The 284,774-nt window shown below is 48.9% G+C and overlaps 3 protein-coding genes across 4 annotated transcripts; 2 read left to right on the top strand and 1 right to left on the bottom strand.

The window, feature by feature from the left end:
* The first annotated feature begins 11,677 nt into the window (after nt 1-11,677).
* E2F6 (E2F transcription factor 6) lies at nt 11,678-24,704 on the top strand. Its single transcript, XM_062208964.1, has 7 exons — nt 11,678-11,800; nt 14,135-14,189; nt 15,972-16,188; nt 18,485-18,640; nt 20,778-20,892; nt 22,992-23,115; nt 23,304-24,704. The coding sequence occupies exons 1-7, from the start codon at nt 11,693-11,695 to the stop codon at nt 23,351-23,353; spliced, it is 825 nt and encodes a 274-aa protein (XP_062064948.1). The 5' UTR covers nt 11,678-11,692; the 3' UTR covers nt 23,354-24,704.
* Nucleotides 24,705-108,271: 83,567 nt separating this feature from the next.
* On the top strand, nt 108,272-256,207 carry ROCK2 (Rho associated coiled-coil containing protein kinase 2). The gene is made up of 33 exons (XM_062208963.1): nt 108,272-108,412; nt 172,498-172,579; nt 175,515-175,615; nt 198,541-198,678; nt 203,322-203,582; nt 214,198-214,342; nt 217,134-217,272; nt 219,215-219,306; nt 220,076-220,235; nt 222,314-222,374; nt 222,966-222,977; nt 224,162-224,241; nt 224,397-224,445; nt 225,016-225,151; nt 225,608-225,699; nt 225,918-226,164; nt 226,548-226,654; nt 228,231-228,390; nt 231,189-231,349; nt 231,724-231,908; nt 238,932-239,001; nt 240,313-240,416; nt 240,574-240,760; nt 242,576-242,669; nt 242,769-242,863; nt 244,172-244,351; nt 244,520-244,688; nt 246,489-246,559; nt 247,183-247,271; nt 247,681-247,759; nt 248,743-249,004; nt 249,092-249,305; nt 256,021-256,207. Exons 1-33 carry the CDS (start codon nt 108,272-108,274, stop codon nt 256,115-256,117), a joined length of 4,260 nt encoding a protein of 1,419 aa, XP_062064947.1. The 3' UTR covers nt 256,118-256,207.
* Nucleotides 256,208-262,419: 6,212 nt separating this feature from the next.
* Nucleotides 262,420-273,076, bottom strand: SLC66A3 (solute carrier family 66 member 3). 2 transcript variants are annotated; one of them, XR_009867778.1, is made up of 8 exons: nt 272,871-273,076; nt 270,711-270,793; nt 270,569-270,638; nt 269,661-269,718; nt 267,870-267,990; nt 267,009-267,664; nt 264,877-264,918; nt 263,228-263,270 (listed from the first exon to the last, which is right to left on the bottom strand). XR_009867778.1 is itself a non-coding variant. In XM_062208962.1 (7 exons), exons 1-7 carry the CDS (start codon nt 273,011-273,013, stop codon nt 263,179-263,181), a joined length of 609 nt encoding a protein of 202 aa, XP_062064946.1. In that variant the 5' UTR covers nt 273,014-273,072; the 3' UTR covers nt 262,420-263,178. The 2 variants fall into 2 exon arrangements, 1 of the variants encoding a protein (XP_062064946.1); XM_062208962.1 differs by lacking the exon at nt 267,009-267,664 and having other exon boundaries at nt 262,420-263,270; nt 272,871-273,072.
* Nucleotides 273,077-284,774: the final 11,698 nt, after the last annotated feature.

The following is a 284,774-nucleotide window of genomic DNA, read 5'->3' as shown; positions in this document are numbered from 1 at the left end:
GAACAGAGTGAATGTGGAGCAAATGATACGATTTGTGGGATGCGCATGAGAGACAAACATTTAAATAGGACATGTTTAGGCGATAAGTAAGACACTGTCAAACAACCTAAATGGAAAAGTCCAGTAAAACAGAAAGTTATCATTCAACTCTGTTGGGACTTTCTTTAAAAATCTGCTTGCAGGGCTGGTGTCACCACTTGGCCACCTGCCTCTCACAGCCCAGTATCGCTGTTTGAGTGTCAGCTGTGCTCCGGATTCCAGCTTCCTCCTAATGTGCACCCTGGGAGGCAGCTGGTGGCCGGTCAAGTGCTCGGATCCGTGCCACCCAGGTTGAGTTCCGAGCTCCTGACTTCAGCCAGGTTCCATGCGGGGGAAGAGAACAAGCAAGTGGGAGGTTCGCTGTCTCTGGCTTTTTGCTTTTTAAATAAAATGACCACAACTGATTACTGCATTGTTAAAAGCTGGCAGCTCAGCCCTGGGCCTCTACAGCCCAAGATGATGAAGTTCTGTGAAGTGGGAAGGAGAAGACGCTGCGAGCCGATAGCGTGTTCCGCAGTCGGTCCTTCTGTGGGTTGCACGGCAGCACTTAAGGACCCCTTCCTGACCTCGAGTGGTGACTGCTGGACAAAACTGCACAGAGTGTGAACACTGGGGTGTCTGCACCCCTCCCGGGCATCGCTCTCTTCCCCAAAACAGCACCTTTCGGCAGTGTCTTCCTTCAGGAATGAAGTGGTTTATAATGTGCACAGGATGCACTGTGTACACGTGTTACACACCGGGGTTACTGGAAGTTCCCCCAAATTCATATGTCCATCACGAGACCCCCAGTATGTCAGACTTGCAGCCACAATAACTGGATAAACCTCCCACAGCATCAACAAAGGAAAATGGCTACAAGCGGTTTTGATGTACAGCTTCTTCCCACCCAAAGAGGAAACATTAACACCGAGTGAGCAGTGTTGTTTGTTTGTTTACAGGCAGAGTGGACAGTGAGAGAGAGAGACACAGAGAAAGGTCTTCCTTTTTCTGTTGGTTCACCTCTCAATGGCCGCCAGCCAGTGTTGTTTCTTAAAAGCTGAGTAGGCCGGCGCCACAGCTCACTAGGCTAATCCTCTGCCTGCGGCGCGGGCACACCGGGTTCTAGTCCCGGTTGGCGCGCCGGATTCTGTCCTGGTTGCCCCTCTTCCAGTCCAGCTCTCTGCTGTGGCCCGGGAAGGCAGTGGAGGATGGCCCAAGTGCTTGGGCCCCTGCACCTGCATGGAAGACCTAGAAGAAGCTCCTGCCTCCTGGCTTTGGATCAGCACAGCTCTGGCCGTTGCGGCCATTTGGGGAGTGAACCAGTGGATGGAAGACCTTTCTTTCTCTCTGCCTCTCCTTCTCTCTCTGTGTAACTGATTTTCAAATAAATAAATCTTTTAAAATGTCTTTATCATATTTTTCACACCCTCAGTGCTTGCTAGAAGGAAGGCAAGTTGGTACAACTTCTTTGGAGGACAACTTGACAATCGCTATCAACATCATCAATGTGCATCCCTCTGATGCAGTAACTTACCCCAGCCAGCAATTTTTCACCCACCCATCACATCTGTGCAAAATAACACCTGCACATAATTATTCTACATTCAGTGCTGCTCATGGTGGCAGAGTATTGGAGAACTGCCTGGGTGATGCATGGTGCTTACACACAGTGATGATGCAAGAGTAGGAGAGCTGTTCACTGGCTGTTAGGAAACAATGCAAAGTATTTTGTCGGAGTTCTTTAGAGGCAAGACATGGGATGACTATTAGTATGCAAAAAGGGGGTTGGATAACACAGATGGACACCTGGGAGAACAGGTCAGAAACCAGTGCAATGGGAGAGGAGGGGGATGGAGAGAGGAGAGAGACAGATGACAGGCGCACCAGTTCACTCCCCAAACGCCCACAATAGCCAGGGCTGGACTGGGGCCCCGGCTGGGAGCTGGGAATTAAATCTAGGTCTTCCACATAAACAGAAAGACCGCAGACATGCGAGCCGTCACCACTGCCACCCAGCTGTGCCCTGGCAGGAAGCGGCCATCAGAGCAGAGCCCAGACTTGAGCTCATGTGCCTTTTGTTTAATTTGTCTAATGATATTTTTTAAATCTTGGTACTTCCCGTAAGTTTGAGAATAACATGATGTGATCATTCTCTGATAGTTGGCCAATTTCCTTTCTTTACGAAAAACATAATATTGTTTATCTTTTTCACTATGTAAAGGATATAGAACTACCTAATAAAAGACTTCAAATTTGCTGGCTGCATTTCTTCTTTCAACACCATTAACTCATTTGGATTTTTATCAAGTTTATTTGTGTTTTTCTCTTTTTTTGACGAGCAGAGTTAGACAGTGAGAGAGACAAAGAGATAGGTCTTCCTTCTGTTGGTTCACTCCCCTAATGGCCGTTACAGCCGGCGCTGTGCCGATCCGAAGCCAGGAACCAGGTGCTTCTCCTGGTCTCCCATGCGGGTGCAGGGCCCAAACATTTGGGGCCATCCTCCACTGCACTCCCGGGCCATAGCAGAGAGATGGCCTGGAAGAGGAGCAACCAGGACAGAATCCAGCGCCCCGACTGGGACTAGAACCCCGGGGTACCAGCGCCACAGGTGGAGGATTAGCCAAGTAAGCCACAGCGCCGGCCCTATTTGTTTTATTTATTTGAAAGGCAGAGTGACAGAGAGAGAGAGAGATCATCTCTCTGTTGAGTCACTCCCCAAATTCCTACAACAGCACCTTCATCCGGAACTCCCACTCAGGTGGCAAGAATCCAAACACTTAAGCCATCACTTGCTGCATCCCAGTGTGTGCACTAGCAGGAAGCTGGATCAGAAGCAGACGTGGGGCTTGGTCCTAGGCACTCTGATATGGGATGTGGGCATCCCAAGTGGTGGCTTAATCTGCTACATCACAACGCCAAGCCCTCAAACATATTTTTAGACAATATTCCTACATGGAGGAAATGCAAAAGGAAAATTCAAACAATTCATCTAAATTATTATCAAATAAATTTTGCTTTAGCAAAACTTTAAACAAATTATGTTTGAACCCTGCAAATTATGCAAGATAAATTATCAAAACTGTCACTGGAGTGCAAGTTTCTGCAGTATATTCCTTACTAATTTCATTTATTTATTTGTAAGGCAGAGAATCAGAGAGAGGGGGAGAGACAAAGGCAGAAGCAGAGAGATCTTCCATCTGTTGTTCATTCCCCAAATGGCCACAACAGCCAGGGCTGGGCAAGGCCAAAGTCAGGAACCCAGAACTCCATCTGGGTCTCCCACATGGGTGGCAGGGACCCAAGCACTTCAGGCCATCATCCACTGCCTTCCCAGATGCACTACCAAGGCGCTGGATTGGAAGGGGAGCAGTGGGTACTCAAACTGGCACTCCAGTGTGGATGCTAGCAGCAAAAACGGCAGCTTAAACCCACTGCACCACAACACGGCCCCATTTCTGAGAATTCTCAGTGCTAGCTAAATGGCATTTTTCCCCAAAATGAAAGCAATTTAAACCCATACCGTGGGGCTGGCACAGCAGGTTAACACCCAAGCCTGAAGCACTGGCATCCATATGGGCGCCAGTTAAAGACACAGCCAGCTCCCTGCTATGGCCTGGGAAAGCGGTAGAAGATGGCCCAAGTCCCTGGGCCCCTGCACTCGTGTGGGAGACCCGGAAGAAGCTCCTGGCTCCTGGCTTCGGATCAGCGCAGCTCCAACTGTTGCAGCCAACTGGGGAATGAACCAACGGATAGAAGACCTCTCTCTCTGCCTTTCCTCTCTCTGTGTAACTCTGACTTTCAAATAAATAAATAAATCTTTAAAAATAAATAAATAAACCCATAGTTTTTGGCACAAAACTCAAGAGGAAAAACAGAAGCTGCTAACCTTACCAATAATTTGTCAATACCGTATCAAAGCAAAATCCACTGTAGGATCTGCTTAGATTTGATATTGAATATTAGCTCTACGTTTTGTATCACCACGTTTTGCTCTCAGAAGTTCACATTTCAAAATCAGTGCAGTTAAGATGCTGGGTTTCTTTTTTTTTTTTTTTTCCAGACACTATTTGTTTATTTGTAGTAATGCACCTATTGGTGGTGAAATACCATTAGTGTCCTTAGTCCAGGCTGGGGCTTATCCTGGGGGCTCATCAGGCTACGCCTGGGGTCGCCTCCACTCGGAGTTTGGGGAAGGCAACCCTGAGAATGGTGCCCGCAATGAGAATGAGGAGCTTGCTGGGGGCAGCATCCCCAGGATCGGGTTCTAGGCAGAGGAAACACGTGCACTGACGGCAGTGATAGAAAGCTCTTAGGGACTGGATGAAGGTTCGTGTGCCTGGATCGGACAGAGCAACACAGCGAATGCCCCACGGGGAGGCACTCAGGGGCTCCAAGTGCCCACACACAGCCCTTACCCTCCAGCAGCCAGCAGGGTGGGGGATGAGGCAGGCAGGCGGCCAAGGGACCGGTGCAGAGGTGGGTGGATGGATGGGTGTACAGTGTGCAGTCACACGGAGGATGACCCAAAGGACACCAGCCGATCCCACACAGAGGGGTGATGAGAGCAGATCCGCACCTTGGAGTGGTCTCCCTGGCAGTAGGAGGGCACAAGGCCCTGGCTTCGTTCGACAGTAATAGTAGTCAGCTGCCCACGGGGAGACCCAGACAGGCAGATGAACTGGGAGGCAGCTCTGACAGTGCAGGGACAGTGACAGCAGGGCAGCGGGGGAGGGGGAATCAGGAGGAGGGAGGGGCCTGAAAAAGATTTTGGAGACTGCGCCGCCCCTCCCCTCTGTTGCTCATCTCCTGCACTGCCCCCCTCCCCCCAACAGGGCTTGGTCGAGGGGTGTATTTGGTGCAGGCTCACCTTCACCCTTCCTGTCCAAAGCAAGCAGCAGACAGTGTAGCTACAGATTGCACAGCCTGGATCCACGTGCCTGGACCAATGAAACCCCCTGTGAGCCAGCAACTCCTTGGGAGCACTCCACAGAGTCAGCCAAGTTCTGAACATAACCTCAGTACAGGGGCAGGCATTGGGCACGGTGGCTGAAGTTGCTTGGGACACCTGTATCCCATATTGGAGTGCCTGGGTTCGCATCCCAGATCCCTCACTGCCAATTCCAGCTTCCTGCTAATGTGCTTCCTGGGGGAGGCACAGTGATGCCTCAAGTGCGTAGGTCTCTGCCACTCACGCGGAATTGAGTTCAGGTCTCCTGGCTGTGACCTGGGCCAGCTGCAGCTGTTGCAGGTATGTGGGGAGTGACCCACAAGATGGAAGACCTCTCTCTCTCTTTCCCCCTTTGTCTCTCTGCCTTTCAGATATTAATTAACTAATTAATTCAAAAAAGCCTCAGAACAAAGGCTTCCTTAATACCTCCCTTTATTTGACTCAAGGTCTTTGTTAGATGGATTCTTTTTTTTTTTTTTTTTTTCTTCCTGAATTTGGGGAAATCGCAGAGGGAGGTCAGCACATCCAGAGTGCAATGGATAAGCCTCGCCCTGGGAAAACCACCTTCGTGATCTTGGCACCCCCCCTGCCAGGTCAGTATGTTAGATGGATTTATTTTTTTTAGATGGATTCTTACTCAGCAGACCAGGGAGCTCTGAGGATCCAGCAGAAACAGCCCCTGTGAAACTGACATTTATCACCACTGCAGATCTTTGCCCCAGACTTGCTTCCTGTTATCTCTAAAAGGACAGGATCGCAGCTGTGTTGCCCTCAGCTTACAGATACAGGAACTGAGCGTCCTTGAGATTACACTGCATGTAGCAGGGGCAGTAAGGGTTGGTTCAGGACTCGCTCCAGCCCAGCCGCACCAGCTCCAGCGGGCCCCCTCCTCTCGGCATCCTCCAGCCTCAACACTGCTCTCCACCACGTGTGTTTGTTCTGGCAACTCCGTCTTGCCTTCCTATAAACGGACAGTGAAGGTCAGTGTGAGGGGCAGCTCTGGTGGCAATCATCTTGACCTCAGGCGAGTCACCGAGGCTCTCTGTTTTCAGTCCTCTCCTCCGTAAACGAGAGGGTTGTCACTATGAGGCCAAGACCTCCTCCTGCTCTAAGGGCCTATAACCCTGACTACTCCAGACACAAAATCATGGTCGTCCCATCTCTCCTGGGCTTCCCTTTGCACACACCTCTCCATTCTTCAACTCCCACAGGAGGGCATGTGCTTAGATCACAGGAGATGGCCATGGACATGCAGGGGTAGTCCCCAGTGAGACCCCACAATCTTAATAGGTTTCCCAAGTCACTCTTCTCTGCTGTTCTCCACCTAGGTATCCAGCTAGCCAGCCACCCATCCATCCACACATACATAACTCCGCTTGCTCACCCACCCATCTATGCATCCACATCTATCCACTCACCCACACACCCACCCACACAACTCACTCACCCACCCACCCACCAGTCCATCTACTCATCCATCCATCCACCCATCTACCCATTCACCTATCCATCCATACATACATCTACTCACTCGCCCACCCATCTATCTACCATCCATCCATCTATCCATCCATTCATCCACCCATCAGTCTACCCATCTACAGCCTATCTATCCACCATCCATCCATATACCCGTCCACTCACCCATCCCTTCTTACATCCACCCACCCACCCATTAACCTCCCCATACATATCTACATCTACTCATTCACCCACCCATACACACATGCCTCCACTCCCTCACCCCATTCATGCATCCGTATTTACTGAGTGCCTACTGTGTCTCCCAAATCTCTAATCTTACCCTCCCTTTACCTTCAGAAGATAACCAGAGCTCATGCTTCTCAGAGCAAGCACCCTGCCAAAATTCCTCGCAAGCTTATCTGCCTGTGTCCTTACACTTTTCTCCTTCCTCCTGTCACCTTGAAATGAAGTCCTTCCTCTTGTTCCAATTTCCTCATCCATGTTTGCTCTGTATATCAGCATCCCAGGGACAGCAAAGCCATCATTATCCTCTTTTTCTATTGCATCAACTTCTCCCTTTTTTTTTTTTTTTAATATTTATTTATTTGAAAGGCAGAGCTACAGAGAGGCAGAGGCAGAGAGAGAAAGAGAGAGAAAGAGAGAGATCGATCTTCCATCTGTTGGTTCACTTCCCAAATGACCACAATGACCGGAGCTGAGCGGATCTGAAACCAGGAGCTTCTTCCGGGTCTCCCACACGGGTGCAGGGGCCCAAGGACTTGGCCATCTTCTACTGCTTTCCCAGCCCATAGCAGAGAGCTGGATCGGAAGTGGAGCAGCCGGGTCTCAAACCAGCGACCTTATGGGATGCCAGCACTGTGGGCAGTTGCACAGTGCTGGCCCCAACTTCTCCCTTTCTGTAGCTCCTTCTCATCCATGTTTAAAAACCTAAGACAATTTCATCTCAAAAAGAAAGCAATCAAAGAAGGAAAAAAGAAAGGACAAAAGAGGGGGAAAGGGAAATGAGAAGGAGGGGAAAGAAAGTAGAAAAAATGAAAGAACAATTCTGTTTTTGTTTGTTTGTTTTTTACTTTAATCTAGGTTCCCCTCCCTGGCTATTCCCTCCTGGTCACTTTTGATTTGGCTGTAGTCTCATTTAAAACCAAAAGGAAAGCATGCTTATAGTAAGCAATTGTCAGTCCTCTAAGTCTGCGTGTTTGGGGCCGGCGCTGTGGCACAGAGGGTTAATGCCCTGGCCTGAAGCACTGGCATCCCATATGGGCACCGGTTCGAGACCCAGCTGCTCCACTTCCGATCCAGGTCTCTTCTATGGCCTGGAAAAGCAGCAGAAGATGACCCAGGTGCTTGGGCCCCTGCACCCGCATGGGAGACCCAGAAGAAGCTACTGGCTTCGGATCAGCGCAGTTCCGTTCATTACAGCCAATTGGGGAGTGAACCGTCAGATGGAAGACCTCTCTCTCTCTCTCTCTCTCTCTCTCTCTCTCTCTCTCTCATTGTGTGTGTGTGTCTGTGTAACTCCGACTTGCAAATAAATAAATAAATCTTTAAAAAAATAAATCTGCGTGTTCTGGGTGCCATCCGCTGGCCTGGTGCCTCCCCCGGAGCCCCGCCCTGCTCATGCTTCCTAAACCATCTGTTTCTGGTCTTCAGGGACCTGAACTGCCATCTCCAGGAGAAGCCTTCCCTTTAACACAATCAGCTTCCTAAGTCCCTTCCTCCCACCTCCTCGTCTCTTGCACCTGTCCTTTCTCCGCTTCTGGTACCCTGCACACCGTTCAGCCCTCGTCAGCCGTCCTCTCAGTGACTAGGGTAGCATCCTCACCATTCTCCTTGCCTCCAGTGCGATCTCTCCTCACACACTCTGCACTACCATCTGCCTTTTCTTCCGGAACAATCTGTGAGGCCTAAGAGTGCCTGTGCTGGAGCCAGAGTTGCGTATAGGAAGTTGTAACATGTAGCAAGTATTAGACTACAGTGGTGCTATGAGTTGAATGTGTGCCCGGAAGTCACAGAAACTTAATCCCAGACGCAACAGTGCTGGCAGGTGCAACGCATGGCAGGTGTTCCAGGGGTGACGTGATGACGATGCTGAGGCCCACTGGCCAGAACAGCGCTGTGCCCCAGCTGTTGGTGCTGCTCTAACAGAATACAATAAGGTGAGTAACCTAACAGCTACAAACTCACTCATTGCAATCCTGCAAGCTGAAAGCCCAAGACCGGTGCCAGCAGACTCAGTGTCTGGACCCAGGTTCTTAGCCAGCTGACTCCTAGATGTACCCTCCCGTGATGGAAACAGAAAGAAAGTTCTCTGGGGTCTCTATCATCAGGGCACTAACCCCACTCCTAAAGGCCAGTTATTCATGAACTAAACAGCTCCCAAAATCCTGCCTCCAAATACCAGCACACAAGGATGAGATTCCAACAGGTGATCAGGATGGGGAGCAGGGTGCAAACATCCCAGCCACAGCAACTGGGCTAAATGATCCCCACAATTTCAATTCATCCACCTGTGCTGTCCAACGTGGTAGCCACCAGTTATGTGGGGCTCCAAGTTAAAATTCAGGTCCTCAGACACACTGACCGTATTTCAAGCACTCAACAGCCTCAGGTGGCCAGTGGCCGCCACACTGGACAGTGCAGAGCACGTCTGTGGGCCCAGAAAGTCCCACTGGAGGTGACCTTTTCCTCGCTGACCTCTGGGGAGGACATTCTGAAGAAGGGGGGAGGCAACCCCAAGCCACCTGCGCACGTGGTCACATCAGTCACAAAGCCATGCCCCACCCTGTCCCAGGTGCCGTTCTGCCCCAGGACGCAGCAGGACCACAGACGGACAACACCGGACCACAGACGGACAACACCGGAGTTCCTACGCTGTGAACTGTGCACCAGTGAAGGGCCGCTGGGGACACAGCAGGTGATGGGGGGGGGGCTGGAGGCCAGCACTGAAGTCCCCATGGGAACTAGAAACAGGCACCCCAAAGGGTAGTGTGTGAAAAGCACCTGTAATTTATACCAAACTCAAACTGCTAGTTTTTCTTCCTCCTTTGGGCTGCCCTGGCAGGCTGGACACATCTTAATTCTGGTTATGGCTCCACCGGCGAAGAAGGCTGGAAGGATCCAGAAGGCTGGAAGGATCCGGAAGCTGTCGGGCTCTCCCCTCCGCCAGGCACATGTGGGAGTGAGTGAAGGGCACCCGCCCCAACCCCAGGCCCAGCCCTTTCTCAGCCTCTGCCACCCTCACCCACCTACCGGTCCACACCCCAGCCCTCACCTCTGGCTGTAGAAAATCCAGTCCCCTTTCAAGAATCTTCTCAAGGATATGAATATGAAATTAACCAATCAGCCATGGAATCAGGCCCCCGGGTTGTTGTTTTTTTGTTTTGTTTTGTTTTTTTGTTTTTTTTTGGACAGGCAGAGTGGACAGTGAGAGAGAGACAGAGAAAGGTCTTCCTTTGCCATTGGTTCACCCTCCAATGGCCGCCGCAGCCGGCGCACTGTGGCGCACCGCGCTGATCCGAAGGCAGGAGCCAGGTGCTTCTCCTGGTCTCCCATGCGGGTGCAGGGCCCAAGCACTTGGGCCATCCTCCACTGCCTTCCCGGGCCACAGCAGAGAGCTGGCCTGGAAGAGGGGCAACCGGGATAGAATCCGGTATGCCGGCGCCGCAAGGCGGAGGATTAGCCTATTGAGCCGCCCCCGGCCCCCGGGGGGTTTTGTAATCTTGCTGATCTTCCTCTTCCTGCTCTGTAAACCCCGCAGAGGTAAATGCACCTTCCCTTGTTGGCGTGAGATTTACCCAGGCACACGTGCCGAATGCCAGCCAGTTCCAATCTCCAGAGCTGCAGCACCCAGGGACCCCAGGTGGTTACGTTATCTCCGTTGTAACTGCTCTGGCAAATTCTCTGTTCTGGGAAGCAAAAAAATGCGGTCTTCTGGAGCATAACCTGCCCAGTCACGCTAGGCAAACATTCTGAACACTCTTATCCGCCAGGCTCCCTGCTGGATGCTGGAAACAGAGCCTAGGGGGGAAGCCCCCAGCCTCTAGCTGGTGCAAAGCCCTGGGCTGAACCGGCAGGTCAGCTGCTCCCCCCAACCCTGCAGTCACCACAGTTCCTCCTCAAACATGCAACAGTCCCTGTTCTAGGTGATCCACATTCATTAATTCATTTCACGCTCACACCCGCCGTGAGAGCCAAGTCCTGCCACGACTCCCATTTCACAGGCGAGGAACCTGAGGCACAGGGATTAAATCACCTGCTTCGGGTCTTCTAACCGACAAGCAGGAGCCAGGATTTGGAAACCCACCCTCATTAAAAATACTCGACCTCCGGGCCGGCGCCGCGGCTCACTAGGCTAATCCTCCGCCTTGCGGCGCCGGCACACCGGGTTCTAGTCCCGGTCGGGGCACCGATCCTGTCCCGGTTGCCCCTCTTCCGAAAGGCCAGCTCTCTGCTGTGGCCAGGGAGTGCAGAGGAGGATGGCCCAAGTGCTTGGGCCCTGCACCCCATGGGAGACCAGGAGAAGCACCTGGCTCCTGCCATCGGAACAGCGCGGTGCGCCGGCCGCAGCGCGCTACCGCGGCGGCCATTGGAGGGTGAACCAACGGCAAAAGGAAGACCTTTCTCTCTGTCTCTCTCTCTCACTGTCCACTCTGCCTGTCAAAAAAAAAAAAAAAAAAATACTCGACCTCCTTCGCAGGAACTGGAGATGGAGTCTCTGCTATTATCTCCTGGACCCGCCCCATACCTGGCACAAGGGTAATCAGTGATTCATTCCGCCAATTAAAAAAAAAAATAAGAAGCAGGACAGCACAGAACGCACTGTTCCACGTGGGCTCGGTTACAGCATCTGCTAGCGTCCACACCGGCCAGGAGCTGCCCGTCCGCTCTCCCTCCCGTCCGCTCCTCCCCGATCCTGGCTCCACGTCTTCCTTTGGCTTCCGCATCCTCTCCGTGTATTCCGCCCTCCGGGTTTTCCGGGCGCCGCGAGCCGAGGGGGCGTGGGAGCGCGTGCGGCGCGCGTGCGCACGGGCGCGGAGAGGCGCGCATGCGCGAAGATGGCGGGCGCGTCGCCGTGAGCCGAGGGTCCGCGCCCGTTCACCCCGTGCCGCCGGCGCCGGGACGTCGCGCGCCCGCGGGAGCCGTGGCGCGTCAGTCGGCGAGCGCCGCGCGGCCTCGCCGGGCGTCGCCTCAGAGCGGGCCGCGGCCCCGCGTGGCGCCAGCCGCCCCCCGGACGCCGGCAGCATGAGTCAGCAGCGGCCGGCCCGGCGGCTGCCCAGCCTGCTGCTGGACCCGGCCGAGGAGCCGGTGCGCCGCCGCTGCCGGGACCCCATCAACGTGGACAGCCTGCTGGTGAGCCGGGGCGGGCGGGCCGGCGCCGCGTCACGTGCTGCGCTCTCCCGCCCGGCGCGCCCCGCGCACCTGCTGGCGACGCGGGGCTGCGGGCGGGGCGCTCGGGGCGCCGGCGGGAGCCCCGCTCCTCCGCGGAGTGCGCCCGGGCGGCCCGGCCGGTGGAGACGCCTGGCGGCGCTCCCGGTGTCCGGCCGTGCGCATCCCGAGACCCCTGCCCTGCAGCCGCGGCCGCTCCCCTCTGCCCCCTGCCCCCGCAGCCAGCCTCGGTGGACTTCCCCGGGGCCCACGCGCGCCTCTCCCCGCCGCGGGCTCCGGTCTGGGCCGTCCCGGCAGCCGCGGGACCCCTGTCTTGTGTGGTCTGGGGCTCTCGGCGGACACTCCCCGTGGAGCTTGTCCTCGGCGCTCGGTCTGCCTGGCGGGGCCCTCGCCCGCTTCTGCGCCCGGCGTGGTGATGTTTGGGGGCTTAGCCGCGCCCTGTCGACGCTCCCTGGCCTCGGTGGCCATGGGTCCTGGTGGTCTCAGCCCGGGAGGACTTGACCAGCGCCCGGCGCGTGGCATGTCAGACGTGCACTCCCGGAAGGCGGGTGTCTCGTCCAGTCACCGGTCAGGCTGTGTCCGTCATCCAGACCTAGGAGCCCCGCTCAGAGCCGCTACCCAAACCCGAGAGCCTGCGCTGCTCACCTAGGCGAGCGGCCGTGTCGCTGTGCCCCCGTCTCCCGCCGCGCACGCTGTCCCGGCCATCATCACCTGCCTTTCCACACTGACCAGCAGCCTCCCAGTCCGGTCAGGGTCCTCTGCCTTGAGCCAGATGGCTGCAGGGCTCCCTGAGCAGGGTCCTGCCTCACGTACAGCCGGCCTTCCTGTCTCGCGGCCCGGAGGTTCTGGTCTTAGGAGAAAGCAGGAACCGCTTGAGGAAGCGATCCCTGGGTCATCTTTGCGGAGCTGCTTGCGGTTGCTGCGTTTCCCTGCGCTCTTCCTGGGCCGTGAGCTCCCTGCACACCCGCACGGCCGCTCCCAGATTCTGCCCTGGCGCTGGGGCTCGCCTTGCCCCGTGCTCACCCCCTCTCTGCAGGCTGTGTCCCGAGACCCCTGCCTGCAGCGGCTGCATCCCCGGAGTCGTGCTGCTCGGCACACAGTCCCTGCGTGTGAGGCGGGGGCTTAGTGGCCCTGACTAGCACTTAATAAACCGGATATTGCTGTGCGGAGCGCCCCTGGGGCTTGCTGTCTGGGTTTGGAGCAGAGAGGAAATGGTGACCGGAGGGGAGCTGTCTGCACACGGGCAGGTCAGGCAGGCTGGAGTGGCGCAGGTGTGTGTGCCTGCGCTGTGGGCGGTGACTCCCGAGGCTGGGCGCGTGGTGAGGCGCTGCTCCCCCTGAACAGGGAAGGGTGCGGCCGCGAGACAGGTGTAGGGAAATGTTCGACCAGCTTTTTGAGGTTCCTTGATGGGAAGGGGTGGTCTGCACAGGCCTTTAGGTGTGGGATCCGGGGCGCTGGTGAAAGAGCTTGGAACCGCGCAGGAGGTGGGGGTCCCTGGAGAGCCGCAGGGCTTTCCGTGGGGAGGCCTCTGCCTTCCCGATCCACTTTGCAGCCAGAATCCACACAGGCGTGGTGTCCTGGACACCATGACTCCTGGGGTAGGAAGAGGTGGTGTGTCCTAGTCGGGGAGGCGGAGTCTGCTCCCGCGTGTGTTGGTGAGCCACTGTGTGACAGACCTGCAGGTACCACGCAGCTGGGGGCATCGGGCCCCTTCTCAGGTTGCTGTGTCTCCTTGAGGTGCTGCCCTGCAGAGCCGTCCAGCTTCCAGACTTAGGAAGGCCTGTGCGGTTGGAGGAAGTTGGGTCTGTGGCTGCTGTCAGATGGGATTGAACTAGAACGGCTTTTCTTAGAAATTATTGGCCGGCGCCGTGGCTCAACAGGCTAATCCTCCGCCTTGCGGCGCCGGCACACCGGGTTCTAGTCCCAGTTGGGGCTCCGGATTCTATCCTGGTTGCCCCTCTTCCAGGCCAGCTCTCTGCTATGGCCTGGGAGTGCAGTGGAGGATGGCCCAAGTGCTTGAGGCCCTGCACCCCATGGGAGACCAGGAGAAGCACCTGGCTCCTGGCTTCGGATCAGCGCGATACGCCGGCCACAGCGGCCATTGGAGGGTGAACCAACGGCAAAAAGGAAGACCTTTCTCTCTGTCTCTCTCTCACTGTCCACTCTGCCTGTCAAAAAAAAAAAAAAAAAAATTATTACCACAGGACGAGAAACAGCTTTACAGGGTGAAATGCTGTCATTTGCGCTGTTGTTTTTTTTAAATTGCTAAGCTAAATTTGTATATCTTCTTTTTTTCAGCCATCAAAAATAAGGATTAACTTAGAAGATAACGTGCAGTACGTGTCCATGAGAAGTAAGTTGATTCTTGAATAGGTTTTAGGTTTTGTGGTTTGAGCTTTGCGTGGCCAGGGTGGTTTATGTGGGTGAGCATGCGTTGGGAAACCTGAAGTGTGGGTTCGGGCACTGAAAGGTAAAGTCGGGCCTCAGTAAGAGCTCCGAGGCGGCGCGCTGGGGACGTGCGCAGAGGCTGGCGCCTCCTCTGTGGCTGTGGATGTCGTTTTGAAGGTGGAACGGCCTCCAGGGGCCTGTGATCTCACTCCCGTGCAGAGCCCGAGAAGGTGGGGCTCCGGCGTAGAGGCCAGGACAGGGGAGACCCTGGCCGTGGGGCACGGAGGCCCCGTTAGACAGAGGCGTGAGTCCTGGTGTCGGTCGCACGGCCGGGGCGGCTGAGCTGACGGTACTGGGCAGTCTGTTCCAGAAAAGCCAGCAGGAAGCGTTAGCGGGCTCGGCACTGAAGCAGCCTGGGAGCTGCTGGGTGAGCGCAGCGGCCGGACGTGGCCAGCGCAGTGCAGTGCGGCCCAAAGTAAGCCAGGCACACATCTCCGGGTGCTGATCCCAGCATTCTTGTTGGAGACGCGTGCCGGTGAGCTTGGGGCAGTCCCGGGCCCTCCTGGGCTCCCCCCCCCCCTTTCCCCTCCACCCCTGCCGTGGGTGAGGGTTGAGGGTGTCGCTTCCCTGTACTTCTACAAGTCTGTGCCGTAGACGGCCTCGCCCAGGGCCCTCTGAATCCGCTCTGATCCCGGCGGGTGGTGTACAGAGGCCCACAGCCCTTTCCCAGCCCCGGCTCGGTCTCAGCCACAGCTGGCCGCCTGCTTTGGTCGCCTTTTCCTTAAGGTGTCTCCTTCGTCGGCCCACCCCCAGCTCCTCATGAGCTCCTGCAGTGCCTGGCGCTGTGTGAAGCTCTTTGCACAGATTTGCACAGCCCCTGAGGGGTAGTGCTGTGGTTTTAATCCCGTTTTGCACGAGTGACCTGGGGCCCAGAGCGGTTAAGTGACTTGGTTATAGTCAGGTTCAGTACCACGTCTGCCAGCTTTGGCTGTTGAGCTAGACCACTGCTTCCAGTCTAGGCTCACCTGACGATCTAGAGATGTGGCAGCGCCTCCTAAGGAAGCCACCAGCCCCCCTCCGAGCTCCTCACCCCAGCCCCAGCCATTGTGCCGATGTAGAGGTGGGGGCATGGCGTCATTCCACCAGAGCTCCAGGCTGTAGATGGTGGCTCCGTTCTTTGGGTCCCTGCTACCGTGTGGCAGATCTGTATGGAGTTCTGGCTCCCGGCATCCGCCTGGCCCAGCCCTGCCCAGCCCTGCCCAGCCCTGGCCGTTGTAAGCATTGGGGAGTGGATGGAAGCTCTGCCTCTGCCTCTGCCTCTGTGTGTCGCCCTGCCTTGCAGACAGAGTCATCAGACAGGAATGTCCTGTGACACGGATGGCAGGTCTCTGCTTTCTAACTTCAGGACAAAACGAGAGATTTGTTTTCAGAAATCATGCGAACTGTTCCTGAGAGTGGTGCGGATAGACTCAGTCCTCTATCCATAGAATGCAGTAACTCCTGAAAAGTCCGTGCTCCCAGTGGGAAGCGGCTGTGTATTTATGCAGCTATTGGGTGTAAAACCTTCATTTAGACCTGGCTTGGCCAGTACGTTTTTCATCCAGTTTGGGACATTCCGTAGAAATGGGTAGTGACCTATGTGTGAGGTCTGTGTGGGGCTTGCTGTAGAAGTCTGTGCTTTCTGCTCACGAGGAAACATTCCAGAATGTACTGAAAGTTTCACAACTGTGTTTATTTTGTTTCCCAGAAGCTCTAAAAGTGAAGAGACCTCGTTTTGATGTGTCACTGGTTTATTTAACTAGAAAATTTATGGATCTTGTCAGATCTGCTCCTGGGGGTATTCTTGACTTAAACAAGGTTGCAACCAAACTGGGGGTGCGGAAACGGAGAGTGTATGACATCACCAACGTCCTCGACGGAATCGACCTGGTGGAGAAAAAGTCCAAGAACCACATTCGTTGGATGTGAGTTGGTGTCAGACTTTGCATGGGTTTTTTTTTTTCCCTTTCTCCTCAAATGACAATTCCATATTTACACCAAACTAGATATTAGTGATGTTTGGACAACAAAACAGAGTCAGAGAGGATTCTAACTAGAAAAGCAGGCCATAAAAACTTCTTGCATTGTCCACAAAGCACTTTATTTGTTTTTGTTGGTTTTTTACTATGTGGGACTTAAAAAGAGCCAAAGACACAGTGTCCTTGCAGTGTTAGTGAGAAATTACATGGAACAATCTTAGTTTGCAGTTTTTGGCTTTCCATGGTCACGAGAGACAACTGGTGTTTCTAGGAGATGGAAAAACATTTCATTCCCATCAGTCACTGATAGCAGCTCTAACCGGGTAGTGTGAGTGGTGATTCGATGGTTCTGGCTCGGGTGGACGGCTGTCGCCTTCTCAGCATTACCCCGGGAACCTGATGCGGGTGGGCTGCGCCTCTCGCCCTGAGTGCGGAGAGGAGGTGAGACTCGAAGTCTGAAGGCAACTGCTCAGCGCTCGATGTGGTTAGGAAGGGCCCTGTGGAAGCAGGACCCCGGCTAGACATGCAGGGAAGGGCGTGTGTGATGTGCAGGAGCTGTGGGCTCAGAACGGGCAGGTGTTGTGGGTCGGGATGAAGCAGTCCCAGGGAGGCGTCCCTGCAGACCGTTCAGGCAGCAGCAGTCTGAACAGAGCTCACAAAGTGGCTCTTAAGCGAGGAGCTCAATTATTGGAGGAGCGGGGTTCATAAAGGAGGTGCCTTTTTAAAACAGATCTTACCAGACTGCCTGCCGAATCATGGCTTAGAGTCACACTTGGAAACCAGCAAGCAAAAAGAATGAAAGGTAAAGGTAGCAGTCTCCCCTGTTTATTTTCCATAACGACCGAAGGGGGGAGAATGACTGTCAGTTGTTCTTCGTACCCTGGAGTCCACACTGACACCTGAGTATCCGTGTGACCAGTCGGGAATGGCAGAACTGGAGCGGGGAGCTGCCACCAGCGGCTCACGTGGTTTTCCCTGGGGAGAAGTGGTGAGCACCACGGCGCTGTGTGTGGCAGAGCTGGGCTACACTGGCTGCCGTGACTCCTTAGTACAGAATCTGTCCAAGTATTGATGCCACGGAGTTACAGCGTGAGCTTTGGAAAGGGCCTGGCTGGGTGAGGCCTGTAAGTGGGATGCAAGCCAGTTTCTGGGCAGAACGCTGTGCGTCTGGGACCCAGGGTGGGAGCTGAGTCGGTCCCTGGGTTCTGTCTGTCTTGGGAAGCAGCAAACGCATCTCGAGCAGGTCCTCTCGCTGACTCGGGGGGCCTGTCGCTGACTCGGGGGGCCTGTCGCTGACTTGGGGGCCTATCGCCCAGGCAGTAGTGAGGGTCCTGTCGCTGACTCAGGCCTGTCATCCAGGTGGTAGTGAGGGTCCTGTCACTGACTCGGGGGGCCTGTCGCTGACTTGGGGGCCTATCGCCCAGGCAGTAGTGAGGGTCCTGTCGCCGTCGCCCAGGCGGTAGTGAGGGTCCTGTTGCTGACTTGGGGGCCTATCGTCCAGGCAGTAGTGAGGGTCCTGTCGCTGACTTGGGGGCCTGTCATCCAGGTGGTAGTGAGGATCCTGTCACTGACTCGGGGGCCTGTCACCCAGGCAGTAGTTAGGGTCCTGTCACTGACTTGGGGGCCCATTGTCCAGGCGGTAGTGAGGGTCCTGTCGCTGACTCAGGGGCCTTTCGTCCAGGCGGTAGTGAGGGTCCTGTTGCTGACTCGGGGGCTGTCGCTGACTCGGGGGCCTGTCGTCCAGGCGGTAGTGAGGGTCCTGTCGCTGACTCGGGGGCCTGTCGTCCAGGCGGTAGTGAGGGTCCTCTCGCTGACTCGGGGGGCCTGTCATCCAGGCGGTAGTGAGGGTCGTCTTGCTGACTCGGGGGGCCCGTCGTCCAGGCGGTAGTGAAGGGCCTGTCGCTGACTCGGGGGGGCCTGTCGCTGACTCGGGGGCCTGTCGTCCAGGCGGTAGTGAGGGTCCTGTCGCTGACTCGGGGGCCTGTCGCCCAGGCAGTAGTGAGGGTCCTGTCGCCGTCGCCCAGGCAGTAGTGAGGGGTCCTGTCGCCGTCGCCCAGGCAGTAGTGAGGGTCCTGTTGCTGACTTGGGGGCCCAATGTCCAGGCAGTGGTGAGGGTCCTGTCGCTGACTCAGGGGCCTGTCGTCCAGGTGGTAGTGAGGGTCCTGTCGCCGTCGCCCAGGCAGTAGTGAGGGGTCCTGTCGCCGTCGCCCAGGCGGTAGTGAGGGTCCTTTCTGCCTTACAGAGGATCTGACCTTCACCATCTGGGAGCAGTACCCCAGCAGAAGAAGCTGCAGGAGGAGCTGTCCGACCTGTCGGCGATGGAGGAGGCTTTGGACGAGCTGATTAAGGACTGCGCCCAGCAGCTGTTTGAGCTGACGGACGACAAAGAGAACGAGAGATATCCTTCACTGTGTGCCTGTGTACAGTGGGGCTGCTCTGGGATCTAACTCGTACAGTCAGATACAAAATTAGGTCTGTAAAGGTGACCGTAGGGAAAGCTTGATAGTACAAGGGGTTTATGGAAAAATGAAGTTAAAAGTTAGTGCTGGGGCAGTGGCCATTTAGCCCAGCAGTTAAGACACCAGCATCCCACACCCTGGATTTATTTATTGGAGAGAGTTACAGAGAGGGGGAGACAAAGAAGTCTTCCATCCGCTGGTTCACTCCTCAGATGGCCACAATGGCTGGAGCTTGGCCAGTCCAAAGCCAGGAGCTTTTTCCAGGTCTCCTACGTGGGTGTAGGGGCCCAAGCACTTGGGCCATCCTCTACTGCTTTCCCAGGCCATCAGCAGGGAGCTGGATTGGAAGTGGAGCAGCCAGGACTCGAACTGGCGCCCATGTGGATGCTGGCACCGTAGGCCACTCTGTGCCACAGCACTGGCCCCAAGCCTTTCAGACGTCAAGGGGAGGTCCACAGCCCTCCTGTCGGGTTCCTGGGTGTTTGAGGTGCAGGTTTCACCCCAGTCCCTGGCCCCAGCTGTCACAGGCACTTGGGGAGTACACTGGCAGATGGGAGCGGTTTTGAAGCCGCCTCATAGCTGGGCGTCCACAGGCAGCTCCTCACTGCCTTCAGCCTTTCTGGGTGGCGGCCTTGGAAGTTCAGAGGCAAACCCAGGTTGACATTTCCCCGGAAACGTCAGCGCGGCGGGTTCGGTCTCTGTGAGTCCGACTGCCGTGAGACGGTGGTACTTGCTGGCGTCTGTGGAACTCCTCCTCCCTTCCTGCAGCAGGCTGGGTCGCTGTTGGAGTGCTCGCCGCCACGGGAGCCCAGCGGGCTGAGCCCTGCGCGTGTGGGACTGAGGGCGGCCTGGCTGGTCCTGTCCTCCTGCCTCTCCCAGACCTTCCTGCGCCGTGTCCCCTGCGCTGTCTGTGAGGGCCACACTGATCCTGAGGAGCTCCTGCCCGGCTCCAGGGTCGCTGCCGCGGTCACAACGGGCGTGGGCACTTCCTCGGTGACAGGCCTGGGACAGGCCCTGGGGACGCTGGTCCTCTCGAGAGGCTTGTTCTGAGCCGCATCTGCTTCTTGCAGTTCTTGCCTGCCTTTCGTTTTGGGAGGTTCTTCTCAAACCCTAAGTGTGCTTTCCCGGCGTCCCCGTGGTAAGAGCTAACAGCCAATAGGGAGCAGGTGGAGTTCAAGTACAGCAGCCTCCACCTCTCTGCTTCACTGGGTGTGGTCTATGTCACCAAAGACAATGCAGAATTCCAGGCCTAAATTGACAGGTGTTGATAACTCACGGCAGCACACTGCTAAGAGTGTTGGTTGTGGGTCTCTCCCTGTGCCCAGTTTATACATGAAGCTTTATCGTGGGTGTGACTGGGAAGCAGTGGTGTATAGGATCGGTGCCTGGGGTCTGCTGCATCCCTGGGGGTTGGGAGCGTCTCCCTCAGCTAGGGGGGCTCCTGTACCTTCGTGAGTTGTGTCATTTCAGGGGCTCGGGCTCTGCTACTGTGTTTCTCCCAGAAATTTTCTTAATCACAGTAGTTCAGTTTAAAGGTATTTTTATTGTTAAAGTTGAGTTACGAACATTATAAGACAATTTATTGTATGTGAAGTAGTTTCTGTAAAAAATTTTTTACTGCTTTCCTTTTTTTTTTTTTTTTAAGATTTATTTATTTATTTGAAAGCGCTACAGAGAGAAGCAGGGGCAGAGAGAGAGAGAGAGGTCTTCCAACTGCTGGTTCACTCCCGCATTGGCCACAGTGGCCGGAGCTGTGCTGATCCAAAGCCAGGAGCCAGGAGCTTCTTCCAGGTCTCCCACGCAGGTGCAGGGGTCCAACAACTTGGGGCATCCTCTGCTGCTTTCCCAGGCCGTAGCAGAGAGCTAGATTGGAAGTGGAGCAGCCAGGTCTCAAACCGGTGCCCATATGGGATGCCGGCATGGCAGGTGGCGGCTTTACCTGCTATGCCACAGCACCGGCCCCCTAACTGCTTTCCTCAATTGTGAATTTATATCCCATAAAAACTGAACACACTTGCTGTAAGAGAGTTGTCTCCCGTGACTTGTGCTCTGTCGGGATCCTTGACCAGCATTCACGCTGGCGTACGTGACCTGTCAGGACATCCACAGCATCCAGGCCTTCCAGGAGCAGATTGTGATCGCTGTGAAAGCTCCGGCGGAAACCAGGCTGGACGTGCCGGCTCCCAGAGAGGTAGGTGGCCCTGCGCCGGCGGGGAGGCTCGGCAGGGCCGTGTCCAGGGCGCCCCACGGGTCAGCTTGCCCTGCCGGATGGAACGAAGCTGTGGGTCTTGAGGACACAGAGCTCGGAGACCCACAGGGAGCTACAGGGCTGGGCTCGTCCCGGGCAGCGGGGCTCCCGAGCTGTCCCTGACTCTGCTCAGGAGCTGCTGGGTCGGCCCTGGCTGCAGGCCCAAAAGGAAAACCTGCTTCAGCCAGGGCTCCAGCCTGCGGCAGACTGGCGAGTAAACTGGAACACTAGTGAATTAATGAACAAGCTTAGAGCAGCAAGAAAGTATGATTTTTTAACAAAAAATAAAACGTGTGCTACAAAAACAACTACCCTTATTGACTGCTGGGAAAGTTTATGTTGAGAGGTGATTGTCGTCAGAAGGCTGCTTGGGGAGGGTGGAGTCGGAGCCTGGAAGTTGGCCATTGTAGGGACGAGGCGTCAGGTCCCGGCAGCCTGGCAGAGCCCCCCGGGGCTCACCGCGAGCCCCCTTCATGGCCGTAGTAAAGACCTCACCGTCCGCCTGGCCTTCTGCCCCCCAGGAGCACTGCCAAGCCAGACCCCGTGTCACCACAGTGTCAGTCTGTTGAGCAGCGGCTGGCTTTGACCCGAGTCAACAGTGTGACTTGGTGACATTTCCTGGTTTCATTGGGGTTTTGATACCTTCCAGGTATCCAAGTAGCATGTTCAATCTGCGTTGTTTCAAAGGCAGTTAAGTTCTCTTCAATAACCACTAACCCTCAGGACATCCACGCCCGGGGCCTGACCCTTTCTGCCCCATTGTCCAGGGGTGTCCTGGCCTGCTTCAGGCTGCACCTGCTGAACCCCCTGAGCCTTTGACGGTGCCAGGGCTTCTCTTAGGGACCCGTTCAAAAGTGAGTGCGTGTCAGGCCTCCAGGCTGCCATTCGCAGCAGTTCTGGACGGAGAGCCGTGCACCTAGTGCAGGCCTGGCCTGCCGCTCGTGTCTGTGAATCATTTTACTGGGGCTTGGCCCTGTGCCCGGGTATCCAGATGCCTCTGGCCGCACTCTCACGGCAGTGGCAGAGCTGAGTAACTGACAGGGACAGTGTGGCCCACAAAGCTAAGGATGCTCTCAGCCTTACCGAAGTTTGTCACCCCCCTCGGGCGGGACGAAGGCCACTGTCTGCTTCCTCCGGCTGCACAGCGGCTTTTTGTCTGCATACAGCATGGGGCTGAGCGTTCAAACCAGACTTGGCGTGGCCTCCAGCAGTGAGCACAGTCTTCCCGGGCCGCCCATGTGCCACTGGGAAGCCGTGCAGGGACGATGGCTGAGTTCAGAGACCCCCGAGATGCAGTGTGTCCCCTGGCTCACAGAGGCTTGGAGCAGGAGGGGCAGCCGGGTGTAGCACCAGCCTGGGCCTGACGAGTGACGCCAGAGGGGGGATGCCGCCTGTTGTGCAGTTGCCCTTGAGAAGGCAAAGGACTCGCGAGCACAGCCGTCCCTGGTGGACTCGGCGAGGTTTCCCGTGGATGCGCCCTAGCTTGTGGGGAAGCTCTTCCTAATGAATCCTGGGTGAACGCGGCTGAAGCCGCACGCTGTGAGCCCGAGGTTAGTGTCAGTCCTCGGTACAGTTGGTCCCTTGTGTTTTTCGCGTCTGAAATTGTGCGTGGTCTATTTTGACTTGCTCTGTTCCTCTGATTCTTTCGACTGGACAGAGGGAAGGCCCCGAGGCGCCTGATGCTGCCTCCCGGTCTGGAAGTCCACACTCGCCCCCCCCCTCCCCGTGCAGGGCTGGGGGGTTCTCCAGCTCTTTGTCGTCAGATCGCTGGGTTTGACTCAGTTCCGGCCTGGAAGTGGCAGCTCCTCAAGGGGGGAGAGGTTCTCAAGTGCTGAGGCGTCTGCACGCAGTGGCTCGGAGCCTGTACTCTGGGTACAGCCGGCTCCACCGTGGGAGCACCGGTGGCTCACAGTGTGACCGGCTGAGAACCTGCGTGGTGGGAGGGGAGCTGCTTTCTGATTTAAGTTTTCAGAAAGGTCCCGGGAAACTTGCACGGATCTGGTGAGCGAGGCACTCCCGATGCTGTCCTTGTCCCCTGCCAGGACTCGGTCACGGTGCACATCAGGAGCACCAAGGGGCCCATCGACGTGTACCTATGCGAGGTGCAGCAGGACCCCCCGAGCAGGAAGGCTTCCAGAAGCAAGGGTCCGGAGCGCCCAGAGCAAGGTAAGCGCACGCCCTTTGTGGCTGGGAAGATAAAGAGTCCAGCGGTTTCAGTGTGTGTGACTTTGAGTGCGCTCTGTGACCTTCAGGTATCTGTCCTCTTCCTGTCCACAAAAACCTGAGTTAAAAAGTAGGCCCCTTCTCCTCTCAGACCCTCACTGAGGCGGCTTCTCTCCTGTGTGCTTTTTCAGAAGAAAATCCTCCCCAGCAAGGGGAAGCGTCGCTCGAGGCAAGCAACTGACGGTGTTTGCGAATTCACGGACTGCGCCGTCGCGAGCGTCCCAGATGGTTAACTGCGTCACGTCCGAGCAATAAATCCTCCCCGACGTGCGCTCCGCACAGCATCCGGCCGCGGTGCCGCTGCGCAGGCCACTGCCCAGGTTGCTGGGTGATCACGGTTTCTGCATCCGGTGACTCAGTGACGTGGGCATCTCGCCTCCGTGACACGCCCTCCCCCCAAGGGAGGAAGAGGTTGCCTGACGCTGCTTCGTGTGTGTGCTCACGAATCTAACTGTGGCCCCTGCAGATCTGTATAACGGCGAAGTCTCACGAGCTCTGTCCAGGTGACGCGTCTCACCCTTGTACAGCCCAGGTAACGCGCACGCGGGCAGTGGCAGACAGGCACTAGCTCGGGGCTCTAACTGGCTAGGCCCCTCTGGGCGCGGGTTACAGGAGAGCTTTCCCCGGCTTCTGCGTGTGGAAGGGCCATGGCTGTGCTCCACGTTTGAGTCCGCGGGTTTAATGAAAGTGTTTTAATACGGAGCCCAGTGTGCACACTGGACGCAGACAGCGGCTGACCTCAGGCTGCTGCAGAGTGCCTGTGTCCCAGCGGCTCGTGGTGCAGGTTGGAAGCCGAGCTGTTCTGCAGACCGGCTCTGTGCACTGTTCTGTACTCCGCCGGGCACAGTGATGCCCCGCCCCCTCAGCCCCGGCCCCGCCCATCCAGAACCTGGCTCTTCTACCTCATGGGGCGAGTCACCCCTGTGCCTCAGCTTGCTCAGTCGTTGGCCACTCTACTGTGAGCCCCCAAGGGCCTTTGTCACCGTCATCGTCCGTCCCAGCGCCGGGCAGAGTGCTCCCTGTGTGTCTGAGCCGGCAGAGGGAGGGTTAGTGACGCCTGCCCGCGGCAGGTGTGTGTGCTGAGCTCTGCTGGCGCAGGGGTTAGCACCACAGCGTCCACGCACACCCTTTCACAAGAAGTGGTTTAAAACGAGCCAGAGGAAAGCACAGGGGCGCTGCTCATCATCAGTGGGCTAGCTGGTGACTTTTTTTTCTTTTTATAGTATAGGAACGACGGGTATAGGGTGAACGAGTTTTAGGCTTAATAAAAGTGAGGATTTGGGCAAGGAGTTTGTGTGTCAGTCGATGTCCACCGCGTGTATTGGGCTGCACAGATTCAAGTTCAGGTTCTGTGTGAGAGTTCATACTGGGGTCGTGTCGAGAGAATGCAGGGCAGGGGGGTGTCCAGACAGCAGGGGGCACTGCCGAGCCCGGGAGTCCTGCTTCCGGTGGCTGTGGGGTCGCGCGGGAGCGTGCGGGCAGCAGTCCCCTGCGTGTTCGTGTCTTCTGTAAATGAACATCTTGCCACCCTGCCTGCTGGTGTTCTGCTTCTTCTTTTCGCTCCCACCCATCCCAAGCCCCTCCCGCCCTTGCCTCAGAGGCCCCGCGTTTCCCGGGTCTCCTTCCCACAAACATACCTCTTTGTTTTGTTTTTTTGCAAGAGTTCCAGAGAGGGAGAGACAGAGATCGTTTGCCTGCTGGTTCACCCTCCACCCGGCTAGCCCAGGCCAAAGCCAGGAGTTTCGTCCGTGTCTCCCACGTGTGTGGCAGGGCCCCTTCCCAGGCCATTAGCAGGGAGCTGCATGGTGACGCACACCTGACACACCTGACACTGCAGGCCTGCCCCAGGCTCACTGGCTGAGCTTGTCACGCCTCGCTGGCCCTGCCACACCCTGTCTAGTGCTGGAAACCCTCTCTGCGCCCTTGCTCTTCTCCGACCCCAGCCTCCCCTGCCTCAGAGCCGCATCCCGGCCGCACCCTGCCCTCCGTGTCCTCCTGTCCTGCCCGCGGCCTGTGCACGGCTCTCGGGAGTAGCCGTGTATCTGCAGGGGCTGCTGGGCCTTCTCAGTGGGCAGCCTGTGCCCAGGGCAGGGGCTGTGGGTTTCCCACGTTGATGCAGGTTCACTAACCAGGTTTTGCTGGTTGATTTACTTAAATTTTTTTTTTTTTTAATATTTATTTATTTGAAAGAGAGCAGAGGCAGAGAGAGAGGTCTTCCATCTGCTTGTTCACTCCCCAGTTGGCCGCAATGGCTGGGGCCATGCCAATCCGAAACCAGGAGCCAGGAGCCTCCTCTGGGTCTCCCACATGGGTGCAGGGGCCCAAGCTCTTGGGCCATCTTCTTCTGCTTTCCCAGGCCATAGCAGAGCTGGATTGGAAGAGGAGCAGCCAGGACTCGAACTAGCGCCCATATGGGATGCCAGCACTTCAGGCCAGGGCGTTAACCCGCTGCGCCACAGCACCTGTCCCTTCCTGGTTGATTTTAAAAGGTGACTGAATTCAGCCCAACTGCCACCCAAATTTAAATACATAGAAAACAGCTTTCCAAAAGCCAGCAAACTGGATCTGCAGCAGAAGACAAAATACTTAACCAGTTTTGCATTTTGCGGAGGTGTACAGCACGCCTAACTGTCCTTGGCCTCAGCAGAAGGTGAACAGCCATGTGCTGTTGTCCACTGGGAGACACATTGGACCTGGGGAGGCACCGACACGCAGGCAGGTGGTCCAGGGTTGATGGCGGGGCGACGGTGCAGCTGCCGACTTGGGGGCTGGAGCCGGAGCCTGCGTTTCCCTTGTGTGCTAGAGGGGTCGTCTGTGCTCAGAACCTCAGGAATCTGCCAGAACTGAAAAGTGAAAGTCCAGAAACCCACGTCTGTCCCGTCCGCAGTGGGCTGGCCCAGTGCCAGCATCCTCAGCTCCATCTCCCGGTCCCTCTGTCCCTCTGGCTTCTCAGGCCACCAGGGTCTGGCCCGGCTCTTTGTGTTCCGTCTCCTTGCAGAACTCCGGGGAGAACAAGGCTGCAGGTCTCCAGCACCACCCGAGTCACCCAAGGAAGGGGCTGGCTTCTGAGAGTTTGGGGGAAGGAAGGGGGTGTGAGGCTCGCCATTTGCTCCCTGGGGGATTTGCCCCCTGGGTCGCACACACTGGGTTTCTCCCAAAGGGAGTCCTGCCATTGTCACTGCCAGTGGCCCTCAGCTGAGGGCACTGTCTTCCTGGGGACCACTGGATGGTGTCTGGAGATTGCTGCTGGCACCGAGGACAGTAGCATGAGGCCAAGGGAAGCCCACCCACAGAATCAGTCCAGAACGACCAGTGCAGGAACCCCGGTCACCCTGGGCACAGAGGCAGCCATCTGTCCGCTTGGGGTGTCCACCAGCCCCGGTCAGCTTTCGTTACACTCCCCAGCCTGCTGTGTCAGCTGACTCCTGCAGGAAGGAGCAGAGAGCGGTCCTCCCTGGGAAGCTGTCGCAGGCTGCACGGGTTCCCCTGGGAGTAAGGACGAGTTCAGCTGTGAGGAACAGAAAGCCCTCCTGGCGGCTGTGGCTTAAACGAGGTGCACGCCGGCTTCTCCGTCCGGTTAGGAAAGGTGGAGGTGGGAGGGGGCGGGGACGGGGTGGATTGCTCCCCAAGAAGCTGGAACCAAGTCTCCTTCCAAGATCAAGGGGGTCAGCGTGTTGACCGAGCAGCCAGCAGGAAGGGTGACGACAGGACAGGTGCACTTCATGTCCCTAAGCACGCTTCCTGCAAGTTGTCGCCTCACTTGATGGCCACTGGTCACCCCTCAGCCCCTGGCTCTTAGAAAGGCAGTCGCTTGAGGGTCTGGGCAGCCAGGTGCCCAGCTGCCAGCCAGAAGGAAGGAGATGACCGACAGGGCGGGCAGGCATTCCACTGGTTACCAAGGGCGGGTGCTCCCTGCTTGTGCCACTGGAAATGGAACCTTGGCCAGCTGATGTGGGGGAGTGACGAGGGGTGACAAGGCCACAGTCTGGAAACTGCCCCCTGCTGTCGCGACCAGGGAAGCCGCAGCAGAGGGCGTCTGGCCCAGCATGTAGGACGCGCGTGTCGCCTGTGAGGGTGCCTGGGTGCGAGTCCCAGCTCTGCCCCCCACCGCAGCTCCTGCTAATGCAGACCCTGATGGGCAGCAGGTGATGGCTCAGTGACTTGAGCCCCTGCCTCTGAGTGGGAGACCCAGAAGTTCTTGGCTTCTGGCTTCAGCCTGGCTCAGCACCAGCTGTTGTGGGTATCCGGGGAGTGAACCAGCAAATGGGAGCTGTCTTGTCTTTGTGTTTCTGTCTCCCTCTCAAACAATTATTCAAAAAAAAAAAAAAAAAAAAGAGGAAGCGACAGTTTCCAGTGCTGCAGGTGTAAGACCCTGGGGCCTCCAGTAGCCTGGATCCCTGAGAAACTGTGTGGAATGGAGCCTCTGCCCATCTGTGCACAGCGTGCAATGTGTCAAAGCACCGAGATGGACTTAGAGCGTAACCATCTTTGTTAACAGACTTGGGGGCCAGCTGGCAGCGTCCGCCACAGGCCAGTGGGGGGAGGAGTGATGCAGCTGAAATGACCACAGGGACCGTGGCACTCATGGCACTGTTGTCAGTCGCTTCACAATCCACAGGGTTGAAATACTGGCCACTCAGTAAGAAGCAACTGAATCTGTGTGCTGGCTCCCAGCAGAACAGGAGTCTAGCGGATTTGTGTGATGATTGCCATCTAGTGGTGGGCTAGCGGTTATTCCGACTTCTGCCCCAAGCTTTGAAAAGACGTTTTCAGATCCCACGCTTGTTGAGAAAGTGAATTGACACTGATGTGTGCAGATTAAAATCTAAAAGGAGCAACTTGGCAGGAAAGGGGTTCCTGCTCTGAAGTGACCAGTGCAGGGCCCCGGCTGGGCAGATGCCTCTGTTCCTGCCATGATGTCGATGTCACCAGCAGAGAGGTGGCGTCCTGACGCCCCTTGGAACACCACTGCAGGCCCTGACCTTGGCCCCAGTGAACAGGAAGTTCTCTGTACGGCCTCCTCCGGAGGGGGAGGAGATAAAACCCGCAGTGATGCCTGCAAAGGGGGCAGCTTCACCTGCTCACGCCATCCTGGCATCCCGAGCCCAGAGCATAGCCCACAGCCAGAGCTGCACTGATCCGAAGCCAGGAGCCAGGAGCTTCTCCCGGGTCTCCCACACAGGTGCAGGGGTCCAAGGACTTGAGACATCTTCCGTTGCTTTCCCAGGTGCATTAGCGGGGAGCTGGATCGGAAGTGGAACAGCCAGGACTCGAACCTGTGTCTATATGGGATGCTGGTATGGCAGGTGGAGGCTTAGCCCACTGTGCCACAGCACCGGCCCCTTTCCTAGCATTTTTGTAGCACTTCAGTCATCAAGCGCAGCACCTAGAGGGCTGTGTAGGCAGAAGGAAAGGAAACCAGGCACCCTGCAGCAGGTGAGCAACCGAGCCGCTGTGCGCATTTCTTCTAGAAAGCTCCATGTTCCCGACGGCACTGGAGAAGGCAGCAAGTAAGCTGAAGCCGAGAACACAGCAGGACCGATGGGGAAGTGGCCGTCAGTGCCCATGAAAGTTGCATGGGGCCTGTTCCCTCTAGGTGGCCATCGGTGCCTGTACCCTCTGTTCAGAAAGAGGGAAGTTTAATTCGAGGCAGCAAGTGCACCTCCTACCTTTTCCTCTGTTCTTCACCACTGCTCCCCGGGGAGTTGCAGCCTCCTTGGGCTGTGTTGCTCATCAACTGAGGAAGTGTCTGGGTCTCTGACATCTGCCCGACGCCACCTTGGGTCTGGATGAGGTTGGAGCCCCGTGTGAGTGGGAAAAGCAAAGAGCAGCCGACACTACACACGCGTGTCACAAGTGTTCACCTGGTTCCAAACCAGATTCCAGGGACAGGTTAACAGAGGCAGGTTGTCTCAGGGTTCTCAAAGCCTCAGTGTAAGCACAGTGTTGCTGTTAAAACGCTGAGTGTGTGAATGGGTGTTTGGGATGCCCATGTGCATATTGGAGTGTCTGGCTTCGAGTCTCAGCCACACTTCTTTTTTTTTTTTTTTAGAATTATTTTGTTTATTTGAAAGGGTTACAGAGAGAGGTAGAGCCAGAGAGAGGTCTTCCCATTCCTCTGGTTCACTCGCCAGATGGCGCAATGGCCAGAGCTGAGCTGATCAGAAGCCAGGAGCTTCTTCCGGGTCTCCCACGTGGGTACAGGGGCCCAAGCACTTGGGGCATCTTCTACTGCTTTCCCAGGCCATAGCAGAGAGCTGGATCGGAAGAGGAGCTGCTGGGAGTCAAAAAGGTGCCCATATGGGATGCCTGCACTGCAGGGTGGGCTTTAACCTGCTGCTCCACAGCGCCAGCCCCTCAGCTCCACTGCTGATTCCAGCTTCCTGCTATGGCACACCCTGCAGGACAGCAGCTGATGGCTCAAGTACATGGGCTCCTGCCGCTCACCGGGGACACTGGATTGAGTTTCCTGTTCTTGACTTAGGCCTGCTCCAGCCCTGGCTGTTGCAGGCATTTGGGGAGTGAATCGGTGGATGGACCACAACTGTCTGTCTGTGCCTTTCAAATAAACTGAGAATAAATAATTTTAAAAACACATAAAAATCTGAAGAAAGCAGAAGATAATGGCCCAAGTGCTTGGGTCCCTGCCACCCATGTGGGAGACGCAGATGGGAGTCCCAGGCTCCCGCCTTGGCCTGACCCAGCCCCAGCTGTTACGGCTGTACAGGGAATGATCCAGCAGATGGAAAATTCTCTCTGTTCCCTTCAAATAAATATCTTTTTAACAAGGCTGAGTGTGACAATAGGTAGAAATTATGACATTGAATAATAAGTCTGTGTTTAATAAAGACTAACCACAGGGCTCTCTAAAACAGTGAGTAGCTTAGAGTCCCTTCTGTAGACCAAGCTCAAGGGCAAGCGAAAGACAAAAAGGAACAATGACGGCCTATCCCCCAGCATGAGAGCAGAGTAGCAGACTGCAGCCTCCACCCTGGGACCAGATAAATGCCCAACAGTGGGGTCTGAGTGGCCACGGCCTGAACTAGGAGCCACAGGGCGGCCAGAAGCCTCTGTTGGAGAACGGAACTTCCTAAAGCCACAGTGTAAAGACCCCGTCAGCCTCAGGCTGCCATGTGACGGGCAGCTCCCAGAACTGACCGAGGGCTGCAGGTGCACAGTGGGGCTGACAAGGCCCCGCCCTCAGGAGGGTCTCAGCCGCGGGGCGTGATCCTCGGTGCTCCCATTCCAGCGGTGCGGCTGCCAGTCCTAGGCTAACCACCTCCAGCCACAGACCCGCTGCCCGCCTTTGCCATCAGTGCTGGGTGGACGGCAGCTGGGAAGAAGTGACCATGGCTAGAAAACTCGGTTAGGTTCACATCTGGTTCGGCAGTTTTGTAAAATGCGTAGGTTACATGCAAGTCACTGATGAGGATGTTTTGCTTTCAAAATCTTTAGGTTTCAGAAATGGTTAAGATTTGCCTTGGAACATGGATGTGGTTGCTTTTACTTGGAGCTCATTGTCTGACTGCAGGATCCCATAGGCTTTGAACAGGAGGGGAGAAAGGGAGGCGTATCTGCCATGTGCTCCCCGAAACCGCCCCCCCAAAAAAACGCTGCCTTGTTAGATGTGGGGATTTAGTGAGTCAATACTTTTACGTGCTTAGTTTTTTTTTTTTTTTTAGTTTTTGACAGGCAGAGTGGACAGTGAGAGAGAGACAGAGAGAAAGGTCTTCCTTTTGCCGTTGGTTCACCCTCCAATGGCTGCCGCGGCTAGCGCGCTGCAGCCTGCACACCGCGCTGATCCGATGGCAGGAGCCAGGTGTTTATCCTGGTCTCCCACGGGGTGCAGGGTCCAAGTACTTGGGCCATCCTCCACTGCACTCCCTGGCCACAGCAGAGAGCTGGCCTGGAAGAGGGGCAGCCGGGACAGGATCGGTGCCCCGACCAGGACTAGAACCCGGTGTGCCGGCGCCGCAAAGCGGAGGATTAGCCTAGTGAGCCGCGGCGCCGGCCAGGACTGTGTTCTGATCTGGGATGCCAGTGTTACAAGCAGTGACTTAGCCCATTGAGCTGCAACACCAGCCCCTAAAGGATTTGTTTACACACAAGGCCCTGTGTGTAGCAAGGACAGTCATCCCTGGATATCTACAGGGGACTGACTCCAGGTCCCCCCACCCCACCCTGTGGACACCAACATCCACAGACGCTCAAGTCCCGTATGTACAATGGCCTCGTGTCTGCACAGAGCCCGTGCACACACTTCCTCCTGTGTGCTTGAGGTCATCCCTGTAATACCCAGTACAGTGTGCGGGCCGTGTAATAGCTGTGCCACTGCCTTGCCCGGGGCATCCCGACCATCTGAGATCCAGGCCTGTGCGTGTTCATCCAGTACACGGTGTTTTTTTCTTCCAAATGTTTTCCATCTGGGGGTGGTGGAATCCACAGATACAAAGCCCATGGCACACCCCATGGAAATGGAGAGGTAACTGCTCTGAGTGTGGGATCTCCAACGGCAATAAGGCTGGTCCCAGTCCTGTTTCCCTTGCGGCTGAAAATGCATGTGTATTTAAGCTTGGAATCTTTTTTCTTTCTTTTTTTTTAAGATTTATTTATTTATTTGAAAGAGTAACAGAGAGGCAGAGAGAGAGAGAGAGGTGTTCCATCCGCTGGTTCACTCACCTAATGGCCACAATGGCCGGAGCTGGGCCAATCCAAAGCCAGGAGCCAGGAGCTTTTTCCCATGGGGGTGCAGGGTCCCAAGGACTTGGGCCATCTTCTACTGCTTTCCCAGGCCATAGCAGAGAGCTGGATTGGAAGTGGAGCAGCTGGGACTCGAACCAGCGCTCATATGGGATGTCAGCCCTGCAGGTGGCAGCTTTACCCGATACACCACAGCGCCGGTCCCTAAGCTTGGAATCCTAACACTAACCCATCGTGGGTTCGGTATAGTGGCGGAGGCACACTGCTTCCCTTCACGATCCCCGAGTGAGCCGCGTGCCAGCACAGGTGGCCGATCACGCTGCCCAAGGCAGTCTGGCCTTCCGAGAACAGATTGTCCTCACAGCGAAAGCGCCAGCCAAGGCCCCCTGAGTTTCCGACTCCCAGAGAAGCAGATGGCGAGCCACAGGTGCTAGGGTCCCTTCAAGCAAGCGAGCACATTCGCTGCGAGCCCCCCGCTGAGGCCACAGTGCTGTTGTCCTCAAAGTGAGCTCACGGGGCCTGGTGGAGCTGTCCTCAGCTGCGTCTCAGCCCTGCTTAGCCCAGTTTGGGGCGGACTCTGTCATTAGTGCACTTGCTGCCACAGCACTGTTCTCCTAGGATGTCTGTTCTGCGTTCCAGCCTCCCACGGCTGCACCTGTGGTTCTGCCAGGGACCCACGGGCTTTTCTCAGCCCCATCTAAAGTGCTGCTCACGGGCCCCCCGGGCAGCTTTTGGGAGTTCAGGGGTCTCACCCCCACACCATCCGAGTGGCAGCCAGCTGGGAGGCCCTGTAGGCCTGGTCTGTGTGAAGTCTTCGGGCAACTGCGACAGCAGTCCCTGCTGGAAGATGGGCCGCTCCTGGGGTGGGAGAGCGATTTGAAATGGACCCGGTCCTGCAGTCAAGCACTGGGCTGGGGCCGGACGTTGGTGGCTAAGCCGCTGCTCGGGTCACCGCCTCCCCCACTGGCTCTACTGTAGATTCTGCTTCCTGCTCCCGTAAACTCTGGGGGACAGCAGGTGATGGCTCAAGTGTGGGCCCCTGCCATGCCTCAGGGAGAGCCGGATGGGGCTCCCGTTCCTGGCCTGGCCCAGCCCTGGTTGTCGTGGGCATTTGGAGAGTGAGCCAGCTGGTGGGAGACCTCTGTGTCTCTGCTCTCAGATAATTTTGGGGGGACTGCCGGTGAGGATCTGAGCGCACATCACACTCGGAGCAGGGTGGCAGAGCAGGCACAGGCTGAGAACAGCACCACGGTGCATCCGGGCCTGACAGCCTGGACACGGAGCAGCCAGGGCGGGGGTGGCAGGGCCCAGCTCCATGCCGGTGGTGAACCTGCTGCCTGGGGCTTACAGCAGTGCCACCTGGATAATGAAAGAAAGGCGGCCTCTCCCAAGAGCTGCTTCCGTGGCTGTGATGGAGAATGTGGGAGGGGGTGGTCAGATTGCATGAAGCAAGTGACCAACGTGGGCCTTAGGCTGGGCAGCAGAACCAGTACCAAGACGAGGTTCACAAGCAAGACCTCCCCCGAAGCGGAGGGAACGCTCTCGGGCACCGACGACGGTAACTCCCGCAGCAGCCACTTCTTTAATAACCACGCCTAGTGCAGAAGAGCGCCTGCAGGGTTTAAAATTCGTCCCACCAGGTGAAAAGAAGGAACAGGGTTGGCCCCGAGAAAATGAAACACTAGCATGGAAAAGATAAGACATAATGCAGCCAAGGGCAAGTGGCTCAGGTCAGCGTACGTCACCGGGTAGCAGAGCGGCCCTCAGACTCGTGCCTCGAGACTGGGACCCGGGTTTTGGGCAAGGTCCTGCTTGGCGGTTCAGCAGTCAGCCATGGCCTTTGGCTGACGGATCACCAGCTAACACATTTGCTAAAAGTAAAGCCTTCCGGCCAGCGCCGCAGCTCACTTGGCTAATCCTCCGCTTGCGGCACCAGCACCCCAGGTTCTAGTCCCGGTTGGGGCGCTGGTTCTGTCCTGGTTACTCCTCTTCCAGTCCAGCTCTCTGCTGTGGCCCGGGAAGGCAGTGGAGGATGGCCCAAGTGCTTGGGCCCTGCACCCGCATGGGAGACCAGGAACCTGGCTCCTGGCTTCGGATCGGCGCAGCGCGCCGGCCATAGCAGCCATTTGGGGAATGAACCTATGGAAGGAAGACCTTTCTCTCTGTCTTTCTCTCTCTCTCACTGTCTAACTCTGCCTGTCAAAAAAAAAAAAAAAAAAAAGGCTGGCGCCGCAGCTCACTTGCTAATCCTCTGCCTGCGGCACCAGCACTCCAGATTCTAGTCCCAGTCGGGGCGCCGGCTTCTGTCCCGGTTGCCCCTCTTCCAGTCCAGCTCTCTGCTGTGGCCCGGGAAGGCAGTGGAGGGTGGCCCAAGTGCTTGGGCCCTGCACCCCATGGGAGACCAGGAGAAGCACCTGGCTCCTGGCTTCGGATCAGTGTGGTGCGCCGGCCGCAGCGCACTGGCCGCAGCGGCCATTGGAGGGTGAACCAACGGAAAAGGAAGACCTTTCTCTCTGTCTCTCTCACTGTCCACTCTGCCTGTCAAAAAAAGAAAAAGAAAAAAAAAAATAAAGCTTTCCATCTCAAGTACGATGAAGTTCATCGAGATCCATACGTTCAGAGACGCTATGTAACTGTGTCAGAGCTCAGCCAACACTGACGCCGTTTGGACAGAGCAGTTTTCTTACAGTTCTGGGAGACGCTGGCTAGGCCCACACTGAAGCATCAACCCCACTTGAGAGTCTGAGTCCTTCATTCCCCCTTTTCTGGCAATCTGGATCAAGAAACGTGGATATACCTTGATCTAAAGTCCGAGACTCTGGCTTTCTGGAGTTGTCAAGGGCTTCACCAACGAGGACGGTCACAGATGGGTCTATCTGTAGGACCTTATTGGATGCTTTCTGCTTCGAAGGGGTGATGCTTGTCATCAGATAAGTAAACTTTTGGCTCACAACAATTTTTTAAACATTAGCCTTCTAGTCTGTAGTTGAAATTTTTTTTTTTTTTTTTTTTTTTTGACAGGCAGAGTGGATAGTGAGAGAGAGAGACAGAGAGAAAGGTCTTCCTTTGCCGTTGGTTCACCCTCTAATGGCCGCCGCGGCCAACACGATGCGGCCGGCACACCGCGCTGATCCGATGGCAGGAGCCAGGTGCTTCTCCTGGTCTCCCATGGGGTGCAGGGCCCAAGCACTTGGGCCATCCTCCACTGCCTTCCTGGCCACAGCAGAGAGCTGGCCTGGAAGAGGGGCAACCGGGATAGAATCCGGCGCCCTGATCGGGACTAGAACCCGGTGTGCCGGCGCCGCAAGGCGGAGGATTAGCCTATTGAGCCACAGCGCCAGCCTTGTAGTTGAAATTCTATATTTTGATAGAGGCTTTTTTCTCTGTTGGTTATATTAGCATTACTTAAAACTTGAAAGAAAATAAAATTTTTAAATGTGGACTTTGCATTCAGAAGGGACAGTATGCAGGGGGCATTTGGCCTAGCAGCTGAGATGCCCCCGTCCCACAACAGCGTGCCTAGGTTCAAGTCTCCAGCTTCCTGCTACCGTGTACTCTAGGGGGCGGCAGGTGATGCTCAAGTACTGGGGTACCTGTCACCCACCTGGGAGACCTGGACTGAGTCCCCGGCTCTTGGCTCTGGCCTGCCCAGCCCCAGCTGTTGAGGGCATCTGGGGAGTGAACCAGTGGATGGAAGCTCTCCGGCTAGCTGGTTGGCTCTCTCTGCTGCTCAAGTAAATAAAACAAATACATTAAAAAAAAAAAAATCTACTGGCCAGCGCCACGGCTCAGTAGGCTAATCCTCCGCCTGCAGCGCCGGCACACCGGGTTCTAGTCCCGGTCGGAGCGCCAGATTCTGTCCTGGTTGCCCCTCTGCCGGTCCAGCTCTCTGCTGTGGCCTGGGAGTACAGTAGAGGATGGCCCAAGTGCTTGGGCCCTGCACCCGCATGGGAGACCAGGAGAAGCACCTGGCTCCTGGCTTCGGATCAGCACGGTGCGCCGGCCGCAGTGCACTGGCCACAGCAGCCATTGGAGGGTGAACCAACGGTAGAGGAAGACCTTTCTCTCTGTCTCTCTCTCTCTCACTGTCCACTCTGCCTGTCAAAAAAAAAATTTTCCTCAGAAATGTCTAGGTGCTAAAAACTAGTCATGGTTATTCTAGATGACATAAAAGGTTAAACTGACTTATCTAAACACAGCTACCGGTAAAGCATTTTCACAACCAATTTTTTAGGAGTGACAATAGGAATACACATATATCGGATATGAATTCAGTAAATTCACTTGTGAAGTGCGATTGATTGACAGCTGGGCCCTGGGAGTCCTGAGTGTTCCGGTCTTGACACCACCTGGCCCACCAAGTATGTTCTGCCACGCACATCGTGACCCCTGAACTGATATTAAAAATGCTCTACACTGGGACTTGAGCACCCCCTTGACTTGCATCCTCTGGTCTGCTTTAACAAAAACAGGAGCAAAGAAAGCTGGGCATCAGAAGCAATGTGAAGATAGGTGGCAGCCTATTAAAGGCTGCTCTGTACAGTGATATGCCCTCAAGGAGACCCAACAGGCCAGTCCACTGCAGTGGCTGTCAATGTGGTAAGCCTGGGCTTCAGCAGAAGTCAGCTTGTGAAGAGCCCTGGCAGCTCTGCCAGCCAAGAGCTGGGTCACTGGAAATGGACCTGCCCTGGAGTCTAAGGATGCCCAGGTCAGAGCCACAGATCTTGCTGGCTGTAGGCTGAAAAGCCCTTCACTCGGCCCAGCTTCCAAAGTGACCACCAGTACTCAGGGGACGGTCACGTAGGGTCAGTAACCTTGCAGGCGGAAGATGCCACCTGCCTTTAGCTGGCCAGCTCTCCTCCCAGGCCAGCTAGGCAATGGAAGTCAACAGAGTGCCTTCCCCAAGGAGGGTCACACCTCCCTTAGGATGTAGCCCATGAGAAGAGAGAGGTCTGGGCCTCCTAGCTGACAAGGCCTAAAGCTCACCAGATTATTATCAGGCCCCTTCCGTCAGGTTCTACCGGCCTCTCAATCAGAAAACTTATTCGTGCTTAGACAGCAGCTCTCTTAGGTTCTCCAATAATCACTCTGTCCTTTGTTCTAGACCCTGTCAAGCCATCTAGGCCTCACTCCTTCGTCATCATAGCCTCTACTCTAACTTCAATGGCTCTACTCCTGACCCGTGTGTACTGATGGTCCTCTCCCTCACTTAATGTTGTATGACTATTCAGAATTTCTCTACAGACAAACCCCTCTACCCACAAAAGATGAGTGGCCTTTCTCCCAGTCTTGTTTAGGATCAGCTTTAAACCACGTCCATCAGACAGTCTTCACAAGGGTCCAGAGACCGCCCCCACCTATTTCCTCTCCTCTGTGAAATCCTCTCATTACCTGGCTAATGCCACTCTTGGGACCACTGGCTGCTATTCTCGCCCTGTCTGTTATACTGTTGTGTCTGTTTAAGTGTTTACAGCGGGTGATAATGGAACAAACCAAGAACTTCAGCAACCAGGTGGTCAACCAAATGCTGCTACAGGGAAATACTTGGCTCCCCACCCAGGAGACAGTGGCTTGAGACATCGCCCCATGCCAGCAGAGAGTACCTCGTCACCCCGTGTCAGCAGGAAGTAGCTCTAAAGACGGATCATTGTCCCCCCACCCCTCCTGGACTAGGTGCTAATGTAATCCCACACCACTCCTGCTTTATAAAAAACAAAAGGGGGGAATGTTAGTAAAATGGCACAGTCCTGACACCATCCTAGGCTCTAGCCCTCGCTGCCATGGCTGAAGCCAGGTGACCCCATGGCCCAACCACCGGTGTCAGCCCCACCCCCATCTTAATGAGATTCGCTGCTCCTACCTCCCTGCCCGCCCCCCTCAGGGGTTTAACAGGACCTGTTCCTGAACACGTGGCTCTCTCTGTCTCTCAATCTCTCTCTTATGCTCTCCTTCTCCCTCTTTTCCTTATTCAACCCTTCCTTCCAGTCCATCAGGTTTCCCCCAATAAACCTTTCCCTTAAAAAAAATAAATAAAATAAAATAAAAATGCTCTACAGAGTTTTCCTCCAAGAAAGAGGGAAGCAGGGGAGTTTCATGACTGCTGTGCATCACGAGATGGAAAAAGTGTAAGTTCACGCCTTGGGCGACAAAGCTGGGCCTGTTGCTATGAGGGAAGCAAGCCTGTTAGCCACGGCGGGGTCTCCCTGATCTTACCCAGGACTGTGGCAGGGTCTGCGCCGAGCACGCCCAGGGGTCACTTAGTGTTTGCCTGAGAAGGAACAGGACGAGCGCCACGGAGCACGAAGACCGGGGACTTCCTAACTGAAAACACACCCCTAAGGCACCCTGATCAAAGCCAATGTGAAAAGGAGCTAACATGACTATGAAAAATAGATCCATTTTTACACTAATGTTGCTGCTTTATTCTGATTATAATTATAGCAGAAATTTTGGAAAACGCAAAGGAGTTTAAAGAATCACCATATTTTTTCCTGGTTTGAAGTCTATTCATTTTTTTTAAAGATTTATTTATTTATTCGAAAGGCAGTGTTACAGAGATGGAGGGAGAGACAGAGAGATCTTCCATCTGCTGGTTCACTCCCTAGATGGTCACAATGGCCAAAGATTGGTCAGGCCAAAGCCAGGAGCCAGGAGCTTCACCTGGGCCTCCCACGTGAGTGGCAGGGGCCCAGGTATTTGAGCCATCTTTTGCAGCTTTCCCGGGCCATCAGCAGGGAGCTGGATCAGAAGTGGAGCAGCCAGGACATGAACTGGTACCCATATGGGATGCCAGCACTGTTAGCAGCAGCTTAAACTCTTTTTTTTTTTTTTAAGATTTTTTATTTATTTATTTGACAGGTAGAATTATAGACAGTGAGAGAGGGAGACAGAGAGAAGGGTCTTCCTTCCATTGGTTCACTCCCCATTTGGCTGCTATGGCCGGCGCTGCGCCAATCCGAAGCCAGGAGTCAGGAGCTTCTTCCAGGTCTCCCACACAGGTGCAGGGGCCCAAGGACTTGGGCCATCTTCCACTGCTTTCCCAGGCACAGCAGAGAGCTGAACTGGAAGAGGAGCAGCTGGGACTAGAACAGTGCCCACATGGGATGCCGGCGCCGCAGGCGGAGGATTAACCTACTGCGCCACAGCGCTGGCCCCAGGCAGCTTAAGCTCTTACGCCACAGTGCTGGGCCCTCTATTCCTGTATCTTTACACACATAATTGAAACATGCAAAATAAAATGTTCCATCAGAACAAACTTTTTAACTCATGAAGTTTAAAATAGGAAAAACACTCATCACTTTAATTATATTCTTACAAGAAAATGTTCTTAAAATTTCATTAACTAATAAATATTTTAAAACCAGGCCACAGGTGTGTCCATTGAGATCAGTGTTAGGGTCTACCCATGTAAATAGTCACAGACAGTTTTCCTTATGTGACACAGTCTTTCCTAAGGTTGTGTAAGACCCTGTGTGTTAAACCTTAGCTCTGGAAGAAATCAGGAAGGCCTGGGAGGCGGGTATGAAGACGGGAGATTGGTAATTAATCGGAAAAGAGGTGCAAGGATTTTGGAACCTTTTTGTGGTGACAGAAGTGCTCTGACTGTCGTGCTTACGGCGTCTGTGAAGACAGACGACTGCCAGAGCTCACTGAACCGCACGTTTTTTAAGATCTGTGCACTGGGGCTGGCCGTGTGGTGCAGTGGGTCCCGCCACTGCCTGGGACACTGGCATCCCAGGTGAGCGCTGAAGTTCTGGCTGCTCCTCTTCTGATCCAGCTCCCTGCTGATGTGCCTGGGGAGGCAGTAAACGATGGCCCAAGTGCTTGGGCCCCTGCATCCACGTGGGAGACCAAATGGAGTTCCAGGCTCCTGGCTTCAGCTGGCCCAGTCTCTGTCATTGTGGCCATTTGGGGAGTGAACCAGTGGTTGTAAGATCTGTCTCTTTGTGTCGCTCCTTCTCTCTCTGTTAGCTGTGCCTTTCAAATAAATAAATCTTTTCCAGGGCCAGTGCTGTGGCGTAATGGGTAGAGCTGCCGCCTGCAGTGCCGGCATCCCATATGGGCCACCTGTTCAAGTCCTAGCTGCTCCACTTCCGATCCAGCTCTCTGCTGTGGCCCGGGAGTGCAGTGGAGGATGGCCCAAGTCCTTGGGCCCCAGCACCCATGTGGGAGACCGGAAGAAGTTTCTGGCTCTTGGCTTTGGGTCAGCTCAGCTCTGGCCATTGTGGCCAACTGGGGAGTGAACCAGCGGATGGAAGGCCTCTCTCTCTCTTTTTCTTTCTCTCTCTCTCTTTCTCTCTCTCTGTAACTCTGACTTTCAAATAAATAAATAAATCTTTAAAAAAATAAAATAAACTTTTCCCAAAAATCCGTGCATTTTATTTGTTGTCCATAACTCAATGCTTTATAAAACCCTTAACCTTGCTACTATTTATAAGCACTACAAAGAAAATGAAATACTTAGGTATGAGATCTGCATGTCAACTGTAGATGACCAAATGTTGATGAAAGGAATCAAAAAAGGCCCAGATAAATGGAGAGAGGCATCTTATGTTCAGGGATTGGAAAACAACAGAGTAAAGATGTCACTTCCTCCCAAACTGACCTGTAGCTTTAATGCAGTTCCTATGGAAATTCCAGCAAGGTTTCCATAGATATAGACAAATGCATTCTAAGCTGTATAGGGGAGACTTTTGCCTTGGAAAAGCTAAAAATATCTTGTGAAGGAAGAACAAAGAGGAAGAACAACAAGACCCGGTGCTTTGCAGACCAGCAGATCCGAGAGCAGCGACGAGAGCCTGGAGGCAGACGCACAGCGGGTTTCCCGCCTGGTGGGGGGAGGGCAGGCTTCCCAACAGATGGCACAGGGGCAACTGGATGTCCACGGGCGAAAACCAAGGTCCTGCGCGTTAGCTTCTCACCCTACACTGACATCGACTCAAAGTGGGCCCCACACTTCCACGGGAAACACAACTCTGCAAAACTTTGAGAAAAAAAAAAAAAAAAAAAAAAAAAACAGGAAAAAGCGGTCAGGGGTCGATGGTCACGAAAATCCTCAGAGGTGACACCACAGGCGATCCGGGACGCTGTCCCAGCAGAAAGCGTGTGTCTACTAAACCCTGCTCGAAGATGAAGTCGGGATACAGCACAGGCTGCAGGAAATACTGGCAAGCCGCTTACCCAACAGGCAGCAGGCTGTCTCGAGAATTCTTAAGATCCAACAGGGGAAAAGAAAGGGAGAGAGAAGAGGGAAGGAGGAAGAGAGAAAGCAGCTGAGTCAACTAGAAGATAGCGAACGTCACGGACCAAGATTTCACTAAGGGGACATGCAGGCGGAAAGAACTTCAACATCGTTAATATCAGAGAAATGCAAATTCAAACTGCAATAGCTCCCATCACCACACGCCTGTGCGAAGGCGACACTAGCGATTATGTAAGAAAACCCGATGGCGCATCCATTGCCGGTGGAATGTGAAATGATTCTGATACCCCAGACACCGCTTTCAGTGTCTTACAAAACAGAACTCGGACGTACCACAAGACCCAGCAGTTACACTCTGGGGAGCTTATTCCCTCCACAAATCAAATCCGAGGTTCACCCAGAAATCGGAAATGGTCCCAGCAGCTGTGTTTGGACAGAGCCCCAAGCTGGAGACAGCTGGCTAACCCTGGATGGCTGGATGGTTGAACACCTTGAGGCTCACCCATGCCCACGAAGCCCACACGGAAACAAAAAGGAAGAAACTCTTACTTGCACACAACTTGGAAGGCTCTCCAGGGTCTTGGGCAGAGTGAAAAAAAAAGAAAAGAAAAGAAAAAAGCAAGTTCCAAAGGCCACGTCCGATGCAGTTCTATTTATGTAACATTCTCAAAAGAGTAAAATTACAGAAATGGAGACCAGATTAGCGCTTGCCAGGGGCCAGGGACACGGTAGCGCTCGCTGTCAATCAAAAACCAATGTACAATGTAGGAGATCTTTGTGATGCTGAGACGTCTGGCATTTTAACTTTCACTCTCAGTGTCCTGGTCCTGTCCTACAGTCTCCAAGAGTTCCCCTGGGGGCAACAGGCCAAGGGCATGGAGATTTCTCATCTGATTTCCTCCATATGCGTGTGAATTTATCAGTTTATCCAGACTAAAGAGTTTAACCAGACAAATTTCAAAGTCATTCCACTTTCAGATCTCTCCTTGCGGCTTTGGGGCATCGCCCAAACCCTTGCTCTTCTCACCCTCAGGAGCTGACTGTAACGGATAAAAACCACTCAGTATTTGGCATAATTGTTCTCTTCTCCACTGCTTTCCATCTGTCTAGTTTGGTGCATTTTGTTGTTGTTTGCAGAGCAAACGCATAAAACGGATGAGCAGAAACAGGAGGAATAAAAGAAACATATTTTTTTTTTCAAATAAAAAAAATCAAAGATTTGGCAAATATCATCAAAAGACAATTTGTTAAACCTTACCCTGCTCCCCGGGCTCTGACACCGACGCTCGCTGCACCAACGATGCCGCGGCAGGAGGAACTCGCCAGAGCGCCAGGGCCTCCATCTTCCTGGCTCCCCTGGTGTTTGCTGGCTGCACACTGCCCCTCCAGCCGCCTGCCCACTGGTAACAACGCGGTAACAGACAGCGGTGGAGGCTGATTGACAGCCCTTCAATACCCCTTCCTCAATGAGTGACGGTTCTCACCAGGGTCCTGCTGAAGCCCCCACATGGGGAACACAGACAAATTGGCCAGGGCCACCTGGAAGGACAGACCACGCTTGGGGACAGGACCCTGCCCACATCCCCAGGGTCCTGAGCTGTACGTTGGGCTGGTTTCCCAGTTTGTAAACTATTTCATATCCTAGCTCCTTCCTAAATAACCGGTGGTGGACTTGGATGGTAACGTTGGGATAAAAACGGGTTCCTACTGTAAAAACAATTCGAATTTAAAAATATGGAAATGCTGCCTAGTTGATGGCCTTTTAGAATTTGTCTCCGCGCCACGTGTGGGGACTTTTCAATTCCATCCTCCGGCCACCGACGCAGGGTCCTGACTCCACTTCTCAGGTTCAGACAGGCCAGGGCAGGGCTAAGTACTCGTCCGCTCTCGGAAGCAGTAACATTAAGGATTCTGTTGAGGTTCTACAACGCTTTCGGCTCGTGTCGCCACCACTAGAGAAGGTGTTCATTTTCAGACACATCTTCAGAGGTCGGGGCAAACCTTAACTAAGAACTCGGGATGACCACACCCCCCAGGCCCAGCTCTCCAGCCCCGGTGACCAGTGCGTCCGGGTATGAGGACATGCAGTGTGGTGACACTAGGTGACAAAAAAGAGATCTGACCAAACCCTGGGCTAGTGCTGGAACGTTTGGTTTGTAGGTCAGCAACAAGGCTATTTTAGTTGGTCAGTGAACCCAGGATCTGCAGTAGGACAGTCCGTGTAACCGGCTCATGAGAGCTGCTAATGTATTTATATGTCCTAGTAACTCTTTAGAGCTTGGCTTCGAAATCTGTGCTATTTATGTTTATCTCAGCTGAGGAATTTGATTTATTTTAAGCAGACTCACCATAAATAATCAGTTACAGCAAATTTTTAAAATTATCGTTTTAACTTATTTGCACTTCACAATGTATCAAACAGGATTTCCAGTGCCTTTTGAAAATACATAGTACTGTATTTTTTTTTTTTTTCAAAAGAAGAAATCAGGGCAGAGGGTAAATCAAGATAGAAAAATAACATGAAACCAGTGAAAGGTCAGGCCCTAGACTGCCTGCCATACTGTCTGTGCCATTTATTGCATCTCATTTTAAAAATAAAACAGCCCAGTCCGCTTTCCTAAAACCGCGGCTGCTTTATCCGGAATCTCCATCTATGCTTCAGACTGGAAAGTTCTTGTCCTTTTATAAACTTTGTTCTTTCTGTCCTGCGTTGGGACCTATCCCACTGGCTTCTCCTCCCTCCCCGCCCCCCCCCCCCCTTTTTTCCCCCGAATTGGCAACCCTCCATAGTATCCTGAGACAATGAAAACTCACTTGAGCTTTTTTAAACAAATGATGGCGAGGAGCATTTGAGGACTTGGTGGGAGCGTCTCATGTGGGCAAGCTCATGCTTCCAATTTGGGCCTCCGAGAGCAAAAATCAGCTGGGCGGCATTCCATACCCGCCTGACGTCAGCGCGAGAGCGGCGGTATCTTTAGCAGCTCGCTGTGTACGGTGACACGGAGGGGACGCGGCGTGCTCGGGGGAAACAGATGGCCTGCCATATGCTGTGGAGCTGCAGCTTGGCAAGGAGAGCAAGACCCTTGTGGAAGCCGCTGTGACGCCTGAAGCCCCGTGGCCGCGGCTGATTCTCCCTTTCCGGGGAACGCGCTGTCGGCATCCGACGTGCAGCCGGGACGGACTGGGGGGAACAGGGGAGGCGACCTCTCCAGTGCGTTTTAGGTGCTGTGTCGAAGAGGATAAAAACGAAACGTCCCAAACTGCAGCACGCTTTCGATGAACTGTGGTGTGTGTCATTTTTACCTGGAGCCACTGGAAGTTTGAAAAGCAATCAAATGCACTGGGTAAAATTGTAGGGAGTGGGAGAAACACACTCAAACCATAGCAGGTACTGAAATTCTAAAATTGGCATTTGCTGAACTTTTAAGATACACATTTTTATGTATTTGAGAGGCAGAGAGAGAGAGAGAGGAAGTTCCCCTATCTGCGGGCTCGCTCCTGGGATGCCTGCAATGGCTGGGGCCAGACTGGGTAGTGGAAACCCCATGACTCGATCCATTGCTGCTGCCTCCCAGGGTGTGCATCAGGGAGCAGCTGGAGTCAGAAGCCAGCGCTGGGACTCTAAGGCAGCACTCCCAGGTGGCATGCGCAAGTCTTTTTTTTTAAGTTTTTTTTCCCCCTAAGGCAGCGTGATGGAGGGAGAGACATAAAGAAAGAACTTCCACCTGCTGGTTCACTCCCCAGTTGCCCATAATGGCCCTTCACTATAGTTGGTGAAGTTCAGAGCAGGTGTGCAGTCACTGGTGCAGCCCACAACAGTTTTTGAAATTGCCTGGGCCGATCTCCCATTCCACCAGTCCTCCCGCGAGGCGGTTCTGCCACTTGTCCACCTCGAGGCACGGTCTACGCCCTCTACCCTTGAATCAGGCATGGGCTTTGCTTGCAACCGATAGAATGTGCAAAAGTGAGGCTCTGTGGCTGCCTTAGAAGGAAGGCCCTTGGGGCTGGTGCTGGGGCATAGTGAGTAAAGCTGCCGCCTGAAGTGACAGCATCCCATATGGGCGCCAGTTCAAGTCCCGGCTGCTCCACTTCCAATCCAGCTCTCTGCTAATGTGCCTGGAAAAGCAGTGGAGGAAGGCCCAAGTGCTTGGGCCCCTGTTCCATGTGGGAGATCAGAAGAAGCTCCTGGCTTTGGATCAGCCATGTGGGGAGTGAGCCAGCAGATGGAAGACCTCTCTCTCTCTCTTTCTCTCTCCTCTGCCCCGCCTCTCTGTAACTCTGCCTTTCAAATAATAAATAAATAAATAAAAGCAAGGCAGCTAATTCCCCACTTCCCAGGCCTCTTGCCTCGGAGCTGGGGTCTCCCACCATGATGGAAGCCCAACCACCCTGAAGCTCCACAGTGGGAAGAAGCCCAGGCCACGTGGAAGGCCACGTGGGGCTTGTCCAGTCAACAACCCCAGCGGAGGCTCCACCGGGCAGCCAGAGCAACCAGCAGACGAGCGAGTGACCATGTGGCCCTGGAGCCACCTCCCGCTTTGTGCAAGCTCCCACCCACAGACTTCGAGAGAAGTACCACGGTTGTTGTGAACGGCTTCGTTGGGGGACAGCGAGGTGTGCAGTCACAGTAGTGGCAGCAGATTGCAAAGTGCTTCCGGGTCAGAATCCCCTGGCCATCTCAGCATCACCAAAATGCGCACCCTTAGGCCTTAACCTTCTCGCCATGGATGGTACCACGGGGCTCTCCCCTCCGTCCTGACCAATTTCACCGTAAGGGAGAAAACCTGATACTCCCAGACTTCGCATGTTGTCTAAGGGTTCTACTTTAACGGAGTTTAAACGCTGTTCAGAAGCGAGCCAAGAGCTCGTTCTTGGCAGTATCCGGGGTCACTTCACCCTACCTTCAGTCGGAAAGCACTGCTGTGCGGAGCCGTGGGCCAAGGGGCCTCTCGCGAGCCTCTCAGCTTGGAAGGTCGAATGGAATCCTGGGAAAGAAGAAGTCTGAGAGCCCCGAAACCCAGAGCCCAAAACAGGTTTGTCCGCAGTGGTCTACACGGCCCCTGAGTGCTCCCTGACCTCTGAGCTTCAGGTTCGTCATCTGGGAAACGGGGCTGTTGCATCACATCCCTTGCCGCAGGGCTCTTATGCTGGCCAAACGAGGTGCTGAGAGACGCAGGGGCACTGGGCAGGGCTGGGGGCAGCAGACACCAGCTGTCTTCCCACGGAGGAACCAGGAGCAACAAGACAAAAGGCCTGGGAACCCATCAAGGCCATGCAGGATGGTGGCAGCAAAGGCAGAGCAGACAACAGAGCCAAAGTCCTCTGTAGACATTTTCATTCTTCAGTTGCCATGGTGCTGGCAGGCCCAGCTGTCCAAGGTCACCTGTTACGTGGACACAGGGCCTGGCCCAGACCACAGCACCACCTCACTGTGCTGCCCTGAAAATCCTGTGCCAGAGACAACTTCTTCTTCTTGATTTATTTCTATGAAAACCAGAGTTACAGAGAGAGAGAGAGAGCGAGCCTGGGACTCCACCCAAACGCTTGGGCCATCTTCCCCTGCTTTTCCCAGGCACATTAGCAGGCACCTGGGTCACAAGTAGAGCAGCCAGGACTTTAGCTGATGCGCCTATGGGATGCCGGGGTCACAGGCGGCGGCTTAACCACGACACCACGAGGCCGCTGGTCCCAGAGTGAGCCAGCCGTGAATGCGGCTTTGCTTGGAGCAGGTTCACCTGTGGCTGCCGTGGTTCCCTCCCTGGTGGCCTGCATTCTCAACAAGCCTCTGGTTGCCTGGCAAAGACTCGCTTCCAGCTCAACTTCCAAGGAGAAGCTCCCGTCTTCCTCGGGTCCTCCAACTCCCTTCTGCTTTGGTCCCAACGGCGGCAGCCCCAGCCCACCCCTGCCACTGGATGAATGTCAAGGCTGCCAGTCCAGTTCCGACCTGTGTGGCTAAGGAACCCCTTGGCGACCAACCCCATCTTTTTCCAAGTGAGAAAACGGAGGCCCAGGAGAGAAGCAGGCTCACTAGTAGGTGTCACAGCAGATTACAGAACGCAGCTCTTCTCCCAAAAAGCTTCCCGTTATCCCCGCACCCAGCCTGTGCTCCAGGCCCCCATAGCCAGCTGCCTGCCTGCCACCTCCCGATGGGTGACTAATTCCCTTCTGAGACTGAACCTGTCTAAGCAGAACGCGTGAATCCACCCACTCACCCCAGCAAGTTCCTCCCGCGCCCGGTCTCCCTGCGTTGCCCAGTTGCCCGGGCCAAAATCCCAGGGAATGTCCCGGTGCCTCTCTTTTCCTCACTTCCTACATCTAATTCACCAGTGAGCCCTGTGGTCCCGCCCTCAAAACAGAGCTGCGGCTGGAGCTGGGGCTCAGTGGTTTAAAGCTGCCGTCCGCAGCATCGGCATCCCATATCAGCACCAGTTCAAGTCCCGGCTGCTCCACTTCTGATCCAGCTCTGTACTATGGCCTGGGATAGCAGTAAAAGATGGCCCAAGTGCTTGGGCCCCTGCACCCCCGTGGGAGACCCTGGCTCCTGGCTTGGGATCAGCCCAGTCCTCGTTGTTGAGGCCATTTGGAGACTGAATCCGCAGATAGGAGACCTCTCTCTCTCTCTCTCTCTCGACCTCTCTCTCTCTCTATGTCTTTCAAATAAATAAAATAAATCTTAAAAAAAAAAAAAAAAAAAAAGGAGAGGGGGGACCGAGCCAGCATCTCTCGGCTTCTCATCACACTGACGACCACCACCCGGCCCTCCTCCCTCCGCCTTCCACTCCAGCCACCCAGCTTGAGTCTCCTCCACACCGGAGCCGGAGCGAAGTTAACGGCCGTAAATCAGATCACATGACCCTCTCCAGCGTCCTCAGGGCGTTCTGTAAAGCCCCACGCGGAGCCCCTGCCTGCTTGCTGGACTCCGTCGTGTGTTGTTGTTGCCTGAGCTCCCCTATCCCAGCCACACAGGACACTGGCCTGTCGCCCAGGGCATGTCCCCGTGTTCCCTGTCCTGGGTCTGCTGTGTCACTTTACCCAGCTGCCTGGCCCCGTTTATCAAGGAGGGTATGGCCCCCCTCCGCCCCCCACCGCTCCACCCCTTCTCCTCGTGCCTTTCCACGTGAGGTCTTTCTTCACATACTTGTTTAGTAACTACTGCAGGGACTTGGGCTCTGGGGGATGGATCCGTATCTTGGCGCTCTGCTTTATCCGCTGTGCCCCAAACGACGTCTACCACGTATCACAGTGTCTGTGACGGTATTGATTCAGCAGCCAGGTGGGTGAGTGACTGAGTTAGCAAACCAGCACGTCAGACTTGGGCCAATCCAAAATTTCTCGAGCAACAATGGTATGCTTAACGTGCCGTAGGCGTACATGTTGCTTCTTCGTCCGTGGTCCCTGCAGAGGCAATTCCTGTCTGTGCACTGGGCACTGAAGTCCCCGGTCAGCTCCCTGTCTGCCTGTGCCTCAGCCCTCTGCCTGCCCAGCAGAAAGGTGGGTCAGCTGTGGGCACGGCAGCGTTCCCTCTGAGCTTCTCTCCAGAATCCGTTTTCCTAGTGGACCTGCAGGAAGTCTCTGGCAGCGGGAATCAGACCTGCAGGGCAGCAGATGGCCAACGTCCGTTCTGGGAAGCCTCAGAAAACCGGGGTCCAGACACAAGTGGGATGGACTAAAGGGGTGGCTGAATTTCACCAACATCCACGATGTTCTCTTACTCCTGCCAGATTCGGAGAAACTGAGATTCTGAGGACTCAGAATCACAGGTAGTCAGATTGGGTTTGCACAGCCTGCGTAAGGTGGGATTGCGTCTGCTCTGTGCACGCTTGCTGTTCGTCTGTAGATCTGGGGCCCCTGACAGCCTTGTCTACAGACAGGGCCAATGTGGTGGCTCCAAATGGTGGTTACGAATGCCCAGGAGGGGCCAGCGCTGTGGTGTAGCAGGTAAAGCCTCCGCCTGCTGTGCCAGCATTCCACATGGGTGCTGGTTCAAGTCCTGACTGTCCCACTTCCCATCTGGCTCTCTGCTGTGGCCTGGGAGGGCAGTGGAAGATGGCCCACATGCTCCTTCATCCACATGGGAGACTGGAGGAAGCTTGTGGCTCCTGGCTTCAATCATTTAGGGAGTGAACCGGCAGATGGAAGACTTCTCTCTCACTCCCTCTCTCTCTCTCTCTCTGTAAACTCTGCCTTTCAAACAAATAAATAAATCTTGTTGTTTAATGCCCAGGAAACACCATCAAACACAACAAGCCAGTTCTCTTCCTATAGAAACCCTTGTGGGTTACTGAGAGAACCCCCAAACTTTGTTTCATGCAAACAAGAATGAAAAAATGTGACCTTTATTTCCACAGGTCAAAAATTCTAACATATGGAAATCATTCAATTAATATTTTTGCTTATATGACACTATCACTAGGTAAGCATTAGTTCTCAAATCTCACCTCTAGTCTGACAATTTTTTTAAGATCTATTTATTTATTTGAAAGGCACAGTTACAGAGGCAGAGGCAAAGAGACAGCAAGAGAGATCTTCCATCCACTGTTTCACTCCCTAGATGGCCGTAACGGCTGGAGCTGGGCTGTTCCGAAGCCAGGAGCTAGTAGCTTCTTCAAGGTCTCCCACATGAGTGCAGGAGCCCAGGGACTTGGGCCATCTTCTACTGCTTTCCCAGGCCATAGCAGAGAGCTGGATCGGAAGTGGAGCAGCCGGGACTTGAACCAGCGCCCATATGAGATGCTGGCAGTGTAGCAGCGGCTTTACCTGCTACACACAGCTCCGGTCCTGCAGTCTGACAATTTTGACTTCGCTGAGATGGCTTTCCAGTGAGTTGTAAGGCTCTGTTCACTGCTGGACTCCAGTCCCTCAAGGCAGCCCTTGAAAACAACCACTGGGGGCTGGCGCTGTGGCACAGCAGGTTAAAGCCCTGGCCTGAAGCGCCAGCGTCCTTTTTGGGCACCAGTTCTGGTCCCAGCTGCTCCTCTTCTGATCCAGCTCTCTGCTATGGCCTGGGAAAGCAGTAGAAGATGGCCCAGGTCCTTGGGCCCCTGCACCCACATGGAAGACCTGGAAGAAGCTCCTGGCTCCTAGCTTTGGATTGGCACAGCTCCAGCCATTGCGGCCAACTGGGAGTGAACCAGTGGATGGAAGACCTCTCTCTGTGTCTCCACCTCTCTCTGTAACTCTGTCTTTCAAATAAGTAAAATAAATCTTTAAAAAAAAGAAAACAGGCCGGCGCCGCAGCTCAACAGGCTAATCCTCCGCCTTGCGGCGCTGGCACACCGGGTTCTAGTCCCGGTCGGGGCACCGATCCTGTCCCGGTTGCCCCTCTTCCAGGCCAGCTCTCTGCTGTGGCCCGGGAGTGCAGTGGAGGATGGCCCAAGTGCTTGGGCCCTGCACCCCATGGGAGACCAGGAGAAGCACCTGGCTCCTGCCATCGGATCAGCGTGGTGCTCCGGTCGCAGCGCGCCAACCGCGGTGGCTATTGGAGGGTGAACCAACGGCAAAGGAAGACCTTTCTATCTGTTTCTCTCTCTCACTATCCACTCTGCCTGTAAAAAAAAAAAAAAAAAGAAAAGAAAAAAAAAAAGAAAACAACCATCGGGCTGGATTGTGGTACAGCAGGTAAAGCCACCGCCTGCGACGCCAGCATCCCATATGGGTGCTGGTTTGAGTCCTGGCTGCTCCACTTTCAATCCAGCTACTTGCTAATGCACCTGGGAAAGTGGCAGAAGATGGCCCGAGTGTTTGGGCTCCTGAACCCACTTGGGAGACCCGGACATAGCTCCTGAGTCCTGGCTTTGCCCTGGCCATTGTGGCCATCTGGAGAGAAAAGCAGCAGATGGAAGACCTTGCTCTCTCTGTCTCTCCTTCTCTCTCCCTGTAGCTCTGACTTTCAAATAAGTAAATAAATCTTAAAAAAGAAAATGTCTGCCCATCCAATTCCCCCCACCCCAAGAAGGACCAGCACAGCCGGAGGGAAGAGGGCAGCCCAGTCAGGCGGGTGTTGTGCTAGGTCCGGGCAGGGCGCGTGGAGCTCCCTGCTGCATGGGGGGCGGGGGGCCACTTGCTCCAGAAGGCAGGGTAGGACGCTCCCACCCTCCAAAGGCCAATCTTCAGAGCCACATGGCGCAGCCACAGCAGGTCCACTTCCCGTTTGTGAACTCCTGGACTCCCCTACGCCTCTTTTTTTTTTTTTTTTTTTTTAAGTAGAAAGACTACTGTTCATGGGGCCTGTGTGGTGGCCTAGCAGGTTAAGCAGCCGCCTGCAACACCAGCAGCCCATATGGGCGCTGGTTCGAGTCCCGGCTGCTCCACTTCTGATCCAGTTCCTTCCTGATGCACTTGGGAAAGCAGCCAAAGACGGCCCAAGTGTTCGGGTCTTTGCCATCCACGTAGGAGACCCAGAAGAAGCTCCTGGCTCCTGGCTTCAGCCTGGCCACGCCCTGACCATCTAGGGGATAAACCAGCAGATAGACAGTCTCTCTGTGTCTCATTCTCTGCCTCTGTCTGTATAATGCTTTCAAAAATAAATATTCAAAAAAAGTTTAAATCATAGTTCTTGGAGTACCTCCAGGTGAAGGTGTGGGCTGTACCCAGTGGTCTGATAGGCATTGCTGGCTCATGCCAGGTGCATTCCCCTGGCTGTATCCCACGTCTGGTCATCACCTCCCTTGAGCTGTTTGCGTTGGCTCCACCGCACATTGCTGGATCCTGGCTTAGATGTCGATCCCTAATTGTCATCTAATGTCATAGTGTTACACTGCCCTGCAGCCTTGAGGCAGGCACTTGCTGGCCTGCCAAAGATCGCCTCTCTTGGGCCAATATGCTAAAATGCAGCAGAGACAGCCAAGGAGCCCAGGATGGGCTTCCGGGTTCTCTAAGTTAAGGGAGGTTCATGCAGTCCGTGCTGGACTAAAAAGTGATTTTTCTTTGGGCTCCAGAACAATCTATCCAAACCTCCTGGCTGATTCTCAGGAAAATCGACCTAATTCCAGTGATGTGTGATTTAATGAGGAAGGGAGCTCTAGCTGGGGGCCTAACCAAACCGGGATCGGGGATGTACACACAGGTCAGGCGCCAAGGTGCTCCAGGGACCCAGGCCCCACCAGCAGGGCCCGAGCCTCCCCCCACGGCCGCAGGAAATTCAAGAGGACCTCTCAGTCTCTGGATGAGGAACGCCTCCGCTAAACTCTTAGCTGCACACGGGGGAGGAGAGTGACATGCAATTAATCATAGTCAGCCGCTGGCATCTGCAGGTTCCCCATCTGTGATTTCAACCAACCAGGGATTGAAAGAATCTGGGGGAAAAAATCCATCTGTCCTGGACGTGAGAGGCTTTCTCTGGCCATGAGCCTCTGGGCAGTGTGGTGGAACCGCTGCTTCATGATATGTGCGTGTATCACCCACTGGAGTTGGCTGATAGTGTACAGGCCTGTGCTTGGGTTCTGTACCAGTAAGACAGCTCTTTATTTAAGAGGCTTGAGCATCCTCAGAGTTTGGTACCCCAGGGGGAGCCCCGGAGCCCGCCGCGACGGGTACAGACGGACAACTCTATCGGAATAAGTGCATACTACCGTTGCTAGGTTTTCAAGGGTGGACACTGCCGTATAGTAGTTCTTTTATGCCCACAAAGCTGATACTAGGTCAAGGGTGCATTTTCCAATCTTTAATAGCGTAGAATGGAAGAAAGATACACGCAGGCCCCTGTGGTCACTCTCTCTGCTCTGCAGATCCAATTGCCTCCTTGCTAGGGCTCCCTGTCTCCTGGGCATGTGAGCAGGAGGCTCAGACACCAGCCAGCCTCGCACCTCCAGACCCACGGTGCCCAGGGACAGCGCCCAGCGAGCTCCCGGCTTCCAGGCTTCTCTGTTGAAATGCCAGGCCATCTCCTGGGAAGTCACTCGGAGAGAGGGATCCTGCTGAGACGCAAAAGTGTTCCCCAAGGTTTGTGTGTTGGACACTGACAATGATATTTGCAAGTGGGGCTTTTGGGACATAAGTGGGATGAGTGGAGGTCACGAGGGCGGGCCTCCCCATGGTGGCACCGTGGCTTCATTAGAAGGGGAAGAGATGGGGAGGGCGTTGTCCCACAGAGGGTTAAGCCACTGCCTGGGGCATCTGCATCCCATATTGGAGTGCCTGAGGTCAAGTCCCGCCTCTTCCTCTGACCAACTTCCTGGTGATGTGCATTCTGGGAGGCAGTGGATGATGGCTCAAGTGCATGGGTTCCTGTCGCCCACATCGGGGACCCAGATGGAGTTCCTGGCTCCAGCTCCAGCCTGGCCCAGTCCTTGCTGCTGTGGGCATCTGGGGAGTGAACCAGCAGATGGGAAATCTCTCTGTCTCTCTCTTTCACTCAGCTGTCTTTAAGTAAATAAAAATAAACATTTTTTTAAAAAATGACCTGGCCTTAGGTATTTTGTTACAGTTACGGAAAATGGACTAACCAGCTCCGCACTCGAAGCTCCAGGAAGCCCCTGGTTGTGTTCGCTCTCATGGCACCTGCTTTGATGGTGTATGCTGACCATCATCTCCTTACTTTATAACAAAGGACTCAGGCAGAGAAGGGGCAAACGGCTGGGCGAGGGCGAGGGCGAGGATGGTCTAGCTCTAGCTTCGGATGAGAACCTCAAAAAAAGAGGCGTTTGAGCCCCATCCCAGGGCAGCCCAGACATCGGCATTGAAAGAAATTTAAATAAAATAAAATATAAAAGCTCTCCAGGTGGCTGTCATGTGAACCACTGATTTGGTGGGAAAAACGTTTGAGACGGTTCCACTTCTGCAGGACGACAGGGACAGGCGGGAGGACGGCTCCATGCCGTCATCACATGCTCGTGCAATGGCAAGACGCTGACACTGTGTGCACGGCTGTTTCCGCATCACGCGGCTCCACACTGCACTTTGGACTGAAGCCATCCAAGCAGATCACAGCCCCAGAGCGGCCTCTGTCGCCTCGCTCCCCCTCCCCGCCTCTGCAGCCCTGAAGCTGCACCTGGCCTGCGTGGCCCAGAAGTCCCAAGGGCGCGATCCCAGGGACCCTGTGCGGAGATGTGGACCGGAAACAGAGAGGGGCAGAAAAGTCATCCCAGAAAAGAGTCCTTGGGAATCCTGGAGGTGGCAAGCCAGGGAGAATTTCGGCAGTCTTCCTGGACGTGCAGCCGCCAGGTCACTGACTGTACCACGTCGGGCGGGGCGGGCCTGCTGGGTCAGCGATGGCGACATTGCCATCACTGTGTCTCCAAGGTGAGGCTCCTGAGGACCTCTGGGATTCTCCTGGAGCGCCCCCTCCCGCGAACGGCCAACCCTGTGACGGCTGGCGTTGGCAGAGTTCTCTGGGAAGGGAAAGGCGGCTTGCGTGGGGGAGGGTCTGTCGGGGGGTGGACGGTGCTCGGGGGATCACCTCCTGCCCACGTCTTCAGTCATCCACACCCACTCCTTCCTTCGTTGTGCATCCCCCGCCCTGGTTCCCAGAACTCTGCTGGGAGCAGGTTGGGGCCTTTATCTTCCCACACAGCTCTGCTCGTGGGTGCTTAGATGAATGAGTGGATGAGCAAGGCGGAGTGGTCCTGTGATGGGCACCCCAGGGGCCAGGGGCCTAGCAGCAAGGAAGAAACAAGACCCCCTTCGGCCACCCCCAAAATCAGCCGAAGGAACACAGAGCACAAGGAAGTCCACGGAGTCAGCGCCCATAGCACTCGTAGCAGACTCGTGGGTGGCACCAGGGACACAGGCACATTCTAGTTGTCAGGTGTCCTGCTGGAACCTTTTCATACAATGTGTGCACGTTACCTCATTTCATCCCACCACCCTAGGAGGTGAGAGCCGTCAGCTCTGTTTTCTGGAGGTGAGAGCCGTCATCTCCATCTTCTAGGAGGTGAGAGCCGTCATCTCCATCTTCTAGGAGGTGAGAGCCGTCATCTCCATCTTCTAGGAGGTGAGAGTGCCCATCTCCATTTTCTGGAGGTGAGAGCCATCATCTCCATTTTCTGGAGGTGAGAGCCGTCATCTCCATCTTCTAGGAGGTGAGAGCCATCATCTCCATTTTCCGGGAGGTGAGAGCCGTCATCTCCATCTTCTAGGAGGTGAGAGCCGTCATCTCCATCTTCTAGGAGGTGAGAGCCATCATCTCCATTTTCCGGGAGGTGAGAGCCGTCAGCTCCGTTTTCTGGAGGTGAAAGCCGCCATCTCCATTATTTGGGAGGTGAGAGCCGTCAGCTGCATTTTCCAGAGGTGAGAGCCGTCATCTCCATTTTCTGGAGGTGAGAGTGGTCAGCTCCATTTTCTGGAGGTGAGAGCCATCATCTCCATTTTCCCATGAGGAAAGTGAAGCCGAGGAGTCAGTGGCTCCTACAAGACTGCAGAGCCGCCGGTGGCCGGGTGAGTCTGGGTTCAGGGCCCAGGCCCGGTGCACACTGCCGTGCTGCTGCTGCCCGCGTGGGTGCATTCAGGCCAGGCTGGCAGCCGCTGCTCCACCCAGCACCCCGAGGCGTCCTGAGACCCCCGGTATCTGATGAGACGCCCTCTGTGGGGAGGGTCCACCGGGCCGGCGCTGCCTTCCGGAAAGGGACCTCCCCAAGGTGCAGACTCCGATATTTTCAGCCTCAGTAGGGTGCACTCCTCCGACCACCCGGGAAATTCTCCCGTGCGGAGCAGCCAGTGACGAATCACAGTCATTTTCCTGAGACTAAAACCAGTGCCAGGCTCCAGTGCACCACGGCTTCGCACAACAGAAGGGTGACATATTCCGATTTGTTTCCTGAAGGCTTAAGCATCCTGTCCCAAACTGGCTTAGTGTTTTGAGTCATAAGACCAGGCTGGCCTATCGCGTTGAGAGCATGCCTAATGACTCGATCCCAAGTCTATCCCGTGGGTCCCTGTGGAAAGCTGAGTCACCCATCTCGTTACACCCATAAATGGTCACCCCCACAAGTCCTCTCTCCCTCCCACTGTCAGGCCCCGCTCAGCCCGAAACAACGCGTCCTGAAGGCATCGATGAATCGCCCCTGGCCTTGCTTCTTCCCAACACCGAGCAGTAAATGGCACAGGGAAGTAAGAAGTGTCGACTCCGAGGCCGGTCTCCGGGCTTCAAATACGCGAGAGGGCTTCAAAACGTTAATGGAGGGGCCGGCGCTGTGGCACAGCGGGTAAAGCCACCACCTGCCACGCCGGCTTCCGATGTGGGCGCCGGTTTGTGTCCTGGCTGCTCTGCTTCCGAGCCAACTCCCTGCTAATGCGCCTGGGAAAGCAGTGGAAATGGCTTGAGCACTAGGGGCCCTGCCCCCTGGGTGAAGCTCCTGGCTCCAGCCCGGCCCAGCCCTGGCTGTTGCCACCACGCGAGGAGTGAACCAGAGGACAGAAGACCTTTCCTCTTTGTAACTCCTTCAAATAAAGAAATCTTTTCTTGAAGTTGATGGAGTGGTAGGCACCTAGCCCAGCAGGTGTGGGCGCTCAGCCCCGCGCCAGGAGCTGTGCCTGTGACACGGGGGTTCAATGCCTTCCTCACCAGCCCTCCCATCTTGTCACTTCCCCCACCTTGAGAAACCTTACCCTGTTGGAGCACTTGGACAAGCTTTAGCCCAGTCCGCCTTGCGTAGCTGATGCTCAGGGAAGTAGCTGTCCTGATCATGAAGAGGCCCCAGCAGGGCTGTGAGGGGCACGCCCCGCGGTTCTCCTGGCATAAGCTCCGGACCAGCCACAGGCTCTGGTGGGCAGGTAAGGCTGGTGGGCACCACAGTGTCCCCAGTATTAATGTCACCTACACCCTCAGAACATGACCTCATTTGGAAACAGGGTCTTTAATGGATGTCACTCATTCAATACGTTGAGAGAAAATCACCCTGGATTTTGGTCGGGCTTTAAATCCAACAACTGGTGACCTTGTAGAAGAGGACACAGAGAGATGGGAGAGGGGGCCCCACGAACACAAGGGCAGAGGTTGGAGCAGAGCCTCCGTCAGCCAAGAAACGCCTCCCCTGGAGGTGGAGACACACAGCGGGACCCTGCGGCCCTCCCAACACCTGGTTCCAGGTGTTTGGCTTCAAGACCGCCCACCGCCTCCAGGAAGCACACCCTAACCCGTCCTGCAAGAGTGAGGATGATTCTGGGAGGAACTCAAACTGACTGACACAGGAGGGGATCTTTTTGTCTCACGTGACTGGAAAATCGAGAATAAGAATGGCATTGGGTGAGGAATGTTTGCTGGTTTATTTCTGTCTCTTCGCTCACCTTCTGCCGTCAGGCTCATGGGAAGACTGACTCATTCTGAGGTTACAACACACCCAGGCTTCCTTTCATCATTTCCATTCAGCGTCTGGATCCTCACTCCGATTGGTCCAGCTGGGAGGGCAAGGTCATTCTGAAACCAATCACTGTGCCCGGGATGGATGGAGGGCACTGATTGGCTGAGCCAGATCAAGTGATCAACACTTGAAGCTGGAGGAAGAATCCACTTCAGAACCTCACATTCCCCTAAAAGAAACAGGGCAGTGTGGCCCAGCAGGTTAACCCTCGGCCTGCAACACCAGCATCCCACAGGGGCGCTGGTTCGAGTCCGGTCTGCTGCACTTCCAATCCAGCTCCCTGCGAATGTGCCTGGGACAGCAGGCAAAGGTGGCCCAAGCCCTTGGGCTCCCGCACCCACGAGAGAGACCCCATGAAACTCCTGGCTCCTGGCTTCGGCTGGGGCTGTTTTAGGGCTGTTGCGGCCATCTGGGGAGTGAATCAGCAGATGGAAGATGTTTCGTTGTCTCTGTCTCTACCTCTCTTTCTGTAGCTCTACCTTTCAAATAAAGATAAAATAAATCTGAAAAATGCTCATCAATTCACTGTGCCTTCTGCATGCCTGATCCATTTGTCAACGGCTCAGCCAAGTCCCTGGTCGCCCTTGCCGCGGCTGCACCTCCCCCAGAAAGCCACCAGCTCCTTGGCACCAGAGGCCACATCTGGCTCCTGTTTGGGCCCACGTTAACCTATGACACGGGCGGTGTTCAACCCGGTTTGTTGAAGCGCAGTGCATTTTTTAAAGGAAATCAAGAAAGCGTTGTTTTCATACTTTCAGATTCCCAAAGGATCCCGTTACGGTTTTTTCCGCGCGTTGATTAATCCCTCCTCCAGTAGGGAGAGCGCGCGGCTCCCACGTGCTGTAACCTGATACGTGCAGAACATTCTAGTCATGTAAGAAACGGACTCCAATGTCCCCGCATTTTTTGTGCGAGGATGTGTGCACAGCTATAAATAGAAATGGAAAAACACTAGGGCTGTCTGAACTCAGTTGGCAGGAACCCTGGGTTTAGACCCCCAGATTTAGCCTGCTAACAATTTGCCACGGGCAGGGTTTTTGCTGGTTTTTTTTGTTGTTGGTTTTTTTTTTTTTTTTTTTTGGTTCATCACTTCACACATTCTGAGCAGCCATCCCACATATTTCGCTCTGCAGTGCATTTTTTCTGCTTTGTCTTTTGGCCAAATGTGTGTTTTTTTCACTTTTTTTTTTTTTTAAAGATGGGAATCTCAGGCATGGACAAATATATACCCTGGGGCTTGGCTAGAATACAGGCCTCTATAGGCACTTCTGTCTTTTGTCCAGGGGGATTGGTTTAAATTTGGAAGCTTCCGGAAGCCTGGGTCTCACACTCCTTCTCCCAGAGCTTGAGCCAGAGGCAGGGACGTTGAGAAGGAAGCCGGCTGCAGGCACAGCCAGCGTGTGGCTGAGTGCAAGCAGACAGAGTGTGGAGCTCAGTGGGGCCGCCTCGGCAGAGACGGGCTCCGGGAATCCTTCACTTCTGAACGCTGGGGAGTGGAGCCGTAGAACCGGGCCGCCTCCCAGGGTCGTCCCGTTGCTGTTCCACCTACACTTCTCCCCCTTCCTCTTGCCCTCTCCAAACGCCACACAGCGCCTGAAGCCTAGCTCACCTCTGGAGTTGACATGTCTGATTATAGCCAATACAGGCATCTCTCAAGTAAGCTTGGTTCATATCTACAGTGTCATTGGCATCTCAGACTTTGAGATCAGAATGGACTTTGCAGGGCCGGCGCTGTGGCACAGCAGGTGCCGGCATCCCATATGGGCGCCGGTTTGAGTCCTGGCTGCTCCGCTTCCGATCCAACTCTCTCTGTGGCCTGGGAAAGCAGTAGAAGATGGCTCAAGTCCTTGGGCCCCTACACCCACATGAGAGACCCGGAAGAAGCTCCTGGCTCCTGGCTTCGGATCAGCGCAGCTCTGGCTGTTATGGCCATTTGGGGAGTGAACCAGCAGATGGAAGACCTTTCTCTTTGTCTCTCTGTCTCTGTCTCTGTCTCGCTCTCTGTCTCTCTCTCTCTGTAATTCAGCCTCTCAAATAAATAATTCTTTAAAAAAAGAAAAAGAAAAAGAATGAACTTGGCCATGGTCCCGCGCCAGAATGAGGGCTTAGAGTCCTCCGCTGGACAACCGAGGCCCACGTGGATGTGCAGTGACAGGCTGGGTGAGGCTGGGAAAGGCAAGCGCCCCAGGCTGGCGTCCTCAGTCAGCCCTCCCCACCTGGCCCTTCCCTCTGACCATCTCCCGTGCACAGGGAGCGGATGCCTGGACACCTGGGGGGCGGGGAGGGGCGAAAGCCACGCCTTCCTGACCTCGAGGGAGGAAGCAGAGAGGCTGTCTGAATAATCCACTAGAGGCAGCTGTGTGCTGACAGCAGCAAAGCGAGTCCTAAATAGTTCTCTGTGGCTCCGGGGGATCCCTCCTGACTGCAAACAACCAGAGGCCTGCAAGCTCTTGGTCACAAGAACGTACAGCTTAGCTTTGCTCTTCCTGGTGCGCCTCCCTTGCCAGGCCTGTTAGGGTCCATGGACACCCCTGATGGCCTCAGGGGCTACAAACTCCTGTTTTGAAATGGGCACAGAGGGCCGGCGCCGTGGCTCCCTTGGCTAATCCTTCGCCTGCAGCACCGGCATCCCATATGGGCACCAGGTTCTAGTCCTGGTCACTCCACTTCCAGGCCAGCTCTCTGCTGTGGCCTGGGAGTGCAGTGGAGGATGGCCCAAGTGATTGGGCCCTGCACCCCATGGGAGACCAGGAGAAGCACCTGGCTCCTGGCTCCGGATAGGTACAGCTCCAGATCGGTGCAGCACTGGCCATAGCGGCCATTTGGGGAGTGAAGCAATGGAAGGAAGACCTTTCTCTCTGTCTCTCTCTCACTGTCTATAATTCTACCTGTCAAATACATTTTTAAAAAAATGGGCACAGAAAACTCAGAGTGTCCCCAGGAAATGTGCTCGCTCGCTCGCTCTCTCTCCCTCATCTCTCGGCGCTGAGCAATCCCAGGCCCGCTGGCCATGCCTACTCCACTAGCCATGTCCTTCTGCCAGGAGTCCACCCACTGTCCCTGAGCCAGGCCCCACCTTCCCGCTGCTCGGGGGAGGGCTTCTGCGGGTCAGAGGCCTCAGTGGGCAGCACACAAGGGCCAGGGTGCAAGGGTGGGCTGGGTCTGCTCGGAGGGGCTGTAGCCCGTCCCTGAGCCCCCCTGGCCTTGGTCAGCATGGCGCAACAGCAGCCCTGAGCACTGTGTGCTATGTCTGCTTGCAAAAACTGGTCTTTGACTCAAGAGGCTTCGCAACAAGGGACAATGACTTTGCCAGGAACCAAAGGCCAGGTCAAGAGAGGGGTCAGAGGGGACCTGTGGGAAGGAAGAGCCTTAGCACTGTGGTTGCTTTGAACAAACATCTGGTGCAGGCACCGCAGGACTCATCCCGGGCACTTCCTCCTGCATGTGCTCATTTCGTTTTCACGACAGCCACCTGCAGGAGGAGAGCCTAGGACGTGGTATTCTCAGTTAAGACGGGAGGAAACTGAGGTTCAGAAAGATCCAGTCTCTGTCATCCGGACAGAGCAGGAAACAGTGGCACTGTCCCAAGGTGGGGGGGGGGCATTCCTGTGCATATGAGGAAGGGTCCGTGGACAGCATGAGCAGGGAAGCCCCTGCCCTGCTCTGGCCCGGAGGAGCCCAAGAGCCATGGTGAGAACTCCGGGCGAGAACCAGGGCTGCCATTCCCCGGGAAGGAGAGCCCCACCACTCTTTCCTCCCTCCCACTCACTTCCTGTGGGTGCCTCCGGTGACCAAACCCAGCTGGAAGCCAAAGGACAGATCCGCTCCCTGGAAGTGTCCGGGAGGTCAGCTTCCCACAAGCCCGTGGAGAAGAGCGCCGCTGAGGGGGGTGGGAAGTAGCCCGCTAGGATGCTCCGGCAGACGCTGCGCCCGGAGCTTCAGCAGGGGTTGCCGCCAATCCTGGCCATGGTCCTGCGCAGTGGCTGTGAAATCCGATAGCCAACTCAGGTGTTTGAGAAGTGAAGCTTCGGGGTGTAGCAGGTAAAGCCACTGCCTGCCTCCCATATGAATACGGGTTCAAGTCCCGGCTGCTCCACTTCTAATCCAGCTTCTTGCTAATGGCCTGGGAAAAGCGGCAGAGGATGCCAGAGTGCTTGGGCCCCTGAACCCATGTGGGAGACCCGGGTGAAGCTCCTGGCTCCTAGCTTTGTCCTGGCCCAGCCTGGACATTGCAGCCATCTGGAGAGAGAACCAATAGTTGGAAGATCTCCCCCTGCCCCACCTTTCCCTCTCTCTGTAACTCTACCTTTCAGATCAATGAGTCAATCTTTAACAAGCAAAGTGGAAAAAAAAAAAGCAAAGTGAAGCTTTATTTTCTGCACTTAATTCCCTGACTTTAATTTTCCTGCATTTAATTTAGCAAAGCCAGGGGGGCGGCGCTGTGGTGTAGTGGGTAAAACCACTGCCTGTAGTGCTGCCACCTGATACAGGTGCCAGTTTGAGTCCCGGCTGCTCCACTTCCAATCCAGCTCTCTGCTGTGGCCTAGGAAAGCAGTAGAAGATGGCCCAAGTGCTTGGGCCCCTACACTCACCTGGGAGGAAACCTAGAGACAGCTTCTGGCTCGTGGCTTCAGATTGGCACAGCTCTGGCTGTTGCAGCCATTTGGAGAGTGAACCAGTGGATAGAAGACTTTCTCTCTCTCTCTCTCTCTCTCTCTCTCTCTCTCTCTCTCTCTCCCCCTGCCTCTGCCTCTCTGTAACCTTGCCTTTTAAATAAATAATTAAAAATAATAATAAATAATAATTTAGCGGAGCCACTGTTCTGACAGGTGCAGAATGTTAGGGTCAGTTCACGGTTTCCGAAGCCGGTTCTGGATCCCAGCTCAACCTAACTGGAAGCTCCTTCTCCCGGGAACTTCATGTGCAGCCACGTGTCTTCCAGAGTTGCTGCTGCCTATACTTCCACAGAGACTTCTCTCAAAGCATCCTGTTCCCTCTGCCTCTTGCTGGGTCCATCCAGGAGGCTCTGCGCTCTCCCGAGGTCCCACCCGCTTTCCGGCCTCCGGGAGCTCAGGCAGCCCTTGGCTGTCACCGTGAGTGTGACGGTGCTGGCACCAGGGGCGGCAGCTCCCCCCGTGGACCCTGGGGACCTGTGACACTGCCACTCAGGGCCCCAGCCTGGAAGCCAGGCTCGCGTGGGAATGTCCAGCCAGCCCCTTGCTCCTTCTCCTCCTCCCCACCCCTCCTGTCTCCCTGCCCCGCCTTCCACCACTGACTGCAGCCTGTGGGTCACTGAGCCATCCCGAGGGTGTTGGAAGGATGGCTCTGAGGAGTTAGGTGTGTTTCTGTCCCCAGAAGCTCGTGTTCGTGCGTGAACTGTATTCTCTGGGTCCTCCCAGACTCAGGATTGGCACTCAAAAATCCCAGCTTCCACAGCCCAAAGCCTCTCTCGTGGAAAAAGCCCTTCCAGGGTAATAGGACTCAGCCGTCAGGAGAGGTGATCCTGGTGGGCTGCCCTCTCCTCACGTCCCTCCCTGGAGCGTGAGCCCCCGCGGCCCCGAGAGTAGACAGGAGCCGCCCAGAAGGAAAGCGACCATTCGTGCGCAGATGCACCTGCCGTGTGGCCAGTGCAGCTGGGTTTCAGGCTCTGCTCTTCCAAGGGCCGCTTCCAGGATGATGGCCGAGCCCCAGGCCGTGGAACCAGGTCTTCATAAGCTAAGCAAAACTCAACATACTCTGTGGTATACTACTATGGTATTAGTGATCTGTGATTACTTCAAAGTTGACTGTGTATGGACGAAATGGTCATTTTGCCATTCCATTCTTCTTTATAGCTTTTGTCTGTATTCCCACTAAACTAGGATCTTTTTTTTTTTCTTGTTAAACTTTTATACAGTGAAGTATTAAGCCTTTTACTGTAATGTAATTTTAAAATGTTATCTCAGAATTTAAAAAAAAAGAAAAAGGAAAGAAAGGGAAAAGGAAGGAGTGTGGCAGAGAGAGAGGGGATGGAGGGAAGGGAGGAGGGAGGGGATATCATGATGTACTTAGGCTGTACCTACAAATCACATTGAATCCATTTAAAACTAATTGAAAATTTAAATAACAAATTAATATATCCGAAACACAGCGAGTTAGGACCCAGTCTCCTTCCACCTGGACTTCCTCCCCCCCGGGTGAGGTGACGCCACAGTGGCTGTGGATGTGTGGGGTCTTGGCCAAGGGGAAGGTGGGCTGGGTCTACACAGCAACGTGGTCAGACCAGGGCCAGAGCAGTGCCCTATGCTTTCAAGGGCCCCGGGCTTTTGCTCCTCTGTCTGCATTCCTGCCCCAAGGGCAGAGAGTGGACAGGGACAGAGGGACACGTGTCCCCAAGAGCTTCACCCTTGTGTAGGCTCTGTGCCGGCAAGTCTGCCTCCCGCCAAGAGGCATATCCGTCTGCCGCACTGGGTCCTCCAGCCACAGCACCCTCGGGTTCTCCCTCAGCATTTGAGCCAAGGCCAGGCTGCTCCCAGGCTCCAGCCTAAGAAAACTCACAGCCGGAATCCTAGCACCCCTGGGCGCCCGCCCCTGGGGAGCCCAGCTCCTTTGTAGGATTGGTGCTCCCTCTGAGGCCACGCCCCCCACCTCACTCCTCCCCTATCCCTTCTGCAGGCTGCAGGCTGGCACGGTGGTAAGACGTCTCTCCCTGCCCCTTCACCAAGCTCCGCCCACTAACCTGTCTGCAGCACTCCTAACCCTGACTTGACCGCCGTCCACCAGGGGACCTGAATAGACCCCATCAATACTGGGAGGGGCCTGGGAAAGCAACTTGACCGTGAGTCTGGTTAATCAGCCCTGCGGAAGCTGCCCCGCACCCAAGCCCCAGCTACCACAACCACGGCTTTGTCTCATAGCTATTATTTTCTTCCAAGTTGTATTCATTTTATTTTTATTCATTTGAAAGCCAGAGAGAGAGAGAGAGAGAGAGAGAGAAGGAGAAATAAATAGAGAGGTCTTCCTCCATTGGTTCATTCCCCAAATGCCCACAGCAGTCAGGGCTGGGCCAGGCTAGAGTCAGGAAGCCAAAACCCAATCAAGGTCTCCCGTGCTGGGGGCAGGGACCAAACCATTGGGTGCACATCAGCAGGGAGCTGGATCAGACGCAGAGTAGCTGGGATTTGAAAAGTTCACATCTCATCTCTCCAATACGAGATGCAGGTGTCTCGACCCAGGGTTAACCACTAGGCTAAAGGCCAGCACGCACCCGTCCCGGGGTGTGCAGGCTGTTCAGTCCCTTTGCTTTCTGTCTTAGCCTAGACTGAAAAGACCTGGGTGGTCTGAACACTCCACCAAGCATGCCATCTACCCACCAAATCCACGCTGTTCCCCTCGCCTGGCGGGATGAGGAAAGGTAGCAGGTCTGCCAGGACCTAGTAAGCACGCGTGCTCCAACAGGCAGGGAGGAACTCTACCAAGACGCAGGTAGCCCTGTGGGCTCGCTGCCCATGGCGGCGCCTGCTCAGCTCTCTCGGCGTGGAGAGCTTGCTTCGAGGAGTGTGGGTAGCGAAGCATCGTATGACTCTCCCCAGCTCTCTGCAGGCTGCCTGGCCACGCTGAGCCCCCAGGAGCCGTCTCTGTCAGGCAGGAACCCTCCAGCGGGCCGCTGTTGCTGGGATCTGCCTGTGGGGCTGATCACCGCTGTGTGGGATCCAGTGACTGGTGGGGGAGCAGTGCCCCTTCTGCTCTGAGGGCTGTCCCTGGCTGGTCCCTCTTTGTTGTTGTTGTTTTTAAAGGTTGATTTATTTATTCTAGAGTCAGAGTTACAGAGAAAGAGAGAGACAGAGAGCGAGGTCTTCCATCTGCTGGTTCACTCCCCAAATGGCCACAGCGGCTGGAGCTGGGCCAATTTAAAAGCCAGGAGCTTCTTCCAGGTCCCCAACGTGGGTGCAGGGACAAAAGAGCTTGGGCCACCTTCTACTGCTTTCCCAGGCCATAGCAGAGAGCTGGACCAGAAGAGGAGCAGCTGGGACTTGAACCAGTGCCCATATGAGATGCCTGTGCCACAGGCGGAGACTTAGCCCACTACGCCATGGTGCCAGCTCCCACTGCATCCGTTCTTCTCACAATTGTTACTCCCCAGTAAACCTCTGGCATCCCTGACACCATATGGCAAACGCTTATCAGAAGACTTGAGTGGACACGGGTCAGTCCCGTGGGATCTGGGATTCCTGGCCAGTGGATTGCTCTTGCTACCAGGGCCCACAGGGGCTTCTGCTGCCCCTCACTCTGGTGCTGACCCTGATGAGTGGCTCTTGGGTGTGGCACCTGCGGCGTTCTCCCACAGGTGCAAGGCCCCTCACAGCGTCCTGGGAGGGAAGGAGACCGCAGTGAGTGAGCCCGGGGGACAGAGCCGCTCCCCCCTCCCCCACGGCCGCAGGGCGCTCGGAGGACACTGAGGACCTGGCCCTTTCAGGTGGTCCTGGTAGCAGGAGGGGACATAATTTAACATCTTGCTGACCTCATCGATGATTTTCAAGTATTCCTTTTTTTTTTTTTTTTGACAGGCAGAGTGGACAGTGAGAGAGACAGAGAGAAAGGTCTTCCTTTGCTGTTGGTTCACCCTCCAATGGCCGCTGTGGCCAGCACATCGTGCTGATCCGAAGCCAGGAGCCAGGTGCTTCTCCTGGTCTCCTATGGGGTGCAGGGCCCAAGCACTTGGGCCATCCTCCACTGCCCTCCCGGGCCACAGCAGAGAGCTGGACTGGGAGAGGAGCAACCGGGACAGAATCCGGCGCCCCGATCGGGACTAGAACGCGGTGTGCCGGTGCCGCAAGGTGGAGAATTAGCCTTGTGAGCCACAGCGCCGGCCAAGTATTCTTTTTTAGGAAATTTATCTTATTTATTTGAAAGGTAGAATTACGGGGAGAGAGAGAGAGATCGTCCATCTGCTGGTTCACTCTCCAAATGGCCAGGCAGAAGCCAGGAGCCTCTTCCAGGTCTCCCACGTGGGTAACAGGAGTCCAAGCACTCGGGCCATCTTCTGCTTTCCCAGGCGCATTATCAGGGAGCCGGATAGGAAGTGGAGCAGCTGGGACTCGAACCGGTGCCCATATGGGATGTCGGTGCTGCAGGCGGTGTTTAACCTACTCTGCCACAGCACCGGCCACCCAGGTATGGGTTTTAAATGTGGGATGGGGATCTCCATTTGCGGTCTTGTCTTGGGCCTCACAAATGGAGGAGGGGCCGGGGGACCCAAGTTATTTCGGTCAGTGGGATGTGTTATTTCAGTCTCTTCTATTCAGCTGCCACCAGCTGGGCTGCTGGAGGAATGGCCCCCAAGAGCCCTCCGAGGCCAGCTGTGCTGGGACAGGAAGTGCGGGCCTGAGGGTCCCCTGTGACGCGCAGGCACCTGGTTGAGACGTGGGGCTGGGGAGGAGACGCCTGAAGGAATGAGTGCAGGGAACTCCCCAATCATGACTACGTAATTTCAACTGCAGGCAGAGAATTGGTGTCTCATGGACGCCTGGCCCAGACTACATCATCAAAGCTGTGCTAGGGGAAAGACGGCGTGACCTTTATAATCTCTCCGTGGAAAATACTCTCAAAATCATTGTGACACGAAGAGATGGTCAAAGGGGACAGAGCCAAAAGAGGTAGAAAAAATAGTGTAGAAGCCTATAGGACAGTTAATGCAACATATACATTGTTTTTCTGAATTCTGTGATGCTTCTAGGATTAGTTCAGCTTTTCTTATTTTAATTCTTATTTAATTTGAGAGAATGAGACAGAGAGAGAGAGAGCGGTCATTGGCTTGTTCACTCCACAGCTGCTCTCAATGACTGGGGCTGGAGCCAGAAGCCAGGCCTCCCACCTGGGTGGCAATGACCAAGTCCTGGAGCCATCATCGCTGTCTCCCAGAGTCCACATCGGCAGGAAGCTGGAGTCAGGAGCCAGAGCCTGGAGCCAAACCCAGCACTCACATGTGGGATGCGGGTATCTTAGATGGAGTCTTTTTTTTTTTTTTTTCCCCCTTTAAAGATTTATTTATTTATTTGAAAGGCAGAGTTACAGAGAGGCAGAGAGAGAGGTGTTCCATCTCTGGTTCAGTCCCCAGTTGGCCACAATGGCCGGAGCTGAGCTGATCCCAAGCCAGGAGCCAGGAGCTTCTTCTGGGTCTCCCACATGGGTGCAGGGGCCCAAGGACTTGGGCCATCCTCCACTGCTTTCCCAGGCCATAGTAGAGAGCTGGATAGGAAGTGGAGCAGCCGGGACTTGAACCAGCACTCACATGGAATGCTGGCACTGTAGCTTTACCTGCTACACCCCGGCTGGCCCCTTCACCTGGAATCTGCTGTAAATATCTGCTAAAAATCTGCTAAGTAAATATCCCCTTTCAGAGTTAATGTTGTATTTGCAAAGTTATATTGTTCTTTCTTGAAAAGATCTTCCAAACAGAACCGGCTTCAGGCCCGACACCTGGAACCCCTCCCGATCCGTCTCACTGTGGTTATCAGGAAGGGCTGTCCCGTCACATCTGTGAGGCAGAGAAATCGCGCCTGTCTTAGGGAAACGAAAAGCAAAGGCCCAGGGAGAAAGCTGCTGACTCATTCCGCCTCCGACCGTGTTTCCTGCTGGATTCTGCTCTCTCCGGGCCTCTTGGCTCGCCGTCTGTTCGCAGATCCTCCCACGCTCCCAGCACCCAAGTCCCCGCAGGGCAGCCAGAGGAGACGAAGTTGCAAGAGGAGGCCTCTCCAAATGAGCCTGTGCGGGAGGCTCTGCGGTGCCCAGCTCCGACCCGGCACGTGGAGTGGGAGTGGCTGCCCAGGAACCAGGAGGAACCAGTGGCCGAGCAGCCAGCTTCGTCGGGAGAACGAAACGGGGGCAGGCGGCAGCTCCGGCTCCGGGGCCAGGACCCTCAGACCTCAGTGAACGCTGACGTAGCCAAAAGGGGCAGGGAGAGGGGCGGGGAGGGGCAAGTCCGAGCTCGTGTCCTGGCGTGGCCACAGCCCAGCCCTGCAGGTGTTGGCTGGGCGGGGCCAGGGCCCACCCTCAGGTTCGGGCTGGCTGCTAAGGGCTCCTGATCTCTCACCTGTCTTTGAGCATGGGCCTGTGAGTTCTGAGGTCCACCCTGAGCGAATCGGTGAGGATCAGACAGTGACTAAGAGTCTACAATGTAAACGCTGTTGTGTAGGCTAACATGGTGTCATGTTGTTAAAATGTTCCGTCGTCTATGAAGCGATCGTCACAGGACAACGTTTGCCCGCATTTACTGAGTGCTGCCCTGTGCTGAGTGTTGTGCCCTGTGGGTCTCATTTAGTCACCATAAGAGCCTTAAGAGAGTGACACTGCTATGAATTCAATTTTACTTTCAAAGAACCGGACATTTGAGAAGGTCAAGGGCACGCACCCCACACAGCAGCACGCCGCGGGGTCAGGACGCCGCTCAGCCGTGGGATGTCAGTGTGCACATTCTTACCCATCGCATCATCCTGCCCCTGCAGCTTCCAGTGCCCACATCCTTCTCTCCCAAAATAAAGTCTGGCAACGCAAGGATCGTGCCTCCTGTTTGCCTAAGGAACATACCGGCCTGGGAGCCCGGAGCCAGAGAGCCACGCACGGCTGCAGCTCCGGCCCAACAGATTCATCGCCAGGCACCAGCACCCAACGCCTTCCTGCAGCTTGGAAGCCAAAGGACACCCACGAGAAGCCCTGGCCCGGGGCATTTCCAGTGTCTGTGAGACGCGCACATTTGGATTTCCTTGGGCTTGCGCTAAGTAAAGTCAGTCTCCAGAAATAAACCCAGACCACAGTTCTTCTAACCCCCATCTGCCCCAGAGACATCCTGGCCTTGACAATAGACTTCTCCACATTCCTGGGACAGTGGGAGATTCCAGCTGGCTTCCTCTGGGAGTCTGCTCTCCGGCAGCACCGGAGGGGCTGAGGCTCATTCTCACCTCTCCTACTCAAGGAGCTGCTTTCCCATTGGCTGTCTCCATGGTGAAGGTGGCAGAGAGAGAGTTGAGATGGTTTCCGTGGCAACAGTAAAAGGGAGGTTGTTTCCTGGGTGACAGTGGGAAGGTCGAGGCAGCTGGCTGGGCTCAGAGGATCTGTCCCCAACCCCGGGCCCCTGCCTGCACAAGTCTCCATCTAGGCTTCCTGGATCAGGACCCCAAGTGGCAGGAACAGCACGGTGGACAGGGTGATGACGTCACCCAGGCCAGAGAGCAGTGCTCTGTTGGGGCTCGGGGTCCACGCACGGTATTCCACCCTTTGGGCTCTTAGCTGCCTCACCCGAAAAATGCGAGTAGTAATAGGATCAATCTGCTAGAGTTGTAAGGAAATGTGATGCGCTTCGTCGGGGTCGAGTGCCAGCGAAGTGTAATTGTTCACCGTGACGTGGTAGCTGGTATCCTTACGTACTGCTAACCAGTGTCGCTGCAATGCACAGAGCGAGGCCGCTCTGGAGACGGGGAAGCTGGTGGTGGGGGCCAGTGGTGAGTCCATGGGCCCGAGTCCCACCACCGTCAAGAGCCGGCACAGGTGCTGGAAGGCAGGGATGGGACTCCAGGCTCCACGGTCATTCCACAGCACACCCATGCCCCTCTTGCCGTGGACACAACGACCACTAGCTGGGCCTGCCCGTGTTTCTGTGTCTCAACCAGAGATCCTGAACATGGCACATCTGTTCACTGCCCGTGTCACTTGCACTTTGCACTGTAAGCCTGGACCCAGGACACACAAGCATCTAGGTGATTCTCCAAGCAATAAATCAGCACAGGAAAGGCAGAGTGAGTCAACTTAGTGAACACCCCCATTCCATAAGCTACTAGGAATTGGTCTGGTAGCTTGGGCCATCTGCTCCTGCCTCCCAGGTGCACTAGCAGGGAGCTGGATCAGAATTGGAGCAGCTGGGACTTGAAGTCTGGGCTGCCGACCTCTGACAGAACGCTTCCCCGTTTCAGCAAATCGCCTGGGCATCACGCCACCTCTTGTGGCATGCCCACATCCTGCAATTGCACATCATCAATGTTTCCTCGAGTGACCCATTTGTTATTTAAAAGGTGGTGCGTCACCCTGGGAAGACTGCCAGCCTTAGAACTTTCCAGACTTGGGGCCGGCACCGCGGCTCACTAGGCTAATCCTCCGCCTGCGGCGCCAGCACCCCGGGGTTCTAGTCCAGGTCAGGGCGCCAGATTCTGTCCCGGTTGTTCCTCTTCCAGGCCAGCTCTCTGCTGTGGCCCGGGAGTGCAGTGGAGGATGGCCCAAGTGCTGGGGCCCTGCACCCGCATGGGAGACCAGGAGAAGCACCTGGCTCCTGGCTTCAGATCAGCGCGGTGCGCCGGCCGCAGCGGCCATTGGAGGGTGAACCAACGGAAAAGGAAGACCTTTCTCTCTGTCTCGCTCTCTCTCACTGTCCACTCTGCCTGTCAAAAAAAAAAAAAAAAGGAACTTTCCAGACTTGGAATCAAATCCTCAATTCCACGACATACTAGCAACATGACTCTGGATTAATTAATTAACTTCCCGGAGCATCCGTTTTCTGATCTATAAAGTGGGCATCTAATACGGTCTCTGCTTGCATTTGTCATGAAGTCTAGAGACGACATGCACCACGTGTGGTTCTGACAGTTGCATCACTAGGCGACCTCATTGCTGTGAGCACCACAGGGCACTCACACAACCTCAAGCTGTGATGTACAGTGTCATAGGCTGTGCTTCCCGGGGGTTTGCACCAAGGTGAGTCAGGAAGTCTTGCCGATGTGAATGTCAGCATAGGCTCCAAGCGCCCTCCCAGGCAAGGCGAGGAAGCAACAGGGATCGGTGACTTTAGTCAGCAGGTGAACCATCACTACCCAGGTCAGACGGTAAAGTAAGCTGTCTGGCCTGGTTGGGAGTATCCATCTCGGGCCACTGGTCACACCAACAGGAGGGGTTCTGGGGCAGTAGGTTTGAGCCACAGGATCCTCCCTGGAGCCTGCTCAATAGCATCAAAAGCTACTGTCTAACCAAAGTTACCAATAAACTGTATCCTCCAGGAATTTCAGATTGGGTCCAAGAGAGAGTTCACTTGGTGTTGTGATGCCATTAAGCTGTCTATATCCAAAGCCTGAAGTGCCATTTGCCACCAAAAGGTACTTGATCCAGGGAAAAATCCGCACACGTGCACATACATGCACACCTGCCGATACAGAGACATGGAATTCAGGTGCAGGGATCAGAGCATGTGTCCGATCCCTTTATGGGTTCTGGCAGTCTGTCTTTCCTTCTGTCTGTCTTTCTTTTCATTCTTTTTAAGATTTATTTATTTATTTATTTGAAAGGCAGAATTACAGAGAGAGAGAGAATCTTTCACCCACTGGTTCAATCCCCAAATGGCCAAATGGCCACACTAGCTGGGGCTGGACCAGGCTGAGGCCGGGAGCCAGAAGCTTCATCCAGGTCTCCCACGTGGGTGCAGGGGCCCAAGCACTTGGGCCATCTTCTGCTGCTTTCCCAGGCGCATTAGCAGGGAGCTGGATCAGAAATGGAGCAGCCAGGATTTGAACAGGCACCCATATGGGATGCCAGCACTGCTGTACCACAACACCAACCCCCTGGCAGTCTCTCTGACCTTAGATTTGGTGAAACATCTTAAATGCTCCCTTCTGGATTTTTTTGCTGTTGCTGTCAAGCCAGGTCAAGCTGACTTCTGTTACTTGCAACCAAGAGTCCTAGGCTAACGCCCTTTCAGCAGCCCAGGCCTAAAGGGCTGGGGCAATGCCGCAATGTTTTGAAGTTCAGTTACCCAAGGTTCTACTCCTTGGATTGTAATTTACATAGTAATAAAGTAGCTCCCACGTGCTGAGCAAAAAAAAAAATTTTTATTTGACAGGTTGAGTTCTATATAGAGAGAGAGACAGAGAAAGGTCTTCCTTCCGTTGGTTCACCCCTCAAATGACCGCCACGGCCAGCGCACCACGCTGATCCGAAGCCAAGAGCCAGGTGCTTCCTCCTGGTCTCCCATGCAGGTGCAGGGCCCAAGCACTTGGGCCATCCTCCACTGCCTTCCCGGGCCACAGCAGAGAGCTGGCCTGGAAGAGGAGCAACCAGGACTAGAACCAGCGCCCATATGGGATGCCAGCGCCGCAGGCGGAGGATTAACCAAGTGAGCCATGGCTCCAGCCCTGAACAAAAATATTATCAACCTCAGCAGGTCAGCAAATGCAGGCTGACACCAGTTCCCCATCTCTGTGGCTGCAGTTACCTGGCTACCGTTTGTCACAGATGCTTGATAAACTGGTTCCCACGTGGGCGCAGAGGAAACTCTGCTGGGGGTGGGTTTTCTTGCTAAGTTTCTTCCTGTACCAACAGTGAGTGAGCATTGCTTCTCTGTGCTGGAGGCCATCTAGTGAGGGCCACTACAATCAGTGTAGGTCTTGGAATCGTCCCCAAAGGCCAGCCAGCCAGTCCCCAGGACGGTGACCGCACCCCCAAGATGGCGGCACACCCAAGGCCGTGGGGCTCAGGGCAAAGAGGCCACTCCTCCAGTCACTGAGGGAGGCGGGGGAGGGGAGCCGGGGCAGGATGTTTGTGAAGGAGTGCCTGCAGACCCTCCCCTGGGAGTGGGCAGGAAGTGAACCGGACTGGGCAGAGCAGTTGAGGCCCAGTGACATGGAGGAGGGCGCCCTTCACGGCGGTGTCCTGGAGCCAGCTGACCACGCCTCTGTACCCTCCCTGTTAGGTGTGGGCTGCCCCGCCAGGCCATGACATGGACCAGCCAGCTCCCTGCTGCAGGGGCAAACCTGCACAGCATTCCCAGCGGGGAGGGAAGTCAGTCCGTGGGTGAAGGGACATGGGGGTGGCACAGCACGGCGCCCACCAGAGGTAGCCACCCTCCAGAAGGTGGAATAGAAACCAGTCAGAGGCAGCCTTCGGAGGCCTTTAGGAAGCCAGCTTCTAGCCTGGTATTCAATGCTGGGGCTCAGCCACTCCTCTTCTTGTTAAAATAAGGAATTAGGAGGCCACTGGGCTGAGATGGCTCAAGTGCCTTGGGATCCCCTGCAAGCCAACCGAGCTCCAACTCAAAGCCGACAGTGAAACAGAACTTAAACTTAGCCAATCAGAAACTGCCAGCTACACTCCGGAGACTCTGCTTTAGCCAATCAAGTATTTCCCTTGTGTTGCTTCTTATCGCACACGTTATAAAAGTTTTACCCTTGCACTCCCCTGGAGCCCGGAACAATGAGCGACTTGGTGTTGCCCGATCCGTGAAACACCGAATGCTCAAACAGCCTTATTAAAACGTCCCCGTGCCCAAGCTCGCCTGTTAACACCCTGAGCCCGCATTTATGGAGCCCTCCGCAGGCCAGCCTCCTTAGAAACCCTGCAGGATGCAGGGCAGAAGGGCAAGCAGCTGGCCACAGAACAGCATTTGGCCGATCCGTGCATAGAAAGCCTCCGGCCCAGAGAGGTGCAGGGGCACAGGCCTTAACCCACCAAATAAAAAGTTTTAAAAATTTTTGTTGACTTTCCTTTATTTGAAAAGTGGAGAGATAGAAACAGAAACTGAAAGAGAGAGAGAGAGAGAGAGAGAGAGAGATCTTCCACCTGCTAGGTTACTCTCCAGTAGTTCACAAAATCCTGAGCTGGGTCAGGCTGAAGCCAGGAGCCCAGAACACAAGCCCGGTCTCCCACGTGGTGGCAGGGACCCCGCTCCTTACTCACGCCGTCACCGCTGCCGCCCCGGGTGCGTATCGGTGGTGAGTCGGGGTTGGAAGTGGAACCAGGCCCCAGTGCAGGCACTTTGGTATGAGACGTGGGCATCCCAAGTGGCATCTTCACCACCATAGCAACCCCTCCCTCCCCACAAATTCAACTTCCACAAGAAAAACTGGCACCAAGATGAGCCAAGCGACCTTGAGACAGAAAGAATAGTTGCCTGGGATCAAAAACCCTGGATCTGAGTGCAGGCTCTGCTGGCTGTGTGACCTTGGTGGAGTCTCCAGGCTTCTCTGAGCCGGATCTGAGAACCACAGTCCTAACGCCTACCTTGCAGGGTTGGTGTGGGACTGAAGATAATATCTATGGCTGGCACTGCCCATGCCCAAAAGCAAGGATGCCCAGGACCGTGAATTCTCTGGCTTTTCTTCTCTGATAACCACTTGGTCACTGTGGATATTGTAAAAGTTACTGTTCCACCCAGAAGAGCCATAAACTTGGCTTTTTATGGTCTTACGGAGGCCAGATGCCAATCAGGGAGTGAAGGAACCAAGTTTTGTCCTGAAACCTTTGAACACAGCAGTTACTCAGTGTCAAAATATTCCTACGCCCATAGGCGAGATTTAAGTGCGCTATCTGGGGCTCGGGTTCAAATCTGGCCCAGGTCCCTTCTGGACGTAGTGGCTCGCAGTGACCAGTAGGCAGCACCCCTGTGGACTCGGGTAGCAGCTCCCCCAAGTCATCCAGCACACGCACAACTTACCTGGGTCTCATAATAGTCAGCCTGTTAGATAACCACTTACAAAATGCGCAGGGGCCCAGATTTAAAAAAAATAAAACCATCTTGAGGCAGAGGCATTTGTAGCTCAGATAATTAGGAGAATTGAAGTCATCTTTGCCACCCAAGTTTGCAGCAAGTGGGCGGCAAGCAGAATATTTTTATTCCTGGTGACCTAAAAATGCCATTATAAACAGGACAGTTAGAAGGGCCCAGGCAGCAGCTGAGTTCTGCAGCTGGGGACACTGCAGCCCCGGGAGCGCTAGCCACTCGGCCAGGACGGGCAGGCCGTCTGCAGCCGTCTGGGGACGTGGCGCAGAGCCTCAGGCCCAGGCCGCAGCACTACTCTGTGCCTTCTGTCATCGAGGGCTGGGGCGCAGGGAGTGGCCGGCCACACGCCGGGGCCGTGCAGGCAGGCTGCGTCCAGACACCGTCTCGTGCTCAGTCTGACTTTGCAGGCAGTGCAGAGGGACAGGCACGGAGGGCTGGGAGCGGAAAAGCGGCAAGGAGGCCACGCTGGCGTCTTAGGCTGCCCTAGGTCCCACAGACCTGGGGGTTTGACGACAGAAACCACTTTTCTCACGGCTCTGGGGGCTCCGAGTCTGCAGTCCAGGTGTGGGCAGCGTTGGAGCCTTTCGAGGCCTTTGGGGGAGGGATCTGTTCCAGGCGTCTCTCCTTGGTTTGTAGCTGGGGTCTTCCCATTACACCGTGTCCTCCGTGTGTCGGTCCAAACTCCCCACTGTCCCTGGGACACCAAACACAGTGCATCGCGAGCCCTCTCTGCTGTACTGGGGCCTCATCCTAACTCATTACGTCTGCACCAACCCTATTTCCAAAGCAGGGCACCTTCCAAGGGGCTGGGCTTAGGGCTTAGCTGGGGGCACCATCAGACACGGGACAGAGGCCCTCTGCTTTGTGGATTGGTCCAGAGACATGGGTAGGACACCACCCGCCACCCCCACCAGGCTGGTGAGCCCAGCCAGCGACACACGTGGACTCAGATTCGGCCGCTTGATGCACGGCCTCGTGTATCTGTGAGAAAAGGACGGTGTAGTGAATAGCTCGCCCAGACAGTTCCTCTCCCCGGCGCATTCCCGCTGCGGGGACACAGAGCGTGGAAGCTCGTCGAGACAGTGTTGCTTATCATCCCCACCGAAGGGGGAGGTGTTAGGGCTGGTGCACCCCAGAATGCTAGTGTGGAAGTCCCTCTTCCCTCCCCTCTGCTCTCAGATCAGTCGCAGCCTCCACACGCCCACCCTGCCCTCCCACCCCTGAAGGACCTAGGCTGAGAGTTTGTTCTCTCTGCCCCGCAGCCCACCCGCCGCCCGCCGGCGCCCAAGGATTTCTGTTTGCTCAAGGTGTGGGACAGTGCTTTCGTCCCCAGAGGCACGGGCACTTGCCGGTAAGCTGCGTGCCACCTGCCCAGCGTCCGCCTTCAGTGGTCTCTGTATCACCTCTGGGGCCAGAGTCTCCGTATCAGGCCCCGGGCAAAGCTGTTCCCAAGTTTCACCAACCGAGGCCACACAACCTTGGCCTGAGCATGTGACTGTATTGGGGGTGGGGGCTCTCAAAGACGCGATTCAAGTGCACATGAGGTCATTGGAATGGACGGTGATCCAAGGTGAGAGTCCCAAACACTTCCACCTGCCCCAATAGACACGTAGGGCCTGGCCGGCTCTCTGGGCAAGTCCAGAGACAGGCGCCTTGAGTTAGGGAGGAAGTCGAGACCTGGACGAGGAGGCAGCTCCTCTCCTCCTGGCCCTTGGGATCACAAGGTGTTTGGCAGGCAGCCTGGCAGCGGGGCTTCCAGGGTGGAGCTTTTGCATCCCTTCCATATAGGAGGAAGCATTGTCAGGTCCCAAACGCTGGGCTCAGGGTTGCTCAGGGCCTAAAGATCCTTCTCTCTTTGTTCCACGTCTGAAACACAATAAGAAGAAAAAAGGAAGATCTAGGGAGCTTTTCAAAAATCTCAACTTTTAGGCCGGCGCCGTGGCTTAACAGGCTAATCCTCCACCTTGCAGCACTGGCACCCCGGGTTCTAGTCCCGGTTGGGGCGCCGGATTCTGTCCCGGTTGCCCCTCTTCCAGGCCAGCTCTCTGCTATGGCCCGGGAAGGCAGTGGAGGATGGCCCAAGTCTTTGGGCCCTGCACCCGCATGGGAGACCAGGAGAAGCACCTGGCTCCTGGCTTCGGATCAGCGCGGTGCGCCGGCCGCAGCGGCCATTGGAAGGTGAACCAACGGCAAAGGAAGACCTTTCTCTCTGTCTCTCTCCCTCACTATCCACTCTGCCTGTCAAAAAAAAAAAAAAAAAAAAAATCTCAACTCTTGCTTCTTTCGTTTTTTGAAAAAACCTTATTTCATCTACTTAAAAGGCAGAGAGAGAGACAGAGAGAGAGAAGATCTTCCACCCATTGGTTCACTCCCCAAATGCCTGTGACAGCTGGGGCTGGGTCAGGCTGAAGCCAGGAGCCTGGAGCTTCACCTGGGTCTCCCACATGGGAGGCAGGGACTCCAGTACTTAGGGCAATACCTGCTGCCTACCGTGGTGCACAGTAACAGGAAGCCAGATCGAAAGTTGAGCAGGGGCCGGCGCTCTGCCGTAGCAGGTAGAGCCGCCTCCTGCAGTGCCGCCATCCCTTATGGGCACCAGTTGGAGTCCCACCTATTCCACTTTCGATCCAGCTCTCTGCTGTGGCCTGGGAAAGCAGTAGAGGATAGCCCAAGTCTTTAGGGTCCTGCACCCACATGAGAGACCCAGAGGAAGCTCCTGGCTCCTGGCACAGCTCATCGTTCTGGTCATCTGGGGAGTGAACCAGCGGATAGAAGACCTCTCTCTCTCTCTCTCTCTCTCTCTCCTTCTCTCTCTGTGTAACTCTGACTTTCAAATAAATAAATAAATCTTAAAAAAAAAAATACAGAAAGCTGAGCAGCCAGGACTCAAATTGCACTCTGATATAGGATGTGGGCATCCTACCCTAGCAGTGGCTTAACTCCCTATGCCACCATGCCTGCCCCCCAAACTCTCACTTTTTCAGCCTTAAAAATGCCCTTTATTGGGGCTGGCGCTGCGGCATAATAGGTAAAGCTGCTGCCTGCAGTGCCGGAATCCCATATGGGCACAGGTTCAAGTGTAGGCTGCTCCACTTCCAATCCAGCTCCCTGCGAACGCACCTAGGAAAGCAGCTGAAGATGGCCCAAGTGCTTGGGCCCCTGTACCTGTGTGGGAGACCTGGAAGAAGCTCCTGGATCCTGGCTTTCCATCGGCACAGCTCTGGCCATTGCAGCCATCTGGGGAGTGAACCAGTCAATGGAAGACATCTCTCTCTCTCTCTCTCCCCCCCCCCCCCAGTCCTCTGTCTCTCCCTCTCTGTACCTCTGCCTTTCAAGTGATTAAATAACTCTTCCCCCAAAAATACCCTTTATTTTATACAATGGTGGCACTGGGGATTGTTGTATTGCTTTCAAGGCAAAGTAAAATGTCATCAGTCCCACATCAGATCTTTCAATTATTAAAACAACAGTATTTGTTGTTGCGTGAAATCCAGAAGCCAGCGGCCCCTTGTCCTAGCGGCCCCTAACCAGGCTTCTGCCTGCCTGCACCTGGCTGGGAAGCCCCGGCCCCCCGGGCCCTGTGTTAAGTGCAGCAGGGGCACCAAGATCCAGAACATGGCCGGGGCTCTCGCCCACGTGGCTGCTGCTGCTCCCACCCCACACCCTGCATCACTGCGGCTGTGCCAGCACTCACGCTCCGTGGGCACCTCCTCGCCCTTGCACGGGCTCTTGACGTGCGGCTGCCATCCTTTGCTCTCTGAGGTCGGGCTTGGTGACAGCCCTGGCGCAGTTAAACGGGTTGTAAATGTTGGTGGTCTGCAGCGAGGGAAGGCGACCCACAGCCTCTGGGTCTATGAGCTTTGCTCTCAGAGAAGCTTCTAGTGGCTGCCAGGCCTCTGCACCTCCAGCCCACAGCCCACAGCTTTCAGAACGCACGGTGCATGTAGGGTCATGCTTGTCTTGTAGAGATCCATGTCCTTGAGAGCAGGGAATGTCTTATCTGTCCTATACTAAATTCCCCGTGGCCTCGTGCACCCTCCTGGGCACGGGATGGGCCCCTTTCCAGTTTGTGGAATTGAGAGGAGGTGGGGGTGAGGGAGTGAGTGAGCCTCGGGGGGCAGGCCAGGCCAGGACTGTTCATCAGGCCATGTCTCAGGAGCAGGGGCCATGCCTGCCCGAGACCCTCCCTGCTCATTGGAGGACCAGGAGGAATGTTCCAGGTGTGGTGGCCATGTGGGGGAAGGGACCACACTTCACAGCGGATGACGTCACCATGTGCTGCGGCTTCCAGATCCCAGGCTTGCAAAGCCACGGGAGCAGGGCAGCTTGGTGTCGCCTCGGTCTGCCTGTGGGGAGAGTGACGGCCATAGAGACATTACGAGCGTTCAGAGCATTGCAAAGGGGCATGTTTGCGTGCTGTCACACAGCTCAGAAACCCCACAGGGGTCTCAGCTTGGACGGCTCCTGTCTGCTTAGCAGGCAAAAATACAATAAAGACAAGGAGAGCGGGGAGCTTTTCAGCCGCTGACTCAGCAAACTCCACCCCCACCCGAGGACGCCCAAGCGGCCCAAGCCCTGCCGGTGGCGTCCAAGGCTGAGCACAGTGAGTGGCGCAGCAGCAGCACAGTAATCAGAAAGTGAGTTTGCCTTTCAACAAGCCGGGGTCCTTAACCTTACCGGAAGTTCTCCTTTTCGGGGGGTGTTCCTTTTCTGCTCGGCAGTGCTGGTGTGTGTGGTGGATGCTACGGAGCACCTGTTGGAGGTGCTGGGGCAGAGACCCAGTGAGCCTGAGAGGCCAGGAGTACCCCGGGGTCTTGGGGACCACTCAGCCACTTGTCTACAGGCTTCTGTTACTCTTCTTGCAATATTATTTTATATAAAGGACCCACAACCTCCAGCCCGCTGCACCTCAAAGTTGAGAAAGAAGTGCCCGGGTCTCCTCGGATGGGGCACTTGTGTGGGCTCCAGGCCAGAAAGGCAGGGATCCCCGCTCTCTGTTTTTACCGCCCGGCAGCCCTGTGAAGAGAGACCAGGAGAAACAGAACCAAGGCACGGCTGCCTGTAGGGGCCACAGGGCTTTGAGATCACAGGGAACCCAGTTTGCCCAAGGGCAGTTACCTCCCTGTTCTTAGCCTCTCTGTCATGGGTGTTTTAATGACAGCTTTATTGAAATATAGTGTATATGCCATAAAAACTGCCCTTTTATTTTTTAAAAATGTATTTATTTGGAAGGCAGAGTTACAGACAGACAGAGAGGGAGAGAGATCTTCCATCTGCTGGTTCCCTCTCCAGATGGCTACAACAGTCGGTGCTGGGCCAGGGCAAAGACAGGAACCAGGAGTTTCATCTGGGTCTGCACGTGGGTGCAGGGGCCCAGCTGGTTGGGTTAGCACCTGCTGCCTGCCGGGGTGCAAATGAGCAGGGAGCTGGAAGCGGACGCAGAAGAGGGACTCAAACTCGGGCACTCTGATGTGGGATGCAGCCAGTGTCTTAACCACCGCACTGAACGCCTGCCCTGCGTGCTTGTTAAAACCAGATTCAGACGCAGGACTCCGGGCGACTTTCCATCTCTACCAAGTCCCGGGGGAGCCGCTGCGGGGCACACGGGGCTCCGGGCACGTGGCAGCCCTGCGGGGCTGTTCTGTGCCTGCAGTACACAGACTCTGATCTGGACCCAGCCCTCCCCAGCATGTGTGACTCTCGGACAGCTTCTTTTGGTCGCAGGGACAAAATCTCACTCAAAGACGTTTTGGCAAGAGGGGACATTATTGGAAGAGTAACTGGGGTGCTGCCGCCTCCAGGCAGGTCTCTGACGGCCAAGATTGCTTCCTGCATCCAAAGGATGCCCCCTACGTGAGCGCTCCCTGACTTTGCCTGGACAAGCGCCCGCCCAGGGCTTACCTCGATGCTCTTAGAAGCTGCGGACACGAGTCGTGTGGGAAGCCCCAGGGCTGGCGCAGACCTGCCTTTCTTCTAGAGACCACGCCGACAGCAGCCCCTGACCCTGGCAGCGGCGGGGGCACGCTGGCTTACCTCCACAGCTCTCCCCGTCTCTGAGCATCCTTGAGAGAGGCTGCAGCAGAGGCCCCGGCCCTTGCAGAAGCTCCCGGGCTCTGTGGACTGCCTGGAGAAGGGGCTCTAGAGTCCACGCGCGCCTGTGTTCAGCGTCCAAGCAATGGTCACGCAGGATCGGCCCCACGGTGACCTTTCACCCTTGTCCCGCCACAGAGCAGCTCGCAGAACTTTCCACTACGAAAAGGTTTCTTCTATCTTTTTTTTTTTTTTAAATTCGAATGGGGTATTGCATTACATACACGCAAGCCCTGATAAAACATTCTACAAAAAGATACAGGAAACCACAGGGCCTTGGAGTGACAGTTCACGGACGCTGTCCCACCACCTCTCTGGGGTTCTAGGGTCAGCGTCCTGCTCAGCTGCCCCGGGCCTGGTCCATTTTAGGGCCCAGCAGGAATGGAGAAGCAAACCATGCAGCAAAACTTCAGCGTGGTGGGGGAGGTCGCTGTGGCACAGCGGGGGAAGCCAGCGCTTGGGGCACCCACAGCCCATCTTGTAGCTCTTCCCATCCAGCTGCCCGCTAATGTGCCTGGGAAGGCAGCAGGGCATGGCTCGAGTACTTGGGTTCCTGCCAGATATTTCTTCTGGCTCCTGATTTTGGCTTGGCCCAGGCCTGGCTATTGCACGTGTTTGGGGAGTGAATCAGCAAATAGAAGATCTTTGTCTCTCTCTCTCTCTCTCTCTCTCTTTGTCTCTCTCTCTCTCTCTGTCTCTCTCTCTCACTCTCTCTCTTTGTCTCTCTCTCTCTCTCTTGTTCTCCCTCTCCCAGTTGCTCTGCTTTTAAAATATAATAAATAGGGGCCAGCGCCATGGCGCACTAGGTTAATCATCCGCCTGCGGCGCCAGCATCCCATATGGGCGCTGGGTTCTAGTCCCGGCTGCTCCTCTTCCAGGCCAGCTCTCTGCTATGGCCCGGGAAGGCAGTGGAGGATGGCCCAAGTGCTTGGGCTCTGCACCCACATGGGAGACCAGGCGGAAGCACCTGGCTCCTGGCTTCAGATTGGCATAGCTCTGGCCATAGTGACCGTTTGGGGAGTGAACCAACTGAAGGAATACCTTTCTCTCTGTCTCTCTCACTGTCTGTAACTCTACCTGTCAAATAAATAAATAAAATCTAAAAAAATTTAAACAATATATAAATAAAGAAATAAAAATAAACTTAAAAAATGAACAGAGCCTGCAGACCGCTGCTGGCAGGAACACGCCGGGCCGGCTCGAGTCGTTGGTTGGTTGGAGCACCTCGGCCAGCGACACTAGAGCCAGGCTGCAGAGCAGGCTCGAGTGAGCGTCACTCAAAGGAAGAGGAAGATCGGGGCGGCAGATTCCCCAGGGCTGCCGAGCAGGGCTTCTGTCACCTGCTGCAAGTGGATGTGTTGCGTGTTAAATACGAACGGGCAGGCTTCTGGCCTAGAGGCTGACGCTGGTTAGGCTGCCTGCATCTCATCTCAGGGGGCCTGGGTTTGAATCCCAGCTTCAGCTCCCTGCCAAGCTGACCCTGGGAGGCGGCGGGGACGGCTCAGGTGACTGGGTGTCTGCCACTCAAGTGGGAGAGCTGGATTGGGCTCCTGGACCTGGCATTCGGGGAGTGACGCAGCCAGTGGGAGGTGTGTGTGTGTGTGTGTGTGTGCAAAACACAGATCAGATGAAGCAAGGACAGTGATGCTTCCAGAACAAGGGGACAAGCTGCCCCACCCAAGAGCACCCCAGGGCCTGGTTGCCATTCTCCTGGGAAAGGCACCGTTTCTAGCCCCTCAGGGGGCGGAGCCACAGCTCAGCCCAGGGCTGCTCTGTGTGCAGCCCCACCCCACCCCGGGGGACAGCCTCCAGTCCCGAGGTGAGGGCAAGGGGCTCCAACTCCACATGCACACCTGGAGGGACGCCAGGCAATCCCGAGGTCGTCCCCGAAGCTCTGCGGTAAACACGCAGCTAAGAGACGAGACGGCTCGCCGGCCCAGCCCGCGTAAATGGACTTCTTTATTCCCCTGCTTCCCGCTCCGGAGAAAGCACAGCAGCGCTGGGCAGAAGGACATTCCAGAAATGCCACAGGGACCTCACAGGAGGCTGCACGGTGTCTGCTGGAGAGAGACGTGAGCGGCAGGAAGAGACCTAGGGCCCCTGCCTCCCCCTCCTCCCAGGGGCAGGACCTGCTCCCGCTCTCAGAGGGAGCCCGTGGGTGAGGGCAGGGGCCAGGCCTCCGAGCCGGCTTGTTCTCTCCCCATCACGCTCCAAAGATCTTGGATCTCCCAGTGATCCGCTGAGGGAGTGGCTGGCCTGAGTTTTAAACGGAACCATTGTCAAACATTTCCACCCAAGTGTATCAGGCACGGAGTGGGGGGGGGGCTCGCTCTGCGGTGGGCAGCTTTCGTATCCTCCCAGACTGGACAGGGGCCACGTGGGCGGTCGCTTGCCGCCTCCCAGGGTGTACATTAGCAGGAGGCGGGAAGCAGGAGTGGCACGAGGCGCCACCCCAGGCTCCCCAGTAAGGGATGTGATGTCCTAGCTGGTGGCGTTGTACCAGGTGCCCGCCTGTGCCTAGCATCTTGCTGTGGTCTTTTGTTTCTCTGAGGAAGTAAAGGGGAAACCTGCGCAGGCAAATTTGTCCCCAATTTGAAGGAACTAAAAATACACGCGCACGCCCGCTCCTGCACTCAGCAACCCCTAGTGCCTTGTAGTTCTCAGAGAATTCCTCACCTCCTCTTCCTGTTGGTCTGTGCTGCTGGCACAGTGCTGGGGAGAGATTTATGCAGACAACAGCCCTTCCCGGTGCCACTGCTCTGCTTCTCGTCCATCACAGAAAGCAGGGTCCGGAGTCCGGCTTATCATTTCGAGGTTGAGGAAGGGAGCCACAGCTTGTGTGGGCCACGGGTGCCTATTTTGGGAACGGGACTAGCGGATCCCCACCTAAACGACACACAGGTATTCTCAGCAGCTGAGAGATGCTGCCGAGAGCCCCGTTATGCCAGCTCCACCGTCTTGGGGTCCAGGCAGCTCCGCGAGACGGTCGGGCCTGCGAGAGTCCGGTTTGGCCCCCACAGTGGTGTAAGGAACGATTCGTCATCATTCCCTGGCAAGTCTGGTTTCACATCCTGGTTCTAGAACCTTCTACTCTCTGACATACAGGGTAGCTCCCTTATCTCGATTTCGTAGCCTATAAAACGGTTCACTCATTCACAAACTGCAAGGTCATGGCAGATGAAAGCCAGTGACCGTTAAGCCCCTCCCACAGTGCAGGTGCCTATCCACCGGTGCTGCCACCACTGCCCTGGCACCATGAATCACCCTTTGTGGGTGAGTCTTTTCTACCTGCAGGCTCTCGAGCTGAGCTCTCAGAGGGCAAGCGCTGATTTACCCGCTTTGAGATTCTGGAAGGACAGGAAGGCGTGTGGGTCGTTACCAGCAAATCCTCCTGGGTCAGCCCACCAGTGCCTGGGAACCCCTCTGCCACTCTAACCCTGTCTTGACAAATACACCTCGTGGGACTGCACGTCTAGATGCCCCTTCACACATGGGGCAGTCAGCAGAGTAAGAGGCAGACAGGAAGCAAGAAGCAGGAACCTAGATACACACAGCATATGTCAGAGTCCGCGTCGATGGCGCCATGGAGAGAACAGCCTAGGGGCAACAGAGTTTCCCGGCGGGGTCAGAGGTGAGAGCCTTAGGAGCCTCCGCCTTGGCGAGGTCCTGCTCTGTGCCGAGCAGTGAGCTCGGGGCTGCAGGTGCACTGGACAATGCGAAGTGGTGCAGTGGTGACTATAGACAAAGGAGGCAGTGTGAATGCCCGGCCAGCACACAGGAGGCCCAGGAGAGGGAGCGCTAGGCCCTGAGGCTGAGCGGAGGGGGTCTCCCTGGCCACAGGAGGAATGTAGCAGACCAGGAAACCAGCACATGGCCGGCTTGCAGTAGGAGTCAGAGCCTGCAGCCGCCTTTGGTTACAGGGCTGGCGTTGGGACAGGCATTGGAGGGAGCTACAAGCTCAGGTAGAGCCAGGAGTGGAGGAGGAAAGTGGGAAATGCCCCCAAGGCCACGCGCAGGGAAACCCACAGGAAGCGCTTAGCCCACGACAGGGCCATGGCTGCCTGGACTCTGGGCTAAGGGAGGAGGCCGGGCCTTGGCTGGGACTGTCCCCTTGGCAGACCGACAGCGGATCAGATTACATTGCAAAGGTCAGCTGCGTTACCACAGGCCTGGCACTCGGTCCACATTCAGGGTCAGTCTCCCGCAATGGCTGGAAATACCCTCATTCTGCGACATCTCTCTGCCACTGCACGCCTTAGAATGCCACCTTCAGAGAGGCCAGGCTCCACTCAGGGACTAGCACAGGGCCTGGCCGAGCAGGACATGCAATGAGGCTTTGCACTTGAACATGAACTACAAGTGCTAAGTGCATGTGCCGCCCCCTCCCCCAGTCCTCTCCCCACATCCCTTCCCGGGACCTGCAACTGGTGCAGCCAACACAGCGTGTCCTGGTGGAGGGGGAGCCGGACCCCCTCCATGGACGCCCAGCATGGCGCGTCTCCCTGCTGGGGCCTCTGTTTTATTTGTGAAATAGTACTTTGTCACCTGCTCATCAGGCTCACAAAGTCACATGGTGACAATCAACAGATACACAGTGCTTATGATGTGTGATCGAGACGGGTTGATCCTTCCAAAGGGCTTCGAGGGACCCACGGTCTCCAGTTAAGGGTGGTACCATCCCTCCTGGGGACCAGAGGGAAGGAGCTGACAGTGGTTTTTCTCAGAGAGAAGCAGCGACTTTCCCTTGGGAAGACAGAGCAGAGGCTCCAGGCAGGAGCGACCGTGAGGGAAGTCAGGGTCACAGGTCCGTGCAGGACCCTGCTCTCAGCGCCTCTCTGCTGTGCAGGCGCCTACAGCAAGGGTGGGGTGCCTTGGGGTCAAAGTCAGAGAGAAACCCGGAACCCTGGAATGTGACAGCTGGGAGGGACCTGCCACCCGGGGGCCGGTAAACATTTGCTCAGTGCCACCAGTATGTGCCAGGCGCAGAGCCATGTGACTTTATTTTTTTTAAAGATTTGTTTTATTTATTTGAAAGGCAGAGTTACAAAGGGGGTGGGGGGAGAGACAGAGCTATCTTCCATCCACTGGTTTACTCTCCAAATGGCAGCAACAACTGGGACTGGGCCAGGCTGAAGCCAGGAGCCTGAAGCTTCTTCTGTGTCTCCCACATGGGTGCAGGGAACGCTCTCCCACTGCTCTCCAGGCACATTAGCAGGGAACCGGAATAGAAGTGGAGCAGGCAGTACTTGAACTGGTGCCCATATGGACGCCAGCGTCACAGGCAGCAGATTAGTGCCATAGTGCCGGCCCTGCCATATGATTTTTTTTTTTAAGATTTATTTATTTATTTGAAAGACAGAGTCACAGAGAGGCAGAGGCAGACAGAGAGAGGTCTTCCATCCGCTGGTTCACTCCCCAAATGACTACAACAGCCGGAGCTGGGCCGATCCGAAGCCAGGAGTCAGGAGCATCTTCTGGGTTTCCCACGTTGGTGCAGGGGTCCAAGGACTTGGGCCATCTTCCACCTGGCCATAGCAGAGAGCTGGAAAGGAAGTGGAACAGTTGAGACTCGAAAATGCGCCTGTATGGGATGCCGACACCACAGGCGGCAGCATTACCCACTACGCCACAGCGCCAGCCCCGCCATGCATCCAACAATTTCATCTCCATGACAACCCCCTGGGGGCCCAAGCATGGTGTCATCTCCAGTCTTAGAGTCCCATGGCCTCCCCACTGCCCCAATGTGGAACCTCTCATTGCTTAAGTCTCATCTGAAATATGAGGGGACTTCAAAAAGTTCATGGAAAGAATTAAAAGACAAATTTGGAGCCAGGACTGTGGTGCAGCAGGCTAAGCCACCGCTTGCAGCAGCATCCCAGGACAGAGTGCCAGTTCCAGCGCCGGCTCCTCTGCTGAACAATGAGGACGTCACAGTGTGCGATCGTAAACAGTTTTCATTGTTCTCAAGATGTGAGATGAGACCCGCCATGCTGGGAAAGACTTTTCAATAAGGCCAGAGAGGTTCCCGTCGTCTTTTCTCACCTCGAAACTGTTGAACATCTGGCTGTGACGTAAGGCTTAGACCTTCAGCCGGTCTCTGGATCCACAATTATGCCTTCCTGTTTCATCATTTTCACAGTGCCCAGAGCATGGCAGGTGCTCAAAGAATTCCTTCAGGACTGTGGGGAGCCAATTAAGCTTGTCCTGCAGCTGTTTCATGCGAGCTGGTCCACGGCTTCCTGGCAGAGAAGTGTGTTTTGTCTACACGAGCATCCAGCCCGAGTGGATTCCACCACAGCTAGCACCGGGCCATCGATACTTTCATCGCACCCTTCCCTCTCTCTGCTTAAGATGCCTTCTTCCTTTCTCGCTTCCAAGCCCAAGCCTAGGAACTACCCTAAACCGCTGGCCAAAGCCCGCGCATGAACACTGGGGCCGGCGAGCGCTTAGTAACTGCTGTCCTGGCTTCTCCCCCTTATTGCCTGGGTCCTGCCTCCTTCCCACGCTAGGGACGGACAACCTCCTCCCCAAAATTAACCGATTTTTTTTCTTGTTTTTTGAAAGGCAGAGACAGACAGGTGGAAACAGAGACAGAGAGAGAGAAAGAGAGAGAGAGAGTGTGTGTCCATTTACTGATTCACTCCCCAAGTGCCCACGGCAGGTAGGGCTGAAACCAGGAGCCAGGAATTCAAACTGGGGCTCCCACGTGGCTGGAAGGGCCCGAGCACTTGAACTGTCACTGCTGCCTCCCAGGGTGCACTTCACAGGGAGCTGGAACAGGAAGCAAAGCGGAACTGAACCCAGGCAAGTCCCAGTGAAGTGTACACATCCCGGTGGCATGGCAACCACTGCGCCAAAGGCCCGCCCCTTAGGACTCTTGTTTCACTTACTCCTTCCTCTTGGCCGATAACCAAGCGCCCTTTGATCTGAGACATTTCGCCTTTGGACACACGGCTCTCCAAGTCCAGACCCTGAGTCCCTTGAAAGACGTGCTCCCACCCAATGCTCTTGGCCATTCTTGTCCCCCAGCCTCGTCCCTTTCAGGCCTACCTTGCCTGTAGTAGATGGTGGGTGCACAGGGACCAGGCCTTGGGCCCTCTTCAGGGCAGGCACAATGGTATTTCTTTTTCTTTCTTTCTTTTTTTTTTGGACAGGCAGAGTGGACAGTGAGTGAGAGAGACAGAGAGAAAGGTCTTCCTTTTTGCCGTTGGTTCACACCCCAATGGCCGCTGCGGCCGGCGCACCGCGCTGATCCGAAGCCAGGAGCCAGGTGCTTCTTCCTGGTCTCCCATAGGGTGCAGGGCCCAAGCACTTGGGCCATCCTCCACTGCACTCCTGGGCCACAGCAGAGAGCTGGCCTGGAAGAGGGGCAACCAGGACAGAATCTGGTTCCCCGACCAGGACTAGAACCCGGTGTGCCGGCGCCGCAGGCGGAGGATTAGCCTATTGAGCCGCGGTGCCGGCCATAATGGTATTTTTTAGAGCAAGCGAGGGACAAGAGCTGGCATTGAAGCATCCATCAGCTTTTCCTCCTGAGGTTCCAAGCTGAGTTCTGTCCAAGCCTCCAGCTGACGGACTGAGCCCATGACCCCATCACCATGACACCAACCTGTCTTCCAGGAGGCAGCCAGAGCCCAGACAGGGCAGACAGAGTGGGAGTAGAGTGGGATCGAGGTGGGCAAAATCGAAAAGAGATCATTTTGGGCGTACAGTTCTATGCCTCTTACTTCCCTCACACAGCAGTACATCTGGGAACTCTATTCCAGTCACCCAGGGGAGCTGCGATTTGAATGACAGTGTAGCGTTTCACGATTTGGAAAGAACAAGTTTTTTTCATCTGCCACCCGTCTTTTGGTCTTTGCTTTGTTTCTAGTTCTCAGCGCAGGCACACGCACACACGCTCATTCCTTGTCTAATTTCTTTGCCCTGGATTTTCAAGAATAGGTTCTCTCTCGGTCCACAGGATCTCTACTGCGCGCTAAGCGCCTCTGACGTAGCAGTGGATCCACAATCTGTCATCCGCTCCTGTTGTCACTGTTACCAGGGAGTAACATTTGGGAAAAGCTTGTAATTTATCAGACCCTGGCTTAGAGGAGCTGCATGTGAGTTTCTGCCCTGGGTTATTGTAGCGACTGCACTGAGTGCTGTCCCTTCCTGGTGTGTACACACTCAGAAGGAAACAGGACTTCACTGCCAAACCAAAATAGACATGAAAGTTTGCCTCCTCATTTCCTCCCTGCCTTTGGAAATCCATTTCCTCAGACAGGCAGGAATTCAGAAGCCAGGGCTCTACTCCCAGAATGGAGATTCTTGTTTTGTATTTGGGAAAAAAAAAAAATACTGTTATCAGCTTATTTGCATATCTGATTCAAAAAGAAAAAAAAAAAGAGGTCATTAAGAGACACAATAAGGAACCATGTGTAGCCTCTCAAGGGGATGGATGAATGCATTCCTGTGTCCCCAGCCCCACTTCTGCCCTCCAGGGGCAGTTTCTAGCTTGAAGGCTCTTGTTCTATTCAGCCACTCGCAACAAAAGCCGAGACAGCAGCTCCGAAGGAGAGAGCCAGTTTTGCAAAGTGCAGACTTGGTGGATTTCGGACCTGAGCCCTCCCCAAGCCACTTGTCCAAAACATAGGGGCATGACGGATGTCTAACTTCAGGCTTCGGTGGGATCCTGCAAGCTGGCCAAGGGCCAAGCGCTGGAGCCGGGAATGCAAAGAGGGGCTCTGGGAGAGAAGGCACGCCCACGGTTTTAGTGGAACAGGAAGTGGGAATGTCTGTCTGCAGCTTCGTTTCTCCTTCCCCTGGAGCCCAGTGGGCTAAGGGAAGCGGGGGTCAGGCGGGTGCACCTGCAAAGGTGAGCTCAGGCTGCCAGCCTCTCTTGCTTTCCCTCCTCTGTTCTGCATTTCAGAGAGGGCTGACTTCTCACTTTCTGGACTTAACCCCCTCTCGGGGCCCCAAATAACCCCTTGGGCAGAATTCCACTCTCCTAGCCTGACCCTCTCACCCTCCAACTCAGCCTTTGTTTCTGTGCTGCCTGAAAAATGACCCCAGGGCTGTCATTGTGGCTCAGTGGGGTCAGCCTCCCCAGCGACTGCAGCCGGCATTCCAAGTGAGCGCCAGTGCAAGTCCCGGCTGCTCCACTTCCAATCCAGCTCCCTGCTAATGCACTTGGGAAAGCAGGGAGGATGGCCCGAGTGCTCGGGCCCCTGCACCCACGTGGAGACCCGGATGGAGTTCCTGGATTGTTGTTTCCATCTGGCCCAGCCATTATGGCCATTTAAGGAGTAACCAGTGGCTGGAAGATTCTCTCTCTTTTTCTTTCTCTTTATGATTGTCTTTCGAGTAAATAAATAAATCTTTAAAAACCATGATCGTTAGACCTTTTGGCTTCTGTATTATATTTTGATTATGTATATTCACAAAAGGGTATGTGTTTGTATTCTTTATGATCATATTGCCATGGAGAAAAATAGCAACGATACATTCTAGATTGTGAATGTGGTTATGTGTGATATATCCCTGGCCTGCGTGTGGCAGGGAGCTTTGTTGGGAGGGGAGCAGGCTGGGGCAGGGGAGAGAACAAAACAGAGGAAGAGGGGCCCGCGCTGTGGCTTAGCAGGTAAAGCCGCCGCCTGTAGTGCCACCATCCCATAGGGGTGCCGGTTGGAGTCCCGGCTGCTCCACTTCTGATCCAGCTCTCTGCTATGGCCCAGGGAAGCAGTAGAAGATGGCCCATGGGAGAGCCAGAAGAAGCTCCTGGCTCCTGGCTTCAGATTGGCTCTGCTCTGGCTGTTGCAGTCATTTGGGGAGCGAACCAGCGGATGGAAGACCTTTCTCCTCCTCTCTCTGTGTATCTCTGACTTTCAAATATATAAATCTTTTAAAAAAAAAAGAGAGAGAGAGAGAGAGGAAGAGGATAATGGAAGAGGATAATGAAGAAAATCCAGTGGGACACATAGTGTAAGCATATCACACATTTACAGGAAATTATATCAGTTGCAGGTAGTGAAAATGTTAGAAAAATTGAATTTTTCTGAGCCACCACATGAAATGTGATTTTTCCTGTGTTATAGAGGAGGACACTGAGGGACGGGGTTGGCAGAGGCTCTGGGAAGGCCACCGACCCTGGAGACTAAACTCTGTGCCTGAGAGTGTGATACACTGCCCTGCGGCAAGAGCTGTCACTTGTCACACGAGAGCGCAATGGGGATCGTATAAGTGCCTGGGACACAGACATGGCAGGGACAACCAGGTCGAGCAGCCCCTGCCAACAGTTCCCCAGTCACACCCACTGCCCTATCCTGTAGCCGGGACCGGTGTCCATCTGTCATGGAGCTCGTGCAGAGGCCCCACCCCCGGAGGAAGTCACTCATTCTGGGAAGCAGGTAACCCCAGGGGGAACATGGGCCTGCTTTTGGGCTGAAGGAGGACTGGCCAGGCCCAAGACCCCCCGAGGGAGGCTCAACCCCGGCAGGCCACCAGCCCACCAAGAGGTGGATGGTGAGCTAGCGGTCTTCTTAATAGCCTCCAGCCTCCAAAAGAGCTGCCCCTGCCCCGGACAGTGGTGAAAGAGTTAGGGGTGACCCGAGGGACAGGGGTCACTCACTGCTCTCCCTGCTGCTCCTGAGACGGCCACGCGCGGCCTTGGCGGTGCCTGTTGAGAAATGGCCGTTTGCTTCTGTGCATGGAGTGGCTGGTGCACAAGACGTCACAGTCCCTGCTGCACTGCTGCAGGAGGTCTCTGCTGGACACGAGGGGGCCAGTCTGTTCTCTTGGGAGACACCAAGGTGAAACTGACCTGCCCCGCACCTGCGGCTGCAGAAGGGACTGCTGATCTCCTACAGCTGCCCGAGTGGTCGCTGTTCTGGAAAGACACCAAGCCCCTGTGCTAATGTCTACAGCAAGGCCGCCGTGGAGAGCACCAGCCTCAAAGGACACAGCCAAATTCCTGCTCCCAGGGAGGTGGCATCGAGACTATGCCCACGAGGGCTGGCTAGGGGACAGCACGTCGATGACATGGATACAGATGTGCCCGTCCCAAACAGAGCTGGCCATGTTGCCCCCTGCTTCAAACTCACAGCTGCCTTCAGGATACAGCTCAGACCCTTCACCCTGCGACCCCCACTGTGAGCGCCCGGCCACACCCCGCCTTGGTACCGTTCCGCAGCCACACCAGTCTTCCGGTCCCTTCCTTGTGTTTCCAAGCCTTTGCACACTTTCCTGCTTCTGCTTGAAGCCCTTCCTACCCCCTGCGCTTGGAGAGCTCCCATTCACCCTTAGAGAGTTGGCTGAAAATGCCACCTTCCCTGGGGAGTCTCCCCTCGCCCAACCCTCCTCCCAGGTCAGATGGAGCCTCCCGTTTGGTTCTCCTGGCCTCAGGAGCTGTGGCTCCCGCTTCTCTCCACTGACATGTCTGTTCAGGTTTCGCTCTCAGGACCCTGGGTGTCTCTTACGCAGTTAGCACTTAGTAATACCTGGTCGGTGTCTGCAGGGTGAAAGTGCCGCGTCCGACACAAAGCATCATGTTCCGTAATCTGCTTTTGTACGTGGGGCAATCCCATAAATCTTTGCCCTGGCTTATTTCAGATTCCCGAGAAACAGAGCCCTGACCATGGCATCCAACCCCCCTGCACTCCGTTCTGTCTGCATCCTGTTCCTTGAATATGCATACTTTTCCTCTACACTGCTTTGCACACAATACATGCTTATGATGGGAAAGCGCTCATGGGTTGGCCCATTCTTCGCTCTTTTATTCCATGCCTGCCTCCTACCTCTTCTCTAAGGGCCCACTGAGACAGGGTCTCTCGGTGTGAAGCTGTGTCTGCCAAGCTCCCTCTGTGGCCCCCGCACCTTGCTCCTGTCTCCTCATGCCTCGCCATGTGTCCAGCGGTTGCGTGTTTGTATGTCACCTTCGGACTCAAGTTTGACCCTTGCTGATCCAGGCCCCGTGTCTGCTTCCACTTGTTGGCTCCAGCACCCGGGCTAGCCTGTTCCGTCCGTATGTGTTGACTCAAGGAACAAATGAACGAAGGAGGTGTTGAGTTTCACTATTAGAGAGTGACCAGGGAAGGCATCAAGATCCACTGGAATGCATGCCAACTTGAGCTGCAGCCGTACGGAGCCTGTCAATTGCAATCAGAGCCAGGGACATCCTCCCAGCACGCGGGAAAGAGGTGGGAGCTTGTTGTGCACGTGATGAGACCGAGACCCCTACCTGTGAAGGCCACAGAGCAGGCTCAACAAGCAGGGAGCTGGCGAGATCATCAAGACGGATACCCACACATTTCAGGGGTCACCCACCATCCAGCGCCCATCCCTATCCCTATGCACTTTTTAGTTCTCAACAAAATAACGATGATTCCTTAAAATTGTATACCACTTTATAGCTGACCGAGACCTATAAAGAAAGACATCGAAACCAGCTATTTGTGGTTCAGTCACTTGCCAGAGTCATTCAGCTCTTAAGTGATGGGTCCGGGGCCAGGACACGAGTTTTCTGGCTTCTACATCCAGTGCCCTGTCTAGGATCCACTCTCTGCCTCCAACACCGCACTGAATGCTGGCTGAATATCGAGCTTCGGCTCGCTCCCGGCAGTCGCCATCCTCCCTCATCAAGAGCATCATCTCCTACCTTGAAGAAATTTCTGAAGGAGACGTGGACCAGACCTGTCAACCCTGTGCATGAGAGGGCTGATGAGATCTAAGCTCGGCTACACGGAAGAGCCGGAATGTCGCGTCTGCGCGTGTGTACACGCATGAAGGGGGGCAGGGCTCTGCCTGTGAGATCCTCCGTGCTTTAGGGCACTCAGCAGTGAGGGTGTGGACGAAATAAGCAGATCCCCAACGCAAGTTGTCTACATAGACTGCGATCTTAACGCGTAGCTACCAATGAATTAGTATGCCTCAAGTCAACAGTTCTCATCAGTTTTCTGCGTTTAGCCAGTATTTCTGTAGAACAACTTAAAAATTTAAATATGTCTTCCAAACAGATGAGTCTATTTATTCCTGCCTCTGCCAATGACAAAGGCCTGCGGGTGCCAGGTGCGTGATTTTCCCACCACACAGCAGTGAGTGAACCAAGGAGACAAACCAACCCCTGTCCTTGATGGTTTTACATGTTTTAAGGGGTGGGAAACACGGGGAGTGACCAAAGAGCAGGTGATGGGTGCTCCTAGGTGAAAAGTTGTAAGAAGAGAAATCCGGTAGGAGAAAGGACTGGGGGTGCTGGCGGTGGGGGTGGGGGCTGCAGTGTAGACCGAAGCATCTCGGATTGAGCAAGGATCGGAGAACAAGCGATGGGGACCGTGAGGACATCCTGGCCTGTGAGCAAGCACAAGGTTTTGAGGAGATGATCTTCCCACGTTGCTCGTGCGGACTTGGCTGCCTCCTAAGAGAAGCTGTGCCAATTGTCTAATGTTTTCTTGAAGCTGGGGTGTCTCCATGAATACCGTGCGTGGAGAGGCTCACAGAAGCTGGCGTGGGTGGGATCCAGAGGACCCTCTCTGCCCTCCCCCTGCTGTGGTGGTTCTGTCGTCCACTTGCTGTGGCATCTGTCATCTCTAGGAGTCTCTCTGAACCATTACCCCCAGAATTCCCTCTGCCCTTGCTAATATTTAAGGCTTGAGCAACAAAGCCTAGCGCGTCGTGCCTGGGCTTCACATCTGTCCTGCCTGTGCGGCGAGGACTTCCTGTGCCTCGTTCCCCGCTCTGTTTCCTTGGTCACTGAATGCCAAGTAAGGAACCCTTAATTTAGGAAATAAGAGTGTTAACCAATGCCTCATTTTCTTTCCTTTTGCAGCCTTAAACTCGGCTTCTTTCTGGTTTCCACAGACTGTCTTCATAGGAGGCAATTAGCGCATTTGTTCCACGCATATGGCGGCGACAGACTCAGGATGGAGCAGGGGACGGGCAGCAGGTTCCAAGGACAGGAGCCAAGAAGCTCCCAGCTGAGGGCAAGGGGGCCTCGCAACAGAGAGGGCAGCGCCTGTCTATTCTTTTTAACCACAAGGCCTCTCGCCTACAAGCCAATATGGCACAGAGCATTGTACTGCCAAGAGATAGCTGTTATTATACTCAGTAGTTACACAGTAGGGGTCATAGAATAAGAAGGAATTTAACAGTTCAGGAAAAGTGCCATAATACCCAGACATGAGTAAAAAAATTCTTTTAGACTTTTGCTTTATTTATTTTCATTTTATTTAAAAGACACACACACACATACACAGAGAGAGAAAGAGTGGAGAGATCTTTCATCCAATTGGTCACTTCCCAAAAGCCCATAACAGCTCAGATGGGTCCGGGCTGAAGCCAGGAACCCAGAACTCCATTCAGGTCTCCCGCCTGGCATGCAAATCAGCAGGAAGCTGGATCGGAAGTGGAGTAACAGAATTCTGAGCCGGCCTTGCTACGGGGCGTGGCCGTCACACACGGTGAATTCAGCCACGGCACCAGATGCCCACTCCCTTGAGCAGGAATTCTCAGGAGCAATCTGGGGAGGGTTCACGGAAGAGGTGGCATTTAAGTACAGCTGGGGAACATGAATAGGCTTTTCATAAGGAAAGAAAGGCGGAAATCTCAAGATGGAAGAAACAGCCTGAGCCAAGACCTGGAGCGGAGAATTCTCTACTTTGCCGAGCAAAAAGTGAGAAAATACACAAGACAATTTAACTCTTTCAGTGCTTTTATCCGAAGCCTAGCTAGCTCCTCCCAGGTTATATTTGCATATATATATATATATATATATTTGACAGAATTATAGAGTGAGAGAGAGAGACAGAGAGAAAGGTCTTCCTTCCGTTGGTTCACCCCCCAAATGGCCGCTACGGCCGGCGCTGCGCCGATCCAAAGCCAGGAGCCAGGTGCTTCCTCCTGGTCTCCCATGAGGGTACAGGGGCCCAAGCACTTGGGCCATCCTCCACTGCCCTCCCAGGCCACAGCAGAGAGCTGGACTGGAAGAGGAGCAACCGGGACTAGAACCCGGTGCCCATATGGGATGCCGGTGCCGAGGGGGAGGATTAACCTAGTGAGCCACAGCGCCGGCCCCCTATATTTGTATATATTTTTAAAAAGATTTATTTATTTATTTGAAAGGCAGAGTTACAGAGAGGCAGAGGCAGAGGCAGAGAAAGAGAGAGAGAGAGCTCTTCCATCCGCTGGTTCACTCCCCTAACAGCCACAACAATCAGAGCTGGGCCCATCCAAAGCCAGCAGCCATGAGCCTCCTCCAGGTCTCCCACATGGGTGCAGGGGCCCAGGACTTGGGCCATCTTCCACTGCTTTCCCAGGCCACAGCAGAGAGCTGGATCAGAAGTGGCGTAGCCGAGTCTTGAACCAGCATCCATATGGGATGCCAGCACTGCAGGTGGTGGCTTTACCCTCTAAGCCACAGCACCAGCCCCTATATTCATATTTAAGTCCTATTTTCTTCTCTGTTTTTCTCCAGGTTACTATTTCTGCAACATTCTCACACATGTAAATCATCAGCTGCCAACTCATAATTTGGTGGAATTAGAATTCAGGGTGTAGAGAGGAGGGGTGGGACCCAAGGCAGTGAGTGACAAGGGCCCCGCTCATGCCAGCCTTACCTAAAGACCATGAGGTCTAGATTCTCGGCAACACGCTGAGTTGAATGGGTCAGGCTAGCTTTCTCTGGCTTTCTTTCTTTTCTTTTCTTTTTTTTTTAAAATTTATTTGACAGGTAGAGTTATAGACAGTGAGAGAGAGAGAGAGAGACAGAGAAAGGTCTTCCTTCTGTTGGTTCACTCCCTAAATGGCTGTAACAGCTGGCGCTGCGCCGATCCGAAGCCAGGAGCCAGGTGCTTCCTCCTGGTCTCCCATGCGGGTGCAGGGCCCAAGCTCTTGGGCCATCCTCCACTGCACTCCCAGGCCACAGCAAAGAGCTGGACTGAAGAGGAGCAACCGGGACTAGAACCCGGCGCCCTTATGGGATGCCAGCGCCGCAGGCGGAGGATTAACCAAGTGAGCCATGGCGCCGGCCCCAGGTTAGCTTTCTTTCCCGCAGGAATTCTGGACTTGCAGGTCAACGGTGGGTGGGAGGAGGGGATAGAAACTGTCCCCCTTGGCCGGCGCCGCGGCTCACTAGGCTAATCCGCCTTGCGGCGCCGGCACACCGGGTTCTAGTCCTGGTCCAGGCGCCAGATTCTGTCCCGGTTGCCCCTCTTCCAGGCCAGCTCTCTGCTGTGGCCAGGGAGTGCAGTGGAGGATGGCCCAAGTGCTTGGGCCCTGCACCCCATGGGAAACCAGGAGAAGCACCTGGCTCCTGCCATCGGATCAGCGCGGTGCGCCGGCCACAGCGCGCCAACCGCGGCGGCCATTGGAGGGTGAACCTACGGCAAAAGAAGACCTTTCTCTCTGTCTCTCTCTCTCACTGTCCACTCTGCCTGTCAAAAAAAATAATAATAATAAAATAAAAAAAGAAAGAAAGAAAAGATCAACACCAGTTGTCAAATTTAAAAAAAAAAAAAAAAAAAAAAGAAACTGTCCCCCAGACCCAGGCGGTCAAGGTGAGCCTCTGGAGGAGCAGTTGTCCTCGTGGGTGTGTCTGGGGATCCACTGCAGTCACTTAACCAGGGCATGCCACCAGCGTGGCAGAGCTGGAGAAAAACGTGAACTTCAGATGGGGGTTCTGGAGTGGGCACTGTGCGAGCGGTGTGCCGTGGGGACGGGAGGCTGGACAAATGTTCAAAGGGCTGCCCTGGCGATCGAGGTGAGGGGGTGAACCTGTGCCTGGCACATGTCTAGGTCACCTCTACCCAGAGGCCTGGTTTATCACAGCTGGCATTGAGTGCTTTCATCCCTGGCCAAAGCCGGCGTGCCAGGGCCGAGCAGCTGTCCCGGTGCTCCGGGGCCGCGGCAGGGACAAAGATCAGATAGGCAGAAAGCAAAGCGGTACAAGTTCTCACGGCCTCCCAGAAATGCCGTTCTCAACGTAGGGGAGAGACTACGGCGAGAGGGGATTCGAGTCCACCGCCAGGTCTCCTGGATCCGACAAATAGGGAAACCGAGGCCCAGCCAGGGAGGGGACAGGTCCAGCTTCGCACGGCTGGCTGTGTTCACCTGATGCCTCCTTGTGTCCTCCAGTGGTTTCGCTCTATCATTCTTATCATGATTTTCGATCATTTTTCCCCCGAGAGCTTTTAACGTAATGCCTAGGGTCCTCCACAGAGAACATTCTTGCTCAAGGACAGTTACGTTTTCCCCCTGGATCTCCATGTTTGAGATAAATCTAACAAATCACTTTCTTTTGATGCTCTTGCCTTCAACTTTGTTGCAAATGAACAGATCATTAAAATGCAAGTGGGCTAATCGCAGGAACCAGTCCTTGGCCAAGGTATAAGTAGTGCCAAAAATATCCCTTACCAAATGGCTTCCTCACCCCATAAATTTCCCCATCCCTCCCTCATTTGACAGGTGACCTTCAAAGACAGGAATCACGCAAGGGAGCAGGCAGCTGTGTCAGGAGCCTGACGGGGCAGCGGGCTGAGCTGAGGAACTGGAGTCTGGAGCCGGAGCCTTGACGTCACACGCCTCCTTCTGACAGCGCTGGGTCCTCAGCCTGAAGGCCAAGGCCGTTCAGCTGTGTCCCCAGCCCCTGCCCTTCCTCCACACAGGCAGCCTCTGCTCCAGCTCAGGGACCTCCTTGGCCACCAGCAACGAGAAGCCTCTCACCCCTTCCCTCCACGGCTTGCTCACCGCCGGCGGTCCCTCTGCCGTTCTCACTTTAATTCTGTTCTTTGAGCCTCTGCCTGCTTCCCCAGGCCTTCCCCAGCTCCCCCAGCTCAGTGTGCTGTGCCTCTCTTTTGAACGCCTAGTACCTGATCAGATGTCCAAGACACACGAACTCTATCTCTTGTGTTTCACAGGGCAGGGAATAGAGACACAGAATGGAGAAATAATTTGCCCGAGACCACACGGGGCACACATGGAAATCCTGGGGTTTGTTCTTCCTGATTCCGGAGCTGTGCCCATTTTATGCTGTCACGGTGACTAACCCTATGCGATGCATTTAGTAAGAATGATGATCGGTGTTTTCACAAGCAGCCATGAATCTTCCCAGGCACTCACGCATCTGCTCACCGATTCCAGCAGCCGGAGTTTATCGAGCACCGCGTTCACGCGTCAGTGCGGCATTCTAAGTATTGTTGTGATTTCCTTTTTGTCGTGGAGGACTCCCGTGACCTGCTGTAATTTCCTGAATGAGCTGGGTCTCAGCAGGAAATGGAATGGACCCAGGTGGTGGCTTCCATGCAGGAACTCTCTCCAGAGCTGTAGACAGGGTTCAAGCAACACAAGGAATGTCGGGGCAGCCAGACATTAGCAGCAACAATGAGAGCCCAGAGCCGAGAGGCCAAGGAGAGGATGTTCTCTTCCCTAGGGACCCGGGGAGAAGCCAGGGGACGGGGAAGAAACCAGGTCCTCACCTTGAACCTTTTCCCAAAGATGCCCTCTGGCTGGGCCCGGCCGGAAGACAGAGGCCAGTGCCTGCTGCACAGAGCTGGGAGGGCAATGGTTCTAGAAGCAGGTAGAACCCTCCAGCCTGACACCAGCTGGAGAGGGGGCTCTGCCTTCAGCCCCCAGCCCTGGGCCCCTCCCCCTGCACCACGTGGCTTGCCAGCATCTGTGTCGTGGTCGTGTCTATCCACTCGGGCAGCCCTCGTTCAGGAAACAAGCCGGAGCGCACCGGACAGGGACGCCTTGGGCATACCATCCACCTGGGCACGTGTCTCACTTCCCTCCCCAGATCACGAGGACCGTGACCTTGCCTTTCTCATCTCCGAGTTGCCCTTGCTGCTACGGTGGTCCTTGACGCACAGAGGGCATTCGACCCACTTCATTGATTTGTCCGTCACCCCACTGAAGACTGTGAAGCCACTGCAGCCGGCTCTCGAGCTCTGAGACCTCGGGAGGGAGTGTGGTGCCCTCTTCCTTGGTCACTTTCATGTCATCTGGAAGTGAGGGTGGGGTTGCGTGTGAGGGCTGGTGCCACTGACGCTCTGAGGAGTCACTGAAGCACTGCGCCCGGCTCCCTTCTTCGCGTGTCTGCACTGCCCAGCTCTCCCGAGCTCTCGGCTCTCATCCGGGCTGTGGAGGTCTCAGGGCTGCTTCTCTGAGGGCTGGGGCACAGCCCGTGGGTTTGCCCTTTCTCCAAATGTGTAGCTCGCACCTTGCCTGTCCTGGGAGGATAGATGTTGAGGCCTGCACAGCCTTCCAATGTGTGTGTGTGTGTGTGTGTGAGAGAGAGAGAGAGAGAGAGAGAGAAAGAGAGAGAGAGAGAGAGAGCGCACAAGGGAGCCCAGCCCTTGCTGGAACACCCTCAGGGAGAGCATCAACAAGAAACTGAAAGAGCTGAAGGTCATGGTCATTGGCATTCAGCTCCTGAAGACTTGCCACAATGTAGTTTTCCTTTCTTTTTCCCCCTGGAAAAAGGGCAAAAGAATCACCAGTAACTAATCTACCACTTGTTCCTGCTTGTGTTTCTTAAACCCACCCGCTTTCACGCCCCCTAAAACAAGCTCACAGCATTAGACACAGTCATGCCTCACGGTTGCTTCATGAGGAAGCCTGGCCGTTCTGGTGGTCACTGCTTTCCCCTTGTCCTGTGCCCAGCGCCGGCTCTGGGCACCAGAGAGAATCCGAGGAAAGGCACCTGGTGTGGCCGCAAGTCCCAGGCTGCCATGGCCTCTTCGTGCACACGTTCTTGTTTCCTTACTGGAATCAGCACCCCAGCACGGAGGGCAGCAAGGTTACGTGGCTTGCCCAAGGTCACACGGCCGAGTACCTCTCCCTTAGCTCTCAGCCCACAGCAATGAGCTGCCGTACCAGCACACGTGTGTCTTTGTTGAATGCCTGGCGGGGAGGAGGAGCTGGCTTGGTGGAGAACTTGCTCCGTGTGCTGAACACTGTGTGAGCTTTCTCTTCTTTGTGCCCTGCAGAAGCCTCAAGAGGAATCAAAGCTCAGAGAGGTGAGTTAATTTGCCCGAGGCCACACAGCTTGCCAGGGCCCTTGGTTTCTGCAGCTGAGAGAGACAGTCCTACACCACGGCTCTCATCCCCTCCACGCACTGTGTGTCCCATGAGGAGGGGCTGCGACTGGTCCCTGTACTGGGAGGCACAGCTCTCCCAGGGGCCCTGCCTCCTCCCGGCCCCCACACTGGGGCTCTCTTCCCAGGGGCCCGGCCTCCTCCCCTGTCTTTGTTTAGAACCCATGCACCAAATGGAATATTGCAAGGGCAGCCTTAGCCATCAAAGGGCCACTCTACACGCCAGGAAGTTTAAAGTGGGTCCTCATTCACACTAAGGCAGGCTTTTAATGACTGACCACTGTAACTAGGGTTTTCGTCTTTGTATGCTTTGTTTAATTAATCACCATCATAAACCACCTAATTACACCTGGTGGCCTGAGCGTAGTAACGTATTCCCAGACGGGCTTCCTTCCGCTGCTGGCTCACTCAGCCGCCCCTCTCAGCCCCTGCCAATCACACCCAGGATGGTGAGGGCTCCCTGTGCCTGCCACCCAGTGTGCAGCTGGAGGGCCTGGACCCAGCCCCTGGCAATACCTCCTACTGCCGTGAGTCCTGGAGGACAGCCAGACGCTGTCTGACGTCACACTTTGAAGTTGGACTAGCCTGGTTTCCACCGGCCCCGCCCCCACCCTTTTTCTAACCACGCATGCACCTTGTTCGGCAGTCATTACTCACTTTTATTGACACCATAGGTCCTCGTTCTTCCTGGAGGACTTGTTCTTTCCATTTCCAAACCCCGCTGGATCTTAGGGACCTGGGTCCCATGCCGCCTCCTAACCCAATCTCACTGGTGGGAAGTCTGTCTTCCTCCAGGGATCATTGGGTTTTCGTGGGATGTTATTTGTGAATCTCTGTGGGCACTGTGTTTCTTGAATTATGATTATTTGTGTTTTTTCACTCAATCATTCAGTCATTAAACAAAACACTCAGTATCTATTCAATCAACACTTCTATTTTTAAGTTTAAAAAAAAAATCATTTAAGAGACAGAGAAAAAAAGTTCCTGTCCATTGGTTCACTCTTCAAATGACTGCAATGGCTGGGCGGGACCAGGTCGAAGCCAGGAGCCAGGAAAGCAATCCAGGTCTGCCACGAGGGTGGAGGGTGGCAGGGACTCAAGTACTTGAGCCATCTTCTGCTTCATTCCAGGAAGCCCGAGTCAGGAGCCAGGAGCCGGGAGTCGAATCCCAGATCTGATGTGGGACATGGACATCTTAAATAGGCTAAAAGCTCACCCCTTGGTTCCTTTTTGTTTCCATCAAAGAACTAGCAAAGTACATGGTTGAATTTAGAAGGAAAACAGGGTGCAGGAAACTTCCTGGAAGGGGGGCCTCCCTGGGGGGTTGAGGGAGGCACCAAGGGGAGGGGGATGTGGAATAGCATCCCCAAAGGCACAGGAATGGGAACAGCATGGTGTCCTCTGCGAACCGTGCATCCCGTGCGCTTGAGAGTTTTGCTGGACCAGTGTTTGGAGAGTGGAATACTGGCAATGGAATTGCTATACAGCAGGTGATAAATAACTGGAAATTGCTAATTTGCTCTGAACACATAACAGACTCAACTTTTTGGATGTCAAAAATACTGAAAGAAAAGTACAAACACTGTTCTCGCATGCGTGAGGTAAGCATCTATGTAAACGTTTTGCCAAAAGCTAAAGGGGACCCAGTGAGAGTCCAGTCCTTGGCTCAGGGCCAGGAGGGCTGAGTGCAGGGCGGGTAGGACCTCGGTGGGTGGGGGGGAAGGAAAGATGGTGCCCCCCATGGTGGGAGCTGGCTTGGCCACAGAGGGAAGAGCCACATAGATTCCTTCTTGAGAAGTCGAAGGGAACACTGGGAGGCCGACGCCTTGCGGGGAGCCCCAGGTTCCAGGCGGGGGACTTCATCCACAGCCACAGAAGACCCAGGAAGTCTTTCCAGCCGGGCCGCCACACAAAGCGTCCCCGAGCCATTGGTATCTCACTAATGGAGAGGATGAGGTTGCCAGGCACGACATCAAATCTCCTCCCAAACTGGCAGAACCGAAGCGACAGCAGCCTGCCGGGCTGCCCTACGTTGCTCGGGACCACACGCCTCGGACACGCGTGTGCGTGGGTTTTTTGGAGTCACTGGCTTGCCACTTCCTTCCCTGTACATTTGCGGGCAGCGGCCGGCTGTCTCGGGAGCTCCTTCAGGATGAATACGGTAGCTTTCATCTGGAGATCTTAAGAAGCCCTAATGACAACCAACACGCCCCATTATTTCTGTTTGGTGTGCGAGAAAAGTGACTCACAGAGGGGTCTGGCGATGTTCTCATTCACCCCGGGAGTTATTACCAGAACCATGAATGAAACTGAGGGCGAAACTCTACTTCATAAGCCATTAAACCCTGCACTCTTTATAGTCGTGGAGTTTACAACAAATAATGACCCCTTTGTGTGGCGAGTGCCTTCCTTTATTCTGTTATTAAAACCTACCTTATGTAGGGCACGGGCATCTCAGTGCGTGGTGCCAGCTTCAGCCCTCTGCTGTGTGAACAGGATGGGAAGAGCCGGGCTGTGTCTTATTGGTGATTCCCGGAGAATTCACAGCTCACTGCTTCCATCCACACACGTCGAGTGCCTTGTACATCATCTGTAAAATGATCGCAGTTGTATTACCATTAGCCAAAGGGTGTTCGGAAAGTTAAGATGATTTCTATAAAGCTCACTGTCTAGTGCACAGTAAGAACGCAAAATAACAATTATCATGGTCAAGAAAGAAATGACCAGGAGTCACCCTGAGAGACCAAAGAATGGTCCCTGAACAGCCCTATGGCTGTACAGCCCTATGGCGGGTGGGGGGGGGGAATGCATGGCATCTGGGAGAAGGGTCTGAGGAAGGCAGGGCTGGGGAGCAGATGCTAAACTGACATCCACCACTTAGAACCGAGGAGACGTTCCTTCTGGGAGTGAAGAGACTCAGAGAGGAGCAGACAAGCTTCTTGAGAAATGGGTGGAGCTTTTAAGGCCCCAGAGCCGGCTCGTCATGGTCCACTGCTTCCTTCTCAGGCCTGTTTCAATGCCCTGCGCTTTCTGTGTTTGTTTCGCCATCCTTTGTCCTGAGAATGGAACAAAAGCTTTTGTCCAAGTTCTTGCCTGACTCACCTGTGCTCCGGACATACACGGAGCAGTGGTAAAAAGCAGCAGCCAAGCTGGGAGGGAGTCAGGGCAGGCCTTGGGCAGACCAAGGGAGGCCCTGCTCCGGTTAATTTGGGATGGGCTGAGCTGATGTGGCTAGGAATTGCCATTTCCTTTTAACCTGTTGCAATTCCAGTCTTCTGTGTGACCTAACAACTGGGCCTGGAATCTTTCTGCCCAGACACAGAGTATAGAAGCCATAAAGGAAACTATGACAGACTTGACTGCATGCAAGGTAAAAAGCTAGACAGTCACTGGTGCAACAGTTAAGTCCCCGCTTGGAACACCTGCCTACTATATCAGAGTCTCTGGGTTCGAATCTCAGCTCTGCTTCCCATCTGGCTTCCTGCCAACACACAAACTGGGAGACAACAGGTCATGGCTCAAGGGCTTGTGTCCCTACCACCTCCTGACTTCAAGCCTAGCCCAGCCCCTGGCTGTTGCAGGCATTCGAGCCAGTGGATGGAAGATCCTTCTCTCTCTCCCCTTCTCCCTCTCTTTCCCCCCTTTTGCCTTTAAAATAATAATAGTAACAACAACAATAATAAAATGAAAACAATTTTATGGGACAAGAGTTACCAATAAATCAAAACAGACTGACAAGCAACAAACTAGAAGAAAATATTTACTAATTTTTTAAAAAAAGATTTACTTATTTATTTGAAAGGCAGAGTTACACACGGCGGGGGGGGGGGGGAGAGAGAGAGAGAAATGGTCCATTTTTTGGTTCAGTCCCCACATGGCTGCAATGGCCAGGGCTGGGCCAGACTGAAGCCAGGAGCCTGGAACTCCATCCATATGTCCCAGGTGGATGCCCAAGGACTTGGCCATCTTTGGCTGCTTTCCCAGGCATATTAGCAGGGAGCTGGATTGGAAGCCAAGCGGCAGGGACTGCAACTGGCACTCCTAAGGGATGCCAGCATTGCAGGCGGTGGCTTAACTCTCTGAAACAGTGCCGGGCCCCCCAGAACACATCTCAACACGGTACTGATACAGGGAGGACCAACACAGTGCATACGGAGCTCCCATCAATCAACAAGGAGGCAAAATCAATGAACAAAAAATACAAGCAGGCAATTTTAGAAGAAAGATACAGAAAATAGGCACTTCAGTAATAATTAAGGGACCCGAAGTGACAAAACGGTGTCATTTTGCTTACCCACTAAATGGGCAAAAATTTTAAAAAGTTTGATAATACTGAATGTCGCCACAGGTGAAGAAATGGGCAGTTTCTTGCATTGATGGTGAGAATGTCAACCAAGGAGCCTTTTAAAAGGACAGCTTTGCAGTATCTGTGCTTATGCAAAATAGGCCTGCCCTCTTTGTTACAACATCTCCACTTTTTGGAAACCATACTAAGTGTCTCCACACGGAGGAAACACATAAGGATGTCAAGGGCCACATCGTGTTGGTGTGGAGGGCCAGCCCTCTCTGGAGCACTTTTTTTTTTTTTTTGACAGACAGAGTGGACAGTGAGAGAGAGAGAGAGAGACAGAGAGAAAGGTCTTCCTTTGCCGTTGGTTCACCCTCCAATGGCCCCCGCGCTGCGGCTGGCGCACTGCCCTGATCCGAAAAGCCAGGAGCCAGGTGCGTCTCCCGTGGGGTACAGGGCCCAAGCACTTGGGCCATCCTCCACTGCACTCCCGGGCCACAGCAGAGAGCTGGCCTGGAAGAGGAGCAGCTGGGACAGAATCCAGTGCCCCGACTGGGACTAGAACCCGGTATGCCGGCACCGCAGGCGGAGGATTAGCCTAGTGAGCCGCGCCGGAGCACTTTATAACAACCGTTGTGGGCCACTTGGAACAGAGAAGTTACTTTCCTGGCTGACAGTCCCCCAGCCAGGGTGTGGTAGTGGCCTAGGCAGCTGTCTTCAGAGTCCGATTTCAAACCACTGTGTTCTCTACCCAATAGAAGTGATTACCGACGGGACACCTCGATAGGGAGCAGCACTCTGCAGTTCACGAGAACACGGGCAGGGTGGCGTCGTGGAGCCAGCGCCCCATCTGAGCCTAGTCCGAATCCCAGCGGCTCCTCCTCCGATCCAGCTCCCTGCTAATGCACCGGGAAATCAGCCCAAGATGGCCCAAGTCCTTGGGCCCTGCACTCGTGTGGGAGATCTGGAAGAAGCTCCTGGCTCCTGGCTTGTGATTGGCTCCAGCCACTGTGGACAATCAGGGAGCGAACCAGCAGATGGAAGACCTCCCTTCCTCTCTCTCTCCATCTCTCTCTCGCGCTCTGTAGATCTGCCTTTCAATAAATAAATAAATCTTTAAAAAAAAAAAAACAAGAATTATACTGACCAAAATAAGAAATATAAAAATAAGGTTTAACTACACCAACAGATGAGTCTCTCTCCTAGGGTCAAAGCTGACTAGGGCTTTTCTCGTCCGTGAAAATGAGCAGATGTAGAAGACACCGAGTATTATGTATCCTGTTGATCACTGCCCTTTTCTTTCCAAATGAGGTTGCCACGTCCAGTATTAGGGACCACAGCTTTCTGTTATTCCACCAAGCTCCATAAAAATACCCAGGTGGTGCTGGCACAGTGAACTGGAAACCAGGGGCCTACACTCTTCCTCTGCCTTGCATATTACGCTGTGCTCAGGACAATGCAGGTGGAACCAGCGCTGGTGCCCTCAGTGTGTTTCCAGGCTAAGGAGGAGGAGTGTCGGCTCCCTCGGCCCCGGGGTGGGGTCCGCGCAGGTACCCCAACACTAATACTCCTTCGGACCAGAAGCGAGTGTTAGTCTGAGACGGAATTCGGCCAGGGCCTCTCGCCGCCCAAGTCCAAGAAAGGGTGGCTTCCGCCCAAAAGCGAAGAGCAGGCTCCTGGAACACTCGCTGATAACAATGCTACTTTTAGAACATATCTGCGGGCTTATCTCGGACAGGCCCGCGACCAGGAGCTGAGAGTCTTCCTGCTTAATGGTATCAGATTGTAGCTGTTTTGGAGTGGCCAGGCGTGTTAGCGCATTTTGCAAACCTGAGTGCGCTCCGAGCGCCTTCCCGGGGAAGAGCCGACCTCTCGGGCCGTCCCGGAGCCGCTCACAGTTACACAGTGCGCGCCCACCACCTCGTGCCTTCGCTTTATTTGGCTTTATTCGAGCTCCACGTGCTCCACCGTCCGCACACCTGCCAGGGCTCCTCCGGGAGTGCGCCCGGCCGCCCGGCCCGCGTCCCCGGCTCGGCCACCCTGCCGTGGCCGCCTCGGTGCAGCCCCCGGCCCCCGCGGGTCGCTTCCTCAGGGCCCCCGGGTCGCAGGGGCTCCGGGAGCCGCTTCACGACGCCAGGCTCGCCGGCTCCGGGCGGAGGGGCGGCCCGCGGGAGCCCGGCGTCTCCCCGCCGCTTTCCCGTCAGAGGCCCGGGCCCGGCGGCGAGGCCTCCGCCTCAGGGGCGGAAGCGCCGGCTGCAGGCCCCGCCAGCCGCCGCGGTCGCCGCTCTCCGGGCGCGGGTGCTGCGCGGCCCGCATAGCTGCGCGCTGAGTCAGCGGGGGCCGCGGGGTCGCCGGCCGGGCCGGGGTCAGGCGGGCGGGGGCCCCGGCGCGCGCCCCGCCCCCCGCGCGCGCGCGCCCGCGGCCCCTCAGGCGGCCCGGGCGGGGGCGGCCCGGGCGCCGAGGGAGACGCAGAAAGGGAGGGCGAGGAGCGGGGGCCGGCGGGCGGGGCGGGGCGGGGCGCGCGCGCGCGGGAGGGGCGCGGGGGCGCGCCGGCGGCCGCGGCCGAGGGGCTTGTGGGTAGCGGCGGCGCGCGCCGGGGCCGGGACGCGGCGGCGCCGCCGAGCTGAGCGGAGCGGGCTGGTGGGGCTGAGGGGCGGCCGCGGCGCGCACGGGGGCGGGCGGCCGGCGGCCGTAGCTGCCCCGAGCCCGCGCTTCAGCCTCCCGGGACGCGGAGGGCGGGGCGGCCCGGCCGCTTCCCCGCTCCGCTGCGGGAGCTCGCCGCGGGCCGGGCGGCGCGCGTCCGACTGAGGGGCGGGGACGCCATCCGCGCCGGGCGGGCCGCGCGAGGCTGCAGCCGCGGGCCCCGAGCGGCGTGGAGCTGCGCCCGGAGCCGGCGGCTCGGGGGCGGCGCTAGGCCCCGCGGAGCCGGAGTGCGGGCCCGGCGCTGGCGGCATGAGCCGGCCCCCGCCGACGGGGAAAATGCCCGGCGCCCCCGAGGCCGCGCCGGCGGACGGGGCCGGCGCGGGCCGCCAGAGGAAGCTGGAGGCGCTGATCCGGGATCCCCGCTCCCCCATCAACGTGGAGAGCCTGCTGGTAGGTGGCCGGGGCCTGCGAGCCCTGCGGTGCGCGCTCTGGCCTCGGAGCCCCCTCTGCGCGCGCCCGCCCCTGGGGAGGGGGGAGGTCTCGCCGCCCCCGGGCCGGCTCCCGGCAGCTGGGCGGGGGGAGGCCCGAGGAGACGCCCACCCTCGAGTGTTGCCGGTGTCACCCCGGCTTCCCCTGTGCCGGAGCCGCGGGAGGAAGCAGCCCTGCCCACCCATGGGGCTTGGGGAGGTCGGGGCGCGGCTCGGCCAGGCTCCGTGCGGGGCTGGGGGAGTGTCAGGCTGCGTGGGGGGACGCGGGTGCCCGCGAGGGGGCTGGCCGTGTGGGCAGTGCCCACCCGGGGTTCCTGACAAAGAGCCCGCTCCCTGTAGGCTGCGACCCTGGAACGGAGCGCCCAAGTTGTGCGTCCCAAGTTGTCTTAGGACATCGCGCGGGTGGCATTTCATTTCTGTACATTTAATTTCTCGAGATAATAGCCCACCCACCCACCCCCCGCGGTCTTGACTTGTGCGGTGGTGACTCTCTCCCTCCCCTTCATTGTGCCTCGTCCCTAAGAGGGGCTGTGAAGCCACGTCAAGGCTGCTGGGGGACTTTTGACTCGGCAAAGAACGTGGTCTGCGAATTAGAAACGCGCCATCGATTCTTCCTTTCGTCAGGGTGGACGCCTGTGTTTTGCAGGCGATTTAATTAGAGTGCCACCGAGATGCATTTATGGGAAGAGACGGTGAGGACCGTTCCCCTGGGGAGAAAAAAGTGGAGGAAGATACTCTGGCTGTTAGCGCTGGAGGGCTGGAGTCGGGCTGGGAGATCCCTCCTGCCTGGGCCGGAACGCAGGCTGTCCGTGCTGGGAGAGCCTGGTGACCACAGCACGAGGAAGGCGGCCTCCGCCCCTCCAGCCGCCGACTGGCTGTCCTCCCAGGCCGCTGTATCCTTTGAGGTTTCTGGAATCGTTGGCAGAGTGACTCAGTGCTGTTTGGAGCCGGCCAGAGGGTGTGTATCCTTCTGTAGGGTGATGTGGTGCTGTGGGGATCACACACGGCTGGCATGTTCTTCTGATTGTCTGGTCAGTGTTCCCGGGGAGCATGGCACCCTGGAGGGGCCGTGGACGCCTCTCACTGGGAGGCAGAGTGGCTGCATGGAGGCCGAGGCTTCTCCTAGGCTTCGCTCCGGCATTTTCACTTTGGTATTTTGCTAACAAAGCTTGGACCCGGGGCCAGAAAGTTCAGTTAAAAATAGTGTCCTCAGGTTCCGGCTCCATCCCAGAGAGAAATGGTTTACACTCCACTTCCATTTTTTGGGTTGTTGGTGATACTGATCATAATTATTCAGGTTGCTCTGAGTTTGGAACGAAGCTGTTTGTCAGACATTCATTCAACTTTTAAATTAGCAAGAGGAGGACTTTGGATAGCGGCACATTTTACGTCGTTGGTCCACAGTTGAGTGCATTGACTGGATGGTTACCAGAGACGAGACGCACTTCTGCTGGAGGTGAGGTCAGGTGCTGTTCTTGCCCTGTTCGCTGCCTGCTCTGAACGCACATACTCACCAGTCCAGGAAGTCTCGGCAGTGAGAAGTGTCCTTTACTCCTTTGGAGCAAGGTTCCTGGTGCTCCTGTTGCAAACTGACAAAGTGAAGCTTAAAAAAAGTTGTAATAAGTTAACATTACATGTATTTCATCATTTGGAAGATGAGAATAGATTGATTTTTTAATTGTGGCAGATTCCTAAAATTACTGCTTAGACATTTTTTTTTTAACCCCTTACTTATTAGTGAGGAAGAGAGAGAGGTGGGCAGTGGCTGGGGCTGGGCCAGGGTGGAAGCCGGGAGCTGGGAAATCAGTCCAGGCCTGTGGTGGGGGTGGCAGGAGGCAGAGCGCCCCGAGTGGGTCTGCCCTGGCCTGCGGGTGGGTGTCTGCTCCATTGTGACCGTTCTCCAGTGCACAGTTCGGTGCCATGAAGTGCACTCCCGTTGTGGTGCGCCAGCACTGCTGTCTGTCTCTAGCACCTTTCCATCTTTCCAAACTGAAACCCTGCGCATTAATCTTTAGAAAGCAGTGTTATAACAATTGACATGTATTTCCTGAAACAGTGGCTGGTATCACTTCAGGGATTTGAAGCCTTGCCATTTAGGCTGGATTCCACAATTGGTCATTGTTAGACTGCACATGGCATTTCTCTAGGTTTTGCCACTGAAAATATTTTTTCTTTACGAGAGAAAAGCAATATAGTGTAAGAGAAGCATAGCCATGAAGCTTAGTTCAGGAGTTGGGGAAGTGCCTCCGAAGGCGGCGTACCGCCGAAGGTGGGAGCACAGGAGAGGAAGCACTGTGCTGCCTTCCGCAGGCCTAGAAGCCACAGGAGGGAACCTTAAGGTGCTGCCTGGGACAGAGTGGTGCGCATTGCATGTGGCGCTTCTGTGTGCATTTAGCATATTTCATTCGCTTTAAATTTCCTTTGAAAAAGAAAATGGTTATATTTGTAACTATTTCTTGTTGCATAATTTTGAGCAAGTGTCAGTATCATTTGAATTTGCCATCTTAAAAATGCTAGCAGCCCTCAGGCTTAGAGCTGGATTCCAAGATTGGATTCCTGTAGAGATGCAACTAATTTTGTTTCTCTGTGAAGGCTAGTTGCTTTATGTAGGTCTGTAAATGAATCTGAAGAGAATGTATTTCTTTTGAGGTTACAGAATGTGATTGGTATTATTTAAAGATAATTTGGGGGAGAGGTATGTTTCTGGGGGAGCTTCTTCAGTAATGGGCTTTTGTAGTGTTTGAAATGTTTGGATAAATACCTGTATTTTGTTGTGAAGACTCCGCTTCTCATACTGTTTGCCTATTATGGTAAAAAAGATTGTTGTAGTCTTATGTTGGAAAGTTGTCGTTTTCAAAGCCTGTGCTTCCAGTTTTTGATATACTTTACTCTTTCAAAGAGTGAACGATCGTAATGTGTTGGACTCAGGTTTGAATGAACTGTTACTAAAGATGGGCAGAGGTGATTAAAACTTCACAATTTTCTGTGGCGAAATTTGGTTGGTTTTGTACTGCCAGTAAACTGAAAATATTTCTTATCACACACACTGCTTAGATTTCTTCAGCTTTTGTTTATTTGCCTAATTAAAAAAATTGTATGTGTATTTTTCCCCACTATATACTGAGAATATTATGAAGATATAATAAAAATGAAATGGAATAAAGTTGAAAAAGTTGTTCTATACATGCTTTTCTTTTGTGAAATAAGGATTGGACATTTATAGCATAGGGTCTTAGTTTATGTTAAAACCTGGATTTTTGGTAGTCAGAAAGTCTTTATAAAGAAAACAAGTTAGCTAAAGAGGTTTAAAGAAGGTGATGTATGGAGCTTACTACTGAGGTGACGTTGAACCTTTTTTGCAAGTACAGATCCACAGTCCCTTATCCACAATCGAGATCTATGAAGAGCTCTGAAAACCAAGTTTTTGGTCAAACTTATTTGATGGTAACATCTGAGTTCCTCTAATGCTAGAATGTTTGTGGTTTGTTCATCTCCCTTGGTGGTGGCTTTCCTGAAGAAGGATTGGTATGTTTGATTTTAGGATGCTGCCTCAGGTTTCCAAGAGGGCTTTAGGGGGGCGTAGTATTGATACTTTATTATCATTTGGAAATTCAATAAATTCTGCATTCTGAAACATTTTGGCCCCAGGTAAGGCCATTATTGACAAAGTAGGGAAATGAATACTTACATTTCCTGAGTAGTTGTAAAGAAATAGTGGATAATTATCTTGAAGGCTAAGGGTTTTTTTGTTTTTGTTTTCTGTCTTTTGTTTATTCCTAGAATCTTGATCAGATATTCTAAGCATTGGAAGAATTTGCATGCGAATGTAAGTTTTGAATAGTAAGAAGCATTCCTGAGATTACTGTGCAGGTTGAAAAGTGAGACCCCAGCCCTGGAAGCTGCCTGTGGGCTGCTGAACTTGATTCCCTGTTCCCCTGTCCACTCCCATCTGCAACCTTGACGGTTTGTTGTATCTTTCTTTAGATTACTACCTCTGTGCATTTTCCTAAACTTTATAATGTTGACATTTGTATATATTCCTTTGTGACTTGCTTTGTTTCACCAAAAATTGTGCTTCTAAGGTTCATCCATATTGTGTTTTTTGCATTTTTACACCACCATAAATCACAGTGTAGCTCCAATCTGCTTGATAGATAGATACTTTTCATTTTTTTGGCTATTATGGAATGTGTTGCTGGGAGCATTCCTGGAGCCCATGTGAAGAGTTTTGTAGACTAGCGTATGTATCTAGAATGGAATTGCTGGATTTTAAGATACGTTATGGTCAACTTAATGTAATGGATAGAGTTTAAATCTTCCCCCAACATTTTATTATGGAAAATCTTAAAGTGTTGACAATGACCATCCATAATCTCACCCTTTAATATTTTCTTTTTTTTTTTTTTTGACAGGCAGAGTGGACAGTGAGAGAGAGAGACAGAGAGAAAGGTCTTCCTTTTGCCGTTGGTTCACCCTCCAATGGATTTTCTTTATCACATCTGTCCATTCCTGTAACAATCTATCAATGCATCTTTTATTTATTTATTTGAAATTCAGAATTAGAGAGAGAGAGAGACAGAGAGAGATTGATTGATCAATCTTCCATCTGCTGGTCCATTCCTCCCCAGATGGCTGCAGTGGCCAGGGCTGGGCCAGGCTGAAGCCAGGAACCAAGAGCTTCCTCCAGGTCTCACACTTGGGCCATCCTCTGCTGCTTTCCCAGGCACATCAGCAGGGAGCTGGATAAAAATGGAGCAGCTGGGACTTGAACTGGCACCCATATGGGAAGCTGGTGTCACAGGCAGTCTCAATGTATCTTTTGTTTTGATTTGTTTAAAGTAAATTAGAGATATTAGTATACTTCACTTTTAAAGATTTATGCACTTCTTTCTTTCTTTCTTTCTTTTTTTTTTAAATTTATTTGAGAGGTAGAGTTACAGACAGAGAAGGAGAGACAAAAAGAAAGATCTTCCATCTGCTGGTTCACTCCCTAAATGGCTGCAATGGCTGGAGCTGGGCCGATCTGAAGCCAGGAACCAGGAGCTTTTTCCAGGTCTCCCAATAGGGTGCAGGGGCCCAAGCGCTTGGGCCATCTTCTGCTGCTTTCCCAGGCCATAAGCAGGGAGCTGGATTGGAAGAGGAGCAGCCGGGACTAGAACTGGCACCCATATGGGGTGCTGGTGCTGTAAGTTGAGACTTAGCCCACTACGCCACAGCGCCAGCCCAAGATTTATCATTTAACTAGTATAGTTCAGTATTTTTTTTTAAGATTTATTTATTTAGTTGAAAGAGTTACGAGAGAGAAGGAGAGGTAGAGGGAGAGGGAGAGGTAGAGGTAGAAGTAGAGAGAAAGAGAGAGAGGTCTTCCATCTGCTAGTTCACTCCTCAAATGGTCACAATGGTCAGAGTTGCTCCATTCTGAAACCAGGAGCCTAGAGCTTCTCCCGGGTCTCCTATGCAGGCGCAGGGAAGGACCCAAAGACTTGGCCATCTTCTACTGCTTTCCCAGGCTGTAGCAGAGAGCTGAATCGGAAGTGGAGCAGCCAGGACTCAAACTGGTACTCATGGGATGCTGGCACTGCAGGCAGTGGCTTTACTCGCCGCGCCACAGTGCTGGCCCCTGTTTGGGTTTTAAGGTTACATTTGCATGAAATACACAAATCTCAAATAAACTATTGATGATTTTTTTTTTCCAAACACAATGTGTTGTATAAATTTTTGTAAAAATATGAGTCATTACTGACCTGGAAATTTTCCTATTAGGCCTCTTCAACTGATTCCACACTCCATTCTCTTAGAGGTCATTACTCTTTTTTTTTTCTTTTTTAAACTTTTGTCTCTTCTAGAAGTTCATGCAAATGGAATCATGTGGTATGTACTTTTGTTTTTGGCTTCTTTAGCTTAGCATAGTTTGTGAGATTTACCCGTGTCATTGTGTGTATCAGATGCACAGTACATTTTTCATTGCTGAGTTGTATTTCTTTTCTTTCTTTCTTTCTTTCTTTCTTTCTTTCTTTCTTTCTTTCTTTCTTTCTTTCTTTCTTTCTTTTTATTTATTTATTTATTTGAAAGGCAGAGTTACAGAGGCAGAGACAGAGGGGTCTTCCACCCACTGGTTCACTCCCCAAATGGCTGCAATGGCTGGAGCTCAGTCCATCTGAAGCCAGAAGCCAGGATCTTCTTCTGTGCTTCCCACATGGATACAGGGGCCCAAGGACTTGGGCCATCCTCCACTGATTTCCCAGGCCATAGCAGAGAGCCTGATCTTAAGAGGAGCAGCTGGGACTGAAACCGGTGCCCACATGGGATACTGGCACTGCAAGTGGAAGATTAACCTGCTGTGCCACAGCACTGGCCCCTGTTATATATTTAAATGATAGTTTACCAGTCTCCTGTTGATGAACCACTGGGTTGTTTTAGGTTTTTGTTTTCAGAATACATGATACACTTTGATTCTTAATAATTCTGCTATGAATAATCTGTATTAAATCTTGGTGATAACAAATCATTTCTCTTGGATAAGAACTGTGAGTTAAAATAGGTATATGTAATAGGGCATTTGGTGTTTATTTTTAAAGAAACTTCTAGATCTTTTCCCAAAATGTTTGTATCATTTTACACTCCCACCAGAGTACATGAGAGTTCACACTCAGCCTTTTACATTTTAGCCGTGCTGTGGGTAGATAGAGATAACTCATTGTGATATTAAGTTAGGTGTTCCTAATGTCTAATGGTGTTTTATACACTGTATGAAAAAGAATTTTCATTCTTAAAGCATCTATTCAAATTTTTTGCCCCTTTCATAAAATTGGGTTGTTACTGAGTTGTACACATTATGTATCCTTGCTGGGAGACTTGGAAGAAGCTCTTAGCTCCTGGGTTTGGCTTGGCCCATCCTGATGTTGCAGCCATCTGAGGAGTGAACCAGCGAATGGAAGATCTTGGTGTTTCTCCCTCTGTCTCTGTAACTCTGCCTTTCAAATAAATAAATAAATCTTAAACGAGAAAAAACTATTCTGTGCATAGATACAGTGATAAGGGTTACTGAAGAAAAGAATGTGGGTGACTTAGTGCAGCTTGCTAACAAGCTTTAATTTTTTTTTTTTTTGACAGGCAGAGTGGACAGTGAGAGAGAGAGACAGAGAGAAAGGTCTTCCTTTGCTGTTGGTTCACCCCCCCAATGGCTGCTGCGGTTGGCGCACTGCGGCCGGCGCACCGCGCTGATCCGATGGAAGGAGCCAGGTGCTTATCCTGGCCTCCCATGGGGTGCAGGGCCCAAGCACTTGGGCCATCCTCCACTGCACTCCCGGGCCACAGCAGAGAGCTGGCCTGGAAGAGGGGCAACTGGGACAGAATCCGGTGCCCCGACCGGGACTAGAACCCGGTGTGCCGGAGCCGCAGGTGGAGAATTAGCCTAGTGAGCTGCAGCGCTGGCCAACTAACAAGCTTTAAAAGTAACACAAAAGAATGTTTTCCACTGGGGGCCAGCTGTCTGAAACTTACTATTTACATTTTAAAACTGTTTATTTATGGAGAGGCAGAGAGAGAGAGGGAGAAAACTCCTGTCTACTAGTTCATCCCCAAATCCCTGCAGCCAGCAGAGTAGGGCTGAGGCCGAGGCCCAGAGCTGGGAATGCAGTCCCCATCTCGGGGGGGGGGGGGGGGGGGGGGACGGGGACGGCTGCCACCCAGGATGTGCGCTAACAGGAACCTCTAGGCACTTTGATACAGGATGTGGGCTTCCCAGCTGGTGACTTGGCCCCTAGGCCAGATACCTGTTCCCAAGCTTAGCGGTTCTGAATAGTTAGCATTTAAACTGGTGTGAGCTCACGGTAACTTAGGGAGGGCCCCGAAACTGCCTGTTCTTTTTTTAAAGAAAGGACCTGTGACTTAAACAATTTGTTTTTAATTTATTTTATTTACTTGAAAGACAGAGTGTACTCCCCCAAATGCCTGAAGCAGCCAGGGCTGGGCCAGGCTGAAGCCAGGAACTGAGAACTAAGTCCTGGTCCCCCACAGAGATGGCAGGGACCCATCTACTTGAGCATCACCTGTTGTCCCGGAGGATGTGAATTAGGAAATTAGAGTGGAGAGCAGAGCCCGGGGGCTCTGATGTGGGATGTGGGGTGTCTAAGCTGAATGCCCCGTACCAACTCTTTTTAACCTTGACTAGAGTCTTTCACCTGTGCTATTGACTGTTCTAAATGACCCTCAGGTGTCATTTTGGACGGTATTGTGGATGTAATAGTTAGCATTTCCATGTGTGGGAGTGTGTGTGGGAGCAACAGGTGGCTTCAGTTTTGGCTCAGTTGGGATAATCTTTTGGAGAATGTTTTGAAGTCCAAGAATGTTTTTATGGTTTGTTGCTTCATTTTGGTAAAAGTATGGATGAATAGTTTGTAAAGCTATCTAGAATTGTTTATGATTTTTTGGTTATAGTTGATTGATTATATTGTATTCAACGTCTAATTTCCTTAATCCTCTACAAGAGTTTCAGACTTCAGTTATAGAGCAAACGATAAAAATTTTCTTTCCAAGAAATTATCAACTCAGAACTAATTTCTAACATTTTGTTATTGGGCTTTTTTTCTTTCTTTCTTTTTTTTTTAATACCATGGAAATAGATAGCAGAGCCTTCTGCAGGGCTACTTTATTTAGTTGGAAACAGGGCAGAACAAGATTGGTGTTACCTTAATTACCTGGACAGTTGTGTTACAGAGTGCTTACTATTCTTGGCTGTTGAGTTTATTTAATACATAGACAACAAACTCTTTTGCAGCATGCGTTTTTCCCCCCTACTCTGTTCTATAAATACTTGCTGAATGAGCTGACCAATAATTGTTTTTAAAGTAACAGGAGTGATAACCTGTAAATAGGTATTTCTGCTTAGAAGTTATTAAGGCATTCCCCAGATATTAAGATCAGTTTTTCTGTCACTAAGTCCATCCAAGGGTACTTCAGAAAGTTTGGGGAAAATTGGAATTAAAAGATAAACTTATGGCCGGCGCCGCAGCTCACTAGGCTAATCCTCTGCCTTGCGGCGCCGGCTCACCGGGTTCTAGTCCCGGTCGGGGCACCGGATTCTGTGGCCTCTTCCAGGCCAGCTCTCTGCTGTGGCCAGGGAGTGCAGTGGAGGACGGCCCAAGTGCTTGGGCCCTGTACCCCATGGGAGACCAGGATAAGCACCTGGCTCCTTCCATCGGATCAGCGCGGTGCGCCGGCCGCAGCGCGCCAACTGCGGCGGCCATTGGAGGGTGAACCAACGGCAAAAGGAAGACCTTTCTCTCTGTCTCTATCTCTCACTGTCCACTCTGCCTGTCAAAAAAAAAAAATTAAAAAAAAAAGATAAACTTATTTTTTGGTACAAAAAATTGAAATCCATAAAGTTTTTTCGTAATAGACATTTTCAGTGAATTTCAAAACAAATTTGAGATAGTGTGTGTGTCATAGAATTTTTGAAGATGCTTAGTGGGAAGTAGAGTTAGTTGGAGGTCATGTAGGAAAAGTGAATTGTGATTTGGATATTTTTTGGATTGTGCTGAAACAAGTTGTCTTGGAAAGGATTTAAGCCAATGCATTTGATTTTAAATGAATTATAAAAACCTCCTGTGGGTGCAGCAGCCTTTATCATGTGTGTGTCATCTGGTCCTCCTCCCCTGACGTGTCCTGTAGTTACACACTTCTATTCCTGGTTAGGAACCCAGCTGAGACTTAAATAAGGACAAGTGACAGGCAGGTGGCATGTTCCGGGGTGGAAGCTTTCAAGAATGCATATTGTCTGTAATTAATAGCAAGGTAATATTCTGTTTATTAACAAAATTTAAAAAAACCCAGAGGGCAGTAGAGATTTTGATTAGCAGTCCAATGTTATTACAAGTCATGATGATTGACTATTTAGGAAAGTTCTCAGATGTCAAGCATTCTGATTAGTAGCACGGTTTAATTGTAATAGATTTCTTTTTCTGAGAAACACACTTCATTTTTCATGTTCCCCTTGATATTTAAAATAGTTATAGAAAGAGTTCTTGGGCTGGCGCCGTGGCTTAACAGGCTAATCCTCCGCCTTGCGGCGCCTGCACACCGGGTTCTAGTCCCGGTCAGGGCGCTGGATTCTATCCCGGTTGCCCCTCTTCCAGGCCAGCTCTCTGCTATGGCCCGGGAGTGCAGTGGAGGATGGCCCAAGTGCTTGGGCCCTGCACCTGCATGGGAGACCAGGAGAAGCACCTGGCTCCTGGCTTCGGATCAGCGCGATGAGCTGGCCGCAGCGGCCGTTGGAGGGTGAACCAACGGCAAAAAGGAAGACCTTTCTCTCTCTCTCTCTCTCTCTCTCTCCACTCTGCCTGTCCAAAAAAAAAAAAAAAAAAGAAAGTTCTTGAAGGTTAAGAGTTTTTCTTCTATATCTACTGGTGGTGTTCAGTAAGCAGATGAAGAAGAGCAATGCATAGTTTTGTTTGTTGCTTGTTAAATCCTTTGTAATTGTTAGTTGAGTTAATAAATACAGTCTACAGACATAGTACAATTGACAAAGCATGTTTCAGTCTCTTATTTGCTTAGAATCAGCTTTGGAAAAAAGTTAGCAGTTGGGAGAGACAGCACGTTTGAAAATAGTTGCGTATCTTTGTTCTCCAGCTTTGCTAGTTCTTTTAATTTTCAACAGCTTTCTTTATTGAGTTTTCTTTCATATCATAACTTTTGCCCATTTTAAATATAAAATTCTGGACTTTTGGTAAATTTATAGTCCTATTTAACCATCACCACAATCCATCTTCATTACTGCCCTAAAATTCCTTTCAGTCTGTCTGTAGTCAGCCCTGATTACACCTCAACCAACCACTGATTGTTCTGTAATATAATTTGTTTTTGCTGTGTATTGCATATGAGTGAAATCATACAAAATCCAACCATTTGCAGCTGACCTCCTTCACCCAGCACAATATTCTGAAGTTTGTTTGTACTGTAGCATGCATCAATATTTTGTTCTTTTTTATTGCTGAATAATATTTCATTGTATGGATGTATTATATTTTGTTTATGAATTTACTGTATATAAGAACATACATTTTCATTTCTTTTGTATCAGTTCCAAGGAGTGGGATTACAGGGTCATATGTTAAGCTTATGTTTAACTTTTAAGAAACCGCCAGACTTTTCCAAAGAGGCCGTGCCATTTTACATCCCCAGCTGCAGTGTCCAGTTTCTCTACATCCTTAGAGAATAGTTGGTATTGCCTGGCTTTTTGATGATAGCCTAGTGCATTTTGCTAATGACAAATTACGCTTTATGTGCTTGTTAGTTTTGCTTGTTTTGATTTTTACTAATATGCCTTGTATGGTCTAGTTGGAATCAGTATATTTAAATTGTTTATGTTTTTGTACAAGGAGGTGGTAATCAGTTGGTGAAGGAGTTTTGTTTTGTAGACCACAAGCTAATTTTGGTGTTTAAAAATAGAATGTAAATAAATGCAGATCTGAGCCCACTGTATGTGGAGTTATCCCACTGACAGTGTTTATACCCCGAAGGCCTAGGTAATGCCACTTTTTTATTTTAAAACCTAGTTGTGGTATCTTTTTCTTCTGAGTAATGCATAAGTCGTGCTGAGCTCTGTAGGCGCTGACAAATCACAGTGAAATCCACTGGCTGAGTTATTGCTAAGCTGCATGACGTAAGCGTGGCCTTGACATGGTTTTTTTGTTTGATTTTACTTTCAACTCTGTGTTCAGCTTTTGTTTTTTTATTTTTAATATTTGTGTATTTGAAAGTCAAAGTTAAACATAGAGGGAGAGACAGTGAAAGAGAGAGGGAGAGAGAGGTTTACTTCCCAGATGGCTGCAGTGGCCCAGGCTGAGCCGAGCTGAAGCCAGGAACCACAAGCTTCATCCGGGTCTCCCACGTGGGTAGCTGAAACACTTGGCCTTTCTCTGCAGTTCTTCCCAGGCCATTAGCAGGGCACTGGAATGAAGTGGAGCAGCTGGCACGTGAACTGGTGCCCACAGGGGATGCTGGTGTCCCAGTCAGCAGCTTACCTGCTATGCCACAGTGCTGGCCCTTCCTCTTTTATTTTGAGCATGTTAGGAGTAATCTTGTAAACTTCTATTATCTTGACCGAAACTTTATACTTTTCTGTTCTGTATAGAGAGTAGGAAACGATCCTTGGTAGGGTGGTAGCTGTTGGTGTTGAAGCACTGTTGCCCCTTGCTGTTGGCTTGAATTGGAATGCCCATCTGAACTTAGCACCCAGGACCGATGCTGACTGTTAGTGTTAAGAAATGGCATTGGATGTTGACTTGCGGAATACTGTGTGCACATTTTTTGGTCTTACCCAAGATACAGTGTTCTTTCCAGATATAAAAGTAATTGCCTTATTTGTACATTCAGTGTCAGGATTGACTACAGTTTTGCCTTGTATTTAAGTATGATTTCTCTAGAAGTCATACTAAAAATATGCTTATTGAAATTAACGTTTTCCCTTTAGATGATTGTAATTATTTTGAGTTTTATTAAAGATAGCTATATATGAGACTTTTTTCTTTCCAACAATATAAAAATTTAAAAATTCTTTTAGTATTTAAGATGGTTCTCTCATTTATTAATGATTAAAAACATTTTTGGTGATAGGGATAATTGTTTCCCCACATGAGAGAGGATTAGTATAGTTGTCTTGCTATTTGAAGCCTGGAAGATCTAATTAAAATGTGTTTGAGGCCAGTGTCGTGGCTCACTTGGCTAATCCTCTGCCTGCGGCGCCAGCACCCCGGGTTCTAGTCCCAGTTGGGGCGCTGGGTTCTGTCCCTGTTGCTCCTCTTCCAGGCCAACTCTTTGCTGTGGCTCGGGAGTGCAGTGGAGGATGGCCCAAGTGCTTGGGCCCTGCACCCCGTGGGAGACCAGGAGAAGCACCTGGCTCCTGGCTTCAGATCGGCGCAGCGCTGGCTGTAGCGGCCATTAGGGGAGTGAACCAATGGAAGGAAGACTTTTCTCTCTGTCTCTCTCTCACTGTCTATAACACTCTCTCTGTCTCTTCTCACTATCTAACTCTGCTTGTCAAAAAATAAAAAATAAAAAAAAGTGTATTTGAGGGGCTGGCACTGTGGTGCAGCGGGTTAACGCCCTGGCCTGAAGTGCTAGCATCCCATATGGGCGCCGGTTTGAGACCCAGCTGTTCCACTTCTGATCTGGCTCTCTGCTATTGCCTGGAATAGCAGTGGAAGATGGCCCAAGTCCTTGGGCACCTGTACCCGTTTGGGAGACCTGGAAGAAGCACCTGGCTCCTGGCTTTGGATCTGCACAGTTCCGGCCATTGCGGCCAATTGGGGAAGTGACCCATCGGATGGAAGACCTCTTTCTCTCTCTGCCTCTCCATTCTCTGTGTAACTCTTTCAAGTAAAATAATAAAAATAAATCTTTAAAATGTGTTTGATAGGCCAGTGCCGTGGCTCAATAGGCTAATCCTCCGCCTGCGGCGCCTGCACACCGGGTTCTAGTCCCGGTCAGGGTGCTGGATTCTGTCCCGGTTGCCCCTCTTCCAGTCCAGCTCTCTGCTGTGGCCCGGGAGTGCAGTGGAGGATGGCCCAAGTGCTTGGGCCCTGCACTCCATGGGAGACCAGGAGAAGCACCTTGCTCCTGCCTTCGGATCAGCGTGGTGCGCTGGCTGCAGCAGCCATTGGAGGGTGAACCAACGGCAAAGGAAGACCTTTCTCTCTGTCTCTCTCACTGTCCACTCTGCTTGTCCCCCCTCCCCCCAAAAAATGTGTTTGATATGTCTATATCCCTGCAAAAGTATTTAAAGTGTTGAGGTCGGTGCAGTGGGTTAAAGCCTTGACCTGAAGTGCCAATGTCCCATGTGGGCACTGGTTCTAGTCCCGGCTGTTCCACTTCTGATCCAGCTCTCTGCTATGGCCTGAGATAGCAGTGGAAGATGGCCCAAGTCCTTGGGCTCCTGCACCCGTGTGGGGGACCTGGAGGAAGCACCTGGCTCCTGGCTTCGGATCTGCACAGTTCCGGCCATTGCGGCCAATTGGGGAGTGACCCATTGGATGGAAGACCTCTCTCTCTCTCTGTCTCTGTCTCTACCTCTACCTCTCTCTGTAACTCTTTCAAATAAATAAAAATAAATCTTAAAAAAAAAATAAAATGTTAAATGTGAAAATACTAATGTGATGTTTGAGAACTGTTTTGTCCTTTGGAGGTAACTTTGTTATTATGTAGTCTGTGGTACTTTGGGCTCTTACACATTTAAGGAAGTATGGCTATATTTTTATTGTGTTACAAAGCTGAAGTTGAATGGTTAAAAATGGTGTGTTATGGTTGACAACTTTACCTTTCTTGAAAGAATCAAGACTTAAACACTTTTTCTTTGTGAATCATTAGATATCATGTGGTACCACTAGCAATACCATCAGCATTGACAGACTTAGTAAACAGGAGAGAAAGACTGTCAACATTTTGTTTCAGAGAGAATGTAAAATGCAGAGTTAACGTTGGTACTACAACTCTTATAAATTTAGAATAGAACCCATTTGGAGTTTACAGAATATTTGGGGATGCTTTTAAATATTTAAAAATGAATTTTTGTATGGTCTTAAATTATTCTGTTCCTTAAAATGTCAGTGGAATGGATGTTCAGAGGATTATGAACCTGTCTCTGAACCTCAGATACGTGGCATCATCCTGCACTAGTTACCTTCAGTGAGGAACTTTCTAAAAGGACTCTTTCAAAAGAGGCAATCTTAAAGAAACTTCAGTGCATTGAAAAAAGGTTTCCCTACTGAATTAAAAAAAGTAGAAGTATATACATGTCTAGAAATTTCAAAACTGAATACCAGTGTTTGTTCCTACCTCTTACAGATCAGTTTAAGTTTTTTCATGGTTTTTTTTTTTTTTTTTTTTTTTAAGATGTACTCATTTATTCAAAAGGCAGAGATGAGAGAGGCAGAGAGAGACAGAGACTGAGATCTTCCATTTGGGCCATCTGCTGCTTTCCCAGGCACATTTGCAGGGAGCTGGATTTGAAGTGGAGCAGGCTGGACTCAATCTGTTGCCCGTACGGGATGCCTGCACTGCAGACTGTGGCTTAACCTACTGTGCCACAGTGCCAGCCCCAAGAACTTTTATTTATTTATTTGAAAGGCAGAGAGACAGGGGAAACTTATATCTTCATCTGTTAATTCACTCCACAAATGGCCACAATGGCCTGGGCTGGGCTAGGTAGAAACTAGGAACCAGGGGCATTTTCTGGATCTCCCACGTGAGTGCAGGGGGCCAAGCACTTGGGCCGTTTTCCACTACTTTCCCAGGTTCTTCAGCAGGGAGCTGGATTGGATGTGAGGCCGGATGCTGGCATTGCATGACGTGGCTTAACTCACTGTGCTGTAGTGAGAGCCCCTGCAGTTACCTTTAGAAGTTTATTACATGTGACTTGTGTTTTCATTGGAAGTATTTTCCAGTTAGAAACATTTTACACTTTGGTCTGGTGATGGGGTCACTAATTCATAAAATCTCAGTGTTGTTCAAGATGCTCCAGCATTACTAAATATTTGAAAAAAATATAGTTTAATTTGAGACTTTATGATTCAGTTATGACATATTCATGCTAAAATATTTTAAGGCATTATTTCTTGGCTATACCTTTAATGGAATATGTAACTCATGATTGCAGCATTTAAAATTGATGTTTTGCTGATGTTTCATTCAGGTTAAAGAATATAGTTACAAAAGCAAGATTTTACACTACAAAACAGAACAGTTAGCTAAAGGATTTTGCTGGTAGTTCTGAAAAACAATTTCTGTTACAAGCATACTTTTTTTAAATAATGGAAGGCTGAAAAGTTAGAACTTCTGAAGACATTCTGGAAAGCAGATTGTTTTTCATATTTAAGACATTTCCATAATAGGAAAACAACAGATGATACAAATAAAACTAAATTTAGAACTAATAAAAGGAAGTTCTAGTGCAACATTGGCTTACGAAATTTCCTTTTGAGGGTAATTATGAAAACTCAATAAATTTTAAGAAGTTAGTGATTTTGGAGGGAGAGAAAAATTATTGTAGTTTTAGCATAGGGAAATATTTTCTTTCAAGATGATACAGAGAATGTCAAACCCTGACATTTTTTTTTAATGTGATCCTCTCTTGCCCCCAGTAGGATTGTTCAGCTTGATTCTATTTACAACAAATCTGTGAAATGAAAGTTTAAAAATTTGAACAATATCATTTCAAATAATTTTCTATTGGTAAAATTCCACTAAAGTAAGTTCATAAATGGAAATTTATTGTTAATGTATTGTAAATCGAATAAATTTTTCTTAGGAATTGTTCACCCTAAGGTAGTGAAACTAGGAGAAAATGAGGGGAAATTCCTGGATTCTTTTTTTCAAATGTGTCTTTTAGGAGAGGCAGGACAGCATAGCTGAAAGGCAATTGAATTTGGAGTCAAAGACTGATATTAAGTAGATGTTCTACTGATGATCTTTTAAACTGTGATTTATAATACTTAGCCTTCATCTAGGAGTTGTGATTGATTCAATAAGAAGCTAACTGTATGAGACCGTGCTCTGTAAGCTGTTTGAACTTGAGCTTTTTGAAAGGTAGTTGAAGTATCAACCTATGTTGTATGAGTATGTGTCTGACAGTGTCTTTTGAAAGATATGTGTGTACTAAATCAGTCTAATATATTTTGTTTTCTCTCCCAAAAAGTAGCATATTACTTGGCACATGGGAGGGTACTTCAGAAGGTTTGGGGAAAAAAGGAATTAAAAGATCAGTGTATTCTGGTGCAAAAAATTTTGAAATCCACACATAGTAGATTTCAAAAGTACTCCATGAATATTTTGAGGACTCCTCATATGCATGGATTTCAAAATTTTTTGCATCAAAATATACTTATCTTTCAACAGACTTTTTGAAGTATTCTCATATTAATGTCTCAGAGTAGTAACTCAATGAAAATTTGTTGGCATTTTTGTGTTTTTAATTCATTGATCATAGTAAGTCACATTGGGATTTTGTACTTTTTTTTTTTTTAAAGATTTTATTTATTTATTTGAGAGGTAGAATTACAGACAGTGAGAGGGAGAGACAGAGAGACAGGGCTTTCTTCTGTTGGTCCACTCCTCAAATGGCTGCAACGCCTGGAGCTGCGCCGATCCAAAGCCAGGAGCCAGGAGCTTCTCCCCAGTCTCCCACGTGGGAGCAGGGGCCCAAGCACTAGGGTAATCTGCTGCTGCTTTCCCAGGCAATAGCAGAGAGCCTGGGTCAGAAGAGGAGCAGCCGGGACTTGAACCGCCCATATGGGATGCCAGCACCTCAGGCAGAGGACTAGCCCACTGCGCCACGGCATCGGCCTCTTGTACTTTTTTTTTTTTTTTTTTTTTAGTTATTTAAGAGAGAGCTCCCATCTACTGATTCAGTCCCCTGATGACTGAAACTGGAAGCTGGGGACTCCGTCCAGGTCTCCCAAGTGGGTGACAGGAACATAACTACTTGAGCCTGCACTGCCTCTCTGGGTGCTTATTAGCAGGAAGCTGGAATTCACTGTGCTACACGCCCAGCTTTGTGTTGGGGCTTGGATGGACCTTTATGATCTGGAGAGAATGACGGGACACAGTCTTGGTGGGGTTTATTGCTCAGATGTGTTGAGCTTTAGAGATAGAAGCTTCTTACCCTCAGAGATATGAGCGGAAAGAGTGAGCAGGACCAGGGAGAGGGGCAGTCTGTCTTCCATGAGCTAAGCTCACCGTGTTCTGAGCTCTCTTCCTGCAGCTCCTCTTGAAACACTCTATCTCCCCTACTTTACTGACTCAAAACAAACTTCATGTTTCAAATTACAAAACTAATAACAGGGGCTGGCGCTGTGTGGGTAAAGCCGCCACCTGCAGTGCTGGCATCCCATGTGGCTGCTGGTTCGAGACCCGGCTGCTTCACTTCTGATACAGCTCTTGGCTATGGCCTGGGAAGGCAGTAGAAGATGGCTCAAGTCCTTGGGCCCCTGCACCCGCATGGGAGACCTGGAGGAAGCTTCTGGCTCATAGCTTCGGATCAGCCCAGCTCTGGCCGTTTGGGACATCTGGGGAATGAACCAGAGGATAGAGGACCTCTCTCTCCCTCTCTGCCTCTGCCTCTCTCTCTCTGTAACTCTGCCTTTAAAATTAAAAAAAAAAAAAAAATCTTTTTTTTTTAAAGTAATACATACCTGCTTTAAAAATTAAAGATTAGGAAAGTGAATATAAATATATTCCTTTCTCATCTCTCTCTCTTTGGTCTTAGTCTCCTGAGGTAGCCACCTTACAGCATATCAGAATATCACATTGCTTTTCTGTGTATCACTTTCCTTTTTTATCCCTGCACATAAAACATATACTACTTATAGTTGGTGTTGTATCCACAACCCAGCTGTGGCTTGTCTGTTCTGTGCCTCCTTTTTTTCATGTAGTTTGGCAATTTCCTAGTCAGAACTTATAATTTGTAATTCATTTAGTTTTTTTTTTTTCTTTCTTTTTTTCAGTTTGTTTATTTGAGAGAGAGAGAGAGAGGGAGGGAGGGAGGGAGGGAGAGAAAACGAAGGCTTGCAATGGCCCCAGGTTGGGTCTGAAGCCAGAAGCCAGGAGCTTAATCCAGGGCTCCCACATGGGTGTCTGGAATTCAGTTGCTTGAACCATCGCTTGCTGTCTCCCAGAGTATGCATTAACAGGAAGCTGGAGGCACATATTACCCCAGGTGTGAGATGTGGGTGTCTTATTTATTTATTTATTTATTTATTTTTTGACAGGCAGAGTGGACAGTGAGAGATAGAGACAGAGAGAAAGGTCTTCCTTTTGCTGTTGGTTCACCCTCCAATGGCCGCCGCGGCTGGCACGCTGCGGCTGGTGCATTGTGCTGATCCGAAGGCAGAAGCCAGGTGCTTCTCCTGGTCTCCCATGGGGTGCAGGGCCCAAGGACTTGGGCCATCCTCCACTGCACTCCCGGGCCACAGCAGAGAGCTGGCCTGGAAGAGGGGCAACTGGGACAGAATCCGGTGCCCCGACCGGGACATGAACCCGGTGTGCTGGCGCCGCAAGGCGGAGGATTAGCCTAGTGAGCCGCGGCGCCGGCCTTGAGATGTGGGTGTCTTAACTGCTAGGCCAGATGCCCACCCTTCACCTCGTTCTTTTTAAGTACTGTGAAATATTTGCCTTGATTCATTTTACTATTCCAGTGTCGACAGACATTCTGATGGTTTTTCTTTCATTATAAACATTGCTGCAGCCAACATAATTATGTTTTTGTACACATATATGACTATTTTTGTAGATTTCCTGAAATGGAATTGGTAAAGGGTATATATGTTTAAAATTCTAAAATAATGTCATTTACCTTTTTTAAAGGCAAATGAAACCTCCCTGTGTGTGAGTATACACAGTTCTGTATCTTTGATGGGGTGGATATCATCTACCCTTATGTTGTTTACTAATCTGATAGGTTAAAAGCCAGGGTGTCTCTTTGTTTTTGTTACTAATGAGATTGAGGACCTGTCCTTTTCCTCCTGGGTGGAACAAACCCTTTTCTGTGTGTTGATTCTTCTTCCAGACCCATCTTAAGTATATTTCCTCTGTGCATTCTTTAATTCCTCCTCAGTCCTATTTCTTCAGATAATTCCTTTCTTCCATTGCTCGCATTGTATTTTGTATTTAATTCTGTTGTAAGTGATGTAATTATATTGTGATTATTTGCTTATTTGAAAAGTAGGGGAGGAATAGGTAGGGGAGCAAAAAATGGCAGCTGTCACCCCTGATGTCCGTCTCCTGTCCTTTGTGGTCTTCTGCGTGCTCTGCCCCTCGTTTCCAAGCATCTCTCTCATTTGTACTTAATGTACTCACTCGTACCTTCAGACCCTCTACACCCTGTGGTGGAGCTCCTGCCTTCTTCCGCCCCAGGAGGGGTCATCTTTCTCCCTTTTGCACTGTGGTGCCTATAAAACCTTAGTGTTAAGACTCCTCTTGCTGAGCCTGACCTACTTTGGTTGCTCATCTCCATTGCCTCAGAGCTGTCACCTGCTGACCTTCTTGGCCACATCCTGTTGTTCCTTGAAGATAGGCATCTGGTCCATAGTCTTTGTGACACAAGGTTGTGTCACCCTTCCTGGTGAGTTTAGTGTTTATGTGAGCAGAGAACCCAGGACCCTGGTTTTTACAATCTCTCTTAATTCATGCAGTTAACCCCATTGAGCTCCTCTGGGCCTCATCATTACCTGAAATTATCTTTATCTCTGAGAACCTAAACTTAAAACATGTTGCTCCTGGCTCTGACTCTAATCTCTTATCTTTTCCCTGGACCATTTGTTGACACCTTTGAGATCTGTAGTTCCTTGAAACCTCTGAATGCTTCTTTGACTAGCAGGAGAGAATGCATTGTCCATTCCTGGAGCTCCCTTGGGAGAATTCCTGTCCCATGTCTTGTTGAGTTTCCACTATAGGAATCTCACAGAACCTAGGTTCTTGATTAGTTTGTCTCTCTGGCCTCTACACAAGGTGTTTTTTGAATAGTGATGGAGAGAAGCAGGCCACTGCCCAGACTAATGGGGCTGTGTCTGTAGTCCTGAAAGGACAGCTATGGCCGCAGGCAGTGCTTTCCTTCTCCTGAAAGACTGTTTTAAACATTCCTTTCCTTCTTTAAATGAAGGTAGGCAGCCGAGAACCCCCCTGCAGATGGCCTTCTGCTTCATGGGGAAGGCAGCAACCATCACTAGGAGATCCCTAAGCTTCCTGTTTCTCGGCTCCCAGCATATCTCCTTTGTACCGTTTGTCCTTCCTTTCCTTCTGTCTCAGTGAATGCCAAGCCTTTATGCAGTTTCAGGCTGATTCTCCAGCTGTGCGCAGATTCATGCCTCTCTGCTGATTAACTCTCATGGCCTTTCATCTCTTAATGTGGTGTGCAGGTGTCTCCCAGAACAGCGCAGATAACCACATACTCCTAAAGAGAGTCTCCAGTCGTTCTAGCTTCTGCCTTACCTAACCAACAAAATAAAGTCCCCAGCCTTTCCCTCTCGCACTTTCTCTTCACTCTGCAGTAACCTGTAATCTGCCCGTTCCTATCACTCACCAGAACTGTTTGCCCAAGGTAATGCAGACTTCATTGCTGCCGAAACCGTCCTCTCCTGGAACGCTCAGCAGTACTAGCGCTCCTGCCATTGCTGTCTCCTGTGCTCTGTCATGGCACATGGAACATCTCAAACTGTTTTCTTCAGGCTCCTTCCTGCACTAAGTGGGAATCCCCACACCCACCTCCTGCCCCCTTTTAAAATATGCTTCTTGTCACTTTCTTGGGTTTGGGTCTTGTAGGACTGCGTTATCTGTAGATGACTTCCGTTTTATCCATTTGAAAATTTGTCTCTGAGCTTCAGGCCCGCACAGTTGGCCGTCTCCTGGGAATCTCTTGCATTTGCTGTGGACACTTAAATACCAGCATGTCTACAACTATATTCTTGTTTGCTGTGATCTTAGATTCCATGATTGTCTCCACTGTCCATCTGGCTTGAATCAAGCCAGAAGTCTGTATGTCTGTTATCCTTGACCCCAAGGTCAGTCACTAGGTCCTGCCAGTGTTATCTCCTAGAAATGGTTCACTTTTCTCCCATCTGCCTGCTGCTTCCTACTTCATGTGGCCGTCATATTATTTCTGTATTCTCTCCTGTGGTGTTCTTGACTCCAGATTTTCTTTTTATTTTATTTTATTTTTTATTTTTGACAGGCAGAGTGGACAGTGAGAGAGAGACAGAGAGAAAGGTCTTCCTTTTGCCATTGGTTCACCCTCCAATGGCCGCCGCGGTAGGTGCGCTGCGGCCGGCGCACCGCGCTGATCCGATGGCAGGAGCCAGGTGCTTCTCCTGGTTTCCCATGGGGTGCAGGGCCCAAGCACTTGGGCCATCCTCCACTGCACTCCCTGGCTACAGCAGAGAGCTGGCCTGGAAGAGGGGCAACCGGGACAGGATCGGTGCCCCGACTGGGACTAGAACCCGGTGTGCCGGCGCCGCAAGGCGGAGGATTAGCCTAGTGAGCCGCGGCGCCGGCCTAACTCCAGCTTTTCTAGTCCTATTTCTACTTCCCACTCTCCATCCAGACTATATATTATAAAATGCAAATATTATCAGGTTACTCCCTAACTTTAATTGGTTTATGACTAATTTCCCATTCATTCAGGGAAGAGATAAAAATGCTAATTATTTCTCACCAAATTGCCTATAATTTCACTTCTGCTGACCTTTCAATCCTATATCTTTTTCCCTTCTCCTAAATTTCATACACATTTAGTAATTTCTTCTTGAAGCTGTACTGTTTTTATTTCTATTCTTAAAGTTTTTTTAAACATGGATATCTTTGCTTAATTAAAAATGCTAACTCCCCAAATACTCGTGCCCCTATTGGGGCACTGGTTCAACTCTCTGCTATGTCTTGGGAAAGAAGTACAAGAAGGCCCAAGTACTTGGGTCCCTGCCCACCCTCATGAGATAGCTGGATGGAGTTCCAGGCTCCTGGCTCTGGCCAGGGCTATGCTATTGTGGTCATTTGGAGGAGTGAACCAGTAGATGGAAGATCTCTCTCTCTTTCTCTGTTACTCTGCCTTTCAAATAAATAAATCTTAAAAAATATAGCATTGTAGTTAGTTTGATTGAATTTGGATTTTGGATGGAGAAGATAAAAATTATTTATAATAATGTCTTTCAGAAACTGATCTATATATATTTAATTATAATGTATGGTTGTTTATAGAATTCTGAGGGGATTTCTTTAAAGTGGTGTTTCAAGTAGAAGTTGCTTGATATGATCTCAAGCCACATGTGGCAGTGGATTAAACCATCACATGCAATGTGGGCATCCCATAACTGAGTGCGTTTCTCCTCTCCGCTGCTCCGCTTTCAATACAGCTTCCTACTAATGCACCTGGGAAAGTAGCAGAAGATGGCTCAAATCCTTGGGTCCATACCACCCATGTGAGAGTATTGAATGGAGTTCCCAGGTTCTTGCCTTTGGCCTGGCCCAGCCCTGTCCGTTGCGATCATTTGGGGAATGAACCAGTGGATTGAAGTGCTCTCTCTTTCCCCCATTCCCCTCTGTAACTCTGCCTTTCAAATAAATAAATAAAATGATTAGTGTTTTAAAGAGTTTTTGAAAAGGATTTATTTATTTGAAAAAAAAAATCTCTTAGGCTCAGATTACCCTCCTCTGTACTCCTCCAAAAGAAGAGCACCTTTTGTTGTGTGTCTCCGGGTGAGGAAGCATGACCTGCACTTCCTGGAAGTCTGCAGGATGATGGGTCCATGACCTGCACTTCCTGGAAGTCTGCAGGATGATGGGTCCATGACCTGCACTTCCTGGAAGTCTGCAGGATGATGGGTCCATGACCTGCACTTCCTGGAAGTCTGCAGGATGATGGGTCCATGATCTGCACTTCCTGGAAGTCTGCAGTATGATGGGTCCATGATCTGCACTTCCTGGAAGTCTGCAGGATGACGGGTCTCTCAAAAATAGTACAGCAGGGCTGGCGCTGTGGTGCGGCTGGGTAAGCTGTTGTCTGCAGTGCCGGCATTCCATATGGGGCATTCCATATGGGTGCTGGTTTGATTCCCAACTGCTCCACTTCCTATCCAGCTCTCTGCTAATGTGCCTGGGAAAGCAGTGGACGATGGCCCACGAGGGAGACTGGGATGAAACTCAGTGGATCTCGAGTTTGGCCTGGCCCAGCCCTCGCTGTTGTGGCCATTTAGGGAATGCAGCATATGGAAGATAGGTCTCTCTGCCTCTCCTCCCTCTCTGTAACTCTGCCTTTCAAATAAACAGATAAATACTTTTTTTTTTTTTTTTACATTATCTAATGATCACTTTTTATTTGTAAGTCTTTAAGATTTTGTGTGGAACATACTGAATTAGGATGTTTGTGGAATACTATGATTGATCTTAAGATACTAAAGTTTTATCTGTCTAGTTTTCCCATCTCATTGGCACTGGCCATTTTTCATGGCTGGTGGTGAGCTGCATTCTCTCTGAAGTTACTGCAGAGGGCTGATAGAAGGAGAAGTGCGGTTACTTCTCCTCCCAGACTGGGTTGCTGTCACACTTCAAGGTAGCTAAGTGGTGCATTGAAGTTGAGATATCCTCAAGTTTTCCCTTAAAGGTTTGGTTGGGATACAAATGAAGATGGTAATGATACTGTTAAAATAAAGAAGGCACCAGAAATTTCTGTTTTATTTATTTTTGGATAGTAAAATTAGGGAGAGGCAGAGATGGCATTTACAAGATTAGACTATCTTTAGGACTACTAATGTTGGGTTGGGTATTGTGGCAGCAAGTTGTGTCATCTTTGGGACACCTGCGTCCTTATTGGCTGCCTGGCTGAAGTCCTAGCTACTTTGTTTCCAGTTCAGCTTCCTGCTAATTTGCCTGGAGCAGCAGCGGATGATGATTCAAGTGCTTGAGTCCTTGCACATAGGAGACTGTGATAGAGTTCCTGACTCCCGGTCTTGTCCTGGCCCAGCCCTGGCTGTTGCGTGCTTTTGGGGAGTGAGCCAGCAGTGGAAGATCGGTCTTTTCTCTGATTCCTCTCTTTATCACTATGCCTTTCAAATAAATAAATCATAAAAGAAACATACCTGCTAATGTTATTATGACATTGTTCACTGACCATTTGGTTAAACTAGGGAGGATATGGAATGTATAACTCAGGAAAAGGGAAGGTTGCTCTTCACTGTTGTGGCATCCCATAATGATAGGGATGAAATTAGCAAGAGTTTATATATATATGTATATATATACACACACACTTTCTGCTGCATGTGACATTGAGACACATTCTACGTGCTTTCTCTAAGAAGTCATAGTTTGGGGGAAAAAGCTTATTGCCTGGGGGCCGGTGCTGTCGCACAGTGGATTAAAGCTGTGACCTGCAGCATTGGCATCCCATGTGGGTGCCGGTTCGAGTCCTGGCTGCTCCACTTCCGATCCAGCCTTCTGTTATGGCCTGGGAAAGCAGTAGAAGATGGCCCAAGTCCTTGGGGCCCTGTGTCTGTGTGGGAGACCCGAAGAAGCTCCTGGTTCTTGGCTTCAGATCAGCTCAGCTCTGGCCGTTGCGGTCATTTAGGGAGTGAACCAGCGGTTGGAAGACCTCTCTCTTCCTCTTTCTCTCTCTGGTTCTACTTTTCTCTGTAACTCTGTCTTTCAAATAAATAAAATAAATCTTAAAAAAAAAAGAAGCTTATAAAAAAAAATAAGAAAAGCTTATTTCCTGATAGAAAGTTAAATGATGAAGAGCAGTGAATACAATGATATAAAATAGTGTCTCACAGTTTGAACAACGGAGAGTGGCTGCCGTGATTTTTAAAGGTAGCAGTCACCATGCTTTGGATATTAGGAGAGCATTATGAAGGAAGAGGAACTTGATTTGTATATTGAGAGATGGTGATGATGACTGACAACAGTGACAATAAGAATGACAACAAACATGTGACTATTGTTTCTGACATATATACACAAACTCGTTTGGTCCTCTCTGCGGCCCTCGGAACTAGGTCCTGCCATCTTCTTGTTCCTACTGATAGGAACCCTGAAGGACAGGTGTAGCAACTCCAAGGATGCTCTCCACGTGAGTGGGAGAGTTGGGACTGCAGTTTTGCCCCAGATGCTTTGGTCTGGCTGTGCTGCATCCTACAAGTACGGTTGTGATGACTGAGGAGTGGGAACAGCATTACTATTTCAACCCTGAACTTGAGACACTGATTGGCTTGGGGTTCTTTTTTGTTTTCTCTACTTGCAGCCAAACCACTCTAAATTGATAGGATACTTAAAAATTATCATAATTTAAAAATATTGTCATAGAAATAAGTTTTTAGAAATGTGTAGAGAAGTGCAACTTTTAAAAATATATAGTATCATTCCTAAAACCTGTAACTTGAATTTTTTTTTTTTTTTTTTTTTTTTAGATTTTATTTTGTTATTTGAAAGGCAGAGTTAGAGAGAGAGAGAAGAAGTAGAGCTGTCTTCCATCTGCTGGTTCACTCCCCAATTGGTTACAATGGTCTGGGCTGGGCCAGTCTGGAACTCTGTCAGTGTCTCCCACGTGGGTTCAGAGACCCAAGCACTTGATCGGTGAGCTGGATTGGAAGTGGAACAGCTGAGACACAACTGGTACCCAAATGGCATGCCAGCATTGCAGGTGGTGGCTTAACCCACTACACAACGTAGGCCCCAAAGAGCAACTTCTAGAAAGAAGGTTTTACAGTTCTTGTCATTGCAGAAATTTGGGGAGCGAACTAGAGAATGGGATCTTGCTCACTCTGTCTCAACAGATAACAAACCAACCAGATGTTGTTTAAAAGAGTAAATAAGAATAGGGTTTTAACAGTGATATTAATAGTTACCTTTGGGCCGGCGCCGTGGCTCAACAGGCTAATCCTCCGCCTTGCGGCGCCGGCACACCGGGTTCTAGTCCCGGTTGGGGCACCGATCCTGTCCCGGTTGCCCCTCTTCCAGGCCAGCTCTCTGCTGTGGCCAGGGAGTGCAGTGGAGGATGGCCCAAGTCCTTGGGTCCTGCACCCCATGGGAGACCAGGAGAATCACCTGGCTCCTGCCATCGGAACAGCGCGGTGCGCCGGCCGCAACGCGCTACCGCGGCGGCCATTGGCGGGTGAACCAACGGCAAAAGGAAGACCTTTCTCTCTGTCTCTCTCTCACTGTCCACTCTGCCTGTCAAAAAATAAAAAAAAAAAAAAAAAAAAAAAAAAAAAAAAAAAAAAAAAAAGAATAGTTACCTTTGTAGAGACCCTTGTATGTGTGTGCCTGGTGCTTGCAGACACTTTCCTGTATTTCCCTTCCGCAGTGGTCCTGCGAAGTTGTTTCCTGTTTCACTGATGCCACTGAGGTTTAGAGAAGTCGCACAACTGATAGTGGTATAGTTCATCATATTCCATTTCAAGTCTGATTCCAAATCACACACTTTTTTTTTTTTTAATTAAACTTTTATTTAATGAATATAAATTTCCAAAGTATAGCTTGTGGGTTACAATGGCTTCCCCCCTCCCATAACCTCCCTCCCGCCCGCAACCCTCCCCCCTCCCGCTCCCTTTCTCCCTCCATTCGTGTAAAGATTCATTTTCAATTCTTTTTGTATACAGAAGATCAGTTTAGTATATATTAGGTAAAGATTTCAACATTTTGCCCATATAGCAACATCAAGTGAAAAAACTACCATTGGATTACTAATTATAGCATAAAATAGCAATGTACAGCACATTAAAGACAGAGATCCTACATAATTTTTTTTCAAAATAATTAATTTTCTATGCCATTTCCATTTTAACACCAGGTTGTTTTTTTTTTTTTCATTTCCAATTCTCTTTATATACAGAAGATCACTTCAGTATATAATTAGCAAAGACCTCATCAGTCTGCGCCCACACAGAAACGCAAAGTATAAAAATACTGTTTCAGTACCAGTCGTAGCATCACTTGGCTTTAGACGACACATTGGGGACAGATCCCGCATGGGGTGTAAGTACACAGTGACTCCTGTTGCTGACTTAACAATTTGACACTCCTGTTCATGGCGTCAGTAATCTCCCTGGGCTCTAGTCATGAGTTGCAAGGGCTATGGAAGCCTTTAGGGTTCGCTGACTTTGATCTTATTCCGATAGGGTCATAGTCAAAGTGGATGTTCTCTCCTCCCTTCGGAGAAGGGTACCTCCTTCTTTGATGGCCCCGTTCTTTCCACTGGGATCTCACTCACAGAGATCATTCACTTAGGTCTTTTTTTTTTTTTTTCCATGGTATCTTGGCTTTCCATGCCTGCTATACTCTCATGGGCTCTTCAGCCAGATCTGAATGCCTTGAGGGCTGATTCTGAGGCCGGAGTGTTTAAAGTGTTTAAAGATTTTTTTATTTACTTGAGAGGTAGAGTTACAGACAGTGAGAGGGAGAGACAGAGAGAAAGGTCTTCCTGTCTGTTGGTTCACACCCCAGTTGGTCGCAATGGCTGGAGCTGAGCCGATCTGAAGCCAGGAGCCAGGAGCTTCTTCTGCAGGTGGAGGATTAACCTACTGTGCCAAGGTCCCCCCCACCCCCTTTCTAATTCATTTGTTTGAGATACTTGCTGGTTGGTAAACCAAGTGACTGCATTCATTTTTTGGTTCACTTAAATTTTTTTTTTTTTAATTTATTTATTTGTTTGAGAGGCAGAGTCACAGGGAGAGACAGAGAGAAAGGTCTTCCATCTGCTGGTTCACTCTCCAGGTGGCCACAATGGCCAGAGTTGGGCCGATCCAAAGCCAGGAGCCAGGAGCTTCTTTCTTGCAAAGGCCCAAGTGCTTGTGCCATTAGCAGGGAGCTGGATTGAAAGTGGAGCAGCCCAGACTCACTGGCGCCCATCTGTGATGCCTGCACCACAGGCAGAGGCTTAACCTACTATGCCACAGTGCCAGCCCCCACTTAATTCTTTTATTAATACATTGACTTAAGTTATCTGTCATTTAATTAGTGTGCATCATTCCTCTGGTACATCGTTATTCCTGGGAGAAATTGAACTTTCCTGGATCCGCAGAGTTGAATAAACTCCAGAAAGGGGGGGGGGGGATTTAGTTTCAAGATAGGCACCACAGATGAGGGTTAGTCTGAGGAGGGCCTCAAAAAGCCAGTTACCTGCTAGTTTCCTTCATCAGCTAAGGGTTTAGTTTTACGAATGATTAAAGTTACTGCATTTAGCATTTGAGGGAAACAGCTTGACTCTTCTAGCCTATTCCAAGTCTCTTAATTCATTAGGAAATTTTAAAGCTTTTTGTTTTGTTTTGTTTTCATTCTTCAACTATTTTGTTTGGCCATTCTTAATTGTCCTGAAATGACATAATAGCAGTAACAGGACATACATCTCCCCTAGGAGCCAGGAGTGCATGGTCACATAAAATGTTTGCCTCTTATTAAGGCTTGAGTGTTTCAGAACCTGTTTTACCTGTTGTCTTTTGAGATGAAAACTGCACACCTGAAGGACAAATTCGCGACTAGGAGAAACGTATGCCAGAACTTCTGAGAATAAGTCCTTGTTTATGCAACCTTTAGTTTGTTGAGTCTTTCCCTTTTTGAAGTACAGAAAATGAACCACTATAGAAGAATTTGCCAGTCCTGGCTGCTCGTGTGTTCCCTGTGCTGTAGAATTTCTTAGTACTTGTATTATTTGATGAATCTGACATGTTTTTTCTTTCTAGTAATGATGGATGTAAATTTAACAAGGAAAAAATTCAAAATCAAGGAAAAGTATATGCACAAATCTTGTATAAAGTTTGAATTTTCTTGGACTCTTAAAACTCAACCATTGCCTTCCCTTTCTTCTGCTGCTTTGGATATATGTAGTATTTGTATCTGCGTGCTTTCCCTTCTCTCTCTCTCTTTCTGAGATTTATTAGTTTATTTGAAAGGCAGAGTTACAGAGGCAGACAGAGGTCTTCTATTTGCTTGTTCACTCCCCAGATGGCTGCAACAGCCAGAGCTGGGCTGATCTGAAGCCAGGAGCTTCTTCCAGGTCTCCCACGTGGGTGCATAGGTCCAAGGACTTGGGACATCTACTGCTATCCCAGGCCATAGCAGAGAGCTGGATTGGAAGTGGAGAAGCCAGGACTCACCTGGCACCCATGTGAGATGCCGGCACTGTAGGTGTTGGCTTCACTCACTATGTCACAGTGCTGGCTCCTCCTCTCTTTTCCTTTTACAAAATACTTACCTACTTTTCTAACTTCTCAAGTTTGAGTGCTACTTGCTGAGGGCAGTTGTACTGAGTAGTACTTTTTTAAGAGAACTGTCTTTGACTATATCCAAATACTTCTGTGCCCCAAATGGTATCCATTAGCTATCTGCAGCTAGTTATTAAAACTAATTAAATTAGCATAAATTCACTTCCTCCATTATACAAACCTTATTTCTAAACTGTTCAATTGCTGTATGTGACTAGTGGCTACCATTTTGGGCAGAACAGATAGAATATTAGAACATTTCTACTAGTTTATTGAGCACCTGAAATAATTAAAAAAAAAGATTTTTTAAAAAATATTTATTGAGAGGTAGAGTTATAAAGAGGGAGAGTGAGAGAAAGGTCTTCCATCCATTGGTTCACTCCCCAAATGGCCACAACATCTAGAGCCTAGCTGATCAGAAGCCAAGAGCCGGGGGCTTCTTTTGGGTCTTCCATGTGGGTTCAGGGGCCCAAGCACTTGGGCTGTCTTCTGCTTTCCCAGTCCATAAGCAGAGAGCCGGATTGGAAGAGGAGCAGCTGGGATACCAACCAATACCCATACGGGATGCCTGGCACCATAGGTAGAAGCTTATCCTACTAGGCCACAGCGCCAGCACCCGAAATACTTTTTTTTCCCCCAAAGAAGATTTATTTATTTATTTGCAAGAGAGAGGACAGAGAGTGAAGAGGGTAGAAGAAAGCACGTGCGTAAGAGAGCGCTCTTCCATCTACTAGTTTGCTCCCAAATGGCTACAGTGGTTGGGGCTGGGCCAGGCAAAAGCCAGGAACTCCATTTGGCTTTCCCACATGGGTAGCAGGGAGTTAAGTGCTGGAAGCACAGTCTGCTGCTTCCCAGGTGCATTAGCAGAGAGCTGCCACCAGAAGTGGGGCACGGGTCTGGCAGTAGCTCGCTCTGATGAGATGCGGGCCTCCCGGGCAGCAGCTTAACCTTCTGCTCCGAAAGAGGTTCCTGGTGCAATTCTTAGGTATCATTTCATAATGTGCTTACTCTTTTTAATTTCGGACATATTTTGAAAAGCAGGATGTTTTATCTTTGTTAAGTTTACCAGTCTGCATTTTGGTGATTTTTCTCACTGTATTTTGGGGTCTGTTACAGTGTTGCCTGGTTGGTTAATAGACAAATATGGCTTTGCTCGTTTTTTTTTTGTTTTTTTTTTTTTTAGACAGGCAGAGTGGACAATGAGAGAGCGAGAGACAGAGAGAAAGGTCCTCCTTTACCATTGGTTCACCCCTCAATGGCTGCTGCGGCCGGCATGGTGCGGCCGGTGCACTGCACCGATCCGAAGCCAGGAGCCAGGTGCTTCCTCCTGGTCTCCCATGCAAGTGCAGGGCCCAAGCACTTGGGCCATCCTCCACTGCACTCCCAGGCCATAGCAGAGAGCTGGACTGGAAGAGGAGCAACTGGTACAGAACCGGTGCCCCAAGTGGGAATAGAACCCGGGGTGCCGGCACCGCAGGTGGAGGATTAGCCAAGTGAGCGTGGTGCTAGCCTTTGCTCTTTGTTAAATGATCTATTAATCCTGTTTCATTATTATAGTAAAATAACTAAGTCTGACTTTATACAAAAGAGAGGTATATTTAGCTCACAGTTCTGGATGTTCAAGGGCTTGCTGCCAGCATGAGCTTAGCTCTGGTGAAGGACTTCTTTGTTGCATTAAATCATGGAGATCAGATCATGATGGGGGTGTGTGTTTGGGTACATCCCCAAAGAAGAAGCCAGAGGGAGACTGGGTTCCCACTGTCACTTCTGAGGGCACACCCCCAGTTGATGTGAGGAATTCCCATGAAGCCCTACCTCTTAAAAGTCCTAATACTTCACTGCTACCATACTAAGGGGCAAACTACCACCACATGAACCCTCAGAAGACAAACTCAGAGCATATCCAACTACAACAAATGACTGGTCAGAAAAAATTATGGTTCCTTGTAGAAGTTTGTTACATTTCGGGCCTGGCGCCGTGGCTCACTTGGTTAATCCTCCGCCTGTGGCGCCGACATCCCATATGGGTGCTGGGTTCTAGTTCTGGTTGCTCCTCTTCCAGTCCAGCTCTCTGCTGTGGCCCAGGAAGGCAGTGGAGGATGGCCCAAGTGCTTGGGCCTTTGCACTTGTATGGGGGACCAGGAGGAAGCACCTGGCTCCTGGCTACAGATCAGTGCAGCGCACCAGCTGTAGCAGCCGTTTGGGGAGTGAACCAACAGAAGGAGGACCTTTCTCTCTGTCTCTTTCTCACTGTCTATAACTCTACCTGTCAAAAAAAAAAGTTTGTTACATTCCTGATTATCAGAGTAATATATAGTCATCTTAGGAAAATTTTAAATGTTAAGAATCAAACATACAGATAATTACTCTTAAAATTTGGGAATTGTTTGTGGCTATTTTTACTTCATAATTAAAAACTTTAAGAGGCTATGGGGCCGGCACCGTGGCTTAACAGGCTAATCCTCCACCTTGCGGCGCCGGCACACCGGGTTCCAGTCCCGGTTGGGACACCAGATTCTATCCTGGTTGCCCCTCTTCCAGGCCAGCTCTCTGCTATGGCCCAGGGAGGATGGCTCAAGTGCTTGGGCCCTGCACCCTCATGGGAGACCAGGAGAAGCTCCTGGCTTCGGATCAGCGAGATGCGCCGGCCGCAGCGGCCATTGGAGGGTGAACCAACGGCAAAAAGGAAGACCTTTCTCTCTGTCTCTCTTTCTCTCACTGTCCACTCTGCCTGTCCAAAAAAAAAAAAAGAAAAAGAAAAAAAGTGTTTAAAAGAAAAAAAAATTTTAGAGGCTATTGAGAATGTTTCTCATATTCAATTTTGCCTACATTTTGTTTCTTTAACAATGTAGCATAGGGATTTCTCTAATTTTGTTAATTTTTTTAAAAAACTTTTAAACTCATGCACTACAGTGGTGAATAGGTGACTATAATAATTTGCTTAGCTGTTTTTCTATAGTTGGACCTTGTGTTCTGTATAATGATTCTCTTCCTTTATAACATATTGCAAGGAGAATCTGTAACTTCAATGTAATCTTTTTAATAAAAATTATACTTTTTATTATAATTATTTGCTGTTTTTAAAAAATATTTATTTATTTATTTTAAAGGTAGAGTTACAGAGAGAAGGAGAGGCAGAGAGATCTATCTGCTGGTTACTCCCCAAATGGCTGCTACTGCCAGGGTTGGGTCAGGCCATAGCCAGGAGCGAAGAGCTTCATCTGGGTCTCCCACATGGATTTCAGGGGCCCATGCACTTGGGCCATCTTCCACTGTCTTCCTAGGCACGTTAGCAGAGAGCTAAATTGGAAGTGGAGCAACTGGGACTTGAACCGGCACCTGTATGGGATGCTGGCGTTGCAGGTGACAACTTCACCTGCTCTGCCATAGCACTGACCCTGATTGTTTGCTTGTATCTGCTGGATTGCAGAGACTGCGCCTTACTTTCCTGTCTGAGATGTTGTACTGAGAGAAGGTATAAGTGAATGCACTTTGTATGTTTAATTCTTTTTTTTTCTTATGTTTATTTATTTAAGCCATCTCCTGCCATAAGCAAAGAGATGGAAGATCAGTACAATGGTCATCGTTTGACACAAGTAGGGAAGGTGAGCTTAAGGTCCCATAGACTTTCCTGGTCCGCACGCAGGGTGGTGGTCCCCGGTGCCTGTGAGGGTCCAGGTTCTCATTACTCATCCTCATAGCCAGTGGGAAGTGGATTCACACGAGGGTTATGGAATAGAGTATGGTTCCCATCTCCCCAGGGGAAGGGCTTGGCCCTGATGCAGGGATGGGGGTAGGCGATGAACTCAGTCTCTCGCGCTCTTTGTGGTGCGACTTCAGGTAGACATTCATCATGCTCACGCCCACGCCCACGCCCACACCGGGGAGCACGACAAAGTAGGTGAGGGCCTTCCACACGCGAGCTGAGCCCTCCTCGCAGTGGGCGCCGCTTGGCATAGGCCACCCCACCTGTAGTGTACTGACCTAGAAGCGAGAAACCCTGGAGCATGTGTGTTTAATTCTAATTCATAATACTGCCTGACTCTCATCGAATGGATTGAATTTAGGTAATTGGGCTATCATTTTTATAGTTCTTTGCCTGTGGATGAGAATATGCACGAAATGTAAATGAAATAATAGTTTAGCTTTTTGGACATATCTTTTGCTTTTAAGGATTATAGTCTCATTGTTGTGTATTTTCCCTCTTTTTCAACTCTTCACAGCAGAAAGTTCTGAGATATGCTACTTAAACAGATGAATAATTTTTCAAGGATATCCATATTTAAGCATCCTAGTTGTCTGATTTTATCACATGCCACAGCGTTGTTGAGTTATTTGAAGAATGTGTTTAGTGGCAAGTGCACAACAGTGGATCATGGTTGCTGGGACACTGGCCACATGTACTTATGATATGGCAGTGTAGGTCTTATGTATTGTAAGAAGCATGAAGCGTAAAATTAATGGCATGTATAGTTTGTATGTCTTTTCTAAATGTGCTGGATTTAATGGTATTATGGGATGTTGCTTCTTGGAGATGTAGCTTGCTGTGTTTTGGAGATTGAATGAGTTGGTGCCAGCAAGTGTGCTGTGCAGGGAAGCCTTACCCATCATGTGTTTCGGTGAATAATAGCAAATGACTGAAATGCCAGTATGTGCAAAGCCTGAGTTAATTCTGTTGTAGAACATGTAGACAAAACAAATATATAAATCAAAATTGCTGTAAAGAGTAACTACTAGACAACATTTGTAGTGTTTTTAGTCACTATCTTAGACTATAAGTAGAGCATTATTCTGAAGTGCAGATTGTGTGAATAGCTTTTCCTGATCTTTGGTAGCATTATAATGTTTGTTCCTTCAACTATATACACTTTTTATTTACATTGCTTGGATCTTAGAGGAAAAAAATTGTACTTTTTCTTTGCTGAAAGTGAACAAAACTCAAACAAAATGTTAGGAGATAAAACTAAGAAAACCTTGTTCTCCAAAATTCACCAATATTCTTTTTTCATTAACTTTTTTTTTTTTTTTTTGGCCAGGCAGAGTTAGACAGTGAGAGAGAGAGAGACAGAGAGAGAGGTCTTCCTTCCGTTGGTTTACTCCTCTAATGGGCGCTTACGGCCAGCACTGCGCCGATCTGAAGTCAGGAGCCGGGTACTTCCTCCTGGTCTCCCGTGCAGGTGCAGAGACCCAAGCACTTGGCCCATCCTTCACTGCCTTTCTGGGCCACAGCAGAGAGCTGGACTGGAAGAGGAGCAACCAGGACTAGTAACCAGCACCCCAACTGGGACTAGAACCCGGGATGCCAGTGCCGCAGGCGGAGGATTAACCAAGTGAGCCACGGTGCCAACCTGTCATTAACATTTAGAAATATTTTTAATATTCTTAATATAAAAATCTTATACAAGTTTACCATGAAGTCTCAACTATTAATAGAATAATGGTTAAAGCATTTTAGCTATTTAGGCAGTTCACCAAAGAAATAGCATGACAAAAATCTCAGGATTTAACCAGATGAAAATTAAAATGTCAGTGAGAGATACTTTTATAAAGCCAAAAATATTTAAAATAATTTGGTCCATTTGTTCACCACTCGTCAGAATGTTTCTTGTTACTTCTTTAAAATGTGTGTTTTCTTTTTAGAGTAGTTTAAGGTTTATAGAAAATCAAAGTAGGTAGTACAGTGTTTGTTCCACGGGATCGTCATCTCCCTCCCTTCAGTTTCTCTGTTGTTGACAGTTGACATTAGTGTGGACACTTGTTAGAATTAATGAGCCAGTGTTGATACATTGTTTTTAACTGAGGTTTGTTTTTCAACCTTCACTCTGTTGCACACAGACAGATGTGCAGTGTCATGGATCCACCATGGCAGTTTCTCACAGAAGAGTTCGCTGCCTGAAAACCCACTTGGTTCCACCTCTTCCCCATCCCTCCCAGCCTTTCCAGATGCCTTATCTGTGGGGTCACAGATTACGTGACCTTTTCAGACTGGCTGCTTTTACATAAAAGTATGCATCTAAGTTTCTTTCATGTCTTTTTTTTTTGTTGTGGCTTGATAGCTCATTTAAAAATAATTCTCAATAGTATTCCTTAGTGCTTGATTCCAGTTTTTCCCATTATGCTATGGACATTTGTGTGCAGTCATACATTCTCAATTCAGTCAGGAGCAGGCCTATGAGCACGATCGCTGGGTCACATGGTGAGGCTATGTTTAGCTTTGTAGAAGCTACCACACTGTCTTTCATAGTGACTGCACTGTTTTGTATCCACCAGCAGTGGATGAGAGTTCCTGTTGTTCCACATAGTTGTCTGCAATTTATGTAATTTTTAAGTTTAGCCATTCTAATAGGCATGTTAGTGGAATCTCATTGTATTTTAAATTTGTAATTCCTTAATGATATGAATATAAATTGTAAAACATTTCATTAAGATATAATTTACAGCCGGTGCTGTGGCTTAACAGGCTAATCCTCCGCCTTGCGGCGCCGGCACACCAGGTTCTAGTCCCGGTTGGGGCGCTGGATTCTATCCCAGTTGCCCCTCTTCCAGGCCAGCTCTCTGCTGTGGCCCGGGAAGGCAGTGGAGGATGGCCCAAGTGCTTGGGCCCTGCACCCGCATGGGAGACCAGGTAGAGCACCTGGCTCCTGGCCTCGGATCAGCACCGTGTGCCGGCCTCAGCGGCCATTGGAGGGTGAACCAACGGCAAAGGAAGACCTTTCTCTCTGTCTCTCTCTCACTATGCACTCTGCCTGTCCAAAAAAAAAAAAAAAAAAAAAAAAAGATATAATTTACATATAATAATAGCACTCATTTTAAATGTACAGATTGATGGGTTTTGACAAATAAACATACCTATTAAACCACCATGGCAACCAAGATGTGATCATAGGATGCTCTCACCACCTCAGAATGTCCCCTCATGTCCTTTTACGGTTAATCCGAACCTCTCTGGCCCCTGACGACCATTGATCTTTTGTGTCAGTGTAGACTTACTCTGCTCTAAGTATCATGGAAATTAAAACCTACAGTATGAAAACATACTCTTTTTGGATCGGGCTTTTTGTGTAACGAGCTGGTAAGTTAGCTTGTTACCATTTTGTAGACTTTGGAAGAAGATATGAGACTTCTCGATCAGAGACAAAGGACTTTACTCTTGGAAACTGTAATAGGCCGAGAAGCATGCTTACATTGGCTGCCTGTGCCCAGTGTCTTCGGGTGGTGAAGAGTCCCTGATGATGGTCTGCACCTACAGTGCTTTGCGTTGGAGGAGTATCTAGCTTGAGAAATCTACTTTTTTTTTTTATTAAAAAAGATTCATTTTATTTATTTGAAAGGCAGAGTAACAAAAAGAGAGGGAGAGATAAGATCTTCCACTCACTGGTTCTCTCCCCCAATGGCTGCGATATCTGGGGCTGAGCCAGGAACTGCACCTGGGTCTCCCATGTGAATGGCAAGAGCCCAAGTAATTGGGCCATCTTCCAGTGCTTTACTAAGCACATTAAAGATTTATTTATTTTATTTGAAAGGCGGAGTTAGGGGGAGGGAGGGAGGGAGGGAGGGAGGGAGGGAGAGAGAGAGAGAGAAAGAGAGAGAGAGAGGCAAAGACAGAGAGGTCTTCCATCTGCTGGTTCACTCCCCAAATGGCTGCACTAGTCGGCGCTGGGCTGATCCAAAGCCAGGAGCTTCTTTTGGGTCTCCCACATGGGTGCAGGGGCCCAAGCACTTGGGCCGTCCTCTGCTGCTTTCCCAGGCGCATTAGCAGGGAGCTGGATCAGAAGTGGAGCAGCTGGGACTCACACCTGCATCCAAATGGGATGCTAGAACTGCAGGTGGCAGTTTATCTGTTACAGCACAGTGCTGGCCCCAATAACAGTTTTTGAAAGCAGTTTTGGCCGGTGCCATGGCTCACTAGGCTAATCCTTCGCCTTGCAGCGCCGGCACACCGGGTTCTAGTCCCGGTCGGGGCGCCGGGTTCTGTCCCGGTTGCCCCTCTTCCAGGCCAGCTCTCTGCTGTGGCCCGGGAAGGCAGTGGAGGATGGCCCAAGTGCTTGGGCCCTGCACCTGCATGGGAGACCAGGATAAGCACCTGGCTCCTGCCTTCGGATCAGCGTGGTGCGGCAGCCATTGGAGGGTGAACCAACGGCAAAGGAAGATCTCTCTCTCTCTCACTATCCACTCTGCCTGTCAAAAAAAAAAAAAAAAACAAAAAAAAACAGTTTTGTGTATGTCAGTTGAAGTTGGCCATTTTCCCATAATAAGTGTTTATTCATTTGTATCTTCTTGTATCTGTTACTGTGAGAGGTTTGTTAAATTTGTATACTCCATTTTTGATGCTTCTCCTTTTCTATCAGTTTTATTTTGTATTTTTGGAAGTTGTTATTGGGTACATACAAATACAGAGTTATATCATCATGAAATGCCCTTTTTCTGTTATAATGTTTCTTAAGGCCTGGTTTGATGTTCCTTCTGTTAATTGGTTACTTAGTCTATTTATAGTTAATGTCATAATATAATTGTATAATTTTTAACTTAGAATTACTTTGATTTTTAAATATTTGGGCTTACATTTACCATCTTGGTATTTGCTTTTTAAAATTTGTTCTACTTGTTGTGTACTTCTGTTTCGGGCCTTATTGCACTTCAGATTTTATTACTTCATCCTTTTTCCCCATTAACTTATTGTATGTTCTTTATTATCTTGGCAGTTTTCCTAGAGGTTTTTACAATACAACATAGATTCATTACCATCTGGTACAGTGGATGTCAAATACTTAGACTCTTAAAAATATACTTCAGTTATTTAGGACCATAAATAACTTTAATTTGGATTATGTCTATAAGTATTTACTATAGTAGATGGATAGTAAATAAGCACATTAAAAGATGTTCAACATAATTAGTCATTAGTAAAATGCAAATTAAGACCACAATGATGGATCACTACATATCTGTTGGAATAGGTAAAATTAAAAAGAGCAAACGTTGGTTAGAATGTGAAGTACATTGCTGGTGGGAAGTAAAATAGTCCCACCCGGTGGAAGTGATTTGTCCATTTCTTCCAAAATTAAGCATGTAGTCAGTGACCCAGTCATTGGAAATGGCCAGGTGAAATGAAAACACTGTTCCTGTGAAGACTTCTGTGTGAATGCATACGTCCTTATTTGTAACATCTAGTAACCAGAAACAAACGCTTCTCAGTAATAGAACAGATAAACAAATTGTGGTAGATCCATGTAATGGAGTAGTGTGCAGTGTAAAGAAAGAATGCATTACTGACACATGTAAAAACGTGGTGATTTATCCTGAATAAAATAATCCAGTCCATAAAAAGTATTTACCATTGGACTTTAGATAAATTCACAGGGGTTCCAGCCTATACCTGTAGTGGCAGAAAAGCAGAGCTCTGGGGAACAGCAGGAGAGAGGGACTGTCAAGGATCACAGGAAGTTTAATGGGTTGATAGATATGGTCATTATATTGTGGTGATAATTGTAGTGGTGGTTTTATTAGTGTATATATGTGTATGTGTATGTATTGTATATTTTAAAATTTTTATTTATTTGAAAGGCAGAGAAACATAAAGATGGTTTTTTTTTTTTTTTTTTTTTTTTTTTTTTTTTTTTACAGGCAGAGTGGACAGTGAGAGAGAGAGACAGAGAGAAAGGTCTTCCTTTTTGCCGTTGGTTCACCCTCCAATGGCCACTGCGGCCGGCGCATCGCGCTGATCCAAAGCCAGGAGCCAGGTGCTTCTCCTGGTCTCCCATGCAGGTGCAGGGCCCAAGCACTTGGGCCATCCTCCACTGCCTTCCCGGGCCACAGCAGAGAGCTGGCCTGGAAGAGGGGCAACCGGGATAGAATCCGGCGCCCCAACCGGGACTAGAACCCGGTGTGCTGGCGCCACAAGGCGGAGGATTAGCCTGTTAAGCCACGGCGCCGGCCAAGATGTTGGTTTATACCCCAAAATCCTGCAACACTCAGGGCTAGGCTGAATACCAGAGCTGGAACTCAAGCCAAGTCTTTCACATGGATGATTAGGACTCAACTTTTTTTTACTTATTGATTGATTGATTGGAGAGGTAGAGTTACAGAGATAGGAGGAGACAGAGAGAAAGGTCTTCTACCTGCTGGTTCACTCCCCAAATAGCTGTAAGGGCTGAAGCTGGGCCAGTCTGAAACCAGGAGCCAGAAGCTTTTTCCGGGTCTCCAACGCAGGTGCAGGAGTCCAAACACTTGGGGCATCTTTGACTGCCATAGCAGAGAGCTGGATTGGAAGAGGAGCAGCCAGCACTTGTGGGATGCCGGTGCTACCCACTAGACCACAGCGCTGGCCCCGGGGACCAACTTTAGGCGTTCATCTGCTGCCTCCCAGGGCCTGCTTTAGCAGGAAGCTAGAATCCAGAGTGGAGCTTGGACTTGAACCCAGGTGCTCTGATGCGTGATGCATTTGTCCCAAGCAGCGTCTTAACTGCTATGCGGAATGCCTGCCTTGCAAATTGTACAATTTAAATGTGAGCAATTTATTGTGTTTTAATTTTACCTCAATAAAGCTCTTTTTAAAAAAAAGCTTAGACTTCAAGAAAGGTATTTTTTAAAGTATTAACTAAAATCTGCAATAAATTTAAAATATGCATTTGTTAATTTATTGGAAATAGTTGTAATAAAACCGTTATATATTGACCTACATATTTCTAAAGACTTAGAGTAATGGTATTGTCCTGTGTTTTCTGCAAATCTTTCTAATGTCTGTCTTTAGTAAAAATAGCTGGATTCTCATCTGCTTCTTCATGAAGTGTATGTGATTTGTTGTCTTGGTTGAAGTAAATGAATAAAAATGCACATTGCACATATAGGTAGCTGGAAGGGAGTATATTCATGGCATTTTTAGATTACTTAGTTTATTCTTTCTTGACGTCATACCAGAATGATGAATGGTAGGTTTTTTAATGGTCAGTTGCAGTGTGGTATCTAAAACCTGTATCGGTGAGTGTTTTTGTTATACAGTAGTCCCCCTATCCTCAATTTTGATTTCTACAGTTAACTGCAGTTGGAAAATATTACTTGGAAAATTCCAGAAATAGTTCAGAAGTTTTAATCTGCGTGCCATTCTGAGTAGTATGACAATGTCTTGTGTCATCTTCTCTGGATGTGGATCACCCCTGGGTCCTGCCTGTGAGTGTTGTCCGTCCATTAGTCACGTGGTGGCCCCTTGTTTACCAGACGTGAGCCATTACTGTGCTGTGTTCAGGTAGCCCGTGTTTCACCTAACGGGGGTCCAGAGCACAAGAGCAGTGGTGCTGTTTTATTACAGTTTTTTTTCATAATTTGTCTTATTAGTAGTAGTCATGAATCTTTTACTGTGTCTAATTTCATAACTAAATTTTATGGTAGATACATATGTATAGGAAAAAGCATAGTGCAAATAGGGTGTGCATATATATATGTGTCTGTATTTATATGTGTATAAATATATATTTATATATAAATTTATACATATATATATTTATATTTATATATATAATATATAAAATTATATAATATATAAATATATTTATGTATTGTATAGTATAGATTATATATGTGCATATATTATGTATGTATGCATATATTATGCATGTATTATGTATGTGTGTGTGTATAGTATATTAGGATTTGGTACTGTGTGCAGTTTCAGGCATCCACTGGGGATCTTGAAATAACTTTATTACAATCCATTGTTGTCTCTTGTACTTTCATTGAATCTTTTACCCATTCATAATTTTGTAACATCATGCATTGGTCATCATAAAATATTGCTACCCAGATATTGACATTTTCTTGTATAATATCCAAAAATTGCCCTTGTATTTTTTCATTGGTCATAAATACTGTAAATGCTGTCAGGTATTCTTGAAATAATTCATTTTGTTCATTTTTGTGAAATTGTCTGCTAGTATCCAAGTCTGAATAAACATAGTTCATCTGTTCTCCAAGTAAAAATTAACTTTCCAGGAAAAAAGGTGACTAACTGAGCTTAGAACTCTTTGATGTAAAGAAGGAGGTACCTTTCTCTGAAGGGAGGAGAGAACTTCCACTTTGACTATGGCCTTGTCGAAATAAGATCAAAGTCGGCGAGCTCAGGGGGGCTTCCATGGCCTTGGCAACTCATGACTAGAGCCTGGGGGGTGATTGCTGACGCCTTAAACAAGAGTGTCAATTTGTTAAATCAACAACAGGAGTCACTGTGCACTTACTCCCCATGTAGGATCTCTGTCCTTAATGTGTAGTTCAATGTGAGTTAATGATATGACTAGTGCTCAAACAGTGTTTGGCAATTTGTGTTCCGTGTGGGGGCAAACTGATGAAATCTTTACTTAATATATACTAAATTGGTCTTCTGTATATAAAGATAATCGAAATTGAATCTTGATGTGAATGGAATGGGAGAGGGAGTGGGAGATGGGAGGGTTGTGGGTGGGTGGGAAGTTATGGGGGGGAAACCATTGTAATCCATAAACTATATCTACTAAATAAAAGTTAAAAAAAAAAGAAAGAACTCTTTGATGTTTAGCAGCTTTATTGTGAGGTGTGGACAGTTTATTTTATTTGTGTTTATTTTGCTTTAGTTTTTTCACTTCTTGACTCTGTCTCGGTGGTTTTTGTAGTTCTCTGGCCTCTTCCTTCTCCAGGTCTTCAGTTATGTGTGCTGATGTGCTGGGCCTTTCTCCGTGTGCCCTTTGTTTCTTAGGCTCCTTTCTTCTTCTTTTTCTCTCTGAATGTTTTCTTTCTGTCTTACAGTTCATCAGTGTCTAATCTATTAAATTCTTAATATCACTTTGGTTATAGTTTCATAATTTTCATTTGATTATAATTTCGAGTTTTCATCTGAAAATTTCCATCTTGTTTTAAACAGATTAATAGCAGTCAGTTTTGAAGTTTGTGTTAAGATTCTGAATCTCCTGTAGCAGTGTGTGTGTGTGTGTGTGCGCGCGCGCACGCGTGTGTTCTCTTTCTTGGTTCTGTGATATTTTAGTTTTGTTTTTTGGTGTGCTGCTAATGTTTGACTGAACATTGTATATGAACAGTTGCTTAGATAATAAGGTAATGTTACCTCTCTTCAGAGAGGAGTGACATTTTCTGTCAGGGTTGAGGCAGGTTTTCAGTCTTTTTGTGGGTTGATCTATTTCCAGTTTTTCCTTATTTACTTCTGGGATGTAGTCCTTTAGAGGATTCAAGTGAAAGTCTAGGCTTTGGAGTCAGCATCACGGAGCAATGGGTAAGCCACTGCCTGATGTCAGCATCCCATATGAGTACCAGTCTGAGTCCCGGCTGCTCCACTGGTGATCCAGCTCACTGCTGATGCCCCTGGAAAAGCAGGGAAGATGGCCTGAGTACTTGGCCCCCCGCCATCCTCGTGGGAGACTTGGATGAAGCTCTCAGTTCCTGGCAGTTGCAGTCATCTGTGGAATGAATGGGCAGATAGAAAGTCTCTCCCTCTCTGGATTCTGACTTTCAAATAAAGTAAATAAATCTTTAAAAAAAGTAGATGTTAAAGGACTGCTCAAAGATGTTTATAGATCCAGCAAGATGTGAACTGAGGAATTATCACTGGATTAGCACATAGGGATGGAGAATGGCTGGCCCACGGGCTGTACAAGACTGCAAAGTTGTTTGCTCTGTCCCTGCCAGGTGGGACTCCCAATTTAATCCATTTATAGTAAGCTAACCTTTGAATTCATGGTTTTGATGTTACACATATCCGCATGGTCCTGGGCAAACAAGCAAGGTTCCCCACCCCTGTAGGTCATTGATGAACGTGAGAACAGTTTAGGTTTGTGGTGGTTGGTGGGGGCGGAACTGGTTGGAGTAAGGTCTGAAGAGGAGGAGTCAGGAGAGCCTGCGCAGGTAACCCTCTCTCAAAGAATTTTCTTGGTGAAGAGAAGAAGTGAAATGGTGACCATGTGGGACGTGGGGTTAAGAGATTTTATTTTCTTAAGGGTAAGAGAAATATCAATAGATTGTCATAATCAGAGTGAGAGAGAACGTGCAAGAGAAAGGAGGGGAAAGGCAGGAGCAGGAGGATAGGAAGAGAGAAAGAATTATGAGATGATGTGGTGGGGAGACAGAATTGCTGTAGTGTTGTTAATGGGCACGAGGGAATGGAATATGTAGTGTGTGGGTAGAAGTGTTGGCTATAGCTGGGACGATACAACCGTCGTAGGAGGAAAGAGAATATTTGGGCACAGATGTCAGAATGTGGGTAGGTTTGGTGATGGGGGCTTGTGTAAGTTCTCAGTGAGGTAAGAAGCAAGGACTTTCGCTGAGAATGAGGTTGGCAGAGAGTTTTGAAGAAGAGGAGACAGTGAAATCATCCGGAAGAGTGGGAGAGATAATGAGCCAGGGACGTACTCTAGGATTGCCAGGCAGCTGAGGACCACTTGAGCATGGTTCTGATTTTTTTTTTTTTTTTGACAGGCAGAGTGGACAGTGAGAGAGACAGAGAGAAAGGTCTTCCTTTGCCGTTGGTTCACCCTCCAATGGCCGCCGCGGTCGGTGTGCTGCGGCCAGCGCACCGCGCTGATCCGAAGGCAGGAGCCAGGTGCTTCTCCTGGTCTCCCATGGGGTGCAGGGCCCAAGGACTTGGGCCATCCTCCACTGCACTCCCGGGCCACAGCAGAGAGCTGGCCTGGAAGAGGGGCAACCGGGGGTTCTGATTTTTTTAAAGATTTTTATTTATTTGAAAGAGTTACAGAGACACGTAGAGACACAGAGAGAGGTCTTCCATCTGCTGGTTCACTCCCTAGATGGCTGCACTGGCCAGAGCTGCGCCAATCTGAAGCCAGGAGCCAGGAGCTTCTTCCAGATCTCCCACGTGGGTGCAGGGGCCCAAGCACTTGGGCCATCTTCTACTGCTTTCCCAGGCCACAGCAGAGAGCTGGATTGGAAGTGGGGCAGCCAGGACTAGAACTGGTGCCCATATGGGATGCTGGTGCTTCAGGCCAGGGCTTTAACCTGCTGCACCACAGCGCTTATTTGAAAGGCAGAGTTATACAGAGAGGAAGAGACAGAGAGGTCTTCCATCCTCTGGTTCACTCCTCAGATGGCTGCAAAGGCCAGAGCTGGGCTGATCCGAAGCCAGGAGCTTCTGTGTCTCCCACGCGGGTGCAGGGGCCCAAGGACTTGGGCCATCTTCCACTGCTTTCCCAGGCCATAGCAGAGAGCTGGATTGGAAGAGGAGCAGCCGGGACTAGAACCGGCACCCATATGGGATGATGGTGCCGTAGGTGGAAGATTAACCTACTGTGCCATGGTGCCAGCCCCGTACTTTATTTTCTTAAGGATAAGAGAAATATCAAATTTTCATGCCAATGGCAGTAAATGAGAGAGAGAGGAGGAGGAGAGAGAAGAGAGAGAATTATGAGATGATGTGGGGATTATTATATAATTTATTAATGATAAGTTTAAAGAGACTACAGAAATGGGTGTTCAGGATGCTGGGATGATATCTACAAGAATATGGATATTGCCAAGAATTACTATAGGATTAGTGTTGGCGAGAGTAACTGGGAGCAAGGAGCTGAAGTATTTATGGGGACGAAGGTGTTGGGGTAGGGGTCATAAATGATACCAGGAGAAGTGCTAGTGGATCACAGGTTGGTAGCATTCAAAGCCCTGGGTTTTCAGGAAGGAAGGAGGAACAATGTTCTGAGTGACCCTGAGGGGCAGGAACTTTTCCCCCCTCCCGCAGTTCATTATGTGAAAGGGTTTTACTTTGTTGCTTTAACAAACAAAACTTGTGTAATCTCTAAAGATTGCAGCACCAGTACTTTTGTAATCTGATTTGGTATTGGAGGGAAGATTCTGTGTAAGGTGTTATGGCAGAAATAGAGGAATCAAATTGAATTTGAAGAGTTCTGTGCTTAAGGAATTTATAGCTGATAGATGTGATAAGCTGTGTATAACAATTGATGCTACAAGTACAAAGTGACATGTTCTTTGAGGACCTTGTAGGGTGTGGAAGTTTGGAATATGGGAGATTTGTATCCTGGAGCATCACGAAGGAACTTTTAGTAAAATAAACTTTATTTGAGCTGGTCTTTAATGAATAGCAAAGATTTGGACAAGTAGAGGTGACTAAAGAACATTTTTTCTTTTTTTTAAGATTTCTTTATTTACTTGAAAGAGTTACACAGAAAATAGTAGGAAATAGTAGAAAAATCAGTGTGGAAGGTGAAAGGCCACTTGGCTGGCAGAGTCACATCAGTAAATTTTTGTAGTAACCTCATTTTAAAGAATAGAAACAGGTGAAATTAATTTTCATGTTTCATGTAACCCCATATAACCAGAATATTACATTTTCAACATATAATCAATATTTTAAAATACTGAGATTTTAATTTTTTAATTGAAGTCTCCTTTTAAAAAAAATTGTTTTCATTTTATTTGAAAGGTAGGTAGGGGAGAGGTGCTGTGGCGTGGTGGTAAAGCCGCCGCCTGCTGTGCTGGCATCCCTTATGGGTGCTGATTTGAGTCCCGGCTGTTCCACTTCTGATTCAGCTCTCTGCTATGGCCTGGGAAAGCAGTGGAAGATGGCCCAAGTCCTTGGGCCCCTGCACCTGTGTGGGAGACCTGGAAGAAGCTCCTGACTCCTGGCTTCGGATTGGCACAGCTCTGGCCATTGTGGCCAGTTGAGGAGTAAACTAGCAGATGGAAGACTCTCTCTGCCTCTCCTTCTCTCTCTGTGTAACCCTGACTTTCAAATAAATAAATAAATAAATAAATCTTTAAAACAAAGAAAAAGAAAGGTACGTAAACAGACATGGAGACAGATGGAGATCTTCTTGCCTGCTTGTTCACTCCCCAAATGCCCAGAACAGCTGAGGCTGTGCCAGGCTGAACTCCATCCGGGAGCCTGAAATCTCTATCCAGGTCTCCTCTGTGGGTGATAGAAACCTAAGTACTTTGGCCATCGCGTGCTGCCTCCCAGACACATTAGCGGGAAGCTGGATCAGAAGTAGAGTAGCTGGGACTCTTACATGGGGTGTGGGTATCCCATGCAGCGACTTGAGCTGCTGCGCCAAATACTTGTTCCTGATGAGATATTTTACATTCTTGTTTGGGTGAAATATGTGGGCTTTTTTTAATAGAAAAAAATTTATTTAATATAAATTTTGAAAGTACAGCTTTTGGATTATAGTGGTTCTTCCCCCCATAACCACCCTGCCACCTCCACTCCCAACCCATCTACTCCCTCTCCCATCCTGTTCTTCATTAAGATTCATTTTTAATTACCTTTGTATACAGAAGATCAACTCTATACTAAGTGAAGGAAATACGTGTTTTACACATACAGATGTACTCATTGTCTTAATTTGGGCTAGTCCGTTTCAACTGCTCAGTAGCCACACATGACTGGCGACTTCTATTTTGGGCAGTACGGATGTGAAAGAAGAGTGGTAAGATGTACTGGGAGGTAAGATTGACGAGGGTTGATGGGGCTGCATGGCGAAGTATTCTGAGTGCTGGTTTAAGGTGTTGGGCTCTATTTGCCAGGCACTTGGAAGCTAATGAATAACTTTGAAGAGGGCATGAAATGTGCACGTTTATATTTTAATAAGATGGACCGGAGCAGGAGGCTCCAGAGTTTTCTGTGTGCCCTTCAAAGGTGTTTGCTGTCCAGAAAATGTACCTTTCCACCATATTGTTTTTCACATATTTCAGTTATTTTACAAAACTAGTAAGAAGAACCAATGTTTGCCAGTGGTATCCTTTTTTTTAAAGATTTATTTATTTATTTGAAGGTCAGAGTTACACAGAGGAGAGGCATAACAGAGAGCTGGATTGGAAGTGGAGCAGCTGGGTCTCAAACTGGTGCCCATATAGAATGCCCGCACTTCAGGTCAGGGCGTTAACCCACTGCACCGCAGCGCCAACCCCGCCAGTGGTATCTTTTTCCTTTTTTTTTTTTTTGACAGGCAGAGTGGATAGTGAGAGAGAGAGAGAGAGACAGAGAGAAAGGTCTTCCTTTTTGCCGTTGGTTCACCCTCCAGTGGCCGCTGCGGCCGGCGCATCGCGCTGATCCGAAGCCAGGAGCCAGGTGCTTCTCTGGTCTCCCATGGGGTGCAGGGCCCAAGCACTTGGGCCATCCTCCACTGCCTTCCTGGGCCATAGCAGAGAGCTGGCCTGGAAGGGGGGCAACCGGGACAGAATCCGGCGCCCCGACCGGGACTAGAACCTGGAGTGCCGGTGCTGCAAGGCGGAGGATTAGCTTGTTAAGCCACGGCGCTGACCTACCAGTGGTATCTTTTAAAAAGCATCTTTTGATGTTAAATAAATGAAACAAAACAAAAACTCTTTCAAACGTTTTATCATTGAGTTTAATCAAAATTGGTGAAGTGCTGAAAGGAATTCAGGACCTTAAACGTCATTCAAAAGTGGTAGAGATTGGTTTTCATGATCCTATTTTCTAGATTTAATTGTCTTGTGTCTTGTTTAATTGCAGCGGCTTTGGCTTTGTTCAGTCACTGACATGAAGTACAAATTCTGAAAATTTTCATGCTCTGTGAAAGTTATACACTTTAACTAACAGGGCTTATGAGAAAAATAGGATAGGATTAGATTACAAAAACCTATACTACTTTTAAATAGAAGAGTAACAAAATAGTAACAAATCAAATAAAACTATCAGCGCAGCTCAGTCTGTTGGCCTTTGTACCCAACGTGGCGGACATGTCAGCGTCTACAGCCTTCACTAAACCTTGAGGTTTCAGTGGTTTTTCTTTTGAGATTTAGTCCTGGAAGATCTTCATGTCCATTGTCTTCAGTTCAGTTTTTGTTTGTTTATTGTTTTTTTTAGGATTTTTTTTTTTTTTTTTGAAAGGCAGAGTTACAGAGAGCCAGAGCCAGAATCAGATGTCTTCCATCTATTGATTCGCTCCTCAAATGGCCACAAGGACTGGTGCTGGGCCAGGCAGAAGCCAGGAGCCTGGAACTCGATCCGAGTCTCCCACATGGATGCAGGGGCTCAAATAGTTGGACCGTCTTTCACTGCTTTCCCAGGTATATTAAGCAAGGAACTGGACTGAAGTGGAGCAACTGGGGCCTGAACCACTGCTCATAGGGGAAGCTGGTGTTGCAGAGAGCACTTTAACCTGCCCCACAATGTGGGGTCCTTGTTTACCTTTGTTAAGCCAAGGAGAAATGTCTTCTCCGTTTCTTTATCTGTGCTTTGGAATCTCACCAGATGGCTTGATGTCGTCAGCTGTGTAGAGTGTGTGCGTGTTTAAAGTTTTCACTTATTTAAGAGAAAGATGGAGAGTGGCACAGACAGAATGAGAAATTCCCGCTCCTCTGGTTCACTTGCCAAATGCCCATAACAGCTGGGGCCAGGCCAGACCAAAGCTTGGAGCTGGAACTCAGTCCATGTCTCCCACACGGATGGCGGGGGTCCAAGTATTTGTGCCATCATCTGCTGCTTCCCAGCGTGGATTTGCAAGAAGCTGGAATTGGAAGCTGAGCTGAGACTTGAATCTGGCTCTCTGATACAGGATGTAGGCGCCCCAAGCTGAATCTTATTGGCTAGGCCAAATGCCAGCTCCCAAAGTATAGGGGTTTTTGAAGCTACAGTTTTCACTGTAGGGTGGCAATTCTGCATGATTTTTGGCTCTTAATATCTTCCTATGTTGTATTGCTAAGGCTTTCTCTTTAATTTGAGAAGCTGTGCTGATCATCATTTAAAAACACATTTAACATGTTGAGAAAAATCATATTTCCCTTAATATTTGGATCACTCCCTTATTTTTCAATCAGATTTGAGATTTTTGTTATTGAAATATAAGGTATAGCAGAATAGCTTTATTAGTGATTATGGATTCAATTCCCTATTTCAAATAGGCTTCAGATAATGCTAACCATTTTTGGGAGAGTAAGAACTTAGCCGGGAAGTAAGTGAAGGGTCCGCTCTGCCATTTTCTTTTTGCCACTTTTACTACTTGAAGTTTAGCATTATCTAGATATGGGATGGTGTACTACTTGCAGTTTGGTATTTTCTTAAATCTGTGATTACATGCATTCATTTTTTTAAAAAAAGAGAGAAATTTTTCATTTGTTGGTTCACTCCCACAACAGCTGAGTCAACAGCTAGACTAAAGTTAGAGCCCGTAATGCCATCTGGATATCTTTTTTTTTTTTTTTTGACAGGCAGAGTGGATAGTGAGAGAGAGAGAGACAGAGAGAAAGGTCTTCCTTTTTGCCGTTGGTTCACCCTCCAACGGCCGCTGCGGCCAGCGCATCTCGCTGATCCGAAGCCAGGAGCCAGGCGCTTCTCCTGGTCTCCCATGCGGGTGCAGGGCCCAAGCACTTGGGCCATCCTCCACTGCCTTCCCGGGCCACAGCAGAGAGCTGGACTGAAAGAGGGGCAACCGGGATAGAATTCGGCGCCCCAACCGGGACTAGAACCTGGTGTGCCGGTGCTGCAAGGTGGAGGATTAGCCTGTTAAGCCACGGCGCCGGCCTTGGAGATATCCATCTGGATATCTCTTGTGGATGCCAGGAACCCAAGCCATTGAGCCATCATCCCATCTGCTCCTTCTAGGATGTATTAACAGGAAGCTAGTTTAGAAGCAGAATAGCCTAGGTTCACACTGGCACTACGATATGGGATGTGGAAATACCAAGTGGTGGCTTAACCCTCTGTACCACATTGTCTGCCCCTTTTTTAATTTTTAAAAATGTTTACTTAAAGTTCCCCAAGGTGTGTGGGAAAATTATTGCTTCCTGAGTAAAGATGAGATATACTTTACTTGTGTAGCTTCTGTTGAAAAGAATATTTTTACTTTTTCATTGGATTATGTAGGCTATTGGGTCTGCATGGACATGTAGTTAGAAGGAGAAAGGAAAAACAGAGAATGTGCTTTAAAACAACCACCCACCAACACCTGTTTCCTTCTTGTCAAGTGTTCTTTCGTGAGTCCCCGTGTAATTGTGTGCTGCTTCTGGTTTCTCTCATACACTTAGAGGACTGTCCCCAAACATTTCTCCTTTTCTTGTATTTTTTCCTAGGGGAGAGATTTTATGAGAATTGGGAAAATTACCTTCTTTTGCACATAGTATGCTCTGTAAATGTTAATTTCCTAATGTGATTTGTGAGCACCCATTTTTGCCTTTTGATTTTTGTGTGAACTTGATTTGTAAAGTACTTGGTTGTAACAAGTTCATTGTTTAGGTTTGATTGATATTTACTGGAAAATTGAGAAATATGTCTGTGGTTATGATGTGGATATAATATTGAAATATCCCTACTATCTGTTTTTATGTGGATATAAAATGAAAAGTGTAATCTATAGCTAAAAATATTAACAGCAGTATTGTGATATATGGGAATGAAATTCTAATAATTGGGAAAGACAGTTCTGTGTTCAAGTTCCTTCAGTTCCGTCTCAGACTCTCAGCCTGCAGTTGTTGGGTCCTCATTCACAGATGCTGAGTTGTGTTTAAGGGTTTTGAGACGCATCCTTCCTTATCGGGAATATGGGATGGAACCCAAGGTATAAGATTCAGTGACTCCACACTCTCCCTGCACTTTGAACACAGATAAGTCTCTACAGTAGAAGCCTTCATTGAAATTTAGCAAACCTGAGGATGTGTATCTTAGCCATTTTGATCTGAGAGAGAAGATGGTACATTAGTTGAGGTACATGAGTATGCCAAAGCGCAGTGGTGGCCTACAGGTTTTTAAATGTTTTACTGTTCATTTTTGTTTTGATGTTTTGATTTTTTTTTTTTTACTTGAAAGAGTTACACATAGAGAGGAGAGGCAGAGAGAGAGAGAGAGAGAGAGAGAGGTCTTCCATCTGCTGGTTCACTCCCCAATTGGCCACAACAGCCAGAACTGCGCTGATCCGAAGCCAGGAGCCAGGAGCTTCTCTGGGTCTCCCACACGGGTGCAGGGGCCCAAGGACTTGGGCCATCTTTTACTGCTTTCCCAGGTCATAGCAGAGAGCTGGATCGGAAGTGGAGCAACCGGAACCAGAACCGGTGGCCATATGGGATGCCGGTGCTTCAGGCTAGGGCGTTAACCCTCTGTACCACAGCACCGATGTTTTAATCTTGTCAGCCAGTTTATTGTTATCCAGTGTATCCAAAGCATTTTAATCGATGTGTGCCTCATTGATACACTCAGAGATGAGTTTGTATATTATATGTACGCAGCTCAGTGCATTTTTGCAGTCAGCACCCATGTAATCAGTCCTCAGGTCAAGGAATAGAATTTCCTACGCCTCAGGATGCAGCTTTTCCTGACCTAATACTACGCTCACCCATATTTGCCAGGAACTTCATTTAGCTTTCTGTATAGATTTTTAACAGAATTTAAGGAATTTGAATTTAAGAAATTTTAATTTAAGGAATTTTTAAGGAAATCATATTCTTAATTACTAAGTTCATGTTTGAACATGATCAGTGATAAGAAATGGAATATATCAAACATATTTCTGTCAGGAACTTTAATTAAAAAGAACTCTGTGGCCAATAAAATATAATGTGACAATAGCCACAAAAAAGTAAAATACCAAGTAATAGACTTCGCAAGAAATATTTAGACTATGTATAATCAATACTTTACTGAAGGAAATGAAAAATTTTAACAGAACTACTTTGTTGTTGGATGGGAAAAATTTAAGTTCTTACCATATCAATCTTTTTTTTTTTTTTTTTAAGATTTATTTTGTTACTTGAAAGTTACAGAGACAGGTAGAGACAGACAGAGAAGTCTTCCATCTGCTGGTTCACTCCCCAGATGGCCACAACAGCTGGAGCTGAACCTAACCGAAGTCTGGAGCCAGGAGCTTCTTCTAGCTTTCCCACAAGGGTCCAGGGGCCCAAGGATTTGGGCCATCCTCTGCTGCTTTCCCAGGCGCATGAGCAGGGAGCTGGTTTGGAAGTGAGCAGCCGGGACTTGAACCAGTGCCCTTAGGGATGCCAGCACTTCAGGCCGGGGCTTTAACCCTCTGTGCCACAGTGCTGGCCCTCTCACATTAATCTTATTAATCCCTGTAAAGATACAAGTTCAAGTTTTTTTAATTTAATTTAATTTTATTTTATTTATTTGACAGGCAAAGTTGCAGACAGTGAGAGAGAGAGAGAGAGAGACAGAAAGGTCTTTCTTCCATTGGTTCACTCCCCAAGTGGCTGTAATGGTCGGAGCTGCACCGATCCGAAGCCAGGAGCCAGGAGCTTCCTCCTGGTCTCCCACAAGGGTGCAGGGGCCCAAGCTCCTGGGCCATCCTCCACTGCTTTTCCAGGCCACAGCAGAGAGCTGGAGTGGAAGAGGAGCAACCAGGACTAGAACCGGCACCCATGTAGGATGCTGGCACTGCAGGCGGAGGATTAACCAAGTGAGCCGCAGCGCCAGCCCCACAGTTCAAGTTTTGAGTTGAAGTGACATTGGATTCCAGAAAAGAGGGAAAAAAAAAAAAAAAAAAAAAAAGAGCATATGACTTGTGGGAGGCAGAGAACAGTGAAATGTCCTGGAATTTAAAATAGGATGTGTTTCAATAGAGATATGGAAAGCTATAGCTAATACGAGTAATTTTTCAACAAGTCTAAATTTATCAAGACTGTGTTCTGTTATACCTTACATCTTGTTGCCTTAGATTTTACCAAATATGTATTTGAGAGGAAAAGATGGATGGATGGATGGAGAATGCTGCCATCTGCTGATTCAGTCTCCAGGTGCCTGGAATGGCCCCGTCTGGGCCAGGGTTGGAGCCAGGTGCCAAGAAAGCAGTACAGATCTCCTGTGAGGATGGCTGGAACCCAAGACCCATCTCTCTGCCTCCCCAGATCTGCACTGGCAGGAAACTGGAGTTAGAAGCTGGAACTGGGAATCAAACTCAGCACTCTGATGTGGGACACAAGCTTCATAGCCATGAGGCTAAATCCTCACTGCTACTATATTTTTCTGTGAATTAAGTTGCAACACCAAAAAATTGTATTTAGGGGAAGGAAAGAACAAAGCCAAGTAATTCTATCGTGCCTTGTTCATTTTGCTGCATTTCTATTATAATTTTTTCATATGTATTCTTCCCTTTAGAATTATCACATTCAATTTAATGTGCTTTTAACATCAATTTTTTTTTTTTTGGACAAGCAGAGTTAGAGAGAGACAGAGAGAAAGGTCCTTTTTCTGTTGGTTCACCCCCCAAAATGGCCACCACGGCCGGCGCGTTGCACCGATCCAAAGCCAGAAGCCAAATGCTTCCTCCTGGTCTCCCACGTGGGTGCAGGGCCCAAGCACTTGGGCCATCCTCCACTGTCTTCCTGGGCCACAGCAGAGAGCTAGACTGGAAGAGGAACAACTGGGACAGAACCCAGTGCCCCAACTGGGACTTGAACCCCCGGGGTGCCGGCGCCGCAGGTGGAGGATTAGCCTAGTGAGCCGCGGCCCCGGCCAACATTAATTTTTAAAAACTTACTTCCATGGCCGGCGCCGTGGCTTAACAGGCTAATCCTCCACCTTGTGGCGCCGGCACACCGGGTTCTAGTCCCAGTTGGGGTGCCGGATTCTATCCCGGTTGCCCCTCTTCCAGGCCAGCTCTCTGCTGTGGCCCGGGAAGGCAGTGGAGGATGGCCCAAGTGCTTGGGCCCTACACCCGCATGGGAGACCAGGAGAAGCGCGTGGCTCCTGGCTTCGGATCAGCGAGATGCACCAGCCGCAGCGGCCACTGGAGGGTGAACCAACGGCAAAAATGAAGACCTTCCTCTGTCTCTCTCTCTCACTATCCACTCTGCCTGTCAAAAAAAAAAAAAAAAAAAAAACAAAAAAAAAAAAACAAAAACAGAAAACAACAACAAACAAACTTCCTATCTTTTTAAATGATTGCCAGCTTTTTTTTTTTTTTTTTTTTTAAGAAAGATTTACTTATTTTTTTTGACAGGCAGAGTGGACAGTGAGAGAGAGAGACAGAGAGAAAGGTCTTCCTTTTCCGTTGGTTCACTCCCCAATGGCCACTGTGGCCGGTGCGCTGCGGCCAGTGCGCCGTGCTGAGCCGAAGCCAGGAGCTTCTCCTGGTGTATTTATTTATTTGAAAGGCATAGTTACAGAGAAGCAGAGGCAGAGGCAGACAGATCTTCCATCTGCTGGTTCACTCCCCAAGTGGCCACAATGGCCAGAGCTGGGTTGATCTGAAGCCAGGAGCCTGAAGCTTCTTCTGTGTCTCCCACATGGATACAGGGCCCAAGGACTTGGGCCATCTTCCACTGCTTTCCCAGGCACATTAGTAGCGAGCTGGACTGGAATTGGGGCAGCTGGGACTGGAACCGGTGTCCAATGGGATGCTGTCACTGCAGGCGGCGGCTTTACCCACTGTATTACGGCGCCTGCCCCAATGATTACTAACTTTAATAGCAAGTTTTAGTAAAATTTAGTTTTTGTTTCCAGATTTTTAGTTTCTTTGAGTTTCTTGTTATAAATAATGATGCTCCAAACATGTTCTATATAATGTCTCCTGGATTTTAATTGACTAAAATAAAATTTGAAACTGTATAGAATTGAAATACGATTAAAAACTACTGGGGAATTTAAAAGTTCTTTACATTGATTAAAATTAGATACATTCATAACAAAGTTTTTGTTTCATTTGACTTCACAAAAAGCAATTGATTAGTTGTTATACTACCCCTGTGATTAGATGTAATTAGATGTTCTTTATGGAACTCATTAAATTAGTGATGGGACCCTTTTGACTCTATCTGCTAGGATCAGAAATGTGTTGATATAGTTAGATGTTAAAGTCAGAATTTTTAAAATTTTAAATTATTTATATATTTTTATTTTATTTGAAAGGCAGAGGAACACTGAGAAAGAGACAGACACAGAGAGAGATCTGCTGTCTGCTGGTTCACTCCCCAAATGCCTGCAACAACCAGGCTGGACGAGGTGGGAGTCAGGAGCGTGAATCTCCCACACCCACATTGGTGGCAGGGACACAAGTACTTGACCATTGGCTGCTGCCTGTCCGGGGCATGTGTTAGCAGGAGCTGGGTGGGAAGTGGTTTAAAACACCATTCTGGCTCTCTAAAATTAAAATCTCTTAACTATGTAATTGTAAATGCAGTGTGTGTTTTGGTAATATTGAAAATAATGGTAATAATAGTAACTGGCATTTATTAGGTGATTGCTCTTGGATTTAGAGATGAAGCTGAAATTTAAGTTCACATTTGTGGAGAAATGATTTTCTATATTTAGGATTCCGAGGACGGAAACATCTGAACAAATTTTTTTGTCATAAAATGAAAGAGAAGGTTCTCTTGGTTTAATTAACTAAACAGTTGACTGGAAACAAAGGTTTGGAGGGTGGTTCTTTGTCATTGTGAACGTGATCAAATTGTTTTACCACCCACCACAGTAAATCTGTCTTTATCACAGCAAACTGTCATCTGTTTTATCTTTAGGAATTTCAAAAATGCTGAAATAACCACTGTCAAGTGGCTGGCATACCTATCTATCTATATATATATAAACGAATGTTCCTTTGCATTTAGTTGGCCATTATCACCTCCAGCATTCTTTATTATTTCCATTTTATTTGAAAGGCCGAGATACAGGACAGACTGACAGAGTTGTTCCATAGGCTGGTTCCCTCCTTCTTGGGTATGCCTGCAAAGATCAGGGCTGGGCCAAGCCGAAGCGGGGAGCCAGGAACTCAGTCCAGGTCTTCTGTGGGGTGGCAAGGAGCATCATCTGCTGTTCCCAGTGTGCACATCATCGGGAAGCTGGGTGGGAAGTGTAGTAGCTGGGACTGGAAGGGCACCTGGATATGAGATGCAGACATCCCCCGAGGCGACTTAACCCTGTGCCAGCAGGTGCCAGCATTTGTAGTTCCTGGGGAAGCTGTCACCATGGCTCCTGCAGATGTCCATTAACCCACTGTGCTTCAGGTGCCTCAGCTTCCTCATCAGGAAGTCTGGTGTTCCCCGGAGTGCTGCAGCGCTATGAGAATAGACCCACCATCACTGTACCTACAGTATTGCTGTCGGACTGTATTATCCTGGGGGCCGGTGCTGTGGCAGAGCGGGTAAAGCCGCCGCCTGTGGCACTGGTGTTCCATTTGGGCACCGATGAGTCCCGGCTGCTCCTCTTCCAATCCAGCACCCTGCCAATGGCCTGGAAGAACAGTGAATGATAGGCAAAGTGCTTAGGCCCCTGTGCCCACGTGGGAGACCCGGAAGAAACTCCTGGCTCCTGGCTTCGGATGGGCCCAGCTCTGGCCTTTTGCAGTCATTTGGGAAGAGAATCAGCGGATGGAAGCTTTCTTGCTCTTCCTCTAGCTCTGCCCTTCAAATAAATAAATAAATCTTAAAAAATTGTTGTAACAAAAATATTAAGGCATTTAATTGATTTCCTTTTCCTGTGTACCATGAACACAATAGGAAAACTAATAAAACTAAAAGGCTTTTTTTCTCCCTTATATATATTTGCTGTATCTTGGGGGTGGACAGGTTGTTTTTACTCTAAAGTCAGTGTATAGTGTTTCATTTTGTGAGTTAGAAATATGGAAAATACTTTTAAAAATTTTGATTTGTCTTCAATCAGTATTAAGCTATCAAGTTTATCTGACCCAAGTTTCTCAATTGAATACCAATTAAATAAACACTAGCATTCAGACATGATGCATTAAAAATTGTTCTGAAATTTTATAATGGCAAAATGGTTACATTCCTGATTTTTGGTTTTAATTTGTTTAATTTTGTTTTAATACTGTTTTCATAAAACAGTATACCTTCCTTGATGAAGAAAACTTGTTTATAGTGGAAAGAATTATTAATTTATAAACCAAAGGAGTTTAGTAGTACAAAAATAATTTTATCTTAATTTTATTCATGTGTTTCTAAATAACATACTACATTATATATAGTACATTGACTCATGACTTCCCATCCCATTGATTATTTTTGAAGAAAAAACTTAGAACCTTATAAAAGTATTAAAAGTGCTAATAATGACTTGAGACTTGGTGTTACACCCAGTACCAACCCTGCTACATTTTAGCCATGCCTTTCTGTGAAATTGTTTTACATTCCTCAAGCCTAATTTCCTCAGCAAAAAAAAAAAGATGATGATAACACCTCCTTCCACAGTCTGCTAGGAAAATTAAATGAGGTGATTTTTATGTAAGTCGTCTGGCATTGTGTCTGGTATTCAAGCACTCTATAAGTAGTAGCTGCTTTATTATTGTAACTAAGTATTATAACTAAAATTATTATTTTCATTGTAGCAGCACTCTCACCATTAGGACTATTACTAACTTTACACTTACCTGATTTCCATTCTAAAAGTTAGATCAAATCGTTCTTTATACATTCTTTTAAAATTAAAATACGCTACAGCTAATGACTATCACTGTAGACATTTGGCATCTTGGGACCAGTGGTGGGGTTAGGGTGAAGCCAGTCGAGGCACTTGGCTGGCATTGGGCACAAAGTTAAGGGGGTACTAGCAAAATAGCACAGAACAAGGTAATGTTTTAATGTAGTATTACAAATTAATGCAAAGATCTATCAAAATGAAAGTTTTAGATGAAAGCAGAGCAAAGAGAGGTCTGTACTGAGCCACAAAGGAAAAATGAGCACCCTGGTCTTTTCTTGTCTGCTGAGCCAAACTGGAGCCTAGGGCAGCAGGAGAAGCCATAGTGTCACCCCCGTCGCTTGGTTTCTGCTTCAGGCAAGCGCTGGACCAGCTTCACATGCCTCATCCTGTTTTAGGCCTTGCTAAACTATTGAAAAAAGTCATTTTTCATTTTTATAAGAGAAAACTATTCCCCAGAATGTTGTACAAGTGAGGGTGTTTCTTTCCTAGGGTCACACAACCAAGTAAGTGGCAGAACCAAGGTGAAAAAGCCCAGGTTTTGTAATTCCTTGATGTTTTTTACTTTGTTTAGAACACGTGTGTGTATCAGTTTGTTCCTTTTTGCATTGATTTGACTTTTGATGCTTTCCAGGTGCTAAATACATTGAGGCAAAAATGAAAAACTTATGAGAAAGCTTGGAAAAGGGACATTTAAAACGAGAAGAAAGCTCTGAAAAGGGTCTGTAAGAATTAGAACTCATTGGCAGGCAGAGGAGGAGGAGGGAGAGTGTTCTGTGTAGAAGAGCAAATTCAGACACACGAGGGTTTTAGAAAGGCTGAAGATCAGTTAGCACTGTAGGTGTCGTTCAGGAAGGTTCCGCCTCCCTCACATCTCAAAGTTCAGGTTTTAAGTAAGTTTTTAATAAAATCATCCTTGTTAGTTCTCCGTGTGAATGCTGCTCTGTTAGATGTCTGTTACTTCCCTAAGGGCCACCTGTATTGTTCTGCGGCAATCGAAGAGCTGACTTTCCTATAGTGAAAACCACATCAGCAAAGTGTAAGGAAACCGGAGAACGGCTCTGAGGCTGCGTTAGATTAGACTCTCAAGCTTATGGGTGAATTAATCTATCCGACACAAATGTGGGAGACACTGGCACCTGTACTCTATGATTTCTTGGGTTTCTTGTTAACTTTTCTTAAAAAAAAAAAAAAAAAAATCTCAGTCATTTGATTTCACTGACAGGTCTTAGACTAATGTCCTTACAATGCTATACAGAGTTACAAATTAAACATTAAAGCTTTTATTCAGATGGTTGATAAATGAAAGCAAGTCAGTTAGTGTGGCATAGTTTTCTCCAGGTGAGATATTCTTCAGATTCAGAACTTTGTTGTATGAGCAGAGAGACAGTAGCTTAAGAATTTACACAGGCTGAGCATCGTGATCTCAAAATCCCAAATCCAGAGCTTTTCAAGTGCCAGTAGGATGCCACCAAAGGAAGATCCACACTTGATCTCTTGTGACAGGTTGCCGGTGCTCAAAATCTTAGCTGCATTGAGTGCCTGGAGTTGCTAGGTGTGTATCTCTGTCATTTTGCTTGTTACTTTAGACATTTCCTGGTTAGATGAGTCTTTCCAACCTCTGACCTTTCTGTCCCCTACTCTAGAGCATTTTATTTAGATATTTAAAAACAGTAGTATACTAAGAAGCAGTGGATAGTAAAAGCAAAATCAAGCCCAGTTCTTCATTCCTTCTTGACACCCAAAGTATGAAAGGTTTCAGTGTTCAGGGAAAGTTAGAAAAATAGGCAGTTTTCCACATATGTATATGTATTTTCAAGCCTCCTAACCATCTGGGAGAAACTGGTTGGCTTACCCGTGTGTTCTCAAAAACGGGATGCTAGCACACTTTGCCCTGCCTTACTCTGCTGCTGGTTTTCCACACATGGACAGATCAGTTCTTGCACTGGAGTTGATTTCCATTTCTAAGGCAGTAGTAGCAGTGATTTGGGAGCTCCAGGAACGGGGTGAGCAGGGCACTTGAGTTAAGGATTGATCGCAACAACCTACCTTGTTGTTCAGTTTCCTGTAAAGCTTGGGTTCAGTGTGTGTCTTTTAGGAGCTGGGGTTTTCTCAGCAGATACTGGTTTCGTAGCAATCTGGCTTTCACCCCTCACCCACTTAGGCCCTCCGTGATTGGTCTTGCTGCTTCCTGACCTGAAATCCAGGAGGGCTGGGTGAGTTCGCTCTTACGCGTTGCCCGGCATCTTTCTTTTTGATCCTCATGTATTTGGTGGTGGTTTATGGCTTGCTTTGTTTTAGTGTGGCCATGACTTTCAACTGTTCTTCTGACATGTATATGAAATTGAATTGTGGAAGGCCACAGAGTGTTCATTTTCTTATGTGCTTTGAAGCTTTGATTGTAGGCTTTTCTTGAATGTAGTTTTATTTTTTAAACATTTCTATATCTCATATTATCACTTTTTAAGAAACTAACCATACAAGCTGAAATCATAGACACTAAAAGACACTGCTTAAGGTTTATGTGAGGCTGCATATTCAGATATGTCACAGGCATAGGCGGACAGTGAAGTCCTGAGAGAACCCAGCCTAGCCTACACAGTGACTGGGTCTCAGTATTAATGCCAGATTCTGGAAACACTGGTATCTGAAACTAACCCAGAATCTGTTTCTTTAAAAGTGATAGTTAATATAGCATGCTTCAGTTGTAAAAAATTTTTAACATAAAACATCAAGTAAAAATTAAGTTTATAAATAAATATAATACCACCTTATTATTCTAATAAAAATTGTTAGCAAATAAAAATATCATCACATTAAAATGAACATTTCATAAAAATAAATGAATGACACATGATTAATCTTTAAAAATAGTTTTAAAAACAATGAGATTATTGTTGAGAAACTGCTCAGATATTCTGGCTGCTGAAGAAGCTCTCTGACTTCACCCTTGTGGGGGATGCTAGGAGAAGATATTTATTAGCTATTTCCAATTTTTTTTCTTGATTATTTATTCTGCATAATCCTATCTCTGAGAACTTTTGGGAAGGTGTAAAGGAAGCAAAGATTCGGCCTTTCTGTTGATGTCAAGCTGTAGTGTGGTTTCAAAAAAAGGTTTCTTTTGTCTTCTTTATTTGTAAATGGAGGTTTTAATACAGCGAGCTCATCACTTCAGTATGAAATGTTCATTTGTTTGAAAAGTCTCTGAGGAAGATATAGAGGGGTATTCAAAAAGTTCATGGAAAACACATAGAAACATTTGTGCATGGGTCTCAAAACTTTTTGTACCAAAATAAACTTATCTTTTCATTCCATTTTCCCATTAACCTTTTGAAGTCTTCCTGTATTCTTACACTAGAAGATTTTCTTGTTTGTTTAAATATTTTCTTCCTGTTGAGGTTAATAGAGGTATGGAAGAATGCTTTCCAAATGAATACAACTTTTTTTTTTTTTTTTTTTTTTTTTGACAGGCAGAGTGGACAGTGAGAGAGAGGGAGACAGAGAGAAAGGTCTTCCTTTGCTGTTGGTTCATCCTCCAGCGGCCGCTGTGGCCGGCGCGCTGCGGCCGGCGCACTGCGCTGATCTGAAGCCAGGAGCCAGGTGCTTCTCCTGGTCTCCCTTGGGGTGCAGGGCCCAAGGACGTGGGCCATCCTCCACTGCACTCCCAGGCCATAGCAGAGAGCTGCCCTGGAAGACGGGCAACCGGGATGGAATCCGGTGCCCTGACCGGGACTACCCGGTGTGCCAGCACTGCAAGGTGGAGGATTAGCCTGTTGAGCCACAGCGCCGGCCTGAATACAACTTTTTTTGAAATTGAAATGCAGAATATAAATCTAGACACATCTGAAAAAGTAAATGACTTCAATTTTACATTTTAAACTTATTAAAATATCAAAATACCAGTAAAGCATATTAATACTTGGTCACTTAAAAATAGCCTGGAATGATCCAATGCTGGAATCCTTGGTTAGTAGTTCAGCTCTCCTCAGAAGGGAATTGTGGGGGAGGGAGGAAGGGATTTCAAATGTGATTTAATTGCGAGTTGACTTAAAATCGGACATTTATTTTTTAAATGCTTTTTCCCATGTTCTGAAACATCAAGGTTATTCTGTGTGTCTGCATCAGATATCAAATGGATATAAATTGTGATTAAAAATGTTAATTTTTTCTTAACATTTTTGCCGCTTTCATTGAATTTTTATAAAGTTGACTTTTTAATGAATCAAAATTAGAACTATGAAATAACTGAGTAGTTAACATAGAATGTGCAGTTCTTTTAGAATTAAATAAAAACTCAGGTTACCTTTCCGCTTTGACATGTAAGTTCCCTCATGTTACCTCCTTACCAAGGCCCCAGAAGGTTTCTTTTTATTGCTGTACAGTTTCCTACAGTCCCTCAGCCTCCTTTTTCCTGCCCAGCTCCCTTATTTTTTTAGTGGGCTGTCAGTCTGATCACTGAAACTAGGGGAATGAGTTAAATATATCAAACCTCTAAGATTTAGGTTATATTCTGCCACTATGGTTTCTTAATATGTGACCTTGGGCAAGTCAAAGTCATTTAATTTCTCAGGGGAAATTTTTTTTTTTTTTAAGATTTATTTTGTTTCTTTGAAAGGCAGAGTTAAAGAGAGAGAGAGAGAGGAGAGATAGAGAAATTGAGATCTTCCATCTGCTGATTCGCTCCCCAAATGGCCATGATGGCTAGGGCTGGACCAGGCTGAAGCTAGGAACCAAGAGCTTCTTCTGGATCTGCGAGTGACAGGGGCACAGATACTCTATCTTCCCCTGCTTTCCCGGGTGGATGAGCAGGGAGCTGGAGCGGAAGTGAACAGTCAAGACTGGCACCCATCTAGGATGCTGGTGTTGCAGGAGCAACTTGACCCATTAACGCTGCAGCGCTGGCCTGGAGCCTCTGTTTCTTCCTCTCTCAAATGATGATATTTCGTCCTGCCCTCCTGAGAGTTACTTGGGAATGAGACAATGTGTGCCATAGGACTTTTTTTTTTTTTTAAAGATTTATTTATTTATTTGAAAGAGTTATACAGAGAGAGAAGGAGAGGTCTTCCATCTGCTGGTTCACTCCCCAGATGGCTGCATTGGCTGGAGCTGTGCCGATCCGAAGCCAGGAGCTCTTCCAGGTCTCCCATGAGGATGCAGGAGCCAAGAACTTGGGCCATCTTCTGTAGCTTTTCCAGGCCATAGCAGAGAGCTGAATTGGAAGTAGAGCAGCCAGGACTCAAACTGGCACCTGTATGGGATGCCGGCACTGCAGGCAGCAGCTTTACCTGCTATGCCACAGTGCCAGTCCCACCATAGGATTTTAGAAACGCTATTCCCTTCATTGGCACATACACTGAGTGATCTGAAACCTGATTACTTTCTCCCTAGTTTTTTTCACACCTGCTATTTTGTATGTATTTTTTCCTATTATAAATCTCTAATGCATACTCATTGTAAAAGTCTGGAAAATTCAGAAAACTTAAAGAAGAAAATAGAAATCTAGACACTGCATCATCCTTTTTTCCTGTTTTTATAAGAAACTCAGTTTTGAGGTTGAGTTCCCTGAGGATAAGGATAGTGTCTTATTTATTTTCTATTCTTATGCAGTAGATGCAAAATTCACTCTTGTTAAATGAGAACTTAGTATAGGTACATTGTTTAAAATCAAAAGCCTATTGAAGTTTTACTAATTATTTGAAGAGAGAAAAATAGCAAAAATAATTGTGGAGACATTTTATAAGTGACATTTTTCTGTTGGCTGGAAGAACAAAGGGAAACATGACGGGGTCAAGCCCAGTGCCCTTGGGCAGAGGTCAGGAGGCCACTTACAGGTGTCGGATAGAGAGCTTGGCAGTATCATCTCAGAAGTGGGCTGGCGTTTATCCAGAGAGAACAACATGTGATACAATTTAAAGACTTCTGTTTTGATTGCTTGGAAATTGTACAAACTCTCTTTTTCTTCCTTTTATTTTTTGACAGGATGGTTTAAATTCCTTGGTCCTTGATTTGGATTTTCCCGCTTTGAGGAAAAACAAGAATATAGATAATTTCTTAAATAGATGTAAGTATGTTTAAACTTCCCATTTGATCATATAACGAGGCTTTTGACAAGAGATTTTTTTTTTTTTAAGATTTATTTATTTATTTGAAAGTCAGAGTTATATACTCCCCGATTGGCCGCAACGGCCAGAGCTGTGCCGATCCGAAGCCAGGAGCTTCCTCCCAGTCTCCCACGTGGATGCAGGGGCCCAAGGACTTGTGCCATCTTCTACTGCTTTCCCAGGCCATAGCAGAGAGCTGGATTGGAAGTGGAGCAGCCGGGAATTGAACCAGTGCCCATATGGATGCCAGCACTGTAGGCAATGGCTTTACCCATTATGCCATAGTGCCGGCCCCAAAAGATTTCTTTAATTATTATACCACAGTTAACTTAATCAAATTACTAAACCCATTAACTTACTAAACTCAGGTCTTTTAGTTTACCATTGATCTTTTTTAAAGGTCACAAAGACTTTTCTTAAAAAACATTTATTTTTATTTATTTGAAAGGCAGAGTGACACAAAGTGAGAGAGAGACTTAACATCTACTGGTTCACTCTCTAAATGCTTGCAATAGCTGGAGATGGGCCAGGCCAATGCCAAGAGCCCAGAACTCCAGCCTGGTCTCCTGTGTGGGTGGAACTCAGGTACTTCAGTCAGCATCTGCCGCCTCTCAGGTTGCACATCAGCAGGAAGCTGGATAGGAAACAGAGCAGCGGGCCCTTGAACCAGGCCTTGGCACAGGGGTGTGGGCCTCCCATGCAGCAGCTATAGTGCCTGCCCCTACCATCTGATTTATTGTAATAAACAAATATTCTTCATTTTCAAAGCAAAACCTCAGAACTAAATTAAAATATGTAAAGTATAAAATTTTGTATAAATTATTATTATTATTATTATTTTTGACAGGCAGAGTGGACAGTGAGAGAGAGACAGAGAGAAAGGTCTTCCTTTTGCCGTTGGTTCACTCTCCAATGGCCGCCGCGGTAGGTGCACTGCGGCCGGCGCACCGCGCTGATCCGATGGCCGGAGCCAGGTGCTTCTCCTGGTCTCCCATGGGGTACAGGGCCCAAGCACGTGGGCCATCCTCCACTGCACTCCCTGGCCACAGCAGAGAGCTGGCCTGGAAGAGGGGCAACTGGGACAGGATCGGTGCCCCGACCGGGACTAGAACCCGGTGTGCCGGCGCCGCAAGGCGGAGGATTAGCCTGTTAAGCCACGGCGCCGGCCAAAATTTTGTATAAATTATTACGCATAATAGCTATCTTGGCAGGTTATTTATAGTAGTTATAAGAGATGCTTTAAATTGAAACTGAGAACACTAACCCTTTGATTTATATTACCTAGAATGCTTAAAAAGCTTTATGTTTCTGTCAGTGTGGACATTTCAGTCTGGTTAGTGAAAAATAATGTAACAACAATTGTTACTATGTATATATGATAACCATTCATATTTGCCAGTGTTGATGATTCACTAAAGAAATCAGTGGAGGCCGGCGCCGTGGCTCAACAGGCTAATCCTCCGCCTTGCGGCGCCGGCACACCGGGTTCTAGTCCTGGTCGGGGCACCGATCCTGTCCCGGTTGCCCCTCTTCCAGGCCAGCTCTCTGCTGTGGCCAGGGAGTGCAGTGGAGGATGGCCCAAGTGCTTGGGCCCTGCACCCCATGGGAGACCAGGATAAGCCCCTGGCTCCTGCCATCGGAACAGCGCGGTGCGCCAGCCGCAGCGCGCTACCGCGGCGGCCATTGGAGGGTGAACCAACGGCAAAAGGAAGACCTTTCTCTCTGTCTCTCTCTCTCACTATCCATTCTGCCTGTCAAAAAAAAAAAAAAAAAAAAAAGAAATCAGTGGAGTTGAATTCTAAGAAATCCCCACAGTGTTTAATGTGTACTTTGTGTCACCACAGTAAGCTTTTAATTTGGAATTGCAAAAGACTGGGATAATTCCCCAATTAAACAGTTTTGTCTGTGGCTACAAGACACGTAATATAAGATTATGACTTTGCAAAGAAGCAGGCTGTCAAGAGTCATGCCTAAGAGTGTCCTTGGAAGTAGTTTAGTGACAGCTTTCGCCGTGATTCAGCATGCGCAGGACTGCTTGGGTCACCCTTGTGCTGTCACCTAACTTGCCCAGCAGCAGAGTTAGAAATAGGAGAACTTTCATTACTGTTTAAGAAGTTATTTGAGGGATACACACACAGAGACTCACACCCACACCCACACACACACCCACTTCCACTCCTCCCTCCCCTTCCACTGGTTTACTACCAAAATGCCTGCAATGGCCAGGGCTGTATTAGGTTGAAGTCAGGAGCTGGGAACTTACTTGAGCCATGACTTGGTGCCAGTCATGGTGCCCATTAGAAGGAAGCTGGAACCGGGGAATGGAGCTGGGATTCGGAACCAGGCACTCCCAAACAGGCTGTGAGCATCTTAACCACTGAGGCAAGCCCTGCTTGGAATTGCTGTCTTACGGCAGTCAGTAGTGGTAATATATGGTAGTTAATAACTGGAGCATTTTGGCTCTATAATGCAAGGTTAATGCATATCTTAACTTTTTTTTTTTTTTAAAGATTTTTAATTTATTTGAGAAGTAGAGTTACAGACAGTGAGAGACAGGTCTTCCATCTGCTGGTTCACTTCCCAAATGGCTACAACAGCTGGAGCTGGGGCGATCTGAAGCCAGGAGCCAGGAGCCTCCTCCAGGTATCCCACGCAGGTGCAGGGTCCCAAATGCTTGAACCATCTTCTGCTTTCCCAGGACACAGCAGAGAGCTGGATTGGAAGAGGAGCAGCCGGGACTAGAACCGGTGCTTATATCTTAACTTTTTAAACAGGAGCTGTGAGAAAATACATTTAGCTAAAAATGGAATGCAGTTTCTTCAACTAAAATCTTATTTACAAATATGATGATTATGTTGTAGTGCTGCTAATAAATGATAATCTTTTTTATTATAGATGAGAAAATTGTGAAAAAAATCAGAGGCCTACAAATGAAAGCAGAAGACTATGATGTTGTTAAAGTTATTGGAAGAGGTGCTTTTGGTGAAGTCCAGTTGGTAAGAAAAAAGTATTTGTTTTGTTCTTATTATTACTCTTTTTCACTTCATGGTTCTGTGGAGCATTATCAGTAGCAGCTTAATAGATCTAATTTCCATGCCCAGCCATGCCAAAAATTAGCTCTGTGACCTTGGTCAGGTCTGCTCTTCTCTGAGCACCGCAGTGTTTGCATCTATAAAAGCAGACAGTTGTGTTGGAAATACCAGGTCCCTTCCAGCTCTGAAACACTGGGACATGGTAATGCCAGCCTGGTCTCACATGTGATCTGCTTAGTAATACTCAGAAGTCCTGTGTTGATTCTTTAAAGTGTTTGGATTAATGTAACTGCTTAAAGAACTGACACTTATTTAGATACATGAGAAGCCTAACAGAAATTTTAATAACTGGAAAAAAATCTGGAATTTATCTTGCAGGCCAAAGTAGTACCAACTGGAAATATTATAAATGTTACTGATGACTATTACATCTCCTTACTAAATGAGAAGCTGTAGTGCTAGTCCTGTTTTCATTGCCCGAGTCTGCGAGGCTCCTGTTTTTGTCCTTCCAGTTGACGTAGTCAGTCTGTTCTTCACACAGCAGTGTCTTACTCCTCTCTTGGAGCACTGACCAAGTGCAGTGATGAGGAGAAGCCACCAAACACCTCCTGACAGGCTAAACCTTTTCTTCTCCTTTGTTCTTCTTTTTTTTTTAAACTTTTTTTTTATTTGAAAGGCTGAGAGACAGAAATAGAGACAGACCTTTCTTCCGCTCGTTCATTTCTCAACTGCCTGCATCAGCCAGGGTGAAGCCATGGATCCAGGCCACCCAGCCATGGGCCAGGGTGAAGCCAGGATCCAGGACCCCCACTTGGGTGGCAGGGATCCGTGTATCGGAGCCATCACCACTGTGTCCAGGCTATTTATTAGCCGGAAGCTGGAACTGGAAGCAGGGCTGGGACGTAAACCCAAGCCCTCTGATGCAGGATGTGCGTGTCCCAAGGGACGTCTTAACTGGCATGCCAGAAACCCGCCCTTGTTTTTTCTCTGGGAAGTTTATCGGACTTGTAGAATGGGGTACTGCTGTAGGTGTATGATGTGTCTATAAGAAGCCTTATGTACTTGAGGTTGATGTAAGAAAGTGTCAATTGAGTGACTGTATGGGTAGGGTAGCTTTATAATTAATAGTTGTATTCTTAGGAGATTGTTGGAAAGCATGGATGGTACATTGGATAGAGAATTTCAGTGGGAGGCTTCAGGGTCCCTTCTCTTCTATTAGACATTTTATTAATGACTTGTATGGGGGTAATGATGGTATATTGCATAATTTGTAAATGGGTTACACAAGAAGTAAAGTGAAGAAGATTTTCAATAATGAACCAAAATCTAGAAATCATCAGGAAAGGTCTTTGGCATATAGAAGAAGTGAAATTTGACCAGACTGATGTAGTGGAATGTGAAGAACACAGGAATAGACTGCATAACAGTAGTGTATGGGTTGAAGAACTATTTTCCCTCAGCGGAAACCAGGCAAGAGTCATTGGTGATGAGGCTCCCTGAAACAGTAAAGAAGTTCGGGCCGCTTTAATAGAATTCCTAACATGATACAGAAATTCACTATTTTTATATGATTGAGCCATGCTTGGAATAGTTCATTCACTCATGATGTCCTGGTGCCCTGTTTTTCTTCTACTTTCTAAAAAAAAATTATTTTATTTGAAAGGCAGAGAGACAGAGATCTTCTGTCTGCTGGTATTCCCCTAAAGCTTATAAGAGTCAGGGCTGGGCCAAGCCAGAGCCAGGAGCTGGGACCTGAATCCTGGTTTTCTTTTCTTTCTTTCTTTTTTTTTTTTTTAAATTTAAGATTTATTTATTTGAAAGACAGAGTTACAGAGAGGCAGAAGCAGAGAGAGAGAGGTCTTCCATCTGCTGGTTCACTCCCGAGATGGCTGCAGTGGCTGGAGCTGTGCCGATCCATAGCCAGGAGCTTCTTCCTGGTCTCCCATGAAGGTGCAGGGGTCCCTTCTACTGCTTTCCCAGGCCATAGCAGAGAGCTGGATTTGAAATGGAGCAGCCAGGTCTTGACCCAGCGCCCATATGGGGTGGTGGCTTTACCTGCTATGCCACAGCGCCAGCCCCAAATCCTGGTTTTCTGTGTGGGTAGAAAGAACCCAGGTACTGGCGCCGTCACCTGCTGCCTCGCTTGGTGTGCATCAGCAGGAAGCTGGAATCAGAAGTAGAACCAGGACTCCAAGGCACTCTGACATGGAGTGTGGGTGTCGTAAATGCCATCTTAACTATTCTGCCAAACACCCACCCCCCTTTTTCTTTTTTTTAAGACTAATTTTTTAGAACAGTGTTAGAGTAACAGGAATATAAAGGAGAAGGTACAGAGGTGTCCAGAGATGTCCCATGTGCTCTTTGCCCCCACACACGCATAGCCTCTTCCATTCTTAGCACCCCCACAAGGTGGGTACAGTCTTAATAATTAACCTACATGACACATGATAATCACCCAAAGTCATGGGCTCCATTAGGCTTTGCTCTTGGTGTTGTGCATTCTGCAGGTCTGGACAGATGAGAGCTCATATGGCCTTCACTATACTGTCACACGTAGTATTTTCATTGCCAGAAATATCCTCTGTGCTCCACTTACTCATTCCTGCCACCCAGTCAGTACTTTCCTGTTCTTTGTATGCCTTGTGAGTTGTGTGTTGACAACTGGGCATTTGAATCTAATATTACAGTGTCTCTGAAAATGAGATTCTCCCCATTTTCCCAGTGTTTGCTGATTTTTTTTTTGCTATTCTGTGGTTTTCTTTGGCATCTGTAGCCTCTGTATGTGCCAAGTACCAGACAGTGGTGTAAACTTAAGATGTTCCCTGTGTTTTCTAAGCATGTACCTCTCCTTGGGTATTCATGCTGACTTGCTTATTTCCCCTTGTACTGAGAGTTGGTGTTGAATGTCCCAGTCTTTAATAACTGGCTCTAAGAAGGAACCAGAATCTAACTGCGACTGTGGTTAAACTCACCTGGAAGTTGCAGGCTTTCAGTAGACGCCAGGGCTCCAAGATCTTTACATTAGATCCTGCCAGTGCAGTTGTTAGTTAGGTGGGGAGAGACAGACCCATTGCTTCCTTCTCAGAATCCTTTCTCCCTCCTTCATTTTTTTTTAAAATTTAATTTTTTGAGGGACACAGAATTTCCACCCACTGGTTCACTCCCCCAAATGTCCACAACAGCTGAGGTTGGGCCAGGGCCAGGCTGGGAGCTGAGAACTCAGTCCAGGTCTTCAGGCCGGTGGGGAGCAGGGATCTACTCACCTGCTGTCTCTCCTGGGGTGCAGGTTAACTGGAATCTGGAATTGGGAGCAGAGCTAAGAACTGAACCGAGGCACCTCCATATGAAATGTGGGCATCTTAATCGTATGCCACACCCCCCCTTTCACTTTGGAAGGATAATTTCCCAGAGTGCAGAATTCTAGGTTGGAATACATTTTTTTTTTTCCTCTCAGCACTTCAAATATTTCACTGTGTTCTCTTTGGGCTTGTATTGTTCCTAAGGAGAAATTCTTAGCTTTTTGTCAGTGTAGGTGAGATGTTTTTCCTCCTTTGGCTTCTTGGAGGATTTTTTTCTCTAAGTTTGATTTTATTTTTTTAAAGATTTATTTATTTATTTGAAAGAGTTACACACAGAGAGAAGGAAAGGCAGAGAGAGAGAGAGAGGTCTTCCATCCCCTGGTTCACTCCCAATTGGCCGTAATGGCCGGAGCTGCACCTATCTGAAGCCAGGAGCCAGGAGCTTCTTCCAGGTCTCCCACGTGGGTGTAGGGACCCAAGGACTTGGGCATCTTCTGCTGTTTTCTCAGGCCACAGCAACGAGCTGGATTGGAAGTGGAGCTTTGGGGTCCAATCCTGACTTACGGTAATTTTCAGTCACAATATTGTTTCAAATATTTCTTTTATGGTTTTCTTTTCATTCTTCTTATATTCCCGTTATACATATGATTGGTATACTTTTTGTAGTTGTTCCTTAGCCCTTGGATGTTCTGTTATAATCTTTTCAGTTTTTCTTCTGTTTGCTTTTCATTTTCAACATAGCTGTTAGTATATTCTGAACCTCAGAAATTCTTTCCTCAGGCATGTCCAATCTACTAATAAGCCCATCAGAGACATTCTTTATTTCTCTTTCCGTGTTTTTAATCTTCAGAATTTCTTCTTAATTGCTCCATAGGATGTCTGTCTCATGGCTTGCATTGCTCCCATCCTCATTCCCTGCTTTAGTATCTATTAGAGCCCCTCACGTATTAATCCTGGTTCCTTTGAATTCTCCGTCTGGTAATGATAGCATTCCTGCCACGTCTGGGTCTCATGCTTGCTGTCTCTTCAGATTGTGTTCTTTGCCATTCGGTATGTCTTGTAAGTTTTTCTTGATAGCTAAACATGGTGCACTGGGTAAAAGAAACTGCTCTGTGTAGGCCTTTAGCAATGTTCTGTGCTCTGGAGTGAGGGGAGTGCCTTGGAATCCCATGATTAAGTGGCAGCTTGAGTAACCCTGTGCCCCTGGACTGGGGGCCTCAAAGTACTTCACAGCCCCCACCCCTGCCAGGGGACTGCATCCCCGAGGGGGCTGCAGTTCTTGGTTTCCCTTCTGTTAGTTCCAGTAGGCTCTGGCTGCACCACTTTCTTGAGAGTATACCTTGTTAAGAACAGATTGGTCTGGCATATTTCATTTCTTTTCTTTTCTTTTTTAAGATTTTATTTATATATTTAAGAGGCTGAGTTAGAGAGAGAGAGAGAGAGAGACAGAAAAAGGTCTTCCATCTGCAACCCCCCAAAATGGCCACAGGAGGCCAGAGCTGGGCCGCTCCGAAGGCCGGAGCCAGGAGCTTCCTCTGGGTCTCAGATGCGGGCGCAGGGGCCCAAGGATTTGAGCCATCTTCCACTGCTTTCCCAGGCCATAGCAGAGAGCTGGATCAGAAGTGGAGTAGTGGGGACACGAACCGGTGCCCAAGTGGGATGCCGGCCCATCTCAGGCGCAGGCTTAGCCTATTCCACCACAGGGCTGGCCCCTCTGGCATATTTCAAAATGGACTCCCCGACTCCCCACCTGCCCTGGAAGCAAGAGGGGACTTTCTCTGATATTTGCTCTGAGAATCTGGTTGATCCCAGGATGTAGAAGTCACACAGTGTGGGGCCCTGTGACTGGGTCCCCCCTGGTTTTCATCCTCAGACCCCGTTGCCGCCTGCAGTTCGTGTTCTGCACAGCCTTGGTTCCCGTGGTGCTTTCCCCTCCAGAGTCATCCTGGGCGCTGTGCTGGCCGTGGCCTCGCCTCTCATTTGCATCTAAAAGAGATGCTGATTGTTCAGAGCATTCAGCTTCCAAAAGTACTGGCAGAGCGAGAGGCTGAGTGCTCCTGGGCTGGAGTGCTCAGGGGATGGGAAATCGAGCCACCTGAGCTATGATTGAAAGAATTGTGAGATTAGTTTGAAGTAGATTTGAGGGAAGGACTGCCTTCCGAAGTGATGGGGTTTTATTCTTACGTAGTTGTGTTTTTTGGCTTTAGTGGAAATGATGAAGCTGCAGCTTTTAGAATTTTGATGCTACCATGGGGAGAGTAGGAGGTTGGATCATGTGACAGCTGAGTTATGAGAGATCCCATGAGATGGGGACGGAAAGGAGTTGGACCCTAGCTCAGAAGATCCTGGTGGCCACAGGTGTGTGCGTTCCAACCTCCAGAACAGAGATGCTAATTTCTATTTTGTGAGGGTCGTTGTGGGAGATTAATGAATTAACTAAACAAGTAAACCTAGTTGCGGTGTTTTCTAAGTGTTAACTATTACTATGATGTCTCTTTGATGTGTTGTTTCTGCTTACTTAAGATTCAGTGTGGTTATGGAGGAGATACTAGAATTTAGAGTTGAATTTTTAAAGAAATCGAGGCCTTGGGTCTTTTCTGTTCTGTGTTAATTTTATCATTACTAGCTAGGTTGCTAAAGAATTGGGAAACAAAGGAAAATGCATAGATATGAAAGACCTTTATTTTTGTTGTTAATTTTTCCATCCTCAAATTTGTTTTGGCACCAAAATATGCAGAAACAGTCATATTTTTAAAAGTGAAAAATATTTTAACATTCCATTAATCTGATGACCTGACCCAAGAGATTATAATTATAGCATGTTTGTTTTGGCTTTAATTTGTGCTTCTGTTACTGTAAGCAAGACTCTTTAAAAGAAGAAGATTGTAGAGGAAAGTAAGTAATTCTTCCATAATCTTTAAAGCTGATTCCTATAGTGGTAGCTAATTTAGCACTGTGGATATGTAGCAAATGTTCCATGTCTTGCATATCTTTTGATCATGTGTTTCTAGCCATTTAAAGGAAGTGTTATAATAGTGCAAATGTGTCTTTTCATGGGAAATGTTTTTTTTTCTGGTCAAATAAAAAATATATTATCACAGAGAGCCCACCAATATATTTCAACAAATAAAGTTCTCATTGTAAAATTGCTTTGCTCTGTCACGGGTGTGCCGCAGGATGTTAGAGTACTGGCTCTTGAGTCAGGCTGTTTCAGTGGGGGTGTTCTTCTATCACTAACTTCTGTGGCTTCAGCAGAGTCACTTAATCTCTATCTTTTGGGTTCTCACTGGTTAAATGAAGGTAAAATTCCATTACATGTCAGAGTCACTATAAGAGTTAAATATGACAGCGCATACATAAAGCATGTGGAACATAACATAGTAGTATTTGGTAAATGTTAAATCAGTTGATAATCAGATATAAAATGGTTTTTATTCATCTCCCCCCCCCCCCCCCCCAAATATTTAGTAAGGGCCTGTTACATTCCTGGAGCAATGCTAGTCCCTAAGAGCTGTTAACGTGGTCTCCATTTTTCTGTGGAGGCGATAAGAATTAAGCAAATAGAATTATTATTTCAGTTGGTGATGACTACTCTGAAGGGAGGTCTTGGCTGTGAGAGAGAGTGCTGGAGGGGTGTGCCTGAGTCAGACTGGGGAGGCCTGAGAGATCCTGCTGAGAGGGAAGGGTGTAGTGTGAAGATGTGCAGGGGCTGGCCACATGAAGGGGGGGAGGGGATTGGGAGTTGTTTTCATGCCATGAAAGGTCAGTGGCATGGATGCCTTTGTCTAACATCAGTCTTGTTATTAGTGTTAATCTTTCCGGATCTTTTATCACAAAGGATGACAAAAATGGAATTCAGAATAATTTACTGATTGAGAATATGGATTTATAGGATTAAATCAGCCTTATGACCTCTGTAAGTCATTTTTTTATTTTAAAAGTAAGGATAGTAGCATGAATAATGGTTAATTATTCAGAGGTAGTTACTTGTGTTAAATGAATTAATATATGGGAAACATCTAGAAAAGTATCTGGACACAGTGATTACGCAATAAATTAAGACCTCTTGGAAAAGCAGTTAAAGCTTCTGTTAAAGACTAAAAGCACTAGTTTAACTTATTAAAAATGTTTATTTTTATTTATGTGAAAGGCAGAGTGACAGAGAGACAGATCTTGTATTCACTGGTTCAATCCCTAAATACCACAACAGGCCGGGCCGGGCCAGCTCAGGCTGAATCCAGGGGCCCGGGATTCCATCTGGTGTCCCCATGGGTGGCTAGGTTTCAAGTACTTGAGATGTCATCTCTGTCTTCCGGGATAGGGGTTAACAGGAAGCTGGATCATAAGCTGAGTAGCAAGGAGTTGAAACAGGTGCTGCAGTATGGGATAGGGCATCCCAAGCAGCAGCCTAGCCCACTGTGCTGCACACCTGCCCTGTAAAAGTGCGAGTTATGTTTTTAGATTAAGGTAATAATGGCTAGATTTTTATCATTTTTATTTGTTTTCATGTTCATTAAATTTACCTGTTCTACTGAGAGACATCTACTTTTATTAATTTTACTTATAGCTTTCTGATTTTTCCATTTCTTTTCTTTTCTTTTTTTTTTTTTTTTTTTTTGACAGGCAGAGTGGACAGTGTGAGAGAGAGACAGAGAGAAAGGTCTTCCTTTTGCCATTGGTTCACCCTCCAATGGCCGCCGCGGTAGGCGCACCGCGCTGATCCGATGGCAGGAGCCAGGTGCTTCTCCTGGTCTCCCATGGGGTGCAGGGCCCAAGGACTTGGGCAATCCTCCACTGCACTCCCTGGCCACAGCAGAGAGCTGGCCTGGAAGAGGGGCAACTGGGACAGAATCCGGTGCCCCGACCGGGACTAGAACCCGGTGTGCCGGCGCCGCAAGGTGGAGGATTAGCCTAGTGAGCCGCGGCGCCGGCCCTGATTTTTCCATTTCTTTCTTTCTTTTTTAACATTTGTTTACTTGAAAGGCAGAGTTAACAGAGACAGAGGGTGAGACAGACAGAGAGGTCTTCCATCCTCTGGTTTACTCCCCAGGTGGCTGCAACGGCTGGAGCTGGGCTAGTCCAAAGCCAGGAGCCAGGAGCTTCTTCCAGGTCTCCCACACAGGTGCAGGGGCCCAAGCACTTGGACCATCTTCCACTGCTTTCCCAGGTGCATTAGCAGGAAGCTGGATCAGAAGTGGAGCAGCTGGGACTGGGATCGGTGCCCATTTGGGATGCTAGCATATGCCACAGTGCTGCCTTCCAATTTTTCCATTTCTAAAAGATGTGTGCAATATATGTGTGTCCTTAATATTTTTGTATTAAGACATCACATTATGTACCTGGCTTTGTATTTCATTTTTTTTTTTTTTTTAAATGCAACTACAGATAGTAGCACACACTTTTACAGCAATTTCAACATGGCAGGCAGCCTGGAAGTAATTTGTATATGGTCAGCAATTTTCACAACAGTCCTTCCAGGATGTATTATTACTATTACGCTGATTTTACAGATGAGGAATGCGTCTGTAATTCAATTCACGTAGGTATGATCAGTAGCTGCCACAGTTCACATAGCTGCTAAGCGATGGAAGTGAGCTTTGAGTCTAGGCAGAGAGTTCCAGAGTCTGTTTTCCTTGTAACGTGGCCATGACTTTCTGTGTCCCTCAACAGGGACTTCATCTGTGATGTTATTGACTGCGCAGTATTTCCCTCTCAGTCCTCCCCCAGTCTCGGAACCCCGCTTCTCCCTACTTTATTGACTTGCTCTTCTCAGTTTCCTTTCTGGTTTGTTCTCCACCTAACTTCTGAATTTTGTAGTTCCCAGTGGCTAGACTTTTGGTTTTTTATTTTCATTCTTTCCCAAAATGAGGTCATGTATGCTGAGCCTTTTCAAAATACAATTTATTTATTTATTTGAAAGGCAGAGTCATAGAGAGAGAGGGAGAGATTGATCGATTTTTCCATTTGCTGGTTCATTCCCCAAATGGCCACAATAACCAGGGCTGAGCCAGGTCAAACCAGGAACTCCATCCCAATCACCCAGGTGGGTGCAGGGGCCCCAGCACTTGGGCCATCTTTTGCTTCCTGCCCGGGTACATTAGCAAGAAGGTGAATCAGATCAGCTGGGACTTAAACTGGAGCTCATATGTGATTCTGGTGTTGTAGGTGCTGGCTTAACCTGCTGAGTCACAGTGCTGGCCCCCACTCCTGAGACTTTAAACACAATTTATATGATAGCAAGGCTCAGATCTATAGTTGATACTCACGACTAAAAACTTGTGGCTTCTGTAACCCTTATCTGCACTGATTCATTATTTTAAAAAAAACTATTTTAGGCCCGGCGCCGCAGCTCACTAGGCTAATCCTCCACCTGCGTTGCCAGCACCCTGGGTTCTAGTCCCGGTTGGGGCGCCAGATTCTGTCCCCGTTGCTCCTCCTCCAGTCCAGCTCTCTGCTGTGGCCCGGAAGTGCAGTGGAGGATGGCCTAAGTACTTGGGCCCTGCACCCGCATGGGAGACCAGGAGGAAGCACCTGGTTCCTGGCTTCGGATCGGCACAATGCGCTGGCTGTGGCAGCCATCTGGGGGATGAACCAACGGAAGGAAGACCTTTCTCTCTGTTTCTCTCTCTCTCTCACTGTCTAACTCTGACTGTCAAAAAAAAAAAAAAAACTTTTTGGAAAGAGTAAGTGAGCATTCCCATGTACTAGATCATTCCTAAAATGTCTGCACTGGCTGTGGCCAGAGCCAGGAGGTGGGAATGCCATCCAGGTCTGCCCTGTGGGTAGCAGGAGCTCAGTTACTGCAGCCATCCCTGCTGCTTCCCAGTGTCTGCATTGGTGGGAAGATGGAGACAGGAGTGGAACCCTGTCATGTAGATGAGACACATGGGTGTCTTAACCACTAGGCTAAAAAACTCTTCCCACAATGGCTTGTTTTGGTTGTTCCATCAAGTTATGTCCTGGACATGTAAAACGTGTGAAATTAGAATGTTTGGTTCCTTCTCTAACTTTGATCTTCCTCCACAAATCTGCTCGATCTCTCACTTTCCTCATTTTAGTAAATGGCTCCAGCATTAACCCAGTTACTTAAGCCAGAAAATTTGGTGTCGTCATTGACTTACCTTTCCCTCATCTCTCATATGTTTTTTTTTTTTTTTGACAGGCAGAGTGGACAGTGAGAGAGAGACAGAGAGAAAGGTCTTCCTTTTGCCGTTGGTTCACCCTCCAATGGCCGCCGCACCGTGCTGATCCAATGGCAGGAGCCAGGTGCTTATCCTGGTCTCCCATGGGGTGCAGGGCCCAAGGACTTGGGCCATCCTCCACTGCACTCCCGGGCCACAGCAGAGAGCTGGCCTGGAAGAGGGGCAACCGGGACAGGATGGGTGCCCTGACCGGGACTAGAACCCGGTGTGCTGGCGCCGCAAGGCGGAGGATTAGCCTAGTGAGCCACGGCGCCAGCCTCTCATATGTTTTTTACTACATCCTGCTTGTGCCTTCATAGTTCTTCACTGTCTTTACTTTTTTTTTAGTACTCACTGCCATCACTTGCATCTAAGACCTCTCATTACTCAGCATGTATGAAAACCTACTTTGTGTTCGGTTTTCTTCTGCTGACAAGTGTTGCACCATGGTTACTGTTGGTTTTAAGTGTGAAGTGCTGATGAAGGAAATATCAGCCCATGCTTGTTAAATCTGCCCATTCATGCTACCCCAGCTCAGCAAGCCCTCCGTTGCTGTATGGTCCACTGCTTCCCATTGATGTTGTAACTCTGCACTCTGGTGAACCAATGCTACCCCCGTGCCTGGCTTGAGTATAATAGAAGCAGCTGGGGGTAGGGGGCTTTCCAGCATACATGTTTTGTTTTTGCCCACCTCCCTATCGAGGTAGATGAAGAATGAGAATGACTGACATCAGCTGCTGTCAAATTGCCCTTCTAACCCAGGTTAATTATCCCTCTCTGCATGAAATGGATCCCTGCTTGCTAAAAGAAGCTGAAATTTCCTGGCTTTAGTGCCTCCTTTAAGATGTCACCGGGGCCTGCATTGTGGCATGGCAGGTTAAGCCGCTGCCTGTAGCACTGTCATCCCTTACGGGAGCTCTTCTGAGTCCCAGCTGCTTCACTTCCAATCCAGTTCCCTGCTAATGGCCTGGGAAAGCAGAAGCGGAAGGCCCAAGTGTTTGGGTCCCTGCACTCACGTGGGAGACCCAGAAGAAAGTGTTGGCTCCTGGTTTAGGCCTGGCCTAGCCTCGGCCATTGTGGCCATCACCATCTGGTGAGTGAACCAGCGGATGGAAGACTTCTCTACTTGTCTCTCCCTCTCTCTGTAACTCTGTCTTCCAAGTAAATAAAATAAATCTTTAAAACAAAGTCGCCAGTTTTTATCTTTTTAACCCTTGTCTTCTACTTTGCTGTTATTCCAGGTGTGCTATGCATTTTCCATCTCTTCAGCCACACAGTGTCACTGTTTCTCCGGGCTCATTTTTAGAGAAAACATCCCTGAGTCTTTATCCTTTTATCTGAGTATGATCTTTCCTTTACATCTTTAAATTATAGTTATTTTATTTCTTTATCATCTTATGTTTTGTGTTATGGCTTATATGTAAACTTCTTTGGTCTCTCCTTTTATATTATAAACTTTTTGAGGACAGGCACTGTTTTTCCAAGTACTTTTGGCATTCTCATCAGGAATTCATAACTGCTCACCTAAAATATTCTCTTGTCAAGTACATAATTTAGGAGAAGTGTATGTAGAGCAACAGATAGAAAAAGGGAAACCTCTGGTGTAGTAGCTGCTCATTAGGTCAGCTGTGGACATCAGTCACCAGTGTGTGTGGGTGCAGCCAAATGTTTTTTTAAAGAGATTTATTTATTTGAAAGAGTTACAGGGGGGCGGGGGAGGAGGGAGAGAGAGATACTGATTGATCTTCCATCTGTTGGTTCACTCCCCCAAATGGTTGCAATGGCTAGGGCTGAGCCAGGCTGAAGCCAGGAGCCAGGAGCTTCTTCCAGGTCTCCCACATGGGTGCAGGGGCCCAAGCACTTGGGTCATCTTCTGCTGCTTTCCCAGGCACATTAGCAGGAAGCTGGATCGGAAGTGGAGCAGCCTGGACCTGAACTGGCGCCCAAATGGGATGCTGGTGTCCCAAGTGGTGACTTTATCCGTTATTCCACATAACATAAAGTGAATTGACTAACCTGTATTGCTACTATAACTTGTCCCTGGACTCAGGTTGCTTCTTAGGCATCCACTTGTTTGCTTTTAATTAATTTTAATTAATTTTTTGAAGGATTTATTTATATGCTTGAAAGGATTACAGACAGAAAGGGAGAGACAGAGAAAGAGAGAGATCTTCCATCCTGTTTCACTCCCCAAATGGCCACAATGACCAGGGCTGGGCCAAGCCGAAATCCAGGTTTCCCAGGTTGGGGCAGGGGTCCAAAGACCTGGACCATCTTCTTCTGTTTTCCCAGTTGCATGAGCAGGGAGCTGAATTAGAAGTAGAGCAGTCAGGACTTGAACTGGTGTCCATATGGAGTGCTGGTGCTGCAGGCAGTGGCTTAACCTGCTACACCTCAACGATGGCCCCATAATATAATTAATTTTAAAAAAGACTGTTTTATTTTTCTTTTTTAACTTGAAAGGCAGAGGGAGAGAGCTTCCATCTGGTGGTTCAGTGAGGGAGATGTCTTCATTTCCTGGTTCACTCCCCAAAGGTCTGTAACAGCTGGGGCTGAGCCAGAAGCCAGAAGCTGCATTCAGATGGATGGCTGGAACCCAGGTACCTGACCCTTCATCTGCTGCCTCCTAGGGCACACATTGGCAGGAAGCTGATCAGAAACAGAGGCCAGGGGCCAGTGCTGTGGCGCAGTAGGTTAATCTTGTGCCTGCGGCACTGGCTGCCCCTCTTCCAGTCCAGCTCTCTGCTATGGCCTGGGAAAGCAGTAGAAGGTGGCCCAAGTCCTTGGGGCCCTGCACCCACGTTGGAGACCAGGAAGAAGCTCCTGGCTCCTTGCTTCGGATCGGCTCCTTGCTCCGGCCGTTGTGGCCATCTGGGGAGTGAATCAACAGAAGGAAGACCTTTCTCTCTGTCTCTCCCCCTCACTGTCTGTAACGCTAACTCTCATGTAAAATAAATAAAATCTTAAAAAAAAAAAAAAGAAAGAAAAAGAAACAGAGGCCAGTCTTGATCCCAGTCACTGCAGTCTAGGACGCTGGTGCCCCACATGGCAGCCTAACCTCGTGTGCCACAGTGTCTGCCCCAAAACCATGCTTTTAAGGTTAGCTGTTTGGTTTCTGCTGCTCTGCTGTCCTTCCTATAGAGTCAGTTTGATGGCGTCTGTGTACCAAACTGCTTTTAAATTTAAAGGTAAGGAATAGAACAGTCTCTTCTATAACAAGTGGAAATATTAGAATAGCAGTGTTTTTGTCCTTTCGGTGCTCACAAACCAGTGACAGGATGCACATGCTTAGCGGTTCATACTAGAATAAGCTGAGTTATATTTGTCTGTAGTCGAGTTAGCTAACATTTTTATTAAGTATATTCTGTATTCTAAGTATTTGTAATCATGATCCCATTTTACCTTTGCTGCAACTCTGTGAGGTTCTTATATAGACAAAGTCACTGAAGTCTAGAGGAATAGTTTGCCACATAGTTCATAAGTAGTTAAGACTTGGTCCAGATTTGTTGACATTTAAATCCGTGAACATTGTTCTGTTCACTGTGATAATGATGAATAGCTACTGTATCTGACTGTTAAAGTATCTACTCGTCTATACTGGATATAGGAAAGGGGTAATGGATGGTCTACAGAGATGCTGGAGGAAATTGGAATAACTCAGACATTCTTAAAGGAAGATAAATGGAAAACTGCTATCTAAAGTAACACTATTTGTGATACTTTGTAACAGTACTTGTTACTAAATTTTAAAAGATTTATTTATTTGAGAGCATTACAGAGAGAGCATGGGAGAGAGAAAGGGACAGGTATTACACTGGTTCACACCCTTGTTAGGGCTGGACCAGGCTGAAGCCAGGAGCCAGGAGCTTTATCCTGGTCTCCCTCATGGGTGGCAGGAACCCAAGCACTTGAGCCATCTTCTGCTGCTTTTCCCAGGCCATTAGCAGGGAACTGGATTGGAAGTGGAGTGGCCGGGACACAAACTGGTGCCCATATGGGATGCTGGCATCACAGGTGGCAGCTTTACCTGCTGTGCCACAGTGCCAGCTCCCCTGCTGATGGATTTTGATAGCATTGTGTAGACAGACATTTGGCATGAATGCTTTCTTAGTTTGCTTTGTAGATTCAATTATGTCAAATGGGTGGTTCCCAGCTCTTGTGTTATGAGCCAATAACTGATGTATCAAAGCAATTTAAATGAATTTCAGGCATTATAAACTGGAGCAGTTAGCCAAAATATTCATTACTAGCTAAAGTTTCATAAGTATTAGATAGATAGAGGTGTGACTTTGATGAATTTCTCTAACTGAACACGAATTTAGTGTTGTACCAACCACTGAGCAGCCACAAATGAAGCGTGTGTTGTTCCTTGTTCCTGAGGGAGCTGATGCTCTAGACGCTGCCAGTGCTGAGGAGGTACTGGGCCAGGATGGTGGGGTGGTGCAGTGTGCGGGGCAGGAAGCAGTTTTGTGTCACCAAAAATGAAATCAATCAACATTCTTCTCATACTCCGAAACCATCTTATGACTTTGTTGTGTAACTTTCAGTTTATTTGAAGGAATAGTGTTTTCCTTAGTTATCTCATGTAAAATGTTCTGGCTTAAATACTTAAATATTAAACTGTCTTCTACCAGATGTGTTCTAGCCTCTGTTTGGAGCTGTGCAGGATTCTTAAATTATTCTTATCATTGTTGGAGTCAACCATAAGAAATGACATTGCATAAATTAGTTGACTTCCAATGTTGTGTGAATTGCCTTCTCAAATGAAGTTAAGAAACATTCAAATTTGGATTTTTTTCATAGCATAAGTAAAGATTCAAAGATAGCTTAAATGTATTAGAACAGAGTTCAATACCTTAGTAATTTTTTAAATATTATTGTTAACTTTTTTTAAATGAACATTGTTGAATGTTATTTGCTTTGGGGTGACCTGCTAATTCAGCACAAATTAATTTAAAAAATCTGCTATGAAAGGGATTTCAAGTTTTAAGACTAGCAATACTTACTTCCTAATCTTCCGCTTACACTTAGGTTTTCATGTTGTTTCAGTGTCTTTAGAATACTAAAATCAAGGGAGCTGTTATTTCCAGCTTAGCAGCTTAGTGTAAAAGCTAGCTGGAACTGTGATCTTTGTCATAGTTTACATGCCTCCCGTGCATTTAAGATTTTTTCCAAATAAAGTTACAGTGTATCAAAATACTTGAATTTCAATACATTTTAAAGTAAGTGATATTAACATAATAACTTTTGTAAGTTTAATTTGGTTAAACAGTTTTCATTCTGGGTAGTTATCTGATGTTTTTTCTACTTCTATCAAGTACTAAGTTGGGATATTTAAGTTTCCAATAAGAAAATAAAATATTAAAGAATATGGGAATGCTAACAGGTAGCCTTATTTGGTCATCACAGATTGCATACATATGTAGAATTATTAGATTGTACCTCAAAAGTACATAATTTAAAATAATAATACAATCTTTTAAAAATTTCAGCTGAGATTTATGAATTTGTTTCTTTTTTTAGTTTTCTCAGTTTTACTCCTGAGTTTTCAAGCTTACCTATTAAAGCTGCATATATACTTAGAATTGTTATACCTTCCTCATGAATTACCTTTTTGTCTAAATCACCCTCTGTAAGTCTTGTAATACTCTTTGCTTTGAGGTTACTCTGGTAAGTGTATGATAGAGATTCTGGATTTCGTCATTTTTCTCTGAAGAGTGTTGATCCTTATTTTAGTAAGTTGCTTGGTTATTTGACGGTCACCCTTTCCTTGTGCAAGCTTAGAGAGTTTTACACTTTGTAATGGTAGATGTGCAGAAAGACCAAAGTTTCTTTCAAGTCAACTTAGTGAGATTCAGCCTTCGGGCTCTTCTCCTCCTCTGTGTTTTAGGCTGGGATTAGGCTTGATTTGGCATTGCTAGAGTAGACCTTAACTCCAGAATGTGGTCCTAGGATGAGTCGGCTGAGTGCGAGTTGATTGGGTGGGTTTCTGTTCTCTCAAAGATTAGATTCTTGTGCCGTTTATTTCACAAAGCCTGAAAACTGTTGTGTCATGTATTTCGCCCTTTTGATGATTGTTTACATTTGGAGGGCTGGCTATGACCAACCATTCCAACATAGCCACAAAGGCATGATCCTGAGGGGTGAACTTCGTATTTAGTGTGCCATGCTTCTGAAATGTCTTCTGTTAATGATTTGTGCAAGTTCATTCAACAGATGAAATCGCTTACCTGACTTGTTTAGGGGGTTGGGAGGAGGGCTTTCTCTATCAAACAGGAATAGCATTTTCATGATTTTCTAAAATTTTGTTGCATTTTATACAGAATTTGACTTGTAAAGTACGATTCTCCCCTTTCTCTTCTGGGGAAGACCTGGGCATTACTTTGGTTTACCTTATTTTCATCAGTATCATTGATTCTACATGTGGATAATATTTGAAAAATAACTTAAAAATCATTTTGAATTTTTCTTAAAACTGGAAATCTATTTTGTTAGTCAGTTACCAAGGAAAAATATTTTGTAGATCTTATTCAGATATTTGGTGTCTATTTTTTTGCCAGTGCTGAAGCTGTACTTAGCACCAGGGATATAATGAATAACAAAACAGTCATGAATACTCCCTGTTCTTGCTGAGTTTACATTCTCTTACGGGAAACAAGAAATAAATACATAAAACAATATTAGAAAAATTACAAATGATGGTCTCTACCAGGAAGAGAGCAAGAGGGGTTCTGAGAAGAGACAGTGTGTTCTGAGAAATCCTCCGAAGAGCTGTGCATCTCAGCTGTGCAGGTGATGGGCTAGTGCTGTTGGAGGAGTGGTCCAGTCAGCACTGTGCTGGCTTTTCTGGTGCCCTCCCAGTGCCTGTTAAGATCCTGGGGGAAAGATCTGGTAATTTAGAGGAACTGGAAGAAGATGAGTGTGCCTGTAATATGAACAAGAAACGATGATGATTTGTGTTGGGATGGTAGACACAGGCTGCTTCAGCTAGGGTCTCATAGACTGTGCTTGGGAGCTCGGTTTCCTCTTAGCCCATGTCCTCCAGCCCAGAGGAGGTGACCAAAAGCTGGCACACTTCTGAGTCAGAAGGAATACAAGATGGGTGGGACACAAGGGTGCTGGATGTCTGGCCTGCTGAGAAGTCATCCTAATTGTGGGATGACATATGTAGACACATATGATATCCATACGTTTTAATGTCGACTATCTCTACATCCTGGTTCTACCGAGTATCTACTGAGGCAAGTTAACTTCTATTCCTCACATTGTCCATTAACAGGGAAATAATATGACATGGGTCTGTGGTGAAGCTCAACTAAGATAATACATGTACCAAAGCATACAATGCGTTGCTGCTGTCACCCGCTGGGAGGAGGGGTGCCATTGGGCATAGTAGTTAGGTCACCCACGTTCCCTTATGGAGTGCTGAATTAAGCCTTAGCTCCTCCACTTCTGAATGAACTTCCAGGTAATGCACACCCTGGGGAGGCAGCAGGTTATGCCTTCAAAGACTTGGGTCCCTGCCACCCAACTTCTGGGCTCCTGGCTTTGACCTATCCAGTCCTGGCCATTGTGGGCATTTGGACAGTAGACCAAATCTGTCTCTTCCTTTCAAATGCAATAAAAAAAATGAATAAAAATTTAAAGACATGGAAAGTGTCTAGCACATACTAGGTGTGAATTACATTCAGTTTTTCAGCAAATCTTAAAATGTTTTTCTATTTTAATTTTTTTTTTTTTTTTTTGACAGGCAGAGTGGACAGTGAGAGAGATAGAGAGAAAGGTCTTCCTTTTTTTTTTGCTGTTGATTCACCCTCCAATGGCCGCCGCGGTTGGCGCGCTGTGGCCGGCGCACCGCACTGATCCGATGGCAGGAGCCAGATGCTTCTCCTGGTCTCCCATGGGGTGCAGGGCCCAAGGACTTGGGCCATCCTCCACTGTACTCCCTGGCCACAGCAGAGAGCTGGCCTGGAAGAGGGGCAACCGGGACAGGATCGGTGCCCCGACCGGGACTAGAACCCGGTGTGCCGGCGCCGCAAGGCGGAGGGGGTAGGCAGAGTGGACAGTGAGAGAGAGAGACAGAGAGAAAGGTCATCTTTTTACCATTGGTTCACCCTCCAATGGCCGCTGCGCCCTGTGCACCGCGCTGATCCAAGGCCAGGAGCCAGGTGCTTCTCCTGGTCTCCCATGCGGGTGCAGGGCCCAAGGACTTGGGCCATCCTCCACTGCCTTCCCGGGCCATAGCAGAGAGCTGGCCTGGAAGAGGGGCAACTGGGACAGAATCCGGTGCCCCGACTGGGACTAGAACCCCATGTGCCGGTGCCGCAAGGCGGAGTAATAGCCTAGTGAGCCGTGGCACCGGCCTTGTATTTTAATTTTAATTAGTTTTTAACAGATTCAGTGTGATCTGCAGATACAATTCTGAGAACACAGTGGCACTTCCTCCTCCCTCTCTACCCCCTACCCTCTTTCCTTCTCTCTCTCTCTTTTTTTTTTTTTTTTCAGTTTTTGAGACAACATATTTTAAAATTATATTACAGAAAAATGGTTTAATCCTTCACCAAATAGGAAGTTTAACAAGTAAAAAGCAGCCGGCTCCACGGCTCAATAGGCTAATCCTCTGCCTGCGGCGCCGGCACACTGGGTTCTAGTCCCGGTCGGGGTGCCGGAATCTGTCCCGGTTGCCTCTCTTCCAGTCCAGCTCTCTCTGTGGCCCGGGAGTGCAGTGGAGGATGGCCCAAGTGCTTGGGCCCTGCACCCGCATGGGAGACCAGGAGAAGCACCTGGCTCCTGCCTTCGGATCAGCGCTTTGCGCCGGCCTCGGCGGCCATTGGAGGGTGATCCAATGGCAAAGGAAGACCTTTCTCTCTGTCTCTCTCTCTCTCACTGTCCACTGTGCCTGTCAAAAATAAAATAAAATAAAAAGAAACAAGTAAAAAGCAAAAAGACCCTAGTTTAGTGGGAATACTGACAACAGCTATAAACAATAATTGAATGGAAAAATGACCATTCTACCCAGATACAGTAAATTTTAAAGTAATCACAGATCATTAAAACTGTACTAGTATAACTTTTTTTTGAAGATTTTTTTTAATGAACTCTTTGAGAGGTACAGTTACAGAGAGAGAGAGAGACAGAGGCACAGAGGAAAGGTCTTCCAACGACTGGTTCACTCCCCAGATGGCCGCAATGGCCGGAGCTGCCCCAGTCTGAAGCCAGGAGCCTCCTCCAGGTCTCCCGTGAGGGTGCAGGGGCCCAAGAACTTGAGCCATCCTCCACTGCTTTCTCAGGCCATAGCAGAGAACTGGATCAGAAGAGGAGCAGCCAGGACTAGAACCGGTTGTTGCCCGTATGAGATGCTGGCGATGCAGGTGGAAGTTTAGCCCAGTACGCCACAGCGCTGGCCCCTAGTATAACATTCTTAACTATTGGTTTAACCAAGTCATAAAACAGAGTTTTACAAAACTGTATTTGTAGCACTACTGATACACAGACATTTCTTTCTTCTTCTTTATTGTTTTCTGACTTTTAGCTCCCATATACAGGGGAGAACCTGCAGTATTTGTCTTTCTGGGTCCAGCTTATTTCACTCAACATGATGGCCTCCAGCTTTGTCTGTTTTGCTGCAGTTGGCAGAATTTCATTCTTTTTTATAGCTAAATAATATTCCATTATTCCATTGTGACATATATATATATATATATATCTATATATCACATTTTCCTCTATCTATTCATCTGATTATGGACACCTTGGTTGATTCCAAATTTTGGCTGTTCACAGAACAGTGCTGCTATGAATATGGTGGTGTAGGTACATTGTATCCAAGTTTTTTGGGTATAAACTCAGTAGTGGGATTGCTGGATCATATGGCAACTCTATTTCTAGTTTTTTTTTAAGAAATCTCCAAATGGTTTTCCATTGTGGCTGTACTAATTTACATTCCCACCAACGGTGTATAAGTGTTCCCCTTTGTCTGTATCCTGCTTAGCATTTGTTACTCTCTGTGTGTTGAATTTTAGCCATTCTGACAGGGGTGAGGTGATGTCTCAGTGTGGTTTTGATTTCCAACACCATTGATTTGATGGTTGGTGTTGGTGAACATTTTTGCATTTGTTTGTTGGCCATTTGTATTTCTTCTTTTGAGAACTATCTGTTGAAGTCCTTTGCCCATTTCTCCACTGGATTGGTGGTTGTTTTGTTGAGTTTTTTAAGTTACTGATATATTAAGGATATCCTTTGTCAGATAAGTAGTTTGCAAACAATTTTTCCCATTCTGTTGGATGTCTCTCCACTCTATTGGGCATTTTCTCTGCTGTGCAAAAGCTTCTGAGTTTGATATAGCCCCATTTGTTTAGTTTTGCTTTTGTTGCCTGTGCTTTGGGGGTCTTGTCCAAGAAGTTGTCCCCTACATCAGTGTCTTGGCATGTTTCCCCTACGTTTTTGTCCAGCAGTTTTATAGTCTCAGGTCTTAAATTTAGATCTTTGATCCATCTTGAGTTGATTTTTGTGTATGGTGAAAGGTACAGATCTAATTTAATTCTTCTACATACACACACACAGTTTTGCTAGCACCATTGTTGAAGAGAGTATCCTGGCTCCACTGTATGGTCTGAGCACCTTTGTCATAAATCAGTTGGCTGTATGTATGTATATTAACTTCTGGGCTCTTTTTCAGCAAATATTTATTGAAAGGTTATTATATGCCAGGTATTATACTAGGTACTAGGAATTAAACAGTGGACAAAATGGGAAAATCCTTGCATTTGTTGGATTTAAATTCTAGTTCTGAGATATAGTTGATAAAATAAGTTTAAAAAAGAATCAGATGCCACCTGTGGCACTGGCATCCAATATGGGCGCCTGTTCTAGTCTAGGCTGCTCTTCTTCCAACCCAGCTCTCTACTATGGCCTGGGAAAGCAGTAGAAGACGGCCCAAGGCCTTGGACCCCTTCACCCGCGTAGGAGTCCGGGAAGAAGCTCTTGGCTCCTGGCTTTAGATCGGCACAGTTCTGGCCATAGCAGCCATTTAGGGAGTGAACCAACGGATGGAAGACCTTTCTCTTTGTCTCTTCCTCTCACTGTCTGTAACTCGACCTCTCCATAAATAAATGAAATCAAAGTCAGAGCAGGCTTTCTGAGAAGGCAGCATTAAGTAGGGATTTGAAGTGTGAGCTGGAGCCAGCTGGAGGAAGTAGTTCTAGGCAGAAGGAGCAGGACATCAGCTGTGCAGTGGGAAGCTTTTGGGGGGTTTTAAGCAGACTGACTGAAGTGGTTTCTGTGTTAGAATTACCACTAGATGGAGGTAGGTGAGAGTGAAGGCAGGGAGCGTTGTTGAGGCTCTTGCTGATCATTGGAATGAAGGAGGGCAGACCAGGGTGATAGCAGTGGAGTTAGAAATGGTTGGGTTCTGACATGATTTGCTGATAAATTGGGTGTGCTGTTTAAGAGAAGAGTTGCCAGAGTTTTTTTTTTTTTAGCCAGAGTATTTGGGAGCATGAAGCTGCAGGGAAGACTGAGGGAGAAATAAATACAAGGGTGAACTTAGGAGTTTCTGTTTATACTTATCCTGTTAGGGTAAGTATAAATGTTAGCAGTTGTTACTACTATTAGTTATCCAATAAATGCTAACTATTATAATCATCCATTAAATATTTATTAGCTCTTTGGTAAACAGTTTGCTATGTTCTGGGAATTAAAATGATGGCCAAAAATAGACACGGTTGTAGCCTTTATGGAATTTTCAGTCTAATGGGGATAGATGGAGTTGCGCAAATAACCATAATGTTGGTAGTTAGTTTTGTCTTTTTTCAAAAAATAATCGTTAGATGAGGTCCCTAGGAAGAAATGAGTGACTTAAAATCATAGGTATCCCTTGACATTTCAGACTACTTAAATTTTTCCCATTAGACATATCTTATAAGGTTATATCTTAACAATATATAGATTTTTAAATTTGCGTATTTATTTGAGAGCCAGCTGGAGGGAGAGACAGACAGTCTCTAGCCTGCTGGTTAATTCCCCGAATGCTCACAGTGAGCTGGTCTGGGTTGGGCTAGGCTGCATCAGCCAGCCTGAAACCAGGATCCTGGAACTCAGTCAGGGTTTCATCTGAGTGGCAGAGACCCAGCTTGCGGAGTCATCAGCACTGCCTTCCAGGGTCTGCACTGTCGGGAAGCTGGAGTCCAGTGCCAGGGGAGGATAACAAACCCAAGCACTCCGATGAGAGATGCAGGAATCGTTATTTCCCTGGCAAATCCCTACTTCTGATTGGTTAATGTACACACGGGAATGAAGGTTAATGAAGTTAGCTGTCTTTGGCTGAGATAGTTGTATATTGAACCTAGGCATTGTATATTTCATACAAATTACAGTAGTAATAACTTTTATGTTTTTAAAATATCAACAGGTTCGTCATAAAGCATCACAGAAGGTTTATGCCATGAAGCTTCTTAGTAAGTTTGAAATGATAAAAAGATCAGATTCTGCTTTTTTTTGGGAAGAAAGAGATATTATGGCCTTTGCCAACAGTCCCTGGGTGGTTCAGGTAAGCACATTAACTTTCGTAAGCTCAATTCCTTTTTCCGTAAGTGCTTATTAGTCACAAGAGTTGATTTTGTGTGCCAGAGTTCTGTGCCTCATTCACACAGTCGTAATGCAGTTATTTTTATAAGCTCTAATTCAGAATGCTTGTTTATTGTTCTTAAACAGTATATTCACATACACAGGACATGTAGTCATTACTTAAATTGTATGAATGCAAATATTACTACAACTTTCTCTTTTTTAATTCTTTTAAAAGAATTGGTTTATCGCTAGTATATCGTTGCTTCCGGCCCACATTTTCTAATGATTACATAGTAGGAACACAGTAAATTCTTTTAATCATTCACAAGGATGTATACATACTGATATTGTTAGTTTATGTTACTGGGACCGGCACATGGTGTAGCAGGTTAAGCCACTGTCTGCGGACCTGACATCCCATAGGGCACCGGTTCAAGTCCTGGCTGCCCTACTTCTGTTCCAGCTCCCTACTAACATGTATGGGAAAGCAGTGGAAGATGGCTCAAGTACTGGAGCACCTGCACCACATGAGAGACCTAGAAGAGGCTCCTAGTTTCGGATCGTTCCAGCTCTGGGCTTTGTGGCCATCTGGGGAGTGAACCGGCAGATGGAAGATCTCTCTCTCTCTCCCTTTCCCCCTTTCCCTCTCCCCCTCCCTCTCCCTCTCTCTGCAACTCTGCCTTTCAAATAAATAAAAAAAAGAGAAAGGTTTATTACATTGATTAACCTGTCTGTGAAAAAAAAAAAAAAAAACTTCCTACAATAAACACTTTAAAAATTCTTCTACAGTCTCATATATTACCTATAATGTGAGACATTATTAATATTCCTAATTCTACTACTTTTTTGGCTATGGATTAAGAAATTTATGGGTCTATGTTATCTCCTCAATTATATATCTCTTACCAGTTTTGCTGCTTTAGATTATTTTAATATCAAGATTTTTAAATACTAGTATTTAAGTCTACAAACATTTTTGACCAAGAGTCATGAATAAGATTAAGATTATGTTATATACCAATGAATGTTTAGGATGTTTAAGTAATATAAGAATTTGATGCCCTGCTTTAAAAAGCAACTTGGAGGTTAACAAATTGCCGTATTAATATTTATGTCATTTAAAAGCTCATTACAATTGCTTTTCTTATGAGGTTGTACCTCAGTCTCCCCACCATTATTTTATGTAGCCAGTGAATAGAAATTCTGATACGGGGCTGGTGCTGTGGCTCAGCAAGTTAACACCCTGGCCTGAAGCACCGGCATCCCATATGGGGACCAGTTTGAGACCCGGCTGCTCCACTTCCAATCCAGCTCTCTGCTATGGCCTGGGAAAGCAGTAGAAGATGGCCAAGTCCTTGGGCTCCTGCACCCAAGTGGGAGAACCGGAAGAAGCTCCTGGCTCCTGGCTTCGGATCGGCACAGCTCCGACCTTGTGGCCATCTGGGGAGTGAACCACCGGATGAAAGATATCTCTCTTTCTCTCTCTCTCTGATTCTCCTCTCTCTGTGTAACCTCTGACTTTCAAATAAATAAGTCTTTAAAAAAAAAGAAATTCTGATGTGTGCAGTTAAAATTAAAATTTTTGTAGCAGTAGTATACCATGCTGTTTTACTTGATTAAAGATGTATTGGGCCTGGCGCTGTGGCATAGTGGGCTAAGCCTTCACCTGCAGCACCAGAATCCCCTATGGGCGCTGGTTCAAGTCCCAGCTGCTCCATTTCTGATTGAGCTCTCTGCCAGCGCCTAGGAAAGCAGTGGAAGATGGCCCAAGTGCTTGGGCCCCTGCACCCATGTAGGAGACCCAGAAGAAGCTCGTGGCTTCGGATCAGCTTAGCTCTGGCCATTGCAGCCATTTGGGGAGTGAACCAGAGAATGGAAGGATCTTTCTCTCTGCCTCTTTAACACTGCCTTTTGAATAAATAAAGAAATCTTTAAAAAAATTAAAAAATATTTTTCCAGTATTAGGTTTAAATTAACTTTCATAGTAGTAGATTCATTGTTGTTTCTAGTTGATCATTTTATAAGTTGGCACTATTAAGTAGCTGAGAAACAAAAACAACAGTTGAAATAGAGATTTCGGTACAATACAGTTGAAAGTGATTCAGATGTAGCCCTGATCTTCACGTTTATCTGACTTGATAAAGGACGTGCCATTTATTATATTTAGATTTCTGTATATGAAATGTTTAACTTTTTAAGAAAAGTAATAGACTTATTTTTATTGTTTCAGTGATTTTAATACATCCACAGATTTGTGCAACCATCACCACTACCTAATTTTAGAACATTTTTATCACCTCCAAAACCCATCAGCCATTCAGCAACTACTCCTCAGTCCTCCCTTAGCCCAGTCCCTGTCAACTGCTGATCTCCTTCTGTCTCTACAGATTTGCCTGTTGTAGACAGGTCATATAGATGAGACACCTTTCACTTAGGATGATGATGTCTACATTCTTCCATGTTTTATTATGTGCTACGCTTCCTTCCTTATTATGGCTGAATAATCTGTGGCAGGGGTATATCATATTTTGTTCATTATACACGTAATGGACATTTGGGTGGTTTCTAATTTTTGGCTATTGTGAATAATGCTACTAGGGACAGTCTGTCATAGTTTGGTCATATGTTCGCACTTTTAATGAGTTTTCTTGAAGTGAAATTAATAGTTATAGGTTATGCCCATAATCAGTTTCAGTGGATTATTTTGAACAGTTTTCCGAACCTCAACTCTTATATTTTAATTCGGTATTTAATTATGTGAATGCTTCCATAATTTGTTGTTATTATTCTCTTGTGGAAATAGTACTTTCCATTTTCCTTATATATAAATTATGCGATATAATTTGGCATTGTGGTTAAGACACTACTTGAGGTGCCTGCATCTCATACTGGGACTGCCCAGGTTCAGGTTCTGGCTCTGCCCTTGTTCCCCCTTCTTGCTACCATGCATTGTGGGCAGCATTTCATCATGAAAATACATACCTAAACACTTTCGCTTTGACTTTTTCTAAAAAAAATATTTTCTTTATTTGAAAAGCATAGTTAGAGACAAGCAGAAACAGGGAGAGACCTTCCATCTGCTGGTTCACTCCCAAATGGCCACAACTGCCAGGGCTGGGTCAGACTGAAGCCAGGAGCCAGGAGTTCATTCCAGGTTTCCCATCTGGGTGCAGGGGCACAAGCATTTGGGCCATCTTCTGCTGCTTTCCTGGCACAGTAGCAGGGAGCTGGGTTGGATGCCAGTGTTGCGGGCTGTGGCCTAACCCACCATGCCACAATGCTGGCTCCCAGAGAAAGTTCTTTTGCCTCCCATTTCTAGCACTGTAACTAGTTCTTCTATCATCACACATGTATTTCATTCTTAGAATGAAGGTTTGTTTAATTGGTGTAATACCTTACCCTTTGGTAGATACTGATTTTGTATATTTAAAACCGTCCTCAGTTTTCCTCTTAAGCATTTCTTTTATTTATCTATTTATTTATTTATCTATTTATCTATTTATTTATTTGAAAGTCAAAGTTACACAGAGAGAAGGGGAAGCAGAGAGAGAGGGGTCTTCCATCTGTTGACTCCCCAATTGGCCTTAACGGCCAGAGCTTTGCCAATCCGGAGCCAGGAGCTTCCTCTGGGACTCCCACACAGGTGCAGGGGCTCAAAGACTTGGGCCATCTTCTACTGCTTTCCCAGGCCATAGTAGAGAGCTGGATCGGAAGTAGAGCAACCAGGTCTTGAACCAGCGCCCATGTGAGATGCCGGCACTGCAGGAGGCAGCTTTACCCGCTAGGCCACAGCGCCGGCCCCCTCTTAATCATTTCCATGAGTATAATTTAATTTTGTTTCTTGAATTGATTTGTGCTTATGATGGTGGTTATCTCAACTGTTGGTTCTTAGTTTTTTGTTTTTTGTTTTTTTTCTCTATCTTTCCATGTTTACATATGGTTTGCATTGCTTACTCCTAGGAGGGGTGGAACTTATTATTTGGTTGTGGTTTCTCTGTCTCTCTTGGGGCAAGTAGCATCCTGGGTTGGTGTCTGATTTCTCTGGTCCGATACCAGTGATGTAGTCTGAATACAGGTAGCAGTTCCACTTGCTGTAAGAGGATGGAAAAGGGGATAGGAGTTGGCTCTGTTCCAAATGTGGCTACCAAGTACTCATTCTGTCAATTGGCATGGGGCTTATTTCTCCCTGTATTCATTGAGGCTAGTATCATTTAGATTTTTCTGAACTGCTTCTTGGCTTCTTTTCTGTTACGAGTTCTGTGTAGTCATTTAGTTTTAGAAAGCTATTTTTTTAAGGTAGTGAATTTTTTCTTTCCTTTTTTTTTTTTTTTTTTTTTTTTTTTTTACTTTTTAGTATCTTGTATTATGTTTTCCATGAGGGAAAAATATTTGTTTATATATTTTGATGGTAAGGTTAAAGAAGGTTCCCATATAAAATTTTTTTTGGTGCTTTTTCCATTCAACCTTTCCAGTTTTAAAATACAAGATTTTATATTTTTGACTATGATTTGATTATAAAATATCTTGTCTTATTCAATAGTAATGATAGTTTTTTGATTTTGTTCTGTTTATGGTTTTGGGTTTTTGCTTTTTTAAAAAACAATTTTTCCTTTTGTTTTCCAGCTCTTCTGTGCCTTTCAGGATGATAGGTATCTGTACATGGTAATGGAATACATGCCTGGTGGAGACCTTGTAAACCTTATGAGTAATTATGATGTGCCTGAGAAGTGGGCCAAGTTTTATACTGCTGAGGTTGTGCTTGCTCTGGACGCGATACACTCCATGGGCCTGATCCACCGGGACGTGAAGCCTGACAACATGCTCTTGGATAAACAGGGACATCTCAAATTGGCAGATTTCGGCACGTGTATGAAGATGGATGAAGTAAGCAAGTAAAAAAAGAATGCTAGTTTTTCAGAAACAAAAATGAAATAGATCAAGACTTTATAGTTTTGAATAAAGATAAATTAATTTTCGTTGTGTAGTGACTCAGATAAGATACAACCAAATGAAGACATTTCCTTTGCTGATCATTCATCAAGCTGTGGAGTGCTTCGTTAATGAGCCCTAGAGAAATAAGAACTTGGCTGTCTTAGTTATTTTCCTCAAGGAATCTGACAGCATTTGTTAGCAATCAACACTGTTTCAAGTATATTATGATCTTTTTGAAACTACAGGGCACAATCTAAAATCAAGGTGCCTGTACCACTGTTGCAGTTTTGTATTTTTCTTTTAGAAGAGGAGGTGAGGAACGCAGCTTATGCTGCTGCCTCCTACCCACCCTCCCTGTGTCAACCATGTAGAATCAGTTGGGGACATCATCTGTCGTTCACTTTACCTGTTGAACAGTTCATACATACTATGATCGATGGGTTCAGTAGTATTAACCTTATACTTATTCTCATATTGATTTGTTTTGTTTGCAAAATTTGTTTTGTCCTTTTTTCTCTAAGTGTACTGTAATTCCTAGCAGTAATGCTGCGTGGCAAGGGGTCGTATTTTATTCCCTTTGTATTCTCTTGTTGGATCTAGAAGATTACTTGTCTATGTTAAATGTTATGACTTGTGAATTTTACTTGATAGCAGTGTGTATTGACAGCAGATTGGATCATCTTTTGTATGGTTTTTCATAACCTTCCAATATGCTTATGTAGGTAATATAGTTCTTGTCAGTTATATGATCAGGACATTAATTTGAGTTAATTTTCTTTTTTCTTTATCTTAATTTATTCATACCACTTGTGTGACGTTTAGTTCATTGTTATCAGCAATCTATCTTCTTTCATACTCAGATTAGATTTTACTTCATCTAGAAAGTTTGACATGTTCATTTTTTTTCAAGATTTATTTATTTATTTATTTATTTTTTGACAGAGTGGATAGTGAGGGAGAGAGACAGAGAGAAAGGTCTTCCTTTGCCGCAGGTTCACCCTCCAATGGCCGCTGCGGCCGGCGCATCTTGCTGATCCGAAGGCAGGAGCCAGGTGCTTCTCCTGGTCTCCCATGCAGGTGCAGGGCCCAAGGACTTGGGCCATCCTCCACTGCCTTCCCGGGCCATATCAGAGAGCTGGCCTGGAAGAGGGGCAACCAGGATAGAATCTGGCGCCCCAACCGGGACTAGAACCCGGTGTGCCGGCGCCTTAAGGTGGAGGATTAGCCTGTTAAGCCACGGCGCCGGCCAAGATTTATTTATTTATTTGAAAGAGTTACAGAGAGGGAGAGACAGAGAGAGAGAGGGAGCTCTTCCATCTACTGGTTCACTCCCCAGAGGGCTGCAACGGCTAGAGCTGAGCCCAATCAAAACCAGGATCCAGGAGCTTCTTCCTGGTCTCCCTCGTGGGTGGAGGGTCTCAAGCACTTGGGGCATCTTCCACCGCTTTCCCAGATGTGTTAGCAGGGAGCTGATGGAAAGTGGAGCAGCCTGGACTTGAACCCGTGCCTTAAGGGATGCTGGTGCTTCAGGTGGCAGCTTTACCCACTGCGCCACAGCACAGCCCCTGACGTGTTATTCTTAACCTGACTGGTCACTCTTTTAATATCCATAATGTTCTCACTTATTCAGAACTTGTGGGTTACTTTAATCAGCTAGGGTGTGTGTGTGTGTGTGTGTGTGTGTTTTCTTGGTCTACTCAGCTAAAATGCAACATCTCTTTACTTTTTGTTCTTTTCAGTAGGGTCTGTTACTATGTTCTGCACCCTGTTGTAGAGTACTTGTTCCTACAGCTGCCTCTTACTGTTATTCCGTATATTAAAATATGAAATAATGAATGGTGAAAGTTATCTGTAATGATAATTAAATACAAAGTCATTTTCTTTTCTTTTTTTTTTTATTAAACTTTTATTTAATGAATATAAATTTCCAAAGTATAGCTTATGGGTTACAATGGCTTCCCCCCTCCCATAACTTCCCTCCCGCCCGCAACCCTCCCCTTTCTCGCTCCCTTTCCCCTTCCATTCATGTAAAGATTCATTTTCAATTCTCTTTGTATACAGATCAGTTTAGTATATATTAGGTAAAGATTTCAACATTTTGCCCATATAGCAACATAAAGTGAAAAAACTACCATTGGATTACTAATTATAGCATTAAATAGCAATGTACAGCACATTAAAGACAGAGATCCTACATAATTTTTTTAAAATTAATTAATTTTCTATGCCATTTCCATTTTAACACCAGGTTGTTTTTTTTTTTTTTCATTTCCAATTCTCTTTATATACAGAAGATCACTTCAGTATATAATTAGTAAAGACCTCATCAGTTTGTGCCCACACAGAAACGCAAAGTATAAAAATACTGTTTCAGTACTAGTTATAGCATCACTTGGCTTTAGACGACACATTAGGGACAGATCCCACATGGGGTGTAAGTACACAGTGACTCCTGTTGCTGATTTAACAATTTGACACTCCTGTTCATGGCGTCAGTAATCTCCCTAGGCTCTAGTCATGAGTTGCCAGGGCTATAGAAGCCTTTAGAGTTCGCTGACTTTGATCTTATTCCGATAGGGTCATAGTCAAAGTGGAAGTTCTCTCCTCCCTTCGGAGAAGGGTACCTCCTTCACAAAGTCATTTTCTTATTGAATCCTAAACTTCTATGTGTTGTGTATATACTGTGTGATGTTTGTGTGCTGCATTTCTGTATGTGTGTTCTGATTATAAGTAAACAAACTTTTAGAGTGAGGTGGGGAGCAGATTAATAAATCACATATTTTTAAGTGGAGTAATGGTGGTTAAAGAAAGAAAGGTAGAGTGTGTGAGAATATGGGGAACAGGACAGAATGTGATTACCTATAAAATAATTTTACAAGTATGTAAGCGGATACTAAAATCGTCTATTGCAGTATCTTAGACCTATTTTTCTTTGCCTTAACTAATTTTGCCAACTATTTCTTTTTTCTTTTTTTCTTTTTTTCTTTTTTTTTGACAGGCAGAGTGGACAGTGAGAGAGAGAGAGAGAAAGGTCTTCCTTTTGCCGTTGGTTCACCCTCCAATGGCCGCCGCGGTAGCGCGCTGCGGCCGGCGCACCGCGCTGATCCGATGGCAGGAGCCAGGTGCTTCTCCTGGTCTCCCATGGGGTACAGGGCCCAAGCACTTGGGCCATCCTCCACTGCACTCCCTGGCCACAGCAGAGAGCTGGCCTGGAAGAGGGGCAACCGGGACAGGAATGGTGCCCCGCCTGGGACTAGGACCCAGTGTGCCGGCACCGCAAGGCGGGGGATTAGCCTAGTGAGCCGCGGCGCCGGCCTTGCCAACTATTTCTTAATAAAAGATAGTTGTGCTCCCTGTTCAGTTTATTGTCATGAGTGGCCTACAGTCAGGTCCCATCTGTGTTGTATGTTTCCTCCTTTCAGTTTCTTTCTCATTCTCTCTAACCGTCAGCCAGTCAATGCGTTTACACTTGCCTTTGCAGAGTATTTGTATAGCATGTATACTGTTGGTTTAATAAAGAATATGTGTCATTTTTTTCACTTTTGTCTATTAGTATTGTTTTCATATCTGTCTCTGATAAATGTAAATTAGTTCATTGCTTTTTTTTTGGACAGGCAGAGTGGACAGAGAGAGACAGAGAGAAAGGTCTTCCTTTTGCCATTGGTTCACCCTCCAATGGCCGCCGCAGCCGGCGTGCTGCGGCCGGCGTACCACGCTGATCCGATGGCAGGAGCCAGGTGCTTCTCCTGGTCTCCCATGTGGGTGCAGGGCCCAAGCACTTGGGCCATCCTCCACTGCACTCCCGGGCCACAGCAGAGAGCTGGCCTGGAAGAGGGGCAACTGGGACAGAATCCGGCGCCCCAAGTTCATTGTTTATTACTGCTGCTTAGTATTCCATAATATCTATCAATTTACCTTATTGTTATTCCCTGATGTTGGATTTCTAGGTCACCTCCAACTCCCTGCTACCAATAATACTGTCTTTCACATCCTCACGCATGTCCTGTGTGTATCCTGACAGTTTACGTGTGAACCTAGAACTCAGCCTGCTGGGTCGGGGGCAGGAGTCACCTCATTTCCAGAGTGGTTGTCCATGTTTAGAACCTCTTCTCAGCAGGACTCCGTGTCCCTAGAACATCAATGACCCTTCCTGTTGTTCAGCTCTCTAAGTGTTGCCAACCCAGTTGGTGTACAGTAGTATGTTTTAAGATTGTGTTTATCTATACTAATGATGACACACCTCTCTTCCTGTCCTTGCCAGTCTTCCTCTTTTGTCACCACCTGTTGTCTCTTTTTACCTGTTTTAAACTGCTTCTTCTTGGAGTACCTGCATCTCTTGTGTAACATAGGTCGTGATTCCACAGATGCTGCGGGTACCTTCCCATCCACTACTCATCTGTGCACTATTTGATGAGTTAAAATTAAAGTAGAACTCCTTGATTTTTATGTAGTTGATTATTTTTGAAATACTGAGCTTCGAAAATGTTGATTGTTTCACCTCAAGCCTCTGTTTTTCTCAAGTGACACTAATAATGGTGACAGTTATTTGAAGAACAGAAGAGTTTATTGAGTTTATCATTTTGTAGTAGTAGTTACTATGAATAGTATATTCATAGTATATTACTATAAATTTGTTTGATCATGCTGGCTTCAGTATGATGGCTACACCAATGCCTTTACAAATGTGCACAGCTCCATTCTTCCTCTGCAGACAGAATTGGCAAATGAGAATCTAGGGCCCAGTCCTGCCCTGTAGCTTGGTTTTGTGTAGCTTATGTACTACGGCTGATTCACATGTTTTTAGAGGATTATTTTAATAAAGAAAAAATTGTGACAGAGATCCTATGTGGCCACAAAGCCTACCGTATCTGTGGTCTGCTAATCCCCTGCCTGTTACGCAAAGATGCTTGAATCATGTTGCCGCTGTCCTGACTCCTTGTAAAACATAATGCCATGGATAAAGGCAAAAACAAAATATAACAATAAAGTTAAAACAAGGACTAAAATAATTTTTATTATCACAGTTAAGGTCAATGATATTTCATCCAATTGTATCGTTGGTAAATTGTGGCTTATACAGTTTGCTGAATGTTGCAAATTTTTTCTCAAAAAACATAAGCTTATATGAATGTGAGAGTCACATTGTGGTTTACTAACATCTAAAAGTGTCTCAGAGACAACTGAGAACTATTTAAAATAACTTGCCTTAACTAGATATGTTGGTTTCATCCCTTGCCTGTTATGCATCTCATAGCAACTTTTTCTGCCTTTTAAGGCACAATACACATTCAGAATTTACATTACCTGAAGATAGGTAGATCATTAGATTTTTCATGTAACCATTTGGTTAAATTGAGCCTGTAATGTTTATAAAACAAACTGGTAAATTGTGTATGCTCTTATCCCTTCTATAGGTGACATTAATTTATATAATATAGGTGTGTGGGTTTTTTTTAAAAGATTTACTTATTTGTTTGAAAGTAGAGTTATGGAGAGGCAGAGGCAGAGGCAGAGAGAGAGGTCTTCCTTCTGCTGGTTCATCCCAAATGGTTGCAATAGCCAGAGCTGCACCGATCCGAACCCAGGAGCCTAGAGCTTCTCCCAGGTCTCCCACATGGGTGCACGGGTCCAAGCACTTGAATCATCTTCCACTGCTTTCCCAGGCCATAGCAGAGAGCTGGATTGGAAGTGGGGCAGCCAAGACTTGAACTGGCGCCCATATGGGATGCTGGCACTGCAGGGGCAGCTGTACCTGCTACACACAGCGTCGGCTCCATATGAGACTTTGTGATTCCTGGCCTTCATATATGCTGTTTGGTAGTCTTCCTGGCAAATTCTTGGTCATCCTCTGAAGCTCAGTCCAAAGTTTCCTCTCTTGTGAAGGCTCCGTAGCTAGGCTCCTGTGTCTTCAACTTGTCCCTTGGTTTTTGACACTACACGGTGTTTTCTCCAAGTCCTGGCATCTGCCGCTTCTCCCGGAGTTCTGATTCCTTCCGTCAGAGGGCAGGACTTCACAAGAGTATCTGGGAGCGAGATGAGCGCATGGCCCCTGCAGCGCACTGCAGCTCAGGGCACAGCCGTGTTTGTATGCTGTATGTGCCACTTCACTAATACACATGCCGTCCAGCTTGACGTTGGACTTTGTTTGTTTATATAGTGTATTAAATACCATGAGTTCATACTGAAACCTCTGGTTCAAGTCCTGACACCACAGGGTTCACTCAAGTTTTTGCTCATTCAGATTTCTTGAAAAGCTCATTCAAGTATATTCCTTTTTTTGAATTTTCTTCTTGGATGGTAAAAAGCCTGACTCTCATCATTATTCCATCATTGTCAGTCTGTACCCCTGTGTTAACAGATGTGTTAATATATTATTGTTGTATTCTTTTTGTTTTAGTTTTACATTATCCTGTTAAAATACTGCTTCCCATAATTATTTGGGTTAATTCTGGCCGGCGCCGCGACTCACTAGGCTAATCCTCCGCCTTGCGGCGCCGGCACACCGGGTTCTAGTCCCGGTCGGGGCGCCGATCCTGTCCCGGTTGCCCCTCTTCCAGGCCAGCTCTCTGCTGTGGCCAGGGAGTGCAGTGGAGGATGGCCCAAGTGCTTGGGCCCTGTACCCCATGGGAGACCAGGAGAAGCACCTGGCTCCTGCCATCGGATCAGCGCGGTGCGCCGGCCGCAGCGCGCCTACCGCAGCGGCCATTGGAGGGTGAACCAACGGCAAAAAGGAAGACCTTTCTCTCTGTCTCTCTCTCACTGTCCACTCTGCCTGTCAAAAAAAAAAAAAAAAATTATTTGGGTTAATTCTTTCTACCCTTTCCAGTGTGGTTATGGTATTGATTTATAAAACGGCTTTGTTTCTCTTTGTGTTTTACTCAGGGCATTTGTTGGCGATGGGCGCTTTCTCTGGGTTGAAGAGTGGGGACTCTGCACACTGTCTGCCCATTCTTCCTTCTGCACCATTCCCAGTGCTGCTTTTTCCCAACTTTGCCCACCTGCCCCCTGCCCCACAGTAGAACAGTCCCTTTAGTTTCTGAGTTACTCTTTTTTTTTTTTTTAATATTTTTGTTTATTTGACAGAGTTACAGACAGTGAGAGAGAGGGAGAGAGGGAGAGGGAGAGAGAGAGAGAGGTCTTCCTTCCATTGGTTCACCCCCCAAGTGGCCGCCATGGGTGGAGCTATACCAGTCCGGAGCCAGGCGCTTCCTCCTGGTCTCCCATGCGGGTGCAGGGCCCAAGCACTTGGGCCATCCTCCATTGCCCTCCCGGGCCACAGCAGAGAGCTGAACTGGAAGAGGAGCAACCGGGACTAGAACCTGCGGCCATATGGAATGCAGGCGCCTCAGATGGAGGATTAACCTAGTGTGCCACTGTGCCGCCCCTAGTTTCTGATTTATTCTTCCCATATTTCTTTTAAGCTAGATCAAATGTGTGGCATAAATGTGGGTTCCATATTTATGTAATTTGAGAAGTCTCGATAAGACTATTTTTAAAAATCTTTTTGAAATGTTTATTTTAAAACCTTCAAAATACTAATTTAAAAATTGTATCCAGCACATTAATTTTCTGTAAGGAGAGTGCGGTTCAGATCGCTTACCTGTTAAACAAATCTCTAGTCCCTCCAAAGTATTCACTCTGCCGTGGTTATTGAAACTGGTATCCAGCTTACCCTGCCAGCTGGGGGACTTTCACATGTGGTTCATGTGGCCTTCTCCACACTTGCTGCACATGCCTCGTGTAGCGGTCGTACACCACCACGCCCTTCGAAACCACCTCCTCTGTCCTTGACGGCCTGTGAACTGTGTGGGGTTCTTTCTCGCCCCTTGTCCTGTCCTGTCCTTCCTTGGAACCTTTGAGTACTGAATAATTTTTCCTTCAGTTGTATTTTGTATGTGTGTCCAGTAAGATTTTTGCTCTTAACTCTCACAAGACTCACTTTAAAACAAACAAAAAGAAAGCCTCAATTTTGTGGATACATAAGAAACAAAAATATTTCCTTTACACTTGTAAGTCTCTCAATTTTTTCCCCCCAAGAAAGTGTAAACTATTAGATAGTTCATGATAAAAACTAATTGTATGTTCTGCCTTTTTTTTTGGGGGGGGGGGGAGCAGGCAGAGTGGACAGTGAGAGAGAGAGAGACAGAGAGAAAGGTCTTCCTTTGCCATTAGTTCACCCTCCAATGGCCGCTGCGGCTGGCGCACCACGCTGATCCGAAGGCAGGAGCCAGGTGCTTCTCCTGGTCTCCCATGGGGTGCAGGGCCCAAGCATTGGGCCATCCTCCACTGCCCTCCCGGGCCACAGCAGAGAGCTGGCCTGGAAGAGGGGCAACCGGGACAGAATCCGGCGCCCCGACCGGGACTAGAACCTGGTGTGCCGGCGCCGCTAGGCGGAGGATTAGCTTGTTGAGCCACGGCACCAGCCTGTTCTGCCTTTCTAAGTCAGATAATATGTTTATCTTTTTTTAAAATTTATTTAATATTTATTTATTCGAAAAGAGGGTGGGGAGAGAGAGGAGATCTCTTTGACTTGCTGGTTTACTCCTCAAATAGCTGCAATAATAGCTGGGGCTTGGCCATACCAAAGCTGGGGACCTAGAACTCCATCCTTAACTCCCACATGGGTGTCTGGGGCCCAGGTCCTTGGGCCATCATCTGCTGCTTTTCCAGATGCATTAACAGAGCAGTTGGGACTTGAACTAGCACTCATGTATGGGATACCAGCATCACAGACTGCAGCCCACCCACTTCGACAGTGCAAGCTCCGTGATTTATCTTTTATCCTACATAGTGATCCACACAAAATCTATGGCTTGTTTAGTTGTTTTCATAAGATATATTTTTAACTTATATTCAAACTATAGATATTTCTATTCCCTATTTGCTGTATACTCAAGAATATGAAATGAAATCGTTGAGTTAGTTTTGCCAGCTGAAGATGATTGTTTTTTAAATTAATCTCCTGGCCGGCGCCGCAGCTCACTAGGCTAATCCTCCGCCTTGCGGCGCTGGCACACCGGGTTCTAGTCCCGGTCGGGGCACCGATCCTGTCCCGGTTGCCCCTCTTCCAGGCCAGCTCTCTGCTGTGGCCAGGGAGTGCAGTGCAGGATGGCCCAAGTGTTTGGGCCCTGCACCCCATGGGAGACCAGGAGAAGCACCTGGCTCCTGCCATCGGATCAGCGCGGTGCGCCGGCCGCAGCACGCTACCGCGGCGGCCATTGGAGGGTGAACCAACGGCAAAAGGAAGACTTTTCTCTCTGTCTCTCTCTCACTGTCCACTCTGCCTGTCAAAAAAAAAAAAAATCTCCCTTGGTGGGCAAAATAAATAAATAAATAAATAAATTAATCTCCTAAACGTAACACATTTTACAGCACTTGAAAACATTTACAGAAGCCATGTTTAAAATATATAGGACTTTCTTTTTCCAACTTGGTCATAATAGTTAGTATTTTGATGCACGTATTGAAGCTGATTTATAAACTCCTGCCTGGCTGACAAACCTGAGGCGAAGGAATGTTATGTAGCGGTGCACTGCTGTGGTGGTTTGGCGTTCTAGCACGCACATATGTACATGCATACATACACACAGCTGTGACGGGTTTGTCCTTGTCAAAATCATCATCAGGTAGGAATTACCTTACTTGCCACTGAAACTACGCATGAATAAGGATTTTTCTGTGACCTTACGAAATATATTGAGGCCACAGCTGCATATTTCCAGACATGTAGCAGGGCCGTGTAGCTTTCCAGCTTTCAAAATTGTAATTTAAACACTTGATCTATTGGCCGGCGCCGCGGCTCACTAGGCTAATCCTCCGCCTGCAGCGCCGGCACCCCAGGTTCTAGTCCCGGTTGAGGCGCCAGTTCTGTCCCAGTTGCTCCTCTTCCAGGCCAGCTCTCTGCTGTGGCCCCAGGAAGGCAGTGGAGGATGGCCCAAGTCCTTGGGCCCTGCACCCGCATGGGAGACCAGGAGAAGCACCTGGCTCCTGGCTTCGGATCAGCGCAGTGGCCATTTAGGGGGTGAACCAACGGAAGGAAGACCTTTCACTCTAAAAATAAAAAAATAAAATAAAATAAACACTTGATCCATTTCCTATTTTTCTTGATAGTGTAGGAACCATTTCATTATCCAGCTTCCAAATGGGAGACCCTTTTGCCATCTTAATTTCTTCCGTTTCTTCTGGAAATATTAAAGCTTCCTTTCTCTAATGACTGTTTGCTTTTCCCCAGTTTAGACGTTTTAAGACCACATTTTTTACTTCTCTTATGACTACTTCATAGTGTAAGAAATAAGAAAAAGAAGCAAATGTTGTTAAATGTAATAGTCTCCTTGGAGTTTACTGCCTTTTCTGTCTTTTGTTGATGAATTCAAAATGTATCCCTGATCTCCCATAATCCAGACATTTTTATGCAATTCATAATGCACTTATCCCCTGTATTCGAAAGCAGCACCAACACCAAAGTTCTGTTAGAAGCACTGTGTCATCGCTGTGTGTCTGAAAATAAATGCATTAATTGCATCTATGGGCGTGTGTGTTTTTACATTGATCTCCACTGTTTACCCAGACAGGCATGGTACATTGTGATACAGCAGTTGGCACACCTGATTACATATCCCCTGAGGTCCTGAAGTCACAAGGGGGTGATGGCTACTATGGACGGGAATGTGACTGGTGGTCTGTGGGTGTTTTCCTTTTTGAGATGCTAGTGGGTGAGTAAATATTTTAACTTGTCCTTTTTTCAAAACCCTTCTCATAACACTGAATCTGAGAATGTAAAGAAGTTGCCTGCATCTTTGAGCAGAATTGGGATTTCTGGTAACCTTAAATTAGCAGTGTCTGGTATGACATATTGTTAATTGGAAAATTAATGGCAAGCCTGATACTGGCACAGTGATTGAGTAGAGTAAGGAGATTATCAAAGGAATTGAAGGTGTATTGCAAGGAAGTATTTCTCTCGTAGAGCTTTTTGAATTAAAAAAAAAAAACTATTAGAACATGAAGCAAGTTTATAGCTTCATTGGGCTTCTTCTAAGGTTTCCTTGGTAATTGTATTTTTGTAAATATTTTAAATATAAGGCTGTTAATATTTGTTCCAATAGTAATAGAGAACTAAAAGTACCCTTTTGTTTATGTAATTATGTTACATACTTGATTTTGTAAACTGTTTTCCTTCTACTTATTACTTGTGTGTATATTTGTAATTCCAGTTAAGTGAATAATAAATATAGTTATGAACCATTTGATTATCAAGATAAATATGTTTTATAATATTTCAGTTTCAGAAAACTCAGAGCCATATTTAATAATTTATTTTTCTTTGACCAGATCAAAATTTGAAAAGCTTAAGCATTTCAGAAGTTTTCTTTATATGATAGATTTCATTCCTAAGGTTTTCCATTTTTTCTCTCTTTTAGTTTAGTTTTTTTTTTTTTTTAACTTATTTGACAGGTAGAGTTAGACAGTGAGAGAGAGACAGAGAGAAAGGTCTTCCTTCCATTGGTTCAGCCCCCAAATGGCCGCTATGGCCATTTCTGCACCGATCTGAAGCCAGGAGCCAGGTGCTTCTTTCTGGTCTCCCACACAGGTGCAGGCGCCCAATCACCTGGGCCATCCTCCACTGCCCTCCTGGGCCACAGCAGAGAGCTGGACTGGAAGAGGAGCAGCCAGGACTAGAACCCTGTGCCTATATGGGATGCGGGCGCCGCAGGCTGAGGATTAGCCAAGTGAGCCACGGCACTGGCCCCTTCTCTTTTAGTTTTTAAAAATATGTATTTATTTATGGCTGGCACCTCGGCTCACTAGGCTAATCCTCCGCCCGGTTGGGGCGCCGGATTCTGTCCTGGTCATTCCTTTTCCAGTCCAGCTCTCTGCTGTGGCCCGGGAGGGCAGTGGAGGATGGCCCAAGTGCTTGGGCCCTGCACCCATGTGGGAGATCAGGAGGAAGCACCTGGCTCCTGGCTTCGGATTGGTGCAGTGGCCATTTGCGTAGTGAACCAACGGAAGGAAGACCTTTCTCTCTGTCTCTGTCACTCTCTAACTCTGCCTGTCCAAAAAAAAAAATTTAAAAAATAAGTTTATTTTGATATAAAACATTTTTAAATTGATGGATGGTTTTTCCGTAATATACATTTTCCGTGAACTTTGTGAAGACCTCTCATATTCTCTTACCTGCCTAGACTCTTCCATCAATTTAGAAAGTAAGGTACCTTGGAGGAGGAAATTTGGGTCATGTGAAGAGGCCATTTAAATCTGCTACTGATCTCAACTCTGAGGGCTGAATTTAGAATTATTTTTCAGTTTAAGGAATTTATTAATATTATATGCTTGGGGTCACAGTAAATACATGATAATAACTGCAACACAGTTCCCATCAAGTCTCATGTTAATGTGGTATTAATATAAAGAAAACAGCTTCACTGTAGTTTATAGATATAATTCTAATAATGTAATGATACTTCCCCCTCCCCCTTTGCTCCCTCCCTCCCTCTTTAAGTCTTCAGATGGCAGTGCTTTGTAGTGCTCTGAGCCTACGGTGGGTGCTTGCTCCGGTTAGTTAACACTGGGCTTCATTTAAAGGATTTTATTGAAACTAAAGATGGCACCAGAAAAGTCTGGAATTCAAAAGCACCCTCCCCTCTCTCGAAAACATTGAATATCCCTGTTGAAGTTTGGGATGGGGCTGGTGTGGCCAAGTTTGGTTTGCCGTAAAATTGCTTACAATACAGGCACACTGGCAGGGCCATTGTGGCTGGAGATGATTCCTGGACCAAGTGGTGCCTTGAGCGTTTTCTTTACACTGGTTTCAGTGTCTGTCACAAACATTCTCCTGGAAGCCTGCCCTGGGCGAGTGTTCTGGTTCTTCGCCAGCTCTGTTTGCCATGATTGGCAAGTCACATGCAGCCTCTCTGGGGCTGATTTCTCCTGTGTGGCATAATAGAGCTGGCCTCCCCCAGGGAGCAGTGCTGTCCAGTTGGCCGTGGTGGAACCGCTTTCTAGGTGTGCTGCTCAGTGTGGTCAGCCCTGAACACGCTGGGTCCTTGAAATTACACTGTGTGTGTAACTAGGGAGCTGTATATGTCTTTCATTTTATTTCAACTTAAGATTGCCACGTGTGGCTGATGGCTGCCGAACTGGACAGCGCAGCTCCTGAGAGTGATCCCAGGTGTGGATGCTGGGATGCTGCGAAGGGCTGGAGGGCTCAGACAGATCTGAATCCCCTCAGACGTCTTCCTTGAGTTAGTGAATTGTTTCCTTTCTTATGCCTTAAAAACTAAACCAACAAATTCTAGAGTGAGTTAGCAATGATTTATTTTGCTTTCATGGGTGGAAGAAGCAGTGGCATGGTTACAACTTGCATTCTTTGTGAGAGTCTGTGTGTTTTGACAAAGGCTCCCAGCTTATAGACCAGGTATTCTTGCATGCATGTGCCAAATTTAAACTTAATATATTTAAATATTAGGTTCTCTAATACATTCATTGTCTTCTTTCTTGGAATTTTAGGAGACACTCCATTTTATGCAGATTCACTTGTAGGAACTTACAGCAAAATTATGGATCATAAAAATTCGCTATGTTTCCCTGAAGATGCAGAAATTTCTAAACATGCGAAGAACCTCATCTGCGCTTTCTTAACAGATAGGTAATGTCCGCTGAATTTCTTGTAGAGAAGCCCCTTTACCTGAAATGTGGAGCAGTGAGGACATGCCTAACTATTCACAAAGAAAATCATCTCTTTCATTATCCAAGTTGCCTCAACGTTTGCCTTTTCCGATGCCACACCTGGTGTTGATTCCCCTTCTCATTTTATGTACAACAGCGCAGCTGTGATCTATCTCTCTTTGACCCAGCAGAAAACAGAACTTGGTACATCACCTATGTGAAAGTAGTGAAGCTTTTGTGTTATTCACATTTAGCGTCTAAGGTGATTAATCCATATTACCCTCGGCTGTAGGACTTGTGTAGATAAATCACCAACAGTTTGTAGTCTGAATAGCTATTTGTGCTCCACCTGGAGGTGCCGTTTTCTGGACCCTTTTATTTGCATTTGGATATGAAAAATCTATTCTGGGAATCCTGTACTTTAGAAAACAAACTAGATGACAAAGATGTGAAAGCTTGTTCCAAAAGGGAAGCTAGAAAGCTGCTCGGGCTTTCTTCCACCTTCCTCTCTGCTGCTCGATCCTCTGTGGTAGAGGCCGCCTGTCAGGACCAGCACTGATGCGTGCTGCATGAGCGTGCTTGCACTTCCATTCCAGCGCTGCGTCACTGGCTTTGAGGTCTTGGGGAAATGATTGCATCTTTTGGGAAATGGTTTTACTAATCCATAAAGCAATGGGCTCACGTTAGGTAACTAAGGACATTTCTAGCTCTGATACGCCTTCACTCCTCCGCTCACCTTACTCGTTAGCTGGTCGCTGTCACACAGTACGGCAGTGATTCTCTTAGGTTCATCTTTGCATACTTTTTGTAGGGTAAAGTCTCACAGGTGGAATTCTGGGATATGCATTGTGTGTATGTATATACATGAACAATAACTGTTCCTCTCATTGAAGTGAACATAAAAAATGTTCATCAGAGCCAGGAAAAGTTATTTTGTCTTTTTTCTTCATTATAGAGGGTAATAATCATGTGTTTATCAATCGTGTAAACTAAAACTTTAAAAGTTTTAATTATATAATTAGTGAACAATTAATGCTGATAATTTCAAAACATAGCCTGTATTGTATTTCATTTGGAGTTGTTAGGAATAACTATAAGTATTGATGAATGGTAAGTTATAAAATAAGGTATATTGTGTGTTCATGAAAGGAGTGCTAATCCTGAAAGATTTGCTTTAGCAACCACTAGGGTGGGGGAGGTAGTAAGAAATAATTATAAATTAACAACAGATATTTTGAAAATAATTTAATGCCATAAATGTAACTAGGAGCATTTCTCTTTAGAGTCTACAGATTTTCCTCTTTATTTAAACATAGCTCCAGGGGCCATACATAAAATAGATGCTCTCTATTTCCATGCAGTCTTCATTGAAAACTCAGGGTCAAAAAATGAAACTCTTAGCGTTTTTCTCATGTTAAGATGGTGATTTTAATACAAATATAGAGATAGAATTCATCACAGTAAATATCAGTAGCTCCGGATACAATGTGTGAGTTTTTTTTAAGAAGAAAAGAACTTTTAAAAGACATTTTTCTGTGGAGAGTTTTGAATGCCTTGTCTGTGCTGGAAGCTAGACCGTGTCGTCCTCCCTTGCAGGAGGTTGCTCGTGTGATTTGGCACATGCAGGAGGGTTTTTTACTTGAAAGGCTCGTGGACCCAGATCCATGGGACACAGACTGTAGGCAGCGTATGCTCCACTTTCTAGGGCCTGACTGCATTGCAGGCTTTCTCATCGATCTGGAGAGATCATAGGATATAAACTGGGTGGCTTATTCTGGGGAAACAGTTAAGCTGAAGCTTTTACTAAGAATATCTCAAATTCATGTGTTGTCTTTGTTCTGGCTAAACTGTTGAGTTGAGTTAATATTTTTATTTTTTCATAATTTTATTTTTATAATACAATCTTTAACTGCATTATTTAGGGAGGTACGACTTGGGCGAAATGGGGTAGAAGAAATCAAACAGCATCCTTTCTTTAAGAATGATCAATGGAATTGGGATAACATAAGAGAGAGTAAGTCAATAAATTAAATATTTCCATTCCATCACATTTTAAATCATATAAATAGACCCCTCTTTTGAAATAACAATCATGTTTGAGACCCCTTAATACTAACTCTTTTTTAAATTGAGAGCTTTCATTTCACGTTTGTCCTGTGGCAATATTTATAACTAAATTAATGTTTTCTCACCATTTTAATAAACATACATATTTATTAGCAGTATTTCCAAATACTTTCATTATATTCATGTCAATAAGCTTTATACATTTCTTTAATTTTCACAGTTGAGTTTTGTGGGTATCAATACTTTTTCAGAATAGGGAAATACTTTATTAATTTGAATTGATAAATTAGAATTATGTGTGGAGACTGTGTCCTGGTAAGGCACAATGCAGTAATTCAGTTTTATGTCATGTACATGTGATATTGATTCATTTTAAAGGTAAGAAATATTTCTGCTTAGAGAAGTAGAAAACTGAACACCCTACAGAATAATTGTGCAAGTAATTGTTGCTTGTAAATTTCAACACCTAGAATAATATCATATACCTTTCCCTTTTAAATTGATTAATCTGTATTTAAAGGTGATCTCATAGTAATACATTACTAAAATTTCAGTTGTACAAAATGATAAAATGAAAGATGCAACTGAAATTTGATATGTCAGTATAATTAAGCATTATTAATAATATGTATTGATTTATAATAAAACAAGTAGGGTGGCTTATATTTTGCATTTTGGTTATGAGTGAAATAATTCATTTCTTTTCTTTCAATTAGCGGCAGCTCCTGTGGTCCCTGAACTCAGCAGTGACATAGATAGCAGCAATTTCGACGACATTGAAGATGATAAAGGCGATGTAGAAACCTTCCCAATTCCTAAAGCTTTTGTGGGGAATCAGCTGCCTTTTATAGGATTTACCTACTATAGAGAGAATTTGTATGTGATTTGTTTTAAGTTTTACTCTTTTCGGAGTCTACCAATAGGATGATAATACTTTTTTGAGATGACATATATCAAATAGTGTTAACATGTTTTAAGTTTTTGAGTTTTTCTTAAAGGATTGTTGGAAAATTATTTTAAATTTCATTTTCTTTTGTTTCTGAATATTATGTTCATTTATCTTGAGTACAAGGCACTTTTTTGTGTGTAAGATTTATTTGTCATAAAGCGAGAGGGAGGGGAGGCAGGGAGAGATCTTCTCCAAAGAACTCCATCCAGGTCTCCCATGTGGGCAGCAAGGGCCCAAGCCCTTGGACCATTTTTGACTGCTTTCTCAGGCATATAAGCAGGGAGCTGGATTAGAAGTGCAGCAGCCAGCACTTAAACTTGGGCTTATATGGAATGCCAGCATTGCAGGGGTGGTTTGACCCACTGTGCACAACACCAGCCCCTGCAGGGCAGTGTTCTGTATTGTTTGGGGCGGCCATTGGAGGGGATATAGAATAAAAACAAGGACCTGCTTTTGTTGGAGCTGACCATTTCATGAAGGTTGTAAGAGAATTATATTGTCCTAGAGTAGGGTAGAGTGTGATGCTTTGCCTTCAAAAGAGGTGATGAGAATTTGAGGTGGTTCAGAAGAAAAATAGAGGCCATATTCTTTTGAGTGGATAAGGAAAAGTCAGGGAAGACTCCAAGGAAGAGGTAGCCTGTTTTGCCAAGTCTAAGTCTATCGTAACAGTAGCCATCCCTGATGTACTGGGCGAAGAAAGGGTTTTGGATGGCCAAGGAACGAGGAGGTTAGGGGAGGCAGCAGAGTGGCGTAGTCCAGCAGGGCCTGGCTGTGGGGCATTTGACTGTGTCATGACTATTGCAGGGTTTCAGGAGACTGATCTCCTGCCTGTCCCCTCTTCATCCAGCTCAGAGCCTGGCACAGGCCATTCAGAAATTAGTGGTTGACTGAAGTGAGTGTTGACATAAGCAAGTACAGTGGAGTTGGAGTTTCAGAGAAGAATAATGTAACAGAGTATCGCTGTATGCTTTGGGAAGGGACTTTGGATTAATAGTGAGGGGGCCGGTGTTGGGGCGCAGTAGGTTAATCCTCCGCCTGCAGTGCCAGCATCCCATATGGGTGCTGGTTCTAGTCCTGGTGCTCCTCTTCCAGTCCAGCTCTGTGCTGTGGCCTGGGAAGGCAGTAGAGGATGGCCCAAGCCATTGAGCCCCTGCACCCGCATGGGAGACCAGGAAGAAGCACCTAGCTCCTGGCTTCGGATCGGCACAGCTCTGGCCATTGTGGCCACTGGGGAGTGAACCAATGGATGGAAGATCTTTCTCTCTGTCTCTCTCTCACTGTCTGTAACTCTACCTCTCAAATAATTAAAAAATAGTGTGGTGCCATCACAAACTGTTAAATAGTTGAGTGAGGCAATAAAGACATCTGAGAAGCATTGTTGATGGGTTTTGGATATCCTTGTATGGAATTACCGGAGTGACCAACCATTAGAATTTGCCCTGGTCGGCATAGGGCTTCCATTCTGAAACCCGGAAAATTCCATGCAAACAAGGATGAGTTGGTCACCGTGGTAATGGTAATGTTCTGAAAATTATCTAATGCTGACCAAATGGGGGTGTCCATGCCAAGAGAGACCCACGCGTGTCTAAGGGAGTGGAGAGAAACTACAGATAATGATTGCTGTATTAGATTAAGACTCAGGGATCAAGAGACATTATCTTTGAAAATGGGTAGAAATGTCTCTTTCCAGAAGATGGGGTAGAATAAGAATAAAATTGTTATAGAAACTCAGATGAAATGAAGGGGAGGAAAGTATAGTTTATTTTGTGACTCTAGTCCCAATAAAACTAAAGACTGGGAAAGTTTGGCATTTTGAATCACTGAAAATGATGTGGGTGTCCAGAGGGAGACGTTTATTTCTCCATTTAAATAATACATAGATATGAAAAGAAAGAGAAATTCTTTGTGCTTGCTATTTAGTTCTAAGAATAATGTAGTTGAATAAGATCGAAAATGGATTAAGGTGAAATGCAAAGAAATTTATTTTCCTTCTCCTTCCTTCTAGGTTATTAAGTGACTCCCCATCTTGTAGAGAAAATGATTCTGTACAATCAAGGAAAAATGAAGTATGTGTAAATTTTTGCTATGGTTACTTTAGTCATGTGTTCAAATGCTTTAGTCATAACCCATATTTTTTAAGAATTCATTTAATACTACTTTTTATATCATTAGATGGCGTTCCTTGTCTAATACAGGTCAGCCTAATATTGGAGTAATTCATTGTAAGACATAGTGACTGATGTAAAGATGAATTATGCATGGCCTTAGGCTGAAGTTAGTAGCAAACATGCTGAATAGGTTTATAAACAACTGTAATACTAGTTGGAAAATGTTACGATCAGTGCTGTGAGAGAGCTATAAGGTATAGAAGTAGAGGATAGATTCACATTCTAAGTTCATATTTAGGGGTGACTGTATGTAGTGGATAGCTTTGTTTATCAAAGAATATTTTGTGACCTCTGTAATTTGTAAGTATATGCAAAGCTAAATCGTACACCTAGAGGCTGCTTTCATTTGTGGGAAAATAAAATTAAATGCTAAACGTTGTTTCTTCGGACTTAGAATTGGGTAGGTTGGATGATTTTGTTAGGATTTGTGTTTACAGAACATAAAAAGAATTTCAATATTCTCTGTGTTTTTTGTTTTGTTTTAAATAGGAAAGTCAAGAGGTATGTTGATGTTGATGTTGTCACTAATACTGAAAACCTGAGGAAGACTCACCCCCCAGCAGTGTTGTAGTACAGTCATAGTTTCCTGGTGTCGCAGTGCCACGTCTGGGAGGAGAGAAGTTCCCAAGCCTTTTTTCGACTGACTAGCCCTTTCATTCTTGCTCCTATAAGTCTCTTGTTTAAGATACATTGTATGTGGTTTCCTTTTTTTCATTTATCAAAGGTCTGTTACTGGCAGCAGGAACTTGTGATTAGCAGGAGTGCTCCAATTAGACTAATATAGTGGCAGCTAAAAGCAGTTAAACGTGACTCTTTATTAGTCTATATAATCTTTTTATGGGAAAAGAAGAGTTTTTCTTGAGATATGTGAAGTATTTAATCACTAGAAGGAAGAGTGGCAGGAGCCTTGGCATCAGTGCTAATTGGCGTTGCTGCTCACTAGCTGTTCTGTCTTGAGCTTACTCATTTGTTTTCTTTGTCAGGTAGATTAAAAGGTCACCACCCTTTGGGGCTCTTGTTAGATTAATGACATCAGAAAGTTAAATCCTTTAAAAAGGAAATGAAGTTGCAGATACGGATTATTTAGTAGGATCTAGAATTTCAGCTTTGTTTAGTGACTGACGTGGCGAGGGAGAACACTGAGCGATGACTTGGAGTTAACTGTCTGTTCCTGAGCCGTTCAGTTCAGTTCTCCTTACATCCTGTGTGGTGCCCACCGCTGTGTGGGAAGGTATATAGTCGAAGCTCATGTTTTTTCTCAGAACAATAATATGTTTTTGTGCATATTCAGATGGATGTTTTTCTCTCATATAGACCTTTTATCTGCATTTCATGAGCACATATAGTGACCGTATTTTTAAGTAAACATTCTGTACAACAGCACTGGGGTGTCAGAATGGTATCCTTTATTTATGATGAATTTGGCAAAACAATCCTGCCATAATTTGAGCTTCTCATTCATATATTCACCATACATACGTGTGTACCGTGAGCAAGAAAGCAAGAGATGGGGAATGTTTCCGTGTATCAGTGAGTCTCATTAAGAAGGTCCAAGCCGTATTCCAATGTAGTGATGATAGGTGTATTAACTGAAAAATAAAATACATTGGCCATTGTTTTATTTTAGCCTCTCATCTTTAAATATGAACAAAAATTTTAATTACAGGGTTTTTTTTTTTTGACAGATTCAGAAAAAATTATATACGTTAGAAGAACACCTTAGCAATGAGTTACAAGCCAAAGAGGAGCTGGAGCAGAAGTGCAAGTATGTTTTAAAGATAAATAATTACATTTAAAAATTAAAGTTTATACATTTTATTAAAAGGAGAGCTACACAGTAATTATATAATTGTTTTGAGTGTATAGACTATGCTTTTTGTAACTTAGAATTATTTACTATTTCTTTTTGAAATTCTTTAGATCTGTTAATTCTCGCCTAGAGAAAACAGCAAAGGAGCTAGAAGAAGAGGTATAGTTGTCCTGTTCTTTTATTAACATTTTTGCTGGTAAAAATCTGATGTCTGACTTAATTGCCTACTTCTCTTAATACTTTGGTAATGCATATCTTGGTATATAGTAAAACCTGTAGCCTGTGGAGAAGACTGTTACAGGGTAACCTCCATACCCTAAGCTTCATTTGGTTATATTTTTGCAAACTTGAGTTGCTTTATTATGTGTAGATACTCCAAATAAATGCTTGCATTTGTATTACGGTTAATGACATGGTTTAAAAGCAGAAAGTGATTTTTTTTAAAAATTCCTATTTGTAACTTTTTTATTCAGTTAATATTAAATAATGGTAGTTCAATAGTGATGGAAAGTTATAGGAAGTTTATCTTGGCAGTAGTGAGCAAAACGCTTAGTCTCAATTACTTAAGGGTAGTGTGCTGTGTTACAGACATGAAACATTGTGAAGGTTCTAACAAAAAGTAGTGATCACTTTTCTTGAGGTGTCTCTTATTTTGAGGTGACTTAAATATTTTTTGTTTGAATTGTTACATACACTCCCCTTCGATAATAACTCCAAGCATTATTTCAGATCAGCTTAAGGAAAACTGTGGAGTCAGCACTGCGACAACTAGAAAGAGAAAAGGCGCTTCTTCAGCACAAGAATGCAGAGTATCAGCGCAAAGCTGAGCACGAGGCGGACAGGAAGCGCAATCTGGAAAACGATGGTGTGTGGCGTAGAATGGTAGCTGCTTACCAAGGAAGAAATGAGAGAGGCCGACACGGGTGTAGTAGGCTAAGCCTCCGCCTGCAGTGCCGGCATCCCGTGTGGGCGCTGGTTCCAGGGCCTGCTGCTCTTTTCCGATCCAGCTCTCTGCTGATGGCCTGGGAAAGCAGTGGAAGGAGGCCCAAGTGCGTGGGCCCCTGCACCCATGTCCTGGCTCCTGGTTTAGGATCGGCCCATTTCCGGTCATTATGGCCATTTGGGGAGTGAACCAGTGGATGAAAGACCTTTCTCTCTGTTTCTCCCTCTCTCTCTCTGTAGCTCTACCTCTCAAATAAATAAATAAATAAAAATAAGTTACTTAACAAATAGAAAAGAAAAACATGAGAATGTGCACGTGTGTATTGTATATGTATGCATTGTGTTGGAGCTTACCACTGAAATTTTTTTTTGGTCTTAGTTAACAGCTTAAAAGATCAGCTTGAAGATTTGAAAAGAAGAAATCAGAATTCCCAAATATCCACTGAGAAAGTGAATCAACTCCAGAAACAAGTAAGTTGATCTCAGTTGGCAATAAATATATTGATCTTTTTTATGATTGCCTGTTAACATTAGTTTTAATTGGCAGTGTTGCAAAAGGCCTTTGCCTCTCATTTTAGCGGAAAATCCTTAGAAAAAATATATTTAGATTTTTGTTTTAAATAGCTTGTAATGGGATAATAAATTCACATATTTTATATGTATCTGTTTGACTTTGATTGGAATAACAGCTGGATGAAACCAATGCTTTGCTGCGAACAGAATCTGATGCTGCAGCCCGATTAAGAAAAACACAGGCAGAAAGTTCAAAACAGATTCAGCAGCTGGAATCCAACAATAGAGATCTACAGGATAAAAACTGCCTGCTGGAGACTGCCAAGCTGAAGCTTGAAAAGGAGTTTCTGAATCTGCAGTCAGCTCTGGAGTCTGAGAGGAGGGACCGAACTCATGGATCAGAGATGATCAGTGATTTACAAGGTATTCGAAATCTTTCAAAATCACACTGGACTTTTCTTGATGATGTGTATTTTAAAGTTAACTTTAGGTGATGGATGATGTGCTAGAACAGCACATTGCAAAATATACTGCTATTGTGTTCCATTAGAATATTGCAAATATATTGGTATAAAATTTTATGAATGGGAGGTTTACTTTCAAATAGAATGATCTTAAATATCAAATTCATTATGATAGTGGATTGGGTTCCCGTTAAATTAACTATAAAGTGCTATCCTAACAAGTATAAAGCGCCTACTCAGAAATAACAACTCCAGAATATAAGGTGGATTCCAAATTTTTTACTCTTAATTGAATGTATATACTTTGTGGGCTTATTGTTTTTAAAATGTCGCAATTTTTAGGTAGAATATCTGGCCTAGAAGAAGACTTAAAGAATGGCAAAATCTTATTAGCAAAAATAGAACTGGAGAAGAGGCAACTACAGGAGAGATTCACTGATCTGGAAAAGGTAAAAGCTACTAACCTTTGCACTTTTATGTAAGAAAATGATAATACAGTTTCAGATTAGAGAAGTCACTTTAAAATAAAGGAAATCACTAACTGGTGTATTTCCTCATATTCATGGACTTTTCTATTTAGACTAAGTTGTATGGACGGGAGAGGTGTATTTTCAGGCTTACAATAGCATCATCCATGCAGCCTGCGGTGTGCTGGGTGCTCATGAAAGAAGGGGCTCTCCCGGAGTGTGTGTGCTGAGAATGCCGCTTTTCTCCAGCTTCGACCATAACATGGCTAAAGTTACAGAAGAGAAAGTCATCATGGCTCTGGCACTTAGAAGTCTATCTTTAAAAACACCAGGAACTAGGGATGATTTCTTGTGTCTACCCAGTTATTATTTTGTTAGAAACTAGAGAGACAGAGACTAGACAGAGGCTGTCAGTAACTCAGACAAGGGATGCGGAGAATCAGGCAGTGCAGTCGTCAGGAGGGTGGGAATGGGCGTGGCTGAGAAATTGTGTGGGAGGAATACTTGGCAGCACTGAGGGAGGAGTGGTGAGCCAGGTGGCTAGCAGGGATACATCTCAGGTTTGTCAGTTACAGTCAGATGTATGGTGGTGCCGTTAATTCACAAAGAATAAAGGAAAAACACCTCTTCAGAGGAGACAATGAAAAACCCATCTTAGTCTTCTAATATTTGAAGTGCCTATGGGACAGCCAAAATAGAATATCTTCAAGGCAGGAAGTAACAGACACTAGGAATATTTGATAATCAGTGGTGTGTAAGTAGCTTAAGCCATGTGAATGGAAGACCCCAGCTGGGAAAAGCCTATGTATACTAGTGATTTTTTGGAGCAGAGTTAATTACTCTTGGTGGATTATGTGGTCTGAAAAATCATTTTTAGTGTTAAAGATTTTATTTGAAAATGAGATAATCATATAATATTTGTGATATGAACTATAGAACCAATAAACTAGAAAATCTTTGGAGTGTATGTCTAGAAAATTGACTTCTGTTATGAAGATTCTCAGAACAAGTCTGTTGAGAGGGGATTATGGATGAATGGTGGTGGGATCTCGAGGGTTTAGATTTACCAAAGGAAAGTGTTGGCTGTGTTTTACAAGTCTGAGAAATAATGCACAGGAGGAGGAGAAACATTACAGCAAACACCGGCATCCAAAGGCTGGGGAAGGGAAGTGTCAGCAGCCACAAAAAAGATGAGCAGGAGCTGGGGCCATGGGGAGTCCAGCGGTGGGAGTGTCAGGACGGCTTCAGGAGCAGCGTTGAGTCTGAGGAAGAGAGAGACAGAGGGTGCTTTTGGAGTCGGATGTTGAGAATAGCGTCGCTCATGTGTTGAGGTTACACGGTCTCCAGGTAGCGCTCCAAACGAGCCGAGCAGAGCTATGGAAGACAGATGCAGGAGGTGAAGGGCTGGAGGATGGAGTTCACCATTACATGGAGTCGAGATGAGGAGAGCAAGGGAAACACTGGACACTAATATTAAACCTGTTAAAAAACAAGTTTGAAAGTTTTTGAAATTGTGATCAGCAATTTGTTGATAACTGCCATTTTAAATCTTGAATAGGAAAAGAGCAACATGGAAATAGACATGACATACCAACTAAAAGTTATTCAGCAGAGCTTAGAACAAGAAGAAGCTGAACATAAGACCACAAAAGCACGGTTAGCAGATAAAAATAAGATCTATGAGTCCATTGAAGAAGCTAAATCAGAAGCCATGAAAGGTATGTATTTTCTTTAAAACAAAACAAAATGTTTAGGGGCCGGTGCTGTGCCGTGGCAGGTAAAGCCGCTGCCTGCAGTGCCGGCATCCCATATGGAACCGGTTCAAGTCCTGGCTGCTCCACTTCCTATCCAGCTCTCTTTTATGGCCTGGGAAAGTAGTAGAATGTGGCCCATGTGCTTGGGGCCCTGCACCCATGTGGGAGACCCAGAAGAAGCTCCTGGCTCCCAGCTGGAGATCAGTGCAGTTCTGGCTGTTACAGCTAATTGGAGAGTGGACCAGTGGATGGAAGACCTCTCTCTCTCTGCCTCTCCTTCTCTCTTTGTGTAACTCTGACTTTCAAATAAATAAATAAATCTTCAGACAAACAAACACTTATTTGAGAGGCAGAAAGAGATCGCGGCCCCGTCAGCTGCTTCACTCCCCAGATGCCTGCAGTGGCCTGGACTGGGCCAGGCTGAAGCCAGGAGCTCGGAGTTCAGTCCAGCTCTCCCGTATGGGTGGACAGGACCCTGCTACTTGAGCCATCAGCACTTTGCTCATACCGTGTTTGCATTAGCAGAAAGCTGGACTTAGGAGCGAGGCCAGGACTCAACCCCAGGGGCTGTGATGTGAGGGACGGTGTCCTAAGCAGAGCTTGACCACTAGGCCGCACACAGGCCCCAAGGTGTGTATTGTTGAGAGAGAGTTCTGTAGCAGCATTTTCCCAAAAACTAATTTAGTGTTTGAACTCTTTGGTTTGGAAAAATATTTGTTTATATTTTATTGTCAAATATTGGGAACTGTAGGGGAACAAAGCTATTATGGAAGCGTATCATTGCCTTCTCGGATTGCAAACTTGATTTACCAGATAGTGACTAGCAGTGTGACCTTGTCCAGGCACTTAGACTCTCTGTGCCTTGCTCTCAGGGGAGACAGTGGTGGTGGTAGGCTGCTGTGCAGCGGCACCTGTGGCGTGCCTGGAAGTGCCGGCTGTGATTCGTTGTAAGCACAGGGTATATCCGTTTTCAGCACTTCTGAAGACCACTATTAAAGCTTGAGAACTCATAGATTTAATTTTACCTAATACAGCTTTATAATAGATGGTAATTAAATGTGAACATCAGGTAGAAGGAGCAGAGGAGCCCTAATTGGATTTGGACTGAGGGCTGATCAAACAATTATCCTTTAACTGTACTAGCAATGATCCTGTAACTATAAACAATAGTCTTTTAACTATGATAACTTAGTTAATATGGAAACTACGTGGTTAGACATGAACTTGGCCTGCTCTTCAGTTTGAGATAGAAGAGGCCTTCGAAAATCTCTTCTGGGAGCGAGCCTTTGATGCAGTGGTTATGTTGCTACTTGGGACAGCCATGTCCTGTGTTGGAGTTACGAGGCTCACATTCCAACTCTGCTTCCCTTCCTGCTTCCTGCTAACGCACGTACTGAGCAGAAGCAGGCGATGGCTCAAGCAGTTAGGTCCCTGACACCGAATGTGGATAGACTCAGGTTCAGTTCCCGGCTCCTGCCTTTGGCCTGACCCAGCCCCAGCTCTGTGACACAGGGGCAGGAAGCCAGCATTGGGAGATGGTTCATTCTCATTCTCCCTCTCCTCTCTCCCTTCCTGCCTTCTTCCCTCCCCCTTTAACTTAATTGAACAGAAGGTTTTTAAGAATAACTGTCATTTCGGATTATGAAAAGTACATTGTAAATTATTTAGGAAAATATAGAAAAGTTTAAAGAAAAAAGCAGAGTACCCATAATCCTGCTAATCAGGATAGTATTTTGTGTATTTTCTCCATTTTCTATACTTTTTTTAAATTAAAAAAATAACATTGTGGGCATTTTCTTAGATTTTTTTTAAAATTTTATTTATTTACTTGAAAGGCTGAGTTACAGAGAGAGAGAGAGAGATCTTTCATCCACTGGTTCACTCTCCAAATGGCCCCAATCACCAGGTCAAAGCCAGGAGCCAAGAGCTTCCCCCGAGTCTCCTGTATGTGTGGCTGGGCCCAACATATGGGCCGTCCTCTGCTGCTTTCCCAGGCCGCATCAGCAGAGAGCTGCATCGAAAGTGAAGTAGCTGGGACTCAGACAGCAGCCATATAGGATGCTGGAACTGAAGACAGCCACTTAACCTGCTACAGCACAGCACCGGCCCCTTTCTCAGGTCTTTAAAAATTCTCCTTCAATAATGTGCCAGGCAGCATCTAAGTGTCACACATGTATTAACTTGAAATGTTCCTAGCATTCCTAGAAGCGTAGATACTATTATCTCCGACCTAGAGGTAAGGAAACAGGCCCAACGAGGTTGATTTGTGTGATTAAATACTTAGTGGCAGCCAGGGCTTCAAGGGAGTTTGATTCTAGAATCCTGTCCTTTTTGGTCTCCCCAAAACATAATTTCACCATCTACATGATAATATGTGAATATGGAGTGAGCCGAGAAGTCATAGAATCTGCCTGGAATGTTTTAAGGTAAAACAGTAATGAGAGACACAGAGTAGCAAGAAAATGGATCTTTATTTAAAATGTATGCATCCTACAGAACTATAAACAGAGGCAGAATTATCCTTCATCCATTAAGAACACGTGTAATATTGTACAGTATTTTTAATACCCTGAAAATGAAGCTCCTCTAATTTTCAGGCATAGAATTCCTGACATTTTAAGTATATTGAGAGGAGTGAAATTAATAAGAATATAATAATAAAGCAACATCATTTACTGTAATGTTTATTAGCACTGTGGCATGTATTTGACATGCTTCTTTTAGTTTCAAATTCTTGATTAGCTCCATTTTTATTGTAACAGAAATGGAGAAGAAGCTCTTGGAGGAAAGGACATTAAAACAGAAAGTGGAGAACCTGTTGCTGGAAGCTGAGAAGAGATGCTCTCTGTTAGACTGCGACCTCAAACAGTCGCAGCAGAAGCTGAGTGAGCTCCTCACGCAGAAGGATGTGCTGAACGAAGATGTACGTGAGGCGTCAGCGAGTGCATGATAAACCAGTTAGTGAGTTCGAAGGAAACTGGGTTTAACTGAGACAGTCTATTCGTACTTTAATAATTTTTTAAAAATTTTGTATGTCCTATTGGTTTTATTGAATTTCCATGATATGGTAAATGACTCATAACTGAATAATTTCTAAAGTTGTTTTACCTTAAACATCATATTTTATTTTAAAAATATAACATTCCTAGAAAAATAATACATATTTTAGTATGAACTGAATTTAACTGCCTCCTGAGACAAGTGTCTGTCTTATGGCACCATCCTTGCTACCAGATTCACTAATAAGAAAAATCACAATAATTTACTTAAGTCCCAAGTATAAAATTTATTTTTTAGGTTAGAAACCTGACACTAAAAATAGAGCAGGAGACCCAGAAGCGCTGCCTCACCCAGAATGACCTGAAGATGCAGACGCAGCAGGTGAGCAGCCTGAGGGTGTCGGAGAAGCAGCTGCGGCAGGAGAACAGCCACCTCACGGAGGTGAGGGTGAGCCTGGAGAAGCAGAACGCCGAGCTCCGCAAGTAAGTGCGCTCCCCGCAGGTGGGCTCATGTGAGTGGACTCTGGGCACCGCGGGTTTTCCTCTGGCTGTTTTACTCTCTTGACCACGTTGTCCCTTCCTTTCTGTACAAGTGGTGTGTCAGTGCCGCTGTTGTTCAAGAACGTTATGTTTGTCTCCCCACCAGCATTTTACTGCTGCCACCTAGCTGTGGTGTGATGACAGGGCAAGTGTGGGAGCTGCATCACAAACACGCCTGGGCTTTTCCCTCCACGCTCCTACAGTTCTGCAGTCACCCCCCGAGCTCGCTCTCCAGGGGCTTGTTTGTTCCTTTAGTTTCTTGGACTTGGGTTATTTGAAAATTAGGCGAACATCATGTAAATTGTAATCATTTCATAGGATATACTGTAATACTCAGAAAATTGAAAACGTATTTGCATACATAATGGAAAACATAAAAATATTCAATAATATTAAAATCAATATTAAAATTGTCCCTTTCTTTAAAAAAAACCATTTATTTATTTATTTGAAAGGTAGAGTTACAGAGAGGCAGAGGCACAGAGAGAGTTTGTTGTGGGGGGGGGGGGGTCTTCCATCTACTGGTTCACTCCCTAGATGGCAGCAATAGCCAGAGCTGTGCTGATCCAAAGCCAGGAACCAGGAGCTGCTTCTGAGTCTCCCACGCTGGTGCAGGGGCCCAAGCATTTGGGCCATCTTCTACTGCTTTCCCAGGTCATAGCAGAGAGCTGGATGGGAAGTGGAGCAGCCAGGGCTTGAACTTGTGCCCGTATGGGATGCTGGCACTGCAGGCGGCGGCTTTACCTGCTACGCCACAGCGCCAGCCCCCCCATTCTTTCTTTTAGTAGTATGTTATTCCTTCCCATCATGACCAAAAGTTTACACTGGATCCCAGTCATTCGATGAGAGGCAAGGTGAGAGTGGGAAGGACGTAGACTTTGGAGCCAGACAGACTGCAGAGAGAATGTCAGTTCCGCTTCTAACTAGCTAATCAACATTGGCCAAAATGTTTAACCTGTCTGAGCCCTTTATCACATCTGTAAAAGGGGGCAATAGTAGTTTGCTTCTTAGGTATCCGGTATATGTTAATGATTGATTTAAAGGCGGGAGCATACAGTAAGTAGGTAGGAACAGTTACCACCACCACTGTTAGTGTTACCACTACAATTGTGACTGCTACTTACTACTACCATTGTTGCTAATTGCCTGCTTTTACATACCCGTGACAGGTCAGTAATACTGACACTAACTAGAAAAGGATGGTCAAAATATTCAAGTAGCCTTTGTTCTTTTTGGGGATTTATTTATTGCCAGGTAAGCCTAGACTCTTAAACTTCATGAGATTTCCTGTTTTAAAATTAGAACTAGATATTGGATCAATATTCAAATGTTATTGTCTTTGCTCTTGTTTTCCTGTATATTAGTTTTATTTTCATTTTAGCCTGGCCTTTTCCATTTAACAGAAAAACTGGCCACTGCTGGCCCTAGAAGTATGTCTTGTAGCCTCATTTATTTGGAGAGATCTGTGTTGACTACTGGATCCCAGGCTCAGGAAGCCCTGAGTCCTGAGGTGGCACTCCTGGCCTCTCTGGCTGAGAGCCTCCACGTGGCTCCTAGGCTCTCAGGAACGTGGTCTTGGCACTACGTGACGACTGCTCTCTCTGTATCTATCCTAGCATCTGTTCTATAGGACTGCAAGAGCTGGTCAGTCAGTCTGATTATGTTTCCTTTCCTGCTCTAGTAACGTTTGTTTATGCTTAATTTATAGTGTGTCATGTGTTTGCCTTTTTCTTTCTTTATAAGTCCACATGGCTCAGTTGTTTCTTAAAGAAACTCATGCTTACCACTAACCTCTACGTTACAAGTTTACTGAATGGCAAAACTCATTGTTATATTTTCTTCTCACCAGTCCGATTAATATCTTACACATCCTTAATAATGCTGTATGAATGAATGCATTCCTATCATGTGTGAGTCTTTGTAATAGTGGCTGTGGCAGATACAAAGATCACTCAATGCATTTCCCACCCTTGAGAAACTTACAATTATTTTATCAGAAGTTCTTCTGCGAGGAGGTAAGACAGGTGTATAAATAATTAGGGTACAAGAGATTTAAGCAATTGAAATTTACATATGAAGTGCTATGTAGACTTCCTCTTATTTATTTGTTTCAAAAATTTTATTTATTGGAGAGAGTATATGAACTCCCATCCACTGGTTCATTCCCTGAATGCCCACAACAACTGCCTGGGGCTGGGTCAGATCAAACCCAGGAGCCAGGAGCTCAGTCCAGGACTCCCATTGGGGTGGTAGGGGCTCAGCTCCTCCCAGGGTCTGCGTTCACAGGAAGCTGGAGTCAAGAGCTGGAGCTGTGTATCGAACCCAGGCACTCCCATGAGAGATGTGGGCAGTTAACCGAAAGGCCAAACACCCATCCCTAGGCTTCCTTTTATAACGGCCAACATTTACATCTCCTCTTGCTTCTAAGATTGCAGTAAGACTCCAGTAAAGCATGTTTTTTTAAATACATAAACCCACTACAAGAGTGAGAACAGGTTGGAGGTCAAGCAGGTTTTTCAGCAGAGCAGATAACAGCAGTAGATGTGCGCCTTGTGACTAATGAAGTAGAACAGAGGAAGCAAGGAGTGTGTGTGAAGTGGGATATAGATGAAGAAAAGAAAATTTTAATTTTCAAAGAGAATAATCTGAAGAACTGGAGTAATGTGCACCTGTAAGAGGAGCAGCCTGCCAGTCATCCTCTGCCACCTCTCCTCATAGAAATGCCTGCGTCCAGGCACCTCCCACCACCAGGGTTCCCACTGGAGCGCCCCCTCCAGAGAAATTAGACAGTTAGTGTGGGGTCAGCAGCCCAGAGAAAGGCCTCCCCCAGGGTGGCGTTGAGGGGGTCTCGCTGCTCACTGCTGGCTTCCTAACTCCAGAATTGAAGCTTGCGGCTAGAAAAATGCCCCACATGCATAGGCATTCATTTTTTTCTTGCTTCCTTTGTAAATAAATAACCAGGTGTCACTAAGCATTTGTGAAAGGTCTGTAATATGAAAGAGGAGGATTGTATTAAGGAAAAAGGAAAAATGGCCCCAGAGAAAACATGTCAAGCAATAGAAGAGAACTTCTAAAAGTTCTGAGGGAGGCATTGGACTAATAAGATCCTGGCCAGTTAGGATGCTGTCTGCTACCTGAGAATACCTGGGTTCAACGCCTGGCTCCAGCTCCTGATTCCAGCTTCCTCCCGGTGCACACCCTGGGAAGCCTCAGTGATTCAGCTAGTTGAGTTCCTGCCACCCAGCCAGGAGGCCTGGATTGATGGAGTTCTCGGCTCTGAGCTTTGGTCTTGCTCAGCCTACCTGTTTGCAGACATTTGAGGAGTGAACCAATAGATGGGAGCATTCCCTCTCTTGTTCTCACTCTCTGCCTCTGACCTACCTAGCTATATAACTACATACATAAATAAGTTCTGTAAAACAAAAACCCAGTATGAATTTTTTTTAAGATTATTTATTTGAAAGGCAAAATTACAGAGAGAGGGGTCTTCCATGCCAAATGGCTGCAACAGCTGGGGCTGGGCCAAGCTGAAGCCAGGAGCCAGGAGCTTATTCCAGGTCTCCCACGTGGGTGCAGGGGCCCAAGAACTTGGGTCATCCTCCACTGTTTTCCTAGGCACATTAGCAGGAAGCTGGATTGGAAGTGGAGCAGCCGAGACTTGAGCTGTTACCCAAATGGAATGCTGGTGCTGCAGGCTGTGGGTTTTAATCACTGTTCCATAGCACCAAACCCCGCCAGATTAAAGCCACTGCCTGCAGCACCAGCATCCCTTGTGGGTGCTAGTTCCTGCCCCCGGCTGCTCCACAGGCCCAGCCCCGGCCGTTGCGGCCATTTGGGAAGTGAACCAGCGGATGCAAGATCTCTCTCTCTGTCTCTGCCTCCCTCTCTCTCTCTCTCTCTCTCTGACTCTGACTTTCAAATAACTAAAATAAATCTTTTAAAAAAACAGGTTTAAAACCCCACTGGTATTAATTAGCATTGTTGACAACCAGAAACAATGTAAAAGGAACAGCCAGCATAAGAGAAAGAGCTCTTAAAGAATACAAAGTACTCCCAGTATAAATTTTTTAGAAAAAGTTGAAGAAAAAAATCAAAGCAATTTCACAAAATGTAGATCACAAGGGACTGATGTGGAAGATGTAGGTTCGATACAATGAGACTGTCCTTGGAGTCCTAGCACCTGACCGGGACAAATCCCAGAGAGAGCTACAAATCAAGGGGAGGGAATTATTAAAGAAATGCTAGAGAGGAGCAGCTGAAGGAGAAAAGTTGATTGAAAGGACCCAGCAAATGGAGGAGCATCTGTACATGTTCCTCTGGAATCTGAAAACCAGAGAATGGGGTTGCCCGAGGTCTCATCTCACTGACCAGGAAGGCAGTGCTTCGGCTTGAGGTCACAGGAAATGAACATCTGGTTGTGCCACTTACACAGGGACACAACTGTGCTGGGCGCTGGGGAGAGGCTGGAGATGGCAGGGAGCGATTCTCAGTTACAGTACGGAACTGGTAAATTACGTCTACACTCTATGTCAGGAAATGGCTGAGGTGCAGCAGTGACCCAGCAACGACAAAGGGGTTTCTCCTGAGGAAGTAGAACTGGGAGGGTGTGGAGTGGCTGCTGTCGTCACTACAACTCCTTCAAGCTGTTCTGTGCTACTGAATTGTGGCCCAGTGCTTGCTCCGTAGCTGCTCTCTGACGCACAGTCAGCCCTTTGTGTCTGTGGGCTCCACGTCTGCAGAGCCAGAAAAGAACTGAAGCTGTGCTGAACCTGCACTGACTTGGCTTCTTGTCGTTGTTCCCCAAATAAGGCAGTATTGACAGCTGTTCATGTTTATGTTGTATTTGTTATCATAAGTAACCTAGAAAAATACTTTTATTAAATACCTAATGTTAGATTTTTAAAATTTCATATAAGGACACTTTAAAAGGTTGGTGGAGAAACAATTAAAAGTTCATTTTGATGCAAAAATTTGTTTTTGAGATATATTCAGGGGCCTGCACCGTGACTCACTTGGCTAATGCTCCGCCTGTGGTGCCAGCATCCCATATGGGCGCCGGGTTCTAGTCCCGGTTGCTCCTCTTCCGGTCCAGCTCTCTGCTGTGGCCCGGGAGGACAGTGGAGGATGGCCCAAGTGCTTGGGCCCGTGTACCCACATGGGAGACCAGGAGGAAGCACCTGGCTCCTGGCTTCGGATCGGCGTAGCTCTGGCTGTAGCAGCCATTTGAGGGTTAACCAACGGAAGGAAGACCTCTCTGTCTCTCTCTCTCTCTCTCACTGTCTAACTCTGTCAAAAAAAAAAAAAAATGCATTCATAGTTTTTTTCATAATATGTATTTTTGGGGCCAGTATTGTGGCACCATGTTACACCATCAGTTATGGCACTGGCATCCCATATCTGAGTGCCAGTTTGAGTCCTGGCTACTCTACTTTGGATCCAACTTATGCTTATGTGCCTTCCATGAACATTTTAAAGTACCCCCACATAAGTGAATACCAGGTTTTCAAAAGATCTTGATAATTAAAATAATGTCTTGGTTTGATGCAGTTGCCTCAGCTGATGTTGGTGGGGACAACTTTAAAACTTGACCTTTCATATATACTTATTATCAATTATCACCTTGAAATTTTGGCTCCAACAGAAATAAGAGTCACACATTCTCAGTAATACACTCTACTGAAATCAGAAATAACACAGACAATGACATCGAGCCACTACCTCCTTTTGACCATGAGGCTTAAGGGTCAGTGAGGAGACAGCGATCAAGTTGTATGGAACGCAGAGGAGAATACGAGTCCTGATAATGTAGAGTGGAGACAGTGGGACTGAATCATTTGCTGGGAGCCTTTCTTGCCATATACTTTTTAAATACCCACATATTTAAATATTTTCCCATTATAAAATTCTCATAACCATATTTTTTAGAAAGAGGAAACAACATATTTCCTCTTTATGAATTCAAACATATAAGCATGTTGTTGGTTTAGTATGCTATTTGGTCTCAGAACCTATTTGTACTCTTAAAATTGTAAGTAGTTTTTATTTATGTGACTTATCTAGTGATATTCATTATGATAGAAATTACAAAATTTTGAAACACAAACACATTTCTTAGCTCTGGAGTGATGACACTATCGTGTGTCGTGTAGTATAGAAGTCCACAGGAACTAGGGAGAGAGGGGAGTTTAACAAAGCAGTGAGTCGGGGCCAGTGCCTGCAGTGCCAGCATCCCATGTAGGCGCCGGGTAAAGTCCCAGCTGCTCTGCTTCTGATCTAGCTCCCTGCTAATGGCCTGGGAAAGCAGCAGAAGATGGCCCAAGTGCTTGGGTCTCTACACCCATGTGAGAGACCCAGATAGGGAGTTCAGCCACCTGGCTTTGGTCCAGCCGTGGCTATCGTGGCCATTTGGAGGGTGAACCAAAGGTTGGAAGCTCTCTCTCTTTTTTTCTGTCTCTCCCTCTATCTGTAACTGCCTTTCAAGTAAATAAATAAAGTCTCTTTTTAAAAAAGATTTATTTACTTGAAAGGCAGAGCTATAGAGAGAAGGAGAGATAGAGATATCTTCCCTCCACTGGCTCACTCTCCAAATGGCTGCCATGGCTGCGGCTGGTTCAGGCCAAAGCTGGGAGCCTGGAGCTTCTTCCAGATCTCTCACATGGGTGTATGGACCCAAGTACTCGGGCCGTCCTCTGCTGCTTTCCCAGGTGTGTCAGCAGGGAGCTGGATCTCAAACTGGCACCCATATGAGATGCCGGCATTGCACATAGCTTTGCCCACTGTGCCACAGTGCTGGCCCCAATAAATAAAATCTTAAAATAAATAAATAAAAAGCATTGAAGCTTAGTGCTACTGTGAAGGTGACTTAACCTCATGATTCTCTGTGTCAGGGGTTCCCTAGACTATACTTCTAGAGCTGTCGATTTCAAAGGTTCACAGTCTCTTTAAACTGGTTCAATGTCTCCACAGAGAACGCCAGGACGCAGATGGGCAAATGAAAGAGCTCCAGGATCAGCTGGAAGCAGAACAGTATTTCTCAGTAAGTTCCAGACACATTTATTTGAAGTTTGCTGTTTGAGGAATTTTTAATTGTTGGTATAGAACCAGGAGAATGATTTTCTTTAGATTCTTATTGGAAACCCCAGGCAGAGTTTTAGATGGGAAGTTTTTTCTACACTCATGTAAAAAGAGCAGCTGGGCGAAATAAAGGACACAGTTTAACAGAGATCTCTTCTCACTGCTAGAAAAATAGTTCTAAACATATTGTGGGCCGATGCTGTGGCGCAGTGGACTAAACCACGGTTGGTAATGCTGGCATCCCATATCAGTGCTGGTTCGAGTCTCTGCTGCTCCACTTAGCATCTGGCTCCTTGCTAGTGTACCTGGGAAAGCAGCAGAAGGAGCTCCTGCTTCCCTTGTGGAGTTCCTGGCTCCTGGCTTTGGCCTGGCCCAGCCCTGGCTGTTGTGGCCATTTGGGGAATGAACCAGAGGATGGAAGATCAGTTTTCTTTCTGTCTCTCTCTAACTCTGCCTTTCAAGTAAATAAATCTTTAAAAGATGTTAAACCTATATCATACCATAAAGTAGACTAAAAATAGGTATTTTTTGGTAAAGATTTATTTATTTATTGGAAAGGCAGAGTTACAGAGGGAGAGGCAAAGAGAGAGAGAGAGGTCTTCCATCCTCTGGTTCACTCTCCAAATGGCTGCAGTGGCCAGAGCTGTGCTGATCTGAAGCCACGAGCCAGGGTCTCCTATGCAGGTGAAGGGGCCAAGGACTTGGGCCATCTTCTGCTGCTTTTCCAGGCCATAGAGAGAGCTAGATGCAAAGTGGAGCAGCTGGGACTCGACCCGGTGAACATATGGGATACTGGCACTGCAGGTGGTGTCTTTGCCCATTATGCCACAGTGCCAGCCCCTAAAAATATTTCTTTTTAAGAATATATTTTCATATGAAACAAAATTGCCATTTTTAATTTTTACTTGTTTATGGCTCAGTGTTAAAATATGAATTAGAAATTGTTACCTGTTGCACTGATTTACGTCAGTGACTTCTCAAAATGAGTAATGTTTTCCCTTACATCCTTCTTCATCCTACCAATTTCTAGCATTTCCTGAAAAAGTCAGTATGCTATCCATTTGAAGGTCATGCTCTAAATATTAGGTGAACTTTTATTAGCTTATTATTTGATGACCAGAAACCAGGAAAGCTTATTTCCATCAGTTTGGTTACCGTTTCAACATTAGGAAAATATTTGCATGTGTTCACCTTCTGTCTGGAGAGATTTTGAATACAGAAATAGTGTTTCCAAGAATGGTGGTATAACTTTCTATTGTATTTTGCTGTTTAGACCCTTTATAAAACACAAGTTAAGGAACTAAAGGAAGAATGTGAAGAGAAGACCAAACTTTGTAAAGAGTTACAGCAGAAGAAGCAAGAACTGCAGGACGAAAGGTCAGGACAAGCCCTTTGGGTTGTTGATAACTGTGTGTGCTCTGCTCCTGAACAGAGCCTGGCACTCATCACAATTAGTCAATGACGTCAGTTCAACAAAACCTTCAACTTCGTGGTGAAAAATTCAACATTAAAATGATCTATCTCTAAAATGCAGGGACTCCTTGGCGGCCCAGCTGGAAATCACCTTGACCAAAGCAGATTCTGAGCAGTTGGCACGTTCAATTGCTGAAGAACAATATTCTGATTTAGAAAAAGAGAAAATTATGAAGGAGCTGGAGATCAAAGAGATGATGGCTAGACATAAACAGGAACTTACTGAAAAAGATGCTACCATTGCATCTGTAAGTAAGAGTGTGGTACTTTTCTGCATTATAATTGAAGTTCTGTATTATAAATCTCCTGTAGCAGCACCAAGATGGGGCCATTGATTGAAAGGATCACCTGTCCTGGCTACAAGGTGTTTCCCGTCTCGGTGTTTGGCAGAGAGGCTTACCAAAGAATGACTTCACGTACTAGTGATTCAGAGTTAAACGAAAGAGTGAATGCCAAAAACAAACCCTTTTTTAAACAGAACTTACTTCAAGAGTCTTGAAACTACCATAGATAGTCAGTTATATGCAGGCTGATAAAATTCTAACAAATTTCAAAGAGAAGTAAAATTTCAGTCCCAGTTGGGGCGCCGGATTCTGTCCCGGTTGCCCCTCTTCCAGGCCAGCTCTCTGCTATGGCCCGGGAGTGCAGTGGAGGATGGCCCTAGTCCTTGGGCCCTGCACCCGCATGGGAGACCAGGAGAAGCACCTGGCTCCTGGCTTTGGATCAGCGCAGCGTGCCGGCCATGGCGGCCACTAAGGAGTGAACCTACGGAAGGAAGACCTTTCTCTCTGTCTCTCTCTGTCCACTCTGCCTGTCCAAAAAAAAAAAAAAAAATCAGTTAGTTGGATTTAATCTATTAATTGTCCATCATTGAAATGCTGCAGCTGTTAAAGAATCTGGTGTTGTACAGGGACATTCGATGCTTTTCTGTGGAAATGTTATGTAGGGAAGCCAGAAATAGATTTGTGCACATACAGGAACTTGGTATGATAAAAGTGGCAGTGTACAAGTCAGTGGGAAAGGACAAAGTTTTAGTAAAATAATTCAGATGAAAAGTTAGCCAAAAGTTAAAAAAAAATTAGATAAGCAGATGCTTGCTTTGTTGCTCTTCAGGAAAAGGCTAGATACAACCTTGAAATACCATGTCATATCCATCACATGGGCAGAAGTTCATTGGGAGTACCTGACACTTTCAAGTAGCTAAGGGGAATCTGAGAAATGGCACTGTTTACCACAGGGGGGTTAGATTTACTGTGTTGTGGTATAGAGTAGTGTGAATAACATGGCAGCTTCCAGTAAATTTGAAATAGGTAATGCAGTTCAAAGAAAATCCGTGTAATTAAGATGAATATGCCCAAGAAACTCAGGTGCAATGGTTATAGCAGCATAAATGTTTGTAACAGGCAAAATCTCAAATGAATAATTTGTTAAAAGTGGTAGAAAATGAACTCCTTACTGTATCTGGTAAACTGAATTAGTTAGATTTTGATGTATTAGCAATTCGTATGATCACTGAAAAGCGTTACAGAAATACCAGTAGAGCATGACTTCAGTGAGAGCACAGTCTGTTAGCTCGTGTCCACGTCAAGGGTAGGACGGACGTACTTCAGAACAAACTTCCTTCAGAGGAAAGAACAGGAATGGGATTTGGAAGGAAGGCAAGTGCATGTCAGCTTCGTAGTGAAATTTTATTTCCATTTTATAATAGTGATCTGAAAGAAACACTGTGGCTTTTTAATTTGCTTTTTTCTCTGTGATATGATGAGAATACAGAGCGTGTGATTTCCTTATTTTGGTTTATTAACTAATGTTTTTCTCATTTCATGAAACTGCTAACGACTTATGAGGAAGTGACAGTTTTGTAACTTCTTGACATACAGATGAAGACTGGTTAACATAATTTACATCAGGATAAAATTTAGTAATACAAGGGCAACAGGTGTAAAGTTGGATATACAAAGAAAAATAAGAGTCAGCAATTCTTGGATGTTTTCAGTTTGAATTTTTGTTTTATAACATATTTTATAAAATGGAATGATTTTTCCCTCATCGTCATTTCTTAGCTTGAAGAAACCAACAGAACACTGACTGGTGATGTTGCCAATCTCGCGAATGAGAAGGAAGAATTAAACAACAAGTTGAAAGATGCTCAAGAGCGTATGTATCGCCCAAGAACGAGATTCATTGGTGACATACGTGGTGTCTATTACATTTGGCGTCATTACCAACTTAATAGTAACATTTTCCACGTTTCAGAGCTTTCGCGGTTGAAGGATGAAGAGATAAGCGCAGCAGCCATTAAAGCACAGTTTGAGAAACAGCTGCTGACAGAGAGAACGCTCAAGACTCAGGTGCGTTCGTGGGCTCTAATATGCTTGTGCATTTTGTGTGTCTCGGACATTTGGCTTCCGGACGCACACATTGGAAGCAGAAGTTTAGTCACTCACTGTGACGCTATTTGTGAACAGCTACTTGAGTTTTCCCAGGCCGACGAAGGTTGATTAGATTAGCGTTGTTCAGGGACTGCCGTTTGGGCTCGGTTCAGATGCCTGGGTCCAAGTTCTGACTCCCTCCCAGTTCCGGCTCACCGCTGTTGCACATTCTGAGAGGTAGCAGGTGATGGCCCAAGTTATTATGTCTCTCCCACCCCCACAGGAGACCTGGATTTCTTGTCTGTTGGAGGCATTTGGAGAGTGAGCCTGTGGATGGAAGTACATTCTCAATCTCTCTTCTCTCTCTGTTTCTCTGCCTTCCCCTTTCCCCTCCACAAACGTGTTTACTTCACAATCATTCAAGTTTTTCTGCAATTTTCCATGTAAACTCTCACTCATTTCCATTAAAAAAAAAAAAAGATTTACTTATTTATTTGAAAGTCAGAGTTACACAGAGGGAAGAAGCAACTGAGAGACAGCTCATCCATCTGCAGGTTCACTCCCCAAATGGCCACAACGACTGTGGCTGGGCCAGGCTGAAGCCAGGGTCCAGGAGCTTGCGCTAGGTCTCCCACATGGGTGCAGGGGCTAGGCCATCTTCTGCTGCTTTCCCAGGTACATCAGCAGGGAGCTGGATCAAAAAGACACCTGTACGGCATGCAGACATTGCAGGTGGCAGCTCTGCCTGCTACGCCACAACGCCAGGCCCTCCAGTTTTATTTTTATTGTAATCCTGCTTTTGCTTTGAGGGAGCTTTAAGAAATGATGGCTTGCTGGTAGCCTGAGAAGGGTCGGTGGTCTGCGAAGGCACCTGCTCCCATGACCGCCTGGGCAACACGAACACTGTGGGACTAGACTCTCCTCCATGTTAGCCTAGCACCTCTTGCTGATGAGGTGCCAATGCAGAGTTCTTTTCCAACAGAATAAAGGAAGAAAGATCTGCCTAAAAAAGTCTCCTGGTTGAAAATTCAGAGTGGTAGAAAGTGTCACCACATAAAGCCGTAACCGTGTTGAGTTCAGCTTTCAGAAAGCGTGATGGTGAGAAACTAACGGAGACTGGGATGGGGAAGGATGACGTGTAATGAGAGAAATGATACAGAGAGGATTCCGTTGGTGCCCTGTTATGGCGGCAGGGAGGTGATTAGTGCTTGTTACTGAGAAACTGTTGATGTGCCATTTCTATATTTACATGTAATTTATTTATGTGCTTGTTTTTGTGTTTTTAAGGCTGTGAATAAGCTGGCTGAGATCATGAATCGAAAAGAACCTGTCAAACGTGGTAGTGACACAGATATGCGCAGAAAAGAGAAGGAAAATAGGAAGCTACACATGGAACTTAAGTCTGAACGTGAAAAATTGACCCAGCAGATGATCAAATATCAGAAAGAACTGAATGAAATGCAGGCTGTAAGGATACTTTTTGGACTCTAGATTAAACGTTCATTGTAAGAGGTGGGGTTATTCATGTTTGTGTGTGTGTCACTGTCCGCAGGACGTTTCCTTTAATAAGCGTTACTGAGCTGAGAGCAGAATCATGTCACATTACATAAGTTAATTTAACTTAATTTCTCGCAGCAAATAGCTGAAGAGAGCCAGATCCGGATCGAACTGCAGATGACCCTGGACAGTAAAGACAGCGACATCGAGCAGCTGCGGTCACAGCTGCAGGCCTTGCACATTGGTCTGGACAGTTCCAGCATCGGCAGCGGACCCGGAGATGCCGAGGCAGATGATGGGTTTCCAGGTACGCATGGCCGTCAGCCCTTCTGTTGATCGTCACTGTTAGTCAGCTGATTGCGTGAAGTCCTGTGACCGACTGTGCTCCTGAGTAAACACGTGGTTTCTTTAAGGAGTGGGGATTCAAATAACATTTTAGATTTACTTAATTTTTATTTTTTTACAAAATTTTTCATAATAACACAGACATGCAAAAGAAGACTCCACATTTAGATATTTAAATTAGCTAATACAGTAGCTGTCTGTCAGCTTTATGATTCTGTTGTCTCTTCTTTCTTCATTCTCACCTCCGTTCATGTTGGGTGTCTAGTCCACATCACTCAGTCCCACACCATGAAGTCCATGTCCTTCACCTACCAGCGCTCCTCCACTTCCCTCAATGTCGCCTCTAAGCCCTCCAGGTCTCACATGGCCTCTGACTCTGACTCTGACTCAGAAGACGCTTTGTCCTACTTACCCCTTCCGTCGGAACGTAATGGTCCAGGTGACAGCCTGAGGATCTTGTCTCTGGAGTTCTTCCCACTGCCGTGACTGCAGGCCTTTGGAAAATGTCTTCTAACAGCGACTAATACTCACTAACATGTTGCTGTAGACTCAGTTAAAAATAAACTGCTGCATGAGCGGAGACTTTGGAAATGGAAAGATATTTTCATGTGGTGTTGCTATACAGTTGATAAATCATTTATTTTGCCAACTTGCAAGAAATGGAGCAGTATATTATGTCACTGGAGAGTATGTGATTTCACTGCGTGTTTTAATCCATTTCCAACCAAGAAAGTCTTTCTGAAGTTTTCTATTGAGAGTGACAGTATAGAAGCAAATGCAGACCATTTCAGAAAATGTGCTAAGGTTTTCTGTGAGTACTTACTTCATTGACATTTTGCCAGGCCTTTGGAAACAGCATGAAGCAGTTTGACCTCCTGGTATTTTAAATGCAGAAACCAGAGACTCTGGTTTTTCCGTGTAATGTCAAAAATGCATCCCAGGTTGATCTTTGAAGATTTCAGTTTCCTTGTTTCAATTAGGGTTATAATTCCTATTCTGTGGGGTTGTGCTGAAGATTAAAGAGAATTTATGAGAAACATTTAGCACAGTTGGCACGTAGTCAATAGTAAATATTTGACAGCTACTTTTATTATTACAATTGCCTCCTAAAATGCTATTTCACTGATTGCATTAGGAAATGCTGATTAAATGCCATTAGGACAGATTCCGAGGATTCACTTTTCCCTTTTTCAAACTAGGCTTTTTATTGAATTTGATATTTTAGAGTTTAGAATCCGTTGGTTATATTGCTGCTCCTTAACCAAACTTAGTTTATATTTTATTTCAATTTATAACCATTCTCATTTTCTTTCTCTGGTCATGTAATTGCTTATTTTAAATGTTTTCTTCTTGAAGATGTGTATTGATTTATAGCTAGGTCGTCTTCCAAAGGAAAAATCAATGATTCTAATGTAAGCGTGCCAATGAGAGTAGAGCTGCTGGGTTTTTTGGTTTGGTTTGGCTTTTTGTTCATTTTTGTTTCGCAGTTTTTCTCCTAAGTTTTGCCAATGCATGAATTTAATCAATGGAACATTTGACTTTAGAAAACTATAGATTACCTACTTCCAATATGATATAACCTGGATTTTGTTTTGCATTGTGTGACTTGCTTCGACTGATTCTGTTATTATTACTGTGCCCTAGATAATATACAGTGATTAATTTTGAAGAGCATATTTGATTGCTTTTGTGACTTCCATGCTAAAATTCATTGCCTAAGGAGAATGGTTAAGTTGATTTTCATCTCATGCTTACTTCGTAGAATCAAGATTAGAAGGCTGGCTTTCGTTACCTGTGCGAAATAACACTAAGAAGTTTGGATGGGTTAAGAAGGTAACTGGGACTTTTGAATGTGATGGTTTGTTTTCTGCTTGTGGTTCAATTCCAACCACTTTACTTCATTTCGCTTTTGTACTTGCAGAGTGTGCATGACCAAATTTTAGACATACAAAACTTGCTTAAACTTTCTGATTTGGAATGATGTGATTTTATTTGTCTTTATAAAAATGTTGTGTTCTTCACACGTTAGTAATAAAACAGGCATCAGTGTGAAGGAAATGACCTTGTTGACCTGGATGCTTTTGCTGTTTCAGTAGGAAGTCAGTGCTGCATGTTACGAAAGATCCATTTCTTTTCCTCTCTCACTGTGATTTTTGATGTTACTATTGCATTTTTGTCGAGGTTATCAGCTCTTTTGGAGCCTGAAGCTAAATCGATCCAAAAAAGTTTGAATTCATTCCCTCTGTCCCCAATTGTTATTTAAATTATCCATAAACAACACTTATTGTTATTTTAAGGAGGACTTTTCTAAAAATATATTAAGTACTTTTTAGTTAATTAACTTCTGTTGTAGTTTATACAACTTCTATTGCTAATATATGTTTTTACAGAAAATCAATAAATCAGGCATATGACAACTTTACTCATCATGTGATTTCTTCTTCCCTCTTTTCCAGTATGTGATTGTAAGCAGTAAGAAGATTCTTTTCTATGACAGTGAACAAGATAAAGAACAATCTAATCCTTACATGGTGTTAGATATAGAGTAAGTGTGTTTACCAGATTGTTTAGAAACTGATCTGTTCTTGTCTTTTAAAGTATCAGCAAAACATGATGTTTTGTTGAGTTAATCCAATTTAGTTACATAAGAACACAGTATAGCTCTTACTGTACTAGTGTTGTGTTTTCTTAGAATTTGCTTCATACAGATGAAAATCTAGGATGTAGAATTAATTAAAGCATCTCTATTTCATGTGTCATGATTACTGTGTGAAGCTAATTAGACTTACTGGAAAAGTCTGAAAATCTTTAGTAATGATTGAAATAACAGACAAAGTCAGTGAACTTCTAACCTGGGCACAATGGCCAATTTTTAACTTCTATTATAACTGTAGAATACAATATAATTTGATCCTGGAATAATGCTTTATTCCTTTACTCACAATCTTTTATAGCAAGTTATTTCATGTGCGGCCAGTTACCCAGACAGATGTATATAGAGCAGATGCCAAAGAAATCCCAAGGATATTCCAGGTAGGCACAGCTTTGTTTTGTGGGCTGGTTGGTTTTAGTCTGTGTTTTCACCCTTAGAGATTCTCGTATGGCATGACACGAAATTTCTTCATTGTTTGGCCTTCTTCAGATTCCTTTCTGGTTCAGTCCTTTTGAAGAGGCGCTTACTCTGGTCCATCGTCAGCCCTCCCTCTGCTTGGCTTGCTGCAGCTGCAGTGTGTTTGGGTCATGGTTCTGGATTTATAGTTCTATTCTTCAGGTTGACTATAATTTTTTAACCATGAACTTTCTGTTTTGGGTTTTATGCTCAGCCTGCTGGAGAGTTAAAAAATGTAACTTAAATAAATTAGCCTGATAGCCCTTTTACTTCCAATTTAAAGTGAAGCCAATTCTTCTCTTATTCCTTCTGCTTAGAAATTAGTCGAACCACCAGGTGGCTGCTGCGTTGTGTGTGTGTAAAGGCCTCTGGGTCACAGGCTGTCGGGCAGCCGTCCCCTGTGTTCTGGATGCTCACCTGTGTACGTGGCGTGCTCTGCACATCCTCGCCTCGCCCTCTCAGCTGTCCAGGCATAGCTATGCAGACAGCTGTCACCTGCTTTTCTCTTCTTAAGAACTGTGAAAGCAGTTAGTGCAGTTGCCACATTTCTTCAGGTGATTATTGTGAACAGTGCCTCCCAGGAAAAAATTTAAAAAATGAACTAATACCCATGGGGTACAAATTTGCCTCTTGCTGGCCTGTGCTGATGGTGTTGTTGTACATAGTGAGAGGTTGTACGGCAGTGGGTGGCAGCACTTGATCGGGAGCCGTTCTGGAGTGGAGACCAAAGTGACTTCATTCTCACAGAGGCTCTCAATTAGGCAGAGCCTAGTTGAGTTTGAACTTCAAATGCGTTTTCTTCCTTCTCATCGAATAATTCAGACTAATTTTATTTTATTAACACTATCAAAGTTGTCATAAGAAAATTTTTAAAGAAATCTCTCATGGTTCCTTTTGCTGTTTATAGATTCTGTATGCCAATGAAGGAGAGAGTAAAAAGGAACAAGAATTTCCAGTGGAGCCAGCGGGAGAAAAATCCAATTACATTTGTCACAAAGGACATGAATTTATTCCCACTCTTTATCACTTCCCAACCAACTGCGAGGCTTGTATGAAGCCGTTGTGGCACATGTTTAAGCCCCCTCCAGCGTTAGAGTGCCGGCGCTGCCACATCAAATGTCACAAAGACCACATGGACAAAAAGGAGGAGATTATAGCTCCTTGCAAAGGTAAATAGAAAGTTGCTTGCTCAGTCAATATTATGTATGTTCAGCTCATTTTAAGCATGTTAATTTTTTTCACACATTTCTTTATAGTGTACTATGATATTTCGACGGCAAAGAATCTGTTGTTATTAGCAAATTCTACAGAAGAGCAACAGAAGTGGGTTAGTCGGTTGGTGAAAAAGATACCTAAAAAACCCCCAGCCCCAGATCCTTTTGCACGGTCTTCTCCTAGAACTTCAATGAAGATTCAGCAGAACCAGTCTATCAGACGGCCAAGTCGACAGCTTGCCCCGAACAAACAAAGGTAATAAATACAAATGTGGTACAAAAGCTTTTAAAAATCTGTTTTGCTATTTGTATTCAAATTACACATTTTCCTAATTATGGTTTTCCTTTTCTTTATAATTTAATGAACCACAGAATGCCAGTTTATTTCTAAAATATTTGAGCAGCAGAGAGAGAGAGAGACAGACAGACATGGAAACAGAGTTTCACCCATTGGTTCACTCCTCAGATATCTCCAGCAGCCGGACGTGGGTCAGGCCAAAGGAGCAGGGAGTTCAGCCTGGTCTCAGGGATCCAGCGGCTTGCTTCCTCCCGGGATAGACGTGGTCTGGAATCAGGAGCAGGGCTGGGGGCTGGTACGCAGACATTCTGATATGGAGTGCAGGTATCCCAACCCATGGCGTAGCTACTAGGCCAAACACTTATCTCCAGATTTTCTGAAATTTGTTTACTGGACACGTCTTATTCATTGATTTGGATGAAAGTATATTTTCTAAATTGCACACATATTAAATAATAAAAATAACAAAATCTATAAAGGGTTCATTTTGTCTTATCTATGCACATAATCATAGCATTTTCAGCTTTAATAAACTCATTGACTACTGATTTAGGAAATAAAATTAACACACAAACCTTCAAGTGTCAGGTGCACCCACTGCATTTCCATATTGCAAATTTCTTTTGTGAGGTGACTTGAGAGGCAGAACTAAAATCACCTTAAGTCTTAATGCACATCTGTAGGTTTAAAACAATAAGTCGTTTGTGACTTGAGAGCAATATAGTCCAACTTTAAAATGTAAAATTAATTAACTAGTGTGGTGGGCATTCCTTGGAATTGAGGTGGAGTTGGGATTGTGGAGTAAGGGCAGGGATAATCTTTATGCACAAAAACATTTGGATGGCGCCATTTTTGTGTGGCTATCTTGAAGCCACTTAATTAGGCATCCTGACTGAGAAGAGCCATTTTTTTGCTTACTAGTTACCATCAGCTATAAGCACTGCTACTCTTTAAACACGAGGATGTGGTTAGCTACAGGGGAAAGTGTGTACTTAGCACCAGGTGTCTAATGTCCTTTTTGTTCCCCGACACAGGACCTTCAGTGTACGCACAGTGACGGGCATTGGCTGTGGTGTCAGGAATCTTTCCATTCTAAACCCACAAGCATCTTAGATGAAACCTTTTGAAACTGTTGTCTCAAGGAAATAATTTAGAATGATAAAGGTAGAACTGGTGTTTCAGCAGTGAATATGTTGAATATTTTGTGTGAGGTATGATACAATTAAGTGTTATAAAATCAGTGACTATACAGTAGTAATTAAGTTAAAAACCTGAAAGAATTCTAAGACGATGAAGGCACATTCCAAATGTGCCTGTGTAAACATCTAAAAATTAAGTTTCTTATGAATACTGTAGAACTAGTGAGTACGTGCTATTTTTCTTATTTTTCTTTTTTTCCTTTTTTTTTTTGACAGGCAGAGTGGACAGTGAGAGAGAGACAGAGAGAAAGGTCTTCCTTTTGCCATTGGTTCACCCTCCAATGGCCACCGCGGCTGGCGCACTGTGGCCGGTGCACCGCGTTGATCGGAAGCCAGGAGCCAGGTGCTTCTCCTGGTCTCCCATGGGGTGCAGGGCCCAAAGCACTTGGGCCATCCTCCACTGCCTTCCCGGGCCATAGCAGAGAGCTGGCCTGGAAGAGGGGCAACTGGGACAGGATCCAGCGCCCCGACCGGGACTAGAACCTGGTGTGCCGGCGCCGCAAGGTGGAGGATTAGCCTATTGAGCCGCAGCGCCAGCCGAGTACATGCTATTTTAATGCCTTATGTCTTCATCCACTTTCTGTTGCTCTACAGAGTCAGTACCACAGATTGAATAACTTATGAACAACAGAAGTTTCCTTAGCGTATGGTCTGGATGCTGGGAAGTCGATGAGCATGGTGCCTGCACCTGCTGAGGACCGATTCCTGCATCACAGCGTGGCAGAGGGCATCACACCGGGGAGATGGCCAGCTGGTCCAGAGAGGGATTGCTTTTATAGTGCAGTCATTCCCTCCACAGCAGATCGCCCCACTTGTGAGGGCAGAGCCACAGGACGCTGCACCTCCCGAAGGTCCTGTCTCTCGACGCTGTTGCCCTGGGGACTGAGTTTCTAACGTGGGTTTGGGGAGCTACCTCCAGCCCAGGGTGCCTCATGAGAGAGCTTTTCAGCTTCCACACTGCTTCGGCACACGCTCTGTTCCCTTATTTAACGTCCTGCATGTTCTCTTGTTTGACCTTGAAGACAGTCATGTGGAGTAGAGGAGGCATTGTTATGTTTCTTTTTGATTACAACTCCAGAGGGCAGGCAGAGCGTTTAGATTCAGGACTGTAATGAGCCCAGACCCAACGGCTTCACTACATATGATAACATCAGAACTGCCGTGTGCAGCGGTTTTCAGATCGCATGGACACGTGCTCAGCGACATACAGTCTGTTTTTACCCGCTGGCTTGGTCTCCTCGCCCCTGGCCCACATCAGCCTTGGGCAGCAAACTCACTTTGGGTTTCTGTAGCTGCTGCCCCGCACCTTGAGTCGGTTCTCATGGACTGTGGTATGCATTTTGTCACAGCGACAGCGTGCACGAGGATGTTTCCCTCACAGCTGTGTGACATGTACAGGGTAGAGGCCATGCTGTGTAATTCTCTTATTTAATGTTCTCTGAAACTCTAACCCTAATGACGGGCACGTCTGAAATTCAGTGTGGGTCCTGTTGTGCCTCCGCAGCATCACATCCACTGCCTTGAAGCGGAACGTATTGCCCAGGTAGTGAAGGAGGGAACCTAAGGTATTTTGTCTCCTGAAGAAAGTGTGTGAAAGAATGGGAGATCACAAGTAGCCCCAGGCGCGTGAAGGACTTTTCCTTGAAGGCCGCATTAGAGCGAGAACCAGTCAGAGATTCCCAAAACTGGAAGGATTCACTTGTTCTAGAATAGTGCAGTCCCTGTCGCCACAGCTGTCCGCGTGGTGTACACACGTTCTTGGCCAGACCTGCGGAGCAGCTTGCCTCGGTGTCCTGTGTGGACAGTCACGTTGGGTGGCAGGGCTCTACTGGAGACCCCAGCTTTGGATGCGATGACCTCTAACCCTCTGCTATTTGATAACACACTACAAACAGATGGCTAGAGGAAATGGATGCAATTTCTGTGTCTTATCAGCGGTGATTTAATTTCCAGCTTCTTGTTTGTGTTTGTTAGTCTTATTCTTAGCATTAATCAGTCTGGCTTTAGTTGAACTCATTCCCATGGTCCTTTTCTTAAAAGAAATGTTTGGCTTTGTTAGGCACGTCAGGTATGTGTGGTTTTTAGTGTCTGTGCACACTAAACATGTATTACCGGATACCTACCTGATGCTTCTTTGGTCAACTTTCCAGTACCCTTCACTGTTAACAGAAGCACTGTTACAAGTTTGCTGTCTTTCCCTTTGGCTTCTGTAACATTCCTGGCTGAGTATCTTCCTAACTCTCCCTTTTCTTGGAGTGGTGAAGTATTTTAAAGTAATCGTAGGGGCTGGCTCTGTGGTGTAGCAGGTAAAGCCACCGCCTGCAGTGCCGCCATTCCATATGAGCGCCAGTTTGAGTTCCAGCTGTTCCTCTTCTGATCCAGTTCTCTGCTATGGCCTGGGAAAGCAGTAGAGGATGGCCTAAGTCCTTGGGCCCCTGCACCCACGTGGGAGACATGGAGGAAGCTCCTGGTTCCTGGCTTCAGATTGGCTCAGCTCCGGCTGTTGTGGCCATTTGGGGAGTGAACCAGGAGATGAAAGATTTTCTCTCTCTCTCTCTCTCTCTCTCTCTCTGCCTCTGTGTAACTTTGCCTTTCAAATAAATCCTAAAAAAAAAAAAAAGATGCTAACTTTTAATAAAGATGAAAGTTTGGAGAGCTCCTAATTTGTTTCAGTGAAAAAAGCAACATACTAGTCTGGCTAGAAGGCATTTTTCTTTTAAAGATTTTTTGTTGAGGCTGGCGCCATGGCTCACTTGGCTAATCCTCCACCTGTGGCGCTGGCACCCCAGGTTCTAGTCCCGGTTGGGGCACAGGATTCTGTCCCAGTTGCTCCTCTTCCAGTCCAGCTCTCTGCTGTGGCCCAGGAGTGCAGTGGAAGATGGCCCAAGTGCTTGGGCCCTGCACCTGCATGGGAGACCAGGAGGAAGCACCTGGCTCCTGGCTTCGGATCGGCACAGTGCACCGGCCATAGTGGCCATTTGGGGGGTGAACCAATGGAAAAAAAAGGAAGACCTTTATGTCTCTCTCTCTCTCTCACTCACTCACTCTGCTTGTCAAAAAAAAGAAAAAAAAAGTTTTTTTTGTTAACGTAATAGTTAAATTGCACAGAAAAGTGTAAAGCAGATATATAACAAATACCCATTTGTTTAGTTATAAGAAGTAAAATGTGAACATAATTATTCCTAGAGCATGGAAAAAGTAGTGCATCCTGGCTATCTGTATTCTTTCCCATTTCTAAATATTAGAAAGTTGATGCATTAATTATTTGGGAAAAATAAATATATGTACAACTTAAAGTGTGAAAAATAAATCTACAAATGGAGTAGGAGAAAATAGGTGAATATGGGGCCAGTGCTGTGGCATAGTGGGTAAAGCTGCCAGCTGCAATGCCAGCATCCCAAATGGGCACCAGTTCGAGTCCTGGCTGCTCCACTTCTGATCCAGCTTTCTATTAAAGTGCCTGGGAAGCAGCAGAAGATGGCCCAAGTCGTTGGGGACTTGGGCCCCCTGTACCTGGAAGAAGCCCTTGGCTCCTGGATTTGGCCTGGCCCAACTTCAGACATTGCAGCCATTTGGGAGAATGAACCAGCACATGGAAGATCGATCGATCTCTCTCTCTCTCTCTCTCTGCCTTCAAATAAGTAAATGAATATTAAAAAAAAAAAAAAAAAGGAAAAGAAAGAAAATAGATGATTATGTTTTGGTTCTGGATTGGAGAAGCACTTCCAAAGGTGACTGCCCCAAACTCAAAGCCTGTACGTGTCTGCAGCACTATGTATTTGCAGTAGTATGAGAAAGACGGGTTAGTATCTTTGTATATAAAGAGTTACTATAAGTCATTAAGAGAAAGAAGGTTGCTTCATGTCAGTGTAAAACTAGTGAGGACCATGCAGGCATTCCCCTAGAAACAGCTGTGTGAGCATAACAGAGTGATCAACCTGATAGTAAAGAAAGAAATTAGAATTAAGTTAAAGCTGCACCATACAGCGATTCCCATCTGCCAAACTAGCAATGGTGAAGAGACGTAAGGAAGCAGGAACCCGAGCAGAAGCGTCGTTTTGAACCTGTCTTCCGCCTTGACTTTCACAGACCTGAGAGGTTCCTATTGATCGGCTCATGGAGGTGACAGGTGGACAAGGGGTCATTGTAACAGTGTGTATAATGTGTGTGTTAGAGGCATGAGCAGAGTATTCGGGAGAAACGGCGGCGGCATCAAGAAAAGACTCAAAACATGGAGGTTCGTTTATTTTGCAGGCAGGCAGATGTGCTGTGGAGCAGTCTGAGGTGCCAGGCAGATGTCTGTGTGTAATGTAACTTATGGGGACAGGGAGGCAGGAGTGGTGGGAGATGGGAGGGAGCTGGAGAGAGCTTTAAGTCCAGCTGGGAAGGACCGTGTACGCTCGGCTGAGTGTTGATTCGCTGTACAGTAGTAGCCTTCCAGTGAGGGGCTGGTATATTCAGAGGTAAGGAGATCTTGCACTGGGTACAGTGAAAATGGAGAGAAGGACCTGGAATCAGGGGGAAAAAAAAAAGTCCTACTTTGAAATCACCGGAATGAGGGGGCTGAGGAGGAGGTTAAAGGAGTCTCGGCAGCACGCAGGAAGGCTGCTGCTGCCTCCAGCGAAACTGGAAAGAGTAATTCCAGTTGGTTTGTTTATTTTCAGACTAAGATAATGACCCATCAGCCACTCTGCCCATGTTTCTCAAAGTTCACCAGCTGACTCGGAAACCACCTTGGGTTTTTTATTTAAAAATGTGTATACATGCCTTTCTTTGAGTCCAGTCATATCAAGGCCTTCGGGGGCGTGGCCTGGGAACATGCATGTAAAGAGCTAATACTTGAAAGCCACTGACAGGGTGATCACAGGTGCCGCTTTGGCACACCTCAGGAACAAAAAGTTGCACCTATTTTTCTTTAAAAAGAGATGATCACAATAGTATAGTTTAAGCTATTGGATTGAAAAGAAAAAAATGCATATAATGCTAGCTCTAATTCCAGTTTATTTAGCCAAGGTAAGCTGTTAATGCCACTTGCACACCTGTGGCGTTTCACGTGCGCCTGCTTCTCCACGTGTGGAGCGCAGCTGTTGAGGTGACGTCTGCGGCGTCCTTACCTTACTCCTCTCCTGCCAGGGCTGATGGGAGCACATGTGAGGGGGTGGGGACAGGTGTTGTGCTATCATATTGTCTCCTCAGACTGGCGCCAGGCGGTTACGTCTTCCTCTGGGGAGGGAAGCAGGTCTGGAACTGCTCCAAGTACTCTGTGCTAGGTGACCTGGACAGCTCACCCGGCCAACTGACGCTGTGTTTGCGTGTGCAAGGGGAGGGTTCCCTGTGTGCTGCCTTCAGAACTTGTGTCATGTGATCGATGAAAGGAAAGTTCGATGCTTACGTGCAAAATAGGGTTTCCAGGACGTAGCCGTAGGCTGGAGTTCAGAGTGTCAGAGTGTAAACTTGCAAACCTCCTGTTGCAGATTGCTTGATTTGGCATTTAAAGACTGGGATTGGTCATTTGATGATGTTGATGGTGATGATGATGATGATGATGATGGCGATGTTTTTGATTTCTGAAGAAATAAATGTGGTAAATCAAAAAGTGGAAAGTGAATGATTCTAGTACTCTCATAGTGCATGTGGTTTGCACTGGGGCTTTTATTATTTTTGACTAGGTTTTAAAATTCATAAAGCTGTTTTAATAGTACACACATTTACAAACTAGTTTTCGAAAAGTTTCTAACTGAAATGTTGTGTCAAGCATAAAAATGAAATGCTATGTTCAGATTCTTTATTGGCTTTTAATTTTCAGTCTGATTGGGAACTATAAATTTTTATCTTATGGACGAAACATACAGAAATAACAAAAGGAGCTAATTCTGGAATCTCTGTTCATTCCAGAGAAGCTGTGTTCAGAAGAGCAGTCACATTTAGTGTTTGTAGGACCCGGCCACTCTGCTAGTTTGTGAACATAGCATGGGCTCCTCTCTCCCTCCTTTCCCTCCTCTTGCCTTGCTAGCTTGCAAGAATTAAAACCACAAAGCCTTTATAAATCTGATAAGTGCTGTGAAAATACCTGTTTCTGATTTGGCTTTTTGTGTTATGCTGTGTCATGTGTGAGATTTAATGTCGCCCTTTGCTGGAGAGTGCTAATGATGTGCTGTGAAAACTTCCGTGCTTTCGAAAAGTGTAGACCAGCTTGGTTAACGGTGGCTAAGGAGATGGGATGAGAGTTGAGCCTGGGCGCTCTGCCGTGTGCTCACCCCGTGTGCGCCACAGTTAGCCACTGCTGCGAACTTGCTTCCCTGGAATACTTTAGTTTTGGCTGTGACAAAAAGAAAAAGTTGCCTCATCATTTGACCCTTTTGCGTGAACAGATCTAAAAGAAGTAACATCTGTCTTAACCTAAGTAAGCAGACTGTGAAACATATAGCTATATAATTATATCCAGGTTTTACAGCGTATCTTTACGCCTATTTCCTATAGTAATGTACTTGTTCTTATTTTGTAGATTAAAATAAAAAAGTGACTTAAGGTCAGCTAGCCAAGTAGAACCTGGCCTATGAGTTAACTGAGTCACTGGAGGTAGCTGGTTGTCAAGCCCTCAGTGAAACCTTCAGATGGGTTTTTCTGAGGTATATTGCTTAACCCTAAGAGCTTGTTAACTGCATTAAAACGTGTGTGTGATGTATGTAGGCAGTGCAGGACTTCCAGCACCCACTGTTGTATTAAGGAATAGTATCATTGCATGTACCTAAAATATGAAAAGTCATAGGTGGGGGCTGCTTAATGCATGATTGGAGTATTAAAAGTATAGTAGTTGCAAGACAGTGGAGTTTCAAATATGTGATTGGAATGCCTTTTCAAAGAATTGAGCAATTCTTACTTCACCGTACCAGTTAACTTTATGTCTCCTTTGTTCCAGCTAACTGCCTTCTGTGAAAGCAGTCATTCAAGGTGATCATTTTCTTCCAGTTAAAGCCAAGACTGAAATAGGATGGCCCCAAATTTATTGAAAAGCTGTTTTCCTGAAAGACTAATATACATATATATACAGATCTATGTTCCCTTTTTCCCTATAATATACAAATTTTGGAGAGATTTTCTGGGCTCCTTGGAAGCAACCAGCTGAAGCAGCAGTGAATGTTAACGGGAAAAGGACCTCCTGCTCCATTACGCTTTCTCGGCAGCCACGCACACTACATTGCCCTCGAGGATCGAGAGGAGTGAAAGTGGAAAGAAACTGTCTCTTCAGCTTCAGCAGAGAGATTTCACCAGCACATTTACCGGAGACTCTGGGAATGGACTCCACGACAGGACACAGACTGCATCCAAGACGTGGCCCTTGTGCTGTACATGTATGGATAGACGCACACGCACACGCACACGCACAGTACTGCAGTACTGCAAGGCTTCTAAAGCTCCCCATTTTATTTGTTACACACATGAATCAGATGTCATCGCGTTGCTGCAGTCACAACTCTGCACTTGTGTAAGGCCATAATGTCGGGGTTCATCACGCATCCGTGTGCGCCTGATGGGAGCTGCATGTCCATGTGGAGCAGTTACTGCGACAGGAAGTCTGAAGTTAATTAATTAGAGTAGTTCCCTAGTGCTTGGTCATAGGCACCTTTACCCGTTTTGAATGCCTTAATTTAATTTTTTCCCTAAGTCTCAACCCTTTTCTGTATTAAAAAAAAAAAAAAAAAAAAGGAAAATAGAACAAGTGTTTATCTACCAGCTCTTAGGATGCAAATTTGCTTTGTGAAAGAAAAATAGTGCACTATTTTTACACATAATAGTTAGATCAATGTCAACCTATTTTGATTGTAAAACAAAAACATTTTTTAATGTATTGGTCATAGAAACAATAATGGGTAGTATTGGAACTAATATAATATCTTCGCTGTAGATCTATTCACTTTATCCTTTTTATAGACCTCAGTGTTAGTTGCTTTGCTTTGAGTTTGCTAGCTATCCTTAGTGTGTTTTTATTTCTGGTAAAGACATTTGTGACTGTTTGTACATGTTCACACTCAAGATTCAAAAACTGTCTCAAATATAAAGACAACTAAGACATAGTGTAGATATATTTTAAATATTTAAATGTGATCCTCAGACACACAATTGTGTGCGGCAATATTTCAGTACTGGATAAAGAAAACTGGTATCTGGGAAGAAGCAGCCTCAAAGGCACTTGCTTTGATTTTTATTTTAAAAACGCTGCCACAGTTAAGGGTTCATGCAGGCTCATTCCTGCTGTATTCCCCATTATCCCAGATGAGGGTGTGTTTATACTGCAGCAGTATGCAACAGTGGAAGCATCGAGGCTAAATCACACGACAGTCTCCTATCAGCCGCTCTGTGTGCACGCACAGGGTTTGATACACTCGCACAGATCCTCTGGGAGTCAATGAAGGAAGCAGACTTCTGCACTGACCTCCTCTGAGTCAGTGTGGAGTTGCTGCGAGCTGGGTTCTCATCAGACACTGTTCTGGAAGTGCAGCGTGCCTTGGCTGACTGGCGCGCTGACGGGAGGCTGTCCTCGCACCCGGCTGTCTGTGCCCGACCAGAGGCGCACACGCCTCCCCTCGCGGGCGTGCTTCGCAGTTCTGGTTTGGGGCACAGCTTTTTTTTTTTTTTAAAGTAAGTTTTAAAAATGAAAGATATATAAAATTTATATAGAATAAATATTTCCATTCATTAGAGTTGTTAAAAGGAGACTGAATATTTTATATAAAGATTTTGTTACACTATGGGAGGTTCTATCCTATTCTGAATTGGAGAGTATATATATATATATATATTTTTAATAAACTTTATTAAGGTGAAATAATTTCAAGTTTACACATAAGTAATTGAAATATTTGGGTAAAAAAGGCAGAAGTTTAAGTTTCGGATGCTGTATATAAACATGGAGAATCATGGTGCGATGCAGCTGTACCAGGACAATTAATGTGAAGTTGCTGATGGAAAAGATACTCTGAGGGGTGAAGAAGTCTCTTCTGTGGAGACTCTTCACGTCGCTGTGGTCCGATGTGGGTTTGTAAGGTTGTTTGTCTGACCAGTGGAACTGCGCTGAAGAGGAAACTCTGGCTAGGGTGGGAATCTGCTTCCCCCACCGCTGCCTCCATGGACGTGAGTGCATGCCCCCACCCATGCGTGTTCTTCCCAACAGTCATTAAATATGAAACAACCCGATTTTGTGCCAGTTTCTCTTTTCTTGAGGCCCCAAAGCCTCCAAGATAAATTTAAGAGGAAGAGTTGTTGGTTTCTTCACCCCCAGTTTCTCCCAAAGCCGTAATACCTCCCATCGGAAACTGAGAAACAGCGAATTCTGGGATGTTCTTCATGAGGGTTTTTGTTTTGTTTTTGTTTTTTTAACTTTTGTGGGGATAGCAGGACGAAGTAGAAGGGAAACGGGTACCAGTGTGACTGTGGGAAATTAATGTACAGTGAATTTTTTTAAATTATTAACTTTAAAAAACGTTATCTAGAAGCAAGATTTTTTTTTTTACTTAAAAAAATCTCTAAAAATTTAAAACACTCTAGCTAACTGATGAGTAAGTATACCAATAAATCTAAAATAATGGTTGGTGCTTTTACAAGTAGCCTGTGCCAGAGTGACACACATCTGGCCGTGAGGGATCTGTCGATGTGTGCCCATCGGCAGGTCCTGAACCAGGAGTGCCCTAGGCTGCCACACCGCGGTGTAAGAAGTTTTGCTGCTGCTGTGTGTTGTTTCTTACAGGATTCTGAGGTCAGAACAGGAACTCCGATATCATAGTAACCTGACTGGAACATGCTGTAGATCTCGTGTTCAAGGCCTGGTTAGCGCCAAGTCCTTCTGAGTGTCTCGGTCTCACCTCTGCTCGCCTGGAACAGCACCTGCCGCCCTGTGTCACGACGACGGCGGGGCGGGTCGTGAAGCACTTTGAAGACGAGCGCTGTGCGGCAGTGCTGAGTACCACGCCCGGGGCCTCTCCTGGTCCCCTCCCCGTAACGATGACTTTTGTTTGGAATTACAAGTTATGAGATGCATGGGTTGATAACCATCAACATTGGATCAGCTCTCCCCCTAAACAAAAATCATACCCCCCCTCGATTTTTCCTTTTTATAATTGTGTTGCATCTTTGTAGTAATGTAATTGTATTTCATGCCTGCTTTTTGTTAAAAAATAAATAAATTAAGATGTAAGCATTTTCATACCTTTCCTGTGAGATAGTCCTGAAATGCTGCAACTTTTTTAAGTTCACCCAAAAAATACGTCTTCCCGAAACGGTGAGTCTACAAAACGGGGTCAGCGCAGCAAACAGGTCTTAGAGCTGGGGCTGAGGCCTTCGGCTTTCTCTGCTATTAGTTTGTGGAGAAATACAGTAGGATTTCAGCCAGGAGTCTGTCTTATCGGAGTATTTTAGGGGCCATGTAGACCTAAAATCTCACCTCCTGTGGTGGGAATAGCGGGGGGCAGGAAACAGGTGCTCCATGGGCAGTTGGTTGGGAAGCGCTTCTCTGTCAGTCATGTCCCCCAGGACTTGTCTGGCTGTTCTTGGGCAGGTTACTCACTCTGAGCCTCACTGCTTAAGTCTGCATCATAAGATCACTGCAGGGGCCAGCGCCGTGGCGCAGCGGGTTAAAGCCCTAGCCTGCAGTGCAGGCATCCCATATGGAAGCCAGTTCAAGTCCCAGCTGCTCCACTTCTGATCCAGCTCTCTGCCAACACACCTGGGAAAGCAGTGGGAGATAGCCCAAGTCCTTGGGTCCCTGCACCCATGTGGGAGACTTGGAAGAAGCTCCTGGCTTCGGCCTGGCCCAGCCTCAGCCATTGTGGCCATTTAGGGAATGAACCAGTGGATGGAAGACCTCCCTCTCTCTGTCTCTACCTCTCTAACTCTGTCTTTCAAATAAATAAATCTTAGTCTTATCAGGATTAAAAAGAATGATGTGTGTAAAAGGGGAAAAAAGAGAACTCTATACCTAAGTGAAATGTGTTCTTTCAGGAGTTAACGTACATCTAAATATTTGTTGGAATAAAAGTATATGACTTATTTATCTGGCATGGCACCACGCTTGGGACGCCTGTGTCCCATAGTGCTGGTTCCAGTCCCAGCTAACGCACACCCAGGGAGGCAGCGGACAATGGCTCAGCTGGCTGGACTCCTGCCATCCACGTGGGAGATGGGGCTGGGGTTCTAGGCTGGCTTTGGCCTGGCCGGCCCTGGCTTTTACAGGCATTTGGAGAGTGAGCCAGCAGATGGAAGTTCAGCCTGTCAAGTAGATGAAAAATAAGAATATATATAATTTTTACTTATGGTCAGGATATAACTGCATGTTAGAGAACTTTTCAATGACAACTATTATTTTAACACTACAGAATGATGATTTGAGTCTATTTCTCTTTCTGATAGTCTCAAGCAGTAGTTCTAAAAGGTTTCACTACGGTTTATTTAAGCACTGCACTGGGGCTGGCGCTGTGGCATAGCAGGTAAAGCCGCCGCCTGCAGTGCCGCCATCCCATATGAATGCCAGTTTGAGTCCCAGCTGCTCCACTTCCGATCCAGCTCTCTGCTATGGCCTGGGATAGCAGTAGAAGACGGCCCAAGTCCTTGGGCCCCTGCACCCGCGTGGGAGACCCAGAAAAAGCTCCTGGCTCCTGGCTTCGGATCGGCACAGCTCCGGCCGATGCGGCCATCTGGGGAGTGGACCATGAGATGGAAGACCTTTCTCTCTGCCTCTGCCTCTCAAATAAATAAATAAATCTTTAAAAGAAAATAAACACTGCACCTTACATAGTTTAAAACTAGTTAACTAAAATGTCAGTTTTAAGATCAGCATGGAGTTCAAAACAGGAAGTTTATTTTACATAGTAAGCCTCAGCAGAGTTGAAAACAGGAAGTTTATTTTCAGCTAAACACTTAATAAACTAGTGTATATAAGAATAATGCCACTGAAGTCAAACGGGCTTACAGGAAACCGCCGTGTGTTCTTACTGTCGTGTGTAGGATACGGTGCTGTGAGAAGTCTCCAGGAATTAGAACCAGCAGTGCTCTTCACACACTTGAAGTCGGCAAAACCTGGTGTCGTTACCATACTCCAGGAGTGGCAGCTGCAGAGCTGGGGCCCCTTTGAAGGCAACATTGTGCTTGATCACGAAGTTTGTCGAGATTAGATTGCAGCTAATCGTATCTCCCGTTAGGAATCACTTGAAGGCACAGAGTGAGGTCAGGGCACGGTGCGGGGTGCAGACTCAAGCCAGCCACATCGGTGCTTGCCTTGGAGCCCTGGGGGAGTCTGAGCAGGTGCATTAGGACATAGACATTCTGTATTGGGACATACACAAGCTCTCCGTGCTCTACCCACGGAAGAAGTAAACAGTCCTGCAGTGAACCTGTCTCATCCACTACAGTTCTGCTTCTGACTGGGAGCGACCCCCGCTCCCCTCAGCCCCAGCCTTGCCAAGCTGAGCTCCACCGGGACCCGCAGGTGCGGGGAGCGCGCAGGGAAAGCCGCGTGTTCAGGAGAGGCCTGGGAACACCTCTTCAAGTCCAGGGGAACCTTGGGAAAGTTTTGGCTACATCGGCGGGCGAGGTGAGCGGCTCCGGTGCACTTGGGTGCAGGGGGGGCGGCAGCCTGCTCCTCATTCAGCCTTGTGGGGGGGCTTCCGGTAGCGGAGCACTGTGGCCGTCACCCATAGGTTGAGAGCCAGCATGACCACGAAACGGATGAGAACTGCAAAGAACCGGAAAGGGGAAAGCGTGCATTAAAACCTCACGGTGTAGGGCACAGGGCCTGAGAGAGCTTCGTCCCCAGCCCCGGGGTGACAACGCCCGTGACTCCCTCGCGAATCGTGATTCGTGATCCTTGGTGCCCCCTCTGGGGTGATCTGGCTGTGGCTGACGACTGTTATACGACTTAAAACCCCTTGGCCGGGCACTGGCACTGTGGCATAGCGGGTAAAGCCGCCGCCTGCAGTGCTGCCATCCCATATGGACCGGTTTGAGTCCTAGCTGCTCCATTTCTGATCCAGTTCCCTGCTGTGACCTGGGAAAGCAGTAGAGAATGGTTCAAGTCCCTGGGCCCCTGCACCCGCATGGGAGACCCAGAGAAAGCTCCTGGCTCCTGGCTTCGGATGGGCTTGGCTCTGGCTGTTGCAGCCATTTGGGGAGTGGCCCATTGGAGGGAAGACCTCTCTATTTCTCTCTCTCTTCCCACCCCCTCATCCCCCTGCCTCTGTGGCTCTGCCTTTCAAATAAATAAATCTTTAAAAAAAAAAAAATCCCTTGGCCAGTCTCCAGCCTCGGGGGTGCTGGTGTCTCGGAAAGTTCTGTGCTGAGCCAAAGTGGGACAACGCACTCAAGATCTTTCTGAAGAACCGGCCGAGGGCCCAAGCCTCCCGGGCCTTCCAGGAACCGTGAAAGTGTGACTGTGAAAGCTTCCATCGTCACCGACAGCGGCGCCCCGCAGGCTGGGACACCTTCCTGATGAATACGGTTTCTGAGCCCGACGCCTCTGTGATGGGTAGACACTGCGGGATATGAGCCCCGCTGTCTTCACAAGGCAACTCCCAGCAGCATGGAATGCTTCGGTGACAGGGGCCACAGGGGACAAACACGGTCATCCAGCTCTCCCGCTGTCTCTCAGGTGGTCTGTTCCATTTTCAGTTGGCATCCAGGTGGAGGAGGCCCGGGCCCGTCTCCCTTGCTCATAGTTTACCCTTTGACCAGAACAATTAGAATGCACGGAGCAGACACAAAGCCCTTGAGCCGGGTGTAACCCATGGGAAGGGGCTCACGGCCACTCAGGGTCTGCATGCTGGGCGCCTACCCCTCCTCCAGTGCCAGGGCCCATCTGCTCTGTTGCTGCCCAGAGGTCTTGGCCCCCAGAAAGCCCTGAGTGGGAGCCCCCAACTCAGCCGTCCTCAGTGAACCCAAGTCCACTCCCATCTCGCCATCAGAGCTCGATCTCTTGGGAAAAACCGAACGGGAAGACACAGTCAGATGGCTGCCAGTGCCCGGCCCGCCCTCCAGTGGCCTCCTGGGCTTCGCTGAGCATCACCGGCCACCTCCTCTGTCTGTGGCCTCCCTCAGACCTCGCTCTCCCACCACTCCGTCCTCCCGCCAGGTGGTCCAGCCCCGCACAGGAAGCCCCCTGCAGGTGGGGTCCATGGTCCTGTGTATGCTCTGTCCCCATTGCCACAGGAAGCAGATGTCCAAGGACATTGGTGGCCTTGGAGATGCTGTCCCCCGAGCCCAGCACCCAGTAGATCCATGTCTACGACAGGGGGCTTCCTAGCAAGAAGCTCAAAGAGCAAACGGAAGAAAAACGTTTTGCTTACTTGCAAAATCGTTGGTGGTCATTAGCGTTGTTATTATTCTCGCTGTGAAAGAAAGTTTGAGCCGTTAATAACTTCTCAGACATTCTGATGTGTAGCTCATGTAACAAACATTGTACACCTGTAACAAACATTGTACACCGACCGCTCCTGGAAGATGTCGGTCGTACGGCAAGTATTGCTAAAGTCAGCAACGCTGAAGCCCAGCCCTGCACCCCAGCCCAGGGGGTTTTAAACGGCTCTCAGGACAGAAGCAGACCCTGGACGGAGCTCAGGGCTGCCCAGGGAGCCGGCGGGGGAGGGGAGGAGCGCCCCCTCTGCCATCTCTTAGGCACCAGCCCCCAACTCCTCCATCCTCAAAAGGGTGACTATAAAAAAGTCGCATTTGCACGGTGAACTTGCTGCTGCTACAATGTTTTAAAAATCACAGAACTCCACCCCCATCAACTGGTAATAGGGAAACCGAGTCCCAGAGAAAGGTAAGGGCTCCCCGAGGGCCTGCCCAGCCCCGCTCTGCTCATCCACTGCTGCCCTGCACTTGGGAAACGCTTGGCAAGTTGGGGCAGCGAGTTGGCAGGCAGAGAACCCCCGGCCCGAGATGCAGCGGGCCTCTCCTCACCCAGACCAGCCCATCAGGGGCTCCCGGGGTGCCCAGCACGCTGGGCCGTCACAGAGACAGCTGTGGCCACTGGGGGCTCTCATCTCCCAACTGAAGTCCAAGTCTCCGAAGGGCAGAGACCAAATGCTGTAGGAACTGTTGACAAATCCGCTAACCCAGGCTGCGCACAGTTAGTGAGGAAACCAGCAATTTAAATGGGAAGCGAGACATCATGGGTGGGTGGGGAGAAGGCCATCGGCCAGCAAGGAGGCCAGCTGAGGAGTCTGAAGCAAAGTCAGGGAAAGATGTTCAAGAGCTACACCTGATACAGGAATAACGTCTAACGTGTATTTGGAATGCACTCCACTCAACAGTAGGAAAAGGGAATTCAAAAGGACCCAGACGTTCATCTATCAAAAGAAGGCATACAACTGGGCTCTGGGCGTAAGAACAAAAGCTAATGACCAGTTGGAGAACGCAAATGTCGCGCCCCCAGCCTGGTAGAACAGCTGCGGCTGCAGCGGGTGTGGAGAAAAGGGGGCCTTTGCGCGCTGTGGGTGGGGACCTACATCGGGAACTCCAGTAGCAACCAGGCCGGAGGCCCCCCGGCGTGGAATACAGCCACCACGTGATCGGTTGCTGGATGTGCCAGGCTGCGTGAGCTCTCTGTTCGCTGCAGTGGCGTTCCAACAGCCGAGCTACGCAGGTGGTGGTCGGGGTCTACTAGCAAGCGAATGGGTGAAGAAGTCGTCAGGGACCCTCGGTGGAGGAGACCCTGTCGGCAGAGGCCACTGGGCTCAGAGTAACAAGCCAGGTGCCCCAAGATTGCACACTACACGGTGCCACGCGGACCTGCAGCCTGCAAATGAGGACTGCACAGAAGCCGAGGGACACGCGGGCTGCCAGGGCCTTGACACGGGGACAGAGCTGGGGAGACTTGGTGGAAGGATGATGTTTCAGACAGGAAGGCAAAGTCAGGAGAGCTCTGGGCGAGTGAAAAGGGCCTCTGAGTAAATGGATAAATGCTCCATGGCAGTAACTGGCTCCCGAGTGAAATGCAGTAACCAACAGGGGAATCCTGGGACAAGCCCTGAAATCCTCATCTCATTCCTTTCTAGAGTGATGCCGACATTGCTACTCCCAGCGACCAAAAGGGAATATTGGGTGGAAAATCAGTTCATTTTCCCCATAAGATTTTCACCTTGAGGTCATGGTTCATCAGTTCAGCAAAGACTTAGGTTAGCAAAGACTTGTTAAGCAGAGCACCATGCAAAATAGTTTCGAGCTGCAGTTACAAATTCCTAAGATTTCTAAAAAATTTTAATAGGTAGCGCATACATAGATAGATAGATAGATGGATGTATTAAAATTCCCAAAGATCAGCATGGGAACTAATAATTTATATTTCTAATTATCAGTTACAGAAATCATTTATACTGTGGAGAGTGGTCCTAGGCACTAAGGAGTCCTTTAAGATAAAGGGGGCTATGGGCTCCCCAGCTCCACACAGATCCACACAGAGATGCAAATCACTTACCCGGGAAAACCTCTTGGACCATAGAAGACTCACGCTGAAAAGATTGCACTTGGAAGTGTTTCTCGGGCTGTTGGTTGCTCTCGTAATGGACAGCCCCCGGCTGGCTGCCCACAGTGCCATCCCAAGCGTGAAGCAGTGGTCACCCTAACTGCAAAGGGACTGCCACTACAGACAGGCACTCCCTGCCCAGGCACCGGCCCCTCCCGACCGCCTGCCTTCCGCTTCCCTTCCGCGTGTTCCATGAATCCGGTTCCGCTCACTTGCTCCCGTGAATTCTTTTCCCCACCCATGATGCTGGAACTGGCAGCTTCCCAGGACACGGAAGCATTACACAATCATGTCCCGACCTTTCAAAGCTACACATCAAACTCAAGAATGCTTAACTTTGAAGTGACCTGGGACATCCAGAGCCCAAAGCAGCAAGCTTGGTGGAGAAATTGGTCCTTGCAGGCAAGGCAGGACCACGACGAAGCAGATCGACAATCTAGAACCAGCAACTCGGTCAATGCGAGAGCTCCCAGCTTCCACCTCGGCAGAGATGGAGGTGGGTCCCGGGTGAACAGTGGAGACCAAGTCCCATGGCCCCAACGGCCTCCATTGCTGCAAACCCTTCGCTCTGACGTCAGTCTAGGGTTTCCACGTTTTGATCGGGGACACTGTAGAGATTCAACTTTTTTTAAGAAAATTAGTCGAATCAGCCCACACCCTTGTCACGGCGGATGGGCGTCCTCAGCGGGGTCCACCTGAACAGTACCTGCAGCGACCAGATGCTGGGCCAGCGGTCATCTTGGGGACCAGATGCTGGGCCGGCGGTCACCTCAGGCAGCGCCCCCGCCCCCGCCCCGCGAGTCGCCGGCTTACTTGCACAGGTGTAGGCGGAGAGGCCCCAGGTGAGGGCGCTCACAGCGCCTGAGTCTTGCGTCTTCCACAGGTGCTGGAGCTGCACACACTTGCTGGCCGCGCTGATAAGCGTGCAGAAGTGCTGTGGGCACACAGAGCGAGTGAGCTGGCGCCTCTTGCTGCAGCCAGCCAGGGAGCACCAGGCTCTCTGAGTGCTCTGGAGGCCAGATATTCCGGCCTGGTAATCACCAATGTGTACAGGTGAAAAAGTGGGCCAGCGAGGCGGGGATGTGTAACCCAGGCAGTGGCTCAGCCACCCGCACCGGCTTTGAAAAACAGACGCACGTGTGTCTGGGGGCCCAGGAAATCACGCTGAACAAATCCCCAAACCCAACGCAGCCAGCAGGGGGCGCATCAGGCTGGATTCGGGTTGTCTAAGGAGCTGGCGGGGCCGGCAGGGGTGTGTTCAGATCCTCTGCTCCTGCCAGGGCCAGCAGCTTCACAAAGGAGCCTGCGCCTGTGCGGCAGCCGCCACCCGCGGGCCCCATGCAGCGAGCACTCCACACCAAAGGGAGGAGTGAAAGCCTGGGGGAGACCCTCGGGGGCCACAGCAGTCACCTGGCTCGTCGCTGGCCAGGGAGGGCAGGGAGCCGCAAGGTGCTCAGGTGCTGGTCCCTTCTGAGGGGCAAGCTGAGGGCAGTGGGTCTAAGGGAGAAGGGCGACTCCAGGCTCCCGGGACCCTGGCCTTGGCCAGTGTTAGAGCGGAGCTGCCCCTGAGAAAGGCGCCCCCTGCAGGAGGAGAGGGTTAGTGGAGACGGGGACGCAGCTCAGCACAGGTGAGACTTGGATGTGGCGGTCAGAGGCGCGATGGGCGCAGCTTGTGCTGGGGCCCAGGGGCCAGCACAGGGCTAGAAAGGTTCTGGAGGGGGTGCAGGGGAGGGAGGGGTCTGGGGAGCCGAGTGAACCAAGCGACTCCAGGAGGAATCTTGGTGGGCTCCGCGAGCCGCTCTGCAGAGGGAAATGCAGGTTCTGGGGCTCCCATGGAGCAGCGGGCTTCTCTTCTCCCTCCCATCTGTGCCGCCCTGACTGGGACCGGCAGGGAGGACCCAGCCCCACCTCTGACGGAGTCCTGCAGATGCGACAGCCAAGGCCCATGGGACCACCAGGGAAGGGGACAGGGGCACCACGGCCAAGCAGCAGGAGGGCTCCCGGGCAGAGGCCCAGAGCAAGGCCCGGGCTCCCGGGGGCAAGCGCAGGTCATGCAGGGAGCTGGGCCCAGAGGGCTCAGAGGACTGAGCTGAGCAGGGAGCCCTGTGAGGAAAGGGGGCCCAGCAGGGTGGGGGCCTGCAGGGTGGGTGGTGCATGTGAGAGGCAGCGAGGGCCAGGCCCAGCGGGCCGCAGAGGACGGAGGCCTCCAGGCGCCCAGGCACTGCCCCACGGGATGACACTGGGGCTCAACACAAACTTGCCTGCTGCGGATTCCCACAGACAACTGTCAGGAGAGGCGGCAGGTGCGGCCTCCGCCGCGGCCCAGTCTTACTATACGGCAGGCGTCCCCCAGCGCGTGGACAAGGGACCTAGGAGGCTGGGACAGGCACTGAGCCTAGCAATCAGGATGCCCAGGGCTCACACCGCAGCACCTGGGTTCCGTCTCTGGCCCCAGCTTCCTGGGGGTGCAGACGTGGGAGGCAGCAGGTGACGGCTCCAGTGGCTGCCTTGTAAAACCCCTTTTATCCCCTGACCCCTTAGGGGAAACGTTTGGTCTCTCAAGTCCCGGGAAGGCAGCTGCTCTTTCTCGAGGGCCACACTCACCATGGACAGGTCTATGATCCACTTCTGCAGGCCCAGGATGAACCAGGAAGACACGAATCTTTCCAAGTGCTAAGGAGAAGGTGCTGGGTGGTGGGCCCTAGCCACGCCCCCACCTCTGGCCACCAAGACCCCAGAGAGCTCCAGGGATCAGTCAGTGGGACTGCTAGAAGCCGTGGGACTGCTAGAAGCCGCTGGACTTAGCGAAGACAAAGGTGTCTTCAACAGAGGCCCAGGAAGTCACCTGAGCTGTTGGCCCGCCCCCAGGCGTGGGAACTTTCCCAACCGGGTTAACTGCCTGCCTAAGGCCGGACGGCCAGAGCTAAGGGCACTTGCAAAAGAGAGGCCCGGGGCTACATGGGGCTACATGAGCGGACCGTTATGCAAGTGAGGTGGTGACAGGCCCTCCTGCTGCCCTGCCTCTCCTCCGGCCACCTCTGTTGTAAGAGGTGAGAGAGCCGCCCAGGCGGAGGCCGCTGCTGGTGCACGGAGCCGGCGGCGCTGCCCTGGAACCAGCCACGGAGCGGGGCACGGCCAGCCTCCCGCTGCGGGCTCCCGGCCACCGGCCACCGCGGCCGCGCGGCTGCAGGGCTGCGCCTAGACCAGGGGCCTGGCCAGAGCTGCGGACCAGGCAGCCCGAGCCAGCCCCTGACCCAGGCCGGGCAGCCAGGGGTGCCAGGGGCCTGGCGCTGGGGGACAGTCCCGAGTCCTACTCCAGACACGCTGGGTGCGTTTAGGGCGGCGGGGGGGGGGGGGGGGATGGAGGGAAGGGGCGCCTGGTCAGAATGAGCCCAGCTCGGACCCGGTTCCAAGCACCGGCCGCGCTAAGGCCCCCGATCCCCGCTTCACAGCGCAGGCGGGAGGCAGACACGCGGCCCGCCCACTCCTGATCGCAAACGCGGAAAGGATACACGGCCACGTAGGGCACGGCCTGCCTCACGTTCCCGTTAAAGTGGAAGACACAGAGCAGCAGGATGGCATCTGCAGGCAGGGGAGAGGCGGGGTGAGAGGGGGAGGGCCCCGAGGGGGCGGGGCGGGGGCGGGGGGCGGTACCTTGCGCAATGAGGATGGGGTACTCCAGGTAGGTGAGCGGCGGGCTCCCGTAGTAGCACTGGTACCGGAGGAACACCAGGAACCTGGGGCGGGGGTAGAGCAGTGTCACACAGTCCCCGGGGAACGCAGGGGCGCTAGGAAGACTCTGGAGCAGGCAGCACTCGCGGGGGCTGGCGGGGGGCGGCTCTGCCAGGCCCCAGAGCCCCTCACGTACAGAGCATTCGCGGAGGGCAGAGCGCTGGCCAGGGTCTCGCGCAAGGGCCTCTGGGGTCCAGGTCTGCCAGGCCCCAAAGCCGGCCCCAGCAGCGCTCACATCACAGGTCCTGGGGGAGGGGGGCTTGGCTGCAGGCACAGCGGCTGGGAGGGGCCCACCCCGGGGGTGTGAGAGGGGGGACACACTGCAGAGGCTGTACCAGGCAGAACGCCACGGTCCTGGCTGCTTCCGGAACAGGAGGTGGCCGCGCAGGAAAGGTTCAGAGATCCACCCTGGATCCTAGCTGGGCTGACCAGGCTGCGGCTGAAGACCCCAGGATCCCACCCTTCTCAGGGGCAGGAGGATGGCGGCCAGCCCGCGAAGGGGCCAGGGTCACCGGGAGCTGCCAGGCCTGCCTCCCGCCCCCTCAGCCTCCTCTCTGCCTGGCCTAGGGTGACGTTCCAGGGTGCAGGGCCCCACGTGCAGCGCAGGGTTTCAGAGCGGAGGGGAGCTCCACGCGCCGAGCATCAGATTCCTAAGCCTCTGGGCCTTGACCGCCCACAGCAGCACAGCTTCCCCGGGGGCGGCTGCACCTGCGCAGGGCGTTCCTCTCTCAGGGTTTCTAGTCCCAGCCCGGGGTGTCCCTCGCCAGCCCCTCTGTCAGGAGCCCCTCCCACCTTGAGCAAGCGTCTCTTCTCCCCAGAGAAGTCAACGCTCAGACAGAAATCAAGCCGGGCTTGCCATACATCCTTGCACCCAGCCCCGACCCGGCTCCCTCTCCATTTCCTTTACTTTGTTGAATTGTTTTGAAGGAAGCCCAACCCTTCATCCTTGGCTCAGCTCGAAGTTTCCAGGCTTGAAGCGCAGCTGCTGGCATCACCGAGACAGAGTTTATGCCCGAGGGACCCTGTGCGCTCAGGAATGGGTTGGCTCAGACGGGACCCCAAGCGGGCGGTGGGGGGGTGGGCAGGAGGAGCCACGGCCTGGCTGAGCCACTGCTGTGAGCAGGGCCACTTCCCTGGTCTCAGGTGCCCCTCGTCTGGGGGTGAAGCCCCCTCCCCTCCCAAGGCTGGGGTGAGGGCTCCCCAAGGCAAGGGCCACACTCCACGTGCCCAGGACGCCATTGCAACAAACGGCCTGCACGCAAGCCGCGGGAAGGCAGGCAGAGCAGGTGCACCGGCCGGGAGGCTGCAACATCCGGTCGCCGGGCCGCCTCGGCTCCCGCAGCCCCGGACCCGGCAAGGCCAGTCCCTCACCCGGCTCTGCGCGCCCTCGTCCGCTCCAATTACCGCAGCCACTTCCGGCCCGCGTCCAGCCCTCCAGCGGCTCCCCCAGGAACGGTCGCGTCCCCGCCACGCCCCGGCCGCTCCCGCAGGGTTCGCATCCCCGGCCCGGCCCGGCCTCCCTGTGGGCCGAGGCTCAGCACCCCCGCGCCCCTCAGTCTCTTCCCTCGGGGGTCGGGGTCGGCCCCCAGCGCCGCTGCTCCAGGCGCCTCCGCCTCGTCTCACGGCCCTGCTCCCAAGGCCCAGGCCCGGGCCAGCGGCCGGGCACCCACGCCGGACTCGGGGACGAGCGGGCTCCTGGCGCGGCCTCGGCTCCCGCTCCCCGAGACCCGAATCCCCTGGGTCACGAGACCTCGCCACTCTCCGAGGGTCCTTAGCGACCACCGCCCAGCCCCTCGCCCCGCAGGGGAGGAAGCCGGGGCCGCACGTAAGTTGGTGGCGCGGGGTGGCTCTGCCCGCGACGCCCCGACGTGAGAGGGGCTCGAGGCGCAGACGGCCCGGCGCGAGCTGGCAGATTCTGCCCCTGATGGCTGAGCGCCAACTGCGCCCCGGCCTCAGTGCTCCCGTCCGTAAAATGGGCGTGCGCAGTCGACGGGCGGCTCGTGAGCCGGGTGGGCAGAGGCACCGGAGTCCGCCTAAGCCTCGGCCGCGCGGCCACCAGCGCGCGCCGGCGGCTGGCCTTACCCCGCCAGCTCCAGGAGTAGGCTCGGGAGGCTGATGCCCCGCGCGCTGCGCGTCGCCCACTGCGCGTGGATCTGCGGCAGCTTGAGCGCGGCGCACACGCCCAGCGTGCTCCAGTTGCACAGCGCGAGCAGGGCGCCCTCCATGGCGGGGGCGCAGGGCTCCCAGGACGGGCCGCTCTGCTCCGGAGGCCGGCCCCGCAGTCCTTCCGCCTTCCCCCACTAGCCCGGGCCGTGCCCGGCCCGGCCCCGCCTGGTCCGCCTCGCCCGGCCCCGCCTCCGCCTTGTTCCGCCCTCGCTCGCCCCGCCCAAGCCATCTTCGCCCCAACCCTGGTCTCCTCCCCCAGGCAGCCCCGCCCCGCCCTGTTCTCTTAGCCCCGCCCCTCGTCTCCGCCCCCAGCCCCGCCCCTCCCCCGTTCGCCCCTCCCCACCCCTGTTCGCCCCGCCCCGCCCCTGGTCTCCGCCCCCAGGCACTCCCCGCCCTGTCCGCCCCGCCCCGTCCTCTCAGCCCCGCCCCGCCGGAGTGGCAGGTGTGACCCCTGCTAGGCGCCACGTGCCTAGGCCTCGGGTGGGCCGGCCACAGCCCGCAGGAAATGAGCCTTTGCTTTGGGGTTTTTCTCTTCCTGCGAGTGTTTATTTTCTCACGGAGACTTTCTGAGGTCCCAGCCCTTCGCGGCGGTTGGCGATCCCCGGCCTCCGCAGCCTGGGCCGAGCAGGACGGCCAGGGCCGCAGGGGCCACGTGTCCCGGCCTCGGGAAGTCGCCTGTGTGTTGGGGCGGGTTATGAGGCAGAAGAAAAAAATCACAAAAATGCGCGGCTGTGCCCGGGGCCCCAGACCTTGGACAGAGCCGGCTGCCTGCTCGCCCAGCTTGGCCAGGCCACCACGGCGTGCCCTGGGAGAATCCAGCCGGTGCCAAGGCCCTCTGCCCACGTCTGGATGGGCGCAGGGCGTGCAGAGGGCACCCGAGCCTTTCTGGGCTCACTCGAGGGTCAGCCTGCTACAGGGCCTGGTTCTCTCTGCTCGCTGCCCTCTGCCCTGGGCTCTGCTCCAGGGGGGACCAAGCTGCAGATGCTGGGGGCATGGGGCTGCCCGGGGACTGTTAGGCCCAAGGTAGAAGTTAGCCTGTGTGAGAGAGGGGCCTGAGGCTAACGGCGCCCGCCGGAGGACAGGCAACAGCTGGGCAGTGGCCCCGCACCCCACGCCGCAAAGTCCTGCCGACCCCAGCAACCTCTGGACTGGTGCCCGAGGGCACCCAGGAAATCCTCTCTGCCCAGCGTGGGGGAGGGGGCTGTAATCCACCTGCCTCCCACCCAGCAGATGCTGTGTCCAGGAAGGGGGCAAAAATGATGGGAACACCGGACCCTGCTCCCCCTAACGCCGCGGTCTGATGGCCGCCCGCCCGCTCACCCATCAGGCGTATTTTCTCCTTGGGCTGTGTGAACTGGGCACTCTTGGATCCTGCCCGGAGGGGACGTCCTGCCCGGGTCACCCTCACTGCCCGCTCCTCTGAAGACAAGAACCTCTGTCCGCCCGTCTCTGCTCGTGGGACCACCCCAGCCAGGACTGCGCCGTCTCTGGCTGGGCCAAGGAGGGGGTTCCCTGAGGCTGGGTGCGGGGGTCAGCAGGGAGAGGCAGCCGAGCGCCCGGGAGGCAGAGCAGCCTCAGGGGCGGGGGCTCTCCCCGCGCTGCAGCCCGGTGTCACCAGTCTGATTTGTTTTCATTTATTCCGTATTCTTCAACAAAAGCATTTTTTTCCCTCAGTACTTTTTAATTTTTAAAAATTACTGGCTTGAGGGGCCGCTACTGTGGCATGGTAGGTTAAGCCTCTGCCTGTGGCGCCGGCATCCCATATGGCACCTGTTTGAATCTCAGCTGTTCCTCTTATCCAGCTCTCTGCTATGGCCTGGGAAAGCAGCAGAAGATGGCTCAAGTCCTGGGGCCTTGCACCCATGTGGGAGACCAGGAAGAAGCTCCTGGCTCCTGGCTTCGGATCGGCGCAGCTCCAGCCATCTGGGGAGTGAACCAGTGGATGGAAGACCTCTCTCTCTGTCTCTCCTTCTCTCTGTAAGTTTACCTCTCAAATAAATAAAATCTTTTAAAAATATTACTGGCTCGAGTTCATGGATGTGTTACTGTTATAACTGCTGTCGGATGGGCCTGTGGTCCCTGGCTGTGGGCTGCGGGCTGTCCCAGGTGTGGCCTCTGTGGGCTGTGGCTGGCTTTCATTTCAGAGCTCAGATTGTCCGAGCTAGGCCAGTGGGAGCCCCTGTGGGTTGGCGGTGGGCCCTGTGACATTTCCCGGTCGGCTGTGGGCTCGCCATCCCTCTGCAGCGCATGGAGACGCGCCAGGCCCACCTTGTGGTCAGAGGGTGCAGGGCCAGGTGCCCAGAAAAGCCGTGGTCACCCGTGAGGGAAGAACCCCGCGGGCCTCACGGCAGCTCCTCAGCTCCTGTTCCAGTCCCTTCAGGAGCCCTGGGCTCCGAGATGCCCCCATGTCCCCACCGCGGAGCCTGCTGGCCTCCCGGCTAGTGCCGTCTCCCCTGTGCTGGCCAGATGAGGAGGCCATTGCCAGCCCAGGACTTCCGTGCGGCCTTCCCACATGCCCTGTGGCTGGCCCCGGGGCAGGCTGGAAGCATGACCCTGAAAAGTAGGCAGGGGGCTGGCTGGGGGCTGGGGGGTGAGGGGGACCCCCCAGGGCTGCCTGTGGGCTGCAGGGTGCAGAGAGGGGCTGTGCCTTCATAGTTGGGCAGACCCTTGTGCTCTGGCCATGGGCAGTGGGTCCGAGAGAATGAGGGACAAAGACTTGGACCCAACCTGAATCTGAGCAGAGTCTAGCCGAGCCCAGCCAAGATCAGCTAAGCCCCAGCGATATGTAGACTTGCAAGAGACGTGGTGGTTTGTTATCTTGCATTTTAAAAAAAGATTTATTTTATGTATTTCAAAGGCAGAGTTGCAGAGAGAGGGAGAAGGAGAGACAGAGAGAGGTCTTCTGTCTGCTGGTTCACTGTCCAAATGGCTGCCATGGTCCAGGCTGAGCCAGACAGAAGCCAGGAGCTTCTCCCACATGGATGCAAGGGCTCAAGCACTTGGGCCATCTTCACTGCTTTCCAGGAAGCTGGATGGGAAGAGGAGCAGCCAGGACTTGAACCCACACGCATATGGGATGCCGGTACAGCAGGCATCGGCTCCACCTGCTATGCCACAGCGCCAGCCCCTGTCCTGCATTTTTGTAGCTGACTGTTGCATTCTGTAAAGAACCAAATGGCTGTGTTGTTCAGGACTGCCTGTAAGCTCACAGAGTAAACGCTGATGTCCTGAGGATCTCCTCCCCGCCTCCCCACTGCAGCGTGGGGATGAGGCGCCGAGTGTGAGATGTGAGCTGGGTCCTGGCCCTTTGCAGGCCGTGTGCACCTGCCTGCAGTGAGCGAGGTCTCTGACTCAGTTTCCAGATCTCTCCAGGGTGACAACACCTCGCGGGACACAGGGGACCCAGGGGCGTGTGTGTCACTGCTTCCAGGCATGGCAGGACCTGCTCTGGGCCCGCCCCCACCTCCCTCCCTCAATGACTCCCTCCAGTCTGCACTGGCTGAGCCACCCCCCACCATGAAGTAACTTATTTTTTCTGTCTGTGAAGATGTATAGAGCGTGCTCGGGGGTCCTTGAGGAGCTCGCCGCAGCTCTCTTTGTACCTACCCAGCCCAGGGCAGGCACCTGCTGCCATGGCGTGACCTGGCCACTGCCCAGACACGTGGTCTCAGCCCAGCTCCCATCTCGGACTCCCAGAAAGAAGGCTGTGCCCCCTGCCCTGCCGGCCTTGGCCTCCCCCGGCTGAGCCAGAGGCTTGGTTCCCTGGGCTTCAGCTTCCTTAGCCGCAGGGCATGGTGCTACCAGCGTCGTAAGGTTGCCGAGGGGACTAAGCCATACAACAGTGACGGTCAAGGTTAGCGGTGAAGCAGAATAAGACGCGAGCGGGTGTTGGAGAGGCTGCAGCCGTCTGGGTCTGGGCAGCACTTGGCATTGTAAGATCCTGGGCTGCTTCCAAGGTGAGCTTCTGACCTCCTGAGTCCGTGCTGCTTGCTCTCTCTCTGGAGGGCTGCCGCTGGGGCCCTGGGAGGACCCTGGGCTCCAGGATGGCTGGGCTCGACCCGAGTGTGGGGGCCACGTCCACAGCTCCGAGCCTCAGATCTCTCCTGCGTTGAATGGAAGCACATCTCTGCCTGCCGCTGCCTGGGGGGTGCGAGGAGCCCAGGACCGGGTAAATGTGGGGTTGTTGATTTTGTATTTTTTTAAGATTGATTTATTTTATTTGAAAGGCAGAGTGAGAGTGAGAGAGAGAGAGTCTTCCCTCTATCAGTTCACTCCCAGAATGGCTGCAACGGCCAGGGTCAGGCCCGACCCAATCCAGGAGCCTGGAATGCCATCCGGGTCTCCCATGGGGATGCAGGAGCCCAAGCACTTGGGCCATCTGCGCTGCTGTCCCAGGTGCGTTACCAGGGAGCGGGGACCCTGGCCAGTGCCGAGATGGCTGCTGGGGTCTCAGGCAGGAGCTTCCCCGGCTGCACAAGCTGCTGGCCCGGTGGGTGGGGTGGCTTTTGCTTACTGTGTTGTTTGTTTGTTTCCCTTAAAGCAGCAGGTGTTTGTGTCTTGTCCCAGCCCGGGGTGGGTGTGGGGAGAGCTCTGCTCTGCGCTCACTCGGGCCCGTCCCTCTCCCTTCCTTAGCTGGCGGGGAGAAGGAATGAGGAACGTGGACCAGGGGACGGCCGTGGACCGGTCCTGGATTTGTTCCCATTCTGCTGGCTGTGGCTCTATCCCGGGCTTCACTATTTCACAAGGGAAAAGAGGACCTAGCCCAGGGCCCTGGGAAGACGAGACCCTGGGTGTCTGGGTGAAGGCTCCTGCTGTGCGAAGGAAAGAAGCCCTTTTGGCGAAGCCACTTAGCCGGACCCAGCACCGCCCGTGGAGCATCCCTGCGGCCCCCGGGCACCTGTCCCTCTTCACTGCCGTGGCTGAGCTGGACGCGGGCCCACCCTGGCTGCCCCGGGGGCAGGGATGTGCTCAGATCCCGGAGAGCGTGAGCAGAGGGTCTGGGGGCGTCCGGACCGTGGGGACGGCTGCAGCAGCCTCGGCTCCTGCCCCTGTGGGCAGCGCCTCCTGGTCCACTCTAGGCTAAGCCTGGCCACCAGTCAGGACAGAAGTGCAGACGGAAGTGAGTGATGAGAGCTGGAGATGGCGTGGGTGTCCCCGGCTCCCCCAGGAAGGCCCTCTCCCTCCCGGCACGGGGGCAGCCTCTGGTCTGTGCACGTACCACCCCCTCAGCGCTCACAAACACTCCCAGCAGCCCACTGTCTCCATCCCCATTTGTAGAGAGGGGAAAAACCCCGGGAGCACACGCAGGTGTCGCCTTGTGTGCAGGGGGATCTGCAGATGGGGCTGAGGGCCAGGGGCGGGAGGTGGTCCTGCAGGGACCTGCAGGTGCCTGGGGACCCTCAGGGCAGAGGAGAACAGAGTGGGGTGCAGGTGGCCTTGCATTCTGGGTGAGGCGTTCTCTGGGTGCCTCAGCCTCAGCTTGGGCCTGGGGCCACCCCACCCCCACCAGAGTGACAGGGTCCCCAGCTTAGCCGGGCTCGACCGCCCCGCTAAGACGCTGCCTCCCGGACAGTGTGGGGCCTCAGGCTTTGACTCGGATCTTTGGTGTTAAAGTCCAGCATTCACACAGAAAGGACACGAACCCTGGACTGGACAGCTCAGCAGATTTTCACCCGGGCAGGCCCAGGTAACCCCATCGAGATAAGAAATGCAATTGGCGCTGTGGGGCAGTGGGTTAGGCTGCCACTTGGGGCGCCGGCATCCCACATGAGTGCCGGTTCGAATCCCGGCTGCTCCACTTCCGATCCAGCTCTTTAGTGATGCTCCTGGGACCCTGCCACCCATATGGGAGACCTGGATGAGGTTTCAGGCTGCTGGCTTTGGCCTGGCCCAGCCCTGGACACTTCAGTGTTTGGGGAGTGAACCGGTGGATGGGAAATCTCTCTCTCTCTCTCTCTCTCTCTCTCTCTGCCTCTCAAATAAATAAATAAATCTTGAAAAAGAAAAAGAAATACACAGGCTCCCAGCCTCCTCCTGTCCCCTCAGTCACTGTCTCCAGTCCCAAGCCCGCCTGCTCTGGGCTCTAACACCAGGCCCCAGGGCCGCCTGCCTTTGAACTTCGTGTGAATGGAGGCACGTCGCTTCTGGCTGGCCCTGCGGCTCCACGTGCTGTCTGTGGGGTCCACTCAGGCTCTGTCCCCGGTGTATTCGTTCTCGCTGCTGCGTGGCGGTTCACAGTGTGAACTGTGCACGTCTTCCCAAGGTGTTCACCTGCTCCTCCTCCGATGGTGCTCGGCAGGAAGTTAGAAATCAGCCCGCGTGTGTGAAAGGGAAGCTACGCATCTACAGCGGCCTGAGGCAGCCCGGGTTTTACGGTTCCAAGTCCTGCCTGGACCCTGCTCACTTTCTAGGTGGCCCCTGCCTTCCCCAAGGAAAGGTCCCCAGAGATTCCTCTCGGTGACTCAGCCTGACAACACCAGGCCATCAAACCTCACAGCCTTCCCCAAGGAAGGCCCCCAGGGGCGGCTCCTCCGCCGGGCACCAGGTGGGCTACCCCGTATAATAACACTAGGTAAAAAGAAATTTTACCGACCTCACACCCAGCAACCCCTTTGCCCTGGAGAAGAGGGAGGAGGGGAGACAAACGGCAGCGGGAAGAACTGGACCCACCCCTCAGAGCCGTGGTCTGAACACAGCGTGTGCTCGGCTCTCAGCTCTCGGCTGAGCCGCCCGCCTGCCTGGCAGGTGCATTCTCTGCGTTATGCATGTCCCCTCGCTTCCCCCAGCCCGAGCGACCGGGCTCTTTCCCAGCGTCCATCCGTTCCACCGGACGCCCTGCCCCGTCCCACCTCGCCGCCTTGCTCACCATCCCTCTGCCTCACGCCCGATCCCTTCCCGTGGGAACACAAGACCCTCTGTTCCCTGCATCTCCACGAATAGTGGCTCCGGGGCTGGTGCCAGCTTTGGGCTTTCATGAGCAGCGCTGCTCTGATCCTCCGTGCACAAACCTTGCGGTGAACTTGGTCACGGATGGGAGGATGAGAGGGTGAAGAATGAAGCAAGAATGATTTGAGGAGTGGGGAACCTCCTTAGCTCCCCACCCCCATTTAGGGGTAACTCTGCTACCTGGTAGAGCAGCCTTGGCCCTCAGATAACAAGATATCGGCTGTCACCGGCAGCCTTATCTCTCTGCTTTGGGTGTGATATGGATCTCTAACTGGTTGCAAACCCAAAGCCCCTGGAGGAAGGAGACTCTTCCAGGCTGGTTACCCAGACCGGAAACCCAGGGTTTTACTTCCTCTGAACCAAATTGTCTCTCCCAGGGCAGCTGGCCACAAGCCCAGCAAGTTCACAACCTTCCCCAGCCCAGCGAGGTCGGGACCGTGCGGCTAGCACCTCAGCAGACTTTTTGTGTAGCTCGATTGATTCTGCTACCCACACATTCACCCAGCGTGAGCTGAGTGTTCACCATTGCCCTGGGCGCTGGCTGGGGAACGGGGCACAGCGAGAGGTCATTCACCTTTGCCCTTTCTCAGAACCCACAGTCTGGCAAAGGGGTCACGGCAGTATTGCAGGATGGGAGCGTGGACTGGTGGCTGCAGGGCTGGGTCAGCCCAGCCCAGGTGACTCGGCCCCTCCCCAGGAGCTGTCACCTGTCACCTGTCACCTAGGGGGAGAGCTGTGGAAGGCAGGTCAGGAGTGAGGAGGTGGCCCCCCTGCTCCTCTACCCACCCCCCAGCAGCCCAGGCAGGCGGGGACTGGAAGGAGCCAACCTCGGAAGCCCAGAGCAGGGACGAACAGCGCCCATCGTCCAGGGGAGCAGACGCCAGCTCCACCCGAGAAGAACACGTGTCAGCCGGCTTGTAGACAGGTCTGAGAACAGCCCCGGCACACAGCCTCCTCCGTGCCACTTCTAGGCACGGACCCTTCAGAAAAACGCTCGCAAGCATGCAAGGTGATTCGGGAATTTTTGCAGTAGCATTATATATATTTAATAGAGTTATTTTATAAAATCTGTACTTTGCTCACTTTTATTGGGGCCGGTGCTGAGGCATAGCAGGTAAAGCTGCCACCTGCAGGGCTGGCATCCCATACGGGTGCCAGTTTGAGTCCTGGTTGCTCCACTTCCGATCCAGCTCTCTGCTATGGCCTGGGAAAGCAGTAGAAGATGTCCCAAGTCCTTGGGCCCCTGCACCCGTGTGGGAGACCTGGAAGAGGCTCCTGGCTCCTGGCTTTGTATTGGCGAAGCTCCGGCCGTTACAGCCAACTGGGGAGTGAACCAGCGAATGGAAGACCTCTCTCTCCCTCTCTATTTCTGCCTCTTGTTCTCTCTGTGTAACTCTGACTTTCAAATAAATACACAAATAAATAAATCTTTTAAAAAAAAGCAGGACTTGAAAAAAATAAAATCAACAGCTTCAAGAGGCGAGTGACACAGGCAGTGAGTGAGGGCTTGAGGGTTGCAAACCCACTCCTGCCTGACCCCCCCCCCCCCCGTGCTTGGTTCCACCTGCAGAGCGGGGGGCGTGGCTGACCCACACTGGCCACGCCCCCTTTCTCCCAGGAGCTTGCCCGTCACCTGCAGCAGCTACGGACTCCACCCTTTCAACCCAGCTGAGCGCCTGGGTGATGATGCTAAAACCCCCCTGACAGACACGTCAGTTGAAAACAGCAGGAGTACACACTTCGTGTTGAGAAGTGGGTTCACCTGCACTTCTCACGGAAGTGTCACGGCAGAGGCGGAGCTGATCCTACGTGAATTCCCGGGCTTAGAGACCGCACCTGCCCGGATCCCCCAGGCGAGTCCAGGATCCCGCTGGGTCAACTCTGGGTGTCACACATGGAGCATCAGAAATGCACACTCAGTGGTTTCTATTCTGAAGATGCCCAGGAGAGAGGGCTTCCACATGTGGGGAGACCCCTCCCGGACGTGGTCTTTGCTGTCTGTATTCTGCAGCGTCTTCCCGGTGGGCGGCGGACCTGGGTTTCCAGCCAGCGTTTCTCCTGGATCCCATGTCTGAAGTTCAAGAAAGTAGCGGCTGCAGTGTGCTCCTTGGACAGCAGGGGGCAGCCTGCAGCCTCGCATCCTCCACCAGGCCGGCTCTGGCTCTGCCATCCCACGCGTGTTCAGTAAGAACGTTCCTGATCAAAGACAGAAAACAGTGCAGTGTCCAGAGAAAAAGCCCAGCAGTGGGCTCTCGGGGGCATAGCTGCCCTGCGCTACAGTGGGCTGGCCAGAGTAATGGTCATTACCAACAGGTGGGGCCCCGGGAGGGCCCTCAGGACAGGTGGGAGTCGGGCTGTGGGCTGGGGGGAGGTCCTGGAGGTGGGGCTGCAGCCTGGACAGCTGCTTTATTGACTGGTTGGTGTGGGGGACGCCAGCCCGGCTGAGGGCCGTGGGCTCTTGGAGTGGATGGCGTCAAGGCCCCTTCCAGCTGGCCGTGGTTTCAAGGGGCTCATGGGATTGCTCATCAGAGCACGTGAGCTCTGCCCAGCTGGTCAAGGGGGCGGCTGGCTCTCCTTGCCTTTGGCCTGCTAAGCCGCCTGCTGCGCTAGGCCGGTGGCCCCCAGGAGCCTGCTCCAGGGTCACTCAGCCCCTCCCCCCTCCTCCCCAGCCAGGGTAAGACTTAGCCCAAGCTCCTGGCGGAGCGCACGCCCCCCCCAGAGTCCGCTCACCAGCTGGCTGTGTGCCTGGGGCTCCCTGTGGTCTCTAAGGCACCATGCTGCCTGCCCCTGGGCCCCAGGTCCCATGGTGGCAGCAGCTGGGGACAGCTGGGCCAAATGCGCCTGTGTTACCAACAAAGGGGTGTGTGTGTATGTGTGTGTTATGTGTGTATGTGTCCATGTTGTGTGTATGTGTGTTATATGTGTGTTATATGTGTATATGTGCCCATGTTATGTGTATGTGTGTTACATGTGTGTATGTGTCTGTATTATGTGTCTGTATGGGTGTGTTATAAGTATGTGTATGTCTGTATATGTGTCTATATTGTGGGTATGTGTGTTATATATGTGGGTACATATGTGTATGCATATGTGTGCCTGTGTGATATGTGTGTGTGCATGTGTATGTGTCTGTGTTGTGTGTATGTGGATATGTGTCTATATTGTGTTATATGTCTGTATGTGTCCATGTTGTGTGTATGTGTGTTATATGTGTAAATGTCTGTATGTGTGTATGAGTGTATGTATTTGTGTGTATGTGTGTGTATTTGTATTGTGCATGTGTATTGTGTTTATATGAGTGTGTGTATGTATTTGTGTGTATGTGTGTATGAGTGTGTATGTATGTGCATCTGTGTGTATATATGTGTGTATGTGTATGTATTGTGTGTATGTGTGTCATACGTATGTATGTGTGTATATGTATATACTGTGTGTATGTATGTATTGTGTGTATGTGTATATGTGTGTATGTGTATATGTATATATGTTTATATTGTGTGTATATGTCTGTATTGTGTATGTGTGTATGCGTCCATATTGTGTGTATGCTTTATATGTGTGTATGTCTCTATGAGTACGTGTATGTATTGTGTGTATGTGTGTATATGTATATACTGTGTGTATGTGTGTCTATGTCTGTATTGTGTATGTGTCCATATTGTGTGTATGTTTTATATGTGTGTATGTCTCTATGTGTATGTGTGTATTGTGCATGTGTATTGTGTGTATGTGTATATGTGTACGTATGTGAATGTGCACATGTGTGTCTGTGTCTCTGTGTCTGTGTTGTGGGGGAGGGGGAACCTGGCCATGGGGAGCAGGCAGGGGTGCAGGTCTTGGGGGCTGCTTAAGGCAGGGCGGGCTCGGGGGTTCACACCTGCCCGGCCTCAGGACTGACCCCCACTCAGCCGCCCTCCCTTTGGCTCAGTTTGCATTTCTAATGAGGGCAGAGGGGTGGAGGTCAGGGGTGGTGGGAGAAGCTGAGGTCACCCCCACCATTGTCCCCTCATCCCCTGTCCCGGGTGTGGCTCAGAGAGCTGGACTGGTAGGTATTTCTAATCCAGCAGGGGTGGGGAGAGGGAGCTGTGGGGTGTCCTGGGGAGGCTGGGATCAGAGAGCGACCAGCAAACGCTTCAGGCTGCTCTGGATCCCGGTGGCTGGCGGGACAGAGACACGTCCCACTGGCGACCCCCGCCACCTCCTCTGCTTCCTCCCGGATACCCTTCACCCAGGCACTGCCTGTGGCCTCCAGTTGCACAACCAGAGAGCTTTGTACCCACGGAGTGACAACTTTTCATTTGTCCCACTCTGCAGCACCCGGAACATCCACCCCCCGCCCCCACCTCTCTGAGTCCAACCACCACTAAGTATGGCTTCTGGCTTGGCGTTGTGTCCTTGGCCAGGGTTTCCCTCCCTTTTCCAGGCGGAGCAATGTTCCACGACATACACCATAAATGCCCATCTTCTTTATCCATCATGTGTGGATGGACAGGTGGGCTGCTTCCACATCTTGGCTGTCGTGGGCATGCTGCAATGTCCAGCACAATTCTGCAATACTAACAATGCAATATTGCAGTAATGCAGCCACGCGTGCAGGTGTCTCTTGGAAACCCTGATCTCCATTCTTCTGGACAAATCCGCAGAAGCGGGGTTGCCGGAGCCTGTGATGGTTCTATGCATAACTTCTGAGGCAGCTCCACGCTGTTTTCTGTGAGGGCTGCACTGTTTGCCGCTCTCGCAGGGAGAGATGAGGTCCCCCATCTCCACATCTTCCCCACCCTTATCTTTTCTTTGTGTTTTTGTTGACAGTCGTCAGGCAGGTAGGAGGTGATGCAGCTCCAGGCGGCTTTGGTTTGCATTTCGCAGCTCATTGGC

This window comes from Lepus europaeus, chromosome 13, assembly GCF_033115175.1.
Source record: "Lepus europaeus isolate LE1 chromosome 13, mLepTim1.pri, whole genome shotgun sequence".
Lineage (NCBI taxonomy): Eukaryota > Metazoa > Chordata > Mammalia > Lagomorpha > Leporidae > Lepus > Lepus europaeus.
This window is presented reverse-complemented; position numbering and strand designations above follow the sequence as displayed.

Coding starts and splice junctions, on each gene's coding strand:
- E2F6 (XM_062208964.1), top strand. CDS start 11,693: ATGAGTCAGCAGCGGCCGGCCCGGCGGCTGCCCAGCCTGCTGCTGGAC. Junction 16,189..18,484: donor AAGAACCACATTCGTTGGAT/GTGAGTTGGTGT, acceptor TCTGCCTTACAG/AGGATCTGACCTTCACCATC. Junction 23,116..23,303: donor TCCGGAGCGCCCAGAGCAAG/GTAAGCGCACGC, acceptor GTGCTTTTTCAG/AAGAAAATCCTCCCCAGCAA.
- ROCK2 (XM_062208963.1), top strand. CDS start 108,272: ATGAGCCGGCCCCCGCCGACGGGGAAAATGCCCGGCGCCCCCGAGGCC. Junction 175,616..198,540: donor CTTTTGGTGAAGTCCAGTTG/GTAAGAAAAAAG, acceptor AAATATCAACAG/GTTCGTCATAAAGCATCACA. Junction 226,165..226,547: donor GATGATCAGTGATTTACAAG/GTATTCGAAATC, acceptor CGCAATTTTTAG/GTAGAATATCTGGCCTAGAA.
- SLC66A3 (XM_062208962.1), bottom strand. CDS start 273,013: ATGGAGGGCGCCCTGCTCGCGCTGTGCAACTGGAGCACGCTGGGCGTG. Junction 270,639..270,710: donor CCCCATCCTCATTGCGCAAG/GTACCGCCCCCC, acceptor CCCTGCCTGCAG/ATGCCATCCTGCTGCTCTGT. Junction 269,719..270,568: donor GCCGTGCCCTACGTGGCCGT/GTATCCTTTCCG, acceptor GCACTTGGAAAG/ATTCGTGTCTTCCTGGTTCA.